At 36.3% G+C, this 284,149-nt stretch overlaps 24 protein-coding genes, 1 long non-coding RNA gene and 1 pseudogene across 63 annotated transcripts in view; 10 read left to right on the top strand and 16 right to left on the bottom strand.

Moving 5' to 3' along the window:
• LOC122278222 (kxDL motif-containing protein 1-like) overlaps positions 1-712 on the bottom strand; it is a 3,481-nt gene extending 2,769 nt beyond the window's left edge. The window contains exon 1 of the mRNA XM_043088365.1: positions 547-712. Within this exon, the coding sequence (XP_042944299.1) occupies positions 547-662 (116 nt within the window). The 5' untranslated portion in view covers positions 663-712. The remainder of the gene's footprint in view (positions 1-546) is intronic.
• A 17,688-nt stretch (positions 713-18,400) lies between these two features.
• On the bottom strand, positions 18,401-26,999 carry LOC122279433 (homeobox-leucine zipper protein ATHB-14-like). Of its 2 annotated transcripts, XM_043090110.1 has the most exons (19): positions 26,532-26,999; positions 26,252-26,441; positions 24,073-24,232; positions 23,743-23,858; positions 23,569-23,659; positions 23,340-23,435; positions 23,131-23,244; positions 22,916-22,999; positions 22,070-22,225; positions 21,912-21,986; positions 21,711-21,817; positions 21,319-21,508; positions 20,950-21,138; positions 20,745-20,825; positions 20,247-20,381; positions 19,838-20,163; positions 19,428-19,539; positions 19,056-19,205; positions 18,401-18,689 (listed from the first exon to the last, which is right to left on the bottom strand). In XM_043090110.1, exons 2-19 carry the CDS (start codon positions 26,422-26,424, stop codon positions 18,543-18,545), a joined length of 2,502 nt encoding a protein of 833 aa, XP_042946044.1. In that variant the 5' UTR covers positions 26,425-26,441; positions 26,532-26,999; the 3' UTR covers positions 18,401-18,542. The 2 variants fall into 2 exon arrangements, with proteins under 2 accessions (XP_042946044.1, XP_042946042.1); XM_043090108.1 differs by having other exon boundaries at positions 26,252-26,999.
• A 10,964-nt stretch (positions 27,000-37,963) lies between these two features.
• LOC122279409 (nuclear transcription factor Y subunit A-7-like) lies at positions 37,964-44,697 on the bottom strand. 2 transcript variants are annotated; one of them, XM_043090057.1, is made up of 6 exons: positions 44,402-44,697; positions 41,802-41,883; positions 40,400-40,542; positions 38,899-39,012; positions 38,597-38,761; positions 37,964-38,438 (listed from the first exon to the last, which is right to left on the bottom strand). In XM_043090057.1, exons 2-6 carry the CDS (start codon positions 41,827-41,829, stop codon positions 38,253-38,255), a joined length of 636 nt encoding a protein of 211 aa, XP_042945991.1. In that variant the 5' UTR covers positions 41,830-41,883; positions 44,402-44,697; the 3' UTR covers positions 37,964-38,252. The 2 variants fall into 2 exon arrangements, with proteins under 2 accessions (XP_042945991.1, XP_042945990.1); XM_043090056.1 differs by having other exon boundaries at positions 41,802-41,866; positions 44,402-44,696.
• A 40,690-nt stretch (positions 44,698-85,387) lies between these two features.
• Positions 85,388-89,660, top strand: LOC122279659 (ferredoxin--NADP reductase, root isozyme, chloroplastic). Its single transcript, XM_043090414.1, has 5 exons — positions 85,388-85,596; positions 85,809-85,865; positions 86,837-87,169; positions 87,513-87,732; positions 88,905-89,660. Exons 1-5 carry the CDS (start codon positions 85,573-85,575, stop codon positions 89,402-89,404), a joined length of 1,134 nt encoding a protein of 377 aa, XP_042946348.1. The 5' UTR covers positions 85,388-85,572; the 3' UTR covers positions 89,405-89,660.
• Positions 89,661-93,204: 3,544 nt separating this feature from the next.
• On the top strand, positions 93,205-105,717 carry LOC122278980 (sodium/hydrogen exchanger 6-like). 2 transcript variants are annotated; one of them, XM_043089212.1, is made up of 22 exons: positions 93,205-93,718; positions 93,929-93,980; positions 94,213-94,272; positions 94,380-94,404; positions 94,544-94,629; positions 94,745-94,856; positions 99,143-99,205; positions 99,322-99,341; positions 99,426-99,523; positions 100,271-100,299; positions 100,396-100,427; positions 100,522-100,569; positions 100,679-100,739; positions 100,825-100,922; positions 101,012-101,087; positions 101,181-101,200; positions 101,334-101,431; positions 101,519-101,628; positions 103,350-103,436; positions 103,744-103,862; positions 103,960-104,042; positions 105,244-105,717. In XM_043089212.1, exons 1-22 carry the CDS (start codon positions 93,532-93,534, stop codon positions 105,291-105,293), a joined length of 1,614 nt encoding a protein of 537 aa, XP_042945146.1. In that variant the 5' UTR covers positions 93,205-93,531; the 3' UTR covers positions 105,294-105,717. The 2 variants fall into 2 exon arrangements, with proteins under 2 accessions (XP_042945146.1, XP_042945147.1); XM_043089213.1 differs by lacking the exons at positions 93,929-93,980; positions 94,213-94,272; positions 94,380-94,404.
• A 1,043-nt stretch (positions 105,718-106,760) lies between these two features.
• LOC122278979 (protein ENDOSPERM DEFECTIVE 1-like) lies at positions 106,761-112,876 on the top strand. Its single transcript, XM_043089211.1, has 6 exons — positions 106,761-108,465; positions 109,720-109,839; positions 111,056-111,169; positions 111,286-111,375; positions 112,129-112,236; positions 112,459-112,876. Exons 1-6 carry the CDS (start codon positions 107,281-107,283, stop codon positions 112,537-112,539), a joined length of 1,698 nt encoding a protein of 565 aa, XP_042945145.1. The 5' UTR covers positions 106,761-107,280; the 3' UTR covers positions 112,540-112,876.
• A 7,014-nt stretch (positions 112,877-119,890) lies between these two features.
• On the bottom strand, positions 119,891-122,384 carry LOC122280061. Its single transcript, XR_006229722.1, has 3 exons — positions 122,241-122,384; positions 120,478-122,152; positions 119,891-120,397 (listed from the first exon to the last, which is right to left on the bottom strand). It is a non-coding gene; the product is annotated as an uncharacterized LOC122280061 (long non-coding RNA).
• Positions 122,385-122,743: 359 nt separating this feature from the next.
• LOC122278935 (pre-mRNA-splicing factor CWC25 homolog) lies at positions 122,744-126,241 on the top strand. Its single transcript, XM_043089155.1, has 3 exons — positions 122,744-123,022; positions 123,146-123,455; positions 125,294-126,241. Exons 1-3 carry the CDS (start codon positions 122,835-122,837, stop codon positions 126,059-126,061), a joined length of 1,266 nt encoding a protein of 421 aa, XP_042945089.1. The 5' UTR covers positions 122,744-122,834; the 3' UTR covers positions 126,062-126,241.
• A 1,684-nt stretch (positions 126,242-127,925) lies between these two features.
• LOC122278933 lies at positions 127,926-130,568 on the top strand. Of its 2 annotated transcripts, none has more exons than XM_043089154.1 (2): positions 127,926-128,277; positions 129,135-130,568. In XM_043089154.1, exon 2 carries the CDS (start codon positions 129,169-129,171, stop codon positions 130,417-130,419), a length of 1,251 nt encoding a protein of 416 aa, XP_042945088.1. In that variant the 5' UTR covers positions 127,926-128,277; positions 129,135-129,168; the 3' UTR covers positions 130,420-130,568. The 2 variants fall into 2 exon arrangements, with proteins under 2 accessions (XP_042945088.1, XP_042945087.1); XM_043089153.1 differs by having other exon boundaries at positions 127,927-128,518.
• Positions 130,569-131,072: 504 nt separating this feature from the next.
• Positions 131,073-138,567, top strand: LOC122278932. 11 transcript variants are annotated; one of them, XM_043089141.1, is made up of 15 exons: positions 131,073-131,285; positions 131,847-131,904; positions 132,049-132,293; positions 133,665-133,746; positions 133,867-133,970; positions 134,165-134,291; positions 134,371-134,465; positions 134,726-134,849; positions 135,224-135,304; positions 135,480-135,599; positions 135,699-135,884; positions 136,656-136,787; positions 136,883-136,939; positions 137,243-137,380; positions 138,154-138,567. In XM_043089141.1, the coding sequence occupies exons 3-15, from the start codon at positions 132,253-132,255 to the stop codon at positions 138,355-138,357; spliced, it is 1,491 nt and encodes a 496-aa protein (XP_042945075.1). In that variant the 5' UTR covers positions 131,073-131,285; positions 131,847-131,904; positions 132,049-132,252; the 3' UTR covers positions 138,358-138,567. The 11 variants fall into 11 exon arrangements, with proteins under 11 accessions (XP_042945075.1, XP_042945076.1, XP_042945086.1 ...); XM_043089152.1 differs by having other exon boundaries at positions 131,083-131,285; positions 135,501-135,599; XM_043089147.1 differs by lacking the exon at positions 131,073-131,285 and adding an exon at positions 131,432-131,618.
• A 2,062-nt stretch (positions 138,568-140,629) lies between these two features.
• On the bottom strand, positions 140,630-151,078 carry LOC122278404. The gene is made up of 13 exons (XM_043088595.1): positions 150,651-151,078; positions 149,143-149,219; positions 148,961-149,015; positions 148,047-148,122; positions 147,890-147,959; positions 147,066-147,532; positions 144,234-144,312; positions 143,339-143,555; positions 142,548-142,624; positions 142,348-142,387; positions 142,115-142,172; positions 141,779-141,848; positions 140,630-141,515 (listed from the first exon to the last, which is right to left on the bottom strand). The coding sequence occupies exons 1-13, from the start codon at positions 150,841-150,843 to the stop codon at positions 140,973-140,975; spliced, it is 2,022 nt and encodes a 673-aa protein (XP_042944529.1). The 5' UTR covers positions 150,844-151,078; the 3' UTR covers positions 140,630-140,972.
• A 1,252-nt stretch (positions 151,079-152,330) lies between these two features.
• Positions 152,331-156,312, bottom strand: LOC122278931 (E3 ubiquitin-protein ligase WAV3-like). 3 transcript variants are annotated; one of them, XR_006229388.1, is made up of 4 exons: positions 155,757-156,312; positions 155,483-155,587; positions 152,780-154,237; positions 152,331-152,616 (listed from the first exon to the last, which is right to left on the bottom strand). XR_006229388.1 is itself a non-coding variant. In XM_043089139.1 (3 exons), exons 1-3 carry the CDS (start codon positions 155,907-155,909, stop codon positions 152,879-152,881), a joined length of 1,617 nt encoding a protein of 538 aa, XP_042945073.1. In that variant the 5' UTR covers positions 155,910-156,312; the 3' UTR covers positions 152,672-152,878. The 3 variants fall into 3 exon arrangements, 2 of the variants coding, with proteins under 2 accessions (XP_042945073.1, XP_042945074.1); XM_043089139.1 differs by lacking the exon at positions 152,331-152,616 and having other exon boundaries at positions 152,672-154,237; XM_043089140.1 differs by lacking the exons at positions 152,331-152,616; positions 155,483-155,587; positions 155,757-156,312 and adding an exon at positions 154,469-155,458 and having other exon boundaries at positions 152,672-154,237.
• Positions 156,313-162,588: 6,276 nt separating this feature from the next.
• LOC122278976 (APO protein 1, chloroplastic) lies at positions 162,589-165,342 on the bottom strand. 2 transcript variants are annotated; one of them, XM_043089205.1, is made up of 5 exons: positions 165,290-165,342; positions 164,961-165,051; positions 164,728-164,801; positions 163,958-164,325; positions 162,589-163,700 (listed from the first exon to the last, which is right to left on the bottom strand). In XM_043089205.1, exons 2-5 carry the CDS (start codon positions 165,013-165,015, stop codon positions 162,866-162,868), a joined length of 1,332 nt encoding a protein of 443 aa, XP_042945139.1. In that variant the 5' UTR covers positions 165,016-165,051; positions 165,290-165,342; the 3' UTR covers positions 162,589-162,865. The 2 variants fall into 2 exon arrangements, with proteins under 2 accessions (XP_042945139.1, XP_042945138.1); XM_043089204.1 differs by having other exon boundaries at positions 164,949-165,051; positions 165,290-165,328.
• A 1,419-nt stretch (positions 165,343-166,761) lies between these two features.
• LOC122278974 (probable galacturonosyltransferase 4) lies at positions 166,762-171,381 on the bottom strand. Of its 5 annotated transcripts, XR_006229409.1 has the most exons (10): positions 170,954-171,381; positions 170,761-170,795; positions 170,602-170,646; positions 170,352-170,475; positions 170,031-170,236; positions 169,297-169,568; positions 168,842-169,199; positions 167,998-168,573; positions 167,096-167,466; positions 166,762-166,918 (listed from the first exon to the last, which is right to left on the bottom strand). XR_006229409.1 is itself a non-coding variant. In XM_043089200.1 (9 exons), exons 1-9 carry the CDS (start codon positions 171,051-171,053, stop codon positions 167,191-167,193), a joined length of 1,992 nt encoding a protein of 663 aa, XP_042945134.1. In that variant the 5' UTR covers positions 171,054-171,381; the 3' UTR covers positions 166,762-167,190. The 5 variants fall into 5 exon arrangements, 4 of the variants coding, with proteins under 4 accessions (XP_042945134.1, XP_042945136.1, XP_042945137.1 ...); XM_043089200.1 differs by having other exon boundaries at positions 166,762-167,466; XM_043089202.1 differs by having other exon boundaries at positions 166,762-167,466; positions 170,761-170,789.
• Positions 171,382-187,437: 16,056 nt separating this feature from the next.
• On the top strand, positions 187,438-189,354 carry LOC122278030 (chaperone protein dnaJ 11, chloroplastic-like). The gene has a single exon (XM_043088092.1). It carries the CDS (start codon positions 187,916-187,918, stop codon positions 188,450-188,452), a length of 537 nt encoding a protein of 178 aa, XP_042944026.1. The 5' UTR covers positions 187,438-187,915; the 3' UTR covers positions 188,453-189,354.
• Positions 188,813-199,676, bottom strand: LOC122278028 (enhancer of mRNA-decapping protein 4-like). 2 transcript variants are annotated; one of them, XM_043088088.1, is made up of 12 exons: positions 198,399-199,676; positions 197,639-197,688; positions 197,400-197,556; positions 197,035-197,253; positions 196,781-196,909; positions 194,988-196,616; positions 193,737-194,096; positions 193,102-193,221; positions 190,998-191,168; positions 189,978-190,142; positions 189,765-189,890; positions 188,813-189,254 (listed from the first exon to the last, which is right to left on the bottom strand). In XM_043088088.1, exons 1-12 carry the CDS (start codon positions 199,149-199,151, stop codon positions 188,946-188,948), a joined length of 4,188 nt encoding a protein of 1,395 aa, XP_042944022.1. In that variant the 5' UTR covers positions 199,152-199,676; the 3' UTR covers positions 188,813-188,945. The 2 variants fall into 2 exon arrangements, with proteins under 2 accessions (XP_042944022.1, XP_042944023.1); XM_043088089.1 differs by having other exon boundaries at positions 197,400-197,545; positions 198,399-198,538.
• Positions 199,677-199,965: 289 nt separating this feature from the next.
• On the bottom strand, positions 199,966-203,065 carry LOC122278029 (ras-related protein RABB1c-like). The gene is made up of 6 exons (XM_043088090.1): positions 202,757-203,065; positions 202,454-202,593; positions 201,640-201,722; positions 200,731-200,935; positions 200,543-200,611; positions 199,966-200,293 (listed from the first exon to the last, which is right to left on the bottom strand). Exons 1-6 carry the CDS (start codon positions 202,800-202,802, stop codon positions 200,201-200,203), a joined length of 636 nt encoding a protein of 211 aa, XP_042944024.1. The 5' UTR covers positions 202,803-203,065; the 3' UTR covers positions 199,966-200,200.
• A 1,249-nt stretch (positions 203,066-204,314) lies between these two features.
• On the top strand, positions 204,315-205,685 carry LOC122278403 (annotated as a pseudogene).
• Positions 205,686-207,500: 1,815 nt separating this feature from the next.
• On the bottom strand, positions 207,501-211,441 carry LOC122280075 (subtilisin-like protease SBT5.4). Its single transcript, XM_043091027.1, has 11 exons — positions 211,318-211,441; positions 211,009-211,118; positions 210,817-210,914; positions 210,549-210,713; positions 210,297-210,399; positions 209,590-210,124; positions 209,381-209,475; positions 208,994-209,239; positions 208,797-208,911; positions 208,317-208,530; positions 207,501-208,210 (listed from the first exon to the last, which is right to left on the bottom strand). The coding sequence occupies exons 1-11, from the start codon at positions 211,399-211,401 to the stop codon at positions 207,663-207,665; spliced, it is 2,313 nt and encodes a 770-aa protein (XP_042946961.1). The 5' UTR covers positions 211,402-211,441; the 3' UTR covers positions 207,501-207,662.
• A 2,440-nt stretch (positions 211,442-213,881) lies between these two features.
• LOC122280076 (ATP-dependent 6-phosphofructokinase 2) lies at positions 213,882-215,907 on the top strand. Its single transcript, XM_043091028.1, has 2 exons — positions 213,882-214,580; positions 214,771-215,907. Exons 1-2 carry the CDS (start codon positions 213,978-213,980, stop codon positions 215,617-215,619), a joined length of 1,452 nt encoding a protein of 483 aa, XP_042946962.1. The 5' UTR covers positions 213,882-213,977; the 3' UTR covers positions 215,620-215,907.
• A 12,487-nt stretch (positions 215,908-228,394) lies between these two features.
• On the top strand, positions 228,395-231,693 carry LOC122279933 (glucan endo-1,3-beta-glucosidase 5-like). The gene is made up of 2 exons (XM_043090846.1): positions 228,395-229,167; positions 230,394-231,693. The coding sequence occupies exons 1-2, from the start codon at positions 228,815-228,817 to the stop codon at positions 231,493-231,495; spliced, it is 1,455 nt and encodes a 484-aa protein (XP_042946780.1). The 5' UTR covers positions 228,395-228,814; the 3' UTR covers positions 231,496-231,693.
• Positions 231,694-234,238: 2,545 nt separating this feature from the next.
• On the bottom strand, positions 234,239-237,516 carry LOC122278049 (DNA-directed RNA polymerases IV and V subunit 4-like). Of its 3 annotated transcripts, none has more exons than XM_043088117.1 (11): positions 237,422-237,516; positions 237,178-237,322; positions 236,813-236,884; positions 236,648-236,683; positions 236,427-236,525; positions 236,064-236,175; positions 235,904-235,981; positions 235,733-235,766; positions 235,578-235,646; positions 234,512-234,626; positions 234,239-234,427 (listed from the first exon to the last, which is right to left on the bottom strand). In XM_043088117.1, the coding sequence occupies exons 2-11, from the start codon at positions 237,257-237,259 to the stop codon at positions 234,393-234,395; spliced, it is 732 nt and encodes a 243-aa protein (XP_042944051.1). In that variant the 5' UTR covers positions 237,260-237,322; positions 237,422-237,516; the 3' UTR covers positions 234,239-234,392. The 3 variants fall into 3 exon arrangements, with proteins under 3 accessions (XP_042944051.1, XP_042944054.1, XP_042944052.1); XM_043088120.1 differs by having other exon boundaries at positions 236,427-236,522; XM_043088118.1 differs by having other exon boundaries at positions 237,394-237,446.
• Positions 237,517-239,635: 2,119 nt separating this feature from the next.
• LOC122280142 (calcineurin B-like protein 3) lies at positions 239,636-251,485 on the bottom strand. 4 transcript variants are annotated; one of them, XM_043091138.1, is made up of 10 exons: positions 251,331-251,485; positions 251,117-251,187; positions 247,961-248,115; positions 247,436-247,518; positions 247,196-247,255; positions 242,946-243,054; positions 242,589-242,641; positions 240,597-240,677; positions 240,304-240,416; positions 239,636-239,952 (listed from the first exon to the last, which is right to left on the bottom strand). In XM_043091138.1, exons 3-10 carry the CDS (start codon positions 248,082-248,084, stop codon positions 239,895-239,897), a joined length of 681 nt encoding a protein of 226 aa, XP_042947072.1. In that variant the 5' UTR covers positions 248,085-248,115; positions 251,117-251,187; positions 251,331-251,485; the 3' UTR covers positions 239,636-239,894. The 4 variants fall into 4 exon arrangements, with proteins under 4 accessions (XP_042947072.1, XP_042947071.1, XP_042947074.1 ...); XM_043091137.1 differs by lacking the exons at positions 251,117-251,187; positions 251,331-251,485 and adding an exon at positions 250,485-250,774; XM_043091140.1 differs by lacking the exons at positions 251,117-251,187; positions 251,331-251,485 and adding an exon at positions 249,345-250,464.
• An 8,245-nt stretch (positions 251,486-259,730) lies between these two features.
• On the bottom strand, positions 259,731-265,795 carry LOC122280141 (BTB/POZ domain-containing protein At5g47800-like). Of its 10 annotated transcripts, none has more exons than XM_043091131.1 (7): positions 265,379-265,795; positions 265,216-265,305; positions 263,161-263,351; positions 262,962-263,031; positions 261,522-261,926; positions 260,678-261,421; positions 259,731-260,451 (listed from the first exon to the last, which is right to left on the bottom strand). In XM_043091131.1, exons 3-7 carry the CDS (start codon positions 263,217-263,219, stop codon positions 259,924-259,926), a joined length of 1,806 nt encoding a protein of 601 aa, XP_042947065.1. In that variant the 5' UTR covers positions 263,220-263,351; positions 265,216-265,305; positions 265,379-265,795; the 3' UTR covers positions 259,731-259,923. The 10 variants fall into 10 exon arrangements, with proteins under 10 accessions (XP_042947065.1, XP_042947067.1, XP_042947060.1 ...); XM_043091133.1 differs by having other exon boundaries at positions 263,161-263,304; XM_043091126.1 differs by lacking the exon at positions 265,216-265,305.
• A 2,156-nt stretch (positions 265,796-267,951) lies between these two features.
• On the bottom strand, positions 267,952-277,037 carry LOC122279254 (C2 and GRAM domain-containing protein At1g03370-like). 3 transcript variants are annotated; one of them, XM_043089735.1, is made up of 9 exons: positions 276,114-277,035; positions 274,102-275,316; positions 273,526-273,708; positions 273,077-273,360; positions 272,827-272,943; positions 272,386-272,645; positions 271,084-271,246; positions 268,851-269,123; positions 267,952-268,737 (listed from the first exon to the last, which is right to left on the bottom strand). In XM_043089735.1, the coding sequence occupies exons 1-9, from the start codon at positions 276,460-276,462 to the stop codon at positions 268,546-268,548; spliced, it is 3,036 nt and encodes a 1,011-aa protein (XP_042945669.1). In that variant the 5' UTR covers positions 276,463-277,035; the 3' UTR covers positions 267,952-268,545. The 3 variants fall into 3 exon arrangements, with proteins under 3 accessions (XP_042945669.1, XP_042945671.1, XP_042945670.1); XM_043089736.1 differs by having other exon boundaries at positions 268,561-268,737; positions 268,829-269,123; positions 276,114-277,037; XM_043089737.1 differs by lacking the exon at positions 268,851-269,123 and having other exon boundaries at positions 276,114-277,037.
• A 1,675-nt stretch (positions 277,038-278,712) lies between these two features.
• Positions 278,713-283,322, bottom strand: LOC122280083 (farnesyl pyrophosphate synthase 1-like). The gene is made up of 12 exons (XM_043091040.1): positions 283,162-283,322; positions 282,335-282,359; positions 282,042-282,157; positions 281,636-281,722; positions 281,432-281,548; positions 281,261-281,349; positions 280,848-280,899; positions 280,050-280,145; positions 279,611-279,655; positions 279,422-279,511; positions 279,265-279,336; positions 278,713-279,072 (listed from the first exon to the last, which is right to left on the bottom strand). The coding sequence occupies exons 1-12, from the start codon at positions 283,270-283,272 to the stop codon at positions 278,944-278,946; spliced, it is 1,029 nt and encodes a 342-aa protein (XP_042946974.1). The 5' UTR covers positions 283,273-283,322; the 3' UTR covers positions 278,713-278,943.
• Positions 283,323-284,149: the final 827 nt, after the last annotated feature.

Genomic DNA, 284,149 nt, shown 5'->3' with positions numbered 1-284,149 from the left:
TCAATAGGAAAAAGAAAAACAGCAATTTGAAAAATCTACAAAAGCTTCGACCATGCTTAACGTTCTAGTATGTGCCTGGATATAAAACTGTCTTAAGCTACAAATTTTCGGGGTCTAGGCTATATAAAAATGGCTAAATCATCAAAGTTGCCCCAATATCTTCCTCTGGGTCTAGACGTTTTAAGTGTCTGCGTAGTGTAAACACTATATGGAAGCTTCGCTCACTTTCAGAAATTCAAGAAACATAGTACGGTTATTTCATAATTTTCTCATCCACTTATACTAATTCATGATTGGACTACATGGAGCATTTCTTTTTTAATGAAAAATGATCATGAGGCACGAAATCTGCAAAACGTGGTCGGATCGAGTACAGCTCAGTGCTCAAATAACAAACAAACAAAATTTCATAACAAGCTCAAATCTATAAATTTGACAAAAAAATGGCTTGGGAAGGCACTAGAAAATAAGTATCCAATTTTAATGGTCAATCTAACGCACATTGCGTAAGCTACAGAGCGAGAGAGAGAGAGAGAGAAACGTTACATAAGGTGCTGCAATTGCTTAAGGGAGTCCAAATCCTCGGCGTCGATAAGGGTTTTGAATTCGCTAGAAACCCCCTCAGAAGCCGCTCTAACCGTTTCCTTCTCCGCCTGCTCCATGGAGAGAGAGTGAGAGGAGACAGAGACAACGATGTAATGGACCTTGGGCCGTGTATCCGAACTTCTTGTAAGGACCCTCGTCGGCTAATTGGCCGGATTCAACTTTTTTATTGGGTCCGAAAATCCGAAAATAAAATTGTAAGATTTTGGTGCGGTTGGATAGTAAGAAGAGATGATTTTAAATAAAAGTTAAAAATTGAATAAAATATTATTAAAATATTATTTTTTAAATATTATTATTTTAATATTTAAAAAAATTAAATTATTTATTATATTTTATATAAAAATTTAAAAAAATTATAATGATTAAATAAAAGTTTTTACTATCTAAACAGCAAAACACTATTCACAAGCTATAGCTAAAAACTTTCTTGTAATTACATTCTAGATACTTTATTAGAAAACTCTCCTTGATGGCCTCAAAAACATGAATGCAAAGTTTCAAACTCAAGGATCTTACTTGTTCACTTTCACAAAATATTTCATCTCATTTAATCTCATCTTACTTAATTATTATAACTTTTTTAAATTTTCGTATAAAATAAAATAAACAATTCAACTTTTTCAAATTTCAATACAAAAATAATATCAAAATAATATATTTTAATAATTTTTTATTTTAATAATTTCAACTCATCTCATCAAACAAACGTGATGCCATGTGACTTATTAAAAATATAAACATAAAAAGATAGAGAGAATCTAGAGTTTTAATCTTATTATTTTTGTATTTTTAGATGCTATTTTATTACTTTTTCTGACAAAATTTTTATTTTTATAATAAATCAAGTGGCACCAATAGGTGATGTCAAGTTATAAAAATAATCTAGTGATATCACGTCCATTGAGCAAAATGCAAGGTATGATTAGAGCAACATAGTAGCATTTATTTTTAATTTATGCAGCTCTATCCATAGCCATTACGTCAATCCCTTAGAGTATTAGTAGTGGGCTCAATAAATTTTAATTAAAATTTAGTTAAAAAATTCACTTTTATAAATTTTAGCTAGTCATTTTTTACAACATTAAATAATAAGCTCAACAAATCTTTTATTATTTTATTAAAATATTAATTTTAAACTTTTTTATATATTTTAATTCTAATTGTAATTTGAATATGATTATATTAAATATTATGATTGCATTAAAATTTATGGTTATATTATTATTGTATTAAAAATTTATAATTATATTATTATTGTATTAAAATTTATGATTGTATTATTATTATATTAAAGTTTATAATTATATATACTCCAGTCAATCCACATCAAAAACCCAAATTGGGCAACAGCTCCTGTATAATAATCCAACATTGGCCAAACCGTGTTGGGTAAAAAGCTAAATCCCTTGAGTTTGCACAAACGCTAACTGGTGTTTAATATTTTACTCTCAAAATAACATTAGTCTCCTTGCCTCCATAAATTTAACTAGCTAAATGATTGATGGCTAAATTTATTATAGATTTATTGAGCCCATTATAGTACTTTATTTCACATTTTAGCTATTATTTGATTATAATTTAATTTTATTGAGCACACTATTAATGCTCTTAAGTTTCACAGTAACTAATTTGTACACAAATGATTGTGATGCATTGAGTTTTTCCCTTAAAAAGCTCAACTCTATGATTTTATTATGAGTTCTGCTATATACAAACACAGTCGCGTATTAATCTATGTACTAATACTGATTCATTCATACTTAAAATTTAAATTAACACTGTTTTCAATAAAATCTACTTTTTAATCAATCACATTATATTGATGTACAGATTAGTACATAATTGTACTTATAACTATATTTTTCCTTTTATTATTGAGTTGAAATTGAAATTGGGTTAAGAATTTTTTTTTTCCTTTTAAAAAATATTTAATTCTTTTAATTTCCCAAATGAATTCAAACTCATCGTTCGCTTTGTTGAAAATCTAACTGCATTAAAAAAATCCAATAATCACTGTATTTGCAGTTGCACCATGATTATCAGTTCATTTGCCAGAACTAAAAGGTACGTGGTATTATTTATTAGATTGGTGGTTTGAATGTATAACATGTCAACTTTGATAGTTTAGTTTGGAGTGCAGAGGGTCAAAGTCTTGATAATTTAAACATGCAAAGTATATTTTTCTATTTAAAATAAAAGAAAATGCTTAGTTCACTGATCAGTATATTTTTTTTATTAAAGTATTTCTGTGAGTTTATTTTTTAATGTTTTTTATAAAATAAAATACACCTGCAAATGATTATTTAAAAAAAAAATAATACTGATTTGTACATCTTTCTTAATCAAGCATATTATTATTTTTTCTTTAAAATGACTTTTAGGTTGTTAAAAATAAGTTTTAAGCTTATCAACTCAGACCAAAATTGTGATGACCCGCTTTTAAGTGTATTTTCGCTGAAGTATTTGTTTTTATTTAATTAATATACTAGTTATTTTATTTTAATGTATTTGCGTTTTTAAAATTGGGTTTTAATTTAATTTAATTTATTTGAGGTTGTGTTTTATTTCTTTAAGTTGTTTAGTGGTTTTAATCTTTTTGGCGGTTTGTTTCGTTTTCCCGGAATGAGGATTGTACCTCATCTCTTTTTACATCTTTTTCCCTTTTTCTCTTTTTCCCTTTTTCTTTTTCTCTTCTTTTTCCTTTTTCCTTCTTTTTCTTTTTCTCTCTCCTCTCTCTCCGATTCGGACCCCCCCGAGCTCTCTCTCTCTCTCCTCCCTCTCCCTCACGCCGGCGCCACCTTCTCTCTACCTTACCGCCGCCGTCCGGCCACCAACCGGACCCCCACCGGTCCCATTCTCTTCCTCTCCCTCCGGTGCACCACCCCTCCAAAACCCACCCCCAACCGGCCGGGCTTTTGGCCGGAAAAAGCTTCCAAAGGGCGCACGGATTTCACTCCGATCCGCCGCCGTCGCTCCACCTCCGGCCACCATTTCTTCACCACTTCATCACCGGTCCCTTGCCGTCCTAACCCACCCATTTCCGGCCTCCAACGACCACCGGAGCAGCTCCCACGAGCTTGTTTTCCGATTTGCCATTTTCGGCCATTTCCGGCCATTCCGCCGCCACCCACGGCCGTCCGTCACTTCCAATAGCTTCACAACCACCTCTAGACCATTCCCTATCAATCCCGTGTCCTAGTTTGTCCCCGTTCAAAAGTGGGTTTTTCAGACCCACGGCCACAGTGAATTTTCACTGTGACGTTGCTGTTTTTCCGCCGTTTGCAACGCCGCTTGTTTTCTAAAATTGCCATATAGCGCTGTAAGTATTTTTCAAACCCTATTTTCAGATTTTAATATATATCGCTCATTCAATTTATTTACTGTTGTTGGTTGTTGATTCCGGACTGAGTCCGAGGAGTTTCGGGGGTCGGATGGATGGAGGACGGAGTTGCCTGTTTATTTGTTTTATATTATTGGATTATTTTATTATGCATTGTTATGGCATTACATGGTGCATGCACGTGTGTTTGTGGGTTTTGTGTGAAAAGCCTGTGTATTGGCGTGAGTGGTTTTACGGGTGCGTGTGTATCACGAGCCCAAGCCGGGATGGGTTATTATCTCGGTGGAGCTCCTCTGGTCACTCGGGAGCGGAATAAACTGAGTGATGTCCCCTGAGTCGTCGAGAGAGATGACGGGAGCGGGGCTAGGGGATGCTTGGCTACGAACGTGCCGGGCATGGAACCGGGCATCGCCCTACTCACCGACTCCGTGGCCCTTCGCTGGCGAGGGCTAGAGGATGCTTGGCTACGCACGCGCGGGAGGCGCGGAACTGGGCATCGCTCGTTAGGTGTCACATGCGTGGTGGTACTCTGCGGTGTGACACTGGAGCCAGGGTGTGCGGATGACCCCTAGGGGAGGTCATGGCGTATACGGTTAAAATTGGATAATGGATTATGAGGCCAAATGGGACTTTTGGCGTGGGCCAGATGGACTTCTGGCGAGATATTGGGCCGGATGGACTTCCGGCGAGATATTGGGCCAAATGGACTTTTGGCGGCCAAATGTGGCTTTTGGTGTGTTTTTCGGAAAGGATATGTTTTGGGCCAAATGGGTTTTTGGCGTGTGTGGAAAACTGGTGTTTTTGGGCTTTGTGCATTGGGCATGTTTCATGCATCTTGTTTGAGTTATATGTGTTTTTATCTGGTAGTGTTTGGGGTTTTACTTACCTGCGGAACCATTTGTGGTTCCGTAGCTTTTGGTGCAGGAGTTGAGGATGAGGAGGAAGAGGTTGAGCCCGAGGATGCGGCTCCGCCGGGTTGCTGATGCTATCTTTTATATTTGTTTAAAACTGCATTTGTGTTTTGTAATATTTTATCTATGTATGTTTTAAACAGCTTGTATTACGTTAAGAAATTCTGGTACTTAGTTATGACCTTCTTTATCCGCTGCGTGTTTATCTGTACACATCTGTTGCCTTGCACACACCCGGCACCCGTCGAGGGGATGGTGACCCGGGTTGTCACCATCCGGACGTCTCAATTTCCCCGTGTTTGGGCGTGGGGATTTGGGGGCGTCACAGGTGGTATCAGAGCGGTTTGGCTCTGGGTAAAACCACATGTCCCGTAGGTAGTACCAGAATGTTTTTAAAGTTGTGTTTTAAAAAAAAAAAAAAAAAAAATTATGTTAAGTATTGTTATGTTATTTGTTTTATTTGTGTGAGCTTGTTTGTTTGTTTTTGTTTATTTAGTCATGTTTTGGCATGCTGGTTTCTTTTATTTCTTGCTGCGTAGTGCTGTTTTTGTTTTGTTGGTTTTATGATGGTTTTATTTGTTTTCTTAAAGGAGGGTCAAGAGTAGCGTTGTGACAGGAATATGGGGAGACCAGGGAGACCAAAGAAAAATACTCAGGAACCACAGGATAATACCTCCAGGGATGACTCCATAGCCGAAGCAATTCGGCAGATGACGGAGTTTATGCAACAGAGTGCGAGGTCTCAACAGGCAGGGCTTTGGCCACCACAAGGACCTTGGCCACCACAAGGGGGTCCTTGGCCACCATCAGGAGGGCCCTACCCACCGTCAGGAGAGCCTTGTCCACAACAAGGAGGGTATTGGCCACAACCAGGAGGTCCCTGGCCATATCAGGGAGGGCCTTGGATGTATCAAGGAGGGTCCAGTAGCATGGTGCAAGCCGGATGCACCTATGAGCGTTTCTTGGCGCATAGGACTCCACACTTCTCTGGGAATGAGGATCCACTTTAGGCTGGAAAATGGATCAAAGATCTGGAGAAGACTTTTGAGGTGTGTGGGTGCACTGAGGCACAGCAAGTACTCTACGCCAGCTATCTCTTGCAAGGTATCGCTTCTGATTGGTGGGATACCAGGAGGGTGATGTTGGAATCTGAACTGGGATCTTTCGCTGCGGTGACCTGGCAGCGTTTTAAGAAGGAATTCAATGACCGCTTCTTTCCTGCATCAGTAAGGAAGCAAAAGGCAAGAGAGTTCTCCAATCTGGTCCAAGGGGGCGCAACAGTGGAACAATACGCCCGGAGGTTTATAGAACTTGAGCGATTTGCTCCTCATCTTGTTGCCTCTGAGGAGATGCGGGCAGATCGTTTTCAGGAAGGGCTACGCCCTGATATACGCCGTATGGTGGTCAGCCTTCGGATATCCACTTTTCAGGAGTTAGTAGATGTGGCCACCCTTGTAGAGCGGGAAAATGATCTGTGTATGGGCTCCCCTCCAGGCCATAAGAGGCGGAGTTTTTCTGGTGAAGGAAGCAGCTCGGGTTCGCCTCAGAAGTTTGTTCAACGGACCGGAACTCGATCTCAAGCATCCACCTCAAGTGTTCGCATGGGAGGACGTATGCCTGTTTGTGGAGCTTGTAATAGAGCTCATGAGGGCGAGTGTCGCACGAGTAGCGGACCCCAGTGTTATCGGTGCGGCCAAGTGGGACATATTGCGCTGGATTGCCCCGTCAGAGTTCAAGGAAGCCGTGGAGGTAGACACGGTGGAAGAACCAACCCGAGACAAGCAGTGCAAGCCCGAGTTTATGCAGTCACACCCGGAGAGGTGGATGATGAGGCACCATCGACCCATGATGCTGGAGTAATCACAGGTATGGATTAATTTAATTTTTTTTAAGTTGGATTTAGCTTTTGGTGCTTTTGGTTTCTTCGTTGTGTTTTTTGGATTTCATGGGTTGTGTGTTTGGTTCAGGAAGAGTTCGTTTGTATGAGTTTTATGCTTGTACTTTGTTTGATTCTGGTGCTTCACGATCGTTTGTGTCTTCCGCGTTTGCTCGGGTGTGTAACTTGGTCACGGAACCGTTGCCGAAGGCTATGGTAGTGGCGCTACCCGATGGCGAGATGGTGTGGTGTTCCAAGGTTGCTTTGGGATGCCCGTTAAATTTTGAGGGAAGGTTTTTGGATGCTGATCTGGTGGTATTCAAGCTGTTGGGTTTTGATATCATCCTCGGGATGGATTGGCTATACCGATATTCTGCGACTATTAATTGCAGAAGTCGGACAATTAGCTTTCAGCTTCCGGATGGTGATTGTCTGGAATTTGCGGGGAGTAGATTAAAAGAAAAGCCGATAATTATATCGGCGATACAGGCAAGAAGAGAGATTGCATGGGGAGCGGATGCATTCTTGGTTCAGATGGTGTCCACGCCGTCTGAGAAGAAGTCCTTGGCAGACATTCCAGTTGTGGAAGAGTTCCCCGATGTATTTGTGGATGACTTGCCCGGACTACCCCCTGTTCGAGAGATGGAGTTTGTCATAGATTTGGAACCTGGAGCGGCTCCTGTACATAAAGCTCCTTATCGCATAGCACCGGCTGAATTGAAAGAGTTGAAGACTCAGTTGCAAGAACTGGTAGAGAAGGGATTTATTCAGCCTAGTACGTCGCCGTGGGGTGCTCCAGTTTTATTTGTTAAAAAGAAAGATGGAACCCTTCGTATGTGCATTGACTATCGGGAGTTGAACAAAGTGACCATCGAAAATAAATATTCTCTCCCGCGGATAGATGATTTATTTGACCAACTTCAAGGAGCAGCCGTGTTCTCTAAGATTGATCTGAGGTCGGGATACTACCAGCTGAGAATCAGAGAGCAGGATGTGCCGAAAACTGCCTTCAGGTCGAGGTATGGACACTATGAATTTAAGGTGATGCCGTTTGGGTTAGCTAATGCCCCTGCAGCGTTCATGGATTTGATGAATAGGGTGTTTCAACCTTACCTGGATTCCTTTGTGGTAGTATTTATCGATGATATACTGATTTATTCCCGAGATGTTGAAGAACATGTGTATCATCTTAGTCTGGTACTTGAGAAATTGAGAGAGCACCAGTTGTACGCCAAGCTCAGCAAGTGTGAGTTCTGGTTGGAAGAAGTTAAATTTCTTGGGCATGTAATTTCCCAGGGTGGAGTGGCAGTTGATCCTAGTAAGGTAGAAGCCATTTTGTCATGGCCACGCCCAACTACAGTACGCGAGATCAGGAGTTTCTTGGGACTCGCCGGTTACTACCGAAGGTTTGTAGAGGGTTTTGCTCGCCTATCCGGACCTCTCACAGCTTTGACTCGGAAGAATACAAAATTTGTGTGGTCAGAGAAATGTGAGAGAAGCTTCCAGGAAGTGAAGAACAGGCTGACAACGGCACCTGTGTTAGCACTCCCAGAATCGCATAAGCCATTCGTAGTCTTCAGTGATGCGTCCAAGTTTGGTTTGGGTTGTGTCCTTATGCAGGAAGGACGGGTTGTAGCCTATGCATCTCGTCAGCTAAAGGACCATGAGAAGAATTACCCGACGCACGATCTAGAATTGGCTGCGATTGTTTTTGCACTCAAGATCTGGCGGCATTTCTTGTATGGGGAAGCTTGTGAGGTATTTACTGATCATAAGAGCTTGAAGCATTTGTTTTCCCAGAAAAATCTGAATATGAGGCAAAGGCGTTGGCTGGAGCTAATCAGTGACTATCAGTGTGAGATCAAATACCACCCGGGGAAGGCTAATATAGTTGCTGATGCTTTGAGCCGGAAGTCTCATTTGGAAGATGAAGCTGAACCGTCGGAAATGGATTCGTTACTTTATGGGATGAGAAGGCTCCTTATAGAGAGTTCGCAGCAAGTAGAGATTCTGTCTTCAGTTCTTGACGTTCGAGTAACAGATTTTGAAGAATTGAAAGCTCTCCAAAGAAAAGATCCGAAGCTGCTGAACGTCAGGAAAAGAGTCCGAAAATCTCGAGGGCCGTTGCACTATAGCATGGATAGTGATGGGATACTTCGGTTCCGAGATCGCAGAGTGATCCCAAAGGACTCAGATTTCAAGGAACGGATCATGGCGGAAGCTCATGCGGCCCCGTATTCAGTTCATCCCGGCAGTACAAAGATGTATCGAGACTTGAAGAAAACTTACTGGTGGGATGGAATGAAGAGGGACGTTGCCTTATATGTGGAGAAATGCCACACGTGTCGTCAGGTAAAGGCCGAGTATCAGAGACCTGCAGGTATGCTCCAACCCCTCCCTATTCCTGAGTGGAAATGGGATGATATCACGATGGACTTCGTAGTGGGTTTGCCGAGAACACCTAGCGGGAAGAATTCTGTTTGGGTGATTGTGGATCGGTTAACGAAGAGTGCTCATTTTCTGCCTGTTAACAACACCGACTCTTTGGGTAAGTTGACCCGTTTGTATGTCAAGGAGATAGTGAGGCTACACGGCATACCAAAGAGTATAGTGTCGGATCGGGACCCGAGGTTCACATCGCAGTTCTGGAAGAGTTTGCAGGCAGCTTTGGGTACCAAGTTGAAGTTCAGCACTGCTTATCACCCGCAGACAGACGGCCAGTCAGAGCGCACCATACAGACCCTGGAAGACATGTTGCGAGCATGTGCCCTGGAATTCCAAGGGAGTTGAGAAAATCATTTGCCGCTCATTGAGTTTGCCTACAATAACAGCTACCATGCGACCATTCAGATGGCTCCCTATGAAGCTCTTTATGGAAGAAAGTGTAGGTCGCCCTTGTGTTGGGATGAAGTTGGGGAGAGTAGGGTAATTGGACCCGAAATAATTCAGGAAATGCAAAGCCAAGTCCGGATCATTAGAGATAAAATGGCGGCAGCTCAGAGTCGCCAGAAAAGCTACGCTGATACCAGGAGGAGAGAATTGTCATTTGAAGTTGGTGATTGGGTTTATCTTAAAGTCTCTCCCATGAGAGGTGTTAAGCGTTTTGGTAAGAAGAGGAAACTAGATCCGAGGTACGTCGGCCCTTTTCAGATTCTGGAGAGAGTAGGGTCCGTCGCCTACAGAGTTGCTTTGCCAGATTATTTTGGGGATGTTCATGATGTCTTCCACGTATCATCCCTGAAGAAGAGCTTTGGGCAGCAAGAGCCACGTTTCGTCAACCCGACAGGTATTCAATTGCAACCGGATCTCACTTACGAAGTTGTTCCGTCGCAGATTTTGGATTGGAAGGAGCAACAGTTGAGGTCCAAGACGATACCTTTAGTTAAAGTGGCTTGGGGAGATCCGTTAACTCAAGACTTCTCTTGGGAGCGAGCAGCGGACATGAGGGAGCAGTACCCGTATCTGTTTGAATGATGAAGGTATGTATTTTAATCTTGATCTCATTTGGTTTATGAGCGTCTATGTGGCTTGTTGTAAGTTGGTGGTTGATTTGCAATTTCGAGGACGAAATTGTTTTTAAGGAGGGGAGGATGTGATGACCCGCTTTTAATTGTATTTTCGCTGAAGTATTTGTTTTTATTTAATTAATATACTAGTTATTTTATTTTAATGTATTTGCGTTTTTAAAATTGGGTTTTAATTTAATTTAATTTATTTGAGGTTGTGTTTTATTTTTTTAAGTTGTTTAGTGGTTTTAATCTTTTTGGCGGTTTGTTTCGTTTTCCCGGAGTGAGGATTAGACCTCATCTCTTTTCACATCTTTTTCCCTTTTTCTCTTTTTCCCTTCTTTTTCCTTTTTCCTTCTTTTCTTTTTCTTCTTTTTCTTTTTCTCTCTCCTCTCTCCCCGATTCGGACCCCCCCGAGCTCTCTCTCTCTCTCCTCCCTCTCCCTCACGCCGGCGCCACCTTCTCTCTACCTTACCGCCGCCATCCGGCCACCAACCGGACCCCCACCGGTCCCATTCTCTTCCTCTCCCTCCGGTGCACCACCCCTCCAAAACCCACCCCCAACCGGCCTGCCTTTTGGCCGGAAAAAGCTTCCAAAGGGCGCACGGATTTCACTCCGATCCGCCGCCGTCGCTCCACCTCCGGCCACCATTTCTTCACCACTTCATCACCGGTCCCTTGCCGTCCTAACCCACCCATTTCCGGCCTCCAACGACCACCGGAGCAGCTCCCACGAGCTTGTTTTCCGATTTGTCATTTTCGGCCATTTCCGGCCATTCCGCCGCCACCCACGGCCGTCCGTCACTTCCAATAGCTTCACAACCACCTCTAGACCATTCCCTATCAATCCCGTGTCCTAGTTTGTCCCCGTTCAAAAGTGGGTTTTTCAGACCCACGGCCACAGTGAATTTTCACTGTGACGTTGCTGTTTTTCCGCCGTTTGCAACGCCGCTTGTTTTCTAAAATTGCCATATAGCGCTGTAAGTATTTTCCAAACCCTATTTTCAGATTTTAATATATATCGCTCATTCAATTTATTTACTGTTGTTGGTTGTTGATTCCGGACTGAGTCCGAGGAGTTTCGGGGGTCGGATGGATGGAGGACGGAGTTGCCTGTTTATTTATTTTATATTATTGGATTATTTTATTATGCATTGTTATGGCATTACATGGTGCATGCACGTGTGTTTGTGGGTTTTGTGTGAAAAGCCTGTGTATTGGCGTGAGTGGTTTTACGGGTGCGTGTGTATCACGAGCCCAAGCCGGGATGGGTTATTATCTCGGTGGAGCTCCTCTGGTCACTCGGGAGCGGAATAAACTGAGTGATGTCCCCTGAGTCGTCGAGAGAGATGACGGGAGCGGGGCTAGGGGATGCTTGGCTACGAACGTGCCGGGCATGGAACCGGGCATCGCCCTACTCACCGACTCCGTGGCCCTTCGCTGGCGAGGGCTAGAGGATGCTTGGCTACGCACGCGCGGGAGGCGCGGAACTGGGCATCGCTCGTTAGGTGTCACATGCGTGGTGGTACTCTGCGGTGTGACACTGGAGCCAGGGTGTGCGGATGACCCCTAGGGGAGGTCATGGCGTATACGGTTAAAATTGGATAATGGATTATGAGGCCAAATGGGACTTTTGGCGTGGGCCAGATGGACTTCTGGCGAGATATTGGGCCGGATGGACTTCCGGCGAGATATTGGGCCAAATGGACTTTTGGCGGCCAAATGTGGCTTTTGGTGTGTTTTTCGGAAAGGATATGTTTTGGGCCAAATGGGTTTTTGGCGTGTGTGGAAAACTGGTGTTTTTGGGCTTTGTGCATTGGGCATGTTTCATGCATCTTGTTTGAGTTATATGTGTTTTTATCTGGTAGTGTTTGGGGTTTTACTTACCTGCGGAACCATTTGTGGTTCCGTAGCTTTTGGTGCAGGAGTTGAGGATGAGGAGGAAGAGGTTGAGCCCGAGGATGCGGCTCCGCCGGGTTGCTGATGCTATCTTTTATATTTGTTTAAAACTGCATTTGTGTTTTGTAATATTTTATCTATGTATGTTTTAAACAGCTTGTATTACGTTAAGAAATTCTGGTACTTAGTTATGACCTTCTTTATCCGCTGCGTGTTTATCTGTACACATCTGTTGCCTTGCACACACCCGGCACCCGTCGAGGGGATGGTGACCCGGGTTGTCACCATCCGGACGTCTCAATTTCCCCGTGTTTGGGCGTGGGGATTTGGGGGCGTCACAAAAACGGTCACTTGTTGGTAACAAATTTTTTATACGTAGTCACTTTTACGTATTTTTTATATATTCTATTAATGTGATTGACTGTAATCTTTTTTTAATATAAAATAATTAATTTGGTCAATTATATCAATAGAGTGTGAAAAAAATACATAAAAATAATTGTATGTAAGACAACTCGATTGGTAAATGGGTAATTAAGTTTTGGATTGCATATTATATTTTTGGTTCGAAGTTATTTCAGGATATTAAGTTTTGCATGAAATGATGTATATTTAAGATAGAAAATGGGGATAATAATTAAAAACGTCACTCCATTTTTCCCATCAATGGTGCGTCGAGGATCCTTGACTCGTTGTACATGTGCAACTCTTCTGCTGCTGCACATGCATTTCCAAGGTCACAACCCAAAAATTCAAACCAATTGTTTCGGTCCAACGCAAAAACCCAGAAAACAAATGCAACAATCATGAAAACCTACCACAGGAAATTTCCAAAAGAATCCTGCAAAACTCCTGATCACTTTCATGCAGCCTACCCCTAGCCAACTTCCTAGCCATTCCTCTCAACATCAAAATGCCACAATTACAAGGAAAAATGTAATTATAAGCACAACGGGTCATATTAATATGTACCTTAATTTGCAAAAAAAGAGATTTTATTTAAAATAGTGTTAATTTAAATTTTAAATATAAAATAATCAATATTGATACGCAGATTAGGACGCGATTTTATTTATATGTAGCAAAACCCTAATTACAAACACCCAAAAGCTCATTCCATGATCCTTTTCCATTTGAAAAAATATAAATAAAAAATCTATTAACTAAAATAAAACTGTTACATATATAAAAAGATTATATAAAATAAACTTATAAATTTGTGCGATTTTATAGAATTCGTTAGATTTACTTTATAATAAAAGTAATTTTATAATCTAACTTACCACATCAATCTACAGTAATTTATAGGTTTACTTTTATATAATTTTTTTATGATTAAAGTAATTTCCTAACTAAAAGTAGTCACCCCACAAAATCTCAAAAAAAGTGTTACAAAAAAATTTAGTAAAAATAAACTTATAAATTAACACAGTTTCATATAATAAGTTAAATTTATTTTATAATAAAAATAATTTTATTATTTAAATTATTATATCAAATCACATCAATTTATAAAAAAAAAAAAATACTTTCCTAAACTTATGATTTATCATAACCCTAAACCCTCGAAACAAATCATAAAAAATAATAATAATAATAAAATAATGAGGATAAAAGTACTCCAAGCATGGTCCAGTCAAACAAACCCATGAATCCATGATGGTCTACATCCTTCCCCTACCGCATCTTTAAGATCCCGTAAACAATAAAGATCTCTTGCTTCCACACAGGGTATCAGAGGGATCCAAACAAACCCCAGCTGTGTAAAGATAAACAAAACCCTAGGGAGGCTCAGTCCCCACTTTCCTTGGGTTTTGTAAAGCTAGAGACCTTTGCACTTTAATGTGTTTTTTGTCTAGGAATACTCCAACAGTATTGCCATGAAAAGGATCCCAAACCCAAAAGCACACTCGTTCTGAATCTTTCACCCCCAATCCAACAAAATAAAGATAAATGTGATCAAATGTGTTAATCATCATTTTTTTTTCCTTTTATCGAAAATCATCTTCATCACTTTGTAAATGATAAAAAAGAAAAAAAAATCACAACCAAAAAAGGAAAGAAAAAGACCTACTTTTTGCACATGTATGAGAAGAATCCACGTACAGCTATCGACAAAAGGTGGAACGCCACAAGGACCTCCACGCGGGAACAGCTTGCTTTGAATTAATCCTCTCTGCAAATCTGCACCAAAAGATATATAAGAGAGGAGTGAGGCATTAAATGTAACCCTATTATTCAGCCATAAATGAAAGCACCAGGAAGGGAGAGAACGAAAAAATCAGCAGCTCGAGGCTCGAAAACACAGTGCCTTTCGCACTCATTCGCCTCGAATTTCAAACGCTGAAGATTAAAAAAAAAAAAAATTTGAAAATGAAAAATTAAAAAATGAAAAATTATAGCTAGCCCTGCCACTTCTACGGTTCTCATCGCTCGGATGGGTCTCACATGATGGATGATGGTCCATGTTATGACGATAATGGCGATTATGCATGTATACATGCGGATGGCATATGTAGATGTGCAGGCAGGCAGACAGGCGTTGAAGGAGTGGGGTCCGCACGGAACCGCATTTCCTTGCACCGCTCTGAAAGTTGAAGCACCGTGCTCTGATTGGCCAGAAAGTGCTGGGTCCTTTTTGCCGAGGGATAATGATAGGCTTACCCTCTAGCATTCTTATATTATAATTTATTTAATTTAATTTATAATAAAAATAATTTTATAATTTGATAAATTATGTTAAGATAAAATTTAAATATTAAATTGAGATAATAAGGTAAGCTTTTTTAAATCTATATAAGATTGGTTTAGATCTTAATACTAATATGAGTTTACATATATTTATTATAAGTTAAAAAAATATGTGACCCCACGTGTAAATAAGTATTGAGTCGAGTAATTTGAAAATTAGGTATTTAAATGTTAGATTCAGTTTAAAATTAGATTGAATTGAATCAAATCGAATCTAAATTTTAAATAGAGTCTTTATTAATTTATAATTTTTTTATATAATTGTTTTATAATTAAAGTTTTCTCAATAAAAAGTAATATCGATACATTTATAAATAATGCAAATGATATACACTTTTTTTAAAATAGATTAAATTTATTATTAAAAATTTATTATTTTTATTTTAATATCATATTTATTTATTTATTTTTATGAAAAAACATATTTATTTATAAATACGCATGCGCACTCTATAAATATCATTTATATGAAAAGAAATGTTGGCTTTTTCTACGTGGTGCGTGCGTCTATAGTCCATTAGTTCTACTTCCGATATGGGTTGGGATCCGGAAACTGGTCTCCTTCCGTATGATACTTGACAATAAGAGAAAGGACGATGCTACACTTACCATTGGTGGCTTCCGCTGGGAGTCACCGTTGGGCTTAAAAAAAAGTTTTATTTTTTATTTTTTTTTTCAAATTATTTTTTAATATTTTTAAATATTTTTAAAAAATATAAAAAATTTATATTAATATTAAAAAAAATTTTCTTAATCATTAAGAAAAAAAAAAGAAATAAAAAAATAAAAATTAGCCAGCGGTGGCCCCCAACTGGAGCCACCAGTGGTGGCCTTAGTATTATTCATAAGAGAAAATATACTCTATCGTTGCGTAATTATCACGTAATCGTTTTGAAAAAAATATTAAAATATAAAATTTACATAAAAAAATTAATTTTTTTAGTAATAATTTTTTTTAAAATAATTAAACGACATTTACACACCTCACAATTGTATATAAAATTAGTTTGACAGTAATATTCATCCCACTTAAATAGGAGAGTAATATTAAATATAATTTTAAAATATATAAATTTCTAGTATTCTCATTAAAAATAATAAAGTCAATTATTAAAAATATAATCTTATTATTTGAATCTTAAATTTGTCAAACTTTTAAAAAAGATATGCGAAATTTACTTATACTTACGAATGCAAATATTATATAGATCAAGCGTGATCTTCTTTCTTTCTTATCCATTATTAGAGATTGAAAAGGGGGGAGCGGAGATACATTGGGACCATTAAATTTAATTATTGAGAAATATGGAAAATAAATGCAGTGTTGTTCTCTCATGATTTCGGTTGGCAATGCTATCTAGCTATGGATCTTGTTTGTAGGGTCAACTACTCATCTATATCTTAACCACAACTTTTTAATATAATATTAAAATTAAAGTAAAAGTAAAAGATAAATTTTAAAAATGTATTATTATTATTAAGTGGTTGTAAAAATAACATAGATTAGTTGATATTTTTATTATTTTATATTTGCGAGATGTGATAAGACAAGACAAAAGAAATATATAATAATATACTAATTAATAAAGAAGAAAACAAATGGATCGCTCCAAAATAATTAGCTTTTATAAATATATGGATTCTACAACTTCATTTTTCTTTATCGTCGTGATTTTTTTTATATCAAAATGGATGGGTGAGGGGAGTTCCTATTTTTAATTTTTTTAGAAAAATAATATTTGAAATCTTAGAATGTGCAATTCATTCGCACTTTTTTTACGAATAATAAATAAATATGAAACTCATATTAAAAAAAATTATTTTTTTAATAATAAACCTTATTTATCCCTAAATGGAGTGAGCGAGGCTTGTAAATCCTAATACTTTATGTAGCGTTACTCTACTTCACAATTTTTAAGAGGGATCCTAAAAGAATACTATTAAGTTCCCCGAATCCTAAAAATATGTAAAATTTGTTTGCACTAAAATTCGAATAAAAGTATTAAATAATCTTTATCTTGGTAATCTTTTTCTTTGTTCACCAAACTCATTGAAGGTTGATATTATGATATTTCATGAAAAAATGTTATTTATCATCCACTCATCACACACTAACATTTCTTTAAAAATGACCTATACTTAACCAATTGAATATGTATCACACTCTCGAGTCTTCTTAAAGTTTTGATTTAAGAGTCAATAGGTTCCTACCAAATCATAAAAAGAAATCCTGCTGGTTTGGTTATCAAATACCAAATTATTTTATCTTATCTTATCTAATCATTACAATTTTATCAAATTTCGATATAAAATATAATAAATAATTCAATATTTTCAAATTATAAAATAAAATTAATATTAAAAAAATTATATTATAATAATAATTTATTCAACTTTCAACAAAAATATCTCATCTTATCTGAACTGTGTAATTAAACGAGGTAAGAATTTATTTTTCTCATTGCATTTCCAACTTATATATTATACCATCCATTATTGGCAAATGGTCAAATCGGTTGACTTTACAATTGATATATCCTCATTTTATAATAAAAGAGGGGAAAATGTGGCTGTGGATTTTGATCTCCACGTAGGAGAAATAATAGATTCTTTGTAGAAATAATTACAAATAAAGAACATGAGAAGTATATAATCGCTTGTTTGTGAAATTGGTAATATTATATACAATTCTGAAGTGTACAATTCCCGCATATTCTATTTTGAAAAAGGTAAAGACTATCAATAAAATAAAATAAAATTTTCACTGTAAATTTAAGATTTATCTACTTAGAAAACTATACACTCCACTCAAAAACTGCAAATATCATTTTTCGATAAACTTTTTTAAGAGTCTATTCTCTTCTTTATGGAAACTGTATTTCACTCCAAAAGACAACTTGTCAATGATGGAACTGCATCACTTACCGGATTGATATCTATGAAAAGGTCCTTGGAAGATGCCCCTTGCTAGATAACCATCTACATCATGCTAGAATTGTAGAAAATCTCTAACCTATTAAAAACAAGAGAAAAAAGAAACATGCTTGCTAGAATTTAATCAAAAGTAGAAAATATCTTGTCAATTCCTGAGTGCGCAAAGACATTGCAGATTTATAGGGCCAGAATGGCAGAATTTTTTATATTCCTTTTGAGTTGTCTTTATGCCACCAAACATTGCATAAATTAGGGAAAGAAAATAAGAGTCACATAAAAGCCCTGATTCCTGCATATAAGTTTGACTGCTGTATACTTGACAAGAAATTTAGCATATCCTTGACCCACAATATCAGAGACCCTTTAGGTCCACTCAAACCTTATCAAGAACAGAATTATCTAGGCATTGGAGGTGCTGATTAACCAAACTAGGAAATCAGCCTGAATATATGGCCCACATTGCTGCCATCTTCTACACTTCAGAAATTATCTGTTTCTGGTGAAGAATTTTTCAGCCAAATTTCATAAGACCAGACCAGACCAGACCAGAATGAGGTAGACAGCTGCACCGGACCCATTAAGCAAACATATGAAGGGTACATATATAGATTATGTTTTCATGAGATCCTGCCATAAGACATTCATGTCATGTCTTTTAACTTCCACTAACGGAATACATAATAAATAGCTACATATTTTTAAGTTTCTGCCGTCCTATATCACACAAAAGACCAGTTTATGAACATGAAGGCCAGGCAGTGATTTGAATCATCGTCATCGAGAACTTTCCATGTGATGGCTTGCTCATAAGAAAGTGGCCTACCCATGCTGGAAACGCACATTCCTGCTGGCAGATATGCAAATCCCTGCAATTTGAAGAACCAAATCAGATGCTTTTGATCGAATGCCAAAGACCAGTGTTGTTTTGCACTATAAATTATAAAACCATCGCCTAGGAAAGATGTGCTCGTTACTGTAAGAGTTCAGTAAAAAACGTTTAAGATTATACAGTATTAGGTTTGGATCATGGATCAATTTAAGGGGTATTGATTGTTAATGTGTTGAATGTTTTGAACCTCATTAAAACATATGTTACATTCTTTGAAACATTTTTTTTTTATGTTCTAATGCTTTCCAGTGGATTTTAATATCTTAAAGGTACATCTTTTGGCATCCTAGGAAAAAATATAATCAAAAGTATCTCTCTGATAGCAAGCACGAGGCATCATTACCTGCTGCATGATCTTGGAGAATTCAGAACATAGAATCTTCCGGCCAGCTTCATCGAGAATCTTGTCAAGCATTATGTCTTGAAGGGCCACAAGAGTTGTTTCAAGCATGTCAAGTCCAGCCTGGTTTGCAAAGGTGAAAACTGGAGATGCCTGCACTCACATTTATGCCAGCCAATGGATAATTACATGCACACACATGACTAGGGCTTAATGTTTAATTCATAGAGCGAAGGGACATAAATTATAAAAGAAAATGTTTACCAGTTTACCTTGATGTCATTTGACAAAATCTAGACTATGTTTCACTAAGATGCATTGGACATAGGAAATTTAGAACTACATAACAGGTGACTAAGCAGAAAAGGTTATTACATTTGTTTTCACTGAACAACATAGTATTGCATCTGAATGGTGCCAAAGTTGCTTTAAGATAGCATCACCAGCTTGCGTGTCAACCTGAAAGAGCTCTCCCCCAGTGTGGACCCTAAAACATACCACAATTAGATAAACAAGCAGTTGACAATGAATGTTTTGCACCTATTTGAAGCTAAACAGATTCAGTTTCCGTGAGTATCGATTGTTAAACCAGAATCACATGTGTAGAGGTTGCTTTAACGATTCAACGGAATATAGATTTAGCTAGCCATGGCTTATAAATTTCTCACAATTTCATTGACCTACTTTGCATTACCACTGACCCCTATACTTCATAACCAAATCTTTTATATCAGCAATCCTCAAGGATAAGTGCAATTAAAAGAAAATCTAATCAGGATGTCAACCTGTAGCCCCGGCAGATCCATTGTGCCAAAGTAAGAGCCTCAGGTGAACCAGGAAGGGGTTTGGGCCCTGCATGTGAGCTAAGGCGGGAGGGGGAAATAGCCATGGCAACCCTCTGAACAGACCCTACAACGCTACGCACATACTGGCGAGCCATGGCAGCCACATTGTCCCGCAAGTGGTTCTCAAAAGTAAATTGGAAAGCAATGGTCAGGACTGATCTAAGGTTGTAACTATTAAGATCAGCTTCACTGGCTGGGCGGGCACCACCAGCTCCTACTTCAAGCGTTGATGCCAAGTCCAATGTTCGAGTTGCAGCTGGCCCATCCTGCAATACAAACATCACAGAATTCAGCACTTGGGCTTATAACTTTAAATAATTTTAGCAGTAAATCAGAGACATCACCGAACTGTTTTAGTATCCAATGGTATCACGCGAAAACCAGATGGCAGCAAAGGAGCATCATCAGCAAAGGATTCATCAATAGGTGCAAAGACAAGTTGAGCAGAGGCACCAACTGCATTTTCATCGACCCCGCTGCAAAGCTGTACCATAGATTTTAATCAAAATAAGTGATCACAGCTATAATACCAATCCACATTGATGAAGGAAATGTCCTTTAAACAAATAAACAAATACTACGCCATGTGATACTACTTCCTCTGTCCAACAATAATAGGTGAGGTGCTTTTCCTTCTAGGAAGTCTCGAGATAAATGGATGTTTCCAACGAATGAAATCATTTGCCCAATTAATTTCCTTGTTAACCTTAAATTCAAACCAGAGTTTTTTGGCCATATTTTAGGAAGATTGTCTCATAAAAATGCAAGTCGTCTATTTATCAAAATAAAAATTGATGTCATGTCAACTTTGATCTATTGAGTGACAAAAGGAATAAGAAAAATCAACCTGCAATAAGTACATATCCCGTGCCAAAGCCACATCTTCAGGGGAAAATGCATGACCCTCTAGCCGAACCACCTCCAAGAACTTTGTTGATAAATGGTGAAAGTTCACTTAGAAAATTTGTATTAAACCACATGGAACAATGAAAAGGAAAAAAAAAAAAAAAAACTGATGGGAAATAACTTGAGCAGACGTAAAAATTTGTCACCTCCTCATGTTCCACAGTATGGGCAAGAGGTAAGATGACTTGGCTACCAGGAAAGCCACCCGGTCTTGCACAAGGAACTGCAAAAGGGCTAGCTCTAAGACATGCTGCAGAGTAGGCATCAACCCCATAGTCAGCCCACTCTGAACGGTGCTCCCTAAGAAAACGAACCAGCAAGGCAGGGGGAACATTCTGCAGAACCCCAAGAACACATAATTAATTGTGCACACAGTCAAATAAGAATATAAATTGAATATAAAGATTGAAGCCTCACTGATCAGTAAGGTTTCTGAGAAAAGAAGAGGGGTGAGAGAGACGGAGATACGATAAATGATGCTAGAAGAAACCAGTGAAACATCCATTTGAGATTACCTGCAGAAGCATTGATGCCTTGGCACACAGAACCCCTCCTCCAAAAGTTGAGAACATTGATGTGCTGTACTGGGAGCCAAGAAATTTACTTGGAGATGAGTTTACCATGATAGTCACATCTTCCACACCATCACTACCCAGAAGGGACCAACCATCATCCGCAAATCCATTAACAGCATCATTGAACCCCCTGTAGTTCATGCCGATAAACACTATAGTCAATGGAGAATAAAGAATGACCCAAGAACCTGGGAGAAAACAATTCTGAGGTTTTGCCACCTGTGTTATAATTATAAAGTGTATAATAGATCCAGCGAGAAAAGCAGCTTAAAGCAAAAGGTCTCAACAGGGCACGGCCCCATTGACTTGAATACCATATTTGGAGGCCTTACCTGCAGAGTCTCTGACTGAATGTCCTTAAAACAGCAGGCTGGCGGCCCCCACCATACTGAATTTCTCCACTAGTCTCTTGTGCAATTTGTCGAATGTGCCGCAAGGCCTGTGAAGTCAGATTAAAAAGGCATGAATGGGCAAAATATATACAATACTGACCAGATAAAGACAGAAAGATTTCTAATATCACAGTTTCTTACAGCGATAGTCATTTTCTGAGCGAGAATCTTTGATGATTCATAAAGTGGCCTGAGAACTTCAGGAACACTCCAAGCCTAGGAGAACCAAAATACATAAAATTAAATGAAAAATAAAAAGAGTTTTTAAGGCGAAGAGGAATTCAATAAGAACTTCTCACATCTAAATCGACATGATCTACAATGTGAATAATGGAGCCACCACCCTCACAAGGTCGAATTAGATAGCCACTGGGAAGCATTTCAGCTCTGACAAAACTAGTATTGGGAGGCCCTGATGGACCACCAGTAGAAGAAGTCAATGATCTCACGCAAATCTGCAAATATTATTTTCAGAACATAAAAAAAAGTTACAGTTACATGAAAACTTCCAAGGAATTAAAGTGAAAAACTTAGGGGATGCTTGGGGAATGAGATGTGATGAAAATTTTATAAATAGTGGTAAGATGGTTTGTGAATAGTAGTGAGACACTGAGAGAGAGAGAGTTTGAGTTAAGTATTCATTGGGTTTTGGAAAATGAGAGAGAAAAAGTTGAATAAAAAATATGATAAACTTAAAAAATTGTTAGAATATAATTTTTATTTTGGAATTTTAACAAGTTGAATATTTTTTTTGCTTTTTATTTGAAAGTTTGAGAAAGTTGTAATGATTAGTTTGAAAATGTTGTAGTAATTAGTTTGAAAGTATTTGTGTTTAAATGATATTTGGGAAGGAAATGAGATGGAAACTTTTTCCAAACATCCCCATGGTACATTAGGGACAATTAATATTCCTACAAAATGAAAAAATTAAATAAGAAAAAAGAAAATTAATTTTCCAGGGTCAAATCCACTGAATCAAGTAAATGATAACTGATAGGGTCCTGGCCACATGTTGTAGAAGACATGGCAGCTTAGTCTATGAAGTCCAGAACAACAGAATAGTATTGATGGGCTTGTGAAATTCCATAAAAACTTTCTTTAAGCAAAGAAAATAACATTTTTCATATTAAGGGAATATGAATTACCACAAGACTACCATCGTCCAAACTTGCAGTATATCTCAGCATCCAGAAGTCGCGTGCTGCTGCCAATGTTGTAGGTGCATAAGTCTGATAAAGAACCAAAAATTTAAAAAGTAAAGCATTTTAAAGTGAAATTGAAAGTAAGACAATGTAATTCTGAAAGTCGACTAGACATAATCTTAATAATGATTAACTACTAGTTTAAGGAGACAACAAACCTGCATGTATATGAGCTCTATTGTCCCCCCATTTCCTGTAGGGATTGCACTCAGTACATCTAGGCAACGACAATCGCGAAACCACGATGGACAGTCTTTAAGGATCTCAGCGACCTGTAATGAATTTATCACACTTTGTACTAGAAAAAGCAGAATATGTTTAAGAGGTAATGGAAGGAAGGCAACCAGTAATACAGGAAGAAAAATACCTTTGTGGGCTCTAGACTCACAAGACCGCAGGCTCGTGCTGCTACCCCACTACAGTTGCGGGAAACAGCAACGATTCCAATAGAATCCGGACCAGGCTACATGTTATCAACAGAAAAGTTACATTTTGGTACAAAAACAATAGTGGTGCAGAGTAATGCATGCATGCACGCACGTATGCCCAAAAATACATAACTACTCATCTCTGAAGAAACATTCCAGAGGTCTTACCTTCATCCCAATCATCTGGACCCAGTCAACAGCAGTTCCAGTAGCCTTGGAAAGGAACTCTGCCAGGGCCTCCTCAGCAATTGCGAGAAGACTGCATCTTAAAAAAGAGGGTCAAGCCCAGAATAATTAATATCATTATTTTGAAAAATGTGGTTCAATGAGACAATCACTTACCCAGCTGGGTTATTAGCATCCCTTTGCGGATGCTGAGGTGTTGGGTTCTGCTGCTGTTGTTGCTGACCACTCATGACCACAGACTCACAGCTATTGTCTGTGGTCGTTCCAGATGCCTGCTTAGGATCACCAAATTACACTCTTAGACTCAATTCATATAAAGTGATCATATTCACAAGTTTTTCCTCCAGGACATCAAATCCAAAAGAAAGATATAAAGACCCAAAGCAAGGGTAAGTAATTTGATAAAGCTACTCTTTGGTTCGGCAATACTTGAACTGGTAATTAAAACAAAGTACTACGGCCAGGGCTCAAGGTCGAGAATCTTACACTCTGTAGTTGCTGTCGCATGTATCCATTATCATAAACCAAATGTGAGACCTGCTTCTGTAAGCGGTCATTCTCTTCCATCAATAGCTTGTTCATGGCAGTCAGCTTTCTATTCACTGTCTGTAGACGAGAAGCTTCCTTCCTTTGCTTTTCACGGCATCTACAAAGAAAAAACGAATAAAATCCGAACTTAGTTAACAGTTTGCCAAATTCACTTTAATTCTTAATATCAAGATTGATAGATAACTCAAATACTGGTAAAAAAAACGAAGGCAACAAAGACATTCCAAAGAGGAAGCATATGGGAGGTCAAACAACCCATTCCATTATTCCTTGATTTTCAAATATACTTCCAAAGGTCCTAAAGACACAGAAAAAAAGGGATGAAGTATTGGATACGATAAAAAAAGAAAAAGAAAAAGAAAAGTAGATAACCAAAGCTATGCATGGGATTATAAATTAAAAACATTTATGAGCATAAGATGAATTTATTTATTTGATTTATCTTATAATAGTTTTTTTTATAGGTAATTTATCTTATTATAGTTGCCCTCATGCCTGGGTAAGATTCTCTATTATTTGGTACAATAAGTGGATTATTTCATTGAAGTGGGGGCAAAATGTGGAGTTGGGATTCGAACTTACAAATTTCATCTGATACCACATTAATTCATCACTTGTCTCAAAAGTCTAAGCTAACGGGAATAGGGGAATTTGATTAGTTAATTTATATTATAATATAGTGTATCACGGTAAGGATTTCAAATTGTCTAAAAGATACAATTATTTCAGTCCAAGAAAAACCCAACCAAGCCCTAGAACATAAATCTTTTCCAAAATCCCTCTATGCATGTGGTCAGATAATATAAGACCAATCCTGATACAACCAAACAATGAAACGGGCAGAGAAATAAGTAACAGAAGGATGTTCACATAAAGCAGATTGATTAGCTGTCATCATCATACTTGTAATGTAAACACCCAAAAGTAGAGCACGCCAAACAAAGAAAGACCCGTGACTTGTTAAGAACTCTGATTCACTTTCACAAAACTTTCCTCAACTCATCACATCTCAATTCATCTAATCATTATAACTTTCTCAAATTTCCACACAAAATAAAATAAACAATTCAATTTTTTCAAATCTCCAAACAAAAATAATATTAAAAAAATATATTCTAACAAATTTTATTCAACTTTCAATTTTTATCTAGACTCATCTAATCTCATATGTGAAAACAAAAGAGGCCTAATTGTTATCCAGTCTTTAATTTTCTAAAATAAACACGAAAACATAAAGAATCATATAACTAAAAAATAAAATAAAAAATAAAGAGAATGCCTGAAGAATAAAGAAACAACGTTGTCATAAAAAAAAATATTGATTAGCTCTCTTTATCACCCCTTCTATGTCAACCCTATCTCGAGGGCTCATCATTTATTTAAAAAATTACAAGAAATTCAAGAGACGAGTTTTAGGAATAATTGATATTATGGGTAAAGTAAAACAAAGCCTCCACCACACGCAAGAAGACACTTTCTTCACTACTACGACTAAAGGTATAAGGCTAAATATGCAAACTGGAAAAGATTTTAGCATCTCCGAAAACCCGAATCATATCATATCAATATAATTAGACAGGTTCCTTATTTTCGGCAGAGCATAATGAAAACGGTGTAAACTCATTCATAACAGACCCACATTTCTCCTTCAATAAATATCCAAATATTACATAGAATAGATGAAAAACCGATATCCAGGACGAAAGCCTCCCAGGCTACACTATTTCTTTCCATTAAAATAAAGTAAAGAAAATAGTAAACTGAGACAAAAAATAAATAAAAAGTCTACCACTGTAAAATGAACTGATCGTGACTAAAAACCATACACTAGATAAAAAAACTACTAGTGCAAATCCTGACTTTTTTGGGCAAGTGCAAAGCCTACCAATTCTACTTCTGCTGTGCGTGAAAAAGAAACAAAATTTTGATAAGAAAGACCCATTTCGCATTCCTCATTTTTCCGTTGCCAAATTGGAAAGAGACAAACCAAAAGCAGCAAGTCGAAAAAAGAAATGAAGAAACGAAGAATTTCGGTTTAATCAAGGAAAAAAGAGTAAATGTATGAAAAACAATGAAGTATATTATTTTTCATCTTTTACTTATCATCTCCATCTACCTGCGGTTCTGAAACCAGACTTTGATCTGCTTGGGCTCAATGTTGGAAAGAATAGGACATTCCCTAATGAGCTGCTGCCTTCTCAAAGAGCTAGGCTTTGGGCATTCCGAGTACACCCTCTCCAAGGCCTCCACCTGCTCTGGAGTATACCTCACGTACTTGCTCGTATCCATGTGTTTATTTGCTGAATCTTTATGCATGGAAAGCGCCATACATATAACGAACAGTACGAAACACAAAAAGCTTAAAAACCACTAAAAAAATCAAAACCAGCACAGACCCAGATGTTGTTTTGGAGTTCCTGAGGCCTCCTGAAAATGGGATTCTAAAAAGGCGGTAGCTTCGGTTCTGCTTCTTGAGATTCTTTGTTGCTGTTGATGGTGGTGGTGTTCTGGGGCAGGCTCTCTCCTCCAAGAGAGCCTACTTTCTCCTTCATCAGCTAGTGTGTATTGTTTTCGTTCTATAGCTAAACAAAACCGAGGGAAGAGCTTGAACTTGAACAGGGAAGGGGGGTCCTGAGGTCTTTATCTTAGACGCCAATATCGATAATTTTAGAGAGAGAGAGAGCCAACCCACACGAAGAGAGAGAGAGTGTGTTCGTTTTTGTGTCTAGGACTCTAGGCGACAGAGAAAACATACAGCTACTGGTAAATGAAAGGGTCACTTTGCTACATGCCTATTAATATTGCCACTGCCCCTTTTTCTATCCTCTGGGTTTTGTTTTTATGTTTTTGGAAGAAAAGACCCTCCATCTCTGTCCTTCTCTCTGTGCCTTTAACTGTGTGATGTGAAAATTGGGAGAAGAAAAAAGAAAAGGTAAAGGAATAAATGACAGGGCAGATTCTGGCCTGACAAAACATAGTGAGACCCTTTTTTTTTCTTTGACAAACGGGTCGCTATTCATCTTTCTCTCTCTTTGGGGGAAAAAGATAAAGCTATAGATATTATAGCCTCTCTCTCACTTACCTTGGTAAGACATTTTCTGATTTTCTTGACAATGGATGATGAATCATGGGTGTATATGATATGCATGGCATGACATATGTCATGCATGCTATCGTATGTCATGCATTCATGATAGCGGAATTAAAATGTGAGCAGCGTTGTGTGAGAGGGACAGGCCCACAGGGTGTGCATGGGAGGCGTGAAGACAGACAATGGACCACTCACCAAAAAAGCAAAAAGAAAACAAACAAAACAAACCGAAATGGACGAGAATTGAGGGGTTGGATTTGGATGCATATGTTTTATCCTTTTTAAATAATATTTGAAAAAAATAAATAGAACTGATATATATTTAAATAAATATATATAAATAAATTTATAAATAAATATAATTTTATTTAATATATTAAATTTATTTTATAATAAAAATAATTTTATAATTTAACACATGAAATCACATCAATTTATTAATTTATTTTTATGTAATAAAGAGTTAAATTATTTCTCAATCATTTTTATTAAAACTTAAAACAAATAACAGATATTATATATATATATATAAATTGAATAATAGTATAAAATTACTACTTATTTTAAAAATTTAAGTTCTAGTATAATGTAAAATCATTACTTATTTTAAAATTTTAAACCGAAAAAAATAGATAGATTTAATTATTTATATTATATTTTTAATAAATGAAATTTAATAATTATTGAAATTTCCATAAAAGTGATTTTTATTAATCTAAGAATAATCCATAACACTAATAAGTGAGCTATAATTGTCCATCTTGAAATAGGCTATGCGAATCTCATTTGTTGTGCCATTGAATAAAGGAACACACGATCGTCTCTCCATTTAAAAAGAAAATGGTAATTATATAGTGTCCAACAAAAATGATAAAAGAAATGTTATATTCATAAAAAGATATCACATAAATAAATCAATAAATTGATGTGACTTCTTATAATATATTAAATATACTTTACGATAAAAATAATTTTACTATCTAACATGTCACATTAAATTACATTAGTTTGTAGATTTATTTTTAGGGTCTTGATTGGAACTTATTAGATTAAATTGAGATTAACTTAACTCAGTTTAATTTTAAGATCAGTCTAACATCCAAACACTCAATTTTCAAATCATTAAACTCATATCGACTCAAAAATATTTTACATATGGATCGGCTCAACATATTTTTATACGCGGGACTCACAATATTTTTAACTTTCTATAAATACATCTAAACTCATTTTAGATGAATTTCACAAAACTCATTCCATTATTTTAACTTACTACTATTTATAAAGAATTAAATTCATTTTAACCCAACTCAACATTTAAATAAGACTTAATCTTTTTAAAATTAAAACATTTCTCAAAGGAAATTTGCAACGATAGATTCAACATCACGTGAGATCTACATGTGTCAACGAGGTGTTAGAATCGAACACGAGAATTTCGATGGGGGCAAGTGTCTGTGTATGGCGGGAAACAATAATTGGATGCATATGTGAGATTTGAAGTCCATAAAAATACAAGAAGAAATTGCAAAAATATAAACAACACGACATCATGATAACTCGTAAGCCAATTACTTGTGACCACTGACCACCAACGTGGTAGCCCAATTGGTATGAATTGTTATTTCATGATTTGGAGGTCAAGAGTTCGAGTTAGGACCTAAATTAAAACTACTTGTGATATTCAAGATTGACCTTTAAGTCATGGGATGAGTTTTGGACTAGCTGAATACTTTGGGAGTACTGTGGTGACGGGCTCGCCTTATGGAAGGTAGTTATAGCTCAAACCGGACATTTTGCAATGGAACGGAGCTCCAATAATCACACTTAGGAAAGGTTTCTATGTCGGTCGTCCCCATCTCCCCTTATTATTAAAAAAAACAATTATCAGTGACCAACTAATTAAGAGATAAAAGTATAAAATAAATTTGTACAATATTAAATGAATTTTGAAAATTATTTTTATAGCAATATCAAATAAGAAAATATTAGTTTCATTAAGGTGTGAGGACTCTCCACATAATTGACGTGGAAATAGTTGATTTATAAGAGAAGTTTAAAAATTAAATAACTTATCAACTAAATTTGCTATGTAAGTAATATGGAGTGTGTGTTTTAAGTGTAACAATTCGTGTTCACTAGTTATATTTATGTTATGTTAAGTCATGAGTATTAAACTATATGAGTGAACCAGAACATGACTACTTTAATTAAATGGACCATACCCTAAAATCCTAACACGAGTCATATAAATAATGGGTGACAAGACCCGCATCACTTTGATCATATAACTGGATTGAGCTTACTTGTATATTTATTTTTTAAGAAATTAATATAATTTTATATATAATACAAGTATATAAATCATTCGTAATTACAACTATAATCTCATAAAATATCTTGTTAACAATATCCAAATCAATAATATATATAAAAAAATTAATATTTTCATAAAATAATAGTTTGGAAATAGTTTTTGTTTGGAAATTAATCTCAATCATTGGGGAATGTTTGGAAATAGTTTTTGTTTCATCACATCTCATCTCATCTAATATCATCAAATTTCATTTTCTTTCCAAATATCACTTAAATACAAATACTTTCGAACTAATCATCACAAAATTTTTAAACTAATCAATATTACAACTTTTCTAAACTTTCAAACAAAAAATAGAAAATAATTCAAACATTTTCAAATCTTAAAATAAAAATAATATTAAAATAGTATATTCTAAAAATATTTTAACTTTATAATATATTTTATTTAATTTTTTTCTCTCATTTTTCAAAATTCTATAAAACAACTCAAATTATTTCATTACTACTAGTTAAACCTCATCAGATGATTTGAGTTATGATATTTTATGAAATTTTGAAAAATGAGAGAGAGAAAATTGAATAAAAATATTATAAAGTTAAAATATTGTTAAAATATAATTTTTATTTTAGGATTTGAAAAATTTTGATTTTTTTTTTATTTTTTGTTTGAAAGTTGAGAAAGTTGTAATATTGATTAGTTTAAAAATTTTGTAATAATTACTTTGAAAGTATTTTTATTTGAATAATATTTAGAAAGTAAATGAGATGAGATGAGATAAAAAAAAAAATTACCAAATATCTATAATTTCAAGATAACAGTACTCACTATAAACAAAAAAATAAAATTAACAAATTATGATAAGAACCCTACGGGCTAGAATATTCTAATATAGCCTAAAAATTTGATGGTCGTTAGAAAAATCCACAGCACATAGTCAAAGATGGACTATACACCAAATTAAAAAATCGGCCTCCACCGACTGAAACTGGCTGCCGGCTATTGGAATCGGCTGAAATTGGCGAAAAACCGGTTGGCGGTTGAGTTAAATATATAAGAACTGACGTCAGCTGGTTCCATTCGAAGTTTGACCCTAAGAAAAACTGCTGAACTGGCTATAATTTTTTTTTTTCCCTACCTATAGAGAAACGATGCCGTTTCACTCTAATAGCATCGTTTAAGACCCTAAACTATAAAAAAAAAATTTTATGGAAAAGCGTCGTTTGGCTTATTATGAACTCTAACCGGCCGACATTGGCTTATTATGGAAAAAAATTTCACTCTAACAACCAAACAACGTCGTTCCAAAATGGGATTAAACTAAGTTATGAACTCCCCCCTTATTCTTTCCCGTCCTTTTCTTCCTCAACCATTAGGGTTTCTTCTCTTCTACTAGAGCTTATTCACACACCCATGGCAGAGTCGTAGATGACACTGATAGCAGACTGAAAATCGCGTTGACACAAGTCGAGGCCAATGGAATCGGTTTTCTCTCTCCCAGTTGACTAGTTTTAGCCAGTTCTAAACATCATTCTCCCACGTAAGTGGGATTTCGGTTTGGCACTGAAACCGACGTTGACAAATCGATTTTCAGCCCTAAGTCAAAGGCTTTAATATACCTTAGACTTTCTCATACCATTAACTTATTAAGCATTAGAGAACTTGAGACATCTTCCAAACTATTAAGCATCAATTATTCCAGCAAATAAATTATATTTATGAGAAATTTTACACGAAAACTTTATATATGCTTAATTAATATGTGTATCGTGTTTAAATAAAATGACAAATCAGACGTTGACTAAGTGGAAATGTATGATATAAGCATTCTCGAAACATTTTTATTTTTGATAAAAGTACACTCCAATCAAAACATGATGGTAAAAAAAGTTACACACACTAGTAGTACTACTGCTTTGTAAAATAAACACGCAATCAGAATTAAACCCACTAGCATACGTCTTTATCTTTATTCATTTCACACACTAAACAAACCATCAACTTTTATAAACCATGCAGTTGATCGAAATTGGCAGGCAAGAAAGATCACGTCGATGATCATCATGCTGCATCTAAGTACGCACTGGCCTTTTCTTTCGTCTTTTTAACTTTTTCGATCGAAAAACATATAGTTGGATACACGATATACATACAGGAGTAGTACTGGCATGGCCTCTCGATCATTAATATTAATGGATTATTCCAGACTTCTGGAAACATGAGTACCAAAGACGTCTGATCATCATCTGAAATACTGGCAGTAGTGAATTCAGCTAGCTAGCTTTTAGTTTTAGCTGGTATAAAGATGATCACGTGCATGCATGTAAGGGGCTAATATTTGTAGTTTATGAGAACGACGGATCAGTACTACTCATGAAAATAACAGAGAGTGAGTGGCTTAGAGTTCCTGGAAGATCAAGAACGACAAAGATCGACGACCATTGAACATAGATATATCATTTATATACGTATAGTATATCTAGTACTTGTTAGGTCAAATATTTGAAATATATATGAGTAACCTAGCTATAGTCCATGTTATTATTTCATGTGCATTGTCATGATCTGGAATTGAATTAAGTGATCGAGTACCTAGTTTGTCGGTGCATGCTTTTCGTTTTCTAGCCACGTACGTACGAGCCAGAGTGGGGGGGAAAGGTTTCAAGTACTGCATGCATTAGATTAAGAAAATGTTTAAGTTGCGAAAGAAAACTTTGCCTGATCAGTACTGCATGCAATTAATATATATATAGAATCTAAAACCCCCTGAAAATGGAGTTGATCTTCTAAAGTAATTTTAAGCTTCAAAGCTGCAAGAATCTAACCCTAAACTTAACTCATTCACTTTTTGGTTAAGGGCGACCGCACCAATTACCACCCCTTTTGGTGACAATTGAGAGTGTTTCCCACCTCCAATATGATCCCTTCGCTCAGAAGAATCCGAGAGAGAGAGAGAGAGAGAGAGAGAGAGAGAGAGAGAGAGAGAGAGAGAGAGAGAGAGAGAGAGAGAGAGAGAGAGAGAGAGAGAATCAATTGACTTTTTAGATTTCACAAAGGTTGACATTTTTGCATAAAGGGTTTCATTTCCTGAAAGCATCCAAAGCTTGAAAACACTCCTCCAAGGTTGGCGCTCTCTCTCTCTCTCTCTCTCTCTCTCTCTCTCTCTCTCTCTCTCTCTCTCTCTCTCTCTCTCTCTCTCTCTCTCTCTAAGATATATAAAATAAATGGACTTATGATGGGAGGTGATGAAGGATCGAGGAGTCAAATGGCTGGCTATTACACAGACTCACTTGGTGTTTTCTTGTCTCCCTGGCTAGCTATCTATATATCATGATCATAGAACCTTTGCTTCTCTTTTCTTTTACTTCTTTTTAAACCTCTCCTCTTTGGAAGATAAGGGACAGACAAAAACAATTAAGGAGGAGGAGAGAGAGAGGGGGGGTCTGTGGATCACTCCCAGACCCCACCACTGGGGCAGGTCCACTGAGCTATGTTCCCATATCACATTGCGTGATTCTGCAAAATTAAGAGTGGTGGAAGTCCCTTTCCAGCCCCTTCTGAGGGACCAAAAAGTTATTTTATTTGGGTGGAGAGGTGTGGCAGGCCGCCGTGACCCCATTTCTTGCCATGCACCAAAAGTTGTCATTCACTCTCACAAAAAAAGACCCCACCCACCACTTTTCTCACTATGCAACTCATGTGTCTGTGCCTTTGCTTCCGTTTTACATCTCTCTCTCTCTCTCTCTCTCTCTCTCTCTCTCTCTCTCTCTCTCTCTCTCTCTCTCTCTCTCTCTCTCTCGCTCTCTCTCTCTCTCGTATGAGGTGTGTTTGTTGGGGGGCATTGCATGATAAGAGTTGTAAAGGTAGACGTGGATAGAAAGGAGCTTTGGAACCGAATATATAACTTGATAGATGCTCATGTGAGCTGGGGATGGAAAATCCTGATATGTTTGCTGCTAATTATGGCAGATCAAATACCATACAAATACGTACCTGCTATGATTAGGAGTGGTATTCAAGTATAAGAACTTGATTTGTCAAAACCAAAGAAAAAGTGCCAGGGGAGAGGAAAGATTACTAAAATAAGTGGGGAATGCAATAAATGAACACATTAATAACTGTACATGAATCAGTCGTCGGTCGACATATAGATATGACATGCATCAGTACCATGAGTATGGGTTTTAGATCAGAGACATGCACGTTAATATATATACATACATATCTTACTGAAATATATATCTCCTCTATATATATATATGATGTAAAGCAAAATTTTGAATGATTTCTTGAACGCTCCATCGAGTGCCATGGCCACCACCAAACCATAACGTGGCTCTCTGTCACGGAATTTGTTATATAAAATGACCTTCTTGATCTTCTTTCTTCTTCTTCTTATTCTTTTTATAATCTATTCCCCCTTTATTTTCATAATTATCAATTTATAATGCTGTACGTATTACCTTACTTTCAGTGATCCATAGTAGTACTGCAAATGTGTTCGGCTTTTCTTGAAGCTGGGAAGAAATTAAGGCATGGTTTTGATAAATATAAAATATGTTGCAACAGCAAGGTCTTCCTCTTGGAATAGTAAGAAGTAGTTACAAATAGAACATTTCCCTTTTTCTTTTTTGTCGTGTTAGGTGCAGGAGAGAGAGAGAGAGAGCTTCTAGGTATAAATTTATGCATGCCACCCCATGCATGGAGCTGCCAATTATGATCGAGTAGAAATCTCAGATCACTCAGAGACAGATGATGAGTTATACCATTCCCATGCATGCATGGTGCTGGCTTCTGTTGACAACAATTTATTTATTTTAATGATATGATTCAAGGCTACAAACTAACCTTATCCCAAGATAATTAAAATCAATCGGAATATCATATATGCAGGGACCTATAAAACTGATCAATTTTCATCGGAAAATATATAGGGCAGGTACGTAGGATATTGACAATTAACAACTCCATATTTAGTGTGAATAATCGAATCATACCATGAGATTACAACAGTGGACTGATCCAACCAAGAGTTTGGTATAAAAAGGACAGACGAAGATCGATCTTTGTTGGAATAGGACAAATAGGGTAATGGAGAAGTACAGTATGTGTGTGTGTGGTCAAAGCTGAGTAATCTTCAAGTCTTGTAAAGGACCAATATTTAGTGGTAAAACAGACGCTAACTCCTACGCTAATTAATAGTACTACTTTTTCTTGGTTTGATTAATATGTTCGCAATGTATAAGAAATGAGATCTTTTATAATTATTAGTGTTTTGATCATATGCACGTATTACAATAAAAATAACTTTTTACATCATTTAAATTCGTGTAAAAAAATAAATCGCATCGCTAACAATTAATTGCAATTATTTTTTTATTTTTTGTGATAAATTTAGGTGACGTAAGAAGTTATTTTTCTTATAATATATACGTAGATTATATATATGCAAAAAGATATGACATATGAGAAATAATATTTGCAGTCGTGGTTGTTAAAGTGTCGTGCAGTCTCTTTGAAAAAAAAGTGAATTAATACGGAACCCACGTGAAAAAAACTAACTTTTTAATCGTTGACCCCTCTTTTTTAAGCAATTGAGCGGTATTTGCACACTCCACGACTGTATGTAGCATTATTCATGACATATATATATACTTATATAAAATAAGAAATTTTATTTTCAAACTGATTTGTAGAACACATCGAATAAAATACTTACATTACATAATTTAATTTAGAAGATAAATTTTAAAATTTGAATATTATAAATCAAATCTGAGTACCATTTGAGTATTGGTGTATATGGTGCATGTGCTGATCTACATAGAATAACTCGTATTTTATTTTTCTCTTATTTTTATTCTACTATAGATATTGGTATTTGGTGTGGTACTAGTTGTCTATTAATTCATGGGACATTTTTAATTATGTTATGAAAACGAAAGTAATTCAAAGGTACGTTATCAATAGTAAAACAAGAAGAAGATGCCGATAAAAGTGGCAATTGGGACAAAAATTAATGGGCAAGCCGATGACAATCGGAAATGGCCACAAATGATCCGTTGCCACCATTTTGTACACCATTTCCGATCAAAATTGATGCTAGAAAAACCCATATTTGTTGTAGTGAGCTAGGGTATATAATATAATAATATATAACATTTTCTTGCAAAGTAAGCAAGACAAAATCAAACTCACACTCACTTCATGAGTAGTGAGTACCCCACATGCATGCATGCATCTCTCTCTCTCTCTCTCTCTCTCTCTCTCTCTCTCTCGCTCTATGTGAGTGGACTGCTTGGTTTACAGCTTACTGAAGCTTTGTCCTATATATTTCAGACGTTACGTTGTTTTAAAGGAGCATGATTATATAAGGGAAGAGAATAGAGGAAGAGTCCGAGCACAAGCGCACGTCCAAAAAGATCGAGCAGTCCTCTCATTCCACAGGACCTAGCTAGCTAACGACTTCATGCAGGTTATAATAAAGAGGGTGAAAAAGAACATACATATTAATAAGACAAATGCAAAACAACGTAGAGTTTTGGCCAAAATTGGAATGATTTCAGGGGCAGAAACATCGGCAATATATATATATATATCTTCCTCTATATAAATAATAATATCAAACAAAAGAAGGTAATGGTGACATGTTGAAAATTAATTTATATTATATATATGAACCCTCTCCACTCCATCTTTGTTGACGGGATATATATAATTGAAATAATATTATATTCTTGTTTGAATGACCCAATACGACATGGACATTAGTCAACAGTACTATATATATGTCACATTTTTCCTTTTTTTTTTGTGCATAACATGATTTTTATAAGAAGAAACGTTAGGCGGCCTGGTTTGGTTATAGAAATCAAATCATTATAACTTTTCTAAATTTCTATATAAAATATAATAAACAATTTAACTTTTTCAAATTTTAAAATAAAAATAATATTACAAAATTATATTCTAATAATATTTTATTTAACTTTTAACTTTTATCTCGTTTCATCTGTATAACCAAACGAAACCATTAATCATCTATTTCAAGAACTTGGAGTGAGCGGGAGTTCCTATAAATGATCTAACTCCCTATAGATGATCTAAAGTAGTCGTCTAAGATTGGTTAAGTATTTCATAGGGTAAATTATCAAATGCGTAAACGTTCATTTTTTTTATTGTCTTCGAATAGAGATATTCTCCAATTGTCTTAACAAATTAATTGGATTTGAATATCAATAAACACATAACGCGAGTCTTATAATATTAAGATTTCTTTATATTGGACTGCGCAGTTGGGACAAGGAGGAGAGAGAGAGAGAGCCCCCTAAATTAGGTATTGGTATTTGGTGGATGGAAAAATTTTGAATTCGTACACCAATTTGCGTGCCGATATTGATATGTTAGACATATGTTTAACAAAACAATGTGAATTGAAGACGAAAATAATTTTCTTGAGATAGGAAATTTTATTCTCTCAATTTTTTTTTTTATTTTTTTAAAATAAAAAAGATCATCAGTACACGAATTGATGCACAAACTTACTTCTACCTAGCTAAACTTTGGGTGGATTGGGACCAAAAAAAAATTTGGAAGCACATTTGGGAGAGTAATGCAGTGTTGGGCCGTGGGCTTGGTTGATGTTGGGTTTGGTATTGGAGGGATTTGGTAGCCCATGCTTGGATGATTTTGCCCTTTTGGAGTATCTTGGTACCACGATTGGCATCCACAAATTTCAGTTGACTGCAGCATCAAAATATATTTTGCAGAAGTGAAAAACCCTCAAGAAGGAGAAACTAGAAAGCCTAGATAGATATATCGAGATGTGCTTGGAAGGATGTAATGTGGGCTTGGATTGACCTTGGATTGCCCTTGGATTGACCTTGGATTGCCTTTGAGCGATTATGGGCCAGACTGCATGGATTTTAGGCCTGCAGATTCTTTCTCAGGGCCTCAAATAAATTCTGCTGAATAAAATGCTGAAGTTATTTCTTTGATTTGGAACTGGCAACAACTTTCTACCTTTCATAGAGAAGCAGAGGCTGATTGAAGTTATTCCAGGGCTCTACAAGCTCTTGCCACCTACCAATAAACTACACTTCCAGTTCACTTCTGGCAGTTTCAAATAAGATGTTAACACCACCATGAACCATGCAACTTTGTAAAAGTGAATAAATTACATACTACTGTGACAATCACCCAGAGAGTCTCGAGACCATCTTCAAAGAAACCAACCAACCTAACTTATACTCCCAGCTCACAACAAAGAGATAAGATCGGTACACGCACCGGCGGTCTAATCTTTGAGTCTTTGACAAGCTAATGATACATAACCAAACCAAACAACCAATACGACCCAGATTTCATGTTAAGAAGTCTCAAACTCATCATGGATTTAAGCGCAGAGAAATGCCCACACAGAAGTCTTAACCATCACCCTCATGTTAAAAAAAGGCTAAGCCTATAAAGAAATCCATTTCAGATACGATAATAGTTACTGTGCTTCAACAGCACTCTTTTGCGACTTCCCTACAGACTGACAACTACGCGATAAGCTATACATGCTACTGAATTCTAAGTATAGATCCAGAATGAAACAAGACTGAGACTACTGAGGCTGGAATGGAACCTTGGTCTAATAAACATTGTTGGTGAATGACTGACTGGTTTGCACAGCACAGCCCAGTGCATGTTTTGCTTTCTAAAATTTCAGGAAGTGCCATCTGAGGAAGCAATATCACTTTTATCAGAGTTGAGATTGATATTGGGCTGCGATCTGTCACCTGATGCCACCTCATTCTGTTCGTTCTCATTTTTCTTTGAATTGAGAAACCGACCCCCACAGCCCCTAGCTCTTCTTAAAGCATGCAAATGCCGAGATTCATGTAAATATGGCTGCAAGATTACTCTAAGAAATGAGTTATAAATACATACTAAAATAATATGCAATTGTAAGATAATGCAACTCCACAGATCTTTTCATAAGTTTTAGGCAATGAAACTTGCTGCAAGATTGAATACAAGAGGCAAGAAAATATTAGCTGATAACATACCTTCCGAGACTTGAGAGCTTTATTTTCTGATTCAGCTTTTGCACGAGACTGTCGACGCCTCAGGATCCCATGATATTGCTTTGCATTCACAAAAACAGGTTCCTCAACTGCATCTGATGGCAAAGGAACTCCAGCTTGCTGAATTCCCATCAACTGAAGATGGACCTGAGACAAGTAATAAAATAATTGCATGATAGAAGGTCTTAGGCAATGTGTGGTCTCAAAAATTCACTACCATGCATCATATAGAATCATATGGAATTTTTTTACTAGTGTAACAGATAGCACTAAAGAGAGCATACCATTGGTTGTTGCCCACCATAGGGTTGTGGAGGATAAGGTTGTGCATCATAAGGGGCAAAGATGCTTCTATAATAAGGATCTGGATATGGGTATGCTGCAGGTGCCTTCAACAGCTAAGCCAAAATGTAAATCATTTAAATGCGTCAACATTTCAAAGTGTTAAAGAGTTCCAAATTTGTACTTTACAAAAGCTTATGGCTTTCCTGAAGTTAGAACTTCCAGACAAGGAATCTCCAAAGAAGATGTTGCCAATACATAATTTTTTAAGACTGCAACTTCCAATGGTATTTGATGTTCTAAATGAGAGTGTACACAATATCAGAGGAGGAGGAGGACATCTGAGATCACAATGTAACATCCCTACTGACTAATCAATAAGGCTCCCGACTGTATTCTTTTGCCATGTATGCTTATCCACATCAAACATTTGCTACTTCAAAACCAGCTCCATGTCACCTAAATTAGCCCTAATAAAATTTAGTTTTCCTTTTGCCCAATTTGTAGTTCCATTTACATCCTTGGATTACTTTTTTTTTTCCTCTCTACAAATGTAGATAAGCATACACGTTACTGCCAGATGTGGGTAACAGCTGTATATTGATTGCTCCTTTACCATAGAAAACTATAGGTCTATATTTTCCACTATTAATTATCTCTATGTTTTAGCCTTTTTTTTCTCCCTTTAACTCACCAAATACATTATCTTTTTGCGACATGTGATTTCAGACTTTTTCACCTGTGTGTTCTCAATGCTATTCCAAATTCTGAATGACAACATCTTGAGTATACTAAAGAAGATATCCATAAATCAATTAATATAAACACATCAAGAGATCCTTTTTCAGGCAAATGGTTCAACACGAGCATTCAATAGAAGTTGGGGGTCGGGGGAGGGGGAGAGACAAGAAGAGGACCAAATCAGCTTAGACACTACTCTGACTACATAAACCTACATATTTCATTCACGACCTAGGAGTTTTGCGGTTAATTTCCTATTTTTAATGGACATACCTAAAAGCTTTTCGATGGGGATTATGATATCCACATTCCAAAAAATAAGAAAGCTGGGTAGAATGAAATCATAATTTGTTAGAATTATAAACAAAATGATTGCAGTGAAGAAACAATTACTATTTTTATAGCTAAACAAAATTGAGGAAGGCATTGATTCTCATTGGTAGGTTATCAGGAACAAAAAAGATTCCTAAAGAGTATTTGCAACTTAATTAGAATAAGGCAGGGGGAAACGGGTTTTGAGGTGAGTATGTCACAACATAAAAGATAAGGAATCAGGATCCTTTATGAATCTAATAAAGGACGTTTATAATAATATAATTAGCAGATGGAACCCAAATATATGTCCAGATTAACTTTAACCAAAAACTAAAAATAAAAACAAATCTTTAGCAATAATTATATATAGCTGAAAACACATTGGGCAAAGATGCTATGTGTGGAGAATAACATTAATACTTCAGAATTTTACTTCGAAGATAGTACCAAAGCATGTCCTGCTCCAAGTTGCGGATGAGTTGGATACTGAACATTTGGAGTAATACCGGGATGAGACATTCCAGTTGCTGGAGACACCGAATGAATCTGAGATTCCGAGTGCTTTTGCTGCTCATCAGCTTCACTATTATCTGGACAATCATTGATATGAGAGGGCATTACTATTTTATGAGAAGTAGTAAAAAAAAAAAATTTACAAGTAAAAGGTTGAAAAAAATTAAAACGAAAAAGACATATGTTAAGACCAAAATGAAACTAGTAATAAATAAACAAAAAGTGAAAGCACCAATCTTTACAGTTGAAGTGAGGAGATGCAAGATTTGAAACTCAGCACGGTGAGTCAACTTTTAGGAGTCGGAGAAAGTTGAAAGTATCTTCACACTCAATAGTTATCACAGCACAAGGGCAACTCAAATCTTAAAAGAATATTCCCATGGATGTTATGCACTTTGACCTTGGCACAAGTGAAAATTTGTGAGGTTGGATTGGGTAAGTCATAAGTAAAAACCTAACCACTGAGAACTTATTTCCATGAAAGGTAATGAAACTGTCAACAACAACAGAGCACGAAAAACCCTTTATTAGCAAAGATCATCTCTTGAGACCCACACTAAGTCACTAGAAAAAGGACTAGTTGAGATAATGTGAACAGCCTTTCGTTTTGGCGGTTGAATAGCATCAAACTCATGTTGGATATCCCAGAATAATGTCCTATTGAAAGAGATTAGGTTTACCCTGGTTCGAATTATTATTTTTTTGATAAGTAAAAATATTATATATATATATCAATAGGAGTAACCGAGTACACTGGACGTATAAAAGAAAACACCTAGCCCATACTAGAGTGCCCTGAATCACCCAAAAGCCTGGGAAAACTATCCTAAATACACCAAACCCGAATTGGAATGGAACACACCTCCCCAACCATAGCCCCTTGTTTCCCGTACAACTAATTCAAATCCCTTTACAAGACCGTCTTCACAATGCCCTCCCTTTAGTCTTCCCTTGACTTGAACTACCTCCCTTAGCGTCATAGTTAATTGCCCATGAAAGACGCTTTAACTCCCTGCTCTTCTTGAAACTTGATTTGGTTTCAAGCGCGTGGCTCGTCTCAATCATAGTGAATAGAGCTTTAATGGAACACACTTTTACTCTCGATAGATAACTGACACTGATAAAGAAACAAGAGAAACCAAGAGCTCGCAATGGAATTTTCATATTGCAAAAGCCACAAAAAAAGAGGCAATTCAATAAGACTAATGCTTATAACATTATGGCTCAATTAGAGCACAAAAAGAATAATAATTTAATCTGTTAACCGTGATCAAATAGAATAGTGAAAGCGGGACCACAGATTTGCGATTTTGATGAAGATAATCAAAGAAAATACCAGAAAGATCGTTTGCAGAAGAAGTCATGAGGCTGTAATGCACGCTATATCCCCCACTGTCAAACCTGGTAGTTCAACCAGACTGTCAAAGTACGAACAAAGCATCCCAGAGACAAGCCATTTAAAAAACGTCACCAACTTGTTGGCTCAAAGTATGAACTTTCAGTAATTAATAAGAACAAAAGCTTTAATGAACAAAAACTGATATTCAGCACCATCACGGCAAGCATGAGAGCAATTCTAAGTAAGAATATAAATTTAGACAACATTCAAAATATCAATGGAAGACAGATGAATACAATGCAAGCCGCTAAGACATAACACATAAATAGAAGAACTACAGGATAGGCTTTCTAATCTTCATTGAAAGAATGCTCCAGATGTGCAGTAAAGAAAAGTAATTTCTTTGCTCATAATCATATGAATAGCTTGTCAAAGTGATCCAATTTATATGGACATTTATATTGGTTTGATTATTTGAAGCCATCACACAGCTCTGGTGTTTCGCAACAACTAAATGTCTCAATTATTGAATGATTATATATGCATACGACAGTGAGGACTGGAAAACTGACAAACATTTTTTTTTTATAGGTAAGGCTGACAGACAAAATATCATCAAAAGAAAACAGAACCTAGCTTTCATACACGGCAAGTTAAATAATTTAAAGTTGATAGTAGATGAAGAAAATACATCTTGCATGGGTATTTTTTTTAAATGTGAAGAAAAGATATAATCATCTAATTTTCAGATAGTGTCACTCTTTCATGAGCAATAAATAGTTACTATAAATGTCTCTTTAGACATGGTTGCTCCTCTATCAATTACCAGTAACTTCTACTGAACTTTCATCATACTGAATGTTTTTTTGAGACCATTGGTGTTAATTTGCAGATACTAGTGATTATCCAAACACTAGGGGTTGGATGACTCTATTGAAGCCCGAGGAATAGTTATGATTTGATTTTGCCAGCTAATTTAGTTTGCAAACCAACTGAAAAAGCATATGCATTGAAAGAGAAAAAAAGGGAAACTATATGCTTTAATGATATCCAATGGTATTCTTGCAAAGCCAATCGTGAGAAGCAAATTGTTCGTGTAGTGGTGAGAATAAATATGAAGGATAAATTATGATCCTTAACTTCATTAAATATGGCACACAGCATGGGGATAGTTTGATTTCGACAGTACTAAAGTCTGATAAAACAATTGGGAATAGTTTTGTACATCCTTATAATCGGTAAATTGAATTTACAAAACTCAACTTTCAAACTAACATTGTATTGAGTTCGTGGAGCCATTAAGATGTACCATAATTAAGATATACCATGAAATCTGGACCATTTTTTAATTCTATATGTGTTTCTTATAACCGAGGAAATATTATTCAAAGAGTAGAAGGGAACAACCCAAGTACAGACAATGTGTCCAGTGGGAAGCATCCTACAAAGCGGATAAAGAAGTGAGTGGCCCATTTTCGAACACGGCCTTATGACCACTCCTCTTGTAGGAGGTAACTTCATGTGGTTCAACACCACATAATGGACACTCCTTCGACATTGTTTCAATGACTGTGAGGATCAATTACCATGTTACTCAAGAGAGGCTCCCTAGACTACTTTCAGACCACTTTCCAAGATGGCTTGGTTGTGTTGTTGTTGTTCGTAGTAAATGTATTTTAAATTCAAGAACATCTTGTTGAAAACCAAGGGACTCGTGGAGAGGATAAAACAGTGGTAGCTGTCATATGATTTCCATAGGTAGACTGACAGGTCTGAAACTGGAATTTGTAGGTGTTTGGCCATATTGAAAAGCATAAACAAATCTTTGTTGAAGAGCTAGGGGGGCTTGATGTCCATGAAGAAGATAGAGCCTTAAATGAAAGTGAGAGTTTGAACAGTAGCTTTCATCCAACATCTTACAGCACTAAAAAAATAGTAATCTCCGCGAGGCATATTTGATAGATTAAGCTTGAATCCCGCACATTTTGTTTTAGAAAAAATCATGTAGATGCGGAATGGCTTCACAATCTTCTTCTCCACAAAACTAAGAGGAACACGGAAAAACCTTAGTTGATAGACATAGTGTAATTTCCCCGACAACGGAAGAGACGTATATTCCTATATGATACTTGAAAAAATAGAAACAGCTCAATTATCCAAGTAATTCTGACAAATCAGTTTACAATCGTAAGACTAAGATAATGTAACCCAGTGGACTTGCCAATTAACTATAGAAGCAAACAAAATGTGGTATACTTCCAATTTCATCAATTTCCACATAACTTACTAGTTACGCGTTTGGTTACCGACAAACCAGCAGAAGAAAAAAGAAAAAGAAAAATAAAAAATAAAACCAAAATTCAGAATCCTGCAACCAAATTCCAGTCTCTCTGAATTATTCTCATGCATTTTTTCCCAGCGACCGAACGGATATACAGGCGATTAAGAGCTGAAGCCTTAGAACACGGTGACAAAGTTGAAAAGCAATTAATTGTTGTTGAATTTGGTTTCAGTCCCGAGATAACAAGTATATTCGAGAGAACAAAAAGAATGAGGAGTAATTGAACGAACTGGGTTTTCGAATTTCGAAACTTCACCTTTTTACTGGGAAACTTCACTTCACAGGAACCTTGGTAGATATGTGGTTCTTCTACTTCTCTCTCTTCTGCGGAAAATGAAATCGAGACTCCTTCGGGGAACGGAAGTTCACAGAGCTGGAATTCCCTTTACTACCACCATACTTCACTTCTACCAAATCCAATCGTCCACGGACTTTTAGCCCCCTTTCAGCTTCCCAAAATTATTTACCATCCGTTTTCTCGTTTTTCCTCCATTTCCGTGTGAGCGTTTCGGCTGTTTTCGACCGACATACGGGTTGGACTTTGGATTCCAAACTAATCTAATCTCAATTTATCTCATTTAATTATATAATTTTTTCAAATTTTAATATAAAATATACCAAATAATTTTTAACTTTTAATAATAATAATAATATTAAAAATAATATTATATAATATTTTATTTATTTTTTAATTTTTATTTCAACTCAATCAAAATCGAGACAAAATTAGATTTCAATGAATCTGGACCGTCCAACGGATACCCGTGCTTCGGGCAGGTATGTGTAGGGCTGACCGTAGAGTGGGAAGGGGCTAATCCAGTCCACGAATTGTGTGGGGCCTACGGGGGTTAGCCGATGGGATTTGAGAGGAAAAGTAGCCGCTGACCGTCGCCTTTTTCCTAAATGTACGGACCCAATCAGCTGTACGCGGGACCACGGTGGAGGGATCTCAACAAATGGCTAATTTAAATTTTGATTTTTGTAAACTTTTCTTAAATTATAGAATAATACTAAATAAAATTATGAATTATAAAAGCATCGCACACTCTTTTTAAAAATAAATAGGATCACTTATTAAAACATTGTCTCATATTTATTTATTTTTTTAAACTCTATAACTGTAATTATTATTTCTATAAATTATAAAGCGTTAGCAAAAAATATGCATAATTATAGTATTTTTAATAGATAAATGATTCATCCACAAAGTGATCATATAAAATTAAACTTATAAACTAATATTACTTTGATACTTACGATAAATTATAAAATTATTTTTATTATAAAGTATATCTTGTATAGAAAAATTCTATATACCACATAACCATCTTATTTTCATCCATTTATGTAAGATGTGGTACATTATTAAACAATCATTTATTGAATGATTCTTTATCGTCCAATAATGATAAATATGTCACATATTATATAATAGGATGAAAGTAAAATATAAATGTGGTTTATAACATTACTCATCTTATATATCATATTAAATTATATCAATTTGTAAATTTACTTTCTTAAAATTATTTTGTAGATTAAACACTTGTTTTTTAAATAAGTATTTATAAGATTTAATTTATATGCATGTTGCTTTCTCTCCCACTCTCTCCTAGACCTATGACCCAAGCTGGTTCAAATTTTTTATTTATTTTTTATCCTTTTCCTTTGTAAAAGTGATTCAAGCAAACAAGGTCTTCACCATTGTAACACCTCCTTTCTTAGGGTTATAAGTATCACATAATTTTTATAAAATATAACCCAATAAGAGATCTCATATTTAAGAACATCAAACTAAATGAATAATTAAATCCTGTCATTAAATTCAACTACTCCATTTAAGCCTGACTGGTTGCTCATACTGATCATCCTCACTTGGTTGGTTTAAAAATATGAAATAAAACTAAACTGAGTTAAAAACTCAGTAAAAACTCGTCACAAAATAAACATAATAAACGTAAGGTTTTCATAAAAAAATTCCATATTGAGAGCTTAAAAACTCTCATAAACATAATAACTGATCATACTGATATTTATGTTGTACATGACTTGTACTAATTTATCTGAATTAATTGACTGATCTGATTTAACTGAATGACTAACACACTTAATCCTGTGTGTGAGGTTGTGCACTAGCCTTACATCCCACGACCACAAGGGGAGTCGGTGATAGTATTATGGCATATTATGGTGGACCACGTTTGAGTCTGTGGCTTGCACATCCACCCTGAAATTGCATTGGTACCATACAAACTGAGTGACCATCTGAATTAAACTGTTCTAGTATTACATTGTACTCAAACTTAAGATAACTTACATGTCTTGTGCGACGTGAGATGCATGACATACTACATACATAATTATAGTTTCTGAATCTGAACACGATGCAGATTAACATGATCATATGCTATGCTGGATGATATATTTGCATAATTATGACATGTGAAATACATAAACATCGACTTTCAAGAATTGACTTTAATAGCACTTTATCTTAATTGACATGTGATGATCTTAATTTGTGATCAAATTACTTATCTCGTTGGGATACGAAATATTAAACATCACTAAATCTGCCTAAGAAAACATGTCCTAATATTCTACTTAATTAAATTCACATTGTAGAAAATAATCAAATAATATTCCGTTTAATATAAAATCCAAAAATGCTTAAATCTTAAATTATTTAAATATTAATAACATATTTCCCCTTTCAAATTATAATTTAGTAGGAAATTATATTCTTCATAAATTAAACAGTGAAGCTCATTTCATAAAAATAGACTTGATCATAATTTGATTGTAACCATTATACTTAATAATATAATTACAATCCCATAAATATTTCATGCATTAGTGTAAGTAAAATAGACCCCAATTATTACAAGAAGATTAAAAAATAAGCTTAAAGTGCACACTGACACGTTTAAATAACATGCGTGTAATAATATTTAAAAAATTCATCATATTTTCGAATAAATGGATATTATGTGTAATTCTAATAATACACATAAAGGAAAGTTTGAAGATGCTTTTATATAAGAGAAATGATATTTACAGTCGTAGTTATGCAAGTATCATGCAATCTCTTTAAAAAAAATAAATTAATATAAAACCCACATAAAAGAAAATTAATTTCTTTAACTGTAGATCCTATTTTTTTCAAAATGATTATATAATATTTATACACTCTACTACTATATATAATATTACTTTTATATAAAAGTAACATGACAAAAGAAGATTAAGATAAGAAAAAAGGACCCTAATGTAATTGTACAAAAGGACTTTCCAAAGGCTTTATGGATGGAGCTACACGACAAGGATTTGGAGGGCATTCTTTTGGAAATATCTTTGAGAATTTGAACATGCTTTATGAAAGAGTCTTCAATAATATTCATAAAAAGCTAACACTTTAGGCTTTGGGTAAATTTAAATTTTTTTGAAAAATACTTCAACATGATTTAAGGTTATATAAAATCAAAATATCTCATTTTATTTCATATTATATAATTATTATATATTTTTTAAAATTTTTATATAAAATATAATAAATAATTTAATTTTTTAAATATTAAAAAAAATTAATTTTATAATAATATTTTATTTAATTTTTAACAAAATATTTTATCTCGCATTATCTTAAACTTGTGACCGACGAGGTCTTAACTGAATGGCAAGGAAAATTCTAATAGAAGGCTACTCGTGCTTAACCGACGGGGGCTAAAAGCCTTTTAAGATCCCTTTTATTTTGCAAAGAAAATTGAGCCTCTTCTGTAGGAATGAAGACCGAGAATCACTTGAACGAATTGAGCGTGCGTCAGGGACAAAGCTTACCGAGGGGAGAGGAAAAATCGTGACGGCAAATCTGGGAGGCTAGACGTGTTTGATGGCGAGGACGGCTTTGAGATATAGAGATTGTGTAACGCCCCGTTAGAGGTTCAGAGAATTAGTTTTTATTATTTAATATCAATTTTAATATTATAATTATAAAATTTAGAAAATTTAATAAAATATTAATATATTCACTCAACTTAAATATCCATGTTTATTTATAGAAATAACAACAAAATTCTTAATAACATAAATTAAAAACTCCTTAAAAACTCGAAAACAGCACCAACTCATTAAATCAAAATATTCGAAAATAAATCAATTTACTAATTACGACTCTTAAATAAACACTTATATACTCGGACCCTTATTCCACTACGATCATCACACCTTGCTAAAATTTCATATTCTTGTTCTCCAGCTGAACCATCAAAATTATCTGAAAAATATATGGAGATAAGAGGTAAGTTATCAACAATTCAATAAGCAGAGAGCATATACTAGTGTGAAAACATGAGCACTTACATAGTTCAAAATGTTGAACAAAATGGTTTTACTTTCAAAATGTAGAATAATAACATGTTATCAAAAATATCAGATCAAAAGTTTCAGAAAAATATTCTTATTCAAATTTCATTGGCACAACATAACTGAAACATCACATTAAAACAGAATTCCATATTTAACCCTCGTGGTAGGGTTGTGCAAACCCCGACGACCAACAGAGTAGAAACAGAATGTGAATCTTCTCCTTGTTATTCTCATAGCTCTGAGTGTGCACATATGAAAGACTACGCAAAAAACCACTTTGCTTCCAAAGTGGGTGTACCGGAAACAGAAACGTTGGTACCAACCTGAACAGAGGCCATAGTTTTATACTCGTGGTAAGGTTAGAACATAACAGAAATAGAAACAAAATGTCATGCCAGAGGTTTTCAAAAATCATATCATATCATATTAGAGTACAAAACATTTCAGAATATAACAGAATCAGATCACAAAAATATGATTTATGCACAAAATTTCATACTCTCTCTCTTTTGCACTATTCAAAAATAATATGCTAAAATTGCTCATGTCTACACTAGTCAGGCCAGAAAATACTTTATTCTTATACAGAATTTCATGAGTAATGCAGAACAAATAACTGATGTTGTTTCAAAATTATTTTCATAACAAAATATGCATATTTTTTGAAAATTAGCCTCAGCTCATTTCTTTTATGCAAAGTATAGCATAGGAACCCTGCTTATTTGAATTTTTTAACTTATCAATTCCTCACAACAATGCTCAATGAATAATCAATCGTCATCTATAGAAAATCATATAACTTAAATAAATCTCTAGTTGAACACGTAACTTGTAATCGTACCCAAAAAACTCAAATCGCCTATTTTAATTCCTCAAATACCTAAATTCCCTTAACCCAAAAGCATCATTACTTGCTAAATTCATCAATATCTACTTAATAAAATTCACTAGAATAGGCTTGTAAAACAAAAATTATAATCTGGCCCAAACTAAAATTTAAAACACAATTCCATTCTAAACCCAAACATAGTCCACGAAAATGCTAGACAAAAGGTCCATTTAAAAAAAGTCCAGTTTAACCAAAGAGCAATGCTACATACAGTCATGAAATTGCAAACGCCGCGCAATCGCTTTGAAAAAGTGTGGGGTCCACGATTAAAAAGTTAGTTTTTTTTTTTTCATGTGGGTCCCATATTAATTCATTTTTTTCAAAGCGACTGCACGCTACTTGCACAACCACGACTGCAAATATCATTTATCTTAACCAAAATAAGCCTAACCCAAAAAGAATACACCCCATGAACCACACTATCCAAACACTCAGTTATAACCGTTAGAATAAGAGGGTATCAAAGTAATTTAACACCTAAGTTCTTCCATTGGTATACTCCTTGGTCTACTGAAACATCAAGATAAAACCCACATCACGACAACTACAGGAAATGAATAAAATGACCTTGGCAATAGTAGAACATACCCAAGAAAATAACAAGGAGCTAGCGGCACCGTGCGAGAGGTGCGGCGGAGCTGGACAAGGTGTCAAACGACGACGAGTACCAAAACAGAGGTGCTTCGGTGATGTGTGAGGCAGTGCTTCGATGGTTGGCTTTCAAGGCTCTCTGTCTGCGGCTCTTTCTTGGTAATGCTCTGTCTTGGGGAGCAAAACCAGAGGTCCCTTTTCGGTGATGGCCAACGGTGGCTCCACGTACGTTCACAGCTGGGCTACAGTGGCTTACAGTTTCACATGGGGTTTGGCAATGACCAGTGGCTTCCGTCGTGCAGGGGAAAACTCGCACGGGGGTGGCTTCTGTTCACTGAGCGCACAAGGGAGTGGTTTTTTTTTTTTTTTTTGTGATGGTGAGGTCGTGCAACTAGGTTGCAGGCTTGGTCTAACGCCATGGGTGCGGAGGTTCAGAGACAAGGACGGTGACTACATGGAGGTTGTGGAGGGTGGAGACTGTCGTTGAAGGTTTGCGGCAGCTATAGGCTTGGTAAACTATCACATGCAGGTACGTATGTATATATTTATAGACGATGGAAAAAAAGTCCTAGAGAAAGAGACGTGTATGAAGAGGGAAACAGACGGGGAAGGCAACCCTAGAGATGATGGAAGAAATTACTGAAAGTATATCGAAAAATATACTAACTGCTTGTCGAAGAAATAGAGGAAAAGAAATGATACGTGCATCAAGCATGCCATGGAATACAGACTTGATGAAGAAACCACGCATATAGAAAAGACTGTGAGGGCTGTGCGTGAACTTGTGCAACACTATAAAATAAAATGATGAAATTAAATAAACAAAATAAATAAATGAACTTCTTCCTGAATTTTGGATCTCAACTCAAACTCAAATAAAAGAAAAAATAATCCAACTTGTTTAAAAAAATATCTTATAAGAAGATTTTTAAACTAAATATCAAACTCAAGGTAAAATCATAAACTATCAAAACAGAGATTTCAGGCCATAGTCTATATTCTAAAAACATATTTGAAAATTCAAATGGCATTTTCATACATATATATATAAAAGAATTTGAAAACAGCTTGGCACTGGACTCAAGTGTTACAGATGGTGCCGTCAGCTTTGAAGAAAGTGCGCAACCAAAAGAGAGGGGTTTCGGTGTGGGCTTACCCAAGGAGAAACGGAAGTGCTATGGCGGTGGCTGAGTTTGTCAGCTACAACTTGTTCATGATACAAATTACAGTGGTTTAATCATGAGTAGCTCAGTGTGGTGGTGATCGGCTTTTTCCATGGCATGGGCCTACTTTGTTTCGTGAGTGTAAACAGAGACATGCTCTTTTGCTTGTTCCATTCGATGGTGGTTTTTGTTTTGGCCTAAGGAGGTCGACGACACTACTGGTGGGTGTGATGCAGATCGACTTCAATGTGGGGGCTTGCTTTGCTACCAGAGGAGGTGGTTTGTTGCGAAAAAATATATAAACGGCTTCAACGCGTTCAATGCCATCGGTTACAAACTGATAATGTGCATATTAACTTATAGAGAAATCCTTGGGACCGGTCGGGCTGGTTTTACTCAAATAACAGCCGGCCAATAACATTCTAACACGTAAGACTTCCACCGAAACAATCATGGACCAGCATTACATCTTAACAGCTTAACATCTCCAAAAATCAGAAACCCTTCACCATTTCCCCCTTTGCCATTTTACCCCCAAAATTTGATTTCTCCAAGCTGAAGCCCCAAGATTTCCTTCCAGTCGAAGCCCTCACGTTTTCTTTCAGCCATCATGATTTCTTACATCGGCGCCGACAAATCGAATCACCTACCCTCCACCCCACGATTTCACCTTTTGCGATTTCACCCTCACGATTTCTCCAAGTTGAAGCCGCACGAAGCCCTTTGTGATTTCGAAGCCCTCATGATTTCTCCACGAAGCTCTGCCCTCACGTTTTCTCCAAGCTGAAGCTTGCACGATTTCTCCGATTTCTCCAAGCCCTTGCGATTTCAGGAGTACTTGCCTCGCAGTTTCTCCATACGTCTTTCTTGACCTGCTAATCAGAGGTGAAGAAGAGAAAGCACACATAGTTGGTTGCATATTTATTTTCTACTATTTTCTCGACATGAATTTCCTGGCATGAATATTCTGTGTTTACAGTCAGAAGAGCAAAAGAGCATCGAGGAAGAGAGAATGGTGCGATCTTTGATTTACGTCGGCGTCGGTTTTGGACTGAGATGGTTGAGTTGGCGTCGGGCTGAGATGCTTGTGTCCGTCGGCGTCGGGCTGAGATGAATGGGAGAAGGTCTATGTGCGAAGGGGAGAAGGGCAGACGGAATGAGGGCCTATACGTTGTGATTCTCTGTGACTCGGTGCATTTGCCTTACAGTGTTTTTTCCTACGTGGCATAAGATGAATGGTGGGCTGTTTTTGTGTGATTAACAGCCCGACCGGTGTGAAGTGCCTCTGTAACTTATAACATGCATATCCATGAAGAGGAAGAACGTGGCATGATTTATTCGACCACATTTATTCTATTAATGGATAATAGATAAAATAATAATAATAAGAATAATAACCTCAATTAAAATTACACATATTACTAATGGAATTTGATTAAATTCGTAGTAGTAATATTGATGAAATTCATAGTAGTAATTAGGGCTGTTCATCCGGGCCGGATTTTTTTCCGGCCCGGTCCGGAACCTGGATAACCAGATTCCGGTTCCGGATTTCGGCCCGAATTTAATCCGGGCCGAAACCCACATTATAAAATCCGAATCATTCCGGTTCGGATTCAGTTATACAATCTGGGTTTCGGGTTTAAAACCCGATACCCGGACTATATATATGAAAACCTTCGTTTCCGTCGAGCTCTCGATCCCTCTCTCGCCCGAATCTCAAACCCCTCTCTCTCTCTCTCTCTCTCTCTCTCTCTCTCTCTCTCTCTCTCTCTCTCTCTCTCTCTCTCTCTCTCTCTCTCTCTCTCTCTCTCTCTCTCTCTCCAAGCCCAGACCGCAGGCCTCTCTCTTCTCGGACCTCTCTCTGCTCAGACCTCTCTCTCTCTCTCTCTCACGCGAAACCAGTTTGGAAACAACCCACGTGACACGCTCGAGATCGTCATTTCGTGTGTTGAACCCAAGGTTTCAAGTTTCATGTGATTATAAATCTACACATGGATTTTGATGATAACAAATGAATTCAAAGAATAAAGGAGTTTCAAGCTCAAATTGTTCACACAATGGAATCAAGCACATCAAATAACCAAGCATGAGCAAGAAGGAAACAAGTTCACATTAAAGTCATAGAGTAATGTTCTAAATCTCTTAAAATTCGAAATTAGGATTAATGCTCAAAATTAATATTTTATCATAAAGCATTAAAATACATTTTCCACATGTGCATGAATATTTTTGAAAATTAAATTTGAAAATTTTGAAAGATGATTGATTGTCATCTTTTGCATGTGCATGCCTTGATTAAAGGGTTGAATTTTGAAAATATTAAAGATGATTGATTGTCATCTTTCACATGTGCATGTTTTATTTGAATATTTTCAAAAGTGATTGATGCTTTTTTAGACTTATACAAAAGGTAGATGATTTTGTTTGAAAAATTTGAAAAGTAAAGTGTGCTCATTTTGTCATATACAAAAAGTAAAAGATTAGGTTTGAATTTTTTGAAAAGGAAAGTGTGCTCATTTTGTCATATGTCAAAAGTAAAAGATTAAGTTTGATTTTTTTGAAAAAGTGAATGATGTTGTCTTTGACAATTGAAAAAGAAGAACCTTTTATTTGAATTTTTTGAAAAAGTGAATGATGTTGTCTTTGACATGTGTATATTTTTAAATTTGAATATGAAGTCTCATATGCCTATAAATAGATTATTTGAGAGCTTCACATTCACAACATCCAGAGCATACAACATTCATTCAAAGCTTTCATTCTCTCTTCTCTAAGCATTGAGCCTTAATCCTTATTCATTTTGAGAGATATAGTTTGCGCTGTATTGTTCTTATTTCACTCATTGATGAGTGTTTTCTGATAACCTATCCACTATCAGTTTTTGTATCAGAAAAAGTGTGTGTATAACCCTTGTGCGTGTAGAAAGTATTCTATACGGGGAATAGTTGAATCACCACTTGTAAGGTGATTGCAAGTGTAGAGGGTGTTCTACACGGATCCTTTGTAGCAGTGTTGTTCAAAGGTGTAATAGGTTTCTATCTCCACCTGAAGGAGGTTGAATAGTGAATTTGGGAATCCTCAAGGGGTAGCTTGAGGCGAGGACGTAGGCAGTGGGGCCGAACCTCGTTAACATACTGAGTTTGCTTCTCTCTTACCCTTACTCTTTATATTTATTGTTATTTCATATTTTGTTTATATTTTATATTATATATTTGATTTATAATTGTTATTTTTTTAATACAACTCAATTCACCCCCCTCTTGTGTTAGTCATCTGGGCAACAATTGGTATCAGAGTTAAGAGCTCTATTATAAGATTAACTATCTTTTGAGTTAAGATCTTATGGCCAACATTGCAGTTTCATTTGGTGAAGGTCAATCTAGTAGTCGGCCTCCACTCTTTTGTGGAGATAATTACTCATTCTGGAAAGTTAGAATGAGAATATTTCTTCAAGCTCAAGGTAGAGAAATCTGGAAATGTATTGTAAATGGACCTTATATTCCAATAAAAGTGGTTGATAAAGTAAAAATCAAAAAGGAAGAAGAAGAGTTTGATCGTAAAGACGATAGACTTTATACCTTAAATTTAACTGCTATGAATTTATTATATAATGCTCTTAATGGAAATGAGTTTAATAGAATAATGAATTGCGCTACGGCAAAAGAAATTTGGGATAATTTGGAAGTAACTTATGAAGGAATTTCGCAAGTCAAGGAATCAAAAATTTATATTCTTATTCATGAATATGAAATGTTTAAGATGAATGATGATGAATCAATTTCTAGTATGCACACTTGTTTTACTAACATCATAAACAGCTTGACAGCTCTTGGCAAACTTTATTCCAAGGTGGAGATAGTAAGAAAAATTCTCAACTCTTTACCAAAATGTTGGGAATCAAAAGTTACAGCGATTCTTGAAGCTAGAGACCTCAAGAAGCTCGAAGTCAATGAACTCATCGGGTCACTTATCACCCATGAGTACACATTGAAAAGAGGAGAAGAAGAAGGAAAGCCAAAGAAGAGCTTAGCACTTAAAGCTGTTCCTCATGAAAGTGAAAGTGATGAAGATGAGGAAAATGACGATAAAGATGAAGAAGTTGCGATGATAACAAGAAGAATTCAGAGGTTCTTGAAGAAAAATAGAACTCCTCCAAGGAAATCCTTTAAAAAGTTTTCCAAGAAAGATTCAGGTAAAAATGACACTTTAATTTGTTATAAATGCAATAAACCTGGTCATATCAAGCCAGATTATCCTCTGCTAAAGAAAGATCAAAACAAGGGCAAGAAAACAATGAAAGCTACATGGGATGATGATTCAAGTATCTCAGATAGTGAAGCAAGCAATGAAGAATCAGCAAATCTTTGTCTTATGGCTAAAGATGACATTGAGGTAACAAATTTTGATAATATTAAAAATCCTTCATATGAAGAATTGCAAAATGTTTTAGAAGAGGTTTATGAGGAATTTGAAAAATTGGGTATCAAATATATTGTTTTGAAAAAGAAAAATTTTTCTTTAATAAATGAAATTGATATTTTAAGAAAAGAAAATATCATTTTGAAAGATGAAAATCTTGAATTGAATAAGAAGAAAACCGATTTAGAAAATATTGTTGAAAACTTTACGAATGGAAAAAGAAATTTTGAAAAATTTCTTGGTAGTCAAAGATGTGTTTTTGACAAGGCAGGCTTGAGATATATGCCAAAACAAAAATACAAACCTTATAAAAAATTTTTTGATAATCCTTCTATATTAAAGACCAATAATCAAAATTCTTTTCATAAAAATAATTTTGTCAAAAAAAGATATTATTATAATCATTCAAGTTCTTCATATATGTCACATGCTATTTGCAATTTCTGTAATAGAAATGGTCATAATTATCATACTTGTCCTATTAGAAGAAATCATACAATGACTGTTAGGGCCATATGGGTACCTAAAAATCTTGTTTCTTCTAATATTAATAAATAAAGGACTCAAAGAACTTGGGTACCAAGAAAAATCATTTTAATTGTTTTTATAGGTATGCATGAAGTCATCCACAAGAAAAAACAAGTGGTTTTTAGATAGTGGATGTTCAAGACACATGACGAGAGACAAGACTAAGTTCTTTGATCTTAGATCTAAAGAAGAAGGACACGTGACATTTGGAGACAACTCGAACGGGAAGATCATGGGAATAGGTAAAATTGGTAATGAATCTTTTCTCATAATTGAAGATGTTCTACTTGTTGAAGGTTTAAAACATAATCTTTTGAGCATAAGTCAATTATGTGATAAAAGATTTACAGTTACTTTCAAAATAGATAAATGCATTATTTTGAATGATTATGATTGTAATATTTGTTTTATTGCTTTTAGAAACAATAATGTTTATACAATAGATTTTGAAGAAATTACCTCACAAGATGCTATTTGCTTTTCAGCTCAAAATGAAACTAGTTGGCTGTGGTATAGAAGATTAGGTCATGCCAATATGGAACTTATTTCCAAACTTTCAAAAAATGATTTTGTGAGAGGTTTACCAAAAACAAATTTTCTTAAAGACAAAATTTGTGATGCATGTCAATTTGGTAAACAAACAAAAACTTTTTTTAAAACTAAGAAACATATTTCCACTACTAGACCATTGCAACTGATACACATGGATCTTTTTGGACCAAATAGAGTTGCAAGTCTAGGAGGAAAATATTATGCATTTGTTATTGTTGATGATTTCTCTAGATATACTTGGGTCATCTTTCTTGCTCATAAAGATGAGTCACATAATGCCTTTACCAAGTTATGCAAGAGAATTCAAAATGAAAAGGGTTATACTATTTCAAGTATCCGAAGTGATAGGGGAAAAGTGTTTGTTAATAAAAATATTGAAACATTTTGTGATGAAAACGATTTTGTGCATAATTTTTCTGCTCCTCGAACTCCTCAATAAAATGGGGTAGTAGAGAGGAAAAATAGATCTCTTCAAGAGATGGCAAGAACAATGCTCAATGAGAACAACTTGCCTAGTTATTTTTAGGCCGAAGCGGTAAGTACTGCATGTTATGTTATAAATAGAGTTATGCTAAGGTCTAAATTAGATAAAACTCCCTATGAGCTTTGGAATGAGAAAAAGCCCAACATTGGTTACTTTCATGTATTTGGATGCAAATGTTTTATTTTGAATGACAGGGATAATTTAGGCAAGTTTGATGCAAAATCTGATGAAAGTATCTTTCTCGGGTATTCTACTAATAGTAAAGCTTATAGAGTATTCAATAAAAAGACTTTGACTGTACAAGAATCTATGCATGTAGTATTTGATGAATATAATTCTCCACTCTCCAAAAAATCTATTGATGAAGAAACATGAGGTATAAATAACACGGAAAGTCTCAATCTCAACAAAGAGAAAACAATAGAGGAAGTTCAACATGGAACCATTAGGAAAGATCATCAAAATTTAATACAAGATGCAACCAAACAGTGAAAATTTGTGAAAGATCATCTAGTGGAACAAATTTTGGGAGAACCTTCACAAGGTGTAAGTACTCGATCATCTCTTAGAAATATTTGCAATCATACTGCTTTTCTATCTCAAATTGAACCCAAAAATATTGATGACGCGCTTCTTGATGAATCTTAGATTCTAGTTATGCAAGAAGAGTTGAATCAATTTGAAAGAAATGATGTTTAGACACTTGTTCCTAGACCCAAAAATCATACTATTATTGGAACAAAATGGGTTTTTAGAAACAAGAAAGATGAGTCCGGAGTCATTACTTGAAATAAGGCTCGACTTGTAGCCCAAGGTTTTAATCAAGAAGAAGGAATCGATTATGATGAGACATATACACCTGTCGCAAAATTAGAAGCTATTCGAATGCTACTTGCATATGCTTGTTATAAAGAATTCAAACTTTTTCAAATGGATGTTAAAAGTGCTTTCTTAGATGGTTTTATAAATGAAGAGGTATATGTTGAGCAACCTCCAGGTTTTGAAAATCATATTTCCCCAAATCATGTTTTCAAACTCACAAAAGCACTATATAGACTTAAACAAGCTCCTAGAGCTTGGTACGAGAGACTCAGTGGTTTCTTGATTGAAAAAGGTTTTTCAAGAGGAAAAATCGACACAACTCTTTTCATTAAATATGAAAATGATGATATTCTTTTGATTCAGATTTATGTTGATGATATAATATTCGGTGCTACTAATGAAAATATGTGTCAAGTTTTTGCTAAGACTATGCAGGAAGAATTTGAGATGAGCATGATGAGAGAACTTACATTCTTTCTCGGATTGCAAATTAAGCAAGCAAAAAGTGAGACATTCATCAATCAATCAAAATATATTAAGGAATTACTGAAGAAGTTTGGGATGGAAAATGCTAAGGAAATTGGAACACCAATGAGCCTATCAACTAAACTTGATAAAGATGAATCCGGTAAACCAGTTGACTCGAAGATATATCGAGGTATGATTGGTAGCTTATTATATTTAACAGCCAGTAGATCAGATATTATGTTTAGTTTGTGCTTATGTGCACGCTTTCAATCATCTCCAAAAGAATCACATTTAATTGCAGTTAAGCGCATTCTTAGATATCTTAGTGGTACAATTAACCTAGGATTATGGTACCCTAAGCACATATCTTTTGATCTAATCAGCTACACAGATGCAGATTATGCTGGCTGTAAAATAGATCGAAAAAGCACTAGTGGAGCATGTCATTTCTTAGGTCATGCACTAGTTTCCTGGTTTAGTAAAAAATAAAATTCTGTTGCACTATCTACTGCTGAGGCAGAATATGTTGCTGCGGGTAGTTGTTGTGCTCAAGTTCTCTACATGAAGCAACAACTTGAAAATTTTAAACTCATATATAATCACATTCCAATCAAATGTGATAATACAAGTGCTATAAATATTTCAAAGAACCCAATACAACATTCTAGAACTAAACATATTGAAATAAGATATCATTTTCTTCGAGATCATGTGCAGAAAGGCGATATAATATTAGAGTTCACAAACACACATGATCAGTTACCAGAAGATAGATTATGTATGATCAGAAGAGAAATAGGTATGATGCATGCTATGAATATCTCTTAAAAGATAGACCAGAGTTAATAAAAATAGAGATAGATTTTTTAAATACTTTTACATAAACTTGAGATTCTTAACCTCATGTTTGAGACGCTCATTCTCTTCATACAATATCATGTCATTCTTATCCATGGGAACCGGCAAGCGGAATGAAGAATCTAATAAAGATTTCAACTGTTTATTCTTCTGCCGAATGATTCCTTCCCTTGTGTGAGACTCTCGAACAATTCGTTAAAGTACAACAATTTGTTCTTTAAGTTTTTCAACTTCGTGATTTTTGGCTTGTAGCCGCTGAGAAAAAGCAACAATAGAGGAAGAGTAGCGAGTCCCAAGACTCACCAAGTCATAAATAGCGTCAGAATCTAACTTATTAGTCAGATTATTATTTTCTTGCTGCAACATGGCACCAATGACAGCTGCAGAAAGGACAGGAGGTTGAGATGCAGAATGCCTCATGGATGGATCTAGAGAAATGTTAGAAGAATGAGCCATTGAGAAAAGAATAGAAGGCTTAAAACGAGAATGTTGAAGGAATGCAGATGAGTTATAGAGATGAGATGAAAACTTGATGAGGATTAGATGAACTTCAGGATTGATTTTATACAGATAGCATAAAGAATAAGACAAACTATTGTCTCTTCAAATCTTATTTAGTTAAAAGAAATACAAGATATGCTGGACACACATTGTCAAAAGTTTTCTTACTAAGCCAGCGAGATTAACAGTGGATTATCCCTATGTTTCTAATAAACGATGAACCTCTGCTGTTATCTGCTGATGTTGACCTTGTATCTGAACCCTTTCTCATTCCAGCTCCTCTATTCGTGGTTGCAGATCATGAGCATACCAATCTGTAAATTTTTTCAACTCTTGGTTTTCTTGCTTTAGCCTTTTATTCTCACTATCCTTATTAGCAAGCTTCTATCGTAATTCAAATATTTGCATGTTAAGATGATCAATCTCACTCACCCTCGCCATTAACCTCCGAGACATGATCGTAACAGAGGCAGCATATTGACTACTGAGCATTCTTGATTCTGCAATAATCTCAGAATCAACCTTACTAGAAAAACGGTTCACTGCTCCTATCATGGTATTGATGGCCTCAGGAGAGAAGATTGATGATTGATGTGTCAAGGGTTCCTGATTCAAGTCTGGAACATTAGTGGAAGAGAATTGCTCAGCCATTCTATCGTTGTGAAAAAACAGAACTCAGGTCAAGAAGCGATTATTTTTTTGGCATCCGATAGATGAAAATGATCATTTTTTAATAGCAACTCAGAGCCTTCAATCACGTTTGTCAACAACATCAGGCGATTGTTTAAATCTCCAGCTGCATTAAATTCATAGAGTTAGGCCTCAAGACTTTGCAGCATTTGTCGGGTCACGGATGGTTCCTTTTTTCAACTATCTACAGTGACTATTAAACGCATCGTTTTCTTCAGTCCATTTACTTGCAGCCGATCCTTTTTAATGATGCCAAAAGGGGGAGAAGTTTTAGACTAGAATATTAACATTATTTAAATTACTAAACTTGTTATATATGCTTGGAATTATATTTATACTTTTGCTTGAAAAACTAACGCATATTTTCAGGGGGAGCTTAAGTATTAATACAGGTTTCAAGTTCTATCAAGTATTTGTCATCATAAAAAAGGGGGAGATTGTTGAACCCAAGGTTTCAAGTTTCATGTGATTATAAATCTACACATGGATTTTGATGATAATAAATGAATTCAAAAAATAAAGGAGTTTCAAGATCAAGTTGTTCACACAATGGAATCAAGCATATCAAAGAACCAAGCATGAGCAAGAAGGAAACAAGTTCACATTAAAGTCATAGAGTAATGTTGTAAATCTCTTAAAATTCGAAATTAGGATTAATGCTCAAAATTAATATTTTATCATAAAGCATTAAAATACATTTTCCACATGTGCATGAATATTTTTGAAAATTAAATTTGAAAATTTTGAAAGATGATTAATTGTCATCTTTTGCATGTGCATACCTTGATTAAAGGGTTGAATTTTGAAAATATTAAAGATGATTGATTGTCATCTTTCACATGTGCATGTTTTATTTGAATATTTTCAAAAGTGATTGATACTTTTTTAGACTTATACAAAAGGTAGATGATTTTGTTTGAAAATTTTGAAAAGTAAAGTGTGCTCATTTTGTCATATACAAAAAGTAAAAGATTAGGTTTGAATTTTTTGTAAAGGAAAGTGTGCTCATTTTGTCATATGCCAAAAGTAAAAGATTAGGTTTGATTTTTTTGAAAAAGTGAATGATGTTGTCTTTGACAATTGAAAAGGAAGAACCTTTTATTTGAATTTTTTGAAAAAGTGAATGATGTTGTCTTTGACATGAATCTTTTTAAATTTGAATATGAAGTCTCATATGCCTATAAATAAATCATTTGAGAGCTTCACATTCACAATATCCAGAGCATACAACATTCATTCAAAACTTTCATTCTCTCTTCTCTAAGCATTGAGCCTTAATCCTTATTTATTTTGAGAGATATAGTTTGCGCTGTATTATTCTTATTTCACTCATTGAGGAGTGTTTTCTGATAATTTACCCATTATCAGATTTTGTATCAGAAAAAGGGTGTATATAACCCTTGTGCGTGTAGAAAGTATTCTATACTGGGAATAGTTGAATCACCACTTGTAAGGTGATTGCAAGTGTAGAAGGTGTTCTACACGGATCCTTTGTAGCGGTGTTGTTCAAAGGTGTAATAGGTTTCTATCTCCACCTGAAGGAGGTTGAATAGTAAATTTGGGAATCCTCAAGGGGTAGCTTGAGGCGAGGACGTAGGTAGTGGGGCCGAACCTCGTTAACATACTGAGTTTGCTTCTCTCTTACCCTTACTCTTTATATTTATTATTATTTCATATTTTGTTTATATTTTATATTATATATTTGATTTATAATTGTTATTTTTTTAATACAACTCAATTCACCCCCTTCTTTTGTTAGTCATCTGTGCAACATCGTGAAAGGTAGTTTAGATCTTAATTGTGACGCCCCCAAATTCCGTTTGGGATCGGAGGTATATTTGAAGTTTCGAGACATGCAACACAAGGTTACCTGCCCCCGTTCATGACATATAAGATGCAATATTCCTAACATGCATATAACATTATGCAATATTCGCAGCGGATAATTTTTTTCTTTAGCAATACTATGCACCAAATTGAAAATATCTCAAATGCTTGAAACATATTTCATACATACAGACCCATTGAACAACTAAGATCACAACACTAGTCCAAAATGGTTACGATCCAAAAAGTACTAGAGATGCAACTCCATCGTATAAGTAGTAATTTACGTTAACTACTATATTAACATTGACGTTGCACCATCGCTTAGTCAACTGTGTCTAGTTGATCAGCTCCTGATTCTCCTTCAAGTCCTGTAACAAGATCTACCATTCGGGGGGAATGGTAGTTGGGACTACTAAAGTGAGATTTGATTACAAATCTCAGTAAGTTAACAAAAAACTTCCAGACAAGCTAATGATGTATGGATGACAGTAAAAGCATAAATGCATAATCAAATTCATAAGTAATTAAAATATAACTTGGCGTACAACATAGCATAATTGACATAACTTAAATTGAAACATGAACTGAACTTGACTTGACATGAACTTAATCTGAAACTTGACTTAGCATGAACTTGCTTTGAAACTTGAATTAACATGAACATGATATGAAACTTAACTTATCATGAACTTGTTCTGAAACTTGACTTAACATTAACGTAATATGAAACTTGACTTATCATGAACTTGTTTTGAAACTTGACTTAACATGAAAAATACATACTCCACAGTTGTTGTAGCCCCATGTATTCTACACAAACTTGACTTAACATGAAAAATACATACTCCACAGTTGTTGTGGCCCCATATATTTTACACATCACAATACAGTTAAATACATACTCCACAGTTGTTGTAGCCCCATGTATTCTACGTGTAAATACATACTCCACAGTTGTTGTGGCCCTATGTATTCTACATGTCACAATTGCTGTGTATCACGTAGTGTATGCGTCACAATTGTTGTGACCCCATACTTCGTGTACCACAGATGTTGTGGACCCCACGAAATTAAATGTACTCAAGATGAAACGTGACTGGAATATGAAAGGACTGAAGCCCTGACGTAACATAACGTGACTTGAACATAACTTGAAATACATGACCAACTTGAGATAGAACTATTTCGTAACATGGCATAACATATAATAGACAACATATTTAACATGACACTTGCAACAATGAATATTACATGACTTGACATACATGTAATAGATGGCATACTTAGCATGACGTACTTGTAAGGTACAGCAATACATGACAGAATATATTATGTAACAGACAAAAATTGATGACAGAATAAATTCTGTATAATAGACAATTACGTGATAACTTGGCATGGCATTACATATATGATAACACACATACATACACTGTAGTTCCTTTACTTAGCACACATACACAGTAGACTGCTAGTAAGTTAAAAGCTGACTTACCTCGATCTTCGAGTTTCTTATAAAACTTTAAGCGCGATCACGAGGAACTGTAATTAGTGATTCTAAAAGTTAGCACTAAATCACTAATAAATTGAAATATTGAAAATATTAACTTAAAGAGTAAAATTTTCATTTTACTTTCTACATGTAGGAAAATGACCGTTTTACCCATAACTTAAGGATTTTACATGTGACGCCCCCAAATCCCCACGCCCGAACATAGGGAAATCGAGACGTTCGGATGGTGACAACCCGGGTCACCATCCTATCGACGGGTGCCAAGTGTGTGCAAAGGCAACAAATGTGCACGAAAGAACACGCAGCGGATAACGAAAGTCATAACTAAGTACCAGAATTTTTCTTAACGTAATACAAGCTGTTTAAAACGTACATAGATAAAATATTACAAAACACAAATACAGTTTTAAACAAATATAAAACATAGCATCAGCAACCCGGCGGAGCCGCATCCTCGGGCTCAGCCTCCTCCTCTTCGTCCTCTAACTCTGCACCAAAAGCTACGGAACCAAGAATGGTACCGCAGGTAAGTAAAACCCAAACACTACCAGATAAAAACACATAAAACTCAAACAAGATGCATGAAACATGCCCAATGCACAAAGCCCATAAAACACCAGTTTTCCACACACGCTAAAAACCCATTTGGCCCAAAAACACACAACCTTTCTAACTAACACGCCAAAAGTCACATTTGGCCCAATATCTCGCCAAAAGTCCATTTGGCCCAATACCACGTCAAAAGTCCCATTTGGCCTCTCAAACCATTATCCAATTTTAACCGCGTGCACCATGACCTCCCCTAGGGGTCATCCGCACACCCTGGCTCCAGTGCCACACCACAGAGTACCACCGCGCGTGTGACACCTAACAAGCGATGCCCAGTTCCGCGCCTCGCGCGTGCGTAGCCAAGCATCCTCTAGCCCTCACCAGCGAAGGGCCACGGAGTCGGTGCGTGGAGGCTTTGGAGAGCTTTTCCGGCCAAACGGCCGGCCGGTTGGGGGTGGGCTTTGGAGGGATGGTGCGCCGGAGGGAGGGGAAGAAAATGGGACCGGTGGCGAGCCGAGTGGTGGCCGGACGGCGGTGGGCCGGTAGAGAGAAGGTATCGGCGTGAGGGAGAGGGAGGAGAGAGAGAGAGAGAGAGCCGATCGGGGGGGTTCGGACGCGGGGAGAGAGAAAAGAAAAAGAAAAAGAAGAAAAAAGAAAAAGAAAGGAAAAAGAAAAGAAGAAGGAAAAAGAAAAAAAGAAAAAAGGAAAAAGAAAAAAGGAAAAAGATGTGAAAGGAAGTGAGGTCCAATCCTCACTCCGGGAAAACAAAACTAAACCGCCAAAAAGATTAAAAACTACAAAACAACTTAAAGAAATAAAACACAACATCAAATAAATTAAATTAAATTAAAAACTAATTTTAAAACGCAAATAAATTAAAATAAATAACTGATATATTAATTAAAATAAAAACAATTATTTCAGCGAAAATACACTCAAAAGCGGGTCATCACATCCTCCCCTCCTTAAAAACAATTTCGTCCTCGAAATTGCAAATCAACCACCAACTTAAAGCAAGCCACAAGAAAGCACATCAACCATCTGTGATCAAGATTAAGACACATACCTTCCTTATTCGAACAAAAACGGGTACTGCTCCCTCATGTCCGCTGCTCGCTCCCAAGAGAAGTCTTGTGCCAACGGATCTCCCCAAGCCACTTTAACCAAAGGTATCGTCTTGGACCTCAACTGTTGCTCCTTCCAATCCAAAATCTGCGACAAGTGAGATCCGGTTGCAACTGAATACCTGCTGGGTCGACGAAACGAGGCTCTTGCTGTCCAAAGCTCTTCTTCAGGGATGATACGTGGAAGACATCATGAACATCCCCAAAATAATCTGGCAAAGCAACTCTATAGGCGACGGACCCTACTCTCTCCAGAATCTGAAAATGGCCGACGTACCTCGGATCTAGTTTCCTCTTCTTACCAAAACACTTAACACATCTCATGGGAGAGACTTTAAGGTAAACCCAATCACCAACTTCAAAAGACAACTCTCTCCTCCGGGTGTCAGCATAGCTTTTCTGGCGACTCTGAGCTGCCGCCATTTTGTCTCTGATGATCCGGACTTGGCTTTGCATTTCTTGAATTATTTCGGGTCCAATTACCCTACTCTCCCCAACTTCATCCCAACACAAGGGCGACCTACACTTTCTCCCATAAAGATCTTCATAGGGAGCCATCTGAATGGTCGCATGGAAGCTGTTATTGTAGGCAAACTCGACGAGCGGCAAATGATTTTCCCAACTCCCTTGGAATTCCAGGACACATGCTCGCAACATGTCTTCCAGGGTCTGAATGGTGCGCTCTGACTGGCCGTCTGTCTGTGGGTGATAAGCAGTACTGAACTTCAACTTAGTACCCAAAGCTGCCTGCAAACTCTTCCAGAACTGCGACGTAAACCTCGGGTCTCGATCCGACACTATACTCTTTGGTACGCCGTGTAGTCGCACTATCTCTTTGACATACAAACGGGTCAACTTACCCAAAGAGTCGGTGTTATTAACAGGCAGAAAATGAGCACTCTTCGTTAACCGGTCCACAATCACCCAAACAGAATTCTTCCCACTAGGCGTTCTCGGCAAACCCACCACGAAGTCCATCGTGATATCATCCCATTTCCACTCAGGAATAGGGAGGGGTTGGAGCATACCTGCAGGTCTCTGATGCTCGGCCTTCACCTGACGGCACGTGTGACATTTCTCCACATATAAGGCAACGTCCTTTTTCATTCCATCCCACCAGTAATTTTTCTTCAAGTCTCGATACATCTTTGTACTGCCGGGATGAACTGAATACGGGGCCGCATGAGCTTCCGCCATGATCCGTTCTTTGAAATCTGAGTCCTTTGGGACCACTCTGCGATCTCGGAACCGAAGTATCCCATCATTATCCATGCTATAATGCAATGGCCCTCGAGATTTTCGGACTCTTTTCCTGATGTTCAGCAGCTTCGGATCCTTTCTTTGGAGAGCTTTCAATTCTTCAAAATCAGTTACCCGAATATCAAGGACTGAAGACAAAATCTCTACTTGCTGCGAACTCTCTATAAGGAGCCTTCTCATCCCACAAAGCAACGATTCCAATTCTGACGGCTCGGCTTCATCTTCCAAGTGTGACTTCCGGCTCAAAGCATCAGCAACTATATTAGCCTTCCCCGGATGGTACTTGATCTCACATTGATAGTCACTGATTAGCTCCAGCCATCGCCTCTGCCTCATATTCAGATTTTTCTGGGAAAACAAATGCTTCAAGCTCTTATGATCAGTAAATACCTCGCAAGCTTCCCCATACAAGAAGTGCCGCCAGATCTTAAGGGCAAAAACAATCACAGCCAATTCTAGATCATGCGTCGGATAATTCTTTTCATGGTCCTTTAGCTGACGAGATGCATAGGCTACAACCCGTCCTTCCTGCATAAGGACACAACCCAAACCAAACTTAGACGCATCACTGAAGACTACGAATGGCTTATGTGGTTCTGGGAGTGCTAACACTGGTGCCGTTGTCAACCTGTTCTTCAATTCCTGGAAGCTTCTCTCACATTTCTCTGACCAAACAAATTCTGTATTCTTCCGAGTCAAAGCTGTGAGAGGTCCGGATAGGCGAGCAAAACCCTCTACAAATCTTCGGTAGTATCCGGCGAGCCCCAAGAAACTCCTGACCTCTCGCACTGTTGTCGGGCGCTGCCATGACAATATGGCTTCTACCTTACTAGGATCAACTGCCACTCCGCCCCGGGAAATTACATGCCCAAGAAATTTAACTTCTTCCAACCATAATTCACACTTGCTGAGCTTGGCGTATAGCTGGTGTTCTCTCAATCTCTCTAGTACCAGACTAAGATGATATACATGCTCTTCAACATCTCGAGAATAAATCAGTATATCATCAATAAATACTACCACAAAGGAATCCAGATAAGGTCGAAACACTCGATTCATCAAATCCATGAACGCTGCAGGGGCATTAGCTAACCCAAACGGCATCACCTTAAATTCATAATGCCCATACCTCGACCTGAAAGCAGTTTTAGGCACATCCTGGTCTCTGATTCTCAGCTGGTAGTATCCCGACCTCAGATCAATCTTAGAGAACACGGCTGCTCCTTGAAGCTGGTCAAACAAATCATCAATCCGCGGGAGAGGGTATTTATTTTTGATGGTCACCTTGTTCAATTCCCGATAGTCAATGCACATACGGAGGGTTCCATCTTTCTTCTTAACAAATAAAACTGGTGCACCCCACGGCGACGTACTAGGCTGAATAAATCCCTTCTCTACCAGTTCTTGCAACTGAGTCTTCAACTCTTTCAATTCAGCCGGTGCCATGCGATAAGGAGCTTCATGCACAGGAGCCGCTCCAGGTTCCAAATCTATAACAAACTCCATCTCCCGAACAGGGGGTAGTCCGGGCAAGTCATCCACAAACACATCGGGGAATTCTTCCACAACTGGGATGTCTGCCAAAGACTTCTTCTCAGACGGCGTGGACACCATCTGCACCAAGAATGCATCCGCTCCCCATGCAATCTCTCGTCTTGCCTGAATCGCCGATATAATCATTGGCTTTTCTTTTAATCTACTCCCCACAAATTCCAGACAATCAGCATCTGGAAGCTGAAAACTAATTATCCGACTTCTGCAATTAATACTCGCAGAATATCGGTATAGCCAATCCATCCCGAGGATGATATCAAAACCCAACAGCTTGAACACCACCAAATCAGCATCCAGGAATCTTTCCTCAAAATTTAACGGGCATCCCAAAGCAACCTTGGAACACCACACCATCTCACCATCGGGTAGAGCCACTACCATAGACTTCGACAACGGCTCCGTGACCAAATTACACACCCGAGCAAACGTGGAAGATACAAACGATCGTGAAGCACCGGAATCAAACAAAGTACAAGCATAAAACTCATACAAACGGACTCTTCCTGAACCAAACACACAACCCATGAAATCCAAAAAAAAACAACGAAGAAACCAAATGCACCAAAAATTAAATCCAACTTAAAAATTAAATTAATCCATACCTGTGATTACTCCAGCATCATGGGTCGCTGGTGCCTCATCATCCACCTCTCCGGGTGTGACAGCATAAACCCGGGCTTGCACTGCTTGTCTCGGGTTGGTTCTTCCACCGTGTCTACCTCCACGGCTTCCTTGAATTCTGACGGGGCAATCCCGAGCAATATGTTCCACTTGGCCGCACCGATAACACTGGGGTCCGCTACTCGTCCGACACTCGCCCTCATGAGCTCTATTACAAGCTCCACAAACAGGCACACGTCCTCCTATGCGAACACTTGAGGATGCTTGAGGTCGAGTTCCGGTCCGCTGGACGAATTTTTGGGGCGAACCCGAGCTGCTTCCTTCACCAGAGAAACTCCGCCTCTTATGCCCTGGAGGGGAGCCCATACTCAGATTATTTTCCCGCTCTACAAGGGTGGCCACATCCACTAACTCCTGAAAAGTGGATATCCGATGGCTGACCACCATACGGCGTATGTCATGACGCAGCCCCTCCTGGAAACGATCTGCTCGCATCTCCTCAGTGGCGACAAGGTGAGGAGCAAACCGCTCAAGTTCTATGAACTTCCGGGCGTACTGTTCCACTGTCGCGCCCCCTTGGACCAGATTGGAGAACTCTCTTGCCTTTTGCTTCCTTACCGATGCGGGAAAGAAGCGGTCATTGAACTCCTTCTTGAAACGCTGTCAGGTCATCGCAGCGAAAGATCCTAGTTCAGATTCCAACAGCACCCTCTTGGCATCCCACCAATCAGAAGCGGTACCTTGCAAGAGATAGCTGGCGTAAAGTACTTGCTGTGCCTCATTGCACCCACACACCTCAAAAGTCTTCTCCAGATCTTTGATCCATTTTCCAGCCTGAAGTGGATCCTCATTTCCAGTGAAGTGTGGAGTCCTATGCGCTAGGAAGCGCTCATAGGTGCATCCGGCTTGCACCATGCTACTGGACCCTCCTGGATACATCCAAAACCCTCCCTGATATGGCCAGGGACCTCCTGGTTGTGGCCAATACCCTCCTTGTTGCGGACAAGGCTCTCCTGACGGTGGATAAGGCCCTCCTAATGGTGGACAAGGCCCTCCTGATGGTGGCCAAGGACCCCCTTGTGGTGGCCAAGGTCCTTGTGGTGGCCAAGGCCCTGCCTGTTGAGACCTCGCACTCTGTTGCATACACTCCGTCATCTGCCGAATTGCTTCGGCTATGGAGTCATCCCTGGAGGTATTGTCCTGTGGCTCCTGAGTATTTTTCCTTGGTCTCCCCATAATCCTGCCACAACACCACTCTTGACCCTCCTTTAAGAAAACAAATAAAACTATCATAAAACCAACAAAACAAAAAACAACACTACACGGCAAGAAACAAAAGAAACCAACATGCAAAAACATAACTAAATAAATAAAAACAAGCAAACAAGCTCACACAAATAAAACAAATAAAACAACTATACTTGACATAAATTTTAAAACACAACTTAAAAAAAACATTCTGGTACTACCTACGGGACACGTGGTTTTACCCAGAGCCAAACCGCTCTGATACCACCTGTGACGCCCCCAAATCCCCACGCCCGAACACGGGGAAATCGAGACGTCTGGATGGTGACAACCCGGGTCACCATCCTATCGACGGGTGCCAAGTGTGTGCAAAGGCAACAAATGTGCACGAAAGAACACGCAGCGGATAACGAAAGTCATAACTAAGTACCAGAATTTTTCTTAACGTAATACAAGCTGTTTAAAACGTACATAGATAAAATATTACAAAACACAAATATAGTTTTAAAAAAATATAAAACATAGCATCAGCAACCCGGCGGAGCCGCATCCTCGGGCTCAGCCTCCTCCTCTTCGTCCTCTAACTCTGCACCAAAAGCTACGGAACCAAGAATGGTACCGCAGGTAAGTAAAACCCAAACACTACCAGATAAAAACACATAAAACTCAAACAAGATGCATGAAACATGCCCAATGCACAAAGCCCATAAAACACCAGTTTTCCACACACGCCAAAAACCCATTTGGCCCAAAAACACACAACCTTTCTAACTAACACGCCAAAAGTCACATTTGGCCCAATATCTCGTCAAAAGTCCATTTGGCCCAATACCACGTCAAAAGTCCCATTTGGCCTCTCAAACCATTATCCAATTTTAACCGCGTGTACCATGACCTCCCCTAGGGGTCATCCGCACACCCTGGCTCCAGTGCCACACCGCAGAGTACCACCGCGCGTGTGACACCTAACAAGCGATGCCCAGTTCCGCGCCCCGCGCGTGCGTAGCCAAGCATCCTCTAGCCCTCACCAGCGAAGGGCCACGGAGTCGGTGCGTAGGGCGATGCCCGGTTCCGCACCCGGCGCGTTCGTAGCCAAGCAACCCCTAGCCCTCGCTCCCGTCGTCTAGCGACAACTCAGGGGACATCACTCAGTTTATTCCGCTTCCGAGTGACCAGAGGAGCTCCACCGGGATAATACCCCATCCCGGCTTGGGGTCGTGATACACACGCACCCGTAAACCACTCACGCCAATACACAGGCTTTTCACACAATTCCACAAACACACGTGCATGCACCATGCAATGCCATCACAATGCATAATAAAATAATCAAACAACATAAAACAATTAAACAGACAACTCCGTCCTCCATCCATCCGACCCCCGAAACTCCTCGGACTCAGTCCGGAATCAACAACCAACAACAATAAATAAATTGAATGAGCGATATATATTTAAATCTGAAATAGGGTTTGGAAAATACTTACAGCGCTATACGGTAATTTTAGAAAACAAGCGGCGTTGCAAACGGCGGCGGAAAAGCAACGTCACAGTGAAAATTCACTGCGGTCGTGGGTTTGAAAAACTCACTTTTGAACGGGGACAAACTAGGACACAAAATTGATAAGGAATGGTCTAGGGATGGTTGTGAAGCTATTGGAAGTGATGAACGGCCGTGGGTGGAGGCGGAATTGCCGAAAATGGCCGGAAAGTGCAAATCGGAAACTAAGCTCGTAGGAGCTGTTCCGATGGTCGTTGGAGGCCGGAAATGGGTGGGTTAGGACGGCAAGGAGTCGGTGATGAAGTGGTGAAGAAATGGTGGCCGGAGGTGGAGCGACGGCGGCGGATCGGAGGAAAAACCGTAGAGGCTTTGGAGAGCTTTTCCGACCAAACGGCCGGCCGGTTGGGGGTGGGCTTTGGAGGGGTGGTGCGCCGGAGGGAGGGGAAGAAAATGGGACCCGTGGCGAGCCGAGTGGTGGCCGGACGGCGGTGGGCTGGTAGAGAGAAGGTATCGGCGTGAGGGAGAGGGAGGAGAGAGAGAGAGCCGATCGGGGGGGTTCGGACGCGGGGAGAGAGAAAAGAAAAAGAAAAAGAAGAAAAAAGAAAAAGAAAGGAAAAAGAAAAGAAGAAGGAAAAAGAAAAAAAGACAAAAAGACAAAAGGAAAAAGAGAAAAGGAAAAAGATGTGAAAGGAAGTGAGGTCCAATCCTCACTCCGGGAAAACAAAACTAAACCGCCAAAAAGATTAAAAACCACAAAACAACTTAAAGAAATAAAACACAACATCAAATAAATTAAATTAAATTAAAAGCCAATTTTAAAACGCAAATAAATTAAAATAAATAACTGATATATTAATTAAAATAAAAACAATTATTTCAGCGAAAATACACTCAAAAGCGGGTTATCACATTACATGCCTCATGTAAATTTTATCCTCAATTCAAATATCAATTTAGAAAAATTTAAAACTAATCACAACTATTAAAACTCTATAGGGCCGAAATTCCTATATGCTATTTCTATTGATTTTTGTTTCCAAGTTGTTTTGATCAACCTTTTGATCTATGACTTATAAATATGTGATCTTCAAACCAAACCATCACATGTTTTAAAAAGATGTCCTAAAATATATATAAGCTTCTAATTCAAGATCATATGGTTAAAAATTAACCAAAACATAAATTTAGCCAAGAACATCCACACTTTGGCTTATTTGAATATCTCTTTGCATAAAATTTCATATCTTTGAAACTAACATCAAATATCTTCAAAATAATAATATAACATGTATATAGGATGCTTAGGATCCTCCAATAAAATTATCAAAGTCATTGGAATAGGTTTAGACCACCAAAGAGTTAAACTTTCTCAAAACAGAAATTGTTTTTCGTCTTCCAGTTTCTAAGTTTCTAAATCTAAGAAAATATTTCATCAAAACCTTTAATCATGAAAACATCCTTAACCAATAATTATATACACAAGTTAACAATACTCCATAAAAATTTCGGACCAATATCTATCCATTAGCTTGGTCAAAAACTCCAAACTATAACATATTTTCCAGTTTATCTCCCAGAATGACCTTTCTATAGTTTACATAATATTTTACTAACCAAATGATCTTCAAATGGGACAAATAAGATATCCATGTAAACTAGACTAAAAAAGGAACAACTTATATGAAAAAGACTTTATGATAAAACATTTACAGAAGCTTCGGAATGGGCGTGCAAAAGAACACCTAAAAGCTATCCAAGAGAGAGTGTTTGATATTCTTTTAATGGAAAGTGTAAATGAAGATAATTTCATAGGGAGGGGTGGCTGGAGATACTTATGGATGAGATATGGAAGAGATGAGGCTGGAGTGAGAGTTAAGTGTAGGACTCTCTTACCCGAAGTGAGAGTTAAGTGTGAGACTCTCTTACCCGAAATGAGAGTTTAAGTGTAGGACTCTCTTATCCAATAATATCCACGAAATTAGCTTAAAATATTTTTATCCAATAATATCTACAAAAATTAGCTCAAGATATTTTTATCCAATAATATCTACAGTTTTGAGCAGACGTTTCGTCCGAAAATATGAAAAAGTGTTATTGCGCCATAAGACCTTAAATAACCCTCCGAGTCTAATGGCACAAACCATAATACATTTTGACACTTCTAACTATCTCCAATAATCAAAAACACACTTCGAATACCATAGTAAATAATAACACTAACTATGTAGTTAGACTAAAACCTATACAATTAATGGATTCGTGAAAACTTATGGGGTCTTCAAGAGGTTCCTAAAGCTAATAGAAATTTCACAATTAAATTTCTAGGGGGCTATTACATTAATGTATAATTTTTTTTTTTGTGGGTTTTAGCCTTGGCTGCACGTATACTCTGGTCTTGCCGTTTCTCTTACTCGTGATGTTCATTTCGTGAAAGGTAGTTCAGATCTACATGTATCCATTTTTTTAATGGGTTTTTTATGGTCAGTTCTATGCTAGAATCTGTTCAAGTTCATATCTACAACAATTTTTTAGGGTTTTTTTTTTCTGTTATTAATTTGTTGATTTGGGTTTATTTTGTGTTCATTTCTTTGTGTTTTATGCCCAGATCTAGGGTTCTTACATTTTTTGTTTTGATCCTAAAAATCTCGTTACATTTGGGAAAAGAGAATGGTAAAGCAGAGAAGACTAAGAAATTAGGTTCTGTTTCGTTATTATTCTGTTTTTATCGTGTCTCTTAGGTAAAGAAGTAGGCATATTACTTGAAATATACCCGAACCCAGCATCAAATACAGTAACATAAGACTTTCATAGTGTGTCATATACACATATGCAAAAATATAAGGATACTTTCTCTCCATTTCTGACATCGAATAGGATTCTTCAATAGCTTTGGATCCATTTGTATGAGTGATTTTAGAATTAATTGAATTTTCATTGCCAGTTTAAGTCATCTTTTTGGTGCTTTGATGTTTGAACTGGTCTGGATGTCTGGTCTCTTATTTAAATGTTCTAGAACTCATTGCTTTTAATTTAGCCTATGTACTGATTTTGTCATTAGTATAAATGTTAGAACTGATTCATTGGTTATTGATGAGTAGCATGGCGTGAATGTGAAGCATCAAGAGTATTTTGCTGATAGCCCTTCAACTGGGATGGATCCTGCTTCAAGAGATGATTGAGCTTTGGGTTGAATCTGTACTCAATTCGTTTTTGAAGTCCTATGATATGTATCGGTTGTGGAAGAAGTGCAGAAGTGCAAAATAACTATGCGATCTAAGTTTTATTCTGTCTGAATGTTGGTTGAATGGAGATTTTATACCTGGGTTTTATTTTTATATGGGTTTTTTTTATTTAAAAAAAAAAGAAAAGAAAAAGAAAAAAGAGACCCAGGTTCAATTCGGTACCCGGAATCCGGGATTTTCAAAACCTGGATTCATCCGGGTTCCGGTTTGGGTCTACCCAGATGAACAGGCCTAGTAGTAATATATGTTAAAATAAAATAATTTTTATAATATTAATTTAAATAAATAAATAATATATGATCAACTTTAGGCTCAACATGACACAAACCTAAATAAATAATAGCCCATCAACTTAGATAAAATTGTCTCACTAAAATTATCTATATTCCTACCTTATAAATATTGGGCCGGATTGTTACATCCATATATAAGCTAAAATTGATTGCAAAGAGGTTCAATTTTGTTTTTATATACTTTGGGTAAATAAATAATTGAGTTGACATTTTCTTTCATGGTTTTGCAACTTGAATTTACATTTGTTGTCAGTGTCTTCCCATTTCAGTATTATGTTTATAATAAAATAACTTATATGTATATCAAAATAATAACAATACTAATAATAAGGTAGCTTAGTAAAATAATGTAAGGTGATTATCCAACAAATTTCCTAAGTAGTCAAATAAAGTCTTGTAATTTTTTTCTTATATAGTTAAAGATATCACTAATAGTACATGAATTCTTCATATATATGGTAACACAATAGTAGTATATTACTTGTAAAGGACGTGTCTCACTACTGATCGTGATCGTTAACCTGCAAGTTGTTATGTATGTGGCACTGTGTGCCTATGACAATTCCTATACTTAAATCATAAGCCAGTAACAAGTGATGAATAATAATTCAAGAATTTTTAATAAGATGATTTGAGAGTTACCTATCGCCCTTATATATAGGTGTAGAGACCCATTAGATAAGTGTCATAAATAGATTAACTTTATGCAATACTTAGCCATTAGGAGGCTTATCCCTGACGTATCGAAATTATCTAATCGTCACGTCATGAATATTCATAGGTTGAGGATTCACCCCTCTTAATAAGCAGGGTTGCTGGGCCTATATTAAACTACATGGTTCCCTTGAGTAATTATCTTTTAGGGGTGATGGGCCTTAGGCTCTAATTTGGGCCAGACCAATATTAACCCTTCAAGTTACCCTGCTAATTCCTCTCGCATGTAACCGTGGGGAATTTATCAATGCATGACGTGTACATATCTTGATTTATTTTACCAAGGACATTTGGAACTCTAACTTACCCCGTTGGGGGTTTTGGACCTATGGGCTACCCCGCTAGCCCATTTATTATTTTACTTTGCCATTTTCACTTACCAAGAGGCGGTAATTTCAAATGTCGAGGGATGTACGTACATTGCCCAATAATTGTAGCCATGTTCCCTTTCAATTGAGTCATTTAGTTAGGTAATGATGAGATTTTCCGTTATCCCATACCCCTTTATTTCCTTGTTCCTTTTCATTTTCCATTTTACTTCCTGATTTCTTCCTGCTATCTTTACTTTCTTGAACCCCACTATCTCGACTTCTTACTCTTTTACTCTCTTATTTCCCTTTGCTTTTTCTCTCTCTCGCGGACCAATGAAACACATCCCAAACCTCTGCTTCCCCAGAGTCTTCCTCTATTAAAGATGTCCCAACTTTCGAAGGTTATGAGTGGCATTCCTCCATCATAGCTAGGGACTTGACGAATTTGTGCAACACTTACGAGATCCCAGATTCAATGCTTCTGAAACTCTCCCGCCACGGCTGCGTTAACGAAGAAGGGTTTGCCGAAAAAGTTGCCTTTCCTATATGTATCCTAACCCATGGTTTGCAATTTCCTTTTTGTCACCCCATACGCGGCATTCTTGATCTTCTTCGGTTAGCCCCTACACAGCTTCTTCTCATGCGTAGCGAGTTCTTCTTTGTTCTTGCATAGTATTTCGTATGGTTTTGGAGCCTGCTAAGGAAGAATACCCAAATTTAACTGCTCAAGAGTTCTTAGCATTTTATTATTTGAGGAGCTCTCCAAATAACATTCTTAGTTTTCATATAAAAAATCAATGACTAGCCCGTTTTAAGGGTTGCTATTCAAATGCCAAATAATGGACAAGAAATTTTTTCTTGGTTTCTAGCAGGGGTTGGGAATTTCCCAATTCAAAGGCTATGTGACGAGAATTCACAATTAGAGCCTCCTGGAATAAGGTTCCCGACGATAAAGTTAGCCTTTGAACCTATGTTCGAATGAGAGTAATCCTGCATTGATATGGTTTGTGCCTGGGCGATTGACCATGAGGACGCCCTTTGGATCGAGACCATTTTAACAGCTTCCAATATTGACCCTTTTTTTGGTAATGCACCATTCGAAGGTCAAGGGGCGTCTCTTCCTAACTAAGGTCGTGGCGCCATCCCTTACCAAAGCCTTCCTCTGAGTTTACTCCAAAGGCTCCATGGAAACACTCTTACCCTACTAACAAAAATACACCTTCTCCTGCGGTGAAGATGGGGGCTTTGGGCACAAGCGTTGGCTCTTCCCCCGTGCCTAGCCAACCACAAGGTACCCCACCTTCTACCCCCAAATGTTCGCCAGTGCGTGTGCCTTCTCCAGGCCTTGACGACGTTGAGGGTTTGATGGTTCAAACCCTTTCTGATCTAGTGACCGCTTTTGATTTTGATCTCCCTTCTCAAGATCTTGATTCGACGTCTAGCCCCACCTTTGAGTTCCCCAAATTTGAAGATTCTGTCAGGGAAATTGGCTAGGTCAATGCAGAAGTTGACGTCGCCTTTTCATTGAGTCTTCCTGACAATGAGCCCCTGGGCGGTGAAGTTGGTGCCCTAGGCAGCCATGATGGCCAGGGCGGAGAGGAGGGTGTCACCCGGGGCTGAGAGGAGGGTGTCGCTCGGGGCTAAGAGGAGGGCGACCAGGTTTCTGTTATAGAAGAGGTTGAAGATGAGGGTGAGGGAAGAAGTTCCACTCCCCACTCTTTGCCGACTACCATCTCTGGGGGAGAGCCTCCACTTGACCTGAGTGTTGGCGGCGACCAAGTTTCCATTCCCTCTCCTTTCCCCTCTTCTTTTGGAGATGACGTTGAGTCCTCTCGCCTAGAGGAGGGGTTCCTCTGGGCAGTCTTGTGAGTGAGGAAATCAACTTGGGGGATGCGGAACTTGCCTACGGTGACACTACTCGCCCTATGGGAAGTCTTGGTGAGGCCCCTAAGACTGGTGCAAGTTCAGCGGTGACGTCTCCTGAAGCTTTCTCCCTCGGTTTTCGCTATGGCCAAGAGGTGAGGGGTGATGGGGAGGTTCTAGGAGGTGCTTCCTCCTCCTCTGTGAAGCCGTCAGTAGCATGGCTAACCGGCTAAGGAATTTCCTCTTTGGGTATTTTTACTTCTTTTTCTCTCTTCCTTTTCCTTTCCACTTTTTTTTTTCTTATTAGATTTTTTTATTGTCCTTCTTTGGTTCCGCCTTTGTAGGTTGTTGACAACCTTGCAGCTTGGATCATGTTAGACTGTGCTGGCCTGGAAGATGAAGTTCACTCTGGGCATGTCTTCTCCTTTTACGCCAAGAGGGAATTTGAAAATTGGAAGGCTATGAGGGTGGAGCTAGAGATCTTGCTTGAACAAGCTGATGGCTATGCACACTTTCTAGTGGGTGACCTAGGAATTCTCCTATGAGATTTTCTACCTTCGGGATGAACTCTGTCACGCCAGGGAGGTGAAGGTCCAGGACAACTTTGCCTTGGTATTGCCGGAGTCAGAGCGAAATCAATTCTACTAGAGATCAACTTTCTCTTGCTTAGGGGGAATTAGAGTCGGAGTTAGGTCGAGCTCACTTTGAACTCTCCACCCTCAAAGAAGAGCTCAATTATGTTTGCCAAGAACTTTCTGGTTCCCAATGGCTTTGCTCTAGAATTGGGGAGGCATTAGTGACTTCAAATGATAAAAAATGGCAAGTTAACCTTGATCTCTTTTAAGCGTGTGGTGCTTTAGAGGCGTTGACCAAATGGCATGAGGAATACAAGAAAAGTCGTGCTAACATCGACGAGCAGTAGAGGAAGATCCACGACGCCATCGTTCACAAGGATGTTCGACTGAAGGAAAAGACCCAAGTGGTGAAGGCGTTGGAGTCTGACTTGTTGGTTGCGAGGGAGGAGGTCATCTGCCTTCACCCTCAGTTGGCATTGACATGTGGCATGAGAGATCGCACCTTTGGTTATGGTTATGGGGTTGGTGTGATGTGACTTAGGTCTCACTTGTTGGCCAATTCCCGTATTGACTTGAGGTGCATGGATCTGGAGGTGTTGAAACCTAATACCTTGCGTTAGTTTGTTGATACCTTTGATCGGGACACTGTGCCCAATGCCTTTGACATTCCTCCTTCACCCCTAGCTTCCGGTGGCCTAAGTGCTTATTCTTTCATAATGTCCATCATCTATTGTATAATTTCTTGTAAATAATACGAACATTTTTGTATTTGTGTATTTTGGAACATTTAGCCAGTTTTGTCTGTTATTATATTACACTTTAGCTCTTCCTTTATGGGCTTGGTAAATGTCTTCATTTTGTTCTTGTCACTGTTTTCTTCTGCATCCCTTTCCTTCGAATGGTAAATTCTTACACTTGACATTGGCGTTTAAGGGTTGCATGGCTTGTTGACCTTCATGCCCTTGTTCATTGGCACAACGAGTTATTGGTGTTTAAGGGTCGCATGATCTATTGAGCTCCAAGTGCTTTTTCCTTGGCGTCGCGAGTCTTTGGACTCATCATTGGTGTCTAAGGGTCACGTGGTATGTGGACTTCCGCATCTTTCCTTGGCACCGAGAGCCTTTGGACTTGTCATTGGTGTTTAAGGGTCGCGTGGTCTGTTGACCTCGCGCCCTTTTTCCTTGGCACCCCGTATCTTTGGACTCGTCATTGGTATCTAAAGGTCGCATGGTCTGTGGACCTCCTCACCCTGTTTCCTTGGCGTTGCGAATCTCTGGACTCGTCATTGGTGTCTGAGGGTCACGTGATCTATAGAATTCACCCTCTTTCCTTGGCACTGTTAGTATTTAGACTCGTCATTGGTGTTTAAGGGTCGCGTAGTCTGTTGACCTCCGCGTCCTCTTTCCTTGGCACCGCGAGTCTTTGGACTCGTCATTGGTGTTTAAGGGTTGTGTGGTCTATTGACCTACGTGCCCTTTTTCCTTAGCACCACATGTCTTTGAACTCATCATTGGTGTCTACGGGTCGCGTGGTCCCTCTGTACTCTCTTTCCTTGGCATCATGAGTCTTTGGACTCATCATTGGTGTTTAAGGGTCACGCGGTCTATTGACCTCTACGCCATCTTTCCTTGGCATTGCCAGTCTTTGGTATAGTCATTGGTGTTTAAGGGTCACGCAATTTGTTGACCTCTATGCCCTTTTTCCTTGGCATCGCGAGTCTTTGGACTTGTCATTGGTATCTATAGGTCGCGTGGTCTATGGACCTCCACACCGTCTTTCCTTGGCATCGCGAATCTTTGGGCTCATCATTGGTGTTTAAGGGTCGCACAGTCTATTGACCTCCGCACCCTCTTTCCTTGGCACCACGAGTCTTTGGACTCGTCATTAGTGTTTAAGGGTTACACGGTCTGTTGACCTCTATGCCCTTTTTCCTTGGCACCGCGAGTCTTTGGACTCGTCATTGATGTTTAAAGGTCGCGTGGTCTTTGGACCTCTGCACCTTTTTTACTTGACACTGCAAATCTTTAGACTTGTTATTGGTGTTTAAGGGTTGCATGGTCTACTGACATCCGCACCCTTTTTACTTGGCACCGCAAGTCTTCTCGTCATTGGTATTTAAGGGTCATGTGGTCTATGGAACTCCGCGCCTTTTTTCCTTGGCATCACTAATCTTTAGACTCATCATTAATGTTTAAGAGTTGCATGGTCTGTAGACCTCTGCACCCTTTTTCCTTAAGTGAGTCGGTACTGGTCTAAAATAGACACTTCATTTATTACGAAAAGAAATCAATAAAAGAGTTCTAACCTAGGTTCCAAGAGGGGGAAAAAAACACATCATCAAGGGTAGAATCTCTTCAAGTGTTTCGCATTCTAGGGGTATTGTAGCTCTTTACCTTGGCTATCCCTCAATCGGTATAACCTTGGTCTGTGGTTGGCCACCACCATGTGTGGTCCCTCCCATCAAGATTCGAGCTTGCCCTCTTCTTTGGTGGTGACTCTGCTTTCTCTTAAAACCAGGTCTCCTATCTCGAATGTTCTGGGTCTGACCCTCTTGATGAAGTACTATTCTACATTTTTGTTGTCATGTATCATCCTGAATTCAGCTGCCTCTCTCTCTTTCTCCAGAAGGTCGAGGTGCTCTTCCATAGCTTCGTCATTCTTGGGATCCGAGAAATAGCAAGTTCGAAAACTTGGTAGACCAACCTCCACTGGGGGCACTGCTTCGCTCTCGTATGCCAAAGTGAATGGGGTCTCCCCAGTGGGAGTCTTCACCGTGGTCCTGTAAGCCTACAATATTCTTGGTAGTTTTTCAGCCAATTCTCCTTTATTGTCCATGAGTCTCTTCTTGAGAATTGCCATCAATGCTTTGTTCGTGGTCTCTGCTTGCCTATTCGCCTGTGGATGTCTTAGAGATGAATATTTAACTTGTATCTTTAGCTCAGTGCGCCACTCCCGGTTGTTACCTAGATGACTAACACAAGAGGGGGGTGAATTGGGTTATATTTAAAAATTAATAATTATAAATCAAATACACAATATAAAATATAAATAAAATACGAAGCATCAATAAATATAAAAAGTAAGGGTAAGAGAGAAGCAAACTCAGTATGTTAATGAGGTTCCGCCCCACTGCCTATGTCCTCGCCTCAAGTTACCCCTTAAGGATCCCTAAATTCACTATTCAACCTCTTTCAGGTGGAGATAGAAACCTATTATACATTTGAATAACACCGCTACAAAGGATTCGTGTAGAACACCCTCTACACTTGCAATCACTTCACATGTGGTGATTCAACTATTCCCTGTGTAGAACACTTTCTACACACATAAGGGTTATAAATACCCTTTTACTGATACAAGAGCTGATAATGTATAGGTTATCAGAGAACACTCCTCAACAAGTTAAATAATAACAATACAGCGCAAATTATCTCTTTCAAAATTAACAAGGGTTAAGGCTCAATGCTTAGAAAAGAGAGAATGAAAGTTTTGAATGAATGTTGTATACTCTTGATATTGTGAATGTGAAGCTCTCAAATGATCTATTTATAGGCATATGAGACTTTATATTCAAATTGAAAAAGATTCACATGTCAAAAAACATTATTCACTTTTCAAAAATTTTAAACCTAATTTTTTTACTTTTTGCATATGACAAAAAGGAATACACTTTACTTTTCAAAATTTTCAAACAAAATCATCTACCTTTTGTATAAGTAAAAAAAAACATCAATCACTTTTAAAAATATTCAAATAAGGCATGCACATGTGAAAGATGACAATTAACCATCTTTAATATTTTCAAATTTTTCAAACAAAATGATCTACTTTTTGCATAAGTCAAAAAGAGTATCAACTATTTTTGAAAATATTCAAATAAAGAATGCACATGTAAAAAATGAAAATCAATCATTTTTAATATTTTCAAAATTTAAACCTTTAATCATGTCATGTATATGTGAAAAATGACAATAAATCATCTTTCAAAATTTTCAAATTTAATTTTCAAAATATTAATGTACATGTGAAAAATTTATTTTAATGTTTTATGATAAAATATTAATTTTGAGTCTTAATCCTAATTTTAAATTTATAAGAGATTCACAACATTACTCTATGATTTTAATGTGAACTTATTTCCTTCTTGCTCATGATTGGTTCCTTGATGTGCTTGACTCCATTGTGTAGACAACTTGAGTTTGAGACTCTTTTATTCTTTGAATTTATTTGTTATCACCAAAATCCATGTGTAGATATATAATTATACGAAATTTGAAACCTTGGGTTCAACACCGGTAATGCTTTGAGTCAAATTGTCACCTGTTATCTGAGACTGCTTTGTGGAATTCCGTATCGATATATGATATTCTTCCATAAGAACTTCGTCACAGCTTTGGCTGTGATGGTTGCCAAAGGTCCTACCTCTACCCACTTTGTAAAGTAGTCTATTGCTAAGATCATAAACTTAACTCCACCTTTCCCAAGTGGGAAGGGCTTGACTAGGTTAACCCCCCATTGAGCGAATGATCAAGGGACGGTCATGAAAGTCAGTTCCTCTGGGGGGCCTGTGACATTAGTGCTTACGTCTGACATTTAATGCGTTTCTTTACAAATTCTTTAGCGTCTCTGAGTGTATTGGGCTAGTAGTGTCTTGCCCCTCACCACCTTCCTGGCCAACGCTTTTTCTCCCAGAATGGTTTTCGCATATCACTTCATGTATTTTTGCGAGAACGTAGTGCTTCTTGTAGTGAGATGCATCGAAGTAGGGGGCGACAAAGCCCCTCTTGTAGAGGACTCCATCCACCTTTACGAATCTTGCCGCCTTTCTTCTTGCCTCCACTGTGCCCTTGGTGAGTTCACTTGTGTCTAGGTACCAGATGACGTCGCTGGCCCACTCATGGTCATTGTCGCCTATGACGCAGACCTTTGTTCCTATCACTAGGACTTCAATTATTCTCTTCTAGTCTTCCCAAGGGAGAGGGCCGTCTTCCATCCCCAGGCTGTATGCGCCAATCTATTTGCCACTACGTTGTCTTTCCTGGGCACTTGAGTAATGTTGAAATATGAAAATCGGTCACGCACCTCCCAGACTCGAGTCAGATACTTCTTCAATTTTTCTCCTTTGGTGGCGTATGTTTCCAAAACTTTGTTGATTATCACTTGTGAGTCCGACTTCACTTCTACCTCAGTCGCCCCTAATGTTTCAACCACTGAGAGCCCTACCGCAAGTGCCTTGTATTCTCTTTCATTGTTCGTGGTTTTGAATGCGAGTGTCGCCATGTAGCGATGCTCCTACCCTTTGTTGTTAATATGAAAAACTCAAATCATATATTATAGGATCCCACAGATGGCGCCACTATAAAGGACGCGTCGCACCATTGATTGTGAACGTTAACCTGCAAGTAGTTTTGTAGTTAGCAATGTGTGCCTGTGACAACTCCGATGCTTAAGTCAATAATAAGTGAGAGATAATAATTTAAGAATATTTAATTCAAGAGTTACATGTCGCCCTTATATATAGGCGTAGAGACCAATTGGATTAGTGTCATAAATATATTAACTTTATGCAATATTTAGCCATTAAGAGGTTTGTCCCCGATGTATCAGAATTATCTATTCGCCACTTCATGAATATTCATAGGCTGAGGGTTAATGCCTCCTAATAAGTAGGGTGGTTGGGCCCGTATCAAACTACACTGCTCCCTCGAATAGTTATTCTTTAGAAGTGTTGGACATTTGCCTCTAATTTGGGTCAGACCAATATTAACCCCTCCGCTACTTATCAAAAGAAAAAAAAAGATAGAACAAGAGGTAAAATCTAAACTTGAGAGAGAGTTCAAGTGATAAACCCAGTCTTGATATGATAAACATATTGAATTTAAAACCTTAATGAGACAATAATCATAGGAAAATGATAAAGATCTTGATAATGGGTTTCGACATGGGTCTGAATAGTTTTTTTATTTTTATTTTTATTTAGTGATTAAATAAGTATTTTTTAATAATATTGTAAATTTTTTTTAAATATATAAGAATTCATCGATGGCTGTTCAAGCTATAAAAATTTAGTCTTGTGACACCCATCATCGTTTGAAATGCCCGATAATTACTCCATTGAGTGGAATAAAAAGTTGTATCATGTATGCACCCGAAGGTGACTCGTAACAAATAATCTGCAATTCTCCAATGCCCTTGTTAATAGAGATGAGTTGTATTAATTCATTTCTTTTTAATACTGTTATTCTAAAATCTTCGCATGAAATAATTTAATTTAAAAGATAAATTTTAAAATTTAAATTTTATAAAAAAATATTTCTATTTAAATGACGTAAATTTATTTATGAGTAATGCTACGTACAGTCATTTTTTCACATTCTTTGCGCACTCCACTGATATGATTGGCTGGATTAATTTTTTTTTAATACACAACCAATCATATCACTAGAGTGCACAAAAGAATCCGTAAAAATGACTGCACATAAAATTTTTCTTTATTTATTGAAAGTTTCTTTTAATTTTTATATTTTTACTGTTAAAAAGGTAAATAACTATGTGTTGCTTTTTTTTCGTTTTTTCTCAACAATAACTTTGTATTGAATTTGAACTAATATTGTCTAACACTTTAATCTAAGCTCCAAGGCTTTGGAATTCATATTTTTTTTTAAAAGAGTTTTTTAATCATTTATTTATCTTAAATTAGCCTATGACAGTCTGAGAAGCCGAAATAAAGCCGCCCTTTGCTACTGTCGAAAGGATCATTTGCAGCTGCTCTTCTTCTCCTCTGCATGAGCGAGAGATCGAACCCACCTTATATATTTCGAGCGCAATATTGATTCTCCTGAGTCCTCTCTGGTTTCTCCCCGAGTCTCGCTCTCCGAACCTCTCCCGATCTCCTCATGGCTCAGTTGGCGGCATCTCAGGTCAACCTTTTTTTTTTTTTTTTTTTTCATTATATGAATTTGATCCTTACCCTCTGTTTGGCTTCCGAGAAACTGCGGGAAAAGAAAATGAAAGTAACCCAATGATGAATATTAAATGAGATTAAACAAGCGCCCCAGCTGGCAAGTGGATGGGGTTTTTGCTGTGCTTTTGACTCTGCCTTTCTGCTAATGTTTTCATGGTTTGCTTTCAGGTTGCAGTGAGTGTTCCTGTTGGGAGCGATTTGTCCACCAGAAGATCCGTGTTGAAGGTTTTTTCAAAATCTTTATATTTTTTCCGACTAATTTTGTAGTTGAAATGCTTAATGTTACAATCTTCGAGTTAAATGATTATTTATTTCTGTTAGTTCTATGTTTGACTATGTCGTGGATCATAAAATTTAAGAGTTTGTATGGTTACATTCTAGAACATGAGGTCTTGATATTTTGGGGATTTTGGAAATAAGAACTCATTCCCCATATTAAACTTTCCTTGGGTGGGGAAAAAAAAAAATCTGTCCTACTCACATTTCATTTCAAGCCATTTGAACTGGAAGATCGAAATCCAATCATTTTCTTCAATTAGTTCGGTCCAAATGAAACGATAAAGAAATTGTAAAATTTGTAACATTTTTGGGAATTTTGGAAATAAGAACTCTTTCCCATGTTCCAACATTACTCACATGTATATCTCAATTTCAGAAGCATAGATTTTAATTTGTGTCAATTGCAGTAGAGAACTAATTATGTATTTTTCTTTAGTTCTCAGAGACGAAGTAAAGAGAGAAAAAGTCGCTTTCATTGGAAAACTTATCCCTAGAAAAAGCCTTGATCAAAGCAAGTTGACAAGATGCTATTTTCTTTTAGTGTAGTTTTGCTGAAGTCTTGCAAATTTGCAACATTATCTAAAAGCTATATTCACTTTTTTGTTTGTTTCCTTATCAAAAACTGCTCCACCACCTGAGAGCAAGAGAGTGGATTTCAGGTCCCAATTCTCTGATTTGCACTGTCATTCATGTAGTGCCTCATTTATTGTCTCGACACCATGCTAAATATGTGTATATAAGATTGATTGTTTACATGGTTCTTTATCTATAAAAAAATGCTTACAAGATTCTTTGAGAGAAAGATATGATACGATTAATATTAAATGTGAGGTTTACTTTATCATTAATAAATCAAGTTTCCCTGCTTTTTGTATGGTTTGTGATTTCTCAAGGCAACTGTTTTTCATTTTTTGCAGACAAATAGCTTAAACTTTCATGGCAAATCATGGGCACCTTTCTTATCACTGGAATTGAAAACAACAAATGCACAATTGAGAAATAAACAGATAATATGCCAATCAGTGCAACAAGCTAGCGTACCTAAAGTTGTTGTTTCCCCTTCAAGCCTCGAAGATGCCAAAGAGCCCCCACTAAATACATACAAGCCTAAGGAACCTTATACAGCAACCATTGTCTCTGTTGAGAGGCTTGTGGGGCCAAAAGCTCCTGGAGAGACTTGCCATATTGTGATTGATCATGGTGGCAATGTTCCATACTGGGAAGGGCAGAGTTATGGTGTAATTCCTCCTGTAAGTGATTAGTTACCTGGGCATCATCCTCATTTTATTGTGCTTCTCCAAAGTTGTAGGTTCTCTTTCTAGGCTAGTCATGATAAAGGCATAATATATTGTAGATGGTGTTGTCAATTTCCCTTGTTCCTGTCTTTACCTATGAATCTCTGTTGCCACTGGTTAGGATTAAGAGAATAAATAAAATGATGTAGATTTAGTGTTCAGTTCCATTTGATGGGGAATCTCAATCTGTATATTTATTCAGAATTTATGACATATTTTCTTGACATTCTAAAAGGTGTATCTCTGAATTAAAAGTATACCATTGTGATATTTGAATAATCATCTCCATGTGTCACAGGGTGAAAACCCAAAGAAACCAGGGGCTCCCCACAATGTTCGTTTATATTCAATTGCCTCCTCTAGGTATGGAGACTTCTTTGATGGCAAGACAGCCAGCTTCTGCGTCCGCCGTGCTGTTTATTATGACCCTGAAACTGGAAAGGAGGATCCTTCCAAGAATGGTGTATGCAGCAATTTTTTATGCAACTCAAAGCCTGGAGATAAAATTCGGATCACAGGTACGGTCTACCTTACACCAAAGGTTAAAATATTTGATTAGTATTTTTAGAATTTCCTTCACAAGTAGTCAAGGATCACATAACTTGCTTACACTTTCTTGCATAATTTAATTTCCGATGTCTACTAGTTATTTGATACTTGATGTGTAGCTTATAGGTCTTAACTATTCTACTCATTTTCATAAGTGGATCCAAATACTCTATCAAAGCAAGTCGACAACTTAATGGCATGCTCCTAGTCCAACATTATACAACAAATGGCTTGATATTAGTCACTTACCTTGTGAATGATAATAACTGTCACTTATAAAAAAAGTTTAATAGTAATTGTCATCAATAATTTATGTAGTCAGATGGGTTAGTTTGGCCATATAAAACAAAAGTTAAGGCAATTTTTTGTAGTTTGATGGGGTTACCTCTGGTTGTGATTCGTGAATAGTGGACAAACATGCTGACTAGTTGCACAAGTCCAGAAGGTCAGAAGCCTGGATGGTTTTTTTGATGAAGAAAGTGAGTCTGGATCTAGTGGCAATGATTATTTTATCTAAGCTTGACATTTGGATGCTTTGGATGATTATCAAACTTTCACTATCCGAAGGTCAGGAGGAAAGACAATTGAGAAAGTATCATAAATTTATTTGACCAGTAATTTTATCATTCATGCACTGAGATTTCTGTGTTTAGGGTACCAAAAGATTTTACATTGGGACAATAAGAGATTTTCTTTTCTTTATTCCATGGGAGGGCCTACCAGTGGGGGAAGTGGGTTCAGAATAACATCATTATAAGCTTGACTAATAGGTTATTCATAATTAATATAAATTGTTGTTATTAACCTGGCTCACAAAGAGATTTTGTTATTGTATAAAGGAAACTTCATGTGACTTATTTTTTGTAAAATTGCTATGCTTCGATTTTCATCTGTTGATATCCTATTGCTTATGTTGTCTTCAAGCGAATCCTACTTCAGCATTTTGGTTTTTAATGATTTCTTAGTTATGATATGGTGTCTGAATTGGCATTATCTAATAAACAAAATGATTATGCTTAGAGGATAGATATATGTAGTTGTGTGATTGGTGATTCTTTGGTGTTGGTTTTACATAGATATTCAATGTTATTATGGTCTAGACTTGCTTCTTATCTGTTCTTATTTCTGAATCATCTTGAAGGCCCCTCTGGCAAGGTAATGCTTTTGCCTGAAGACAACCCAAATGCCACCCACATAATGATTGCTACTGGAACTGGCATTGCTCCATTCAGAGGCTATCTTCGCCGTATGTTCATGGAGTCTGTTCCTACATTCAAGTTCAATGGTCTTGCATGGCTGTTCCTTGGGGTGGCTAATTCTGACAGTCTCCTCTACGACGATGAATTTACAAAGTACCTTAAGGACTACCCAGACAACTTTCGCTTTGACCGGGCCCTTAGTAGAGAGCAAAAGAATAAGAGTGGAGGCAAGATGTATGTTCAGGACAAGATTGAAGAATACAGTGATGAAATCTGTAAACTTTTGGATGATGGTGCCCACATCTATTTCTGTGGGCTTAAAGGAATGATGCCTGGAATCCAGGAAACCTTTAAGAGGGTTGCGGAGCAAAGAGGGGAGAGTTGGGAACAGAAGCTCTCACAACTAAAAAAGAACAAACAATGGCACGTTGAAGTGTACTGATTTACATGGTGATTAATGTCATGTATGCGAGTTTCATGAAAATTGCATCAGGCACATTCTGTTGGCTTTTTTTAAATTGCTCAGCTTTTTAGATGAGGAGCTTGAGTGACAATTACCATTTTATCTGTACTATTAAAATAACCATTAAGACAAGTTAGATTCTCTTGGTTGGTAAAAATTAAGAACCCTTTTCAGTAGGTGATCTCAAGAAATCTTCTCACATGGCTTGTTTTCAAATAAATTAAAAATTGCAGTATTCGGTCGTTTTAGTTGTCATATATGGTTGTCATTTCTGTTGAGTAAGAATCGTCCCTTTTTGTTTTTTGAGATGGCAGTAGAACATTTTAATCGGGGCTGGATTTTATTTAAGGCCACTGCTGGAAACAGGTTAAAAGTAGAACGAGTGGCCAAGGTTGGCAGTAGCACAAGTGCTTATGTTCGTGGGAATTGATTTCTGGATGATTTGCCTTCCAATTTCAATTCAGGAAAAAGTGGCACTTGTGGATGATAAAAGATTCAGTTCCGATTTGGGACGGTCGGGCTGGTATTGAGCCATTAACAGACACCAATAAGATTTTGACATATCACATATTCCATATTAAGCCAAAAAAGTGCATCACACTGGATGTATGACCACGTTTGTAAGCCCCAGACCCCTCACGTTTCAAGTGTTCTGAATCACCTTTTCTCTTGCTGCCATTGCCCACGATCTCCGCCCTCGCCGTCCTGCCGTCGTTTGCTGGGTAATTTGTTGATGGTATGTTTTCCAATTTGTCGTTGGCTTCATTCTCTTCTCTCCCCGTATCCTCATCCTCTGGACTCGGACCAAAATCTTTAAACTCATGATCTTCATGCTCTTCTTCCCTTTGTTCTCTATGCAAACTCCTACAAATTACTGTGTTTTCTTTTTTCTTCGGTAAGTTAATGTCATTAAATAAGAAAAGTAGAAGCTGGAACTACGTACCATCTACCAAATGAAATTTAATATTGCAGCAAAATAGCTGATGCAATACCCATTTATTTAGCTAAATATAAATTATCTTACCTCATTTCATGATTATAATTTTTACAAATTTTTACATAAAATATAATAAACAATTCAAATTTTTTTAAATTTTAAAATAAAATTAACATTAAAAAATTATATTATAATAATTTTTTATTTAATTTTTAAAAAAATATCTCATTTTTATCTTATTTCATCTCATCTGTATAACCAAACAAGAAAGTAGAGCTTTGATACCTGTCACTTACACTACAAACTATACTTATTTTAATTTTTAAATTTTATTTAAATTAAATTAATTAAGTGCTTCTATTCATTATCTCTGCATCATATATTACTAAGAAAAAAAATAAATAAAAAGATAAAATCCAACTGTTCGATTGATAAAAGCAAACCGTTACTTATGACAAGACGCTTATTTTATGTCTCATCCCTGAACAGTTCATTTTTTTAGCTTTGAAGTAACGTCACTACCTTATGGTTCCTCTAGGCTCTATCCTTGCACCCTTGATGGCCTTTACATCTATGATAACATCATATGTTCTAGCTTAAATTGTGGGGATGCTTTGTTGCACCTTAGAGAAACTATGTTTACCAACTATTAATGTGCATATTCCTTACTTTCAGCATGTTGTATTTTTCCTGATCTGGAATTAGTCGGGACGTTATTCTCAAACATCCGGTATTAATAAAAAAAATACTGTATTTTTCTATAGAGTATGCATCATTTGTAGTAATTACTAATTATATTGGCAAATTCTCCCTTTATTGCTACAAGTTATATCTTCACTCATCTCTTGATAATCTCATAAATATACACTTTAAGAACATATTTTACTAGGTATACTTTTGTTTAATTTGTCTCTTTCATATATTGGTCGATAACTCGTCTTTCTCACACTCTTATTTTCTGATTATTTTCAATTTTCACTTTTGAGTTACTGTAATTTGCACATTTGATGCATGAAACGTTTGTTCTCTCCTAGTATTTTGGTCATGGGAATTGTATATAACGTTCGGTGGTTGATCCTTTGCGACGTTTGCGTGCTTCAAGTGAGATAAATAGATACATAAAATGTATCCTATAATATTTAAGAACTATAAAATTAGAAGGTTGAATATTTAAATCTTTTTAAAATTGTGATTCTCTTACAGACAGCTCTCTTTAGAACTGTATGATTAAAATATGTATGATTTTTATGTTGTAGATTTCTTTTTCTTGAGACTTTCTAGCAAGTTTTCTTTGTGAATTGTAATCACAGGAGCCGCCACTTCAATGAAACTTTTGGTGTATACGTTTGGAGTTTCCTTGTTGATATCTTATGTCCCCAATTGTAATCACAACAAATTTTATATACGAATTGCTTTTTTTTTTTTTACTAAAATAATGGAATTCGATGAATACAAATTCTGTACGTGCAACTGGTGATTTACCACGTTTGGATCTTGAGGTGATCTTAAATGATACGTGAAGTAGTGAAAAAATAATAAAGAAAAATCTATTTACAAGCACAACTATACACTAATATGTACATTAATATAATATAATTAGTCAAAAAGTAAATTTGATTGAAAACAATGTTAATTTAAATTTTGAATATGAAAGAATCAGTATTGATATGCAGACTAGTACGCTGCTTTACTTATACGTAGTAAAACTCAAGTAATGAATAATAGCAAAAAAGTATCGAATAATTTATAAACAATGATGAATAGTGATGATGTAGTCTAAAATTATCTCAGATCATCTCACTAACCAAACTTATTTCTCGAGTAGTGATATATGTACATGTTTTTTTAATTAAATGCATTTATGTAAAGCTGATTTTGATTGGTAAATTAGATGGAAAGCTCAAAAGTTAATATTTTTTGTAAGTGAAATTAACCATTGGTAGATTGTAAAATAAGTTGTAAAACCTTACTCGGATGAACAGTACTAATCTATATCGTCATGGTATGTTTTCTTAAAGATAGTTCTACAACCAAAGAAAAGCAAATTTTAAGCATCAATTGAGTTAAGAACATTACTTCTTTTGCTAAAGTTAAATCATACCGTGATGTAAATGTGAAAGGGAAAATATGAGAGGGAGACTATGCATTAAATTAAAATAAAAACCATTAATAATAGAAAATTTTTATTTTTAAGTTGGTAGGCCGAACACTCCAAGTAAAATATTTATATAACATAATTTGATCTAAAAGATAAATTTTAAAATTTAAATTTTATAAATTAAATATTTTTATTTAAATGATATGAATAATATGTTCTATATATCAATACGAGAATAAAATAATAATAATACATAGAATATTTCTATATTGAGCATCTGGGCACCCAAATATCTTGTCACATCTTAAAAAGACCCTTTCAGAATTATATTTCACGTTCATTTGGGCATTTCACCCTCAATTTCTTTGGAATTTCAGTGTCCATTATTCAACTTACCAAGTCAAGCTAGAAAAAAGATTAAGCATTATTTAGTTAATCAAAATTAAAAATTTCATTTCATCTTATTTTATCTCAACTCATCATTATAATTTTTTAAAATTTTTATATAAAATATAATAAATAATCTAATTTTTTTAAATTTTAATATAAAATTAATATTAAAAAATTATATTATAATAATATTATATTATTATTATTTAAAATATTTTATCTCATTTTATCTTATCTATATAATTAAACGGGATGTAATTAAAAATTTTGACAGCCAAATCACAAATTTTAATAATATATATATATTAAGAAAAAAAACCTATTTATTCATTATAATGGATGGGTCTGTTCATTTAATTTTAAGCATTCGATCTAAAATCGAAGACATGGAATATCCAATGGTTTTGCATTCCAAACTTGAACAGTGATTGAGGCGACGGAATAGTGTGGCAGTTGACAATCGGGGAGGGCAAAAGTAGACGCTAGAGCAATATCCAATCACCATCGTTGTGGTGGGGACTGAGAGAATTCTGGGATTTCACTGGGTCTTGACAGTGGCCTCTGCGTCATCGTCGCACATTTCAAAGACCCTGTATACACGAGGGAGGAAGTGGCTTCCCGGTCGATCGTTTGATTCTTCGAATTTAGGAGGTTGCTGCTGAAACTTGAAGTAATCGGGGAATGGGCATGGAGGAAATGATATCGCCGGCGGACGCGAAGGGCAGTAGTCCCGGAAAGGATCAGCAAGCGGCTGGAGTTGGCATCCTTCTCCAGATCATGATGCTCGTGCTCTCTTTCGTTCTCGGCCATGTCCTCCGCCGTCACAGATTCTATTATCTTCCTGAAGCCAGCGCCTCTCTTCTCATCGGTATTAATAGCCGCATAATTAGGGCTTTTTTTGGTTGTTTTTATTGTTTCGTTCTTACTTATTAGGGTTTCTTTTTTGGGAGCGACGTGTATTGATGACTCCGTCCCAGTTCCAATTGTGAATAACAACACGACTATTATTAAAAAAAAAATAAGTAAAGGAAGATGTTTTAACCGATAATGTGTATGTATTTCTTGTTCTTTATGTCAGGTCTAATTGTTGGTGGCCTTGCTAACATCTCGAATACAGAACATAGCATCAGGTTCTTCCGTTGTTTACTATGCTCGTTTTCTCCTCTACGCAGAATTGCCCGTCTGTAGGCTTATTTTGTTATGTGGTCATAGCTGATTAAAAAAAAAAAAAAAAAATTTTTTTGTGGTCATAAGCCCTTGCTATACCCAGAAAAATTAACCAAATGAAAAAAAGGAAGGCGAAGATAAAGCTCCAGTTACTTGATTATATAGCTTCAATAATATTTTCGTTTCTTTCTGCAGGGCTTGGTTCAATTTTCATGAGGAATTTTTCTTCTTGTTCTTGCTACCTCCCATCATATTATATCCTTACTGGTCGTGGATGCGTTTTCCTTTAATATTTTTGTTGCTTTATCAATGCTTGTTAACTGGTTTCGACTTGTAGTTTTTCTTGACACTTATGTGCTTACTCAGTCAGGGTTCAGTCTCTCACCTGTAAGCACTCAGTGCCTTTTTCTCTGTATATGTGTGCGTGGGTCTGTGCGCGATCGCCAGCATGCCTGCTTTCCAATTTGCATGCAGTGCAACCATTATACTTATAGCATGATTTACTCCATGGTTTTGGCCTTTGCAGAAACCTTTCTTTTCAAACTTTGGAGCCATTGTTACATTTGCCATCCTTGGGACATTTATAGCTTCTGTTGTTACTGGACTTCTGGTGTAAGTTTTTCTTATTCACTCTAAGCATACTGAGTTTCTATCTTCCTCACCTTTTTAATGCATACATATATATATATATATATATATATATATATATTTTTTTTTTTTCTTGCAGTTACCTTGGTGGTCTGATGTTCCTCATGTACAGACTTCCTTTTGTTGAATGTCTGATGTTTGGTGCTCTTATATCAGCAACAGATCCCGTTACAGTTTTGTCCATCTTTCAGGTGATTTTGTGCTCCATTTCTGTTTCTAATGAAATAATCCGTCAGCGGGTATCTATTTTAAGACATGTTATACAGTTTTGGTGAAACTAAATTGCTTGCTGTTTTTTATTTTTTGACAAAAATTGCTCACTGGCTGCCTACATTCCTTACCTCTTGTCACTATAGGGTGGATGTTTCTATAGATATATTGAGGGTTCAACTTAAAAATATTAAATAGATATACATTCCTATAACTTATACCCAAGGCTAGAAAATATGGTTCAATTCAGGCCGATTTAAATTGAATCAGTTAGAAACCGAACCAATTTCAGTGAACTTTTTGAATTTTTCATTGAGCCACTTCAATCAACCAATTTAGGCCAATTCAGACATATTCTAGCTGATTTTAGACCGATTCGAACTGATTCAAAACTCTATTTATTTTCAAGTTGTCTAACAACTAGGTTTTTGTTTTGATTTCTGGTGCAAAATAGAATTAAGCACATGTTAACCTTTTCATCATTGTATTCAATAGGAATCACAGAAAAATTGAAAGATAAACCATGTTGTTCTTTATTTTTTTCAGTTGAACAAAAAGATTAGGAGATGAATGAGTGTTTTGTATTAAATTTGTGATTGTGCATAAAATACTACATTTTCCATGTGCTTATAACTTAATGATCTTTATCTTCTTCGTATATGAGGCAAAAAATGTCGACAATTGAGGTTAAATACATAAATGACATGTTTATTGAATCTATAATATTTTTATTGAAACATGTAAGTAAATTTATATTTTATACTCTTTTATATGTGATATTAAATGCTTAGATTGCTTTATGTATGATTTTTAATACTTTTTTGATCAACATTGAAATAACCGATTCAAAATTTTTATGAATCACCTGATTCAATTTGTTGAATCGTCTGATTCATTGAATCGGTCCTTACCCAACTCCAATTCTTCAAACCTTGCTTATACCTGTAACACCCCGTTCTCGTAGGATAGAGATGTTACTAACGTACATAACATATTGCCCGGTAAAGAGATTCATATCCTGGAATACCGCATTTATTGAAAACATTAATTAAACTGAACATAACTGTTTAGTTGAAAACTTAAAACTGAAAATGTAACATAAAAACATAAACTAACCCTACGCGTGACTTTTTATCATAAAAACATAAAAGAACTAAGTCCTTGCACTAGGTCTACTCCTGGTGTTCCAGCTTTACGTCCTTACAACCATCATCTGTGACATTTAAGCATAGAAGAGAGCAAACAAACAAACAAACAAAGAAACAAACAAAAATGAATCAAATATTCAGTAAATAGTACATCATACCGTAACATATAACTGTAACATATAACTTAACAAGACTTAATCTTTGAAAGACACTTCAAACAAACATTTATCATTCACAGATTCTCATAGCATGTTTATTCATTATCAACATGAGTGGAAACATATATGATCATGGCGAACATATAAACGTAAATGCATAATTTACTTATTTATGTTGTCTTTCACTTATTATATGGTGAACCACTTTTGGATTCGTGGCACCCCATAACTTGTCATGACATGGAGTGAAATACGCTTGAGTTCATGTTTCACTTTACATAAGGTGAACCACGCTTGAGTCCGTGGCACCGCATAACATAATTTGTGGTAAACACGCTTAGGTCCGTGTTACCCTTAACATAACATGTGATGAATACGCTTGGGTCCGTGTCATCCTTAACATATCTTGTGATGAACATGCTTAGGTCCGTGTCATCCTTAACATAACTTGTGATGAACACGCTTAGGTCCGTGTCATCCTTAACGTTACTTGAAGTGAAACATGCTTAGGTCCGTATTTCACTTAACGTATGGTGAACCACGCTTAGGTCCGTGGCACCATCTTAACATAGTTTTTGGTGAAGACGCTTAGGTCCGTGTCACCCTTAACCATCTTATCTTTCTTAATGCATGAGAACTTATTTAATATCATGAACTTTTCTAGCATGACATATACTTGCAAATGGCATAGCATGACATGGCATATTCTTACACATAGCATAGCATAACATGGCATATCTTTGTACGTGGCATAATATGATCTAAACATAAATATTCCATGGCATACATGATCTGAGTTCTATATACCTCATGATATTACATAGCATGTAAGATTTAATCAGTACATGAACATGGCATACATGACCTAGGTACTACATGAACATGGCATATATAAACTGGCTATTTTATTACATGGCATGAGACTTAAAATTATTACATGAACATTTCATGACTTCCATGTGATTTAGAATCATTCACTCCATCAAACAACAAATTCATTCATACAAGCATAATGTCATAATTTATTAAAAATCATAAAAGGAATCTAACCTTGACTTAGCTCGTAGCGTGGCATAGACAAACATCATATTTTCATATACCATTACAGAATTCACAATACACATGCAATTATATGATCATACTAATTACCTCTTAGCACTGCTTTCACAATCTCACGTCGTAGCTCGTGACCTATACACGTTACTAAACTTTTCTAGAAAACGTGTGGTAGCAATCGAAATACTTAAAATCCTACCATAGAGATAATTTGAATAAATATTCAAATATAAAGAGATTACATAAAATAATATTATTCCAAAACTCATATCATAATACTTAATATTCTGTACAAACATATAACTTAATAATTTTATAAAAATCTAGTTAAAGGTTAATTGTAATATTAACTAAAATAATAAGCTGAAACAATATAAAAGAATACTTTAAAATATGCTTAAAAGTCCTTAAATATTTTCTATAAAAAGGGTCTAAGACTAATATATTTATTTAAGTAAAACTTTGGTCTGATTTAAAACTCAGCCCAGCCCCAAATAAAGAAAAAAAAAAAACATTTAAAGTTACTAAAACAGTTTCTGTAAATACAACCAGCCCATTAAAATAATCAAGCTCACAAGAAATCAACTCACTTAACTATTAACATAAAATTCTGAAATATACTAGAATCAAGCCCAATTTAAAACAAACACAGCCCAAGATTAAAATGAACTCCAGCCATAAAGCAAAGCCCATGTAAATAAAAACACCTTTAATGCCCATTGAGTCATATACCCTTAAAAAGCTGGAAATATAATTGGCCTTTTGGAAAAGCAAAGTTTTATGGGCACAAAAGGAATTTCACCCTCAATGAGATCTAGAGACTTCTTACTGCAGTTAAAAGATAAGATTTGGTGATACACGACAAAAACTCATGGGGTATTTTTGGAATTAACTTAAAACAATATGGATATTTTTATTTTGAGAAAAACAGAAATAAACCATAAAAGGAGACCCATGTTTCAGTTTGTCTGACTGGAAACAATTAAGCCCAACGCATACTTCCTTAAAACACATAATTTATTTCTAGAACTCCAAAGGCTGGAAAAACAGATGAAAGTAAAAGGCAGCATGTGATATTAGTGAGAGTACAGCAGATGAAAAAGTAATGGTGCGAGGCAAGAGAGAGAGATCCTGTCAGCAACTTACTGAAAATGGTTGGCAGGGGCTTGAAAAATGAGGGGGCTGTGCAGGTAAGTTTCTCTATGTGTCAACTGGATTTTCTTGTGTTTAAAACTGAAGGTCCCGTGGGATTTTTATAGATGAGGGAGAGGGAGATGCCGTGAGTCTTGAGGGTAAATTGGATAAGGTCTAGAGTTGAGAGTTTGAATTCAACTAAACTTTGGAGAACTACTCCCACGAGGAAAGGAAAACTTAAAGGATAAGAGATTTTGAACTGTTTGAATAAATAGTTTTCTGATTAGGAAAATCAAACAGAGAATAAAAAGGGATTTATATTATCAAGATGAATCCTATTCAAAATCAAATTACTACCTCAAAACATATCTAATAATAATAATAATAAAAACACTGTGGGTCTGGGTGTTACAATACCTCTTGCTACTATACTGGAGTGTTCATTATCCTTATTATTATTATTTTTTATAACTATATTCATCTTTTTTTTTAGCTCTTCAATCTAATTATTATTCTTTTATTTCTAAGGTCGTTCGTTGGACAAAATATATTCAAAGTTTTGAGCTTAATCCTTGGGTCAACTATGTTTTGGAATTACTTCTAGTACTCTTTGAATGTAACATATAACTGTTCCTTAATAGCCATTCGTGTTAAATTGGCCTCTTGCTTTACTTATTGAATGTGCATCTAAATATATTGATCCATTTGTTCTTTGAAAATTATTCTGCTTAATTTTTTTCGGTAATATATATTTTTAATGGCCTTGTACAGGAACTAGGCACAGACATGAACTTGTATGCTTTGGTATTTGGAGAATCTGTTTTGAATGATGCAGTAAGTTTTTACCATTATTTCATAATATGCTTTTTTCTTGTTGAGCACATATTCTATTTATAGGCAAGCCATGTTTACTCAATGAGTTCTTTTTGGGCATGTTGGACTATTGGTAGATGGCAATTTCCTTGTACAGGTACATAAAGTGAATTTCACTTGTCTCCAGCAATTAGAGTATTTTGGAGTTCAGTTCTAAGAGAATCAATGTTTTGTTATGCAGGACAATGTCATTGGTAAATAGTCGTGACTCATCTGGACAAAACTTATTTGTTCTGTTTGTTAGGTTTCTTGAGACTTTTGTTGGCTCGCTGTCTTCAGGTAAACATTTGCAGTCTGCCTTGCACTATCAATGATTTCGAAGATTTTTTTTTTTAGTCTTTGGCACTTGTTTGAACATGCTTGTTGAGTGCATGCATTGAATTTTTCTGAAAGGACTTGGTGATTATGGTAGTTCATGTTTTAATGTTTGTCTTGGCTTGACCAGTTAACTCTCAAGCAGTTTGTACAAAAACTGAAGCAGGCAGCCGCTGTGATTAAATTTAGATTCAAAGATGACTAATATGGGTCAAAGAAGTAGAAAGAAAAATTTGAAGAAGATGAATAGTTTAATAGATTGGAAAAGGATGACCAGGACTTTATACCTAGATTTCTTAGGTAAGTACTTGAGCTCCTTGACCATTGCCCCAAATTGGGTTTGCGTCAGTTTTCACCCACAAATAGTATCTGGTTATAAAAAATTTATAAATCAAGCGAATATAGGGAGCCGTTTAATTTTGTTGAAGACCCCTTAACCAATAGGAATAGGATACTATACATCATTCTTTCCATACTGCAAAGACTAAAAAATCCTGCTAGCCAAAAGCCTAATATACCTTTTTTGTTTTTTTTTTTTTATAGATAGTGAAGAAGTTTTATTCATAATAATAGGCATTGTCAAGAAGTCTAAAGAACAACTTAGACTTCTTGAATGATTATATTCCCTGATCTTTGATCACTTTGTTTTTGTTATCAATATTTGCATGTATTTTTAAGATTACTAACATTGCATTTCGTATGTCTCTGCAGGTGTTGCAGTTGGATTTACTTCTGCTTTGATATCCTTCTTGATAAAATTCTCATATTCTGTCTAATAAGTTACTCTTAACACTTTTGGAACTTACAATTGATTGTGAGACCTTAATTGTCCAAACCTATTCAAGTATGCCGGGTTGGATATCGACAAGTGAGTACCACATATAAATCTTTCTTTGATTTTGATGACACATAACTCATACAAAAATCTCTGATACAAGTTTATTTATCTTGCCCTCATCCAGTCTACAAAACTTGGAATGCTGCCTCGTTGTCCTGTTTCCATATTTCTCGTAAGAGAACTTTTTTCAATTTCTTTTTTGAACTTCTTATTCTCTTTGTACTTTTTTGAACTTTTTTGGACTTGTGATGCGATTTTATTCACAACTTCATTCTTTGTAGGTACATGCTTGCTGAAGGTCTTGGCCTGTCTGGTATTGTATCGATATTGTTCACTGGAATTGTAAGTGAATTTATATATTTCTTTGCTGTATACCATCTGCTACTTGTCAAAAATTTATTATGGGAACATTGATTTTCTGTTTTAGGTTATGAAGCATTACACATACTCAAATTTGTCAGAGAAGTCGCAACATTTCGTGTCTGCATTTTTTCATTTGATATCATCATTAGCAGAGACATTCATGTAAGGGTGATTTTCATTATCTTTCTCTCATATTGAGTGATTGAACTTTTATGTCTATGTACTTATGATGAGTTGTTTTCAATTTGCAGATTTATATATATGGGCTTTGATATTGCCATGGAACAGCATAGCTGGTCACATGTTGGATTCATCTTTTTCTCAATTGTATCCTTGCATTATTTGTCAGAAGTAGTTTACTAATATTTTCATTAAGTGAAACTCGCTGTTGTTCCTGAACTTGCTCTATGATGACCTCAGTTATTTATTGTAGTTGCAAGGTAAGCAAGCTGTAATTGTTAATATGGGGATTCTTTTATCTAGAAAGACATTTTTATAGTTATATCAAGATTTCTTTTTATTTTTTTATTGAAGTATTTTTATACTAACATGTATTTACTATTTTTCATGTAGGGCTGCAAATGTTTTTTCTTGTGCATATTTGGTCAATTCAGTTCGACCTGCACATCGAAAGATACCTGTAAAACATCAACAAGCACTTTGGTATAGTGGTAAGGACTTTAGAGGTGGCTAATTACTTTATTTATTTATTTATTCTGTGATATGGCCAAGTACTCATTATTTATGGGTGTGAGTAGGACTTCGAGGGGCAATGGCTTTTGCCCTTGCTCTGCAATCAGTTCATGATCTTCCAGAAGGACATGGCCAGACAATATTCACCGCAACCACTGCAATTGTTGTTTTGACGGTAGGCAAGCTGACCTTTTTCTTTAGATCATTGCCTTTTTTTGCTTGGGACCTTACTCCGTTGCTATGCTGAATTCACATTTACCTTCCGGTCTTCTGTAATGCTCTAATTAAAGGCCCAAACTACATGGCCTCTACTTCAAAATGACTAGTCAATGATACAATTGGAGCCCCATTGGAACTTTATAAAGAGCAAAAACTTTTCATTCCCAAGCAATGTGGGATTCTATTCACCACATGCCCTTATCCTTATCATATGGGGTATCACAATCTCCCCTTCTTAAGTTTCTGACGTTCTCGTCTGGCCTTTCTGTTGTAGGTGACACACTCACATTTCTGGTTGAGATAGGCTTTGATATCATTTATAACGTCCCAATAGAATGCCCAAACTATATGACTTATACTCCAAAAAGACTAGTTAATGATACAATTGGAGCTCTAACGGAACCTTATAAAGAGCAAGAACTTCTCCTTCCCAAGCAATGTGGGATCTCATTTACCACATACCCTTATCCTTAATCATATGGGGTATCACATCTTCATTATCTAAATCTGAAATAAAAAACTTTACATTCTATCTTGTTCCATCACCCTAGACTTGTTGAAGAGCTAATATGAACCAGTCACTAAGCCAGTTTATCAGAATTTTTTCCCCAAATAGGTCTTACCTTTTATAGGATTCACTATTTTTCTTCATCTCCTCTTGCACTTCCGGTTTTCTTTAGTAAATTTATGCTGGTCGATGGTAGCAAACTTCAACCATGTGTTTTGGTTTTAGTCATCATCTTCCACGGATTGTCTTCTGTTGACAATGATCTCTATAAGCATGACATAACCCAGGTCAACATGATAGTCCTTAACCCAAACTACATGGGGCTGGTTGTACAATTCCTTTTTTATTCAGCTTTCTGTTTAGATCGTATCCTGTAGGACCTCTTCTCAATAACTTAATCAGTCTTATTTTGGTCTTTCCTTGTGTCTAGGCCTGAGCTGAAACCCCACCCTGCCCCCTTTAACATTTGCATCATCAAAAAAAAACTTACTTTAATAAATTTCATTTTACTTAGAAAAAAAACATTTGGATCATCAACACCATATTAAATTAAGACTTTCTAGATAGCAATCGGTGATTCTGGTCATTTTCATTTTCTTCCGTTGGCTCTTCTAATCGTGATCTTGGACTTGAAAAAGCAAAACACTTTCTCTGAATTGGCGTTCAAAGATAAAATTTAAACAAGATATATAATGAGCCATGCATGACAGCTTGTTAAATTCGAGTTTAATGGCTGTCTAGCTAAGGGGTGGTGGTTTCTTTGCAATTGAATGCTGCAAAGGTTTTTAGATTTAAAACAAAGGTTTGGAAGAACAACTGAGAGTTTCTAGGGGCTGTTTGATGGCATGATTCGGTGCTGATGGTTGGAACAGCAAACCAGATGGCAATTACATAACAATTAAGAAAGCATAAATTTCTGTGAAGTCCATGCATACAAAAACACCTATAACTCCTAAACTAATGACTCAAATTTGAAACTGTTTTAATCCTAGACTGCCTAGAGCACCACCTCCAAAACCGTAAAGACACTTAATAAAACTTAAAAATCTGACAAAATTGAACACACCCCCACCTTTTGTTGCTGTGTTTAAGTCATGATTATGCTGTGAGTTTCGTATAAGATATCGTATTAGTATAATTTACCTGTAGCCTTCTAAATGATTTTGCAGGTGTTGTTGATTGGAGGTTCGACAGGTACCATGCTGGAAGCTTTACAAGTTGTAGGTGACGGCCCTGATGTCGGCTCCCCAGGAGAAGTAAGTTCTGTAAACAATAACTTAGTTACTAGTTCTAGGTACTTTTAGCTCAGTGGAAGAGTACTAATATCCTTGAGCCTAACTTTACGAATACGACCCCTATCTATTTTATCAATGAGAGTATTCACCTGGGAATACGATGTTATTCTCCAGCACATGCTTCCTCTATCTTCGTTCATGCATATGTTTATTTTTCCTGCTCTGAGAATTCTGCTCGTTTTAGTCCCATTATAAAGAAATTGTATTAACTTCTCAGATCATTGATTATTTTTTTGGCCTTGTATTCCCTCTTCTCCTTCCCTCTTAGAGCTTGGAAGGGGACAATGACTTCATTGTTCCAAATAATGGCTACATTGCTCCCTCATATGATGAGGAAACATCATCAGCCAACAAGATCAAGATGAAACTTAAAGAGTTCCATAAAAGGTATCCTTCCAATATGAGACTACCGAGCTTTTCTGTTTTAATATTTTATTCTTATGCCAAGGAAGCAATGATCTCCCGTCCCCCTTTCTCTTTGCAGCACAACATCATTCACTGCATTAGATAGGAACTACCTCACCCCATTCTTTACAAGTCAGAATGAAGATGAAGAAGATGAGCATGGTAAGATAAACTTGATTTGGCTCTTTCAGTTAAGGTATATGGTTTTGAACAGTCTGCTGCCAAAGAAATGGTAAATTTCTAGTTGCTGAAAAATGCGTTTTTATCTTGACTCTCTTGGGAAATGTTTCTAACGGCTTCATGTTATGTCTCAGAAATCTTGTATTTTCATGTAAACCAGTGATATGAAAATGTATTCCCTCTCTTCCAAAATAGATCTGCTTTCTTTCTTGAATTTCTGAATATATGAGCAAAATTATTAAAGTATTTAATTTCATCTGTTAATCTTAAATATGAATCCACCTTTCCCATTTGAAGCCATCTTTCTTGGCCCACCAAAGGACATCTAGAAAAAATTGTATATTCGATTCATTTCATTGAAATACATGTCATGTGCAAATTTCTATCTACTTTAAGACAGGCTGGGGTATCAAATAGTTTAGCCTCAATTTGGCTCCTGTACTCTCTGTTGTTCGACCTGCACTAATAACCCAAGTCTTAAAAATCTCTTTTGTGGTTGATGACTTGATTTTGGGATTTAAAAAGATGATTTTCTGGTTGGTGGGGATGCATGTGTAGTGTGCCCTGCTTTGTAGATGAGTTAAGATAGAAACATGTCCGTTAATGAGTGTTTTCTTTAGCGGGTCTGTGTTCAGTATACCTCCCCCACTGGGTAATTTTATACTTGATTCAATTTAGCACTTGATTGTCTTTACCATCTTTCAATTCTGAAATTGACTGCATATTAGAATATTTGCTTGTTTCATTCTCATATATCCAAGAGAAAGGCGCAGACTTAGATGATCTACTCTATCATTTATTAGCAAAAGATAGAAGAGGTCTCTTTTTTTGTCATAAATGTATTACATTGATTGTCCATGTGGATTTAGGAATAAGATCCTCTCCTTTTCACTTGAAATTGATTGAATCCATTTAGTTCAAATTGAGGTGATGTGGTCATCTCATTTCTCTATCTAATTCATATCAGAAACATAATAACGAAAACACTTTTATGCGAATATTCAGTATACGAGTGTTTTTGTCATCCTGTTTCTTGGAAGGTTAAATTAAGAGAGCTTGTCACTGCAATGGAAAGTAGGACTTTTATTCGGATGTAATCATTTTTTTCGGTTAACTTTGTACTTAAATTCTGAGTTTTTCATAGCATAAAATTACTTGAATGTTTTCTTTGGGTGCTGAGCAGATGAGCCAAGGCCTAGTTCTAGAAGAGCGGGTTTCCAGGGCCATACGTAATAAATGCAGTGAGCCGTTGACAGCATTCTTAGAAGGGCATACGGTGTTAGAGGGAGGTGTGTTGTAGATAATTTACAAAATTACATTCTGGAGATAGCAAGCAGCTAGTGGTTGAACTAACAGAATATGGACGGAACATCGTCACCGTTGTGCATTCCTACTTTCTAAAACACAGAAGTAGAGTTCTGAAGGGCATACGAAGGGAGACATTAATGAATAATATGGATGGTAAAACTGGTAGAGTTAGATGTTACAATCAAATTCATACTTGTAGGCTAGCTTGTTCCATTTAAACGATCTGCTAGTACTGGATTCAACAACTTGTAGCAAGCTATTCTGCATATTTCAACCGATATATACTATATACATTTACGTTTGGTTGCTTTCCATACTAAATACAAGTTTGATTTGATTTGGAGGCTAACCTTCTTTGTAATTGCTTTCATTTGGTTGATTTGCATCTCAATGAAGGAACAATTGATTCAGTTTGGCTTCCCATAGTCTGAGCAATGAATGGAAAGGAGGGAAAAAATGAGTTAGATGCAACGAAATGGAGTATAGAAATTGGATTCCTCCTTCCAATTGTTTGGGGTTTAGATGGAATGAATGCACAGAAATGAAATATATAATCTGACAATCATGTACCTTTTTAATCCTGTTTCTTAAGGGTTTTAGATGAAACCTGGGTTTCGTTCCTTACCCTCTTTTTGTTTTCTTTAAAAACAATTTCCATTCCTTCCTTCTTTCTTTATTTTCTTTTCTTTTCTTTTTCCATTTCCGTCCAAACGGATTTCAAGTATAATTGTGGAAAGAACAAATTGAGAGTGGGTAATGATTTTTTTTTTTTTTCCTCAGAAAATGAATTCATTAATAGGTAATCAGTTACAGATATTTATTAAAGTTACAGACAATCTTAGTAATTCTAGTAATTTAAACTGTTTCAAAAGGTGGATTCTTCCTACTGTGGAAGTCCAATAGACACCTAGGAATTTTAATAAGTGGAATGCTTCCAACTTCCAATTATATTATTAGAAGCTGCCCATGGTGCAATATCATGTGTGTATCGATTATGAAATCGTATCGATTTTGAGAACGATGAATTTTTACTGCTTTTCAAGCTACAAAATTGTTCAACATTAGTCTTGTGTCTCTTATGATGCCTTTGGCTATCAAATCTTGAGTATCTTCTGGTTCAGACAATGATGATATAGTTCTTCGGAGTCTTCATCTATAATAATCATTTTATGTAGATTGAGTTCTTTTAACTCCTATGAATGCTGCCATTGCTTCCCTTAAAAGTGGGTCTTGCCACATTTAACGAGCCTTTAAAGGCTGTGTTGATCTCTTTTTCACCCAAATTTGTAAAATTCTTGACAAAATTTTAAACAATATAAATCTTTTAAAATTTCATTTAAAAGGTTGTTAAGTAGAGTTGTGTTGGAAACAATGAGATCAAGCAACAATGTCAATTGGGAGAGCTTTGAATAATGATTGATTAAGAAGTAATGATTTCGGATGTTTGCCCCTTTTTATTTGAAGCAATTAACATACATTACCTAATTATAAAAGACTACTCCTCAAGGAATGGCCATATTAGGTTAAAATAATAAAATAATGCCCCCCTTTTTAAAAATAGAACCGTTACTGCTTGACCCTCACAGCCAACGGCTAGTTTTTCTTTCTTTGGTTATTTTTCCAAACAACTTCTTTAGGCTGGCTATATTTCTTCTACTCTCTCGTATCAGATGCCGACTCAATTCGAGGTTGTGACGGCGTTTCCATCTAGATCTATCTCCTTCTTCTTCTGTTAGATCAGAAGACAGCAAGTACAGATTTGATAGAAGCGAAGCACCGTCGCCTGTCAACATGGGCACAGACCCACATAGGGATCGCTGCATGTGAGCAGCAATTCAGGAAACGGGAGGGGTGCTTTTGGTGGGATTCAGCAAATTTTGAGATTAACATTGATCAATCTGCCTCCGTGAATATGAATGAAACGATGCAGCAGCAACAACAAGCCAAAGTTTCAGACAACTCCACAGCCGCGACGGAGGAAGCGGTTTCTCCTCCTTATCCTCCCCCTCCTCCTCCCCCACCGTCTCAACGGCGGCCGAGGGTGAGGGAGGTGAGCTCTAGGTTCATGTCTCCTGTCATTTCATCATCCTCCTCCGCTTCGTCCAACTCGTCGTCTCCCCTTTCGAAGCCGCATCGCTCGACCTCCGTTCAAAGGCCGCGGCAGCGGCACCTGGACATGGAGCCGTTGTCTTGTTCCGATGAGAACAGGCCCGTTGAGTGCGTTCAGACTCAGAGCCTGGAGAACTCACCCCCTTTGGATTCTCGATGTAAAGCATCTGCTCTGCCCTCTACTACTCACAGAAAACCGCGTGCTGTGAAGCTTTTTAAAGAAAATGGAGGGGGAGGCAGAGCCGAACAACATCTGCAGCAAACCTCAAAAACCTATTATGGGAAAATTGTTAGCAACGCTTTTCCCACCCCCTCGAGGCCCGACACACCAATGGTTACAAGCAGTGTGGATAGGGACAGGATGATGACATCATCATCATCAAGATTCAGACGGTCTACCAACAACAGTGTCACAGCTGCGGCCAAGCTGTTGCAGTCAAGCGGCATGTCATTACCAGCTCAATCTTCCGTTCCCCAAGATCTATCTTCGACGGCTACCGACGATAGTAATCACAACCCACTAGTAAACTGTTCAACACGATCTCTTCCCGATTTCCGCTCTTCCATGCCTGAGGCTGATATGTTACCAACGGTTTCCAGTAGATTGCTGCCTGAGAAAAATTGCACCAGGGGTAATGTGACTGCTAGTGGCGATTCTTTCAAATTCTCTGCTTCCCCTTGCTCCCGTTCTATGAATTTGCCATTATCAGGTTCCGAACACTCCTTGTTTCATCCCACAAAAGGCAGTGACAAACAAGCGTATGCTCTCTCTAATTCATACACAAACTCTTCGAAGATGGGGGCCCTCTGTCTGCCTCCAGTCCCGCCTTGTTCAAAATTGGGGACAGATGCTAGGAAGGGAAGGAAAGTTTCCACCCATCAGGAAGATATACATACACTGAGAATGCTTCATAATCGCTATCTGCAGTGGAGATACGCCAATGCAAAAGCAGAGGCCTCCATCCAAGCTCGGCAAAGAGAAAGCGAGGTTTGTTTTAGACATCGTTGCATTTGAACCTAATATATTCATTTTTCATAATTTATTTGACAGATTTTTTTTGTTTACTTTACTTCATGCTAATGATTTGACAGTAGGTGAACCCAGATCTTAGATTGAAATTATTATTATTCTTTTTTATTTGGGCCCAAGAGAAAGTAATTACTACAAGTACCAATTTAAACTAGAATAATGCTCATTTTGACAGTTAATATATTTATTTTTTTTTTAATTTTTTTACTTATTGATTAAGGAAGTGACTTAATTATATTGGTATTTTTTTTTAATTTTTTAAAAATATTTAAACATATTTAAAAAATATTTGAAAAAAAAAAAATACAACTGATACTGAAGACACACCAAATGGGCAATCAAGGGGCATAGTAGTACCACCCTTTAAACTAATGGTGGCAGGATGGTATTGACTTTTAATCACCGGGGCGAGTTGTTATTGTACGGCCTGTCAAATTTTGCGTACGCACCGGTGTTACATGCCAATGGTGCTGAAAGTTTTCACTGTTTCTCAGCCACGATGAAATATATATGCACTGGAGACTGGACATGTCATTTTCAGATTGTCCCACTTAATTAGGCTTGGTAGATTTGATGAGATTTCCTACTCATTCATTAGTTTCGTTGTTTCTGTTACATGTTTTAGTTTACCATCTAAGGTAGCAAAAATCCATATAATTTTCCTCTAATTTGCCTAGTGAAAATCTAGGAATTAGTGGGTAGAATACTAAGACTGACTGGTGGTAAAACAACAATGGACACTCTTAGAAATATAAGCAATGACCATAAGTGAAATGCACCATCGTTTGCAAATGAGAGAAATATAGCAGAGATGGTTGGCAAAGACAAAAATTGTAGGTTCTTTTTTTGATGTGAGAAAAGAAATATGATTATAGGAGGAGCATTAAGGCAGATAAAAAAAAAGAAAAATATGGGTTATGCAACAAAGTTTATTAGTGCGCTTGAACAACAATCTCAACATTGAAATCTTTCCAAGCTCATCCATTACTAGTTTTTGGAAAGCTTATTGTTCTCTGTATGAGCTATGTTTTTTTTTTTTTGTTAATTTCGTTATATTTATCTTTTGCTTCTCTCTCAATATATGTAATCAAACTTATTCTTTCCCATATAGAAAACACTTTATGACAGACTATCTTTCTTTGAACTTGTGGTTACTTTATGCACCCTTCTCTCTTCCAGTATCATTAAACAAACTTTTTCCTATACTTGTAGAGAACACTTTATTCTCTTATGGTAAAGATGTCAGAGTTATATGCTTCTGTAAAGAGCAAACGCATCGAACTTGGGATTCTGCAAAGAACAAAGACTCTATCAACAATTCTTGAAACTCAAGTAAGGCTGCCAGCGTGATGATACTTGTTTTTTATTAGCTATGAAGCTCTGCAGTATGTTATCTTTTCTGTGCTTAAATAACAGATTCACTGATGGAAAAGAGTTATTTTACATCTAAAATCTAATGGCATTGCTTAAGTTTATTTTGCCATGTTCATGCATAGAAGCCATCTCTAGCATATAAAGCATCTCTCACCTAACGTATATCTCAACAAAATCCTTTTCAAGACCTGCTATCAAGATAAATGTGTTTAACAAACTGTCCTGTTTGAACTGGAGGAGAAATGACCTTCCATGATGTTTAAAAGTACGGCTCCAGCTCTTATGACAAGCTTTATGCTTCCAAAAAAAGATCTCATGCTCAATTTATCTTAAAAGTATTATTGGCTCTTCATGCTTACCTTTTAGATTCCTCTGAGAATATATAATCTAACAAATATTTTTCGCTTGTGCTCAGGGTTTCATTCACATAAACTATGACTTCCCTTTAAAAAGTTTCATTGCTTATAACTATTAGCCAAACTTTCTGTGTTAGTCCTTTTCGCCTTATTCATTTATTTTTTCGTTGAGATTATTTTTTTGTTAACCAGCAAAACTTGACCAAATTATGAAATCAGTGCTTAAAGATTGATTTAAATGGGGTGAAAAATATCTAGGAAGCAAAAATGGATAGAGGGGAAAAAGGTTAGGAGAAAGAGAGTTTTTTTTTTTTTTTTGCAGTATGGAGAATAGTGTTTTTCTTTAACCATCAAGGTATTTGTTCCTTTCAATCTTTGTACATGGTTGATTCCACATATGCTGTTTCCTGCCTGCTAGTTTTTTCCCCTTACCTCATTTGTTGACAACCATAACAGAACAAGTTGTGAAGCAGTAATCGTAAACAAGCCCCTGATTTTTCTCTATATATTATTCCAAGGTAGCTGGTGGTGTCTTCATCTTGATTCTAAGATGTGTCAGTTCGAATAATGCAGTGCGCTACAAACATTAGAAATTATTTGTGTCAATACTGATTATGAATGTATTTTCACTTTTTTCCCTCTTTCCGCCATTATTTTTTGTCACAAGAATAGAAAACTTGGCAGTCTCATGAACTCTTTAACTTTTTCTCTGCCTCCCCCCCTCCCCCTCCCCCCCCCTTCAGGCTTTGAGAAAATATCAATATATGCTTTGTAAAATTCGTGTTCATAACTTATTTTTTGGTTGGTGCCTAATTTAGATTCCATATCTGGAGGATTGGTCTGCTTTAGAAGAGGATTATTCAATTTCTTTACAAGAAGTAATTCAAGCTTTGTTGAATGCCTCAATTCAACTACCCATTGGGAATGTTACGGTAACTTTTCTCTGTATTCTTTTATCCATTTATGGCTTCCAACATCGTACCAATGCTTGATTCTCTTCCTTTGTGTTTTGCACCAAATGATACATTGACATGATCACATGTTGCAGGCTGATACGAGCGAGGTGGCGAAGGCACTGAACTCAGCAGTAAAGGCGATGGAAATTATCCTTTATAATCTTCAAAGCTTCCTGCCGAAGGTACAATAAGTGAAAGTCATTTTTCCTTTTACTATCAACAAGTGGGTCTTTTGTTTTGCTCATAGCTATGAAATAAACCTGCTCAACAGATACCATTTTGTAGGCTTTCATGGACTGACAATCAGTTTTTCTTGAACCTATCAACACTACTATTTTCACTAGACTAAATTTCATCCAAATCCACTCAATAGGGGATGGTTTACATTTATATTTAATTGTTGAGGAAAGCTATGTCAAATGACAATCCTAACATGGATTGGCAGAGAATATAAGATTAATATTTCAATGAACTATATAGATATAAAGGAAAAATTTTTCAGAGCTCGTGGATTGAGAAAGGATTTTGGGGAGGAGGTCGTCTTGATGAATTTTGAATGTCAACTTAGGACCATTTGAAGGTGAATTGAGATATTGGAGAAAATAAGTTAGCGAAGAGCTGGACTAGAATTAAGTAGCTCTCTAGCTCTTTTCTCCAGTGTTTTCGTTACTTGCCTATCAAAGTCCAACATGCAATTTTGAGTGCACATGCACATGTGCATGTGTGCACAACACACAGGAAGAAAAAAAAAAGATACCAACTAATACAAGTGATAAGCCTAGGCAGACCTAAAATACTCTAATGTATCCTTTGAGGAAAAAAGAATGTTTGCTGAGAGTAGATAAGATCTGATATGTCTATTTTCTGTACCTCTACTTATTTTTGGCTTTCCAGTATTAAAAAATAAAAAAAAAACTTATATAATTCATTTTCAGGCAGAAGACATAGAACGCTTGATTTCAGAACTGGCCAGAATAATCGGGGGAGAAAGAGCTCTTATTGAAGAATGTGGAAGTCTGTTGTCCAAGACATGTAAATCACAGGTTTGTCTCAGCTTGTCACTAGTAGTCTCATATTTCTTTGTACATTTGGAATGCAAATTCTTCACTTTTGACACTCTCGGGTCCTATCTTTACCCTGAAGTCATGGGCTGAAGTGATTGATGAGAAAAAAATGACAAAAAAATAAAAAAAAATAAAAACCCCAAAAGAAGTCTTAATTAGTATTTGGTGCCTTAACATTGTGAAGATTTGGTTTGCTTTCAGGTGGAAGAGTTCAGTTTAAGGGGACAGATAATCCAATTACATCGTTGCTGTCATAAAGATGACCAAGTCAAAAATGAGTAATGCTTCATCATCACTGCATTTTTCATGCTCTAGATCATCCACCCCCATCATCTGTTGTTGGATCAACAAAATAAGCTGTCATAAGAAAGAAATCTATCACTTGCTCTCTCACTCTCTCTTACTTTTTTTTGTTCTTTTTTGGGGTTTCATTTCTTGTTGGAGAGGGTGGGGTATTTTGGCAGAATATCTATCACATTCTATACACTAAGGCCGGGTGGCAGGGCAGAGAGTTAGTTCATCACCCTCCCCCTGCAATTCTTTTGTTCTTGTGTAACTTTTAACATGAGCTCTATTGTTTTATTTCACAGCTCTGTGATGAGCAGAGTCATTTTAAAGAGCTCTCTCTCTCTCTCTCTCTCTCTCTCGATTTGATTGGAAGGTACAGGAATTAGGAAAAGAAAAGAAGGGAAGCAGAACACATGGCAACCGAACCGGAGAGTCTAGATTAAATTCAAAGGAACTAAACTAAGCAAGCATCGATCAGGTTCTTTGAGACCAAACGATGCAACCAAATGAGCAACTCCACCGTTAGCTATATAGACCACTAAAATCGATGTATCCAAGATATATTAGCCATGTATATATTTTTTGTTGTTTTTAAAATGGGGTCTCTAAGGTCCTTTTGGAAGTTGAACTGAACTAAACTGAAATCGATCTAATTTTAAACTGAATTTAATATCCAATACACAATTATCAAATTACTAAATTCATTTCAATTCAAAACTTTTTAACACGTGAGACCTATAATTTTTTTCAACTCATACCTCTTTATATGAGGGACCTACAACATTTTTTAACTTTCCATAAACTCATCTTAACATCCAAACATATCTAAACTCATCTTAGGTGGGCTCTACAAAACTTACTCCACTATCTCAACTCACTATTATTTATAAAAAACTCAACTCATCTCAACTCAGTTCAATATCCAAAATGGGCCAGTCATTTCGCAATGAAAAATTCTTTGCCATCCATACACCACACATTACACATTATTTTTTTAAAAATTTTTGTTCTTTTACTAAATATGTGGTGATAGATGATGAGTAGAAGAATTTTTTTATTTAACAAAAATAAAACAAAAATAAAAAAAATAAAATTAAGTATAGTGTAGGGATGATGAGTAGAGTGACTCATGATCCCTTTTTCTTTTAAATAGCAATGGACCAATTTTTATGGTTCAAGGTTAGAATGTAATCACAATATTCTTAGTGAGTTTATTAATAAACAATAATGTCACGTCAGCCGATATATTAAAAAAAACTGGAAATTAATTTAACTTTGGCGAAACCCATTTGAAACCCGTAAAGGTGCGTGTAGAAATACTCCGCGAGCGCCAAAATCAGAAATTTGGCCAGCTACCACACTAACCTTGTTGATTCCGAAAATCACTAGATTGTTTAAGTACTCTGTTTATTCTTCCTCTTCTTTTGCATTTCTTTGAATCCCAGTAGATTTTTTGCACACATCGTTGGCTAAAAATCCGAAAGCCACTACCCAGCGCCGTTCAATGCCCTTTCCTCTCTGCTTGATCTGGTGTTGAGACGGTGAGTTTTGGATCCTTTCATTTGTTTATTGCAGTATTTTTATCTTCCCATTTATAAAACTTTGTTTGCACATTGTTAATAATCTTTAGTTTGAAGTTAACGATAGAATGGGTCTCTGTAGTTGTGTTTCCTTGGACAGTTCTTGTTGTTGTTTTAAGCAAGATATAGCTCCAAACCCCTTAACAATTTACACATATTTATGGTGGATTTTTTATTTGGACAACCAAATGTTATTTTTATTTTTTATTTTTATTTTTTAAGCAAGAAATGAAGTAACAGATATCAAGATTTTGGTTTGTCCAACCAAATATTTGTTAAGATTGCCAACTTAAATTGGAATAAACGATTTTGAATGTTGGGTCTTCTATTAGATTTCTTCCTCCTCCCCTCAAGATCGGCATTTCCTTTCCTCGTCCGCTCAACAACATGCTTCTCTAGCCCTTTTTCCAAATATTCAATTTTTTTTTTTTTTTTTTTTTTTTTTTTTTTTTATAATTTTGAAAGCAATTCATCTGCTTCGTGAAAAGATTTGGTCTATTTTCTTCTCATTTTAGATTTCATTTTTTTCCCTGTTGGTCTAGGTGTTTATTGATGATAGTTTTCATACCATGTATATTTTACATCGAAATGCATCTCACTTTCTTTTGAGTTTCTCGATATTGGAAATCTTAAAGTGCACATGTTGAAACTTAGAACTAATTTTTATTTTTTTTCTTATTTTTCTTGACAGCCAAACATAGTATCAACCAGCAATTTCTATTGTAAACATTACGCTACTTAGGATATAATTTATTTTGACTGGTTCATAAAAGTTTTCTCTAACAAAAGATCAATAAGAATGGGCTTAAACTTTCTATATCTCTCTAGATTTTAAACATCGCAGTGGCTGAAAGTCTTGTTCCTTGCATTTCCTCCGAAAGGGGAAAACTATCCTTATTATTTAACCATTCACTTATCTAAATGTGCATAACAAATTTGTGCAGCTCATTGCCAATTCCATTTGTAAATTAAGCACACAAATGAATTATCTATTTGCAAAATTTAATTACTTTTGTGGAAGTAGATCAATTAATTGGTATTATTTCAATTTAATTTAAGTATGACTAAATGCAACCTTCTATAGTTCAATTGTGTTTATTTTAAAGTTTTTCATTAAAGATGTACCTACTACTTGTAAGGCAAGTTTTATCTACTTTTGTGGAATTATACAGTTCATCTCTTCTCATCATGGAAAAAGGGGAAGAACACTCATATCCGCTAATATCATCTAGCTCAAATCTCCCAACTACGGTATGTAATATTTTTTAAAAATTTGTTGGACTATGTTGGGTTAATATCTATGGATTTTGTACATGAATAACTTGTGTAATAACATGTTAGGGCATACCATCAACTTCTCTAAGTTTAAGAAATTACATGCACATGCACGGTTATCATGGAGAATTTCCTACGTGGTCACCAACTCTAATGCAACAGCCAGATGGCTACCAATATCCATGCAATATTCAAGAGATGATACAATTGTATTCTTGAATTTTTGTAAATTTTTGGTTTTCTTTTTAAGATTAATGTCATAGGTTTTTTAAATATTTTTCTTCTTCTTTTAGCACAATGCTAGTTACCCAAATCCTGTTATGACTACTGGATCTGCCGCAAGCGAAAGAGATGATATAGAAGAAACACCCAATTGTAGGGAAACTGATATCCCATCTATCTCCACTAGAGTTGAAGAAAGCAACAAAGATAGACCAGATTATATGGAAACTAAGGATGGAATTGGTGAGACAGCTCAGTTAGATGATGAACTTGGTGGTGATACGATTGAGGAACTCAAGTCGAAGATGGAGTTTAATTCTTTTGAAGAAGTAATGACTTATTCTAAGTAGTATACTAAGAATATTGGGTTTGGAGTGATGATAAGAAGGACTGAGAAAGGAGATGATGAGACTGTCAGATATGTCACCCTCGGTTGTGTCCGTGGTGGGAAAGCCCGTAATAGGATGTTGAATGTCGCCAGGCCACGTCTGACAGGAAAGATGGAGTGTAAGGTGAAGATTAATGTCTTAAAAGTTGACGGAAAGTTTTAGTTGACAACAGTTAATAACATTCATAACCACGGTCTCAGTCCAAAAAAATCTCTTTTCTTTCGATGTAATAGACAAGTTAGTGACTCCGTAAAAAGAGTCTTAGATACAAACGATCTGGCTGGTATCCGAATGAATAAGAGTTTCAGATCTCTTGTCGTTGATGCGGGAGGTTTCGAAAACCTCACTTTTTGGAAAAAGATTGTCGGAATTATATCGATAAAACAAGACATCTACGACTTAGAGCTGGTGGTGCTAGAGCGCTTTGAGAATATTTTTTACGGATGCAATATAAGAATCCTGAGTTCTTTGCGTCGATGGATTTAGATGACGACGAGAGGTTTAAGAATGTCTTCTGGGCAGACCTCTATAGTAGGGTAGCCTATGAAGATTTCGGTGATGTGGTTACATTCGACACCACATATCTGACGAATAAATATGGGATGCCATTTGCACAATTTGTTGGTGTAAACCACCACGGCCAGTCAATTCTTTTGGGAGTAGGATTGATATCCAGTGAAGATACGGAAACGTTTGAGTGGTTATTCAAGACTTGGTTACAGTGTATGAATGATCTAGCTCCTAGAGTTATTATCACATATTAGGACAGAGCAATGAAGAATGCTATTGCTATTGTTTTTCCAAAAAGTCGACATCGATTTTGTTTGTGGCATATATTGAAAAAAGTCCCTGAAAAGCTTTCCTCCTATTCTGCTTACAAAAGTGGGATGAAGAATGCCTTAATGAAATGCATGTATGATACCCAAAATGTTGAAGAGTTTAAAAGCTCTTAGGAGCAGTTAATCACCACTTACAACTTGGAGGAGAATGCTTGGTTGCAAAGGTTATACACTTAGCGTAAGCGTTGGGTATCAGCATGCTTGAAAGATTCTTTTTCGGCTGGGATGAGTGCACAACGCAGCAGAGCAAGAGCATGAATGCTTTTTTTTTTTTATGGTTATGTTCATGCTAAGACAAATTTGAAAGAGTTTGTCGACTAGTTTAACAACGCATTAAAGAAGAAAATTGAGAATAAAAATAGCACTGATTTTCACTCATTTAGTGTCACTATTCCCTGCATATCTAGATCTTTGATCGAAAAGAAGTTTCAAAAATTATACACGAATGCAAAATTCAGGGAAGTTCAGCGAGAACTTCAATGTCTTATAGATTTGGCTCCAGAGTTACTTAAGAGAGATGGTGCAGTAAAGACGTATCTTGTAGATGATGAAGTTCATGTGGAAGACTAAACTAAGCTAGTTACATATTTAGTGGACTTTAGTAATGTGGATACAGTTGCAAAGTATTTGTGTGGACTATTTCAGATGAGGGGTATATTGTGCAGGCATATTTTGGCTGTATTTAAATGTAATGATATAAAAGTTTTGCCAAATCTGTATATTTTAGACAGATGGAGGAAGGATATTAAGAGGAGGTACGTTAATCGACAGCAGCTATGATGCAGGGGCTTAGTGAGCAGGTGCTAACAGATATTCTACTCTGTTGAATATCTGTTATAAGATGATTACTCACGCAACGGGTTCAAAAAAACATACTGAGGATGCAACATAGAAGTTGCATGCAATGATTGAGTTATATAGTGAGAACCAAGAACCTCCATCTAGAACATGCACGGGTTCTAATGTTATTTGTACGTTGCCAGAGAATCCTACATGTGCGGGCTCACAGAAAGTACTCAGTCCGCTAGTAGTAAGAAGGAAATGCAGACCACCATCTCTGAGGAGAGCATTGACAATGGAAAAAGAGGTGAGGAAAGTTAAAGCGAAGGCGAAGAAAGCACCAGTCAAAGGAAAACATAAATAGGTACTTCAATAAACTAGTTAACAATAAATATAGTATATTATGCGATTTTATAAGTTATTAATGCATACTTGTGCAAATGTGTTTTGTTACTTGTATATTTTAGAGAGATGGAGGAGATACACCATTGCTGAACACGTGCAAGAATTTATTTAGCTCGTCAGAGAAAGATATATCCAATGTTGGATTGATGCAGGTATATTAATTTCCTAATATAGATATTTTGATGTGTGGTTATTGCTAGATGTCCAATTGAATTTTTATGTTTGTGATGTTATCACCAGCCTATTGAAGACAGTCCAATTGTTGACATTAGTAGAACCCAGCGCCAAGAATCAATGATCGGGAGTCAAGAAAGTGTAATATTTCAGAATTTTGTTCTTAGTCTAATATTAACATTACACTAAGATTTGCATATTATTCATTGCAGATGTTATTTGGGTTGGATGGATCACAACTAGTTGCAGTGGATAGATCACAACCGGTGCAACCTCAGTAACTTTTAAGTTCAATATTGGTAAAGTGGTTATTCAAGCCTGTAGTTGATTGATGTTTTGGTAATTATTAGTAGTAACATTGGGGTGGTTGGCATAATATTAGTAGTGCTACATAGAGCTAATGAATGTAAACTAGTTAGCATTTTTCTGATATTCAGACTATAGGCATAATAGAATAAGATTTGCCTGTAAGAAAGTAATTAAATAACACATTATTTCTCTTAAGAATAATTACCAAAATCTGGATTTTTTTTTGTGTAGGTATTGGAAAATGTTCTTTGCAAATGTATCTTTGTTGGTCAGCGTGCTCTCCATTCATGTGTCGATGTATAGCATGCTCATCCGAATGAAAAAACTCCAGAAGGTGTTTTGATGTTGCAGGGTGTATTCAATTAGCTTGCTTGTGTAGGGCTGAAGCATTGAATATAGATTTGGCATGAGATGTATATAATGACATTATAAATGAGAGTTGAATGAAATATACCTTGTATGTGGAACATTTCTCCAAAAGTAGTGATGGAAATGCAATATTTTTAATGTTATTTGATACTAAGTAAATGATGGAAAAAATTATGGTGCAGTAATTTTTGTATGTTTTGTTACTAAGTAAATGATGGAAATAATTATATTGATTATAATTTTTGTATGTGTTGATACTAAGTAAATGATGGAAAAAATTATAGTGATTATAAGCTGGTTTGAATTGAGAAATTTTTAGTTAGTGTTATTATGAATGAATGAATGAATGGCAAGATTTGAATAGTTGAATTTTTAGTTGGTGTTACTGTTAGCAGGATGCAGAGGTCTTGTAATAAAATACACGAAGTAAGTTCATGATGGAAATTGTCAGTTGATGTTATAATAAGCAGGATGCTGATGCTATTGTAATAATATACATGATGTAAACTCTATTTGCACCAATTAGTTGGTGTTATTATAAGCATTCAATAGCTATAGTTGGTGTTATAGCCATGCATTAAGCTTGCAATAGTATTCTTCAAAATCATAGAAACGACGGATTAATACTTTAGTGGGTGTGTATTTAGTGACATTATTTGCAAGCAAGAATGCCTTACGTGAACATTTTTTGGTAGTTGAGTTTGTAGTTTGTTATAAAAAGCAAGGATAGTTCATCTTATGATCTGGAATTTTTACCTCCCAAATATATATATATATATATACACACACACGATAGTATAAACATATGTAATTCATGAGCTAATTTGTGTAGCTGAATGTTCATAATGAGCCTTCTGTTAAATTGACCCAGATACAACCTGTATCTATTAATGTCTTAAAAGAGACATACAAGATGTCTCTTCCCGTCCACTCAAATTGAGGGGCCTGCTAAAATATTTCTCCAAAGAAAATTACTCATTTTTATGCAATACAAAATAACTTCCATTTCATTTAGACAAACATGCTCATCCATAACAGGTACTTTATTTCCTAGACAAACAGAAATACAAGACAAAATTAGGATGGTTCCAGTCCTGTTAGCTAGCTGCAATCTACATGATTGACAAGTAAAACTAACGTATAAACAACATTACATACATAGCAGCCATGGGTCTCTAACACTAATATGAAATTACTTATGTACTACCAAGTCATATGCTACAACAAATGCAAAAGTCCAAAACACACGGAATAATGTGTGTGAACATCTTATTTTAGCTTCACGTACAATAGCCACCAACTTCTTTAGTAACTCATCATTTTTATTAGACAGTACCAACTCGATCTCATCTACTCTTTTATGCAACTCAATAATGATGTTTTCAATATTGTTGAGTATTTTCTTCAGCTCTTTATCATTTCTTAATATTTCATTGTGAGTTTCTAGACGATCCGACATCTTGTATTCATCTTTCTCTACCCACTTGAAACACTTATAATATGGAAATCCCTGTGAATGAATACAGATTTTTTGCAAAAATGTTAGATGAACGTAATATTAATAATTTAACTAAATATGAATTTAGTTACCTCTTTGTTGTACTTTGGACAACCTAAGAAGGGTCGTCCTGGATATTTTTTTTTTTTGTATTTGAGTATCTCAGTTGACCTTCAATCTCACAGAAGCATAATGGATGACCCAGAGTTCGTTTGGCAAAAGAGGAAGAGGACGTCGTTGTGGATGATGACATATTCTTATATTAATCCAATGCCACGAAAAATGTTGTCAGACAAATAGAACACTGGTTAATTGTTAAAATAATAAAATTCTGAATACTTGATTGAGGTCATGCATCTATGATACGAACCAAACTAATATGTATCGGAATTAACAATGCAGCCTCATCCTTTTTCGGTATCAAAATAAATTTAAAATCATAAGAGAAAAGTTCCAATATTGAATTTTCAATCGAAACATTGAGAAATAAATTTATACATATGCACAAATTTTCATTTTTCAAAATGAAAGCCAGATCAGATAAGAATGGTACATTTCACAAAACTTACCAGAATTACGTGTTATTTCTCAGGAACCAAAAGGTTTACATCTCACAAAACTTACCAGTCTGACTCTTACTTGTTATTTCTCAGGAACCCAAAAAATGTCGTCTCTAAAAACTTACCAGTCTTACCTGTTATTTCTCAGAAACCAAAAAAATTACATCTCACAAAATTTATACTAAAAAATGTACAAATTTCTCAATATATCAGTGGAAACCAAGATGAAACTGCTTTGACACTTTCTCTGCTAAGATAAATGCTAAGATGTTGTCACTATGCTATACCCAATTCTTTTGTTTTTTTGAAACTAGTTTTTCTACATTGTAACTGCAACCACTCACTACTCTAAAAGCTTAAATCATGTGCATGCCCATGTTGGGTTCTTATCTATGGACTGAGCTGCAGATTTTTATATTATTGAAATGAGAAAATAAGATTATACATTAATGAATAAATCCAAAAGAAAGCATGCACATTATAAGTAGTTATTTACATCATGTACAACTGGCCACCACACTTTTACACTAATTACATCTAAAATTAGGTTTTGTCACACATGAAACATCCATCGTGCACAACCTTCAAATAAGAGTCCAAAATCTTTTTCATTGTTTAGATTTAGGGTTACGGTTTCCAAATTTCTAAATCAGTTATAATTTTTATGCAATTGTATATTTTGGGCATTTAGGCATTTCGAAATCTATTGTTCAAGTAACACTATAAATAAGAGAATTAGGGTCAGGGTTTCTAAATTTCCAAATCAGTTACAATTTTTATGCAATTGTATATTTTGGGCATTTGGGTATTTCGAAATCTATTGTTCAAGAAACACTACAAATAAGAGAATTAGGATTAGGGTTTCCAAATTTTCAAATCAGTTACAATTCTTATGCTTGTATATTTTGTGTATTTGGGCATTTCGAAATCTATTGTTCAAGGAACACTACAAATATAAGAGATTTCGGGTTAGGGTTTCTAAATTTCAAAATCAGTTACAATTTTTATGCTTGTATATTTGGACATTTCGGCATTTCTAAATCTATTGTTCAAGAAACACTACAAATATAAGAGAAGTATTTTCCAAGAGTTCGAATATGAGAAGAAGATGCAAACCAGTAGATTAGAATAACCTGTCTTCGTGGTCGTGTGTGGGGAAGCTTGATGCTGAACCCTAATCTGTTCCGTGGGTATCCGAAAGGGAGTGCTGCATTTCAACCCAAAAATAGATGGAAAAAATATTAGAAGATGATGAAAACGATTTTAGAAGGGAGAATGGGAAGATTTTGGATTACCTGCATCTGAGCTGTGGTCCGTGCTCGATTTTCTACAAAATCTCTATGAGTGATGCTTGTGCCCTAATCTCATCTGAAGGGGGGAAGAAGAATCGACGAAGGGATATTAACGTACTGCTTGGGAAAGGGGGGAAGGAGAAACGAAGAAGGGGGGAAAGGCAATGAAGAAGGAGAACCAAATCGAAACTTACCATTTTATTAATTAGTACACGTGGATGCGTGTACGTGAGGGGTCCCCAACGGCGTGTGCAAACAGCATTTTTCATTAAAAAATTCGGGTTCCATCTTCTTTATTAAAAAAATAAATAAATAAATAAATAAAACATTTAGAATTTGCAGCAAACGAGCCCTTAATGGACAAGAGTACCAAAATACGAATGGGCCAAACTACAACTCGGCCATTTATTTTTGTAAGTCGTAGACTCGGACCATATTTAACTGGGCCTGGCGGCTTCCGATCTAGGAGAGTGAGATTGGCTTCGGCTATTACTATTTGACGGAGCAGAGGCTAAAAGGGGGATGGATTGAGAGAGATTTTTTTCAGAAAGAAAATATTGAGAAGAAGGAAACAAAGCAAGAAAGAGGGGACGGAGCATGGCGTTGAAATTTTTGAACAAGAAGGGATGGCACACGGGAAGCCTCCGGAACATTGAGAACGTGTGGAAGGCCGAGCAAAAGCATGACGCCGAGCAGAAGAAATTGGATGAGCTTCGCAAGCAGATCCAGGAGGAGAGGGAGCGCTCCGAGTTTCGTCTCCTTCAGGAGCAGGCCGGCCTCGTTCCGTATGTTTTCTTAAGAATCCTCTCTTCTTCTTCTTATTATCATAATCCACTCCCTACTATTTTTATCGATTAAATCTGGACTTTTTTTTTTTTTTTTCCTTTCAATTTTGGGTAATTTTGCAGTAAGCAGGAGAGATTGGAATTCCTGTACGATTCGGGATTAGCTGTGGGCAAGGTTAGTAATTCCGATGGATTCAAGGCCCTTGAAGCATTCCCCAAAGCTAGCACCGCCGTGGAAGCCTCCGACACTGCCAAGGCATCGTCTTCGTCTTCAGCCATGCCGGGTGCTTTGTTCGAAGAGAAGCCTCAATCTGCCAACGATGCCTGGAGGAAACTGCACTCCGACCCTTTGCTCATGATTCGGCAGCGTGAGCAAGAAGCCCTTTCGCGCATCAAGAACAATCCCGTACAGATGGCCAACATTCGCAAATCCGTATGTCCTTTGACTCAACTCGAATTTCAAAATTGGGGAATGGAATAGGCTGTTAAGCAGAGGTCACCCAGATTCTCAAATATATGATAGGGAAGTTTCCACTTGGAAAGCGGAAATTTAATCCGATTCTATTCTTACGAATCGTCTTGGGTTTCTAAACAAGGTGGATGGATTCCTTTTGAGTGTATCATTCTTTGTCAGTGGCGGGGAATGGAATTTGTTTGACCCACCTAGGGAGTATTTAAGAGCAGTTTGTGTGGAGTATTTGAGACTTTGAGGAGAACAAGGCCTAGGCTTTCGGTGGATCTAGGATAAGTTGATGGTAGTGACGGGAGAGTTCTGGTAAAAAAATCCTAGACTTTCCGTTTAGCCGTACTAGATTGTACAAAGAGCATTCAACGATCAAGTTCAAAATAATACTTACACCCTTTCCCAATATGAAGTCTGAACGTCAGCGTGGCAGCGACATGCTATCACTATTTATTGAACATCAATCTTTACCTTTTCTGAGCCATATTGAAAATATTTCTCATCTTGTTCTGCTGGTTTCTGCTATCACGCGCGTCTTAATGTGCTAAATTGACTAAACTACTTGAATCTTTGTCAATACAGTGGTCATAAGTGATGTTATTAGATGGTTCTTAAGGATTTATATGATGTCGATGGGTCTCGGTGACTCTAGACAACAGTGGAAGACATAGCTTGAAATCTTTGCCTGATTGCCTTTCTTGTTTAAGTTTCTAGCCTCCCGACTCTGTAATTTTATAACATTTTCCCCTTAGATATGTACATTCTTATGTCTATAATTCACTTCATTGCTTGCTTACCACAGTTTATCCACACTAACACATTAGATTTACAGTTTCTCCAACTCTCCATGTCTTCCCACTGTTTTGGCTTCCGTGCATGGAAGATTACATGTTGAACATTGATTGAATTTTTCCTGTCTGGTATGACTTGAGAACTGCATAGTGTTGATTCAAATGATTTTTTCCCATGGGCAAGCAGTTATATAATAATTTATTGAATTTTGTGTAGATTGTTGGAAAGAACAATAATGGTTTGCAATTAAAAGAAATAGGTGGCTTGTGCTGGAGAGATAATATCAGGCGGGATTGGGTGGTTTTGGTCTAATGCAAGTTAGTAGACCTCATGGGGCTGGTTTGTGGAAGATAATTTGAATGGATGAAGGAGATATTCTGCCCTAAGTTTCCCATAGTTAGGGGTGGTAGAAAGTTGCGGATTTGGTTAGACTCCTCTGTAATTCACTTCCCAAACTTATTAAGTACACCAGATGATAATAATGTCCAGGTAGCCGGTCTGTCATATAGGGTGTTAGGATGGGTCATGCCTTGTTGCCGATAAATTACAGTACAAATCCACATGGGAGGTGGATTTTGTGATCGGTTTTTGAAGGATTCTTGACGGGTCTATGGTGAGTGGTGTTGGTTCATTGGTTGATGTTATGTTATTATTTAGAGATTTCAGGTGAAGTTTTATTTATAACGTGCTTATGACAGCTACAGTGAACTTTCCTGGTGAAGAGACCTGACTCTTTTAGTAATATTAAGGGTAATTTTGGTTAATCAATTATTGCTTTAAGAAGGTTGTGATGTCGTATTGATATAAATTATTTATTTTCCAAAGGAAAAAAGGAAAATTAACTGATGTTATGGAGGAGGATTTCCTTTGGAAAAATGTATGAGCTGCAATAGTTTAAATTTCAATGAAAAAATGCAGCAAGTAAAATTGAAGATAGACTTTATTCATGACACATTTCCAATTAAAGCTGTTACTGATTGTGCTTCTGAGCTAAAAATTATTTTTTCATTTACTAGGTTGAAGGACAAAAACACAAGAAGAAGGCACATGGTGACAAGGAAACCCAGAAGAAGCACCATCATAGCAGTTTAAAGACTAAAAAACATTCATCCTCCAGACAACGATCGGATTCAGAAAATGATGCCACTGAAAGGGGGAAAGCGAAGACTAGCAGACACAAGAACTCAAACTCTGATTTGCATTCGGGTTCTGAAGATGAATCTAATGAGAGAGAGAGCCGAAGTAAGAAGGATCGGTACAAAGGCTCAAAATACAAAGAGTCGTCACCCAGTGGTTTGTCAGGCCCAAATACTGCAAACAATAATGGTCGAGATGCGAACAAGAGGAATCGTGACAAGTCAGAGCGAGAAAAGTTTTCCTTGAAAGGTCAGAGAAATCTTGATGTTGCAGAAAAGGGAAGGGAAATCAGAAGGTATCATGAAGCCAGCCGTCATGATGGGAGTGAGTCACAATACAAGCGCCGCAATGTTGTTCCCAAACTTTCAGAAGAAGAGCGGGCTGCTAGGCTGCGGGAGATGCAAGTGGATGCTGAATTGCATGAGGAGCAAAGATGGAAACGTTTGAGGAAGGCTGAGGAGGATGATGCACGAGAAGCTACCCAGGCTGGCATATCTGGTGGCAGAAATTTCTTGGATGCTGCTCAGAAAAGTATCTATGGTGCTGAGAAAGGGGGAAGCTCAACAATTGAGGAGAGTGTCCGTCGCCGAACACATTACTCACAGGGTAGGTCTGAGGCACATGAAAGAAATGCTTTCCGGCGGTGAGGCAGTCGGGCAGTTAATTGCTTCCTATCCTGATAATTTTAGCTGTTAAGTGATAAATTCAGGTGTGCTTCTCCACCTTTGCCTATAGGGTATCTCTTTTGTACCAAGTTTAAACCATGTTGTATTGAAAAGCTATTCGATGTCAAGCTGAATTATGTTGATATAGAATGCCTTTCCACATATCTACCTAACCCTGATGATTAGTCTGGAATGACCGACCAAATGTGCTCAAATAACCGTGCAGAGGAGTCGGGGCTTGTGTGTCATGAGAATTATTAATATTATTGCTTACGGTTTGATTTGATGAATCAATATGAGAATAACTTCCAGCAATAAACGACTTCTAAGGTGCCATTTACTAAGAATTTCCGGGAATATCTGAAGCTGTACTCTCTCTCTCTCTCTCTCCACACGCCAGGGAAAGAAATTGCTGTTATAAGAAAGTGAGGTGTAAATTCTGCTGCAATTTCTTCCGCAAATGAAATTTTGCAGTTCAATTCCACTGGCATTGAGAAAATGAATTCAAGTTCAATCATTGCCACGCTCTTTACCCATGGAGCCCCCCACATCTTTCTGCAGCAACGAAGTTTAGAAAGAGTAAAAATCTCACCCGCTTTCATTGGAATTGTTTTTGGAAGATAATCACATATTCATGGAATTTCATTTTAATTCATCCTATTTTATTAGATTGTTGATATGATATGATATGATTCTTCAACTGAATTGGACGGAACATTTTTATTAGAAAAATGACATTTTTAAGTTTTTTAATCATCTTCTTATAATCGTATCTTGAGCAAAACTCAACAAGTATTTGAAGTTACAACATTAAGTATTTGTAAAAAGTAAAAGTAAACACATAAATTGATGTGACTTGATATGATATATTAAATTGTAATTTTTTAAAAGTAGATTAACGTATCATGAATATTAGTTTGTAGATTTATTTTCGTAAAATCTCTTCGTATATGTAACACTTCATTTCAACATTTGTTTTTTTTTTTAATTTAATTTCATCTACTGCATAGTTGGACAAAGTGATACTAGCGGTGTAAAAAGAAATCAATAAACCGGTAAACCGGACCGGACCGAACCAAACCGGTGGCATTGGTCCGGTGCCGAGGTAGGTTCGGTCCGGTACCGGTTTTAGTTTCTAAAAATCGGTCAAAATCAGTCTGGTTCCAATTTTTCTTTTTCTAAAACCGGACTGGATCGAACCGGACCGATTTATATATATTTTTTAATTTTTTATATTGTATATAATATTGTATATATAATATATAACTATATATAAAATAGTTTTGTATTATATCATAAATTACTAATTAATATAATATTAAATTTTAAAATCTTATATCATTTTGCTTATTGTATTAATAGTTATACTAATAGTATATAGTGCATATTAATAGTTATATTAATATTATATCACTATATATTATAATATACTATAATATATCATTATATTATATATTATAATACAATTATAATATGCCACAATATATTATCACTATAGTATTATATATTATAATATACTATATATATATTATATAATATATAATATAGTACATTAAAACTGATAAAACCGGATCGTAAACCGGTAAAACTGGAGTACCGGTTTAGGAGGGTAACAGGTGCGTAATCGGTTTTAAAAAATGAAGAACCGGTACATACCGGTTCGGTCCTAAATTTTATCTACAACCGGACCAAACCGGACGGATTACACCCCTAAGTAATACACGTTGCACAACGACCTTGATTAAAAAAATGGCAGCAGGTTGAAGTTTTTCATACATTTATTACTAAAAATGGTAACAGGAAAAAAATCATGTTTAACATGTGAGGATGAAGAAATAAAATAATAAATCTTCTTTTTGAGAATGGCAATGAATAATCAATTAGGTTTTAGGTGAGAGAATTTTCATTCAAAGTTTGAAGTTGTATGACAAATGCCTTTAATATAAACAATTATTCTTCCCCAATATCCTCCTTTGATTAAAGCCCACCAGCCTCAGAACCACGAAGCTGCAGTCGATACGAGACTACCCATATTTTTCTTCGAAAGTCAGCTAACATGAAGGATTCAGTACTCTCTATATATGTCTAACAGTCAAAACAGAGCTGACCAAGCTTTGCAGAAGTTAAGAGGGAGAGGAGTTCTAAGTCGATTGAAGCAAACCTTTTAACAACAGAGGTTTCCGTCATATTTTCAACAGGTATGAGGCTTATCTTTGGGATATGCTATTTTCACTTGCTTTGTTATTCCCGCCCCCCGATACTAGATTACCCATAGTTTTCTTCGAAAGTCAGCTAACATGAAGGAGTCAGTACTCTCTACATATGTCTAACAGTCAAAACAGAGCTGACCAAGCTTTGCAGAAGTTAAGAGGGAGAGGAGTTCTAAGTCGATTGAAGCAAACCTTTTAACAACAGAGGTTTCCGTCATATTTTCAACAGGTATGAGGCTTATATTTGGGATATGCTATTTTCACTTGCTTTGTTATTCCCGCCCCCACCCATCTCCCCCCTTTCTTTTCTTGGGTCACTTTTGCTGCGTCCGGATCTCTCCTAGAGATTCTGGAAAAAACGTACTGTCCTTGAAATATGAGCTGTAGGCTAAGGTTGTTTCCACCAGTTTTAGAGAATTGAGCATTAAGTAACGGGAACAGACAAGTTATAGCTGGATGGCACCGACCTTTTATTCAAAGATGCTGCTATCAGTCGTTTGTTTTTTTCCCTAAACAGACAAGAACAAGCCATTTCCTCATTTGTATACGTCTGGGGCGTTGTAGTGTACACCTTGAAAACTTCCCTTTTCATTTGAAGGTCGATTTGAGATCTTTTCATTTGGGTTTCTGTTATTTTGATTTGCAGAGTATAATCAATTGGTAAGATCTTAATACTTGTTTAGCATTTGTATTAATTGCTTTGTTCATCTTCACCTGTCAGTGCACGTCTCCCGGCCCTATCCTCCCTCTTTCAAAGCTATGGTTTATGTTTCCTGTTCTCCAGTGCATAGACCATCACTGAATCCTTCTATTTATTTTGCATCTACCCTTTTCTCGTGATCCAGTTTCTGGGTCATATTCAGGGCTCTGCCTTTCAAAATGGGATGCATTTCTTCAAAATTCGTGACCAGATCAACCAGTTTTCATGAAGGGCAAAATCAAAGTTTGCAGAGAGCCAATGACATTCCTGTGCTGGAGGAACCAAACATGTCCTCTAGTGGCAGCGACCACTATCTTGCTCTTGTCCACACTGCTAACATGGTAGCCAAAAAACTCCAATCTTGGGATTCCAATTCAAACACAAGTTCCAAACGAGACATTGAACCTGCTAGAACTGAGACTGATAGCAAATGGGAGTTGATAGCAAGTTTAGATCATGGAGTAGTAGAGCATGCCCAGCCAGCTCCAAAAGTAATGGGATCCACTGATACTGATTTCAGAAGGCGGTCTAGAAGTTGTCATTGGTCTCCAGAGCATCGAGTGTCTTCCTTTACTGTGGAGTTTACTGAGGGGATTAAGGAAGAGAAATCTTATAGGCGTTGTAATGGTATGGCACGCAGCAGGAGTATACACACAGTAGAAGAATATGATGCAATGTTAGAAAATATACGATCTGGTGTGCAGCAAAGATGGCTCGATGGCAAGGATTACAGTTCCAACATGCAGCAGGAGTATACCAACACGAAGCCTCTTGGTTCCAAAACCTCATCAAAGAAATCTTACCATGCTGAGGATAAAGAAGAGTCAGGTTTGCAGGAAATGAAACAATTGTGCTCAAAGGGTGAAGATTTGGTACTTGAGTACACTACTGAAGACTTGATGAGATCAGAAGCAGAAACCAAGGTGGCAATACCAAGTCCTAACAGCAACAGCTCAAGTTCAGGTCAAGAAAACCGAGAAGTGATTCCATCTCCTTGTAGCTCCAGCTCAACCAAGGAATCACATTTATCTGAGGTTGCTGGTCAAGAAGGACGCATGTTTGGGAAGGGTTTTAAAAGAAAGGAAATTTCCGAGGATCTAGAATCACTGAGAATCCCACCAAACTTTGAACTCCCAACAATTTTAAGTCTTAGGGAATGGCTTCATGTTGGGGGTCAAGTCTACTCTCCTGGATCTTATGCCACTCCGAAGTTTGGTAGTTATTCTTTACCAATTCGTGGTACTGTAAGTGAATGCAGTGAAGACTTCATCTTCAATCCAGAAATGGTGGCTGCCTATGAGAAATGTATGCACCAACTTGAAGCAGAAGAAGAAAGCGTTATCCAGCAAATTGTGGAGGGTTCTGAAGAAGAATGTACTAAAGATAAGCATGCCAAAGTCTATACCTTAGAGGAAACCAAGAGCATGTAGTTCACAACCCTCCCATTAGGAGATACAGCAAAGCAATATTAATAAACAAATTTAGTGGTAAATACATATATGTCCTGTCAGGAAGGGAATAAAACCTGTTTACAAAGATTCAAGCAATTCAAGTTATATCTATCCCATTTGAGTTTGAATTTTTATTGAATAACTCGATCCTTTTACAACCCAAGTTTCATGCATAGGACACATCAGATATACTGTGGTCTTAATGAATCTTAAATAGGAAGTGAAATCCCTGTTAAAAGTTAATAATAATGTAAAAATCCTAAAACTAATAAAAAATCTAAGAATTAAACAAAGCTTGCCAAATATCATTTTTTTTAGAAGTAACTTTATTGAAACGAATGAAACTAGGTGAACTCTATTTACACAGAAAGTATACAAAATGAGATAATTAATTATATTCTAGAATGCTGAAAAGAAAACGAAAACTCATGAATACTCTCTTTTTAGTAAAATAGCAGAAAATCACTAAAAAAGAGAAGACAAAGAAATTCCAGATATCCCTCACTATTCTCTCTTTGTTGTTAAAGCACCTTTCATTTCTTTTTTGCCTATAAACATCACATTAAGTATCATCCTCCACGTCGCGTCCCGTTGAGAGCTGTCATAGAAGGTATCATTTTACTAGGTCTTTTTCAGAATAAATTTTAAAAAACCTACAGGGCTAAAACACGTAAAAAAAACAAAAAAAAAAACAAAATCTTCTTGAAAAAAGTTGTGCCTAAATTTTCCACCCAATGCAGTGTGCCTTGGTTTGCAATATAGACACGGCCACAGAACCAACCTCGACAGTAGCTGCCACCCAAATGTAGTCCGCCGGAGTTTGTGTAGATGGCTCAGCTGCTCAAGTCAAGTTCGCCCGACCCTTTTTTTTATTATTATTTTTATGTTTTATTAATTATTATTCTTTTAAATTTTTGTTTTTTTTTTTCTTGGGATTTTGAACGACCTGGGCCTCCGTCGTGGGTGAAGTAACTGTAGAGCAACGGTCTGAAGTCGATCTGAAGTTTTAAAAGGGAGGAAAAGACCCAAAAAAAAAAAAAAAAAAACAAAAAAAACAAAAAAGAACAGAAAAACAAAACAGAGAGAATGAAGGGAAGGACTTTCTGTCACTAGTTTGCCCGTGCTCACTGTCTGTCCATGCGTCTTCTTTTCATTTTTAGATTCCGAACCCCAAGCCAGTAAGCAAAAGTAAAGGAAAAGACTTGCTTTAGAACTAGAATTTAATTAATTTAGTAGCTTTTGGCTCTTCGGAAACAAAAAGTTATTTTTTTGGGTACTTTACGGCCTCGGGCGGGGGAAATAAGCAGTTTCAATTTATTTATTAGTTCTTCGCATTTGTTACCGGTAATTTTCCTCGTCTCTTGTGCGTTTGTTGTTGTTTTTACATCGTACTGTCTGGGTTACAGGAACGAACGCATAAAGAGACAATGCAGGGGCTTCTAACTTTAAAGTTACATTTTTTAAGTAAGTTTTGGGTTTGAGATCTGAAAATGCGGAAGAAAGGGACCCCAAGAAGTTTGCTTTCCGAGTTTTCTTTTTCTTCTTGTTTTGGGTTTTCTTGTTTCTGTCATTTTCTCTAACAAGTTCTGAAATGTCTTTAATTTCCAGCTGCGTTTCCAGCATTGGATCTTGGAATGCATTGAATAGTCTTCCTCTTATATATCCCTTCTGTGGGTGATTTCAATTTCTATCGCTCCGGGCTGGCATGCTTGGTACACGGCTGGGATACTTGAGCTGAAGTCTGCTCTTTGTCGTGCCAATCTCCGCTGACCGCTCCGGTTGTATTCCCACGAGGGAACTTTCGGAAGCAAGATGATTGATCAATTCATCAATTTTGTCATTCGCCCTCCCAGGTATATTACGTCTCTCCTTTCCTTCGTAACCGACTTAGAATGTCAAATTAACTTTCTATTATCCTCTATTCTGTTTTTATCAAATTACAATTCTAATCATTGTTCAATTATCATTCCGTTTATCTTGCATTATTTTTCTTGAAAAAGACGTTGTACTTGAAATTATTATGTGTGGCTCATTGTCTAAGACTCTAAGCATTCGCTTCATCAATAATAAAAGTTAATAAAATAAACAACTGCTTTCCTTTTCAAGGGTTGAATGAGCATCTCATTGATGGCTGTCATCAGTGCCTTGAGTTTCAAAGTTCTATAAAACGTTTTTACCATCAACCTCATGGAGTCAAACCAACAGTTCGTTGGTAGGCTTTTTACAAATTCATTCAATGATAAGGGAAAAAAAAAAGGATTTTGGAAAATCAAATGACATGCAAGTGTTATGCAAGTGTTATATCGGGAGTTTTTTTTTTTTTTTTTTTTTTAATTTTTAATTTTCTTTTTAATTTTTTATTTTTTTATAAAAAGGTATGGACAAAATTTTCTTAAAATAGATCATGTTCTATGGCCATAATAGAAGATGGAGCTTTGCATTTTTCTTTTGGAGTAGTACATTAGTGCTTCAGATACTTGTATGAGTTCATAAAATACCGCCATCAAAACTCCTCCTTGAACATCAACAAAGTTCTCTCTTTTCTTTTTTTTTTGCTACCAGAAATCAAACCAAAATCAAACGATTCAAACCCTTTTCATTACCCATCAAAGCCTTAAAATTGTGCTGCTCAGAATTTCTAAGACCTGGAATTGTCTGTTTCAGCTACCAAAATTTTCACTTTCAAAACCTAATATTGTTTCCAAACTATAAATCCTTTCCCTCATCACAACAAATCCCAAGATCATAAGTGTGTATTTGGAACTATTTGAGAAAGTTTCTGCGTTTGCATATATAAGATGTTATGTATTGGTTTCTAGGGTTTTTATTCCCTGACAATTTTCCCATGGACAAAGAAAAGGAAACTACAAGCCTCCGAAAAATTCCGAGTTACTTTAAGATGAAGCTTGCAGCATTTCTTTGGCTTTGCTGAGATTAGCATATGAGTCTGTATGTTTTAGATTCTATCCAAAGATAACAAGCTTGCCCTTCTCTTCTTCTGCCATGCGCTGGGGAAGGGAGGGGGAGCATGGTTTTCTTATTTAGGGAAGCCCAAAGCAATTGTATAGTCAAATCAGTTTCTTAAATTCTTAAGTAAAAAAACAAAAAAAAAATTGTTTCTAAAAGCAAACCCAACTGTGTAAATTGTATATTGCAACTCCTGCTCAAAAGTTTGGTCGTACTCTAGATATCAACTCTCTGTATCTGAAATGCTGGATATACAGGGCAGAGTACAACCCAGATCAGTATCTTTGGGAGAGGCACTTCACTCTTGCGGGAAGAACATACAAACGAGAAGACTTGAAGGCAAGTATAGACATCAATGACCAGAAATTGCAGTTTGTAGTTTCCTTCACTAAATTGCGGCAATGTCGTTTTCATAATGAATTCTGTCCCTGCTAGATAATGTATTTGCAATATTTGCAGCTTAGGAATGCAAGGGGCCATACATTGCTGTGTAGTCATTATCTACCTTCACCATTCCCAGAAGATACTCCTCTTCCTTGTGTTATATACTCCCATGGAAACAGGCATGTAATGATTCTTTATGTTGTATCATAAGTATGGATTGTTGAATATTAAAATGATTAGCTTTTCTACTTTTCTGGAAGATATTTATGGCAATTTCTCATTTATATTGTCCAGTTCATATCTGGAAGAATTTTTTATAATTGACCAGTGCTTCACACACTAGGAGCTCATGCTCATGTGGTCTATGATGCAGTGGATGTAGGGCAGATGCGAATGAGGCCGCGGCAATTCTTCTTCCGTCCTGTATAACTGTTTTTACCCTTGATTTCTCGGGTTCAGGGTTATCTGATGGTGACTATGTCAGCCTTGGTTGGCATGAGGTATGTTGTCTCATTATCATTATCTATGGTCTACTTGAATTCCTGCTTATAAAGGTTATAAATTTGTTCCTTGTGTCAGAGAGATGACCTGAAGGTTGTGGTTTCGCACTTAAGAAGCAACAAACAAATATCACGGATTGGTCTTTGGGGACGATCTATGGGAGCAGTCACTAGGTACTTGTCTTTCCCAACATATAATGAATTAGGTTCGTGTGGGTCTATAGATGTTTTTTTCTTTTTTTTTTCTTTTTCAAGTGTTCGAGTCTTTAATGTCCCTTAGTTTTCTCAGCATGCCATCATGTTGGAAATGCATGTCAGCTTTGGATTTTTCTTTCTTTGGAAGATTTATGTGATACTAAATATTAGAGTTGTGTGTAATTTTTTCGTAAGCTCCTGACACACCTAACTATCAGCTTTCCTGTGATGTAATGCAGCCTTCTTTATGGAGCAGAAGACCCCTCTATAGCTGGAATGGTGTTGGATAGTGTCTTTTCAAACTTATATGATCTAATGATTGAACTTGTGGATGTGTACCAAATACGGCTTCCTAAATTCACTGTAATCTCTCTCTCTCTCTCTCTCTCTCTCTCTCTCCCCCCCCCCCTGCCCCCCACGGGTGTGTGTGCATGCGTGCACATAGATGTTTGACACAGTTTGTAGTTTGTAAATGTTATCATCTTTGGCTGAAAGTTTGTAAATTTTATCATCTGTCTTTCACCCAAAGAATAGTACATGTACCCAGTGAGGATTTGGGTAAACACATTGACCTAATATTCAGAGTGAGCATGGTTTTCTTTGGGTGCCTATTAGCCTTATTCCTAGTGAGCATGTGTAACGTTGTTAGACTTGATTTTTGGTTTTGGATTTAGAAGTTGATTTGATATACTTCTATATCTTGTTTATTCACAGGAGTTTTTTCCCTCTCCAACCAGGTTAAGATGGCGGTGCAGTATATGCGTCGGGTAATCAAAAGGAAGGCAAAGTTTGATATTATGGATCTTAATTGCTTACAGGTGCTTCTATGTTTTGAATTTCTTGAGTTAAAATTGTAAAATAGGCTCATTAGATATATAGTTTGGCCTACTGTTAAATTTGTCAATATACCAATTTTCATTATGAACTCAGAACAGAATTATGGTTTGTGCTCTGTCCCAGCATAATACTTAATAACAAACTCTTTTTATCCAGTTATTTATTGAACTCTGGCAGGTTGCACCCAAAACATATATTCCTGCTTTATTTGGACATGCTAGTGATGACAAATTCATTCAACCCCATCATTCTGACCTCGTCTTTAAGTCCTATGTGGTATGGTCTTGTGAAGATACTTTTCTTTTGCTGATAACAAATTTCTATTTTCTATTCTCATATTTGAGAAATATTTGATGATATGTTGATTCTGTGCAGGGGGATAAAAATATTATAAAATTTGAGGGTGATCACAACTCCACACGACCACAGTTCTATTATGATTCTGTTTCCATTTTCTTCTGCAATGTCCTTCACCCTCCTCGAATTTCTACTAATCATTTGAGTAAGCTAGAGAAATATTATGATTTGGGGGATTTGAAGGTTGGTGCTGGTTTAAATGAGGTGATTTCCTTAGACTTAAGAAATTTTATAGTACTATCCTGGTAAATTTGATTGTTAGTTTTATTGCATATGCAAGCTTTTTCTAGGTCAGCTCTATGCTCCTGGCCATGGAATCATTGAATTTTAGCATGAATTTGTAACCATATGGCATCCTAATAAACTGAATGGAGGTTTAGTTGCATTGCTACTTTTCCCCTGCTTTGTTTGCCTGCTGTTTTGGAAGAACACAGCCACCGGGGGTTGGGGGGGGATGGGTTAAGTGACAAGGTGATTAGATCTTTCTTTTTATTTTATTTTTTAACCTTTGGTTATGGTATTTCATGAATTCTTGATTATCTGGTTTTGTAAAGTTTTTGTTTATCTTTTCGTTTGTATCTTGTAGAGGAAATCATGTTCTCAGGCAGTTTTCAGAGCTTTAATTACATATTGTGGAGTATGAGATCAATAGAAATTAGAATATTTATATGCAATTTTCAATCTGGGTTCTCAATCATTTTTTATATTACACTCTGTTTGGATTGTCTTCTGCATCTTCTCCTATCCTAATTGATTCATATTGCACCTCATGTAAGTATGACTTTACTATCAATATTTCCTTGGAGAACTATATGGGGATCAAGCAAAAGAAAATAGAGCTACTGTTTGGGTTCTCCATTACATTTCTACCCTTCTGTGTCATCCTGATGCATTGGCTACTTACCCTGTGATTTTTTTTTCCTTAATTGTGATATATCTACTGTGGCTATTAATTGTACCCTTTTTTCTTTTTAGAGCCTATTATATGAGATAATCACTGGGCTTCATTCCGTGGGTAATAGTGCTGGGGGTTCATCTTCTGCTCCTCGTACCATTTCAGCCTCAAAGTTTGTGGGTGAACTTCTTTCTGCACCGGTGACTACAGTTGTATGCATCTTCTTTTATTGGTTTTGTGACTTCTTTTGCTTATCCTTTTTGTGTTAGAATGTTTTGTTAACTATTTATGTGCTATCATAATGCAGGATTCCATTGTCAACGAAAATAATTCCCTTTGCAGTCTTGAGAGGTCACATTTACAGGTGATTTTGTTTAGCACTGTACATGAAAACTTGGAAGTCATTTGATCTATTTTCACGAGAGACAAACACAGTTTGGCTTGCTGGTTTGAGTGAATCATGCTTAATGATGATAGTACTTCACTTGAAGTTAAAGTTGAGCTTGGTCTTGGATACTCATCATGCTCCAGTATGTCTTTTTTTGTTGTCCTAGCAAGGCCGAGACCATAAAACATGAGATGAAGCAGAAAAGGAGTCTGACTGTTGATTTTGGGTTTTATCATTTCCTTATAGTTTCACTGGAAGTTTACAGTTACGATTTTGCAGGATAAGACTAATGGCCGGAATGAAGAATGTTGCTCATACACAAGCTCAAATAGAGAAAGTTGGGGAAGATGCTCATCTTTAGGAGGCACTGATGAAGAATCTTCTGCAGCCTGCACAGCTGCTGATAATGGCCATCAGGTCTCTCTCTCTCTCTCTCTCTCTCTCTCTCTCATGCATGTGTTGGCATACATTTCCTGACAGACTTTAGTTTTTCCTGAACATACCGCTTCAAGTCTCGTCATCTTGAGGCATATCCAGAACAATTGTTGTAAAATTTTGGGTTCTTGGCAAAGGAAACCCATTTTGCTCGTGGACCACGACCTCTTTGTTGATAGCCATCCAGTTGATCCTGGAATGGGTAATAACTTGTATTAGATTATAGGTGAACACTTGCAGTATGTGCTTCTATCTGGACCTCATTAAGGTCTGGGCCAGGAATGGTTGCAGCTACTCTGCTTCATCCTTAATTTTGGTCCATCAGATGGCCACGTGGGATAGAATGAAAAAAAAAAAAAATGCAATCACTTTGTTGTGTTCTTTTTTCCAACTCCAGTCATATAAATAAATAAGAGTCCATTGCTCACGTGGTTTTGCTACCAATGGATGTCTCTAATTAGAGGGGCAAGAGAAAGAAGTTGAGTAGCAGCCAGCCTTGTGGGGTTATGCTGTAGAAATCTCTACTTGAGCTTGAACTCCATCATCACTGTAAGGATCCTCCAGTCAGTGGATCCCACCTAGCATTTATGCCTGAAAGTTCTCACAATAGAAAGAGTATATCATGCAGGGTGTTAGGAATGATGATCTCAGAGACACCCACCGACTCTTCACTCATCTGTATGCCTGATGTGCTCAAATTTTGATATTTTTCATGTTGGTGATAAACAAATTGTCCTTTTTTATTATTATTTTAGAGGACTCTTGAGGTGTTAGCAACACCTCTTTGGAGCATGGAACAAAATTCATCAGACTTGACAAAAAAGGAAAAGAAGAAGAAAACTATAATTGTCCTGAAGAAGGCTATAAGCAAGAAATTCGGAAAGTTTGGGGCCCTAAGCAAAAGACTGTGTCTTTGCTTTCGGAAGCAAGTAAACCATCGAAAACCTCGTTCTTCATGACTTCTGTGCTTGAGGCATGAGTGTTGTATGATTTCTTAGTGCCATTTCATAAAATGGTGTTTGTAACTAATATTGGCAGTATCCTTTTCATTTCTCATTAACTGGCCTTGAGGCATGAGTATTGTATGATTTCTTAGTGCCATTTCCTCAAACATGGGGTTTTATCGAGAGATATATATTTTTTAAAATATGAAATCTCTTCTTCTTCTACACCCTCTCTCTCTCTCTCTCTCTCTCTCTCTCTCTCTCTCTCTCTCTCTCTCTCTCTCTCTCTCTCTCTCTCTCTCTCATGCACAGTTTATTTCATTGGTCATGTGGAAATGTTATATATGTGGGGTAGGAATGCACGCACCATGGAAATGTTATAGATGTTGGGTAGGAAAGGATTTCTTAGCATTTGGAGTTTCCAGGGTCAAAAAAGCTGGACAGTGGACAGACATAATTTCGGTTGGTCCACAGTGCAATTGATTATTTTAGCCTCTTCGATGGTCTGATTTCTGGTAAAGACTCCTCGCAAGGGGCGATTTTGGTTTTGTTCATGCCCCTTATGTGAAATCACACTTGTCTCAAAAACTTAATTTGATAAGAAAGCATAATTTGATGAGAAGAAATAAATTTAATTATTTATATCTAACACTTTGTCCACTAGTTTAGTGTCTTTGGTCATGTAGGTGGTGAATGTGCCGAAGTGTTATTAGGAGAATTGCAATACAAGAGAATTGTTATAGACATAAAAATAATACGTAAAAGTACTAAGCCTATAAACTGATATAATTTTATGTGATCATTTAGATCATAAAAATGACTTTACAATCTAACGTACCATACCAAACCACGTCGATTTATAAATTTATTTTGTTGTATTCCATTTGTGGCTAAAGTATTTTTTAAAAATGAATATACTATATATGTTGAGTTGCAGAGGATGATCATGATATATATATATATAGTTGTCATGGATTGGAATCATTTATTCTTTTTTTCCCCCAAAATTTAAGGCCTAAAAGCGGAAGACAAAAAGATGTAAATATCAGTGTTCATTACATAGTTTACATGTAAGTTTTTTACAAATATTTTACAATAACCATCACGCTTCATTAAAATTAGATTTCAATTTATACAGCTACCCTCCATTTTATAGTAATTATTTACATATTGGTAGAAATGTTGTATTATTATTTTTAGACCCATATTGCTATAGTTTTCATATTTTTTTTTTTTTCATTTTTAAGTTTGATTGTTAACCGATTTACTATAACATCAATATGTACTATGAACAGGATAAACATGATCAGTTCCGAATGCGTTTATACGAGTTGATACGAGCTCTCTACTCGAGCTTGGTTTAAATCTAATTCATAATTTTTTTTATTTATTTTTTTAGCTGAAGCACAAATGAGATTTTTTTTTTGATAAATAAATTAGATTATTTCTCTTAAATAATTTTAACTTAATATGAGCCATATACACATACTAAAATATAAGCCTATCAAATATCAATGTAACATTGATTTATGGTTACTTTTCAATACATATAGCATTAAGAATGCCTAATACATTAAATTCATTTAAAAATTTACATAATAAAACTATTAATTTAATATTAAAGGATTTCAATTATCTTTGATATAATATTAAATATGGCCAAATAATCAAAATATGATTAGTTAAGAAAGTGTCACAATCAATTAAAGTTGATAAATATTTTATATTTGATTCAATAATTCTTTTATAAACTCAATACATTATTATTGTAAAATAATAAAACATGTTACTTATACATAACCTTAAAATAACAACATATATGACTTATAAAAAGTATCAAAAATAATATATATATCATATAAAATATATATAATAAAAAAATATGTAAATATATATAATAAAAAAAATATGTAAATATATATAAATATTACGAGTATTGTGATGAGCTCAAAACAAGTCGAATCGAGTTTATACGAATATTGTTGACGAATCTAAACCGAATCGAGTTGAAATTATATGAATTTTACTCGTTTAATATTTGAATCAATATTAGTGTTCACGAACAATTCATTTATTAAATAAACCGAGTCCGAGTTGAATTTATTCGAGTCGATCTCGAATTGTTGATGAGTGGCTCTGTTCATTTGCAGCCCTAGTTACAGACGAAGCTACGTTGCTAAGATGCTTGGAACCCACCTGTTTGTGGAAGCGTATGGCCATAAACTTAAGGCCTTTGTCATCATTTTTTATATTAATTACAAGTTCTAGCAAATGAGAAATCTGGAAGTTTTGGAAACTGGGGTTTTAATTTAGTCATTAAATATGTGAAAAGAAACATACAAGGTTTTGACCGTACCTGCAATTCTTTGCTGTAGTTCCTTTGAATTGCAAGGGATCATAATTTATCATTCAGAAACTTGGGTGTCGATGTTAAAAATAGCACCTGATAATTGAACCGAATCCCAATACCTGTTTACACCAATTATCTAAATTTAACCAACATCGTCTCTCATGGTAGCGTCTTGATGCTGAAATCTAATCATCCCAGAACATTTGTGACACAGTTATTTGACCTAATTAGAGATATATCTCTGAAAAAACTACAGAGGCAAGGGAAAATGCAATGGCAACTACAGCTCACTGCCTGCAAGCTTTTCCATGTGATCATCATTCCTGATTGATATACCAGACGAAGGTTCAAACTGCTCTCTAGACAGAAAAATGGAGGGTGGCTGCGGGTACGAGGAGCTCAGGCTTGACTCAAGTATCTGATGTGGAAGCACCATTTCTGATTTAGCATATGATCCACCCGTAAGGACTCTTTGCTTCTTAATCAATCTTTCATCTTTGGAACTCTCGGATGGGGAACTGATATGGCAACCAGAATCTGGAGTCGATGGTTCATGACGCGAAGAGAAGGATTCATCAATGGAAAGGCTGGCTGGGGCACGTTCATTGGCAGCCTTGTCTTGTAGGGGAGCCTCAGAAGTTGGGGCAGGGGTTGCTGGGTCAGTCTTGTTTTCGGAATCTGGGCAATTGTCACCTGATACTGGACCTGGGACCCCAGAATCAGATGTTTCAGAAAGAACTCCACTAAGTCGTTGTTGCTCCTCGATTATCTTCTTCAAGTATTTTCCCTGGGCTTCTATACGTAGCTGCAGCTGTCTCTGAACCTGTTGTAGTTCAAATGTACAGAAATCACATTCTTGGTGGAGTTGTTCAGCAAATTTAGACCCCATGATGCCCCATTGCACTAGGGCACCAAAAACAAAATTGGGTAATCGCAGCCTGTTCTAGTTTATATTTAGCAGGGTCAATGGCTCTCTCTTTCCCTTAAACAACCAGATAACAGGATGATAACGAAGATAATGATGAAAGAAAAGCCAAATAATTATGCACTAATTAGTTAAATACTAATAGCAAGGAAATAACATGCCTCTAATTGTTCATGCAATCGCTTCTGCACTTCCATCTGCAGCTTGAGTGCTTCAGTTATTTGCATCCCACTGCAAAAAGGAAGAACCCATTCTTTCTCATGCCAAGCAGCCAAATCACAAGCCATTTGGACCAATTTAGATGTTTTTTGATATAATCGCAATTTCACAATTTTAGGTTCTTAACTGAGATCTCAAACATATTTGACTAATTTTGCACCAGAATGTGGGAGCTGTCACTGGTTAATCACCTGTGTGCGCTCTTATATATCTTGGCATGACTAACTCATCTACTCCTAATTGATGTGAAACATGGTAAGATTTGCAGCTGTACTTACGATGAACTATCCAAATTTGAAAGCGTATCTCCACTTTCTTTCTTATCAGCTTTTTTCCCTTGCATCAGAATTTAACAAAGAATAAGTAAACAAAATACTGTGAGGCAGCAATGATCATAAATCTTTATGTTTATCATCATAGAGAACCTGTCCAATGCACTGTTAAATTAGAACATATTTATAATGTTTTATGCAATATATGAACATTGAAAAACAGAAGTCAGTTAACCTACCATCAGATGAGTCAGGCAGGTATTTTGCAAGCCGGTATTTCTGGATGCATTGCAAAAGCAGAGTCAACAGAAATAATAGATGGGAACATTGATTTTTAAGATTGGAATTCCTCAAATCCATCCCCCCACATTCGGGGGGAAAAACCATGTGATAGGAAATAAAAGAAAATATTTATAGAAAACAATCAACTTTTATATACCTGTAAGTGGCTTTTGACATGGTATATTGTCAAACCTTGAACGCCCATTACTCTGAGGACACCTTTGGGAGTAGCTCCTGGAAAAGGAACCCAGAAAAAGGAAAGAAAAATAACATTTACAAAACTTCCAATAGACCAATAATGATTTGCATAGGAATTGTTGAGCTTCTCTATTGAAATTCTGGTACTCATCCAACAGAAATTCAGGAGCATTTGATTTAGATTTTTATGAACATGCACTTCTTCTATATCAACAACCTTACACAATGTTCCAAAAATGAGTTAAGAGACCGTTTCCCTCACAACCAACTAGTACATACAGGATAAAATACGTAAGAAATCCTTCTGAGTTTGTATGCCCACTTTGTAAACGGAGCCTTGATGTGACAACACAGAATCGAGAAGATTTCTGAAGAGGGAGAAGTGAAAGTAAAGAATATGCAAGAACGAGAGAAAAGAAGCCAGAAAAATAATTACCAGAACATCAAAAACTGTTACTTCCCTTTGTTTCTCCTAGCCTTTCATCACTTTGAACTTAAAAACAGCTTAAGATTCCCACTTTATTAGGTTATAGCATCTTGCATTATAGATTGAAACAAAATTGTAAAAAAATAAAATAGTTATAAAAGCTCAACATCAGCAGTAGTAGATCCTATGAATCCCAAATAATAACTAGGCTAATTTGAAATATGAATCCTTCATCTTGCCAAATAAGGACTCAAGAGTTAAGAGAAACACAACAAAAATGTCAAATCATAAACATTAGTAATATAAAGTTTGAGGTGACTCACGGTCTGGCCCACCAAGTTGTGCTACAGCATCAACAAAACGTTCATGAAGCTCATGTGTCCAACGCAAGCGTTGCTTTGAGGCAAGACTCGGCTTGTTAAGATTGTTGGCTCCATTGATTGGGTCCATTGTGCTGGTAACACAATCTAAATGCTGACCATGAACTAACGAGTTTTTTCGGACTAAGCTTAAATTATTAACACTCTTTGGCTGATACATCTGTCATTCATCTAACAAAAAGCGGGAAGCTGTCAACAGCATGAAGAATAAGAAATTTTCAAGATGTATTATATTACAACATGAAACTCGAAAAATAAGAATGCTTGAAGAGGAGGAAGTTTTCTTAAACTCACAAATTTAAACATGTCATGAAACAACAGTAATGATATTGAAATTATTCTTACAAGCTAGTAGAAATGCACAAGTCAAATTGGGAAATGGTTTTTTCAAAGCACTGAACAAAAAATGGAAAAGCGTCTACATTTGCTCCAGCATGAGAAACACAAGCAAAGAGATATCATACTCCAAATTTATGTATGTAATTTCCTCACCTTATAATTAAAATGTGTTATTCTTGTCCAACATAGAGTAAGTAATAATGCCTAAGACAAATGGAAACTTGTTCTACAGTTAAATGACAACATCTGTATTTAAGTGATTGCCAGAAACTATCTGAGACTCTAAAAGATAAAAACATCACCATTCCTTCTTCTTTTTCCCCTTTTGTTTCGTTCTTTTCATTTCATTTTCCTCTAAGCCAATTTATAGGAACATTCACCTTCTTTTGATTAATTTACGAAGACGTGAATATTCTATATCCATGTCAAGGGATATGCTATAGAACTAGTTTGGCGCGGCTCCTTACACAGGAAAATATTGTCCAAGCTAGTGATTCACATGACCACCGATCACGCTAAATCTACCAGAATTTGGAGGCACGAGGAATATAAAGAAACAATAGGCTCGGGCTACGTAACTGTGAAGAAGAGGAACAAAAAGAAAGCTAGAAGAATTTGGCATGGAATAAAGGAAAACAGAGAAAGCGAGGAAAAAGCCCATTATACCAAAAAAAAAAAAAAACATACGAACGTCCACACATTTGAAATACATAAATAATTAGGGTTTGCCACGGAAGTCGCGACGAATGACAGATTATATTCAACGAAAGTCGTGCAAAGATATTCTCTGGGAATTCCGATGATGAACAATGAGGAGAATAAGAACTAAACATGCCAAAAGTAAAAGAAACAACCAAATTTTAGCAGAAACAAATATATATGAATTCTGGGTATATATGCATACGCAAATATATGCAGAGCAAGACAAAACTCCGAGAAGAAGACACATACCCAGATCTACACTCGCCACAAGAATCAAAGCTCCTTCCTTTAATTCCAAGCTCCGTCCCCCGCTCCCTCCCTCTATTTCCCGAAATTGGGAAATATAAAATTGGAAATTTGGGAGCAAAATGATTCTCTCTCTAAGTGGGGGATCAAAGGGAGCTGAAAACTGAGAAACAACAACGAGTATTGACCACTCAAAGTTCGAGTCTTTGCTCCTTCCTCATTTATTTCTTCCCTTTCTGCTGGGAAACCCTTACATTCAAAATCTTCCTAGGTTCATAGATATATTTTTATTAAAATAAATATTACACAAATAAAGCTGTAAACTAACTTAATTATTATCAAATTATCCTATTTATTTATGTACTTATTTATATATCATAATCCTATAATTAGGTCATTTAAATTTGAAAGAATTCTAAATATTATATAAATAGATATTAAATATTAAATATACGTCGTAACTTTACAAATTCATAACATGTCGTTTGTTTTTATAATTATTCTTAACTCATCTCATCTCATCTAATTTAATCATTACAATTTTTCTAAAATTCGACACAAAATAAAATAAACAATTCAACTTTTTAAAATCTTAAAATAAAAATAATATTAAAAAAATAGATTTTAATAATATTTTATTCAACTTTTAACTTTAATCTTAACTCATCCCATCTGCGAAAACAAATGAAGTCTTCTTGCTTGCTTGCTCTTCGTATTCTTTATTCTATATTTGATTTTTATCATTAGTAATGAAATAATGGAATATTTAGAAAGTTATAGAATAAATTAATAGTTAAATCATTTTTATAACTAGCACTATAATTTCTAATTTTCTAAAGCATAATAACCCTTCCTTCTATGAAGTGAGATTATCAATTATCTCATTTTATTATTATTAAATGAAAATTAGGATAAAGTTACATCATCTCTCTAATTATATTATTATTAATAATACAACTAAGTTAAATTTGTTTAATGAATAATGATGGATCTAGTTAATTCAAATTAATAAGTTCAAATTAAAAATTAGCAGTATTTTAAGTTCATGGAAATTTTTTCTTTTAAAGAGAAAATTGAATTTAGGAAAGAGATTAGAGACACGACTAAATTCATCACATAAATCAATAGGTTCATAAAGATGGGTTTCTCAAAAAATTTCTTGAATTTGTTCAATAAGTAGACTCATTTTACATATCTTTAAAAGATTGAAAAATATATAAAAAAAAAAACATATATTTAAATTTTTATATATATTATCTCCTTATAACTTCCCGCACATTGCATAAAGCATAGAATATTTTAATTTTTTTTAAGAATAATTTAAATTGGGGAGTGAAATGATTAGAATTTTATAATAAAAAAATATATAAAAGGTGAGCGGAAAGAGAAAAGGAAAAATAGAAAAAGAAAAAAAGAATAAGAAGCAAAGCATGTAATCTTGGGGTGAATTGACACAAAGGTTAGGATATGATATATATTACATGGTGACAAGCTTCGAGGGAATCTAAAAGAGTAATATTCCTTTTCCTTATCCAAAACAAATCACAATCATCTTCATGAGATATCTAAAAGAATGAATGGATCTCTTCACCCCCGTCCCTTTCTTGCGTGTTTGTGTGCAATCCACGTCCATTATGGTGCTCAAAAGCACCCGAGACAAGCTGGTATTGGCTTTACCACCTTTCCTGGGGTTACAAGAAATTCCAAGTGTTGCATTGGCCTTCATTTTACCAATAATAGCAGTTTACATGTCTGTTTAGAGAGAGAAAAAACAAAAGCTCATTGATATTTGGAAGCCGGTATGCCCCAATCCCAGCCAGACACATACTTTCATCCACTTTCCCACTGCTGTATGTATTTCTCTATCAAACTCCTTTAGCCATTGGGTCTATTTTGGTTCATCCTTTTGCCACAACACAGACAAAAGTGATATCCACAAGAGAATCTCTTCACTTGGCAATTGTCGTCCAAAGACCATGGCAGAGCCACAAGCCTTGCATTGTCCGACATACCCCACCTTTGACAACATTTTAAATTGTTACTACTTTCATTGGTGAAAAACTCCCTATGCCTCAAGAAGCTATGGAAGATCTCTAGGATGCAAGATTTGATTAGGAGCACCATAACGATTTGTCTGCATATTATAATTCGGAAGTTACACATAATCAGATGTAAATACTAGTAGTCTCCAAATCTCAAAGGCCCTGGTGTTCTGAATTTACAGTTTAGACTGGCTGTTTTTACCAGCGTTGCTGCCAACGTTATGAACAGGAACAGATGGAACTTTGCAACTGTATTCCACTAATGATTATTGTAGGGCCAGGAGTGAGAAGAAGAAAATCACTCCATAACAAGATGGACAATTGAGCAGAATCTTCTGCGCTAAATCCCATATCCAGTGATTGAACGGGGATTAACTTGCGCCACATTGATGTCTTGGGATTTCATCTTGCCTTCACCCCAAATCAAAGATGCAGTAGTTGAGTCCAAGCCTAGCATCCTTTTCTGCCCTCCACCTGGAGATCCTTCCAAAGTCAATCCTCCTGGACTCTCATGTGATGTTAGGCAGCTTTCAGTGGAACAATCAGCCCTTTGGGGATGCAGGCTAGGCGGAACTTCTTCTTCCGAGCCATGCACTCCGGCCACGCGAGGGGACTGTAACGAGTAGAAGCCAAGATGGTCAAGAGAAGAATTTCTTGGTGCCTTATTCACAAATCCCTGACATTTCTGGCCTTCTGTGTTGATAACTGCACCACTAATAAATTGATCAGCAAGCATTTTACAAGCTGTTTCAAGCATGGCCATATATCTACGTTCTGCATCCTGTCGGATCTGCAAATGCTTCTCAGCCTACACAACAATATGGTAAAAAGATCAGCTAGCTGGGACATGGACCAAGACCTCTACTCCAAAAAATGTACAACAATAGGGTCAAACATTTGCAACTCCCAATTGAGCATAATTGCATGCAAAAGAATGTTCTTTAGGCTTTGTCCAAGAAAATGCTTGCCAAGCCAGGCCAATAAAATACAAAAAAATCAGAGTAATTGTTTTTCACCAGTTCAAAAGGATCAGTGTTATCAATTACACCTTCCATATTCAAAAAGAATTCTTAGGTTGCCTTACCAAATCTACTGCCAAAAACCCACAACTGAGGTATACAACAATAAAAACAAAAACACCACAACCAATGAAAAGGAAATATACCTCGACCTGGAGATGTAATTTACTTTGCACTTCCATTTGTGTTCTCAATGCCTCGTTGACTTCATAACCACTGAAAATGGCATTTCTTCCATTTAATAATTTGGTAATTTTCCAGCATCATAAGATGACCGCAGAAAGGATGGAAATGTTATCTTACTCATGATCAGAAGTTGGCAAGTTCGGAGATGATTTACCAGTACTAGGGCTTTCTAGAAGGCATGAAGCTGACATCCCTTCAATAATTGGCAAAAGAAGTCACTTTAATCATTCATATTTAACCATGTGATTTAACAGTTATGTACTCAAATTTAGTCTCTCTCTCTCTCTCTCTCTCAAATATCGCTGCCATACTAGTAGGGAAAGTTGCCAGATTTAACTATTTCTGCACACAGAGCAGAATACATTCTCAAAAAGAAACTCTAATCAAAAGTGGAATACAGAAAAATTTATTCATCATAGCAAACTGTGGGTCAGGGGTGGCTCAATATATTTTGCGGCCTAAGGCGAACCATTAACATGAGGCGTTTATTTGAAAATGCTAATAATATTTAAATATATAATAATGAAAGTTTATTGAAAAATGGGTCTTAATTTTTGAGATGCAAAACAAGTTTCATAGGTGTGCTTAATTGGAGTATTATCTCCTATTCGTAAAACTTATTTCAATGCTTAATTTTGAAAACAAATCAAGGCCATCAATATCAAAATATACATCATATTTTAGAAATGGATCAATAGTAATTCATCATCATTTTGCCACTTCTATTCATTTTCCCCATTTGAAAATTTTGTACATTTTGGGTAAGATTTTTTTTTTTTTTTTTTTAGTAAAACTTCTACATTTACTGTTTTTTTTTTTTGTTTTTTAAAACCAAGTTTTACCATTTAAGGTTGATTTTATTTTAGTCAATATTTTTTTTTCCATCTTTTAAGCTAACCTATCTTCTTCTTCTTTTTCCAAAATTTCTATTTTGAGACTCAGAATATTTTTTATTGTGGAGGGCCTTGGTTGCTTACCAGTCTATGTCACCCTACTTGAGAGGGAAGAAAGAGAGTTATAGCTAAACCTACCATCTAGGGATGCCTCACCCATATCCTTCCCCGATTGCTTACCCAGCCTATATTTCTGCAATGCAGCAAAAAACACCAAGCATCAATATCAAGTCCACTAAATTTCCACTTTCACCACAAGCTCATACTGCTGAATTTTGCAATATCACAAGTCACAAAAATAGTTAAACATTTAAAGAAACCTGGAGATGACTCTTTAAATGGAACAGAGTCAATCCCTTCACATTCATTGTCCGCATAATGGCCTTTGGAGTAGCTTCTGCACATATTATTTAAGTAAGCTCTTAGGAACTAACAGATGATAATCCAGGCATACAAGATTCCCACGTCAGTAGAGACTTAGTGGTTCTTAATAGGTACGACTAATCAAGCAACTTGTTGAAAACCCACATTTGGCGCATTACTGAGCTATATAAAACTAATAAAGAAGACTGATTATAATCACCTCCAGATCCAATCATCTCAAGGTTTCTGTTGAGTTAACCTTTTAAGTTGTAAACTTAGCTAACAAATTGGTGGGTAATATTTACTTAAATCAAACCAGGGAAACCGAAAGGATCGTGCCATATAAATTTGGAGTTCTAAATAACTTAACATATTCATTTTCTTAATCAAATGTGAGAAACTGTAAGAACCCCACCATTTAATCCTGGAATTCTATAAAACATAAAAAAATTTCAATCTATACTCCCAATCTTCTTCCCAGAAGAAAATAAGGAAAAATAAGTGAATTAATTCACATAAAGGAGAAGGTGAGTGCCCAACAAATTCACTCTGAAGAAAGAAGAAGCCCAACAACTGGGAATTAAAAAATATGTAAAAGGAAACATACATCATATGCACCTCTATTAGCTAAGATCTGCTAAGTTATCAGACCCTTGAATAGCAGCAGCAAAGTCAATTATCTTATTTATGAAATGAGCATATCATCAGGTCCATTGAATTTGTTACTTCACCAAATGATGAAACTGCATAACTTCACCACAAAACAAGAAATAACCAATGTTCTAAATTTCCTAAAACTTAAAGAAAGAGGCGAAAGGTGCATCTCTCAAGCATAATAGAACAATTATTTCACTGTATGTTTTTGGGGTGTTGGAAGACAACTCGAAATTATACGGTATGGCATGCACAATACTTATACTATATTGCTCATGCCAAATATCATTCATTTCTTTTGATAGGTAAATATCATTCATTTCTTTCTACAAGACGCTGTGCAATAGATGTATTCCGACTAATCCCTTGGGTGTGCAGTCCGCGCGTCCAACACGGATCAGCAATTACCGGGCCTGGGAGTTGTTGTGCAATTCGAGGTGTTATGCCACTTTACTGGAGCTTGGTATTATAAACAATGCCAAATGAATAATTACACAGACACTAGCAACCAAAATAAAAGACAATTTAAGCCTATAAAAGTAACTACTTGAATCCTATTCTCTGAAAGAACATGTAGTGTTCACCACGCAGGTAACCCATACCCTAGAAACAGCAGGATGACTAAAGCAATAATTGGTGCATTGAGCAAGAAACCAAAATCCCAGTCCTTTATTTAAAAAAAGAACACACTGCGTTTTCGGGAGATTACTGCTATAGTAAAGATGATTAATTTGAGAGTAAAAATATAAGAAATACAATTGATCAGAGTAGAATTAAGAGAAGTAAAAGAGGAAAAGTAGTAAATACTGACTAGAGGCACCACCAAGCTGAGTGACGGCGTCAACGAAACGTTCGTGAAGGTCAGCAGTCCAACGGAGGCGAGGTTTGGGATCGGAAGTCAAGACAAGACATGGGTCTCCCCGACCACCACCACCCTGAATTGGGATGTCTTCCTGAGCAACTAAACCACCTTCGAGGTGGGTCTGAATCATTCGTGGGTACATTTTCTTATCCTTCTCTTATATTGAAAGAACCCAAATTCACACGGAGATGAAAAGACGAAGAGCAAGAAGAGGCGCAAAGCACAACAAGCTGCACAGGGGACAACACAACACAGTACATAAACAGCTGGGGGTGAAAGTAAATAATTTAGAAAGATCAGCGGGACCTTTTTGACCGTGAAAGTAGAGAATGGAAACAGGAGAAAGCGCCGAGAGCCGAGGGCGAAAAAGAAGAACGTCGTACCCGTATCACTGACACGCTTTCCTGGATTTCGTCTCTTTACGCGATCTTCCGCTGCTCGCTCATGTTTGTCATTTTGTGACCCGTGGGAGCAATGGAGTCACTGTATTTTTACCTTTTCCCCGTTTTTTGCGTGTTTTTCCCTCCCGTGTATCGTAATTTCCTATTTCGGCATTACTTTAATTTGAGTTATTTTTTCTTAGAAAAATGACAAGAGTTACATTTAATTTTTACTATTCGTAGTAAAAATTACTACCTATTTACTATTCTTTTTATATTTAATTTTTAATTTTACTTAATAATTAAGAAAGTGATTATTAATAAAATCATATATTTTTTAAATTTTTTCTTAGTGATTAAGAATGATAAAAAAATATTTAAAAAAATGATGAGAAAATAAAAAATTTCAAATCCTTTTAAATAATAAATGGATAGTGATAGAGTAATAAACCCGTCACTAGCCTTTTTTTTGGTTTTTTATTAAAAGAGATGAAGGTTATAAGTCGAAGAATGACTCCCTCTCAATTTTATTAAAAAACTCTTATTCATGACGGAAAAAAAATCATGGTAACAAACAGATTCTAAGGACATAAAAAAAACCCAACAAAACATCCCAAACATCAAACCAAAATAAACCTTTATTTTTATTTTTAAACACCAAGACAACATTATCAAAACTCATATGTACAAAACCTAAAAAAAACTTCTATAAACGTAAAGAAGGTAAACCCACTTTATCAACACAATATACACCCTTTAAAGGAGCTGGCAACCCAACAGTGTCCATCCAAACATAAGAAGAACCCTCAGCACCCATCTTAGCCAACCCATAGAATTTTTGTATAAAAAATAACGTTTCTTGCTATTCAAAACGACAAAAAGAAAAAAAAAAAAAAAATCAACTTTCTCTCATTTTTTATTTATTTTCTTTCTAACAAAAAATTATAGAGAATGAGAATCTAGGCGCCTCCTCATGATAAATTCAATCAAAGCAAGCATTCACATGATGCTAATTTCCTTAGCATCTAATCAAGGCAATAAATAAGGAAACCTTTTTTCCTAAATTTTAGCAAATTAAGGGAAGGCAAGACCTTATATTGAAACCCTCTATCTATCAAGATCATAATAGTTCATTTATATCCATTATAGAACACTTAGTAGGAAGGTTTGAGTTGGATTTCAAAGACGTTTGGTCGAAACAAATTGAAAAATATGCCTGCAATCAAGGCCACCATGAACAAGCAACTTCTAAACCAAATTGAGTCATAGATTAACTAAAATCCCACTTAGAATTGGGAGAGGGGAGGTCCAATCTATGGACTGGTCAAGGAGATGTGTTATCACAAATGAATGACACGCCGGATGAACTACAAGTCAACCGAATGAGAGTTTACTCTCTTATTAAACTCTCGGTGGTTCCAAAAGCATTAACATATTTTCTTATACCTACATAGTACACTAGGGACTCTCCCTCTTGCTCTTGTAGAACCATTGTTGCTTCTACCCAAGTTGTGTCAGAGGTGATCTTTAAGCGGCTGAAACAAAGAGCAACATAAATTACAGATGGTAAAAATGTAGGACAGCACGAAGTATGTTTCAATAAATTTAAATCCATCATTGTAATTACAAGGGTGGAGTAAAAGTATATTTCACATGTTTTCTCAGTGGGGTTTGAGCTTAGAAGCCCAGTCAACTAACCAGACTCGACATTTGTCCTGGATGGTTGAAATCTTTCTAAATGGTGGTTGATTTGTATGGATATAAACAGGAAATCTTTGTTGGGTAATTTGGATTGATTCAAAGTCTGTAGCCATGTAAATGCTTCGCCCATCTTCTAGCCATGTAAGGATCATGGTAATCCCAACTTTCAACACTACTAGTCCTCCCACCAGTGATCACATCCCTCCCTGCAGTTCCTGTAGGAGTGCTCTTATCCCCTATACTCACTATAGTTTCCCCTGTTCTAATGCATTCATCAACCTCACCTTCAACGTAGCTATATCCAACACGAATGTGCCCGTACTCTCCCAAGTCTAATGAGATCCTCTTTTCATCGCTGCCTTTTAGCTCTCCAATCCTTACTATTCTGCAGCTTCCAACATCCTCTCCAATCCTCAGCTGGACATCTCTTATGACGCCTCCCAGCATCCTTGATAAGAACTGTTCAAATTCATGCATGACAAATCCATTTGAAGTGCCAAACCCGAACCCAACATGGAACCTATGGATTGGAACAGGCATTTCCATATCGACGGCATGGTAAGATTGTGTTGGACTATCAGATAGATGCAGGATACAGGACTGTGGGTTTTTGTGGACACGATCTTCAAGTACCTTAATCCCCTTTTTAAGGCCTTCAAAAGGATCTGCTTGCCCCATGTAGAAAAGGCGATCAATGACTTGTAAGGCAGCTCGCTTCCCATAGGATGTCATGCGTCTGAGGGGGAAGACTCGTGCCGCAGCTGATGAGTGAGTAACAATGGCTAGACGATCAATGGGTCGAAGGGAGAAAACCACCATTGCCAGAGATTGCTTGAGAAGCCTTAGGTGTGGTCCATTTGGGCTTGCAACCAAGACCAAGTCAGTTGCTTGTTGATGTGCCAATTTTACTGAAAGAAAAGCTTTATTTGAGGAGGTGCACCTAATACAAGGTGTTTGCCTAGTTGGTGATTGTAGTAATGATGAGGAACTGCAGGTCAATTGATGTAGGGGTGGATGGTACGAGTATTGGGTGCGGCTGGTCATTTGTATAGGTGAATGAAATGGTGCACTGGGTGGTAGGGGCACTAATGAGAGACAAAGGCGGGGACGAGTAGGCAAGTGATCAGGCTCAATTGGGTCATCATCGTCATAGCGGGCAGAGCGCAGGAAGGACCGCCTGTGGACACGGAAAGTAGCGATGGAGTCATCAAGGAGTTGAAGTATGGGATCATTTTGGTTGCAAGAAGAGAGTGAAGCACAAGGAGGGATCAGACTACGGGGTAGTTGGGTCCAATGGGCACGGCAAATGGGGCAGGTAACACTACCATGGCGTACGTTGGAGGAGATGCAAGTGAAGTGGAAAGCATGAGAGCATTGGGCTGTGAAAATTGCCTGGCCTGGGCTGCTTCCCCTGTTGCTGTAACTCAAAGGATCCAGGCATATTGCACACATATTCTGCCACATAAATAAAAAATTATGAAGGTATATTAATTAAAGTAAGGGAGGGAGACAGATTTTGAAGTAAGATGCACTTGAATATAGATTTCAAAGACCAAAAATGAAAAAAACTAGCACTTCAGCAATTAATGCAGAATCTTATTAGAAATAACCAGTAGTTTTTTGATATACACCCACGATTCTATTCTATTTATGTGATTATAACAAATTCCATATTTTCCTGACAACCTTCTAAGACGAGAATCATCTATCAACTTTTGATGTTTTGCTGAAACTTAAAAAAAGGAAAGATAAATCATGTTCTGAATACCAATGGTCTGAAACTCTGAGGTAAATAATGATTTCACTATATTAAGTTATAGAACAAGTTTCTAGGATGTTCTAGGGGAGTGAGCTAGTACTCATAATGTCTCATCAATAATTGGCAAAACAATAATGGTTCCTTAACACCATCAGCCCCGGCCCTCCTATTATAAATAAATAAAAAAGAAGCAATGAGGAAAGCTTGACAACGTAATTAAATTTCAGTAAAAACGAGCCAGTGATATCATTACAATTTCTTTTTTTCATTTGAATACTAGATATGAGGGAGAAAAACAGTAAAACTTTATGGCCAGAGGAATTTTAGATTTTGGCATTCAAAATTCAAGATCATCATCATAATGAACGGGGCAAAATAAAAAATTGGTACTGGATGGGGTAGGAATTTCACACATAATGGTGTGGTGGTTGAGGAAAATGTAATAGTGAGCAAGTGTTTTGGGCAGGGCAGGTGGGACTTCCAAAGTAGGGTCTGCCGTCTGCATGATAGTGGGACTCTTTACTTCAGTAGTGCGCCAACCGCTATGTCTGGGGCATGCACAGGCAATAATTATACTTCACTCATTAAATACATCACCCAACTTCATATACTTAACAGGTAATTAAGATCGGTTGATGTGTGTTGCTTTTTCATTGTAAAGCTTGAGTTAGCCAAGTAAATTTACATGAGTACAGAGGAGTAAATAGTTGTCTCGCGCGACGTGTTGTGTGGATAGAGAAAAGGGAAAAGTGAAAAAGGTTTCTCTCAGACCACAAACAAACTGTAAAATTAAAATGGTTAAGCTTCTTGGAAATGGTCCAACTTTCAGAGGCATTGGATTCCTTCCGAAAAACTCCTTTCTAGTATGCATCCAGTGCAAGATAGCATACGTGGGAAATGGGTTAAGAACAAAATGAGATTTTGAGATGGGGAATGGGTACCTTAGAAGTTGGGGCATTGTTGGTGGACAATTCTGATTCTTCTGCAACATCTTCTCCTGGACTGTTCTTTGCCCTTGTGCTAGACAAAGATAAAGAACCCGAGATCTGTCCAAAAATAATTAACAAACAGAACATAGCGCAGTTGTCATAATTCTAATTCATATATTGTCTTCTCTTGAGATGGGCAAAGTAAAACAAACCACAAAGAACTATTTTTGGAGCTCCATCTTTAATTAGAAAATGAAAATTGGGGAAATGTAGAGCATTTGCTAACATTTTGAGCAGTGCGAGTGCTATGGAGGCCTCCAAGAGCTTTATTCCTGGAGAAGGAGCCACATGCATGTGCTGCTGCTACCACCACCTTCCGGGCTGCTTTTCTCAGTTTTGCTGTTGCCCCTGCTCCTCCAGTTCCTCCTCCTCTTCCCATTATATCTTCTTCTTCTTCGGCAGCTGAGTAGTCGCTACGGCCTCGAGAATTTCCAAGAGCCGAGGCTGGCTGGGGCAGACAAAGCTCTCTGCAAAGTCTGCAACTTGTCCGAGGCTCCCAGTTCTCGTTGCCGTTGCTGCCGTTTCTTTTGTGTTTATTATTCGTCTTATAACATACAAATGCTCCCCCACCAATATATATACTCACACAGCTTGAGTCAAGTCCCTGATCACATTACTTTTGTTTATTTTTTCCCTGAACACTGTCACTGCCCATGTATGTATATTTCCCCATCACTAAATGTATTGGGATGACCTTTTTCTATACTTTTTTACTCTCTCTCTCATCTGTTTCTAACATTTATATTCTCTCTTTGCTCTTTTTCTTTTCACTTCTCTCTCTCTCTCTCTCTCTCTCTCTCTCTCTCTAAAAGATTGGTTATGGACTGTCTCTCATTTAGGAATTAATCTCTCATTTATTTATAAAAGCTCTCTGCAACTTTCAGGCTCTTTGCTTCTTGGGTTGCTGTACCTAGTTATTACCTACACCTTTAACCCTGAATCCTGATCATATTACTTAATTTTTGCACTGGGACCCTTTCTTTTTTATTTTTTGTTAAATAGTAAGTAAATCAAGTAGAGTCAAAAAGTGAGAAGATTGCATGGAAGAATACAATGCTGCCTAAACATTTAGATGTAATAAAAATGGAATTTTGAATTGATGGAACTCTAGGGAAGAGAGCAAGGCAAGAAAAAGATGGTTCTCTCTCTCTCAATGCACTATTTTTGTTTTGAGTTTTCTAGGGGACCACCAAACCAACAATTTCCCTGCCACCTACTTCATCTATCAACCATGCATTTTCTATGGCATAAATTATTTATAACAAGAATGTTTCATTTCAGATTTTTTTTAATTAATTATATATTAACATTTTATATTTCTACTATTTAAATTACTGCATATCAAAATGTATGATTAAACGTAACAAAATCTACGATGAAAAGCGGAATCTTTCTTATTCATACTAGGTTAACATTAAAGCAAGAAAACCCAACAGTTTACACGATGTTTTTTTGTTGTTGTTGGTATTTTGTTGGAGAAAACCTCAGTTCTATGTGGTTGGCGTTAGAGTTCAACAAACGCGGTTGGGAGAAAAAAAGCAGCACAAAGTAAAGCGGTGGGGGAAAGAGACCGTTAGATTTGAATTTCAAAGTTTTCAACAAAAATCACAGATTCATAATGGCATGTGCTCTTTGGCCTTTTCAAGCTTAGGACATACCATTATTCAATGCATATAGTGGCTGGCTGTTGCTTGGCGCCAAAACTACTTTTCCACAAATTGCATTCCTTTTTTTTTTTTTTTTTTTTTTTTTTTTTCGAACTTTAAAACTAGCTCAAGATGGTTTTTCTGGGTATACACTATTAGAGATACCTAAAGCTACTTAAAACTAACACTACTTTGCATGATCCTCTATTCAGGTCTGATCGTCTAGACTGTGATGCATCATTTATTTCAATAGTCATAAATAAGGTGCAAAGTGTTAATTTTTTTTTGTAGTTTGAAGACTGTACAATATGTCAGTTCTGATAGTTTAAGATGATGCAATGTGTAAAATCTTGTACAGTTTTGAGGATTATCTAATTGACTTGACAGAGATTATCCAAACAAGATCTGTGGGATTATGTGGTGGACACTGATATTAGTAGCTGCTCTAGTTTGAAGACTGTACAATATGTCAGTTTTGATAGTTTAAGATGATGCTATGTGTAAAATCTCATACAGTTTTGAGGATTGCCTAATTTACTTGACAGAGATTACCCAAACAAGATCAGTGGGATTATGTGGTGGTACGCTCATATTAGTAGCTGCTCATGTATTGATGCTTTCTGGGCTCAAAGCTTGCTCTCTCTCTCTCTCTCTCTCTCTCTCTCTCTCTCTGAAAGAGAAGTTTGTCCTTTTTGTGAGGGCTTGATGTGTGAAATTTGTGTGTTCTGGGGACCCCAAGTTCCTCTCTGATAACTACCTTACCTGACTACATTAGTTAAAGCAATTTTCAAGGTGACAATATAAGCAGTCTTCTAACCACTTGATTAGAAGAGATGACATACATGACTAGCAAATGGGACAACTCCTGAAATTATTGAACCTTGATTAAATGAATTGGAACTATGCTTAAGAAATTAAACCTTAAGATATTAAAGATGTCTTGTCTTCAACACACATCACACAAATCCAGCTCCTTTTTCCAGTATCTACTACTCTCTATCAACTCATATCCAACCCTCATTTTCTGCAGAAAGTTTTCTGTAACATGTTGTCCCCACCATTGGTAACAGGACAAGCCTCAGAATTATTTGAATGATATCTGCTAAAAAATCTCTGGTTTTAAGAGTTTCTAGTCACTAAGTGGTTAATACAATCTGTCAATGACTAATTATCAAGCCTTGTGGAGAAATTATATTAGATTCTGGTCCCCTCTTCTGCCCAATTGACTAAAGAAAACTCAAACAGCATTCAAACTAGAAAGTCCTAGAAACTAGAAAATGCCTAATGCATTAAAGGATACTATTGACAGTATTGAGGCCTTGGGGGAATCTCTCTTTTTGAGACTGACATATGGGAAAGCTTTCAACGATCCTCTTCTTCACATCAAAAGAATGAAAAGTATAAAGCTTACTGCTTTGCTGGTTTCTGCTACAAATAGATAGCCTACAAAGGCGACATATGTTTGAGTGTTATGTTTGACTGCTCAATACTTATAAATTCTATATTTATAGCATATTTTTGACCCAGTCAAATCCATAATGCTGAGCTTCTTATTTATTTATTTATTTATTATATGTCTAATTTTTATTTGGAGTAATACTTTTATGGAAAATGCTAGATGTCTAACTTACAGAAAACCCTACACATCAGTTATTGAGTATTGTAAGTAAAAGTGCAAGTAGACGTAACACTTTGTGTCAAACTGTCGTATCGAGTCACGTATGCCGATGTTTCATATTTCAAGTGGTTTCTCTTCTCCTATTAACAACTTAAATCACATCCACTTTAAATCTGCCACATCACTTTGACTGACTGGAAATGACAGAATTTAAGATGAAGAGTATCCTTTTTTCTTTTTTCTTTTTTAATAAAAGGATGTTACTTTCTGAATTTTATTTCAGAGTAATATTATATATAGTCACTTTTACGTATTTTTTATGCACTTCACTGATATGATTGGCTAGATTAATTTTTTTTTAATATCCAACCAATCATATCACTGAAGTGCACAAAAGAGTGCACAAAAATGACTGCACATAAAATTTTTATTTATTCAAATACACCTCCTTAGCATTGGATGGCTGATGTATTTTTATGTTCATCTTTATATTTATGTAATATTCTTTTAAATTAGTCAATATTAAATTATGTATTTTTAAAATTATGCATAACTATGAATAGTATTTCTTCAAGTTTGAAGAAGCTCCATTCACTTTTTAAATATTATTTTACTATTTTTTTTCTCTCTTACCCATTAAAATTAACTTTGTAAAATTTTTATTAAGATGATTTTGATATATAAAATTTGTATTAAATTGATGATACAAAGTATTTTTTTAGTATATATTAATATTTATTGATGAAATTGGTCATTTTGATATATAAAATTGATAATATTTAGATATATGGAACTTGTATTTTTTAGTATATTGTGTTAATTGTAAAATATGTAAAAATAATAATCTTAAGAAAAAAATAAAAAATAATAATATTTTACTATTATTTAGTTCAAAAATATATAATTAGAGTTTTTCTTTATATGCAAAACCAATCTTCAAAAAATATGATTTTGAAGATGTATATAGAGAAACCAATGCTTTAGCATTGACAATGGCTTATGCATCTTCATATTCATCTTCATATTTGCATAATATCTTTTTAAATTGATCTATATTGAATTATGCATCTTCAAAATTTGAAGAAATACTATTCACTCTCCGAACATTATTTTACTATTTTTTCTCTTTCCTACCCATTAAAATCAACTTTGTGAAGTTTGTATTAAGATGATTTTATATATGAAATTTGTATTAAGTTAATGATACAAAATGTTTTTTAGTACATATTAATATTTATTGATAAAATTGGTCATTTAATATATGAAATTGGTAATATTTAGATATATGAAATTGGTATTTTTTAGCATGTTGTGCTAATTGTAAAATATATAAAAAATAATAATTTTAAGAAAAAAATAAAAAAAAATAATAATAATTTATTATTATTTAGTTCAAAGATGTATAATCTAATGTAGGAGTTTTAATTAATATGTAAAATTAATTTTTAAATGATGTGATTTTAAAGATGCATATAGAGAAATCAATGCTAGTTTAGGAGGCGAAAATCCATAGAGACTCTCAAGACGAGCAAAACAAAGAAGCACTACTCTAACAAACATAACAACAAACAGTTAGCCTCTAAAGATGAAGAGTATGATACCTCTTTCTTTTATTCTTGGCTACTGTTGTTATATCTTTTTGTTCCAAACCAATCATCTTATAATTGTATTTATCTGATCAATGAATCTTTATTTATGGATTGATCAAGCTTTGGGATCTTTATGATAATTTGACCATGTTTATTGGGCAATCAGATTAAATTTAAAAATAAAAAAAATAAAAAATAAAAAAAAAAAAAGAAAAAAAAAAAAGAAAAGGGGTTCTCATGGCCAGATTTGAAGGTTGGTCTGGAACTCTTTACAGCCAGAAAAAAATTAACCAAAATGTTTGAAAAGAGTTCATTGGTGCAGCCCTCGGTATGGCTTAATTCAGATGTGGGATATAGCATTTTGACTGGTTGTCAGATTTTACTGTTCTTTTGGATACGGTTTGGATCATGAGTTGAGTTGAAAATTGAATAAAATATTATGAAAATTTTTTTTAATTAAAAAAAATTATTTATCATATTTTATATAGAAATTTAAAAAAATTATCATAATGAGATTAGATGAGATGATTATTGTATCCAAATGAGGCCTTATTCTATTATTCTTCACGGCCTGTAGTGTATACCTCCCAAGGCATTTATTTTTTCTTTATTTCTATGAATTGTTGAGGAATAATAATACATTGCTTGTGGATAAAGTCTTTAGTATATTTATAAAGAATGAGCAATCCTATCTTGTGAAACCGGGTTTATGAGATAAATTCGGCTCATAAATTTCTTTGAACAATTAAAAAAAAAATATCTTATTTATATCAGTTTTGTAAAAAATCTTTTGCCCTACTCATTTATTTATTTTTTATATTTTTTATTTTAAGAATTCATTTTTCCTCTTTTTGTCATATTTGTTTTCTCATTTTTTTAATTAGTTTATTAGTTTTCAGTTTTTCCTAATTTTGATGCGTTTTATTTTTATTTTTATTTTTATCTTTTTCTCTATTTCACTTTTTAAAAAGATTAAAGCGGTATTTTGTATGCTTTGAGAATTTTTAGGTTAATTTTATCTTTTAAAAAGGAAGAAAAGGGAAACATTGCAATTTTCTAATAATTTGGCACAAAATCAAATCGAAAGTTTGAATTGCATGATAGTTTGAGAGGGAAGTTTGTGTATTCTCCCTAAAAACTATAAAATGTTAACTCTCACTCTCATGACTACTTGATGAATCCAACACCTTCATATTAGACTTGATTGAGAAACAAAAAAACAAAGCACAACAAAGTGAACCAAATTCCTTGGCAACTAATCAATAAACAGACCATCTTGCCCATTTTCAAAAAAGACCAATGCTACGTATAGTCGTGGAGTGTGCAAATGCCATATAATCATTTTGAAAAAAAATGGAGTCTACAATTAAAAAATTAATTTCTTTTATAATCATGAGAGGTTTGTATAGTAAGTCGAGTTAAAATCAGATGAGATGAGATGAGAGTTGAAAGTTGAATAAAATATTATTAGAATAATTTTTTAATATTATTTTTATTTTGAAATATGAAAAAATTGAATTGTTTATAATATTTTGTTTAAAAATTTGGAAAAACTATTAACAATTAGATGAGTTGAGATCAAGTCATTAATACCCACAAAATGATATGAGATCAATTTTATATATCTATTCCTCTCACTATAAATTAAAACTTAAAAAGACAATAATGATGAGGAATCAAGATGCTTAAAGTGGTAGAACAAGAAGCTGATCAGCAAGCAATCCTCCTGGTCCACACCAACTTTATACAGCATATAATCTTGTAAAAATTGTCCTTTTAGGAAGCAGCATCTCCGTATCTTCTCTTACCATTACATCTTTCGAATTGACAATTGTAGTCCATCTCCATCCAAACCCCTTTAAAAAATGGCAAGAATCTCTTTCAAGAAAATTGTTGTCATATTCATGTAACCCACGAAAACCTTGGGACAGGCACGATGCCTTCATCAATTTTAAGCTGTAATCATTGATAAGATCTCTCTAAGGCATTCCATCACAGAAATGCCTTGCAAGCAAGCCTGAATACATGTTCTGGTGGGGCATATCACTAAAGACCTCAACTATGAGTGTAGGGTTGGCTTGGAACACCTATGCAATAGGCAAGGACAATCCCAAGCAATCTTATGTTTGTTGCTCATCAAATGAAAAGGCAAGGACAAGCGATTTTCTTTCTTTTTTTGAAAAAGAGGGAAAAAAAGAAAAAAAGGAAAAATAACCAGGAGATCGAATCTATAGACACTATAATCTCCCCCTCCACTCATTACATTCTTTACTCTCTATATTTTCCTTTTTAATATTCGACATAATTGTTACTCGATTGAGTGTGCTTATATACAGCAGCACGAGACTGTCAAGAATTAAAATGGGATGATCATCCTGACATGCTATTACCTAACTATACTTTCGAGTCTTAGGAAAGATGGTATCATTTTCATGGACTGATTACACTCATCATCCCAAATTACCATCATTAACAGACTGCATTAGGCAACTAAGCGTGCCTCCTCACTCTCAGGGACTACAATGTCAAGCCTCATCATGGGCTTGTATTTTACAGGGATTTGTGCACCTGCCTGCATGCACACCTCGACCACAGCAGGAGCCTTGCCATAAAATCTCTTGAGTGCACCCCTCAAAGGAGGCCCCTTTGGGTCTTGAGCATGCCAAACATAATTTGCAGGGAAAACTTCATCTACTGTCGCATCCTGCCAACCATGCTTTCCATCTCTCCATTGGTGCTTGAACTCCCCGCACAGCTTAACATTGTGACCCCAAGGACCCACATGAACCTCTGAACAATACCCACATGCCTTCACGGTGTATTTCCTCATCAACTTCTCCACACCCCATCTGACAATTTCATATGCATCCATTGTCTCTTGTGCAATCCTTGCTACATCTGACGATGGTGGAGGTGGAAACCGTCCATATGCCCCATATGTATCGAGATCAACAAGAGAAGATGAATTTGTAGAACGCCATGGCTTAGGCTCCACAACAAACCCACCTCGGTCAATCACTTTCTTCCCAATCATTCGAACGGGTCTGATTCTTCGGCGTGAAGGGTACTCTGGTATTTCCACACCTGCTTGGATGCATAGCTCTACAACAGCTGGAATCCTGTCATATTCAAATCGAGTATCATGCTTAATGCGCCGACCAAAAGGGTCATAGAGATGATATGACTCAATGGGGACAATCACATCAGTAATAGAGCCTTTGACCCACGAGTGGAAGCTTCGACGAGATGAACTGGTGCGACCGAGGCAGTTTTGAATGTGGTGACCAGTCTGGGCCACATGAACTTCAGAACACTCGCTGCAGGAGAGATCAAACAAATTTAATCCCAACATACACTAACTTGCTATAAACTTTGCTAATATAAATAATTAGGATGTGAGGGACACGATGGGGAATGTGACAGATGTGGAAAGTAATGGCCTCAAAATCTCAAGTGTACCTAAGAATCGGCATTACTGAAGTACTGAAAAATACAATTGCAACTGTTTTTTAGTTGGTACAAGTGTATTACAAATACTAAAAGGTACTACAGAAAGAATTTTTTTCTATATTACCTGCAAGCATACACAGGAATAACATGCAAGAGCTGTGCAACGCCTTTAATCAAAACTTTCCAGGCATCTAATACTTCATAAGCAATAGGGATCAGGTCGGGAACAAGTATACCATTTTTCGGAGGATCGAGGGGTTTCTCTATATTCATTTCAGCACGTTTTTTGTCTTCTCTTGCAGCCTGCTTGAGCTTCTTGATGGGAATGGGATAGGGTTTCTTCTTTTTCTTAGGTAGCATTGGTGGAAGATCCACATTTTGAGGATATGCTTCTTGTTTCCTGGTAGTTACATCTTTTTTGGGTCCCTGGTTGGCACAAAGGAGGTTTCCCAACATTATGGGCCGGCCTTTATGAAGGCGCTCATGCCCAGACTGCAATTAGAACGGAAATGTAGTTAGAGCATTCAGTACAACTATTTGAGAACTAAAACTCACAAATATGTGAATGCACATTTAGTGGAAGGACAATTTAAAGTACGCTCAGCTATTTGTGCTGTTATAAATAAACACCAGAGTGATGAAGGATATACATCAATCACCATTTAACATCTTCCATTTAGAAACCTCAAGCATTGATATGTGCATATCACCTCAATGCAACAAAGAAACTAACATATTGTAAACAAGATCATTTTCATTAAATCATTGAGACCATGAAAGCAGGCAACCCAAAATGCATGAGAGACCTCTATGCATATTATTGGAGTCAATTCTAGAATAATTTACATATAAAAATTAAACAAAGAAAAGGGGCATAAAAGAGAGAACATAAACCTTAAACCCTCTGGTATATGACCTCAAAGCTGAGACTTGAGGCCTCTTGAATACCATTATACTCGGGAAAACACCTGCAAAGTGGTAGCCATACCAATATGCATTTGTGAGGACATATATGATATAACCGGGGCACTTGTTCCCAAACACTGCACCCATGTCAGCAACAGTGTAACAGGAAAAACACAAACATATGAGATACAACGAAGAAAGAAGAATACTAGTATGTTCACCCTTCTGAGACGGATCCCATAATGCAGAAGATAGAGCTAGCGGCTTGGACAGCATTTGTTTGGGTTGCTATCCCGCGTGTTTGTTGTGTACCTGTTGATGACATCAATGTCTCTATACATCAATAAACTTTGTCTTTTTGTTTTTTCGTTTTATTTTTATTTTTTGACTATGTTAGCTATCAATGCTTGGGTTCTAAGTCTATGAGGCTTTTCATCAAACAAGCAGTGTACAACATTACGATTACGAACAAACATAAACCCTTCTTCTGATAACGGGGAGAGAGAGAGAGAGAGAGAGAGAGAGAGAGAGAGAGAGAGAGAGAGTATACGAGCCGCCCACAACTCTGGAAATCTCAGCTTCTCTGGCCTTCGTTTCCTTCTCTCCAACGAAAACGGGATTCAGATGTAGGTTCCCTGAGCGAGTGAGGAGCAGGCAATATGGTAATTATACACACTTAGCAGCCCCTTAATTTCCTAGTTCCCAAACCCTGATTGATGAGGCAGCTTCGGTTGCAGCACACGAGCATTGGCAGCAGAAACTAAGGACCAGACATAAGGGTAGCCCCAAGTTCCGACTCAACGAAATATCTCGTGGGCTGATAAATACGTAAGGAAAATTCTTCCTGCAAGCGAGTTTACGCACTAAATTGCGTACTGATGATGTAAGGCATTTATTTAATAAAATAATGTGAATTAAAAATGTAAATAATTTTTATGAGGCAGTGGACTTTTCTTTTCTATTTTATTTTTCTTATTTTTTTCAATAAAAAAAGTAGTTGGTAGTTGGTACGCGATTTGTTACGTCAAATTGTTTGTACCTACCAATACTCAATACATAAAGATGTTAATATGTCATGGCATCAACAAAGTAGTCGCGGCGGTGGGTTTTTGTTAAGGCGATAAACTCGTTGCAGGTAAAAAGGAATTTTTTTGTAACGCAATAGCTGGTCATTTTCAACCCCAGATGCTAAGGCGACTTTGGGTCTTTTGAGGGCGATTCTCCACGAGTCCTCCGTCCTCGTATAACCAAACCATATCGCCTTCCAATCTATTGAATCTGATGACAATCACTGACTCTACTTTTTAATACAAAAATTAAAAATTTAATAAAATATTATTTATTATTATTATTTTAAAAATTAAAAAAATTAAATTAAAATTTAAAAAATTAAATTATTTATTATATTTTATATAAAAATTTAAAAATATTATAATAATAAAATAAGATAATTTCTCAATCCAAACGAGCCCAAAGCCATTGATCCCAAAAATGAAAGACTCGAATAGATCAGTTCGGTACTGTCTATTTGCCACGCATGAAAAAAATTAATTTTTTGATAATAAAATTTAATTTTTATTTTAAAAAAAGAGCGTATAAAATTTATACACTTTAAAACTATATCTAACATTAATCATATTATATATAAGAAAAATTATCGAATGTTTTAATATAATTAAAATGACATTGTTACCATGTTTCGACCGAAATGATGTTCTTCAATTAAACTTGTCCATCTCCAGCCCTTTCATTTTCTTGATTCTTCTTCTCCTCACTTCTTCCATTCTGTTTCTCTCTCTTCTTGATTCATTCTACCCACGTGTATAAGGTCGCCATCTTTGTCTCTTCACAAGCACCATGAAGTTTTAACTCGAGTATTCGTCAAGTCAAAAGCGCGCGCAAGTGCCGTGTGGAGGATTGATCCCAAACATTCAATGAATGTTGTGATGTAGACCATCCATCCACATCTGGGGGCGCATTTGAATGACTTGTTTTTACAATACAAATGTCAAAGAACAAAAATTGGCTAAACAATCATTCCTTGTGTAAACAGGGAGCAAACAAGATGCTGCATTCTGTTCAACTGCAAACCTAGTAGAATCTCTTATACATGACCACGAGAAGATGATACACTCAAATGATGGCCAAAAATCTAGCTTCAACTCATATATAAATTCACCTGTAGGAATGCAGATAAGTAACCCAAGAGACCAAAACTGAAAACATTATCAAGGTTCCCACTCTTTTCTATCTCAAAATAAATACAAAGTAAATTAAATTAGAACGTACAGAAAGAATTGAATTCAGAATATTGAAAAAAAAAAAAAAAATCAGCCTACAGAGTGGGGACGCGGACCTGTTAAATTGTAAGGCCACATTGATTTTGTTGAGGAGAGCTGCTTGATCATGCTTGCATTGTCAAAATGATTCGACATACGATGAGGGCCACTTTTATGGATTAATGTTGCACTCCCGCAAATATATATGGTCATAATCAATATATCTTGTCCAGTAGTTCCGATACTTGGGTATGCTTATCTCAAGCCATGGTTTCATGTTGCCATTATAGTGTACGACAGCTGCCCTCTCAATTTCCTTCTGGCTGACACTAGGATTGTAACCTAGGCCAAGCACATGCCAGTGGCGATCAAGCGTATATGTGCGCTTCCAAAATGTTATGAGACCAGGTGGCAGCGTTCCCAACTTCCACAACTGTCTGTCATGATTCTGGGGGAGGGAAGAAAAAAAAAGGTAATGCCTTACAATTGGAGACAATGATAAAAGAAATCAGGTCAAAATATGCACATATATACCATATATTTCTAAATTCTAATGTATGGATTTGGAAATATGTCGAATGGTTTGCCGACAATGGAATTTAGGAAGTGTATATGCATTTCTTATCGGTAGTACGGAATGTTTGATAGTCAGCAACATAAGATAGTTGGTGAAAGGTCCGTTTCAGATAGATATAAAGGTGATGGCTCGGAAACAAATTAAGCAACACAAATTGTCAGAGGTGTTACCTTTGGCCTAGACAGGATGTATTGGAGACACAAAATTATGCAGCTACATGGCCAATCCACATATGGTAGGGTTAGGCTGGAAATGTTACCAATGCTTGTGTATGCATTAACAGCAATGGAAATGATTTATATTCAAGCTTTTAAGTTAGTGTCTTAAATTCAGATCTCACACGCATTTTACTAGTTGTCTACCATGTACAAGCATTGTCCACAGAAAGGAAGATTAAATTACCAGCTTCTGCCAAGAATGGTACACCCCCGTGATGTTTTGCCTCTTCCATTCATCCAAATCGAATACATTCATTCCATATGCCCATCCACAAGCATGCGGGTCAAAATTCTTGGAGATAAGAGGATTTGAGAAGTTTAGATACCGATCAAAACGATGGAAGCTCTCCCCACACGTCTCTACCGCACCATTAACATTCCCCTTCAAATCAAGGGACCAGAGGGCAGTGAGATCCTTCTGCACAACTACATCGTCATCCAAGAATAGTACTTTGTTGAGCTTTGGGAAGATCTCTGGAAGGTAAAACCGTAGATGATTGAGAATAGACAAGTATTTTGGGTTCCGGTACTTCAAATTCACGTCGGAATTGGCCCGATGAGCTCTGAAGTAATAATCTATCATGGAGGGAGAACCTAACTGCTTGAGAACTGGACTATAGCTTGAATTTAACCATGTGAATTCTTCAATGTTCTGAACCTGGACAGTGGCTTCGCCAGGTGGATTTACCAGGAACCACATCCTCATTGCGGCATAATTGAGTCTGTCAGTGACAATGTGGAAAACATGCTTTGAAGGGTCCTGCCAAGATTTCAAGCAATAAATATGAGATGTCAACAAAATATATGAAGAATTCAATAGCAGAAATTTGATTCTTCTTGTTGTATTGAATTTTTCTTTTTCCTCTCTCTCTCTCTCTTTTTTTTTTTTTTTTGGGAGGGGGGGAACAAGAAGAATAGGACGAAGGATGCAGAAATAGGAGTCGCAGAAGAGCCACTAAAAAATTTCTTTGATATTCTTCATGGCAATAAGAGGAAGTATTAAGCATATCAACAGTGAACGCAGTTACCTTAGCATGAGTAACAGTTGAGTTTACAACAACTGCTGCTGCCAATACATTATCAGAGAACAATGCATAGTGGTACAAGTGGGTGTCTTCTAATTTCTCTTGATTTGGAAAGTGCTGTCGAGAAGAACTCAAGGTAAAATACTCAGTTGTAAGGCGCAATGGGAGGCAATGCAGACCTTTAGGAAGCGTTTTTGCTGTTAACTGTGTCAAGAACAGATTCTGCTTTTTGTGCACCCGGAGCTGCTCCTCTGATGAGTGGAGCATAGCCCTCAGCTTCTTCGCCATAGCGGCACAATCATCATGAATTTGCTTTCCTTTTGCCAATGTTTGCTCCATTGCCTTTAACTTTTCATAAGCACTGAATAAACACAAACCACATGCTCCACTAAATTTGAAGGAAAAGTCGAGAAAACTTGGTCACTGGCAATATTAATTAGTTAAAAGGGAAAACTTACTTCCTTGCCAGTTCCGAATCCTTGCTTGCATCCCCGAGTGCTCGCTGAATTTCCTTTATCCGCCCTCTGAGCTCCCTTGTAAAGTGAGGATTATTTCTTGTGGCTGGGAGGGAAAGATAAACCTTGGCCCTAATGAGCTGATCTTTAAGTTGCCGCACCCGAGCATCTGGCATGGCTGTTTGATCTTTTTGTTTTCCAGCATCAATTTTTATGCGTACTTTCTTATCAATCTTGCTTGGGGTTTCAGTAGATTGTTGCCTGCGCTTTGTTTCCTGGTAGCACAACGACAAAAAAATGCAAGGGGGAAAAGGATTAAGCCCAAGTGAAAATTATTATTATTTTTTATGCATGATGAACAGAAATGATAATGATCTAAATGATTATCAAGTCAAACAGTGCAACCTCTATTTCAACGAGACATACAGGTGAAGTGGAACTTTCAAATTCTGACCCTTAAAATTGCGACGAATTATAGCCAAAACTCCACATAATAGTTTTTTTAAAATCAAATTCATCTTATGTTCATTAATCAAAGAAACAAACAGCAAAAGCAACAGCAAAGCATACATATAATTAATTCCCAAGCAGAAGCATGAAGGCAACCCAGCACACACAACCCATTTTATTTTTCTTATCAAAGGCTTTTTCCACAAATGAGAAGCAGCAATGATCATAACATTGACAATCCAACCCACAGCACGGAAGTTAAGCGTAAAAGGACAGGTTTCAAATACCATGTTTTGAGAAGCATTATCTGATAATTGGTCAGCCTTGTCATCAGCATCGATTGTATCTTCTCCAATTTCCTTTTCTTCATTGGTTGTATCAGTGACCTCCCTGATGGGGTTCTTTTGAGATTGATCGTGATGTTGATTTTCCTCAACGGATGTAGCAGATAATACTCTAGTAGATTTATGGTCCCCCGATTCCAGATGCAAATCTAAGTCGTAAAAAATGGAACCCAGAATATTACTAAGGACGACGAAGATTGTGAAATAATGCTGGTTGTACGAATTGGCTTTAAAAATTACAAAACAAAAGGGGTAAATGAATACCTTGAGTTGAAAGTGCAGCGTTGGTGGAGCGTTGTTGGGCTGAAGACCCAGAATTTGGAAGAGATTTGGTTGAATTCTCTGAATAGACTATTCCAATCGGCTCTTTAAGGGTTGTAGACGATTCCTACAATGGCAAATTTTCAACACGAAAGATCTGAACTTTAGTATACCCATGGATGTCTCTCCATTCTCCGGGAAAAAAAAAAAAAAAAACAGATTTTTGTGGTACCCACGAGAAACAAAATAATACCTGGGGTAGCACATTTAGACGCTGGTTATGGCCATTGAAAGCCTGCTAGCAAAGACCAAACCACGGAGATTGATTAAGGGTTACTAAGATTAGGGTAAGGAAAGTGAAAAGGAAAAAAATAAAATAAAGTAGGACTTTTTTTTTTCTTTTTCCACTTACAATGGTCGTAACATCTTCAATAAATTCATCTGTAGCTGAAGAAATTGAGAAACCGAAAACGGTGTTAATCTTTAAAAAATCCAAATGGAAAAGAACCCCCCTCCCCTCCACACACACTAAACAAGAAAAAAGGAAAAAAAAAAAAACCATTTCTATTTTCAAAGAAATGAGTTGACGGAGGAGAGAAACTCACAGGAAGACGTCTTGAAAGTAGCCAGGCGATCGGTGTAAAACACAACCGGAGCAATTACCGTCACGAAGAGCAGCACCACCACCAAATTCCTCAGCCTCATTTTTTCTTCCCCAACTTGGTCGAGATGCCCAGATGAGATGCCTATTGCACGTTTCTCTCTCCAAAGCAAGCCAGTTTGTCTGTAAGACGCAGCGCATTCGCAAAATACAACCAGAGAAGGAAAAGCCAGGCGTCTCTCGCTGGGAAAACCGTTTGTTTAAACCACCAAACCAGTGCTTGTGCCGTTGGTAATCAGCACAGATCAGGATGATGCGAGTGCATTGAGGCGAGCGTCCGGCTTTGATAGTCACAGCACGATGATGATGAAGAATGAGAGAGAGAGAGAGAGAGAGAGAGAGACAGACAGACGGGAAGCTTAAGTATGGTATCCCCACTTGTCTTTTTTCTGTCACTTTTGTTGTTTAATACAGTTCAACGTTGAAACAGTCTCTTAATTTTCTCGAAACATCATTTTTGGATTAAATTGTTCTCTTGATTCAGAAAAATTTTAATCCCATTAAAATTCAGTAATTCAGTAGCATTGCTCTATTTCATAAATCTAAATCAGTAATTTCACAGAAAAATTTATTTTTCTATTATAAAATAAATTTAATGTGAGTCAAGTCAATTTATTTTTATAATTATAAAATTAAAAAAAAAAACTCAATAAAAAAAGTTTAGTTACTAAATATCATATCAACTCAATCATATGATATTTTATAATAATGAAAATTTCATATGGATTATACTAAATTACCAGGCGCGTGTAATTGTGTGATGCACCTACAAATTATTCATTTTATATTTTATCTATAATACGAGTAAAGATTTTTTTTTTTTTTTAAATACAACATTATGCAATTAATGGACTTGTGATGAAGATTTCTTGTTTGCATTTAAATATTGAACTGAGTTGAATTATTTATAAATAGAAGTAAGTTGAGTAGATTGAGTGTGTTATATGGGATCTATCTAAAATGAATTTAAATGTTAATATAAATTCAGTATTATTTATGAAAAATTGAAAAAGATTGTAGATCCCATGAATAAATATATTTTAAGTTGAAAAAAGTTATAAATCTCACGTATAACGAGGTTTTAAGTTGAGATAAGTTTAATAATTTGAAAGTTGAGTATTTAGATATTAGAATTAGGTTAAAATTAAACTAAATTGAATTAATCTCAATTAAATCTTACAATCAAATAGAATAAGAGATAATAACAAGTCCTCATGCCATTCTCTTGTTACCACTCATAGCCATATATTTTAATGAGTATTTTTTTATTTTTGTAAATGAATTAAAAGAAAGAAATCCAAATAGATAGATTACCAAATATCACTAAGGGTGATGGATGGTCTGTGAGTTTGACAGTAGGCAGTAGGTTCTGGGGTCGAATCCCATAACAGAAAGCGTTCATAATTATTGATAACTTATTAGTTCACGAACCATTAATGCTCTCGTGGTTTTGGAGTCAGACTATGGCTCACATCCAACTTGTATGGAGCACTTGCAGTTCTTGCTATCTACGTCCCTCTTATCTGGCTCCCCAGCAAGTTAAGTGTTATTATGGTCACGTTTAGATAGAAAAAATATTTCCAGTCATCCTCTGAATTCTTTTTATCTTAAAAAAGTAGATTATCAAATAAAAAAATAATATTTATAATTTTAAAATACGTAATTTCAGAACATTCATTTTGAAATAAATATATAAATATAAAACACATATAAAGATTTAATATTTTTAATAATAAATTTTATGTTTTAAAAAAAATATCCAAAACTTACGCGTCCCAAACGGTGTATCATTATTCTGCCAAATAATTCTGAAAAGTAAAAGCCGCGTGAGGGTTGGGTAGATGACACGTGGTACGCACACACGTGATTGACGCTGTACAGCACCCACATTCCACGTCATCTTATCTTCCGTCCTTACTCCTTGTCGGGTCTTTCTTACCTAAGACCACTACTTTTTTCTTTTCTTTCTTTAAAGTTACACTTTCTCCCGCAAGTTGTTTGGATGATTGCATCTTTCGAGAATTTTAACATTTCGATTAAATCTATTAGGTTTAGTTTAGCATTTATTATTGTTTTAAAAATAATATATTTTTATTATAGAAAATTTATATTAATAATTTTACAAACTGAATAACTTTATATAATATAATATATTAGATGATAAAATTATTTTTATTATAAAATAAATCTAACTTATCACTTTAAATATCATAATTTATAAATTTATTTTTATAAAAAATTATAATATTTGTTTTTCTTTGAATCGATATTTATTATTTAAAAAGAATTAAGAATATTTTCCTTAGATAGGCTTTTTCCTTCCAAATCCTTTAAGCAAGTCTTTCCCAACACACCAATAAGATAGTACAATCCTAGAAAGAGAAATTCTAAAAAATGTTTAGTTGTTAATATTTTGAACAAATGAGTCATTTCTTATTTATAGGAATTCTTAGTTACAAAGAATTGTTATGATTGTAACACTTATTACTAATCTAATAATGAGAATATTCTAAGACCCTTTTCTAGAATACTATACAAGATATTTATAAAATAATAATTTTAGAGATTCTTTAATCTTCTAGAAGATATTATACAATTCTACAAAGATTTAAAAAACTCTATAATAGTGTAGAATTCTCTAAAAAAATTTTGGGTAGTGAGACCAAGCTCTTAATTAAAAAAAAAAGGAAAAAACTCAATTTTCACATTAAATCTACTACAGGTACATAGGGTTGGGTACCTTTGAGGGAATCGACTGACATGGTGAGATAGAAAAAAAAATGAAAGGGAAATGAAATGAAACTCGAAAGTGAGAAATAGAAATATTGCTTCTGATCGAGAGTGTCGTCACTCGGACATTATGAAGAACCCCACCATCCAACACATACTCTAAAATCACTCAATTCAGTTTTTCACTCCGCTTCGCATCATTCCCATCATTTTTCTTTGCCTAGTCTCCCTCAAACGCATCTCTATTTCTTTAAAATCCATTTTTGGATCCAATTATATGTGATGACCCGCTTTTGAGTGTATTTTTGCTAAAATAATTGTTTTTATTTTAATTAATATATTAGTTATTTATTTTCATTTATTTACGTTTTAAAATTAGTTTTTAATTTAATTGATGTTGTGTTTTATTTCTTTAAGTTACTTTGTGAGTTTTAATCTCTTTTTGGCGGTTTAGTTTCGTTTCCCGGAATGAGGATTGGACCCCATCTCTTCCCTACATCTCTTTTCATTTTTCTCTTCTTTTTCCTTTTTCTTTTTCCTTTCTTTTCTTTTTTCTTTCTTTTCTTTTTTTTTTTTCTTTTTCCTCTTCCCGCTCGAGCCCCCCCTGGCCTCTCTCTCTCTTCTCTCTCCTCACCCACGGCCGGAATCTTCTTCAGCCCAGACCGCCGCCGTCCGGCCACCGTTTGGCTCACCGCCGGTCTCGTTCGAACCCCCTCCCTCCGGCGCACCTTCCCACCAAATATCTCCCCCTGCCGGCCGTTTGGCCGGAAAAACTCCTCAAAGCCCGTACGGTTTTCAGCTCGATCCGCCGCCGTCGCTCCACCTCCGGCCACCATTTCTTCACCACTTCATCACCGGTCCCTTGCCGTCCTAACCCATCCATTTTCGGCCTCCAATGACCATCGGAACAGCTCCTACGAGCTAGCTTTCCTTTTTGGGAAATCCGGCCTATTTCCAGCGATTCTGCCGCCACCCACGGCCAACCACCACTTCCAATAGCTTCACAACCATCCCTAGACCATTCCCTATCAATCCCAAGCCCTAGTTTGTCCCCGTTCAAAAGTGGGTTTTTCACAACCCACGGCCACAGTGAATTTTCACTGTGACGTTGCTTTTCCGGCACCGTTTGCAACGCCGCGTGTTTTCTAAAATTGCCATATAGCGCTGTAAGTATTTTCCAAACCCTATTTTCAGATTTAAATATATATTGCTCTTTCAATTAATTAATCTGCTGGTTGGTTGATTCCGGCCTGAGTCTGAGGAGTTCGGGGGTCAGATGGATGGAGGACGGAGTTGCTTGATTTATTGTTTTATGGTTGGTTGTTTGTTTTGGAGCTTGATAATTGCATTTGCATGGCGCATGCATGTGTAGTTATATTATTTGAGAAACCCTGTTTTGCTGGCGTGAATGGTTTTTTCGGGTGCGTGTGTCTCACGAGCCCAAGCCGGGATGGGTTATTATCTCGGTGGAGCTCCTCTGGTCACTCGGGAGTGGATAATACTGAGTGACGTCCCCTGAGTTGTCGCTGGACGACGACGGGAGCGGGGCTAGAGGATGGCCCAGCCAGGTACGCGCAGGGCGCGAGTCTGGGCATCGCTCTACTCACCGACTCCATGGCCCTTCGCTGGCGAGGGCTAGAGGATGGCCTGGCCAGGTACGCGCAGGGCGCGAGTCTGGGCATTGCTCGTTTAGGTGTCACATGCGTAGTCGTTACCTGCGGTGTGGCACCGAGCCAGGGTGTGCGAATGATCCCTAGGGGAGATCATGATGCATGCATAACCGGTTTGTTTTTATGGTTTTCGGATGCGGGCCATTTTCTGGGAAAATGACGAGTTTTGGTTTTGAGTCTTTTGATCCATTTTCTGGGAAAATGGTGGTTTGGGCCATTATCTGGGATAATGGCGAGGCGTGGTTTTTAAGATTATGTTTTTATTGGGCCAATGGGTTTTTGGCGTGCGTGCAAAAATGTGGTTTTGCGGGGCATGTGCATTGGTTTTTCTTGCATCCATGTTGTTTGAGTTCTATGTGTTTTTATCTGGTGGTGTTTGGGTTTTACTTACCTGCGGTACCATTTTTGGTTCCGTAGCTTTTGGTGCAGAGTTCGAGGAGGAGGAGGAGGAGGCTGAGCCCGAGGATGCGGCTCCGCCGGGTTGCTGATGCTATGTTTTATATTTGTTTAAAACTGTATTTGTGTTTTTGTAATATTTTATCTATGTACGTTTTAAACAGCTTGTATTACGTTGAGAACAATTCTGGTACTTAGTTATGACTTTCGTTATCCGCTGCGTGTTCTTCCGTGCACATTTGTTGCTTCTGCACACACTTGGCACCGTCGATGGGATGGTGACCTGGGTTGTCACCATCCAGACGTCTCGATTTTCCCGTGTTCGGGCGTGGGGATTTGGGGGCATCACAGGTGGTATCAGAGCGGTTTGGCTCTGGGTAAAACCACATGTCCCGTAGGCAGTACCAGAATGCTTTTTAAAGTTGTGTTTTAAAAATTATGTTAAGTACAGTTGTTTTATTTGTTTTATTTGTTGGAGCTTGTTTGTTTGTTTGTATTTATTTGGTTATGTTTTTGCAAGCTGGGTTCTTTTGTTTCTTGCTGTGGGGTGTGGTTTTGTTTTTGTTGGTTTTATTTGTTTTCTTAAATGAGAGTCAAGAGTGGTGTTGTGGTAGGAATATGGGGAGACCAAGGAAAAATACTCAGGAGCCACGAGACAATACCTCCAGGGATGACTCCCTAGCCGAAGCAATACGGCAGATGACGGAATTTATGCAGCAGAGTGCGAGGTCTCAACAGACAGGGCCTTGGCCACCACAAGGACCTTGTCCACAACAAGGGGGTCCTTGGCCACCATCAGGAGGACCTTATCCACCGTCAGGAGAGCCTTGTCCGCAACAAGGAGGGTTTTGGCCACAACCAGGAGGTCCTTGGCCATATCAGGGAGGGCCTTGAATGTATCCAGGAGGGTCCAGTAGCATGGTGCAAGCCGGATGCACCTATGAGCGCTTCCTGGCGCATAGGACTCCACACTTCACTGGAAATGAGGATCCACTTCAGGCTGAAAAATGGATCAAAGATTTGGAGAAAACTTTTGAGGTGTGTGGATGCACTGAGGCACAACAAGTACTCTACGCCAGCTATCTCTTGCAAGGTACCGCTTCTGATTGGTGGGATACCAAGAGGGTGCTGTTGGAATCTGAACTGGGATCTTTCGCTGCGGTGACCTGGCAGCGTTTTAAGAAGGAGTTCAATGACCGCTTCTTTCCCGCATCGGTAAGGAAGCAAAAGGCAAGAGAGTTCTCCAATCTGGTCCAAGGGGGCACGACAGTGGAACAATATGCTCGGAGGTTCATCGAACTTGAGCGATTTGCTCCTCACCTTATCGCCACAGAGGAGATGCGAGCTAATCGTTTTCAGGAGGGATTGCGCCCTGATATACGCCGTATGGTGGTCAGCCATCGGATATCCACTTTTCAGAAATTAGTGGATGTGGCCACCCTGGTGGAACGAGAAAACAATCTGAGTATGGGCTCCCCTCCAGGGCATAAGAGGCGTAGTTTTTCTGGTGAAGGAAGCAGCTCGGGTTCGCCTCAGAAATTTGTTCAGCGGACCAGGACTCGACCGCAAGCATCCTCAAGTGTTCGCATGGGAGGACGTGTGCCTGTATGCGGAGTTTGTAATAGAGCCCATGTGGGTGAGTGCCCTTCTGGTGGGGCTCGATGTTATAATTGTGGCCAGCATGGTCACTTTGCCCGAGAATGTCCAAGAGCAGCTCAAGGAAGCCGTGGAAGTGGACGCGGTGGAAGAACAAACCCGAGACAAACAGTGCAAGCCCGGGTTTATGCTGTCACACCCGGAGAGGTGGATGATGAGGCACCAGCGACCCATGATGCTGGAGTAATTACAGGTATGGTTTAATTTAATTTTAAGTTGGATTTAATTTTTGGTGTTTGTGGTTATTCTTCGCTTTTTGGATTTCATGGGTTGATGTGTTTGGTTCAGGAAGAGTCCGTTTGTATGAGTTTTATGCTTGTACTTTGTTTGATTCCGGTGCTTCACGGTCGTTTGTATCTTTCACGTTTGCTCGAGTGTGTAATTTGATCACGGAGCCGTTGCCGAAGTCTATGGTAGTGGCTCTACCTGATGGTGAGATGGTGTGGTGTTCCAAGGTTGCTTTGGGATGCCCGTTAAATTTTGAGGGAAGATTCTTGGATGCGGATTTGGTGGTGTTCAAGCTGTTGGGCTTTGACATCATCCTCGGGATGGATTGGCTATACCGATATTCTGCGAGTATTAATTGCAGAAGTCGGATAATTAGCTTTCAGCTTCCAGATGGTGATTGTCTGGAATTTGTGGGGAGTAGATTAAAAGAAAAACCGATAATTATATCGGCGATTCAGGCAAGACGAGAGATTGCATGGGGAGCGAATGCATTCTTGGTGCAGATGGTGTCCACGCCGTCTGAGAAGAAGTCTTTGGCAGACATTCCAGTTGTGGAAGATTTCTCCGATGTGTTTATGGATGACTTGCCCGGACTACCCCCTATTCAGGAGATGGAGTTTGTTATAGACTTGGAACCTGGAGCGGCTCCTGTGCATAAAGTTCCTTATCGCATGGCACCGGCTGAATTGAAAGAGTTGAAGACTCAGTTGCAAGAACTGGTAGAGAAGGGATTTATTCAGCCTAGTACGTCACCGTGGGGTGCACCAGTTTTATTTGTTAAAAAGAAAGATGGAACCCTCCGTATGTGCATTGATTATCGGGAATTGAATAAGGTGACCATCAAAAATAAATATCCTCTCCTGCGGATAGATGATTTGTTTGATCAGCTCCAAGGAGCAGCCGTGTTCTCTAAGATTGATCTAAGGTCGGGATACTACCAGTTGAGAATCAGAGACCAAGACGTGCCTAAAACTGCTTTCAGGTCGAGGTATGAGCATTATGAATTTAAGGTGATGCCGTTTGGGTTAGCTAATGCCCCTGCAGCGTTCATGGATTTAATGAATCGAGTGTTTTGACCTTATCTGGATTCCTTTGTGATAGTATTTATTGATGATATACTGATTTACTCCCGAGATGTTGAAGAGCATGTGTATCATTTTAGTCTGGTACTTGAGAGGTTGAGAGAACACCAGCTATACGCCAAGCTAAGCAAGTGTGAATTCTGGTTGGAAGAAGTTAAATTCCTTGGGCACGTAATTTCCCGGGGCGGAGTGGCTGTTGATCCTAGTAAGGTAGAAGCCATTTTGTCATGGCAGCGCCTGACTACAGTGCGCGAGGTCAGGAGTTTCTTGAGGCTCGCCGGTTACTACCGAAGATTTGTAGAGGGTTTTGCTTGCCTATCCGGACCTCTCACAGCTTTGACTCGGAAGAATACAGAATTTTTTTGGTCAGAGAAATGTGAGAGAAGCTTCCAGGAATTAAAGAACAGGTTGACAACGGCACCAGTGTTAGCACTCCCAGAACCGCATAAGCCATTCGTAGTCTTCAGTGATGCGTCTAAGTTCGGTTTGGGTTGTGTCCTTATACAGGAAGGACGGGTTGTAGCCTATGCATCTCGTCAGCTAAAGGACCATGAGAAGAATTATCCGACGCACGATCTAGAATTGGCTGCGATTGTTTTTGCCCTCAAGATCTGGCGACACTTCTTGTATGGGGAAGCTTGCGAGGTATTTACTGATCACAAGAGTTTGAAGCATTTGTTTTCCCAGAAAAATCTGAATATGAGGCAGAGGCGATGGCTGGAGCTAATCAGTGACTATCAGTGTGAGATCAAGTACCATCCGAGGAAGGCTAATATAGTTGCTGATGCTTTGAGCCGGAAGTCGCATTTGGAAGATGAAGCCGAGCCGTCAGAATTGGAGTCGTTGCTTTGTGGGATGAGAAGGCTCCTTATAGAGAGTTCGCAGTAAGTAGAGATTTTGTCTTCAGTTCTTGATATTCGGGTAACTGATTTTAAAGAATTGAAAACTCTCCAAAGAAAGGATCCGAAGCTACTGAACATTAGGAAGAGAGTCAGAAAATCTCGAGGCCCGTTGCACTATAGCATGGATAGTGATGGGATACTTCGGTTCCGAGATCGCAGAGTGGTCCCTAAGGACTCAGATTTCAAAGAACGGATCATGGCGGAAGCTCATGCGGCCCCGTATTCAATTCATCCCGGCAGTACAAAGATGTATCGGGACTTGAAGAAAAATTACTGGTGGGATGGAATGAAGAAGGACGTTGCCTTATATGTGGAAAAATGCCACACATGCCGTCAGGTAAAGGCCGAGCATCAGAGACCTGCAGGTATGCTCCAACCCCTCCCTATTCTTGAGTGGAAGTGGGATGACATCACGATGGACTTCGTAGTGGGTTTGCCGAGAACGCCTAGTGGGAAGAATTCTGTTTGGGTGATTGTGGACCGGTTAACGAAGAGTGCTCATTTTCTGCCTGTTAATAACACCGACTCTTTGGGTAAGTTGACCCGTTTGTATGTCAAAGAGATAGTACGGCTACACGGCATACCAAAGAGTATAGTGTCGGATCGAGACCCGAGGTTCACATCGCAGTTCTGGAAGAGTTTGCAGGCAGCTTTGGGTACTAAGTTGAAGTTCAGTACTGCTTATCACCCACAGACAAACGGTCAGTCAGAGCGCACCATTCAGACCCTGGAAGACATGTTGCGAGCATGTGTCATGGAATTCCAAGGAAGTTGGGAAAACCATTTGCCGCTCATCGAGTTTGCATACAATAACAGCTTCCATGCGACCATTCAGATGGCTCCCTATGAAGCTCTTTATGGGAGAAAGTGTAGGTTGCCCTTGTGTTGGGATGAAGTTGGGGAGAGTAGGGTAATTGGACCCGAAATAATTCAAGAGATGCAAAGCCAAGTCCGGATCATCAGAGATAAAATGGCGGCAGCTCAGAGTCGTCAGAAGAGTTACGCTGATACCAGGAGGAGAGAGTTGTCGTTTGAAGTTGGTGATTGGGTTTACCTTAAAGTCTCTCCCATGAGAGGTGTTAAGCGTTTTGGTAAGAAGAGGAAGCTAGATCCGAGGTACGTCGGCCCTTTTCAGATTCTGGAAAGAGTAGGGTCCGTCGCCTATAGGGTTGCTTTGCCAGATTATTTTGGGGATGTTCATGATGTCTTCCATGTATCATCCCTGAAGAAGAGCTTTGGACAGCAAGAACCACGCTTTGTCGACCCAACGGGTATTCAGTTGCAACCGGATCTCACTTATGAAGTTGTTCCGTCGTAGATCATGGATTGGAAGGAGCAACAGTTGAGATCCAAGACGATACCTTTGATTAAAGTGGCTTGGGGAGATCCGTTAGCTCAAGACTTCTCTTGGGAGCGAGCAGCGGACATAAGGGAGCAGTACCCGTTTTTGTTCGAATAAGGAAGGTATGTGTCTTAATCTTGATCACAGATGGTTTATGTGCTTTCTTGTGGCTTGTTTTAAGTTGGTGGTTGATCTGCAATTTCGAGGACGAAATTGTTTTTAAGGAGGGGAGGATGTGATGACCCGCTTTTGAGTGTATTTTCGCTGAAATAATTATTTTTATTTTAATTAATATATTAGTTATTTATTTTCATTTATTTACATTTTAAAATTAGTTTTTAATTTAATTGATGTTGTGTTTTATTTCTTTAAGTTGCTTTGTGAGTTTTAATCTCTTTTTGGCGGTTTAGTTTCGTTTTCCGGAATGAGAATTGGACCTCATCTCTTCCCTACATCTCTTTTCATTTTTCTCTTCTTTTTCCTTTTTCTTTTTCCTTTCTTTTCTTTTTTCTTTCTTTTCTTTTTTTTTTCTTTTTCCTCTTCCCGCTCGAGCCCCCCTCCCGGCCTCTCTCTCTCTCTCTCTCCTCTCTCCTCACCCACGGCCGGAATCTTCTTTAGCCCAGACCGCCGCCGTCCGGCCACCGTTTGGCTCACCGCCGGTCTCGTTCGAACCCCCTCCCTCCGGCGCACCTTCCCACCAAATATCTCCCCCTGCCGGCCAGCCGTTTGGCCGGAAAAGCTCCTCAAAGCCCATACGGTTTTCAGCTCGATCCGCCGCCGTCGCTCCACCTCCGGCCACCATTTCTTCACCACTTCATCACCGGTCCCTTGCCGTCCTAACCCACCCATTTTCGGCCTCCAACGACCACCGGAACAGCTCCTACGAGCTAGCTTTCCTTTTTGGGAAATCCGGCCTATTTCCGGCGATTCCGCCGCCACCCACGGCCAACCACCACTTCCAATAGCTTCACAACCATCCTTAGACCATTCCCTATCAATCCCAAGCCCTAGTTTGTCCCCGTTCAAAAGTGAGTTTTTCACAACCCACGGCCACAGTAAATTTTCACTGTGACGTTGCTTTTCCGGCGCCATTTGCAACGCCGCGTGTTTTCTAAAATTGCCATATAGCGCTGTAAGTATTTTTCAAACCCTATTTTCAGATTTAAATATATATTGCTCTTTCAATTAATTAATCTGCTGGTTGGTTGATTCCGGACTGAGTCCGAGGAGTTTGGGGGTTGGATGGATGGAGGACGGAGTTGCTTGATTTATTGTTTTATGGTTGGTTGTTTGTTTTGGAGCTTGATAATTGCATTTGCATGGCGCATGCATGTGTAGTTATATTATTTGAGAAACCCTGTTTTGCTGGCGTGAATGGTTTTTTCGGGTGCGTGTATCTCACGAGCCCAAGTTGGGATGGGTTATTATCTCGGTGGAGCTCCTCTGGTCACTCGGGAGTGGATAATACTGAGTGACGTCCCCTGAGTTGTCGCTGGGCGACGACGGGAGCGGGGCTAGAGGATGGCCCGGCCAGGTACACGCAGGGCGCGAGTCTGGGCGTCGCTCTACTCACCGACTCCGTGGCCCTTCGCTGGCGAGGGCTAGAGGATGGCCTGGCCAGGTACGCGCAGGGCGCGAGTCTGGGCATTGCTCGTTTAAGTGTCACATGCGTAGTCGTTACCTGCGGTGTGGCACCGAGCCAGGGTGTGCGGATGATCCCTAGGGGAGATCATGGTGCATGCATAACCGGTTTGTTTTTATGGTTTTCGGATGCGGGCCATTTTCTGGGAAAATGACGAATTTTGGTTTTGAGGCTTTTGATCCATTTTCTGGGAAAATGGTGGTTTGGGCCATTATCTGGGATAATGGCGAGGCGTGGTTTTTAAGATTATGTTTTTATTGGGCCAATGGGTTTTTGGCGTGCGTGCAAAAATGTGGTTTTGCGGGGCATGTGCATTGGTTTTTCTTGCATCCATGTTGTTTGAGTTCTATGTGTTTTTATCTGGTGGTGTTTGGGTTTTACTTACCTGCGGTACCATTTTTGGTTCCGTAGCTTTTGGTGCAGAGTTCGAGGAGGAGGAGGAGGAGACTGAGCCCGAGGATGCGGCTCCGCCGGGTTGCTGATGCTATGTTTTATATTTGTTTAAAACTGTATTTGTGTTTTTGTAATATTTTATCTATGTACGTTTTAAACAGCTTGTATTACGTTGAGAACAATTCTGGTACTTAGTTATGACTTTCGTTATCCGCTGCGTGTTCTTCCGTGCACATTTGTTGCTTCTGCACACACTTGGCACCGTCAATGGGATGGTGACCCGGGTTGTCACCATCCGGACGTCTCGATTTCCCCGTGTTCGGGCGTGGGGATTTGGGAGCGTCACACTATATATCCAAATCCCATTTTCCAGATTTTTGCTTTTCCCAACCAATTTGCATGTCCAAAGTTGTTACGATTTTGACATTTTATTTGATAACATTTTTGGTTGACCCAACTTGCCTAAATGTCGATGCGCCCTTTTATTGGTTCGTTTATAATAAATGTGTAGTGATTTGAAACTTCATTTGATAAATTTATGATTGCAGGGAAAGAAGTAGATTCATGGAGAATTCTTTTTGTTTTGTAATCAATACTTAAGCTATATATTTATTATTTACTGTATGGGAAAGATTGAGATTCATGATTTTTTTTTTTTATTTTCATCCGCGGGTGGGGTTTGATGAGAAGAAGAAGATGAAAAGAATCTACAATCGTCTTTGTGGCTTGCTGTGGGGAAGCTTGTTCTGTTCTATTCACTGTTCAACATGGGTGAGAAAGCCTATGAAGATGTTTTGTATGTAAGAAAGCTTGTTTCGTGTTTCATCTATGAAATGTTTGAACACACCATTTTATTATTATAAACACGAGAGTTTTGTTAGGTATAAGTATTGATGATTTTTTTTTATTTAAAAAATATATAAAAAAATTTAAGAAAAAAAGAAAATTTTTTATCTCACAAAAATTATTTTTATTTTTAATTTAAATCGTTTCATTAAATATATATTTTATATATTAATATTAATATATAAATGAACGTACAAACTCTACTTACAAATAGATTTGGACTAAACTTTATTGTTGGCAACCCCGGGTGCAAGTAGAGTTATTGTTGTGCCTGGATGGAGGAACATGTGTTGATTCTTGCATGGACCCTACAAACCATAATCTTCCTGGTATGGGTGGAAGTCACATCAGCACCGCATGCTACAGATCACATCTCATGCTGGTGGCCATACAAACATCACTGTCAAAACGTCGTTTTCTTTTTTTCGTTTTTATTTAAAAAAAAAAAAAAAGAGTTTTCCTTCCAACTAATATTTTATTTACTTTTTTTAAATAGAATTTTGTTATATACAAACACAGTCGTATATTAATCTGTATATTAATATTTATTTTTTTATATTTAAAATTTAAATTAATACTATTTTTAATAAAATTTACTTTTTGACTAATCATTTTAAATTGATTTGCATATTAATACATAATTATACTTGTAACTAGATTTTTCCTTTAAAATAACAATAGGAAGAGGAAGAAAAAAAGAGTTAATAAAATATTTTAGAGAAATGATAGTTATATCCGTAAGTAAATATTACTTAATTATTTTTAAAAAAATAATGAGAGATATAAAAAATTAATTTTTTAATAATAAATTTTATTTTTTAAATAATTATACAGTATTTATATATTTTATGATTATATATAATATTATCTATTAAATCTATATATATATATATATATATTTTTTTTTTATCAACTCAAGTATTTGAGATGGTGGTTTCATTTGACTCATTCCGAACCACATGGTTTAATATAAAACTTAATCCAAGTTCTAACCTTACTCTTCTGTTTTCATTGATCTCCTAAAAAATCAGAATAAAATAATACATGGAGACAGAGAGCGGCTCAAAGCATTGTAACTTGAAAACCTCAAACATTTTATGGTAGAATTAAATTGGACTGTATTACCTTTTGATGAGATCTACTATTTTTTTTTAACTTTTTATAAAAGGTTAAACATATTTTAACATATTTCATACGTTCAAAAACATTTTAATGGAATTCATAAAATAATACTATTCACAGATCAACTAAAATCATCTCAGAACTCTAATGCAAACAATGTAACTAAAAGATGCACAGAAATGGTTCTTATTTTTCCAAATGGCATTAAATGCCACTGTGCACTCCATAAGTTAGTGCAATACAATGTCAATGTACCAACCACCTAACAATAACGGTGTTACAAAATGGTGAAGGTAATCCCAACTATAAGCAATTAGGAAATATAGATAAGTTTTACATCTCTAAAGAGGTTTTTTAAAAGTAAATTTACAAACTGACGTGATTTGATTTAATATGTTAAATTTATTTTGCATTAAAAAAAGCTTTACAACTTGATGTAATATATCAAACTATGTCAGTTTGTAAGTTTATTTTTATAAAAATTTTTTTGTAGACCAAAGCCAAAGATTTAAAAGATAAACTACATCAGCATCAGCCGTATAAAAAATGTGCCATGCCGGCATACAATCCCTCGCATGGTGAGCTCCATCTGACTAAAAAATGAGGGGCTGGCTATAGGCATCTAATGCATTTGAATGCATGATATCAGATAACACCACCCTGTTGAAGTGGCTGGCTGAGAAGGGAGCTCCAAATGCAATCCATACCCTCCATTTCCGACCCATCACCTTCGGGTACTGGCCGGAATAAATTATCGTCAGACTTATTTTCAGGAAGGTATAGGAGTTCCTCTGAAGTTTGACACAAAGATTTCCCAGAAAACTCAATATCAGTGCTGTTAGTGGGGTTCATATCATAGATCAGTGATGAAAAGAAGGCATCCTCGAATCTATAGTCTTCTGATTTGGAGATAACACCATCTTTCAGCCAGGGGAAATCAAATACCCCTACCTCTAATGCCAAGGAGGAATCTAAGGTCTTCATATTACTGCTGTCATCGCTGTTCTCTTTGAAGTCTATATAGGAATCTAAGGTCTTCATACCCTTGAGATCTTGCTTCTTTGCTGAATTCTTGTATGGACAATCATGATGGTCCTCATAATGATGATCATCCTCCCTTGCTCTCTTATTATAAATCTTCTCCAGCTCCATTTGTGCAAAGCCTTTCTCTGTCAGAGACACATAAACAGACAACATTTGAGAGCTGAGGAAGGGAATGTGGGTAGAAATCTGCAACTCATATTTACGTACAAAAGTATGTCAATTATATATATGTAAGAGGTGTCCTTAAAAGCATGAAAACTCTGTAGTAGGATGTCCCTTTGCTTTTAGTGAGCAAACAAATGCTTTGAAATCTTAGGAAAGCTGGGCATCAAAGAACCCAATTACTAGATGCTCAACCCAGAAACCTAAAGTTTGAAATGAAAAGCATGCATGCATCTATGATTATGGAAATCCAAAAGAATCTTAAAAACTGCAAGAAATAGCTCATCTGACGTATGCAATCTTCCAAAATCACTTTAAAAACCAAAAGAATATGTAATGTATACAAAACTGAAACAAACAATCCAGAGGGAGGAGGTTTGAGTATATTGCAGAGATAGGTTAGTTACCTTGTTGCCGATTTGAGTGATGAGGGTGATCGATCAGGCTGGAAAACTTAATGCATATCTGGATCACTGTTGTTGGTAAACGTATGCTGAAGGAATATGATCAGCTTTGGAGAGCTTTGTTCACACGCTAAGCGGTTTTTAGCCAAAAAGACTTCTCCAACAACATAATATATATATATATATATATATATATAGGTACATATATATTACATATTCTCACGCTTTTCACTCATCCCTACAGCAAGCATGAGATCATCGATGCAACAGATGGATCGGTGGGCTATGTTGGTTCCTTGATTTGCGTTCGTTTTCATCTCTCTATTTTTAGGCTTCCGAAGACCACAAAGGCATTGGCAATTCCATCTTTTTCGTTTTTAACTGATCATCTCACCACCTCTTTGACTTTTGCGTCTCCTTTTCCAACTCTCCCTGCACTGACATACGTCCACTAACTACCCTTTCCATTGCCTCTCTTTCTCCAACTCATCCCAGGGCAGCCTAAGGATTCACCATCCCATTAATATAAATTGAATGAAAGAAAAAGAATTCATTCTGCATCACATATTCATATGGAATCATCAACCCAATGCCCTTAATTTTCATTATTAAACTTGGCAAAATAAGGATCAAGACCCCGGTGTCAGGTGGGAAAAAAATTGGACATATGAATGAGTTTTACAGTATTTATCGAGTGGTTAATGCTGCCCGAAAAAATTCACATGAATTAGTTCTCAGATAGTAGAGATCTTCTTCATGCTTATTCCATTGAGTGGCTGCTTCTCTATTCTAATAGACAAATAATGATCCAAAAATCCCATATCTTACACCGGTTCTGCCCTGTAAAATTGCATTGTACAGCTTGTCATGATCTGGGTCGTCTTCTTCTTGAAGCTCAAACCCTAAGCGGACCAAGCACGTGAGTCTCTGTGATAAAATTTTGGCGTACTTGCTACTGTACCAATACCAAACACGAGAAACTAAAACACCCTTTGATTTGTTGGTTTCGGCCCGTTTGAGTGTCTCCACCATATTAAACCAAACCTTGTGCTGCAACTCTCAAAAACTGCCAAAGCAAAAAAAAAGGTTGGCGCCCACTGCATCAATCTTCCTCTGTAGTCTGTACTCCGCTTCCATCCATCCCCTTATAAGCCATTAATTCACCAAACTAAAACCATCCACTTCTCAAAAACCATACCCACAAAGCTTAATCAGCTTCCTCAGTTTCCTGATCAACTATCTACACTACACTATTGGAGTTTCTCCTCTGAACTGATCAGAAAAGAAATGCCAGGAAATGCCACCCTTCACCCTCATAAACCCTCATTTGGGTCCAAACTTTCTCACCCAAATTACAAGAATCGGCCTGAATTGTTACCGGGGCATGCTTGTGTCAAAGCCCCACGCAGGAACATCACACTGTGTGCTGCCACTGCAACAGAAAGCGTAGGTGGGTCTGTGAGGACAGTGAACTCATCATCATCCACTCCATTCTCATTCTCATTGACAACCGTTGCTAGGAGAACGCTCTACCAACTGCTCCAGGTGAAGGAAACCGCCTCACCAACCGAGATCAAAGCAGCATACCGTAGTTTGGCAAAGCAGTACCATCCGGACGCCGTCCATTCATCCTCCGATCCTGATGTTCGGGGTTTCATAGAGATTCACAATGCTTATGCAACATTATCTGATCCTGTGGCTCGGGCTCACTACGATTTGTCAATCGGTGCTGCTACTAGTGCTGCCGCACCTGCACGTCCTTATAGGTACGCGGCAGGATTCCCTAGTCCCACTAGAAGGTGGGAAACTGATCAGTGTTGGTAGAATTACTACCTGTTTTGTATGAAAGAAACTGCAGTTGAACACCGATCTCGTGCTTTTTAATCGGTTCCAACTCATCCCCCATTGCTGCGTACGTCTTCAGGATGGCTGTTTATTACATAGTTAACGACATTACTAATAGACAACCTTGACACCCACTTCTGAACGATAATAACACCGCCCACATCCACTCATCCAGGCATAATTTGCCATGCAAATCGAATACAGGCTTTGGCCGAAAGTTCGAGGTTAGAACAAAAGGAAAAGCAAAAAACCCAACCACCAAGAAAAGGAGAATAGAAAAAATGATCAGTTTTCATGTGATGTTCTTCAAAAGGGCAAAACAAAGCTGCAAAAGATCTATTTCACACAGGTAATCAAGATGCCATCTCATTAAAGAAGCTATACTATCTATCCGGGGACTTTCTAGATTTCTGTACAACCCAATGTTTCCACTTACAACTTTGCAATGAATATAGAGACAAGATCGGGAGAATCATTTACAGCTCATTAACACAGAGTTGATGACATGCATAAGAAGGCGGATGCTGCTGGTTTCTGAAGCAGAGGTGGTTGGTAGGTTGCGATGATGACCCAGTATCTGGTATACCTGCTCAAAAATGGGATGCACATGCACTGTAATCGTTGGATCTGCTGGGTTTACGGCAACAGCTATATCTGTCATCCATGTCAGCTTTCTGGGTGTTTCGTTGCCAATATCATAAGCCAATTGTTGGAGAAGAGCTAGCAGAACTCCTTGGCTCAAAGGGAGTGGCACCGTTGACAAAATTCTTTGTAAATCAACCTGGTGGAAGAGGTCCAAAAATGAGAACCGGGTTATTAAAGCCAACAATGAGTGTACTCAATACTAGAAATTTAAATAAATTTCCCGATATTTCTCTTTACTTATTTTTTTGTTGTGTCTTTTTAAGCACTAAATTTATTAGAAAAGCTTGAAAGCTGCACCACCCTAATAAAGGGGCAGTAAAAACAAGTAATGCAAGAAAAGAAAACATGAAAGACATCTGCAGTTTAGCAACTCTAGATTAGAAGTTGTACAGTGCTCATTCATATTAATTCCTCACTAGAACACATTTTTCATAAGCGTTGGTCCATGAGGAGGAATAAAGTCCCATACTGCAAATATCAAGAATAGTCAACTAAAAGATTTAGTTCTGGGAGACTTGACAAGAGCTGCTCTCGTACGGCAGATTGGTTTACTCTATATGCAGCACCTCCAATTCTCACTGGCGGCCATACATGGCTTGGCAATGAAATTATTAATACTTTGGGGTGTGTTCAGAGCAGAGAATACCTGAGAACATAACCACGAAACTATTGAGACATCCCTTCTGTGAAGGGCTCCGGTGAATGCTTCTTCAAATTTACACTCAGCTATCAATCTAGACAGTTCTTTAGTTGGATCCAAAGGTGCCTCACCCTACACAGACATGACCCTCGACATGTCAGTAAGCCCAAAAAAGAAGGATACAATTGCAGACTCAGAAAGAAGCTTATATGCATGTACCATCTCGTGAAGACCAGCCAATGGCCCATTGCTCATTTGTGTTACCAAGGGATTTACTGCTTTTGAGTTGGCACCTGCCGCTGCAATGGCTAATAACTGTCGTTGGCCGTCAGCCAATTCTCCACTCAATGTTTGAGTGATTGCTGATGCCGAATTAATTGCATCCTTTGAATCCATGAATAGCATTAGAAGATCAGTACACAAGTTTACAAGTAAGATGTGACATTTGAAGCATACACCAAACGTCCAAAAAAGTACAATACAAAATGTCGTGGTTCTACTCCTGTTACCAACCAGGTGCAATCTACATGGTAGAATGGTAAAATTGCCAGTATCCCTTCGACATATCCATTAAAAATGCAGTTTGGAGATTAATAGAGCCTAGTCAAATGACCAAAACATACAAATCAAACAGCCGATACATAAGATGTAAATGCACTAGATCAGGAGTTTGCTATTGCAATAGAATTTTGGGTAAAAATGAAGTTTATCGAAGAGACATCCATCCCATTGTCTTTTAAAAAGCTGACTCATATCACACCACAAAAATTTAATACCTTAGAATCATTTGGAAATAAGATGGAAAAGTTCAGTAGTGGAGGAAATAAGATGGATAAGAGACCTTCACAAAATTCCAAGACAACCTATTAAATGGATCATCTTTTTGGTTCTTCACACAATGACAACTCCACTCCCAATCTGGAAAGACACCTATCAAACCTTAGAGGTGTTTTCGCACAATCATTTTGATAATGCATATCACTATGATACGAATTATGTGCCTTTTGTTTCTAACTACATCATCTACATTGCCTTTAACGCTTGTTTTCTTCACCCAAATGATGCAAATGAAATATGAAAGAGTAGGTGCCATTTAGTCATTGATAAAGATGCAAAATGGTTGTTTAACGTCCAATGATTACATCATGCAGTGGGAAATATATCCAATTAGTGCAGCATAACATGCAGGAAAAAAAAAAAATCTTCTTCCTCCTAAATATCATGTTAAGCTACACATACCCTTAGAGCAATGGCAAGTGGAGAATGTGTAGCCTCAAACTGCTGCTGAGCAGCAGTTGTATGTTTGCTAAGCCCCTTCTGGAATGTGATATCAACTTGGTCAAACATAGCTTTGCATGAAATCTCAAATGCAGGAATGATTGCAGCTTCCAAGCTAGACCTTAATGCATCCTGCAGTATACATACCAATATTTATCATCAGAACCAAAGATACTGCCTGATCCACCACTTTCACTCAAAAGAAGGGCTTATGACAAGAGAAGTGATATTCATCATCCTTTAAACCAGCACCCTCACATCATCATCTAATATGACATCAACTGATTGAAAAACTATTCATCCTCTAGTTATCTCACAATCATTTGATACCGTGTTATGGGATGATGAGTGATAAGCAGCACATATTATTTGACAAATCATATCACCAAGTCAAGAAACAACCAAGATGGAAGAGGAGAAGAGGGGGGGGGGGGGGGGGGGGATTATTTCAATTCACCCAAAATACACTACCAATAAGTAAAAGCAAGAATTTTATACATCCTCCTAAATTAATCATTTTAAATTACTTGAGACACATGAATTTGTTACATATACAAAGTTCCTGGTAACTCATCTAGGCTTACATGAGTGAGCTAATACAGTTTGAATTTGGAGGTGTGATTCAAAGGAGATAGAGGTGACTAGGAAACAAAAGTCAAGGTAATATAAGATCGAATACTTGAAGGTAATGGTGTGAATTTGTTGGTTGCTTGGTCACCACTGACAGGGGATTTCACAAAGCTCAATGTAGATGGTGGGTCACTTGGAAATCCTGAGATGGCCGGTGAGGGTGGTGTTGTCAGTAACGCGCAGGGCGGGTTCTTGGGGGCTTTGCTCATTCTTATGGTCAGGCTACAAATAATATTGTTGAGTGTAGAGCAGTGCTTGATGGGCTTTATCTTTGTCAACAGTTTGGATTGCAAAATGTTTTAGTTGAGTCGGATTCTAGTGTGGTGATGGGATGGTTTATCTCGGGGATTTGTAAATATTGGTACTTGTGGGATTTTTGGGAAGAAGCGCGTTCTATTATCTCTTCGATGAATGTTTAGTTTAAGCATGTGTTTAGAGAAGCTAATATGGTAGCGGATTTTTTAGCAAAACATGGGGCAAGTGGCGGGGATTTGGGATTTTTTTGGTGAGGACTTTGGTTCGAGTAGATTGAAGGGGATTATACGTATAGATAGGTTAGGTATTCCTTATGTTAGATATTAGTGGAGTTGGTTTGGGTTTGTCGTGTTGATTTGCTTGTTACCACGGTATTCCTCTGTCATAAATGAGGATTTTTAATAATATTGGGAGGGGATCACTCATGGACAGGTGACCTTCGTCTCTCTCTCTCTCTCTCTCTCTCTCTCTCTCTTCTTCTTCTTCTTCTTCTTCTTCTTTTTTGATCTAATACTTGAAGGCTCCTTCATCTGAACAGTTTTGGAAGCCAAGCAATCTATCTATAGATTCAAAACCACAGGGAATGAAACATCAGAACTAGGGCATAAGGAGTACAAATCTAAAATGGAATGGCACATCCAATGTGTCAGAAGTCGTGAAGTTGCCAAGGAAGGAAGAATGCCATGTGAACGAATCCTGACTTTTGAGACAATTAGTCAATATATGCATCCTCAAATAATGTATCACTTAGATCCTTACATTTCTTTCTAGAAATTTTCTTTTAGATATAATTGCATCTCTTGTACATGTTTAAAAAATGGTAAAGATTTTTTTTCAGAAGTCAATAATTGTAAGTAATTCTGAATTGATTTATTTCATTTTTCTTTTTTGAATAAAACTTCAATAGTAATCTGAATTATTATCTTGCATATAAAATTTTACATTATTACAGAACAATAAAACTAGGTGAACTAATTCAAACTTAAATCATTACAACATCTAGCTCAGTGTTTCAACTTTTTCCTACATGAGTAGTAGGAAATATTCTCAACATCCAAAGCATATTTGAAATATTCTCAACATCTGAGAGTAAGGTATATAAGAAGGTTCAGGCAAAGAAGAAAGGTTTCACATGATATTTGCTCCAAATACTACTGATCTTTGTTTAGTTTGCCATTACCTGAAGAATTTGCTTCCCTGAAATTTGAAACTGTGCTTGAATTTGCCTAGTCACCGTACCTTCGAGTTTTGAACTAACTGACTTCTCTAGTTGGTTCACCGCCTTATCTCCTACTCCTTTCTGCATTGCACACAAAATAAAGCTTATTCCGACACATCTATGATGCAGAAAAATTAAGCCGTGTTACAGCAGCCTATAATGATTGAGAGCCTATGTTTGCTGTTGCATAAACATTTGAAGGAGCGAATCCATCTTAAAGAATGAACCTATTTATTAGTGCCATCACAGAAATTTATAAAACATGCTCCATCAGAAACTTTCGTAGTATTTTGACACATAAAAAAGAAATAGGGTAAAAAGGCTATCATGTCCAAACATCCTTCCAACGATTTCCTATTATTGAAACGATTATTGCCTTGTCTGCAATGGTTCCATTCTTTTTTTTATTGGCATTGGGTGTCCAAGAACAGCGTCCCAACTAATCCCAGAGGTGCACAGAACGTCTACAACTGTTCCATTAAAAAAGGTGGATTCCTCCAAAGAAGGAAAAATGAAAACACGGGGAGAACTAAACATTGAAATATCAATAAGACACCCAAACACACTCAAACTTGAACAAGCTTTAACATTAGAACCTGGAATGAGTCCATAATAGATGATGACACGGTTTTTTCCACAATTGGAGTAATTGCACGAGCGACAGCTGGCCCAATTAAAGCTATTTCCTTCTTTAAAGTTTTCTCAAGCACAGCTGGCAAGTCCTTGTTCATATGATTTGTGATCAGGTTTGTTATTTGCTGCATACGGTCATGTTCTAATTTCTCATGCTTTGTGTTTTCCTCTTGGAAACGAGCACACAAAGCATCAGTGTTAGCCCTGATAACTTTCTCCATGCTTCGGCCCAAGGATCCCTCTAGTCTTTTACCTTCTTTCGAAAATGAGCCAGAAACAATCACATTCATCTGCTTCTGCATTTCCTTTTGTGTGCTCATTAACTGAAAAATATGAAAAAACCATTAGTCCAAAAGTACCACATTAGGACTATCGATTGTTGAAAACAAATGAGATATGAATATTTAGAAAGCAGAAAAATATACAGAGAGGGGAGCTGTTTTTAAATATAAAGTATGGTGTAATCATTATGTTTATGGTAAAATCATTAATCTTAGAAGTATCCAGTTCATTGAACCATAAAATATGACACTGTTAACCACTAATATTTGGTACACGCACTGAAGCATTCATATGCCATACCATATAAGCTATGACATCAAATTAGAAGAAAAACACAGAGATATCATATGTATCAAGTAGTGGATGTACAGGATCTGGCTGCAGTTTGCATGACAGGCAATTTGTTTTCAGGCTATAATATCAAAAACATAAGAGCCAATCTGTTATTTATTCTCAATGAACTAGAACAACTTCTGAAAGGCAATAATATTTAACATGTAAATGAATATTCTATCTAAAGGAAAATTAAGTGGTCATTGTAGTTAACAGTTTAAATGCAAAAATCCATTCAAACTGATATTATCCCAGATTAAACCACCACATTTCTAATACAAACATGACAAGGAATTGGTATCTAAAGCATGAGATGAAACAATTATTTTATTTTATTTTATTTTCAATTTAAGTAGCATGAGATTAAACAACCTATATACTGTATTTAGCAAAGCTCCTCAACAACAGCCAAAAATGGTCAAGCCCAAAAATATCATATTGGTGAACTGATCCCACTCAGTATTGCATTAAGCTCATGAAAATGTATCCACTAGTACTACAATATTTATCACGGCAGCTAGCAGGGCAGGCATTGCCTGTGAGATGCCCAAAGAGTCCCAAATCTTTCTATGTTGGACCTAGAAATTTAAAACAATCACCTGATCAATCATTGCCTGCATAGCCAATAACTGAGGCAAAGCAGCTTCTATAGACGGGGCACCTGAGCTGCCACCTGGTTCGTTTGATGAATCTGCGTAGTTAAAAGGACTTGGAGAAGGGGAAGATGAACCAGACACTTGAGCATTTTTACCCCTTTGTCTCTTTCCTTTCGGAGCTGGTGCAGGAGATGGCAAAACTGCAATGGGAGTTTCTGATTCGCCAACCTTTGTGGGTACATCTTTCGTCGTGTCTTGAGCTTCTTCCACAGACGTGTTAGGAGGTTGGTTTGGTGCCTTAGTAATACCGACATCATTAGCTTGCCGTGATCTCTCCACATTGTAAGTTCCCACAAAACAATCTCTAGCCATCTGAATGCCAAGATCTGATGCCTGGGAATAAAACGATTTCTCCTTTTTCTCTGCAACCATAATGTGAGAATCTCTCTGACAGTCAAACTCATTATTTTGACTGCTACCTGTCTCATCAATGACTTTAACCTCTACTTCAGGACTTTCTGCATCATTGTTTACTGCCACATCTTGAACCTTTGCCTCTACCACATTCACAACTTGACTAATTTGGGTATTCTCAGATGATGAAGAAACTGTAGATAATAGCTCTGATGGAGTTACCAGATGCGTTGGCTGTTTAAAGACTATTGGAGGATTGGGAACCATAGAAATACCACTCGGTGCAGTACTTTTATCACCCTTCTTCAAATTTTCATCTAAGCTAGGCACGTCAGCCATGCTATCTTTGACAAAGTTCATTCTCCGATCAGATGAATATTCAGGAGCTGACTGGTCATCACCATGATCAGTGAGAGGCGGATTAGTCTCATTGCTATTTAATGGGCTTCTAAAACCAGATAATTTGCGACTTAATCTTGGACTCAAAGGAAGGGGAGGTGATATAGTGTGGATATTTTCTGCTGTAACATGAGAAGGAAAATCACTTGGCATTGTTTCCACACCAGAAAGAGCAACTTCCAGCAAGCTAGTAACCTCAGAAGAAGCCAAGTTTGCAGGAAGGCTCACTACCAGGCCAATTTCAGTGCTGCTCGAAAGAATAGGTGGCATAGGAGTTGCATTAACAACAGATATCTCAGTCGGTTTACATCCGTGAGGTGGTTCGAAAGAAGCAGAACCATCAGAAGCATCAAATACACGAGAAACAGTGGAGTCAGATTTCTCCAACTCCACATCGTCTAGGGGTGGTGGCAGGCACTGAGATAGGTGAAGTGCATATTGCTGAATGGCTTGTGTTTGGACACAGTAGACCTGGACAATATGTTCTCCATCTGGTAAACTGTCGCTAGTTCCAGTAAGACTCAAGATAGGCATAGTGACCGTAAACTCAGAAATATAATCCATGCGGGTTGCAGCTGGATTAGGTCCATATTCTATGTGTACAGCATATATAGCATTCTTCTTGGCATTTGCAAGTAATAAAAGGCCTGCATGGGGCAACGATATGACTTGATTAAAGAATGTATCCTCAGTCTTGGGTTCAGAAGAACTCTTTATATCCAAAGTTTGAGTACACTTCCATGATTCAGTATCACTAGGCAACAACCACCCCTCCTCACCCGCAGAGGTCCATATTTTCACTTCCCGATTCAGTGGCCCCTGAAAAGAAACAAAGAGAAGGAAAGAAATAACAGGTGCACTGATCATAATGTGTACTGCCATCTTGAACTTTACCAGAATAAACAATCTATTCGAAAAGCATCCTGAGTCATAGCATGAAGGTTACCATGTTTGGCATAAAGGGATAGAATAAGAGCATATACCGCTGTAATAAGAACAATGTGATCAGGACGGTGAGGGGCAGTCAAGAATGTCACAGAATGCACAGGATTGCTATCATGGGGCTTGAATACTGCAAGTGGTAATGCCTTGCGGTCTGCCCAAATCTTCACCTGTGGCAGAAGATCAGTGGCTGATGAGTAAGCAACAGAGAAGCAATAATGAACAAAGCATAGTGGTGTATATTTCTTTATGGAAGGCATTGGCATGAGAGGAGAGGTAAAACAAGAAAACAGACCGAGCCATCAATTGATGCTGAAGCTAAGCGGCTGGTCATCCATTGGCACATTGACAACTCTGTAACTTCATGATCATGTTTACCAACCAATTGGATCCCATCAATTAGTTCATCAATGGAGCATTTAAGAGGTTCCTCTGCCGAAAATACTTCCCCCTTTCCAACTTTTGTGTTGTCAATTTTAAGGATATAACTTCCAATAGCAACCATCAAAATTTCCTGTGAAGCAATTCTCAGTGGTCAACTATAAAGATACACACAACTAACAACCAAGGAAAATAAGCCAAAGATACACAATGTACAAAAATAAAAAGCACATTAGAGGATAACTTAATTGATAACATAAATTACAAACTAATTAGTACTTGTTTGTGAGGATGCCAACACACTTGTGGGTGGACCGATTCCCCTTCTACTTCTATATGGATAGCAATAACAATTTTGCCTGTAATTTGAGGTTTGTCTTCCTCATCTGGGCCCTCATCGATCTTCCATACAAAAACTCGTCCATCTACACCAGCACTGAAGAAAATGAAAACCATAAATTTCTGGTAAAAAGACTAATGAAGAAGAGGAAAAATACAAGTTTGAGATAAAGGTCTGCCTGGCCAAAAGGTGAACATCCTCGGCAAAGAAAGCCATATCAGTTACCCTCTGCATGACATACACAAATATTCATAACACAAAAAACATAGTAATCTTGAATATGTTTAGAGGGTAATGCACATATATATGATCCCCCATCCACACCAGATTGAACAAAAGCTAGAGGATAAAAAGGTGATTAAGTCTCGCCCATATTTCAGAGAAAGAGAATTCATATATAACCTATCCAAAGCTGCAACTGGTTTGAGAATGGTGTAAATAACTGCAAGAAAAAAAATTCAAATTCGCAAAACCGAAAAAACACAAGTTCAGATTTGAAATTGAAAACCAAAGTGCCGCCGTATTCTGCATTTGGTCACTGAAATGAACACCTAATATAAGGTGAAGTGCGAAAAAGAAAGTGACTAAAGCAGCTTCTAGGAACTGCTAGTTAATACTTTCACTTGTGATTTAAAAAGAAATGTTCTTTTTTTAAGTGTAACGTTCCTTCAAAAATTGTGCGAGTGAGAAGTTTCTCCTGGCAATGCCCTGCAGTTCTCACAACATGAATTCAAAATTTCCAACTTGCAACCGCTGAAGAAAATAATGAAAAGTGAAATAAAAAAAGCCATGATTCCAACTGAAAAAGTAACGGTAGTAGGCGTAAGGTACTCTGCTATACTCTGATTTAGAAGAAACAGAAGGAGAAGAGATCTCATAAGCTATATAAAAGATGAAATGACACGAGTATAGAAGTGGGTACTAGAAGAAGAACAAACCTGTGTGTGGCCACGAAGCAAAGATCTTAACGCGGTATTTATGTTGAGGACGCGTATATTACCCAGCTTGAGACCATAACATATGTAAGATCTATTAACAGCAATCTGACGGCCAAGAACTAGGCCGGGATCGGAGCCGTACTTGGTGATGGGAGTGACTTCAAGCTGGGGCTGCACTTCGCCTTGCAGGCGGGCATCGATGTCGTAAACAACACGGTCACCGATCAAATGGCGTCCCTTGGGGAGTTTGGTGCTGAGTAACCGGGTGGGAGGTGGTACGGAAAGGATAGTGTTCGAAGGCGAGGGTGAAGACGAAGACGGCGAAGGGAAGGGCATAGAAAGCTGAGGGAAATCAAGATTATTATTGGAGTTGGAGGGGGAGGAAGGAGGATTTTGGGTTGTCAAGAGAGCCATCAAACGGGCACTATTGGGAAGAAGCTGGTGCTGCTGCTGCTGCTGGAAATGGTCAAGTGGAGAAGGTGGGTAAGGGAGGAAGTGGGGGTGGAAGGGGAAAGAAGGGCCAGTGGGTGGAGGATATGAGGATGAAGGCATGAGATAAGGAGTAGATGAAGTAGGAGCAGGAGTAGGAAAAGATGGGGAGGAATTCAAATTTCCAGAAGGAGAAGGAAATGGAGAAGAAGAAGTAGGAAGTGTAGGAGGAGGAGGATTGGGTGAGGGTTTAAAGAGCTTCTGCACATCAATCTGTTGATTTTGATTCTGAAGAAGATTTTGGTTTTCGGGAGAGGAAGCCATGATCCCCCCTGATTAAAATCTGAAAAAGAGAATGTGGATGATGGGAATGATTCTTCCTCTTAATCTTCCAATCTTCTTCTTCGACTTCCACTCTGATGCATTTATAAAATACTCCTGACTTGAAAATAAATTAATATCTTTTGCCACAGACACAGTCACTGTCTCACAGAGATAGAGAGAGACAGGGAAACAGAGAAAGAGACTCGTGCTTGGCAATGGCAATCGAGAGAAACGGGAAGCGGGGACATAAACATTATTAACAAGTTTATATAATTATTTACGAGGTTTTTGATTGATTCTTTGTTTGTTTATTACCCAAAACAATAATGGCGGATAGAAAGAAAGAAAGAAAGAGAATGATATGCAAAGTCGATGGCATCATCATCAACACCACCATCCCATCTATCACTTCCCATTTTCTTTAACCATCTTCTATTACTCTCACAACTCCCGGAGACGTACATGTACCTCCGGCTGACCTAGCTCGCCGGCTCACGCGCCGATCCTGCCCTTTTGGACGTGTTCAAAGCAAGACATGATCCTTATCAATCACCAGGCTCTAGCGATTCATTTCATCCTATGATACCATTAATCATCTCTCCTACTTTTTCACTGTTCTAATTGCTTTTTCTGCTTAGAAGAAAAAATCAAGATGCATTGGCTGCTATTAGTTGATCGTATCATGATCGACCTACTCGGAACGGATGAATAAAGTAGGCTAGACACGATGGCTAATGCCTTTTGATAGAACCCACGATGTGTAAAACAGTAAAAAGCCCCCAACATCAGCATACCATATATATGTAGATCATCATAAAAGAAGACAGTACATTCCTTGCATTTTCACAATTTCGTAATCCTTTTCAACACGGCTACTAATGAATGAAACAACTGTTAAATTTACAATCGAATAGAAAAAGACATCAGGATGGATCATTATACATATATCTCGTATTCTGGACATATAACAAGCGGAAAAGGGAAGAATAAAAAGCACAAGAAAAATAGATATATTGCTTTCGGTTCAGCAAATGAGATCTCAAGCTACTTCAACCGCAACAGCCTCCGCCTTGAGAAGAAGAGCCATCTCTGCCTCCTGATGGTCCTGGGATTCCACCGTATCCAACCTTTATTCCATAAGACTGCAAATAACACCAGACTAGTGGATTAGCACACCATTTTTACAGCCATCACCGGTCTTACATTAGAATTCATATTTTCATGTTTGTGTCATTGCCAAGGATTTTTCTCACTTTATTGGAAGCATAAATTTCCTTCCATGCCAATAGCAAGATGTTACAATACCATATCTCGCCAACATTAGGATGCAAAATAGAGTAGCAGGCAGTGACTGAATGGTGAAGGAGGGGCGTGTGTGAAGGAGAGCTAACCTCATTTGATACATCAAAAACTCCATCCTGAATCTTCTTGTAAATGGTAGCAGCTGTTTTTATAAATGCCTGCACAAATCCATTTGCTATAAAAAACTAAGATAACAAAACAAACCTCAATTATTGTATATCGTTCCACTTTTTGTCACAAGTACACTCTCAAACATATAAGCTCAATATGTTCTCACCTCCTCAACGTTCTGAGCAGTTTTAGCAGAGGCCTCCATGAAAATCAACCCATGCTCCTTTGCAAACTGCTCCCCTTCCTCTGTGCTCACTGCCCTTCTGTGAGCCAAATCGCTCTTATTACCAATAAGCATTATAGTCATGTTTGCATTTGCATGTTGCCTTGCATCTTCCAGCCAGCTAGCCAAGTGGTTAAAAGTCTCCCTCCTGAGTAAACAATCAAAACTGTCATCCCAATGCCTTATGGCTTATGTCAACTACAAAGCACAAATGATAAAACATAACAATAAAATCCGAAGCTCTCTACATACATTTCTACATGCATCTTAGTCAGACAATAAAATCTGCTTGAGGACACTATATTAAACCAGGCAGGGACCTATAGAACCTGGCCCCTTTATATTATGGAATTATCATCCTACTTTCTTAGCCAATACTGATTTTATTTTGCAACACACCAATTTGTACAGAGATTTTAAGGGCAAAGCAAATGTACTGATGAGATGACATATATGTTTGAAAATAGTAAATTATCATTAAATCACCATCTAGTTATATGTTTCATCATCATGCTAGAACAACATCTTTTTAATTCCCTCAACAACGAGGGAAAAGTTCATTCTACAGCACAAAGTTGAAAATTTAAGTGGCTATTTAGATTCAGAAACCATCTTATCTCATCTCATCTCATCATTACAATATTTCCAAATTTCCACACAATACAATAAACAATTCAACTTTTTCAAATCTCAATTCAACGTTTTTAAATCTCAAAACAATAGTAATATTTTATTCAACTTTCAACTTTCATCTAAAACCATTTCATCTCATTTCACTATTCAAACAGCCCCTAAGTGTTTTGTATAAAACCATAATTCGAATGAAAGCTCAAATTGAAATGGAAGCAATACCTGGTAATATCATATACAAGCAATGCACCAGCAGCCCCCCTATAATAGGACCTCGTAATAGATCTGAAGGATTCTTGACCAGCCTGGAATATTTCCAAGAAAACTTCAGCAGTTAAAACTTCAATAACATAAGGTGCAAAATAGAATACCTCAACAAATCTATAGAAATTGAAGCAATACAGCAGGAAAACAAAGACAACAAAAAAAATTCATAATTTTTTTTTTTTAAATAATGTTGGGGAGCCTCTCCGAGTCAGGACCTTCGAACCCACCCCTGTAGAGTAAATCCCGATCCCATGCACCGCACACTTGGAAGTTTCTCTATATGGAACTGGTTAAATCGTTGGCTTTTCACCGGGAGGGTGTAGCCCCAAAAGATTTTTTGCACTCATGAGATGTTAATCCTTGGGCCTTGAAGAAAATGATACCCCAAGACCAAGACCTTCAACACTTGGGCCAACTCCTTAGGGTTAAAAATAAATAAAAAATAAATAAAAAATAAAAAAGCCCATAAATACAACTTATATACATGTTTGAGAAAGAAGCAACCAATTTCATTATAATAATAAAAACCAAGTTTTGATAATGGATCCGGATGCCATTTGACTAGTTGTTTTATCTGGAAGTTTGCCTCAAAGTCCAAACTAGGCGTCTTCTTTTCAACAGCATCCAATAATTTACACTAGCATGTAAACTAGAATAAGTTTCCAAAAAAACGTGTGTAATTTAAAATCTACAGCAGCTAATAGCTATCTATAGAATTTAAGTCCGCGATATTGCAAAGCGGGGATGAAAAGAGAGAAAGAGTACAAACCGTGTCCCAGATTTGAAGCTTAATGGGTTTATTGTCAATGGTAATCATCCTGGCCCCAAACTCCACACCAATGGTTAGATCATGCACTGGCTGGAACCGCTTGTCCGTGAACTGTAGCAGAAGACATGATTTTCCAACTCCTGCCCAACAAACAAGCAAACAAACTCGAATCAACAGAGAAATCACAACCAGATCGAAATCGAGGCCACGGAAATTAATCCATTCTGAATGAAAGAATACATCGATTCGATTCACAAGATCTAAATCGAATTTCGAGATAGAATGATAAAGAAAAAAAAATACCGGTATCACCGATGATGATGTACTTAAAGAGATAAGCGTATGACATTTCGATTCCGTCGTCACTCGGGCGAGCTACACACAGAGATCACTCCAATCTTCAAAAGCCCTTGGGAGAGAATCCCCGAAAAAGTTTTCGGTTTTGGGAATTCGAATTCCGATATATCTGCTCAGGTTCCAACGGAAAGCAGCCGAAAAAGAAAATAGAAGCAGAGAGAGGGAGAGAAACCGAGAGAAGGAAGGAAGGAATGAAAGAAAAGGAAGAGTTTTCCAGCGAGGCAAACGCGTCTTTACTGAGTTTAGCTGAGTCCATTGTCAAATCGTTACACTTGCTTATAAAGCTAATTAGAGTACATGATGGATTATGATGAATAATTAAATTTCTTCCCTCCACCTTTCAAAATAAAATAACATTTCTAATTAAAAACACACTACAAATTTTATGCTAAAGTTATAAAGAAAAATATATTAAAGATTATAGCAACTAAAAGAATTCTATCATATCCAGTTATTTTTACGTATTTAACTGATATAATTGACTAAAGAATTTATTTTATATTAAAAAAATAATTATATTATATATAATCATTTTTACGTATTCTTTATGCACATAAGTAATATAATATATAAAAACTACGTAAAAATAACTACATATAGAGCTGTTGTTATTGATATTGTTAAGTATCAATTTCTATTTAGAAAAGTACTAACTGTATTTATGAAAAAATTATAAATAAAAAAAATCTTATTTATCTATATGTCAGTTATTGATATGCTGAGAATTATGAAACTTAAAATTCAATTTTTTTTAAATCAAAATAAAATTGATAAAATAAATCTTATAAGTAAAATCGTATATAAAAATGTAAGTAAGTATATTACTCTTCATTTTATTGTTTTAATTGTGAAACCACTACAAATGTGTTGATTTAAGTTACAATTATATAAGAGCAATGCTATATATAGTCGTGTAATTACAAACGTCGCGCAATCGCTTTGAAAAAGAGTGAAGTTCACGATTAAAAAGTTAGTTTTTTTTTCATATGGGTCTCATATTAATTCATTTTTTTTAAAGTGATTGCACGCTGCTTGCACAACCACGACTGTAAATATCATTTCTCATTATATAATAATTGCTCATTTCAACTTTATTTTTACGATTGAATGAATGTCTATAGACTTTAATTTAAAATATCATGAATGAGTGTGGTCTTAAATTTTCAAAAAAATAATAATATCAATCTTGTTTTTTCTTTGCATATTAAGGGGTCAAATCAAAATTTGAAAAGAAATCAAAGATTCAATCCAAATTTGAAAATCTTTAAACAGTGTTAATAGATATATATATATATATATAATATAGAAATGATATTTATAGTAATAGTTATATAAGTGTCGTGTAATATTTTTTTAAAAAATAAATTAATACGAAATTTACATAAAAAAATTAATTTTTTAATTATAAATTTTATTTTATTTTTAAATAATTACACAATATTTATATATTCTATTACTGTAAGGAACGTTATTAACGTAACAAAGCCAGCAAAGTTGCAGCAGCATGAGGGGTTTACAGCTGCACAGGGAAACAGCCAAGTTGCATATCTAACTTTCCAAGTAATAACTTTATTTGTTTCTAATCGCTTGGTTGCTGCCAGAGATATTACGGTGCCACATTAACCATTTTTTTATTTTTTTCATCTTGTATGCTCTCAATTTCCTTGCGTCTCACATCCCGAACTTCAATTTCATTCTTTCTTAAGATCTAGATTTGTAACTCTTTCAATTATTATTTTTCTCCCATCATTTTTTAAATAATATTATATATCACATTCTTATCATATTTTCATCCTATTATATAAGATATGTCATATTTATCATTATTAAATAATAAATAATTATTTAATAAAAAATTATCTAATAATGATAAATATATCATATCTACATATTGGAATGAAAGTAAAATAATAATATTGTGTGTCTTAACATCAAATTAAACACTATTGACCCCTAGTTGCACAAAAACCTAACCCTATTTTCCCTTTCATTCTTTAATTAGCAGGGAAGATCTCTCGTGTTCCTTCCTTGTCAACAAGAAGGTGAAAATCTGCCTGCTAGGCTACTGAGGCCTCATCAGCTCCACCATCGTCTGCAAGCTTCATCGCCTCAGTTTCACTAACCTTATACTCGATCCGCACCTGCTTTGACCTTAACCTCACACGCCAAGACGACGTCGAATCCTTTTTTGTAGCCACGAAGCCTCAGTTCGACATCCTTGGTAGTAACCACAATCGATGGCATCCACGCGAACAACACTATATGGCTAACTCCATTGCCATCAACCTCCAGATCCAGATCAACGTCATCAACTCCTCCTACTGTCTTGCTGTCCAAAATTTTACATTTCTCAACTCCTCTTACGTCTACCCCAAGTTTTCACCCCAGGCGATCCCCAAGGATGTGTTGCTCACTAGCCCTTTGGAGCCCACTAAGGAATGGGATGTTGTCATCAAGATCACTGGGATCAAAATGTGCTAGACCTACCGAATTCAATATGGTTGGGATTCGATTTCGACAATGCCCACAAACTTGTATCACTTGAATGACAATTTCCATCCTGTGAGTTCACACCTCTTGCCGTCGTTGATGTAGAGGTTCTGTGAGGCAAAGGTGAAGAAAGCAAAGGAGGGTGGTGGTGTAGGGGACAAGGAGTCCCTTGAAGGAGTTTTTGCATGTCGACAATTTGGTCGACACAGTGATGTTTTCGATGGAGAGCTATAGTGGATTGGGGTAACTAAATGCAGGGAGTGTGGAGGAAGTGAGCATCAAGGAGTTGGTGGAGCTAATGAATTAAGGAGGGGTGTGTTTTGAGGGCGAGCATATTTGAAACACATGCAAGCCCAATGTAACTCTGAGGAAACTGATGGCTTGATTGAAGCTTGCCACGTTGAGAAGGAGACTCAAGATTTCACTCAAGTATGGGCTTGCTAAGGTAGAGATACCTAGTGGTAGAGTTGACGCGGGAACTAGAGGCGAAGCTGGAGTGGGCTCAGGTTTGGTCGACACAGTGATGTTCTCGATGGAGAGCTATAGTGGATTGGGGTAACTAAATGCAGAGAGTGTGGAGGAGGTGAGCATCAAGGAGTTGGTGGAGCTAATGAATTAAGGAGGAGTGTGTTTTGAGGGCGAGCATATTCAAAACACATGCAAGCCCAATGTAACTCTAAGGAAGCTGATGGCTTGATTGAAGCTTGCCATGTTGGGAAGGAGACTCAAGATTTCACTCAAGTATGGGCTTGCTAAGGTAGAGATACCTGGTGGTAGAGTTGACATGGGAACTAGAGGCGAAGCTGGAGTGGGCTCAGGTTTGGGTGGCTCGAGTTTGGGAAAGGGAGGGGAAAATGGGGACTCGAGACAAAGGGGGAATGAAAAGCAGACAAAATGGAAAAAGAAAAAACTCAGCTGATAATGCAGTGTCACATCAATTTATGGTACACCTTTGTGTTAGAGGCATTGTGCTTCTAGCGATTTTAATGTATTTATAGGATCCTCTTTATTCCATTTAAAATGGATACTACACTTTTTCAAATGAAATAGAGATAAGCTCACCACCACAAAAGCACGTCCATTTTCGTTTATGCTCGTGGAAATATGAGCAATTACCACGCGAGGTACTAATGGATATTAGTATTGCCCATTAAAACATTTGGCGAAATAAAGAACTTATGTCTTGGTGGTTATTAGTATTATTCCACGGATGGTGTTTGTAACATCAATTAAGTATTTTCCACCAGCTTATGTCCTAAAAAAAGAACTTGCGGGAAATAGGCAAATTTCTTGTAGTGCCATATGTATTTTAATTCCTTTTACCCAATTAGCTCCTCAACATCAAATAAGTTGATGGAATCGTTATCAAACAGCATATATAGAAATGTCAAATAAAATTCCATGAAATTGCATCATGATGTACTGTCCACTTTGTCATAGACTAGCATCATACACCATCGATCCTAAATACCAAATAATTTTAGATAGGGAAATTCTACAGCCTATATTTACGCACCTATCTCACTTTCATTCTATTAAGATGAGGTGACATTGTCGATCAATGACTATTCGAATCTAGATTTTTTCGAAAAAAAAAAAAAAATAGAAGATGATCAAAGAGTGATTAGAATGCAATATTTTATATAGTGAGATAAGAGTAAGATGTAAGTGTTGTTTGAACATTACTTTTCTAGAAATAATAAAGAAAATGGTAAAAATAAAGAAAACAACAATAAACCTAATAGTTTTAATTAGGCCCCGTTTGAATAGTAAAAGTGTTTTATCTCATCTTATTTCATCATTACAATTTTCTTAAATTTTTCACATAAAATATAATAAACAATTCAATTTTTTCAATTTTTAAAACAATAATAATATTAAAAAATAACATTCTAATAATATTTTATTCAACTTTCAACCTTTCAACTTTTAACTCATTTCATCTTAACTCACAATCCATACAACTCCTTAATTTTCAAAAATAAAAACCTTAACAAATTGAAATTGGACTCTAACATGACAAAATTTTAAAGAGAAATGTTTTAGTTCTAGAAAAATCCTATAAAAATAAACCTACAAACTAACATTATCTTAGATTATAAAATTACTTTTAATATTATAAAGTAGCACTAATATATGTCAGTTTGTGAGTTTTTATAAGACTATCCTTGTGATTGTAGCATTTCTCAATCTAAAAAAGCCCTAAACAAACTGGCCTTTCTAACTCTAGAATTCATGTTCTGGCCAAAAAGCATAGCCAAAAAATTCAAAGAAAATAATGACAAGAGAATGTAATAGTAATTAATATTTGACTGCTGCATGCTAACTAAATTAGACTGATCTTCTCCATCCATCCTACTCTCTAACTCATCTTCTTAGCGGTGGAAACTGCTATTGGACTCCTCACGTAGTGCCTGCCATCCGACCAAATTAGCTCTCCAAAAACATAGTCTCGAGCAAGACCAGGTTCCTCGGCTTCCAGGGTCAACGTAAAGCTCTTCTCCTCTCCAACATTCTCAAACTTCAATATTTGGGGCTCCACATGGACTGAAACTCCAACTGGGTTTAGGACACGAGCTGAATAGATGCCTGGAGAGCCAACACTCTTCAGTTTCCGCGTCACAGTCACCTTTCCAGAGAGCTTTGGGACAGCTATGGAGGGATAGTTGAAATCCAGAAGGCTGGCTAACTTGGGACATTCATAAGGAAAATCGGAAAATAGTTCAACAGTGGTCTGGTTATAGCCGAGGCTGCAGAGGAAGTTCAAATAATCATCGTTGGTTAAGTCATAGACCAAGCCGGGGTCCATGGCACGGTTTGGTCGGAGGTGGCCGGCGCCTCGCTCGAATGGCGTTGCCTTCACATAGCTTGCATTGAGCATTGGCTTCACAGTGTTATCCCTTGTTCTTGCTGTCAGAAAAAATGGTTGCAAAAATGGTTAAACAAACTATATATCCAACCAAACCCAAGAACAAGAACAAGAGAATTCTGAACACAGATCTATTGAGGTCCTTACCGGTTGTCATGATCGCAGATCTTATTGCAGCTGGGCTCCAGGCAGGATGAAGAGTCTTAAGAAGGCCAACAACTCCAGAAACATGGGGGCAAGACATGGATGTGCCAGACATAATGTTGAAAGGAACTCTACGATGATCAAAAGGTAGCTCTGACGGGCTTGTTGCTTGGGTGTAGCCAGCTATGATATCCACTCCAGGAGCAGTGACATCAGGCTGAACATTTAGAGAAATTAGTTGGAAATGAAAATATATAACAGTTACAGATCGATCGATACCACGAAATTGCAGTGGAAGAATAAGTACTAATCTCATAGTGTAAATGAGGTGGTCATGGCCTAGCTAATTGGTTGCTTGGTGTCGAAGGAAAAATACTCAGCCATGACAATCAGTAACTATATATGAAAATGCCTTAAATTCGAGCTCCTCCCAAAAGAATCGACATACATAGAAAATAATTAATGTTCAATTCATTGCCAAACCTTGAGAATCTCTGGTGTAATAGTATTAGGCCCTTTGGACGAGAATGCTGCCATGAATGGTGCAGGCTTTATGTTAAGTGCTGCTGTTGGAGCTGTTATAAATCCCATTGGGTCACTGTTGATTCATATAATTTATGAGGAAATTGACCCAAAAAAAAAGTTTTTTAGAGAGATCACAGAGAGAGAGAGAGAGATACTTAGTCGAAGCGATGTAGGCAAAGACAGCATGACCATCTTTATAGTTAATATGTGATGCCGGTAGCACGTGAGGATCCGCAATGATTTCATTACCATCGACCTTATCATTGCAAAGAATCATCCCAGCTGCACCAGCAAGAGCTGCTGCTTGTCCCTTCTCAACTCTATCATTTCTTCCCCTCAGACAGACCAAAATCTTACCCTTTACTTTTTTAGGATCCAGTACTCCCTCCATGCACAGCATACTGCATGCACAGCACAAACAAACACAGTCAAACAAATTACACTGACAATAATCATCAGTTAGTTTATCAAACACCAGCTTCAGTTTGAGGCTTTTAACAGAATGCAAAGAGAAAATCAGCTGGGAAACGATTTGTTCTTACGCATCTACAGCAGATTTATTTTCAGCCCTAGCCTGTGCACCGGCTATAAGTGGGTAGAATCGATCTTCTGGCAAAGGTCTAGACAGGCTTGTACCCTATATTGAAGGAGTACAGAAAGTGGTAATTAAGCAAATTAAGTGGCAAAAATAAATGAGTAATTAAAGCAAGTTTGTTCTCAAGGAAATTAGCATAGAATTTAAGATATTGACCTTGAGTCGGAGCCCATTTTGGAGTTCAACAAAAGCTTGGAACTCTCGATCCAAGGTGCTTGCTCCAACAGTTATCAACCAAGGTGCAACATTTGAGACAGTTCCGGGAGATGGTCCACTATTTCCAGCCGAGCAAACCACGACGATGCCTTTCTTAACAGCATGGAATGCGCCGATTGAAAGGCCATCCTGGAAGTATGAAGAAGGAGGGCCACCGAGTGACAAAGAAAGGACGTCAACCCCATCATGGATGGCCCTATCGAAGGCTGCCATAATATCAGCATCAAAGCATCCACCGGTTACGTCTCCTGGCCAGCAGACCTTGTAGGCAGCCACTCGGGCTCGAGGGGAACCACCTTTGGCCGTTCCATTGCCCACACCAAATATGCTTGCGCCAGGGACGAAATTCCCTCCTGCTGTTGATAGCGTGTGAGAACCATGGCCTTCAACATCAACTACAGTTTCGAAGCTAGAGTTGACTGCCCCATTATAGGCGACAAAGCCTTTGATGTAGTATTGCGCCCCAATCAGCTTCCTGCGCGCATTTAATCAAACACCCAATAAGGAGGAAAAATTATAATTAATTCGCAATATATTGCTTCATAGAGTGCATAATTTGAATGTACAGATCTTAGCGAATGCTGTCGCTAAAGTGAAAATATGGTTTAAAAACATCGATTGAACCGTTAAAGATCAGAGCATGAGACCTATTGCAATGGACTCCATGACTATTTCTACAATCTCCTTTCCACTTTGATGGGATGGGTCCATAACCTTCGTCGCTGAAGCTCGGTAATGTAGGCCAAACACCTAGAATACATAGATAACAACTACTACTTGATCAGTGTCATAAATTCAAAGAAATGTTGTCCTATATGAAATATTTGACTTAAAGATCAAGAAGAAGAAAATTAACAAAACTTGACTTATAAGAAACTTCATGAGAGAGAATTCATTACCAGTGTCAAGATTTCCAATGATCGTGTCTTCACCAAATCTGGCCTTTTCCCACAAGGAACTTGAGTGAACCACACCCCCTTGATCCATCGACATGAATTCCCATGAATGAGTTGTGTGTAATTTTCTTCCTTGGTTTAAGAAAATTGACACGACTTTTGGGTGCTCTGCAATTAATATTTAACATGATCATGATTAACATGATTACATATTTCCTTAAAGAAAATTAGAGACTGAGGAGGACGTGATATATATGTTCTGTGATCTTACTCTTGATTTCAGCTGCCTCTCCCTCTTCGAGGTTCGCAGCAAAACCGTTGATATGCCTTCTATACGAGTAGAAAATTGCATCCTTGGCCTTCTCATGACTGCATGGAAGCGAATCAAAACCTTTGGTTTAAGATTATATTAAAATTCAAAATCATAAACGTAAATCAAGATTATACCATGCAAGTTGCATACCTTCCCAAGAATGATCCGAGGAATTCAATATGAGAATCAGTCACCCGATCTAGTTCAGCTTCAGAAACGTCTGGAGCGTGTGCATGGGATCCAAGGTACACTATATACGACTACATCGCAACAAAACAAGAAGAAAATACGTAGTTTTATTTACGACCATGCAGAAAAAGCAAAAAGAAAACTTCAAAGGGCAGAAAGAAAATCTGCTAAAGCTAGGTACATAGATTTCAACGCATGCACGATCTCCATGCATGCCTTCAATGAAGGAAAAGTAGTACTACTCTGATCAGAGCTATTTTCTATGCTTACTTGTTTGGTTGCAAAAGCGGATTCTTGGAACGCAGAAAAAACGACGAACGTGAGGAAGAAAACCAAAAGCTTTGAAAACGCCATTTTGCTTTGCCCAGTTAGCTAGCAGTTACGTACGTACTTGATTAGCATCGATGATCATATGATCACAAAGCAGGAATATTTATAAGCAAAAGGCCGGAAACCTAGTTCACATAAATTCCTTGAACCAGGAAGAAACTCTGTTCCTGATGGATTTCTAGAAACCTAGTTCGATTATAATTGAAAAACATCAGGAGGGCGTGAGAGTACTAGAGTCCTTGGCTGGAAAAGAGTCGAAGTGCTCGAGCGATATTCGATGATCAAGTTCGATAATGACTCATGTACAACGTACGTACGTAGAGTCCTGCTCTCCTATGAAGTCAACCTAACTTAGAAGTACTCTGAATTAATGTCACTAATTAACGTAAAAGATATCGAAGGAATGCTAATTCTTCTAAGTAGATGAGTAATGGTAATGATCATCATTCTAATTTTTCTCATTATCCAGCTCTCATCATCTTATATGATACATGATTAAAGAATATTATTTATTATATTTCTCTTATAAATTTATAATCTAATGTCATATCATGAAATGATGAGAGATCGATGATGAGAAAATGAATAATAAATATATATTTTTTTTAATTAGATAGGTTTTACTTTAGTATTATAAGATAATTGCAACAAATTAATTTAGTGGCATTATATGAATATCTATGGTCATTAAATAAATATATATAATAAAATCTGATCTTTTACCAATATTACTTATAAACAAAGGAACATTAAAAAAAAAGTTAAAAAAAAAAAAACAAAGGAACATTAAATAAATAAAGTGAGATCTAATTCTGTGATACTTCCTAATTAACCTAAGCCTTAAATATGTCACCCTATTCAGATCATTTTAATGTTGACCCATAATTATTAAGTTTTAAAAATAAATCCCAAATTCTGGGCTAAGTTCATGAACTTAATGTACATCCTATATATTATCCAAACATATTACAATACTCAAAGTTAACAAACATATTGAATTTGATGCCCACACTATTTAGTAGTAACACTCTAGTTAGATCAAGAGAAATGACATTTGTAATACTGTTAGGATGTGCAAATCTTGCAAGTTAATGAAAAAATCTCCAGTATTTAGTAGTAGCACCCTAATAACACTTGATCTGTTCATCCTAATGCGCAAATCTCCCCATGTCCGGCCAACACTGGACCCGTTCATCGGTTATTTTTTAATTTTAAATTTTTTTTTTCCATCTATAGCACCGAGATGCGTCAATTTTCTGCCTATTGGCCTCCTACAACCACAATACGCCCCACCACTAGATTTTTTAGCTGGCAATATGTCAGATAGATAAAAAAAAATAGATCAAAAAAGTGGTGCGTAAGTCTCACGTGCAGCTCTCACTACGCATGAGTTTCATGCATTGCTGCCTTGGGGATTTTGTCGCCGCCACGCCAAGTACCATTGAGGTCAATGGCTTTGGATCTCTTAGATTCAAATTTCACCTTCTTTCTAAGAGTGACTTACATGGGCCTCTACAGCCAATTTCGGTCATTTGCTGGTGAATCGACCCATCTTCTAGTTATTATTTTTTTATGTTTCCATTTTTCCTAATTAATGATCAATATAAAGTGATCGTAAAAGTTTCTTTCAATTAGTCCAGACTAGCAAAATGCATTACATAACAATTAACTATGACTTCTAGTTGTAGTTTTACTGTCTGCTTATCAGACTATGTAAAAATTACTTAAATCAGACTATACAAAAACCACTTAAGCGGCTTACTCTTTATGAAAAATGGGTGAGAGTCAAATCTCTCGAGATTCCTCTATTTTATTTCTCTTGTATTGTATGTATCGGTTTTGGGATGATAATTAAAGGTTCTTATCCTATTGAATCGTATATATATATTGTAATTAATTGCTTAATTTATCTATAAAATGCATGCTTTCTTGAGGAAAAAAAAAAAGTAAACTACATACGATAAATATATCCTATCACAAGTACTGGTGTGCCAAGCTTCTAACAAAGTTTTTTGTAAAACATATTTCATTTTTAATTCATTAATTTCTTTGACTGGTGTGTAGGAAAAGTGCAGAACACTTTTCCAAGGAAAGAATCTAAATTAAGGAGGTTTATAAATGATATAAATAGTAATAGAGTAGTTTGTGGAATTAAAATGATTTAAATTAATATATTTTATTAAATTTTAAAAAATAGAAAGAAAATGTTAAATAAATATTTTATAAAATTAAAAAATTAATTGGATATAATTTGTTAATATTATTTTTATTTTAAAATTTAAATATATTTTATTATTTTTTATATTTTATTTAAAAGTTTAAAAAATTATATTGGTTAGGAAATAATTAAATGAAATAATTAAATATTAAAATTTAAAAAAAAGTTTATATTTAATTAATGTTTAGATATTGATGTAGTCATGTCAAGTTTTACCCCGTAACGTGGCGCCCTGCTACAAGGTCCTTAAAAGTACCACAGCGTGTCCACGAAGCAAGGCGGCCACGTATCTAAAGGAAGCCATTGTCAAGCTTAACCACGCAAACACTACAAGTGGTATCTCTACCTTCTCCCCGACTACAGAGAAGAAGAAGAAACAGCAATGGCCGTTTCATACACAGAAGCTAACAACCTCACCACCGCACCGATACCATGCTCACCGAATCAAAACTGTAACAGTACCGCCACCGCCGCCTTATCAATCTCCGCCGTGCAACTCCCACACCTTACCGACTACCTTCATGACCTCCAAACCCGCACCAACCCTTTAGAGCACAATCCATTCTACCGCCCCTCCGACGGATTCTACATCACCGACTCCGATGTAGTCCTCTGCCATGTCGTCCACGACCTCTCCTCCCCTTCCCATTCCGCCGCGTACCACCGAGCCGGTCCGCGCAACCGGGTCTTCCTGGACCAACCTTCACGGACCCGGGCTGCCATCGTCACCTGCGGTGGACTCTGCCCCGGTCTGAACACCGTCATCAGGGAGCTCGTTGTGGGCCTCTGGGACCTCTACGGGGTGCGGCAGATATTCGGGGTGAAAGCAGGGTACAGGGGGTTCTACTCCTCGGAGCCCGTGGAGCTGAATCCCAAGCTGGTCCACAACTGGCACCAAAAAGGCGGCACTGCGCTTGAGACTTCCAGGGGAGGTTTTGATCTCCAGAAGATCGTCGACGGTATACAGGATCATGGCTTTAACCAGGTTTGTCTTTGTCCTTCAATTCTAATACGGAATAATGTTTATGGTTTTTCTTTCACCGCCAAATTCCCTCAAGCACTTACTCTGATAAAGTTGGTGTTTTCTAAACTGGCAACCTGGATGGACTTTTAATTTGTATGAATGGCGTGCTAATTAGATTGCTCCATTTGCACATTAATTTCCAAGCAAACAGGTGTACATCATAGGCGGGGATGGCGCAATGGGTGGAGCTGTGAAGATATTCGACGAAATCCGTCGACGGAGACTGAATATTTCAGTCACCGGGATCCCAAAAACCGTCGACAATGACGTTGGCATCATCGACAGATCATTCGGGTTCCAGACAGCAGTAGAAAGAGCACAGGAAGCGATCAGTGCAGCTTATGTTGAGGCCGAGAGTGCAGTGAACGGAATAGGCATCGTGAAGCTAATGGGTCGAAGCACAGGCCATATTGCCCTTCACGCAACATTGAGCAGCCGTGAGGTCGACTGCTGCTTGATTCCCGAAATCGATTTCTACTTGGAAGGAAAAGGAGGGCTGTTCGAATTCCTTGAACAGCAAGTGAAGGAAAATGGGCATGCAGTATTAGTAGTTGCTGAGGGAGCAGGCCAGGATCTGATTCCAAGAAAAGATGCACAGATGTCGGAGAAGGATGAATCCGGCAACCCAGTACTCTTAGACGTCGGCAGCTGGTTGAAGTCGGAGCTGAAGAAATGGTGGGCAAGAGACCACCCAGATGAGCTTTTTACAGTGAAATACATAGATCCAACGTACATGATTCGTGCTGTTCCTGCGAATGCTACGGATAATCTTTACTGCACTCTTCTAGCTCACTCTGCCATTCATGGAGTTATGGCAGGGTACACTGGATTTGTTTCTGGTCGTGTTAATGGAAACTATGCGTATATTCCGCTGGAGGAGGTGGCACAGGCGAAGAGTGAAGTGAACATAAATGATCACAAATGGGCATGGGTTAGATCTGTCACCAACCAACCGGATTTTGTGAGGAACCACACATTGAACCACGCAGACATACCGTGATATGAAAAACGTCAATTTCCTGGCTCTTTGTGCATGGGAGCTTATCTGGACTCGAGTTTGTTTTCCGATCAATTGGACTTAATGTCGGGAAGAACGATAAATATATGAAACGCGAGCAATGTTGTCCGAAATGTTTCATGGACAATAAACAATATGATATATTTTATGTGTCTATCTTCTATTTCTCTCAAATTTAGATAATTTTTGCTCTAGTACTTGTAGTGATGCTCACTTAGGATTTATGTGCTCTTAGGCCATGAATGATCAAATCAAATTCTTGATTGCTTATATGACATTTCTTAGACTGAGTTATTCTATTCTCAAGTCTCCAAGTAGAATGAATGTACAATTTAAATAATTTAAATAATAAGATTTGATTGATAAGATTCAGATTTTAAAATTTATATTTAAATCAAAACAAATAATGACTATTTTGAAAAGATGATGGATCTTATGAATCAGAAGATATTGAGGCTCTTGCGGTGTCATGAGGCTTACATATGGTTTTACATTTTGGAGTTACTATTGAGGGTGACTGAATGGGGTGGTAAATTGTATTAATAGATCGTGTTTATGTCGTGTTAAGTTATGATTGTTAGGGGATAAAATCTTTCTAGCCCATATGGCATCCCAGGTTCAATCCAAACATCATCAGGAAGTAAAGAATAGACAATGAGGAAATTACAAGAAAAAGTAAGCATAAGAGAGAAAGGAGGAAGGCGACAAAAAAAGGAAAAAAAAAAAAGAAATGGGAAAAAGCAAGTCAAATAAGCAAAAGAGAAATGGGATAAAGCTAACTCTCGGATCTCAATTGACATGGCCACAATAAAAAGGAACTTCCATACGACTAAGTGAAGATTATGAGGATACAGAGATCAACTTCAGTTTCAGAATGAGAGCTTCGAGATATTATCTTCTCCAGAAAGAGGTCTCTGACTTCCATTATACAGAGAGAAAAGAGAAACTATGAGATATTGTAAAATACATATATTATAGTAATAAATTTGCCCTCCAAACGACCCGTAGATGTAAGTCTTGTGTTGAATCACATAAATCTGTATGCTTTAATTTCTATTTATATTTCTGGTATTTTTTTTTTCTATTCACTATTATGAATATACGTACAGGCATTGTACCATTGCTCCTAACCGCCATCGTGAGCTTCGAATTGCCTCATCCAGTCTTGGATTACCTTAGTGGGCAGAGAATGACTCTTTCTCCTGTTTCGACCTGTTGTATAATTTTTAGCATTAACAATGATATTATACTGTATGGGCCAACACGAATACGATTCGTCAAGATAAATATGTCAGAATTTCAAACCTTAACATGACCAATTAAAATAATAGGTTGACGTGATATGACACATTTTGACACATTATTAATTAATTAGAGAATGGGTCGACACAACATGATCCATTTCAACGGCCAATTTTATGTAAATGGGTTAAACTGACCCAAATAACCAATTTGACCTAATTAATAAAATTTTACATGATAAAACTTAAAATCACAAGGTCTCCAAAAAAATATAAAACTAACTCCTAATGAAAAATATCAATATTTTTCATATTTTAAAATCCAAACAATAAAAACATCCAAATTAAAATCAAATATGACAATCCAAACAATAAAAACCCCAAAATCAAAATCCCAACAATATCAAATATTAGCAGAAGTCTAAATTTACAATCCAAATAATACAAACATAAGCATATTGTAATAATATTAAAGTTACAATCCCAATAATAATAAACACAAATCTAAACGTTTGATTGGTTTATAGAAGGAATGGAAGTGTCCTCCTTAGTCCTTACTCTTGTTGATATCCAACTTCATAAAATCTTCAATTAACAAGAACTTGTTCTGAAACTTGACTTAACATGAAAAATACATACTCCACAGTTGTTGTGGCCCCATGTATTCTACGTATAAATACATACTCCACAGTTATTGTGGCCCCATGTATTTTATACAAACTTGACTTAACATGAAAAATACATACTCCACAGTTGTTGTGGCCCCATGTATTCTATTTGTCACAATACAGTTAAATACATACTTCACAGTTGTTGTGACCCATGTATTCTATGTATAAATACATATTCCACAGTTGTTGTGGCTCATGTATTCTACACAAACTTGACTTAACATGAAAAATACATACTCCACAGTTGTTGTGGCCCCATGTATTCTACGTGTAAATACATATTCCACAGTTGTTGTGACCCCATATATTCTACACACTCAATATGAAACGTGACTGGAATACGAAAGGACTGGAACCCTGACGTAACATAACGTGACTTGAACATAACTTGAAATATATGACCAACTTGAGATAGAAACATTTCGTAATATGGCATAACATATAATAGACAACATATTTAACATGACATACTTGCAACAGTGAATATTACATGACTTAACATACATGTAATAGATGACATACTTAGCATAACGTACTTGTAATGTACAGTAATACATAACAGAATATATTATGTAACAGATAAAAATTGATGACAGAATAAATTCTGTATAATAGACAATTACGTGATAACTTGGCATGGCATGACATATATGATAACACACATACATACACTGTAGTTCCTTTACGTAGCACACATACACAGTAGACTGCTAGTAAGTTAAAAGCTAACTTACCTCGATCTCCGCATTTCTTATAAAACCTCAAGCGCGATCACGAGGAACTGTAATTAGTGATTTTAAAAGTTAGCACTAAATCACTAATAACTTAAAATATGTAAAATACTAACTTAAAGAGTAAAATTTTCATTTTACTCTCTACGTGTAGGAAAATAACCGTTTTACTCTCTACGTGTAGGAAAATAACCGTTTTACCCATAACTTAAGGATTTTGCATACTAACTCGAAAAGTCACCAAAATTTTTTATCCTCAACTCAAATATCAATTTAGAAAAATTTAAAACTAATCACAACTATTAAAACTCCATAGGGCCGAAATTCCTATATGTTATTTCCATTGATTTTTGTTTCTAACTTGTTTTGATTAACCTATTGATCTATAACTTATAAAGGTGTGATCTTCAAACCAAAACATCACATGGTTTAAAAAGATGTCCTAAAACATATATAAACTTCTAATTCAAGATCACATGGTTAAAAATTAACCAAAACATAAATTTAGCCAAGAACATCCACACTTTGACTTATTTGAATATCTCTTTGCATAAAATTTCATATCTTTGAAACTAACATCAAATATCTTCAAAATAATAATATAACATGTATATAAGATGCTTAGTATCTTCCAATAAAATTATCAAAGTCATTGGAATAAGTTTAGACCACCAAAGAGTTAAACTTTCTCAAAACAGAAACTGTTTTTCCTCTTCCAGTTTCTAAGTTTCTAAATCTAAGAAAATCTTTCATCAAAACCTTTAATCATGCAAAAATCCTCAACCAATAGTCATATATACATGTTAAAAATACTTCATAAAAATTTCGAACCCATATCTATCTATTAGCTTGGTCAAAAACTCCAAACTATAACATATTCTCCAATTTATCTCCCAGAATGACCTTTCTATAGTTTACATAATATTTGACTGATCAAATGATTTTCAAATGGGATAAAGAAGATATCCACATAAACTAGACTCGAAAAGGAACAACTTATATGAATGAGACTTTATGATAAAATACTTACAAAAGCTTAGAAATGGACGTGCAAAATAACTCCTAAAAGCTGTCCGAGAGAGAGTGTTTGGTATTCTTTCAATGGAAAGTGTAAATGAAGATAATTTCGTGGGGGGGTGGCTGGAGATACTTATGGATGAGCTATGGAAGAGATGAGGCTGGAGTGAGAGTTGAGTGTAGGTCTCTCTTACCCGGAGTGAGAGTTAAGTGTAGGTCTCTCTTACCCGGAGTGAGAGTTAAGTGTAGGACTCTCTTACCCAATAATATCTACAAAAATCATCTCAAGATATTTTTTACCCAATAATCTCCATAAAATTAGCATAAGATATTTTTATCTAATAATATCCACAATTTTGAACCGACATTTCGTCCGAAAATATGAAAAAGTGTTATTGCGCCATAAGACCTTAAATGATCCTCCGAGTCTAATATCACAAACCATAATACATTTTGACACTTCTAACTATCTCCAATAATCAAAAACACACTTTTGATACCATAATGAGTAATAACACTAACTATGTAGTTAGACTAAAACCTATATGATTAATGGATTCGTGAAAACTTATAGAGTCTTCACGAGGTTCCTAAAGTCAATAGAAATTCCACAATTGAATTTCTAGCGGGCTGTTACATTTACTGCACTCCAAAACTAATCGATGATATACCCATTAACACTAAAGGTTGATATAGATGCAACTGTAGAAACAGAAACATTCAAAATGTCAAGAGTCATATAAGTAAGATTAGGATAACGAAATTCATTTCCTTTCCAAAAGGAAAAAATATCAAGTGGAGTACTTCTATCTACCCTCACTTCATCCAAATAGAGCTCCAATTGACTTTTTTATATGTGGGTAGTAAAATCATCAGCTTGAAATGAATCAAATTCCTATACATAAAAATATATATATATATTTCAAGCCAACATGATATAAAACAACAATATAATATGAATCTTTAAAAAATGAATTTACCTTCATTACTTGTCTAGTCCCTCTACTAAAAGATCTAAATTGAATTTTCACAATACTGTAAACATCTTCAATTAGCTCCTCCAATTTCTTTCATTCATTTTGCTTTCCATTCCTCACTTTAAAAACTTGCTAAGATATCTTCTAGCGCATCAAAGTAAATTAAAATATCATTTTCGCCTGCTGCCTCAAACATCTGACATTAAAAAGAAAACCCAACTTGAAAACTAGTTTAGCAGCAACTATAATGTCTACACAACAACTATAAGACAACAACTGAGAATGTGTTTCATATGGATTAACAATTTTCAGCAATAAAAATCTAAAATTTGAATCAATCTTGGATATATAACAGCCCAGCTAACAATATGTAACATCAATCGATATCTTAAAATGAATTCAACCATTTCCATTGCTTTCTAGTTGCACAGAAGTTAGTAATGTTGTATGAAACTACCCCAGGATCTAACAATTTAGAGTTTGTTGGATATTGATTTCATGGCCTAAGACTTTTGCTTAGTACTTAGTTGTGAGGAATATGTGCTTTTCTTATTGAAATAGGTAACCTATTCTAAATTGGTTAAATAGCAATAAAGCAATCCGATCTGAAACACTTCCCAATATGGATCTTGTAGGGAACTCTTTTGGAAATAAAGTGCATTGGTCGTAGCACTATGTCGATACACATAAATTCTTGCTCTGCTCTGTGTAGCAAAAATATTTAGGATTTCATTTATCAATTAGATCAAATTGAAAAAAATTTAACAGCAACTAAACAAATTGAAAAGAAGAAAAGAGGTGCCAAAGAAAAGAAAAAAGAGAGAAACACAAGCTTCTAGCTTAGACTCTTCATATTTTTCTTATAGTTGCATTATGATTCTCATACCCAAAAGCAACCCAAAAAATATGTAGCCAACCAATCGAAATACTTAAAAAATAACCCAAAAACCCACACCAAAACCAACACCAATATCATACATTAATCACAAATCAAAGGGTATTTAGCAACTATTCATACCTTAGAGGTGGGACTGGGAGTGGAGGCGGTGTGAGAGAGTCGAGACTAAGAGAGAGAGAAGGAAACTAAGAGAGGTCTGAGTGGGGGCAGTTGGCGACGTGAGAGAAAAGGGCAACATGACTAGATCTTGGGGGTAGCGTGAGGTGAGAAGGGCAATGAGCTACCAATAGTCATGACTTGTGTGAGAGAGTGAGAGTCTGAAAGAGTTAGGGTTAGGGACCGGTATAGTGTATATAATATTTAAGTTTAGGTTTTAAAAAAGATATAATTGTAATTTTGAGTGAAAATGCTAATGGGTCACTAACAAGTTGACATGTTATTGACCCATTTTTCAAATTGTGTCTTAACAGGTCAATATTTTTTAACTCGAATCCGTTAACATCAAATCCAAATATGTTAATTTCATGTTGTGTTCATATTATACTAACGGGTCGTATCACATATTAACACCCCTAGGTGACTCTCAAAATTTTGTGAACGTTGTTCGTTTTAATCAAGAGTTGTTTTCTAGCTACGGTCTGATGATTAAGGAGATTAAATCTTGTTATCTCATTTTAATTTCTCCAAGTTTCTCCACGTTGGAAGACAAGACAATTAGGCAACACATCTCTTAGCGTGTCACACTAGAGTTGTGGATAATAAATACTATTCAATGGTGGTAACAACCTCCTACTTTTCTTGTAAGTAGAGTGGCTATAGAATATAGTCTTTTACATGGATCATTCATCTTCTCTCTCCAGAGTCTCTCTACACCTCACAGTGAATTTCCACTCCTTAATAGAGTAAAAACACTTTCTTTACCCATCTATCAAAATAAATTAGAGCTATCAAGAATCACCCATTATCCAGATTAGATTTTCCTCATGATAATTGACTCTCTAATCCAACAAACGGAAGAAATGGAAGGATCTTAACCTTGCACCTGCTATAGAATATTCAAAGGAAACCACAGAATTGGCGTTAGTGGGAAGAATTGTAGCAATACATCCCCTGAACAAAATTTCACTGCATGCAAGCTTCAAAGCAGCTCGAAATTTTATTAAAAAAATTCCACATAGAAGATCTAGATGTGAATCTTTTCCTCTTCACTTTCCAAACAGTATAAGACAAATAGAGGATCCTTAACCAAGCTCCATGGAACTTCAAGGGATATTTGTTCATCCTCATGCCATGTGGATTCAGGCCATGGCCTTCTGAATCCACATGGCATGAGATAAGTTTAAACATTTCCGTTTTTCATGTTCAAATACATGAACTCACTTTGGACCACATGACTGTTGCAAATGCCACAAATATTGGTAAAGCTATTGGAAATCTACTGGAGATGGAAGTAGATCCACACTTTGGGATAGCTTGCAAAAAAATCATAAGGATTAAGGTTGAAATAGATATAACAAATCCTCTGCATGGGTTTGTTATATCATCCCTAGAGATCACAACATAGATACATGGGTTTCATTCAAATATGAAAAGTTGTCAAATTTTTGTTATGCATGTGGGAGGCTAGGCCATTCACAGATCTTTTGCACATTTCTAAAAATCATCCCTTCTCAACTACCTTTTGGTTCATGGCTTAGAGAAAATATTCACAACATAGGGGTTAATCTACCACCACAACTATGCCAAATAATTATTTAGACATCAATGCAACTGGACCAAATAGTAGAAGAGGATTTTCTAATTGATAACTTTCAACAAGTAATTATGGATGAACAACACAACCAGTCGGCAGCACCAGCTTCAGAATCCTTCATCCACCACCAGTTAAAAAACAAAAGTTGCAAAGCATTCAGGGAATCAGAGTTTATGGCAGATACAAAAAAAGGCAAAGGAAAAATCGGTGAAATAAAAAATGCTAGGAAAGGAAGGTTAGAGGAAGAACCATCGAAGCTCACCACTTACTCCATCAGCGTAGGTACAATCCAAAAATGGAAACCACCGTATTTGAAGTTGCCTCTAACCAGTAAAGTCCCCTTTAATTTCTCGAAACCGATGAGAGTTTCTTCCCAATTAGAGCTTCTCTTCAACACATATAAAGCTTATCAAAGGGAGTTGACCCAAATGCTCAAAGGAAGCAAAAACCCCCCTTCTAAGCCAAAAAGGAATGGCTTATTACGGTGGTTTTCTTCCTCAACGAACACCAAAACAAGCAATCACCATTTTCATCGATTCATTGTTCAGCTGCTTTCAACCATGTACTGTTGACATTAATTCCTCATCACCAACCGCTCAAAGAACATTCGGTTTGGGGTTTAATTCTTACTCATGAACCCTTTCCCATTAATCATTCCAAGTTTTAAGATTTCACGGTTGAAGGCAAACCAGATCTCCTACAACAATCTGATGGATTTGGCGCTTCAAAGATTTCCGTATCCCTCTGCACTTAATAAGGATGAATGGCATTCTCAGTGGAGGAATTTACAAGCAGCAATGGTAGGCTATAAGGCTCAACAGGCAAAACACTTCAAGAAAGACTGTTCGACCTAATAAAGTGAGCCCATTGCAAACTATAAAGACCAACCAGTTGAAGGCTTCATTATCAAAGAGTAGACCCAGTCATCTTCATTAAGCCCTCTGAACCCACTGCATGAACAAACAAATGATCCAATAGTGAATTACAAACCTACGAGCTGGCTTTTAAAACCTCTAGAGATTACAGAAAAAGAGAATGCTGCCTAAAGAAACATCCCTCGGGCAATGAGATTTTTTGAATTTCCCTAATGCTATCTTGCTCAAAAAGAGTTAGCATTTTCTAAGTGTTCCAAGAATGGGTATTTGGATTAATCAGATCAGAGACTCTTAGAGATGAAGAGGTTTCACTATTTAGGCATAGAGGGTTTGGCCTAAAATTTTCTAAAGTTGGGATCCATGGATCTGACGACACTTTGACCAATATCCCATTAAAACTTTGGAAGCATGTACCTTTTGTTAGTAGCTCCCTTGTCTTCAAAATTCCTTTCCATAAACATGAGTCTGTCGATTTTGGTGTTGCCTGCGAACAAGAAGTTGTATTTAGGTACTTCCTCGACAAAAGAGAATGCCACATGCTTGGATTTGTTTGGCTCATTTCCCATTCTATTTTAGCTAAAAGTGCTAAGTTCATATTTTCCATTAGCCTTTCTTTTTTTTGGTTGACAAATTGATTTATGAGATTTCAAATTTTGTTTATGCTTTGATCTTTTGTCATTCCCCACCAAGAATCTTTGAAGATTGTATTTAACGATTTATATAATTATTTTGGTAGTATATGCATTTACATTTGATATGAGGGGATTGTACTTGCCACTATTTTGATTAGCATTGTTTTTCCTACCTGTGATAGTAATTTTGATTTCCACCCGTCTAATTTCTTGTTGATATTTTCCAATAGTTTTGTATAGCTTTCTTTCTTTGATCTTCCAAAAGAGTTCAGGATTCCTAAGTACTTCATCCTTGATGATGATTGTTTGTATTGCATTTTCATCAAGATCTCAGCTTTTGTAGCTTGGTTGGTATTTCTGGTGATGTAAATTGAAGATTTCTCCTTGTTGACTCTCTAACCTGACCAAGCCCAGTATTTCTCTAGATTGTCAATGATTGTTTGAGCGTTACTCTCATTGGCTTTTCCAAAGATGATTAAATCATCTGCAAAAGAATGAATTGCTTGATTTGGATAAATAGCTAGAACAGAAAGTTTACTATCAAAAGAACTTACCATATTGCAGCAAAATCTTCCAATGTACCTTTGCCAAAATTTTCTAGTCCTTCCATGGGAAAAATCTGGAAGCTAAAAATTCATGACCGTCATAAATTAATCGTTTGAAAAATTATAAATAACATAATTCCAACCAAAGAAAGATTGAAATATTTCCATATTTATGATAAGCATGCTTAATTGATTAGGAAAAAAAAAAGAGTGGTTACAAATGCTGTAGTCAATTCTTGTGTTTAATTTTTCATGTTTGTAATGTTATGAAAGACTATGTATTTGGTTTGCCTATGAATGAAGTTTTTTTCTCAAAAAAATTCCTAGAGCGCACAGTTAACATCACTTAAATGATAATGTTTGATAAATAAGACTCAAATTTTAAAATTTATATTTCAAATCAAATTATATTTTATAAATACTTTACTAGATGTACTCTATATATCAACTCGATAATAAAGAATTTCTTTCTTAGATATATAATCCATCCCATCTCTTATATTTGAATTAGAATAATAATTGGTGGATATGATTTTTAATAATTTACTAACAAAAGTGATGTTATATGGATATATGCTTTAATCTGAATAGAATAAAGAGTTAAATAAAACAAAATTATATGGCCAGATTCGTTCGACAGACATCTATATATGCATCGTATAAAGCAATTAGTTCCGGCAGATTCTGTTTTGTCGTGATAAAAGATATGGGAATTGATTCCCAAAATAATATTTCTCTTTTACTCATTGTGAGTAATGTCACGTGTAATAATGAAATGTATGTGTTTATTTAAAAAAAATTTATTATTAAATTTTTTTTATTAATATGATTGGTTAAAATAATTAATTTATATTAAAAAAAATGATGCAGTCAATTATATTAATAAAATGTGTAAAAAGTACGTAAAATTGATTCATATAGAGTTTTTTATTAAAAAATCAAAAATTCTATATATAATCACTTTTATATATTCTTTGCATATTTAACTTTTTTAAAATTATAATGAGTTTCAATAATTCATTTATTTGGATATTTGGAGGCTACCCATATGATATATCTTCTATTTTGTGCAAAATGACACGTAAATGCATAAATCAATGTGACGAGAGTGTCTATATACGTAATTAAACTTTTGGGGTAATTAAAGATTTCACATATAGAAACTAATTTGAAAAAAAAAAAAAAACTGACCTTGTCTTGTTAACCAAATGAATAAAATCAAGATCATAAAATGATGAGAATATCATAATTTTAAAAAATAAAAGAACAAAAATATATGAATGTATTAGTCATCTTTGATGGAGGAATCACCAATTATATATCATCGTTGTATGAGGAGTTGAGAATAATATTTTCCTTAAATATATATATATCTATATATATATTAATTTTAACCATATTTCGATAATCTTGATGTATGTATGTACATTTTTTTTCCTAAGCAAGCTTTCATATATATATATATATTAATAAGGAAAAATTACAAGAAAATTAAGGGGAGTATTTTCCACTATTAATATACAGAATACTATTAGGAATGTTATCTAAATGAATTCTACCAAACTTAAAGTTTGTAGCAACTCATTGCGCCACTAAGTGCACGAATCGATTTTGAAATCTATTAATTTTTTTGAAATTTCAATCTTTGCGAGATCTTAATGAGCTTGCAATGTCTTTAGAGGTCGGAGCGATTTGTCAAACAATATCCTTTTTGTTGATGGAAGAAATAATTAACTGGGAGTTCTCCACTAGAGTGATAGATGGATAATTAAAGTGTTCCGTTATTTTTAGGGCTAGCTTTGTTGCTAGAGCTTCTACAATTACTGGAGTCGTAGTTGGATTTTCCTCAGTATGTTTCAATAATCTCATCTTTTGAGTTCCTACTTACTGTTGAGACTACAGATGAGGAATTTCTGACAACTGCATCCAAAGAAATATAGATTTGGTTTTGGAGTGATTTCTACCATAATTTCTTAACTGAGGCATTTTGCTTTTCTTGTCAAGTATGAAGATTTTCTTAATATGAGAGTTCAACTCTTGCAATGCTTTTTAAAGAGAGAGGCTCGTATTGTTATGAACTAAGTCATTCTGAAACCTCTAAATGAAATCCATGATCAATATCATAAAAAAGTTGAAAGCTTGTTCATCTTGTGAATTGAGACCTAACTTCTATTTAGGATTTAAAATGAAAATGAACCAATCATTCATAAAGTTTATTGTTAAGGAGAAGAAATTTAGTGGCCATTTACCCTAGCTTCACAATATTTTTGAAATGAGATATTTAATAAAGAGATGTAGAATAATTTTTTCATTCTCGTCGCAAAGAGGATAATTTGTTAATGAGATATAAGGGATGAATTTTTTTAATCTTTATCTGATTGAAAGAATATCACAAAGGATTTTCTACAAAAAGAACTTGTGACGATATGGATTTTCAGGATGGCTGTTCGGATATTATTTGTGACATTGGATATAAGATAATGGGCTGATTTAACATAGAATTTACAATGAATTTTGTTATATATAATCATAGTCGTATATTAATTTATATATTAATATTAATTTATTCATATTTAAAATTTAAATTAATATTATTTTTAATAAAATTTATTTTTTAATCAATCATATTATATTAATATATAAATTAATGCATAATTATACTTATAATTATATTTTTCTATCTACAACAGATGTACGTACATGGCGCAACCCTACCATCACAATTTTGTTTTTAATTATTTTCCTGGAGATCGAGCACCAACCGTTTGACACGTTGCCCCGCATTAAAGGTGATGTGCCAACCTCGCCAACTCCTTGTGAAAGTCGGCCACCACCTGATCTGATCTCATCTCAGAGATTATTCCTCGCAAAACATAAACCTTTCATTATCAGACTGTTTTTTTTTTTTTTTTTTTAAGTAATTATCAGACTGTTAATTTACCCGTAGAGCAACCCCGAGTGTCGGTAATTACACTATTTTAGGTAATGATAGGCTTTATGCCTTATCATTACCCTTTGAAATTTTTTATTTTTTTATTATTTTTTTAAATTATATTTTTAACATATTTAATCATTAAAAAAATTTTAAAAAAATATAATTTTGTTAATAATTATTTCCTTAATTATTAAATAAAATTAAAAATTAAAAAAAATTAAATAAAAATAATAATAAATAAATAATAAAATGATCTCTATCATCTCCCATCTTGGGAATGATATTTCTGGTTGAAAATTTCCTTCCAGCCTTGTTTCAAAGGCGCAGCTGCTTTATCAGTTGTACTTTCTGGCTAAGGTGGTACGTCACATCGCATGCCTATTCCTCTTAAAATGAGTATAGATTTGAGTTTTGCGTAAAAAACAAAAAGGGACTTGCCAAAAGATCCAGAAATAGATCTTATCATATATAAATTTATTTGTATTTATACAGTTCGATCCATCAATTAGAAAAATCTCAAATGGGGCACTGATTGATGCATCCGGCAGTGACACCATTCCTAGGCTACAGTATCAGTGGAGGGTATTTTGGATACTCTCCCCATGAATGAACATGTCAATTAGGAATAATGATCTCTAGGAGTTTCTTCCACTTTACTCTTCGTTAGTGGTCTCATTTCGCATCCCCAACACCGTTCTTTATAGCATTGCTGCCCGTTCCAACTCTCTTTCACCCCCCCAAACATACAAAAAGATTGATTTTTTACCCTTTCTATCTGTTTAGGCCCAATGAAATAAACCTTGGGCATACAGCTTCACAGTTCACATAAACCTTGATGGATGGATGAATGAATGTGAATGATTTTGGAACCCCACAAAATCTCCATCTTCAGATAGACAAAGATGATTGAGTTCAGACCCAGATTCACAGCCGCTTCTCTCATTTGTGTGATAATTCTTGTGGGCTCATCTCTGAAGGCCGAATCAGCCGTAGGAGTGAACTGGGGGACCCTGTCATTTCACAAGCTGAAGCCCTCCACAGTAGTGGATCTCCTGAAAATCAACAGGGTACCAAAAGTGAAGCTGTTTGAGGCAGACCAAGGTGTTCTGGAGGCTCTCAAGGGGAGTGGGATTCAGGTCATGGTGGGAATACCCAATGAGATGCTGGCTTCCTTGAGCGCATCCACTGTGGCATCTGATTTGTGGGTTCGCCAGAATGTGTCCAGATATATGGTTAAAGGTGGTGTTGATATCAGGTAACTTCTCTTCTTATGCTTCCTTCTTGGAAAATTTATAGTTTCTCTTGTTTTTCTCTTTCTGGGGCAGTGTTTTTTCGGGGTCATGTGTGGTTGGTTAGGAGAAAGGTAGAAAAGTGAATGAGAAGAAAATATGAGCTTTTGGATCTTGTTCATTTCGTTGTTTTGGTTACCAGAAGTTGAATGGTTAACTCCACTTAATAAAGCACACTAGTTTGGGCTCAGTGGATTTCCTACGTTTTCTCTGCTCAACCAAGAAAAAAATATTAGCCCTCATCCTATCCTGTACATAACTTAGCTGTATTGTCAGTGTTCACATTATTATCAAGTATGCCATGATCATTTGTTGCCGATGTGTGCTGTTGATATATCCCGGGCAGTGATCACTAGATCTGTGTACCCTGGAATAAGAGCAGCGCCTAATCGAGGATTTCTTATTAATTTGAAATAGTACCCAAACGAAAAAACAAAATGAATATTGGGGGTCAGGTTGACATTAGAAAGCATTTTCTAACAGAAGCTATTTTATTCTCCCATAAAACAAAAATTTTATTCATTATCGAATTATTCAGAGTAGGTGCAAAATATTTGAGAGGCTTGGTTCGTGGGTTAGTCTGATTAATGTAATATCTCCAGTTAAATAGTGTCCTTTTTAGGTTACCTTTCGGGACAGATTGAACTTCTGATAGTTTTATAAGATTTTGGTTGGTTCTAAGGTTGAGCTTGTTCTACAAATGCTCCAAAGTTCAGTAACTTCCTCAACCTTCACCTCGTGGGATTGAATTACAATATTTGCAGTATTTTCCGCTTTTACAAGGGAGGCATTTAAGTTATTCTAGATGTGAAAATCCTCAGAGGCCAGTGACATAAACAATACTGAGAGGCTAGTTATATAAGCAATCCCAAAAGGTTTTCCATGATATCCTGATTTAATTTTTTTGATTTAATAGTAGAGCATCTTCTGCCAAGATACCTGATAGGTCAGAGCATTGGCCCTTTTATGAAAGGGTGTGGAGTCTGGACACCAGATGTTTTCCCGCCAGACAACTTCTTAAAATCTCAAATAATTATCCTTTTCAACATTTTTGAGTTTAGATGTGTTTGTAACATTATTTATATAGATATATGTAGATTACAAATGCATCCTTGAGAAAGGTAATTTTTATATGCATCAGGAGTTCCAAATTTCCAACCAGCTATTCAGCTCTTTTAACTTTTCATGACAGGTACGTTGCAGTGGGAAATGAGCCCTTTCTTTCTAGTTACTCAGGTCAATACGAGCCTTATGTCATGCCTGCACTGCTCAACGTACAACAGTCCTTGGCCAAAGTAAATTTTGCAGGTTATGTGAAGTTAGTGGTACCTTGCAATGCCGATGCTTATGAATCCACTCTTCCTTCTGAAGGGGCATTCCGACCTGAACTAACCCAAATCATGACTCAACTTGTGTCGTTCCTTAACTCAAATGGTTCCCCATTTGTAGTCAATATCTATCCATTTCTAAGCCTCTATGGTAACTCGGATTTTCCACAAGACTACGCATTCTTTGAGGGGACTACTCATCCTGTTACAGATGGGCCCAATGTTTACTACAATGCATTTGATGGAAATCTTGACACTTTAGTTGCAGCACTGAGCAAAATTGGATATGGTCAGATGCCCATAGTTATTGGGGAGGTAGGTTGGCCAACAGATGGAGCCATAGGTGCAAATCTGACTGCTGCAAGAGCTTTCAATCAAGGGCTCATAAATCATGTTCTGAGCAACAAAGGGACCCCATTGAGGCCGGGCATCCCACCCATGGATATATACCTTTTCGGTTTACTTGATGAAGGGGCAAAGAGCATACTTCCAGGAACCTTTGAGAGACATTGGGGTATTTTCTCCTTTGATGGCCAAGCCAAATATTCACTAAACCTTGGTTTGGGCAACAGAAGATTAAAGAATGCAAAAAATGTTCAGTATCTCCCATCTAGATGGTGTGTGGCAAACCCATCTACAGATTTGTCTAAGGTGACAAACCACATGAAACTTGCCTGTGGTGCTGCAGATTGCACCACACTTAACTATGGTGGATCATGTAATGGCATTGGAGCGAAGGGAAATATCTCATATGCATTCAACAGTTACTATCAGTTGCAAATGCAAAAGGCGCAGAGCTGTGATTTTGATGGGCTAGGCATGGTCACTTTCCTCGATCCTTCTGTCGGCGAATGCAGGTTTCTTGTTGGCGTCAACGATGTTAGTTCATCAAGTTTTCAACCTGATTGTTGGTGGAGCATTCCTTGGGTTTTGATTATGTGGGGGTTTTGGTTCTTTGTAATGTGAAAAAAGAAAGGTTTTTTAGGTGGGGTTTTCACGGTTCCTCCATTGAAATTATAAGTGATATACATAGGAGAGAGAATACGAGACTTAAATAGAAAATCAAAATTATTAGGGGTATGTGACTGAGTCCTTGTGTCATGTAAGAAATAGAGTAAACATTTTATGTAGTTAATTATTTATATATACTCCATATTCATACCAGATGCATTCTTTTTACTTCAAAGATATATGCCATACTTGACTTTATAGGCCAAACTTTCTACATCTTTTTCATCTAAACTCTGTTGTTCCAGATGGTAGTGATGACAACTTATATATATATATATATAATATATATATATATATATATATATATATAGATACACACACATATATACTCTGAAAACAACAAAACGTTGGAGGATTCAGTTTTCTACTTATCTTCATGCTGCTGAAAAACCATTTCATAGACGAGAAAAATTTAGATCATAGACAGATTTCACAAAAGTAAATGTTGAAGTATATGGCTCATACAGTAAAAGTAGGCACATTATATACATATATTATTACAAAAGTATATTTTTGTAAATTTTTCTTCAATACGCCCATATGTCTTGGATTAATACAAATACACATTATGTAACTCTACTCTACAATTACTAATAGTGAATTTCCGCACTGCTTGCTCTTGTGGATGTAGGTACATTGCCGAACCACGTTAAATCTCTATGTCGATTTATATTATTTTCTCTTTTGATTATTCCGTACAATTCATCAGTAATTATCGCATGTTTTACAAAAGTAAATTTATAAATTAACATCGCTTATTATAGTATGCTAAATTGTGAATTTTTGTTCATGTAACACATTAAATCTAATCATGTAAGTTTGTGAATATTACTCTTTGTAAAATCTATTCTTGAATATGGCACTTCTCTTTTCAAAATACTTCCACTCCATTAAAATGCAGCAGCCGAAAGGGTTGTCAAGTAAACATAAATTTGGATACCACAACCACACACTGCCCAGGATCTCATTGCCTACAAGGTCCATATTTTTAGGTCGTGTTCTGTTCATGCAAAAACGCCTGTAAAAAATCTTTTATCGTACACGAATTTTAGACTCCCATTAATCTGCAGTCAATATTTCAAGGCTGCAAGTCTCTAAAATATATCACTTTGTATTATTTTCTCTGATTAATCATAGCCAACTTGAAATTTTTCATAATAACAATTGTGGTCCGATAAGCCAGCCAATTGCTTTCCTTGATTATTATTTTTATTTCCTCTCCTACACTTTCCTACCCAACAACTCGTAACAGTTCACGTTGGCTATGGGCTTGGGCTTCCACGCAGGGCTGTTGGACTGGAGTGCAACTTAGTGTATTTTAATTAAGAGTAATGGGCTGAGGCCCCAGTAGCTTTAAGATTACCTATAAGCTTGTCTGTTTAAGTCATGGCACACGAGACCTATTACGTGGGAGGCATTCTATTAGGGAATTCTCACATAAAAGCTGAAAGGGAGGTATTGTTCTTTTTATCCGAAAAGTAATATAATTGTCTTTCTACCATCCTTTTCTTCCTTATGTTCTTGAAGGTTTTCTCACTCTTGAACTGAAATATTTTATTCATGAAAAACAGATATTTCCAGTCGTAAAGTATGTAAGCGACACACACTCCTTTTGAAAAAATTCAAAAGTGATTTAAATGAGATCCAAAAAAATTAATTTTGTAATAGTTGATACCACTATTTTTCTAAAAGAGTGCGTAGTGCTTCACTTGCACAACCCATACGGTTGCAAAAGCCTTCCCGCATTGAACAACTAAAATTCCAAAAATCCAAAAATGTTTCTCATTTCTCACAAATTCTCAGCAATCAACAAATACCGAAAATGGGTGGTTGGGAGGGAGGGGGAGGGGGAACCAGAGCGGAGCCAAGAGGTGGTGGTGGTGGCGGGGACGGAGAGCAGAGTAGCGCTGGGTTTATATATATCCCCATTGGAGCATCAAAAAAGCCAAATGTTGTTAAAAATCAAACAAAGAAATGAACTTTGTTTTCCATAGTACGCTGTAATGCCGATAATTAAAACTAGAGTTGAGAAAACACAAAGTTTGGGAGTCACTGAAGATCATTGGGAACAAGGGAGATCAACGGAAAAAACGAGAATGAAGACACCTATCTGTGCTGAGATTTCTACAGAAATTGATAATCTGTGCTGAGATTTTTGTGGGATTTGTAATGTGTTCATAACCACAACAAAAGTGAGGCATTTGGTCAAGTGGTATGATTCTCGCAGGGAAGGGGGAGAAGTCGAACCGAAGAGGAACTACGTAGATTTCGGACCAAAATGCACATTCCGGCCAGAATATTGGAATCCGGCCAAAATGGACTGGAATAGGCCTAAATAGCTGGAATTTAATCCGGAATGGAACAACCACCTAAACCGTGCTGGTTACTGTTCCAGCACAGCAAATACAGGCCAGAAGCAGCAAAGTGCTGCACTTCCTGAGCCTCACTTGCTACTGCCATGTGCAGCTGATTACCAACCTAGATGGCTACAACCTTTCAGCTCCTGAGTTCAGCTAGCAAGTTTGATTGGCCACCATAGCTGCTCGTATTATGATCAGAAGACACATACAAACACCTACCACATTCTGACAGAAAACCTTAAAAAAATTTCATTTTGTTTTTTGCTTGCCTGGGTTTGGGGTGAGGGAGGGTTGCAACAGCTCATCACCCGATTAAGTTGGTCACTGGAGTCTAATAATTGCATAATAGAAGTTTCCACTCCCATTGCATCCCTGATTGAAAATTAAAAAACCAAAAAGAAACGTTTGTACATTTACCAAGGAGTCAAGGACAAGAACATGTTACACAAACGATTGAAGCCAATTCTGATGTCTTATGAAGGCTGCAAAAAGCTATAAATCCACTACTCCCAGGCCCCCGACATTACCTGCACCAAAATCATTATGTGCCCCTGTAGTGAATGAAAGCTAAATAAGGCTATCACAGTTAAGTAGCAAAATTAAAATCTTACCAGGGTTGCCAGCTTCAGCACTTTTCATTTGACTTTCTAAGCTAGTTGACTTCTTAAGCTTAGCTAGCTCAACTAGTACATCTTTGAGGGGTTCGCTGAGCTTGCTTCTCTTATTCTACAGGAAAATTTTAGGCATGAATAAAACAAGAAATAATAACATTAAATTATCACCTCAAATACTAGCTTTACAACTACAACAACACAGGTGAACATAACCACAGAACCATATCAGATACAGTGGGGCTTACAGAGTCTGCTGGACTGTTAAATATAGTAACAAATATTGTCTCTTTCATTATTGACCTATTTAACCCCTAGGGGTTGGCTCAAGTGGTAAAAAGCCTTGGGCTTCGGGGTATGCTCCCCCTAGGTCTAAGGTTCAAATCCCCTTGAGTGCAAACAATCTCTAAAGGCCATCGGACTAGGGGAGTTTTCCTCTTGAATACCCAATTTGCACTTGCGGAAAACTCCTTACCCAGGGTCTGTGCACCCATGGGTTTTGTTAGGACACTGTTCCTCCAATCAAACAAAATTATTGACCTATTTAAATATAGTTCTAGCCCCCCCCCCCCCCTCCCCTCTTCTCCTTTTTCTTTTTTTCTACCCACTATAGGTAGAAAAACAATGTGTTTAAATTGCAATAGATGCTTCCTTAATCATTTACGACAAAAATATCAACTGAAAAATATTTTTTTGAATCAACTGATTATTAAGCTCATTAGTTGTTCAAAGGGGAATGACATGAATGCCAAGCCTAAAAATCAGGAAATATTAACATTTTGTAATTGGTGTTATAACAAATATCAGTTTTGTGAATATACTCGTTAATACACTGCACCAATTTTGCTTATTTCTACTTTTTATCATACATTATTGTCTCAACAGTTTTCTACCTCTGCAGTTACTAATATAGTGAGCACTCTTTTGTCTATTTTCCACTTATTTATCAAACAAAAACAAATGTTCTCAGGGACAGAACTAGAATGAAATAGAAAGAAAACACCAGGCATGGTAAACAATCAAATGTATCGTTGTCCAAAACATTACAAAACCAGACATGTTATACCTTCAAGGATGGGACCAGAGCAAAAACTTCATCTACAAGTTCTGGACAAACATTGGCAATGACGCATATCTGCAACAAAAAAAAAAAAAAAAAAGGCAGTAAAGAGTGCTGCATGGTTTTTTTAAGATTGAAGTGACTCAGGTTGAGATTGAGACCTCGCCATCAGAGACACCATATTTCTTGAGAGTCCTTATTCCAGTTAAGAATCCAACAGCAGATGGATGCATAAAGAACAGCGATGGGTCATATAGAAATGTGGCGAACACATACAAAACCAAATCTCAAAATTGAGTAAATAAAACAAAAAAAAAACAGTTCAAGGATACTGAAGAACTTGTCTAACAGACGGGGGATTTGTGTAATGGTCAACCCTTTTGGCATACAGCAGCCCCCTGTCAAATGATCTGGCAACAGATGGCCAATTATAACACTTACAATATGTACCGAGATTCTATTTGATAAGAAAAGCTTTAAAGCTGTCCTCACGGGGGGAGTTTAAATTCTGGATCTTTGGATAATATGGTCATCTGATCTTGGATTCCTTGTAAAATATCTGCAGCCTCACAGTCCATCATGCATTTGACATTTTCTGGGAGTTCTGCATGTGTCACCGAAAATTTACTAATAGAATAGTATTAACCCAGAGAAGGACATCCCAGCTTATGAGATAGTTCTAGAAATAACTTTCACCAGACCCAAGATAGCATGCATATACGACTATAAAATATGCAACATTAACAGGTGAGACATTGAAATACAAAAAGAGGCCAAGCTTTCCACATCTCAAGAAAATGATAACTAATTAGAAAATAATCACAGTAAACCAAAAACATAGTTCCAACTACCCACCTTGCTCAATTTTGAGCTCCAGTGGTGGTGGTGGTTTAGAAACTGAACCCTTCCCACCTTTAGCAGTCTTGTCTCCTTTTCCCCATTTGCTTGAATCTCCTTTAAACAAAAGGCGCATGCAATGGAAATCAACATCGATGCGATCAATCAAAGATTGGGCAGAGAAATGTTATCAACATAACAGCGTCAGCCAAAAAAAAAAATGCTCGAGAAAATTACACCTTTGGGTAGTGGAGTTTCAAACTTCCCAAGTGAACCTATAACAACAAAATTAACGGGTATGATTAATTATCATTTAAACAAATGTGCAAGATAAAGCATATTTATTACTGGCATATTATTATAATAGTATATAAAATAGAAAAGGCAAAGAAGGAAGCGTTAACCTTCAACATCAAACTGAACTTTCATTGCCCTCTTTGACTTTGCTGAGCTATCATCCTTCCCTTTCAAGGATGCTACAAAAAATAATTCACACAGAATGCAGGTGTCTCAAAACAACTTTGAATTCCTTTTATACTCTTTGCACGTATCTTCGCATTAACGGATGCAAACTCAAAACCCAAGAAAAGCAAGGATTATCAATCTTCTACTCAGACCATAGAATGCACTTAATGGGCATTTTCAGGGATAAATACATAGAATAAAATAAAAAAAAGTGCTAACATGTGAATGAAAATATTCGTAGAAAGTATGCATGCAGTAACCAAGAATGATTTAATTTCAAGGGAAAAAAAAAAAAATCAAAGACCTTGTTTTGTTGTGGTGGATTTGAGAGAAGATTTTCGAGCTGTCTTGGTGGGTAGAGAAAACCCTTTCCCTCCTTTCTCCATTACTACGAGTTTTTTCTGCCTTTTTCCCTTATGGGCAAGGATGCTCACAAAAGCAAACGTGCCCTAATGGAGTATGGAAAATCAAAATCAATAACTTAAAATAAAAAATAAAAAAGAAGAAGAAAAGAGGATACCACGAAGGGAAAGAGCAAGCAAAGCTACCTGCGAGGAGTTTTAAGGTAGGAGGGAGTAAAATAAAACGCAGGTTGCAGTTCATATAACCCGGTTTGGCCCCGAATCCGTTTGTTTTTCATTTTTGCAAAAATACTAATTTGTCCCTAGGTTGGTTGGTTTGACCACTAGAGTATTTTATTTTTAAATATTTTAAAAAATTATCAATGGTAAATGTATCTCTGTTTTTAAAGTTTAAAACATGTTTAAAAAATATTTAAAAAAAGAAAAAGAAAAATTGCACTAACCCCTTTTATTTTTTATTTTTACGCTAAGGTTGAGTTGGAGTCTATGGATTTTAGAAAATTTTTAAGTAATTCAAAATATGGATACCTCTCTTTATCTTATTCTTATATGTTATCTAATTAAAATTATTTATGTAAGTGCAAATTTAAATTAACAAGACATTTGTGATAAAAATAATAAAGCTACCGAGAGTTGAATCTCGATAAAAATAAAAATGGTCAAATGGCCTTATCGGGAGAATTTGTCTGGTAACATTCTTGATGGGTGTAGCATGACTCTTTGTGTGATATGATAAAAGTATTACCATGTGTCAATATTCTAAGAACACTTAATAGTAATTTAAATAAAAAAAACATATATTTATAAACATATTACAAATACACCTCAACATCGTTAATTTCGTGAATTGTTATGAAAAGGTCTTCTCATTTGGCCCACTCGCCACCCCATCTAACCCCAACTTAGGCGGGCAGATGCTTGAATGCATTTGGATGCTTAACGACGGGGCACAAACCCAAGCCTACTAGCCCAATATATATTAAAAGGTAACTTCTTCTTCTTCTTCTTCTTCTTCTTCTTCTTAAATAAAACGACGTGATTTTGGAAAAAACTAACAAAATGACAACGTTTTGGTGTCTTTTTTTTATCTCTCAGTCTCTCCTCTCTATTTTAAAGCCCCTCGCCGTCGCTCCCAACCCCAACTCTCTCTCTCTCTCTCTCTCTCTCTCATGGTAGGCAGACATTCCTAGGGACCAATTTGCCCCTCGACATACGGATGGAGGCCCTCTCTAAGGGGGCTGGGGTAGGGCTCAGGAGCCCAACTCCCCCCATGCGAGGGTTGCCCACCCAGGAGGTACAGGTAGCACTTCTATTAGGAACTACACTTGCTAGGGTGGGCAACACAAGCCCTTGCACAACCCAGCATCGCCTAAGCCAACATGTGGTGACCTATGTTGCTCTAGGTTTCTAAAACCCATAGTCTGCAACACGAGTGGTCTAGTCTTGAGTTCCAATTATTATTGCTAACACCCAAAAATATAATAAAAATCATAAAGGAAAAAAATTTAACCTTTTCAGATGAAGGATATCTAATATAGTGTGACTAACATAGAATATTATTATTATGGACATGAAGCTAATTGTTATTTTTTTTTATTGACACGAAGTGCTCAAAAACAAAATCCTGGCTAATTTCAACAGCGTATAGGCCCTCAACTAGAAGTTTTCCTCAAGTTCACCATGTATAATTCAAGCAAAAGTTCTCCCGGTCCAATAACTTTTAGAAATTGTTTGCATAAAAAAAAATTTGAACTTTAGACTTTAAGGGAGCATATAGTGTCAAGATCAAGGCCTTTACCACTTATCCAACCCTAAGGGGTTTTAATTGTTTCTACTAATCAAATCAGGTTACTAAAGAACTTAAATCCAACATTGGCTAGTTTAAAAAAAAATAAAAAAATAAAATAAAATAAAAAACCCTCAGTATCACTCAACTGTAAGTAGGGATGAGATGACAAGCCGGAAAGATGATATAAGGTTAAAAGAATGGAGGGGGAAGAAAATGATATCTATTTTACACGGAGTTTGCTATATACAAGCAAAATCACGTACTAATCTGCGTACCAATACTGATTTCTTTTTACTTAAAATTTAAATTAACACTTTTTTAATAAAATCTACTTTTTGATCAATCACAATAAATTAGTACACATATTAATACACAATTATGCTTTCAACTAAATTTTTTCATTTTACACTGCCTACTGAGTGCCTAGTGCCTCCTAGTCCTTTGAGAAGCTGAATAAAATGGGAGGTTCTGCTTATGGTTGAGGCAATTTAAGCAATTGGTCAACCAATGCAACAATGCCCATATCTGCTATCAGTTCACCTCGGTAGAGAGTGAGGCCTAATTAACTTCTTCAATTCCACCAATGTTTTCCACATTTATCTACCAATACATGATGAAAAGCCTGCAGATTCCTTTCCCTCTTATTTCTTGTGAATCAAATACAATCATAAAAACGGAAAAAGAAATGACTGAAACCAGCCAAAAAGTTATATTTGAAAAGGGAGACAAACTTCTTTTCATTGAGAACATCAATACATGATCAACATCCCTTTGACTATGAACCTGTGCAAAGATAGCCACACTGACATTGGCAGTAAAATAAAACAAGCCCTTCCAGATATGACTATCAACTCCATGTAGGCTTGACATTTAGGTATCATCAACTTGTGAATGAAAAACAAAACTTGGGAACGTCGTGGTGATGTCTCTGTCCAAGAAGAATTGGATGGATGTTAGCATCGAGAGCTTGAATTTTAGAAACTATTTCATGATGGAATGATGAAACCAAAAGAAGAAGAAAAAAAAGTGAAGTGGGAGAGATGCCATCGTGCTAGAGAAATTACAGCGGGACCAATGGTAGACTTAGCCTATAATACGTCATAATCCACATTTCTGGAGCCATTTATGATTTTTCAATCTTTAGAATTGTCCCATCAAAATAACTAGTTATTTAAATATAATAAGACAGAAAATACTAATGGGAAGATTTCTACCATCCATCACTAATTAAGTGATTCTCATATGCATGGGTAACATAGGGCAATAACAAATAACTCACTTGAGATATTGAAGAGTCATATTCTTCAAAAGGGAAGGATGTCGCACAACAAGGCTTCGCCACTCTTCCTTATCAATCTTTCCATCATGTTTAGTATCAGCTTCCTCGAAGGTCTAAAACGTAAAAAACAATAACATATGGTGAGAGAATTGCAATTGTGATACTCTAATATGCATAAATTTTCAACTCCGTATAATGTTATTGTACATTTATTGAGCACTTAACAAAACAGAGAGCACATATTAGTGATCTGAATCCTGATGTGAACTGAATCAGTATGAATAAGAAAGTACCTTATCAATGATAATTTCTATAACATCATCTGAAATATTCATACCGGATTCAGCAAGTGTGGCCACTACCATTTGCTTCACCTATACATTAAAATGTTGAGCAATCAAACTCCTTCCGGAACATGTTCGAATATATTTTTTTTTTTTCATAGACAGAGTGGAAACAAAAAGACAAAAGTTGAGGAGATCACTTCCAAGATTTTGAGGCAAATAACGATTAAGGAGCTGGAAACAGTAAAAGAAAAGGTTGTTGGTGGTATTATCATCATGATCCATGCCAAAGCAGGATGTATACTTCCACTATCATTGTGGCGGGGACAGCCTGCTGTGCTGTCCTAGCTGGCCAGCGCTCATCAGGTTAAGTACACTGCTACTAACCTCTGGACCTCTAAAGTATGACCCTGCTGCTGAAAAAGGTTGGTCCTCATTTATTTGTAACATTTTCTATCGAAGGACTTGCTTGTTAAATTTCAAGTTGAAATCTGTACAGCATGCACTTACTCATTGCTACGTAGACTTGAGAACTCGAATCTGTCTATAGTCTGTACAGTGGCATCTGGCAGTCTTGACTGATAGGTCCTTACACAGTAATCTCCCACTATCAACTACAATTATCTAGAAGTGAGGAGGCACGAGAATGTTTGAGAACTTGGAGCTTCTGATTTGAAGCTGAAAGGTGCTTTATGAAAATTAGATTTGTAATTCTTCCCAACTCTCTCTCTCTCTCTCTCTCTCTCTCTCTCTCTCTCTCTCTCTCTCTCTCTCTCTCTCTCTCTCTCTCCCCCCCCCCCCCCCCAAAACCCCTTAAAACATAGCTTGAAGCCCAAGTTTGATGTTGCTTTCTGAAAACTTGGAGAACGAATCGATGATCTCTTTGACAACACAAAAAACCCATTGTTCAACCCTTTGAAAACATGAAAATAGAAGGCAAGTACCTGATCGAATTGATCGGGCCATGTAGGAACAAGATTCAAGTCTACCAGTTTGTTAGGATGCCTCAACTGCACACATCACTACACTTGACACCTATCGTAAAGTCAAACGGCTTGTCTTGCCGAGACCTTGGCTTGAATTCTCAAAACTCCCTCTCCTCTCCTTTTTGGTGGCATTGAAAACCAAATCTGCCAGCTTTTGTTCACCTCCTCAATGAATGCACTCCACCACCAACATCATCTGTCCAAATGACCCAAGCCATCATTGGCACTGCCCCCCACTGGCATGGGCCTCCATGTACACACACAAATTAGACGCACTGACCACAACAAAGTTTGGTCCCTGCACATCTTTTTGCCAGGAGCTCCACGTGCTCCTACAACCAATGATGTGTGAGTGGAATTTCGTAGTGACTGCTTCCAGTCCTCTACAGAGTGCCCCTCCCGTGCAGTGTTCTATTTCTCTGGAGACTGAAAACAGACCCACAACAGTCCTGTAAGTTACAAAAGCTGCCTTTGTGGGCAGCTCAAGAAACAAGGGGATCTGACCAACTTGCTAGTATTGTTTCTCTTCTTTTATTTTTTTAATTTTTTCTTCCACTGTGTTGGCTGCTTAGGGATGCTTGTGAAGGTTGCTTACCCCCTGGGCTTGTATCCCGGTTTATTTTTTCAATAAATTCTAATTTTGCTCATAAAAAGTAATTTAGTTAGATTGTGACTTCCATGGCGGTCTTTCTAGATTATATTTTTGGCTCTCCAATACTGATGTGTCGCATACTATAGGATGCATAATGTTCTATTATCTCTTAACAAGGCTTTCATTCATCCAGAAAAAAGAAGAAGAAGAAGAAGAAGAAGAAAGGAAAAAGAGTTGATAGGATCAACAAAATGCTGTAGTGTCAGATTTTATGTAACTCAAAATAGCCAATAGTTGATAGATACATGTGTATATATGTATAATCTCAGTATATTTAGAACCTCACATGCAAAGATTAATGGTTTCTATGCGGATGGTTGAAAAATATGATATATTCACTCAGCAGAAATAGGACAGCTATACCTCTTGTCGCTCAATGAACCCTTGCTGTCTGAGGTCATATAATCGGAATGCAACTGCAAGAAAGGAAAAGTTAGGTATCCCCATCCTCGTTCAGCATACATTCATGTGTACGTGTAGACATTACCATGCAATCACCAGGAAAGTCGAAGAGCTAATACCATGGAGAGACTACACAGAAGACCAACCTATTACTATAGATCAACTAGCCCATCTTTCTATTCTAACCCCCTCAAATCCCCAATAGGAAATGATGAAGGTATAAAGCAAGGGTTATGTCCATGCTACAGCTCCCATCTTCTCTAAGAGACAAAAGCACCTGGATCGATTCAAATTTTATAAATGTTAGTTGATACTTACACTCAATCTTATCCTCAATTGGTGCATTGGGGTGAAAGATAGAGAGAGCGCGTGCAAACTCTTCAAAGTCTAGTATCCCCTTGTGCTTTGTATCAAACAAGTCAAATACCTATAAAATTTGAGAACAGATGGTTATAATTAGCAAAAATGCTTTCTTATAGATCATGAATTTATATGTTTGTGTTTATAAAGAACTTCAAGCCAATTAATGCTTGAAAGTCATTTAAGTTTAAACCAGCCAGCCAAAGGGTAGAAAATAAGCACATGCCCAATATAACACCCGGGCCTAGCACGAAGCCCGCGTTTCATTTTTTTTTTTTTTTTTAATGGTTAATAGGGTTAGGAAGCCCACTTGAGATTTAGCAAGTATTTCTGAATAGGCTACGGGCCTGAAATTTATTTTGGCAGAATATAGATTTTTATTGGGCTTGATATTTAGGTTAAAATCTTTAATGGACCAAGTGAGATCTATTTATTTGAGAATTGGCCCGAAAAATTTACATGATTAGTGGGGCTATTTTAGCCGTGGATTATGTGGACTGCTTTAATCGACGCAACCCTATTTTTAAGACCCAGACCTAGTTGCTCTAATTAGACGCAACGTCCAAAATTTTTTTTAAACTCCCCACCACACACGACTCCACACTGATGCACATTTCTTCCCTCTCCTGTAGGGTTTTCCAATCACCTATAAATATACATATTCCTCTCCTGCATTTTAGAAATTGCCGCCAGCCATTGCCGAAGACCTTCCTCACTGCACCTCCACAAGCTACCAACCACAAGTTGCTGTTAACCCAAAGCTCACCGCCGTAGCATTTGGGCAAACCGAGAGAAAGAAACCAACCCCATCATAGCTACACGTTCAAAACAGCCACCGTTGCACCGTAGCCCCTAGGGGTGCTACCCACATATGCGGGGGCGGGGGCGGGGGCACCCTTTCCCCGCACCCCGCGCACTTCAAGAACAATATGTTCCAATGGGCTTAAAAAAAAGAATTGTGTCTAAAAATATTTTTTTTAGACCCAAATTATTATATAATTAAATCGAAAATTAAAATTTATATATATAATAATAATTTAAAAAATAATAACATAAAAATTATGTTACTAATTTTTAAATTTATTAGACTTGTTCAGAAGAGTCACAAAAGAGTACAATAAGTCCCACATTGCTCAAGACTCTTGTAGGGCCTTGGAGTTCTATATAAAGGTGGCTTAGGGTGCCCATGCCATATGCAATCTTGTGATGAACAAGTCTCACTCTCTTGTAACTCTTGTGAACAAGTTTAACAATTTGTAATATATATTAATATATATATACACTTTGTAAAATATAAAAATATATATTTATAAATATAAATATAAAGTGCGGGGCGGGGCTCCCGCCCCTGCTTAATGTATTGCATGCGGGGCAGGGTCCATGTGCGGTGCGGGGTACCCCATCTGCCCATGCGGAGGCGGGGCGGACGGGGGCGGGGTAGTGGGGGGCGGGCCCCTGCTGCCTACCCCTAGTAGCCCGCCCCTCCCTCCACCGTAAGCGACCATCACCAAAGCCAAAGCCTCACTGTGCGCCACCACCCCCTTCACGACCTCAGCCACATAAACAAGCTGCTACCGTGAGAACGTTCTGCCCATACGTGAAGTTCAGCAACCATGCGCAGCTATTGCACCACTTCTGGCCACCATCCACTGACCTCAAACATTCACCTAGCTTCACCAAAATTGCCTACCTGACCACTGTGTGATAGCCCACTGCCCAACTCCATGCACGGAAACCACCTGCATAAAGAAATAAACATATTCACCTCTGTTTTGCTTCTCAAAAACAGAGCACTGCCAAAGGAAGCAAGACCCCACGTCCCTCCATTGACAACCACTGTTTCTAGCTGGAAATGGCCACATGACATGGCTGTAGCTTGGTCGTGCTACTCCCAAGACCATCGTACGTAAGTTCCTCTCTCTCTCTCTCTCTCTCTCTCTCTCTCTCTCTCTCTCTCTCTCTCTCTCTCTCTCTCTCTCTCTCTCTCTCTCTCTCTCTCTCTCTCCACGCAGCGGAAGCCACGGTCAACAAGAAGCCCCGTCATCCCAGATCTGCTGATCTCCTTCCGGTCCGTTGCAAGTTGCTCTCTCTCTCTCTCTCTCTCTGAGCATAGTCACTGTCGCACGGCTTCATACACGGGTGCATCTCAATCTCAGTCTCACCATCACTCTACTTTCACACGTAAAAATAAAAAGAAAAGAGAGAAATTATCACGTAGCCTTCGTAAAGCAACCATGTACAGATCCAAATTAGGTGAACTTGAAAATCAATAACAGGAAGTGATTTTACATTGGACTTGTTTTATTTTGGGCTATTCCTTACGTTGGATTTATTTTACAATTGGTGTTTAAGTTGGGCTTGATCTTATTATTATTAGCCCGAAACTCATATTTTTACAGTAAATACTTACGAGCTTAAGTGACATTTTCTAAGTATTAATTTTTACAGCAAAAGTTCAATAGTTATTAATAAGATTTGAAATTCTTATTTTAAACACTACAAATCCGATTTAAGTCTATCTTACTAAATGAGTTCTGCTGGTTATGTTAAATTGATATAATTATTTTATTTAGTTGTAAATTGAAAATGTGGATAGATTACTATAGAAATTAAATAATATTAGTATCTATTAAATTCTGTATAAAAAAAATAAATTATTTTAGTATTTCTGGTTTAAGTATTAAAATATGTGTTCAATTGAAAATTTACGGAAGTGCGTGACTATGTTATAGGTGATGATTAATATTTGTTCGGCACTATTGTGATAAAATTTTGAAAAGATAAAAAGTCTAGGTAAGCGGGGTTCTTATACTAGACTTTGCATAAAAGAGGTTTGATTTTATGAAAATATGCATGATATGTTTTGAAAAGAAATGTGAAAACAACCTCAGTCATGTATTTTGCATTACTCATGAAACTCTGTATAAGAAGAAAGTATTTTATGTCATGACTAGTGTAAACATGAGCTTATTTTTTGCATTTTGTTTTTTAACTGTGAAAAAAGAAGTGAATATTAAAACTAAAAATTTGTGCATGTGATGCAAAAATATTCTGAATCTATTTGTGAATATGTGAATGATCTGAATCTATTCAGTACCCATTTTGATATGATGTGGCATCTGAAACCTTTGACATGATTTTCAGATTCTGTATCTGTATTTGATTATGTTATGTTCCTGATCTGTTTTGTTAAGGCACCGCCACGGGTGATAATAGTGGCATAAGGCCCAGCCACAAGTGATAATAGTGGCATACGGCCCCACCACGGATATAATAGTGGTTTATAACCCTACCACGGCGGTTAAACATTGTATACGGCCCAGCCACAGGTATAATGGTGGTTTAAAACCCTACCACAAGAGTTAAACATTGTCTCCGTCCCGTTGTGATGCTCTGATATGATATGAAAATGATGTCTCAGATTTTGATATGACAAAGAATTTTTGAATAAGATTGTTTCTGAAAGTTTCGCTCTGATATTTTAATAACATGTTCTAATTTTGCATTCTAAAATCTGTAAATGCTCATATTTACATACTAGTACATGTTCTCTACTTACTGAATTGTTGATCACTCACCACTTATCTCTACAATATTTTTCAGATAATTTTGAAGCTTCAGCTGGAAGTCAAGAGTAGGAAGTGTTAACAAGGTTTGATAATCGTAGAGGAATAAGTGTCAAAGTGTAAGTATTTATTGGGGAAGTCTTATTTAATAGATTTATTATTTTATGTTATTTTGGTGTTTTGAGTCATGGATATTTCCGAGTCTTTGTAGAGATTCTAAATTATTTTATTGAGGTATTTCTTTAGTGTTCTTGGTGGAAGAACATATATATTTGGTTGGAATAAATGAATTTATAATTTATTGGAATTTGGTGTATATAATTATGTTATGGGAGACGGTTTTAAGTTACAAGAGCTAACTCTTCGACCCCTCCAGGTCCGGGGCGTTACACACAAAGCTCTCGGGCTAACTAACATCCCAAAACGCACCAAAGGGTCTAAAGCCATTAGTAGGCTGCTGAACCTGGCAAGGTCTTTCGACTAGATGATATGTCTGCAGATACATGGTAATGCAGAAAGGAATTCAAACAAAATAATTTCACATCTATGAAGTGAAAAATGTTTAGAATTTTAAATCATCTGGGAAAAGGCACATAAAAACTACACCAACATAAACCAGAGAGCAGATATATAAAAGCGTACCCGGTCAGCATATAAGCTCTCCTTTTTGTTTGTCTTGAACAATGCTAGTTGAAATTCTTCCTAAAATGAAATATTCAGATGACAACAAATAAAAATAAATGCATGAGATAAATCATGAATAACAGTGCATCAGAACTTAAACAATATTATTTTCCTATCCAAAAGATAGGAATGAGAGAAATTCAAAGTCGCTGTGCACTTGAAAATGAAAGCAATGACGTATAGTATGACATATTGCACCTTATTGATTAGACCGTCGTCAATTACGGCACTACTGATCTTCTTAAACAGTTCATAAAGCGCTTCTATCTCACTTACACTAACTGCATTTGAAAGAAGAAAATTCAAATATCTCAGCATGCTCCAGATGCTTATACTGATACATAAATGGTAAAGATGTAAATAACAAGCACGGAAGAAAATATTGGAAACCCACTAAGGTTAAGGACCACTTGGGATATCAGATGGCGATCACATCACTCATGAGCCCCTGGGCTTTTTCCACATTAGAATAGAAAATAGAGAGGCAAAGTATCTACTTTTCCAAGTATTAAATGCACCATTGACGAAGGGAAAAAAGGATTTGGAAACCATTGAGTGGATACCGATTCAAAAGACTTTAGGAAACATCCTTTTCAAAACTATTCATCATTAACAACATAGTTGAAAAAGACAAGAAGCCAATGTCTCTTTTATCACTAATGTTCCAAGACACCCTTCCTGACATCTAGAAATAGAAAGTTAACAAAGAAGGCAGCAGCATACACACTGTCTCTCTTGCAAGAGCTTCTGGATCTTGAAAACCGTTGGGTTGGCTATATGAATCAGTATCACAACAATTTATGACAGCAACACAGAAATGCTTTAATCCATCTACGCACTGCACCATGATCTTTTCTGGACCTCAAAATGCTCCATACCTGTGCACAAAGAAAAACTAATTCCTGAAATCTTAACAATTTAGGGAACTTTCCTGAATGCTTATAACAGCATATTGTCGCACCTGGAAAAACGAAGTTGATTTACAATGTATTTGTGTTTAACCAGTCAACCAGGTTCGATGAAAGTGATAATAAAGCATAAAGGTGACATTAAACTGAAAATCAAGCAAGCTATCAAAGAACACATGGGACAAAAGAAAGACAACAAAAAAAGAAAAGAAAAAAGAATGATGTTAGATTCTATAACACAAAAATAATCTTCACTATTCTATGTCAAAATGCCCAAATTAAATGACCTCCTTTCAGATAACAGATTAGCATTATTAAAAATATAATTTCATTTAGCAGATTTTTGGAACGTCTTCCATATTGTTCAGTTTTCTGATAAACTTTCATTTTGATTAGTTGGAATGGACAATCTTGTTCTTGGGCATGAATCTACATGAGATCTAAGGATTAAATCCTTAATGTGTGAGTGTGAGGAGAGAGAAAAAATAATGAAATCTTAAAGTTTATTTAAAACCTGAATTTTTATACAAATTCAAAACCTTCTTTTCTTTACTTCTGTCTTCTTGTGGGGAGAAAAAAGCAGAGATAAATACAATAAAGGCCTCATATCACTTAATAAAAATGAATCTATGTGCATGGTGAAAGCTATCATGTCAAAGCAGTCCTGTCCAATATATTCTATTTTCTTTGTCAATTTTTAATAGGAATAGAGACACCAGAATCTAAACAATTATTTAAACACCCATTATAATGATGAGAATCCAAAAAATCTGTGTTTTTTCTCCATCTTGGTAACAACAAATTACAAATGCAATGTGACAAACACCAATAGAGAAGCTGCTAAGTGCAAACAAAAGATTGATAGATTCAGTATCCCATTCTGACATTTGCCAAAGGAATCCAAATCTGCTTGTTTTGTAACATGAATGGGAAAAAAGAAAACATCAACTTGCCTACATGTCTTTTTTACTTTTCCTCTGTCTCCTCAACAACGAAGCAAGCACATAATTGATACAACAAATGCCGAGTACGATTGATGATACTAAGACTATATGCATGGTGAAACTGCTAATGTGTACAATGAATCAACACGGTTTGACAAATAAAAACAATCTGACCCTTTCGTCTGCACGTAAATTAATAAAGGAAAATAAACATCAGTTACATCATTCATTCAATGGACTTCAGTAAGAACTTACACTCTTTTTCCTTTTACCCTGTCTTCTTGGCAACAAACAAAGCATTAATGTACGACAGTAGTATCTTACTTCATTCGTGGCCTGAACGCTACAACTATTGAATATTCCTTTTCTCACTCTGTCTTCTCGGCAACTCACAAAGTATATGCTATAAGAAATGCATACAAACAGTTGGCCGACCTATACACACTTGTGCTCACTCAGAAGAACGGTTGTGTTGCAACAAAATGACAATTACAGGCTTACAGCCATCTGCAGCCAAACCCCTTGTAACAACACGCTGGGGTATCAGGCATGAAACTAAAATTTATATGCAACCAAACCCCTTGTAATCGAAGATCAAGAACAATCAATGGATGAGCTTAGAAATTTATTTTTCAATACTTTATTCCATTGGTCAGTTGTAACTGGTTTTAATGGAATGAACTTTCATGAATTTCTTGTAACACTAAACTAGCATGCTCAGGTGATGGTCTAGTATATGTACCGTATACTTGGGATTTTGCCTATTCTTATGATCAATAGAATTAGGTTTACCGATAAAAAAAAAAATGTAAGCGGCAGCAAGCCAACCCATGCTTTCAACAATTACTAACAACAGCGGCACTCAAAAGCTCACTGTGAATGTCCATGCCAAGTTCTGTTTTTTATTTTTATTTTTGGAAAAAAAAAAGAGAAAGAGAAAAATTAGAATCCAAAAGATTGAAAAACAGGTGCATCTTTTGGGGATTCATTTGCATGATTACCCCCAAATCCTTAGATATCATTACATAAACTAGATGAACAAACAAACGCCACAGAAAGCCATTAAATACAGAAACGCAAACCAACAAAATTTCCCTCCAATAATAAACAGATATAAGAGGTAAACTAGCCATAATCCATCAAATTCGTGGTCAATTACGGCTATGCAACAACCAGAAACATTACATAAAACGTAAAATTTCCGGGTCCAGGAGGTCCAATGGCACCAGTGAAAACCCAAATTGCCACAAAAACCCGGCGAAAATAAGAACCCATAACAGATCAAACAGAATCTACCAAAAATACTTGGGACTTTTTTTATTCAATTGTTTTCACAAACAAAGAATTTCAATGAATAATAACAAACATCGCAGATAAGGAACAAAAGCGGTTTACCTTTTCTAAAAAAAACGGAAGAGAGGAAAGAAGAAAGGAGCCAACGACGTGACGAGGAGCCAAGGGCCCAAGACCATCGGACTTCAAAGTTCGAACCAATTACTTCTATTCTTTTTTCTTTCTTCAAAGGGAATAAAGCTAAAATAAAACGACCGTGTTTTGCCACATCAGTTACGTAGCAGACAATATGAAGTTTGCTTTGGGCGGGCGGGATATAACGTTTAATAAAACGGTGTGTTTTGCTAAAATTCAAAACACACCGTTTTGATTCTTCTCCTCCTCCTCCTTCTACCTCATGACAAAGCTGTTACTCCCCTTCGTCGTTACCTTCCCTTCTCCTTCCCTAAGCTCAGCGACCTCCTTCATCCCCCCCCCCCCTCTCTCTCTCTCTCTCCCCCTTCGAGTATCACATCGAAATGGCCCTAATTATAAGTGTTTTCCCCTTTTATTTTCAGGTAACAAGATTGCGGTGATAGAAAACATGGGTGTTACCGAGGTGATCAATTTTTTCCCCTCTGAATTTCCACTTCCCCCACATGGTAGCTATCCAACTAAAGATTTTGATTCCAGTGGGTATTTTCTTACATTATACGGTTGACTGAAGTGGGTTTTCTCAAAATACAAACACTTACTCTATAATACAGCAACCATTTTGAATTTGGGAGCACTCACAGCCGGCCAGCATCAACAAACAGAGGTTTATCTGGAAAGATCAACAAGAAACAACATAAATGCGTTGAAAATGAGTTTAGGAAAAATCTAGGAAATGGGTTTGGAAGAAATACGTTAACGATGAAATCTAAGAGATGGGTTTTTCTTTCTTGGTAGAGAAATGATTCGACGTACCAGGAATCTTGGTTGTGCTCTGATTTGTTACTCGCCTGAAGAAGAAAAGAAAATCTCAGCTTTTTGGTTTGCTTCCCGCTTTCTTTCTTTCTTTCTTTGCTTTGTTCTTTCTTTCCTTCTACTGTTTGCATTTTTGCTTTTTTGTTTTTGTTTTCCTTTGTTTTCTATTCCATTTAGGTACGGTTATCCCACGTTTGCGCATGCCGCTTTGTACCTAGCAGGTAGGTAAAGACGTCCGTAATCCTTTTTAATTTTTTAATTTTGAATGAGTAGGAAGTTCAACTTCCGGTTTCACTTTTGTCTTTTTCCTCTTCTTTTTAATAAAAAAGATCAATACACCTTCCATTCAAATCATCAAGAGGTATTACTCTCTTAAAATTATTAAAAATTACAACTTTGTCTAATTTATTTTCACATGAGATGAGTTAAAATTAAAATTAAATCAAATATTATTTTATTATATTATTTAAATATTATTTTTATTTAAGATTTAAAAATTTTGAATTATTTATTTTATTTTATATAATGATCTGTAAAAGTTCTATTGATGATATAAGTTGAGATAATTTGTGAAAACAAATTAGGCTATATCGCGTTACTATCACATTTTTTTCATTCGTTAAACTTATCATGAGTTATTCTATTCTCAAATCGATATGTAAAGTATACCATCTATATCATATAAATAATAAGATTTGATTTATAAATTTAAATTTTTAAATTTTTCTTTCAAATTAAATTATGTTATATAAATACTTTACTAATTGTGTTATACACACCGACTTATAATTCAAAGATTGTGCCAGTTTGGTTGTTAGATTCAAATGAGATCAAATCAGTTCAGTCTACTTTTAAGTTGAATCTAATATCTAAACATTCAACTCTCAAATTACTAAACTCATCTCAACTCAAAACATTTTTATTAGTGGGACCCACAACATTTTTCAACTCAATACCTCTTTATACGTGGGACTCACAACATTTTTCAACTTTCCATAAATATCTATAAACTCATCTTAACATCCAAACACATTTAAGCTCATATTAGATGGGTCCTACATAATTTACACCACAAACTCAACTCACTACTATTTATAAAGAATTCAGTTCAATTCAACTCAACTATACATCCAAACACAGCCTAAAGATGTACTTTCTTTTTTGGGAGCAAGATATACAAGCCACCATGCAATATAGATGAACCTATCTCCAAAGAAAAGTCTACTTGTTCACTTTCACAAAACTTTTCATCTCATATCATCTAATCATTACAACTTTTTCAAATTCTCACACAAAATAAAATGAACAATTCAACTTTTTCAAATCTCAATACAAAAATAATATTATAATAATATTTTATTCAACTTTTAACTTTAATCTCAATTTATTTCATCTCATTTTATCTCATATTTGAAAACAAACGAAGATGTTAAGAAAGGTAAACATCAATCGGCCACAAAAGATATGAAGCCATCCAAAGGGGTACTTGAAAAAGTTAAAATTGAAAATTAAATAAAATATTATTATATTATATTTTTTAATATTATTTTTATTTTATACTTGAAAAAGTTAAATTATTTCTTTTATTTTGTGTGGGATCTGTGAAAGTTATAATAATGAGATAAGTTGAGATGATTTGTGAAAACAAACTAGGCTATATCGTGTTACTATCACATTTTTTCATTCGTTGAAGTTATTATGAGTTATTCTATTATCAAATTGATATATAAAATATACCATTTAAATCATATAAATAGTAAGATTTGATTTAGAAATTTTAAAATTTTTCTTTCAAATTAAAATTATATTATATAAACACTTTACTAATTGTGTTATACACACCGACTTATAATTCAAAGATTGTGCTAATTTGGTTATTAGATTCAATTTAAATCAAATCAGTTCAGTATACTTATAAATTGAGTCTAACATTCAAATACTCACTTCTCAAATTGTTAAACTCATCTTAACTTAAAACATTTTTATACGTGGAATCTACAACATTTTTCAACTCAATACCTCTTTATACGTAGGACATACAATCTTTTTTAACTTTCTATAAATATTTTTAAACTCATCTTAACATCCAAACACATCTAAACCTATATTAGATAGATCAAACATAATTCACATCACAAACTCAACTCATTACTATTCATAAAGAATTCAATTCAACTCATTATTATTCAAAGATGAATACACAGCCTAAAGATGTACTTCCTTTTTTGGGAGCAAGATATACAAGCCACCATGCAATACAAATGAACCTATCTCCAAAGAAAAGTTTACTCATTCACTTTCATAAAATTTTTCATCTCATTTCAATTTTTTCAAATCTCAATATAAAATAATATTAAAATAATATATTCTAATAATATATTCAACTTTCAACTTAATCTCAACTTATCTCATCTCATATTTGAAAACAAATGAGGATGTTTAGAAAGGTAAACATCTATCGGCCACAAAAGAGATGAAGCCATCCAAAGGGGTACTTGAAAAAGTTAAAATTGAAAATTAAATAAAATATTGTTATATTATTTTTTTAATATTATTTTTATTTTAGACTTGAAAAAGTTGAATTATTTATTTTATTTTGTGTGGAGATTTGCGAAAGTTATAATGATTAGATGATTTATTAAAACAAACTAGGCTATATCACGTTACTATCACGTTTTTTCATTCGTTAAAGTTATCATGAGTTATTCTATTATCAAATCGATATGTAAAGTATACTATTTACATAATATAAATAGTAAGATTTGATTTATAAATTTAAAATTTTAAAATTCTTATTTCAAATTAAATTATATTATATAAACACTTTACTAATTGTGTTATACACACCGACTTATAATTCAAAGATTGTGCTAGTTTGGTTGTTAGATTCAAATGAAATTAAATCATTTCAGTTTACTTTTAAGTTGAATTTAATATCTAAACACTCAATTTTTAAATTGTTAAACTCATTTCAATTCAAAACATTTTTACACGTGAGATTTACAACTTTTTTCAACTCAATACATTTTTATACTTATGACCCATAACCTTTTTCAACTTTCTATAAATATCTCTAAACTCATATTAACACTCAAACACATCTAAACTCATATTAGATTGGTCATACATAATTCACACCGTAAACTCAACTCACTACTATTAATAAAAAATTCAATTCAATTCAACTCAACTATACATCTAAACACAACCTAAATATGTACTTCTTTTTTTGGGAGCAAGATATACAAGCCACCATGCAATACAGATGGACTTACCTAGAAAGAAAAGTCAGTTGTTTATTTTCATAAAACTTTTTATCTTATTTAATCTAATTATTATAATTTTTTTAAATTTTTATATAAAATAAAATAAATAATTCTATTTTTTTAAATTTTAATATAAAAATAATATATTTTAATAATATTTTATTTATCTTTTAATTTTAATTTTAATATATATTATTTTATCTTATCTTACTTTTTAAAAAATAAATAAGAAAGTTAAGAAAGGTAAACATCTAGCGGCCACAAAAGAGATGCAGGCAGCCATCCAGAGCGGTACATGTAACATCACACCCAAATTTTCTAGCAAATGTAGTGGCCACCGGCCAACAAGCCGTCGAGCCAGCTAGTACTACTGAACATTCCAGCCATCAACCGTAAAGACATCCTTCAACAACTATTCAGGATTTTGTACAGCCTCAGACCTATCATAGCTAGAGCTCCTAGGCCTATCCAATTTTCAAACTAGGCAATCTGTTCAATCAGCCAGTCCATCTGTTCTACCGCCCTTAGTTCCCGTTTAGTTAAGTGAATAATATGATTAGATAAAAATGAGACGTTGTTAATAATAACAAATTAAATATTATTATAATATAATATTTTAATATTAATTTTGTATTAAATTTTTAAAAAGTTAAAATTATTTATTATATTTTATATTAAAATTTAAAAAAATTGTAATGATAAATTAAAATAAGATACGATGAGATTTTTAGTTTTGATTAACTAAGTAGGGCCTAGTTATATTTTTTTAAGTTTTGCTATATACAGTTATTTTTATATATTTTTTATATATTTTATTGATGTGATTAATTAAAATAATTATTTTATATTAAAAAAATAATATAGTCAATCATATCAATAAAATATATAAAAATAATTATATATAGAATTTTTATATTTCTTTTTCTTTAAACTTCTGTTTAAATTTTCTTTCATCAGGGGATGTGCACTTAACATAATGACATACAGCTTCAACAAGAAGCCTAAGATTTTGTACAAACTCAACCCTATCAGCAAGAGCCCCTTCGCCAAACCAATTTTCAAGCTAGGTAGAATATGTTGGATCAGTCGGTACATCTTTCAACCCCCACTTATGAAAGAAAGATGTCTACAGTGATATTACCCTATTGAGTGGTGCTACTCTTTCGCTTAGAGCATCCACACTAGTCTATGAATATGTATATGTAAATTCACCTCTTTTGCATATTCACTTTGTCATTTTAATAAAACTTCTACATTGACTTATGCATATTTAAAATAAAATAATAATAAAATATTATCATTTTATTATTATTATTTTTTGCCTATTTTTTATTTTTATTTTTTTAGAGTGCAATTTCCATGTACTGGTTTATACATGCAATCAGCACCCAGTACATGGAATGCAATTAAAACCGAACCTGTAGAATGAATATATATACATATATATATATATGACTTTATAATCTTGATATCAATAATATCCTTCATTTAAACATTCTATTAAAAGCCAACGCATTACTCGGGGAGAGAGAGTGTGGGAGGAGAGAGAAATAAACATTAAAATAAAACTTAGAGAGTAAATAGTAGCTATGAAAAATTGTAAAAACACTGTTTATAGTTAGCTAAAATTTTAGAAATAGAAAATCCAATATAGACTAATTTATGTTAATATTATACAAAAGTGACTTTGCATATGCAAATGCATAGTCCAATGTGGATGCTCTTAGTAGCATTGCTCATTATTATCATTAGGTATTTTTAATTTTTTTTTTCACATTTTTTGATATGTTTAATAAATATTTTTTAAAAATAAAAAAAATATACCAATACATTTAAAATCACTTTCTTAATTATTAAATAAAATATATATATTTTTTGCCGAGCAATCAACTAGAACAGTAAGTCTTAGGTGGCAAAGTAGCTTTTTCCTTCTCCTATCACATTAAGCTCAAGGAGAAATAGGATGGTTTTCATTTGATAAAAAGGACGAATACACTTTTCCATTCAAATGATCAAAATCGAGGCATTACCCTCTTAAAATTATTAAAAATTGAAACTTTGTTGACAGTTGATATCGCGTTACTATAATGTTTTTTATATCATTTACATCATTTAAATAGTAAATTTAATTATTTTTTTTTTAAATAATAAGATTTGATTTATAAATTTTAAATTCTTTAAAATTAAATTTTATCATATAAACACTTTACTAACTGTCATCCATAAGCCAGCCAAGTCCATTTTAAATACTGAACATTCCAGCCACCAACCATAAAGACATCTTTCAACCATAATAAATATCTAGGCTTGCCAACCATGGTTGGCAGATCTAAGTATAATACCTTCAGATGTTTAAAAGAAAAAGTTTGGAGAAGAATTAATAGCTGGAAGTCTGATATGTTATCCTCTGCAGGGAAGGAGATTCTTATTAAAAGTGTATTGCAAGCTATTCCTGCATATACGATGAGTGTTTTTAGGCTACCAGCTAATTTACTCAAAGAGATTGAAGCAATGTTCTCTAGATTTTGGTGGAGTCATAAAAAAGAAGAAAAGGGTATTCATTGGAGGAATTGGCAAAGGTTAGGGGAGGTTAAGAATAAAGGAGGGCTTAGGTTTAGAAACCTGGTCAGTTTTAATAGTGCTCTCTTGGCAAAACAGGTATGGAGACTAATTCAAGAACCTTCTTCTTTGGTGGCACAGGTTTTCAAGAACAAATATTATCCTGGATGTGATATTCTAGATGCTAAAGGAGGTTGTTCCCAGTCCCATATTTGGAGAAGCCTTAAATCAGCATTACAGTTGGTTAAAGAAGGTGCAGTTTGGAGGGTGGGAAACGGTAAGAGGATCAGAGTTTGGATCGACAAATGGCTCTCACAACTTTCATCTTTTAAGGTACAAACTCCTATAAACAAGCTGGAGCCCGATTCAAAAGTTGCAGCTCTTATTGATGCAGACAGCGGCAAGTGGAACAAGGTTCTAATAAAAGATATTTTCTGTACTGAGGAGGCTAATCTTATTTTTAGCATTCCTATCAGTTTGAGGAATGCTAATGATAAGTTGATTTGGGCCAAAAGTGACAAGGGCATCTTTTCAGTTAAGAGTGCATACTTCCTGGACTGCTCGTTACATAAACAGATGATTGGAGAAGCTTCGAATGAAGGAAGGGGTGATGAGCTATGGAGGAAACTATGGCAGTTAAAGATACCAGGGAAGACTAAGCTTTTTATATGGAAGGCGCTTAACCATATTCTACCAACTAAGCAGCTTCTGAAGAAAAGAAATATAATTAATGATGAGTTGTGTCCGGTTTGTCAGAGGGAAGAAGAGTCTATTATTCATGTACTTTGGAGCTGTCCTGCTTCCATGGATGTCTGGGGGGAGAAAGCAAGTCCTCTTAAGAAATGGAGCTCTAATTACCCAGGTTTTAATTTACTATGGGAGGACCTGATGAATAGATTAGAGACTCATTTAGAAGACCAAGTGGCTGCCATTTTTTATAAACTCTGGGCTAGAAGGAACAGTTTTGTTTTTCACAATAAATTTCTTAGTCCTTTGGTTCTAATTCAAACAGCAATAGATGATATTGAAGTCTATAAAGAGATACACCTGAAAGTATATAGAAGTGCAGAGAATATTTCCTTGCAGAATTCTGTTGTGCAGTGGAGGCCTCCGTGTGATCCTTTCTTTAAACTAAACTTTGATGCAGCTTTTGACTCTGAAAAGAGAATGATGGGGATAGGCATTGTGGTTAGGGATAGTAGGAGCAAGGTAATGGTTGTAGTTTCTGCACCGAAAAGTCATGTGTTTTCTGTGTTTTCTGCAGAATGTTATGCTCTGCTAAGGGGTCTGCATCTGTGTCAAGAGTTGGGCCTGCAGCAGGTAATCTTTGAGGGTGATGCTAAGCTAGTCATAGATGGCGTTAATGGTATTAATTCTAACTGTTCTTGGCAAGGACAGTTAATAGACGATATGAAATTTCTCTTGTCGAGGCATACAGATTGGAAGCTGCACTTTGTCAAAAGAAATGGGAATAAGGCTGCTCACAATGCAGCAAAGATAGGCATGTATTTAGAAAGTGAGACTGTGTGGATTGAAGAGGGCCCTTCTGAGGTTTTGTCAGCTATTTTATTTGATAAGCAATGTATTCCGATTTGAGTTAATGAAATGTTTCTCCTTTCAAAAAAAAAAAAAATAAAGACATCTTTCAAGATTTTTTACAACCTTAAACCTATCACTTAGAGCTCCTTGGCTCAACCAATTTTCAAACCAGGCATAATTTGTTCAATCAGTTAGTCCATCTCTTTTACCTCCCTTATGAAAAAAAGATGTCTATAGTTGTTAAGAACGTATTTCACACTACCAATAACACAGGTAAAATCTGCAACAAAATGAGAGGGCACCATGAGATGTCCAGTAGAACTCCAATACCTAAGTTAGAGATGTGATCTCAATATAAGTGTATGAATACGTTATTTTTAGATGTTATTTACAAAGGCATGATAATTGTGATGACGCCTGACTTCCAAAATCTAACTTGAAATCTCTCTGTATTAATTAGAGCAATCACATTCCTGATCAGTTGGAAGTGTTATCTATCTCATTATCTACAATCTATATCCGTAAGCTCGTACTTGGCCATTGGACTTAGACTTAGGCCCATTAATACATATGGACTAAATATCCCTTGCAACAGTGATATTTTTTTCTTTCAACTTTTTTTAAAATTTTTTTAGTTGGCTATTGTATATATTTTAATAAAGGGATGTGCACTCAACATAATTGTCATCGAATTCAAGCTAACTATGGGAATTCGGGTACATTGTCTCTGTGAAAATGCCTGGACAATAGGAAAATGATTTGTATAGTTTTAGAGTGTACAAGTCACATACACTTCTTTTATAAAAAAGTAGATAAATCATAAATTTGAGACTTAAATGAAATGACAAAAAAAAAAAAAAAATTGTGATGAGCCCCTGATTTTTTTTCTTTAAAGAAATGCACAAGGATTGTATACCTTAAAACTGTATTTAGCATTACTCGGATAATAATATTATTTGAAAAAGTTAAGTTGTTTATCATATTTTGTGTTGAAGTTTGGAAAATGTGTAGTGATTAGATGAAATGAAATGGTTTGTAAAGACAAACAAGTCTTCTAGATAGCAGTGATATGGAGCTTCTGATAGATAGCTTAACAATAACTTTCTATGAACACAAATGATGCAAACGGCTTATACACTTCTAAAAAGAACAGCATTTTTAGTAACATAACGAAAGGCCAATTAAACTATTACCGTAAGTTGAAGGAGAAACTGGATGGTTTTCATTTACTATCTTTCTCTGACTCTGTCCTGGCTATGGTCTGATCTGCTTCCCTTTGATACAATCTTCTTAGGCTCCAGTTTTCTCCGAGACATTCCTTCTTCTCTTATTTCCTTCTCCTTCTCTGACTCCACTTCCTCAATTTCAGAAATGGCCAACTTTCTTTCCAATGCTAGTGGCAACTTTCCATCTGATCTCTTCATTTTTTGTTGATCCCTTTCACTGGTTCTGGCAATGGTGGTTCTTCCTGGCCCCTCCCTTCTACTAAGTTTTTCATCTGGACCTACTTTTAGCTTACCCTCATCGTTTCCTGCAGTTAGTGCCTGCGTTCCCCTACGAATCAGCTCCGGAAGAAGTAGCTTGTGATTAGTTTCCTTGGAACCTCTCTCTTGCTCAAAAAAGAGGACTTGCACCACAGTTCTTAATGGTAGCCTTTCGTTTTTCACAGCATGGGCACGTACCTCTGGAGATAGCTTTTGGCAGTCTAGACTTCGGCAGAGGCGCTTTCTGTCTGCTTTACTCAGGTCAGGATGCGCCTGTAAATACATTGAAACACATTGTGGATGTGCAAGAAGTGAAATTAGTGATAAAGTTACCATGCACTTGCTTCCTGCTAATAACTCATCCATGCTTTTAGCTTGACATCAATAATCAAGAATCATATTGCCCTGCATCTCATGGCATTAGGTCTTAAATAATTTGAAAGTTCATGGCAAGTTTGTTCTCGTCAATCCTTCACTTAGGCTGTGTTTTGAATCATACCTTTAGATAAATGTTGATTGCCTTGTAAAGGTCATCGTGTTCTGGCCGTGCAATGTCGGGTAGTGCTTCAGCAAGTGATACTATTTTTGAAACCGGCATGTTGACATCCTTTACAACCACTTGAATATAAGAATCAATGAGCTTCCCAACCTTCCTGATGGATCCCAAAAAATGTCTGTTTTCTGCGGCTGTAGGGGGCTGTCTTCTCCATAGCACCACTAAGCTTTCTAAAACTGCCACAACTAAGTCCACGTCGTAAGAGTGCCCCTCAGAGGTTAAGTGCGAGGGAAAGAGCAAGTCACTCATTGTTGCCTCCTCAAATTGCAGACTGCATCTCCTTATGAGCTCTGATTTTGTCACTGGAGAGGCTCCAACATAATATGCTATGCTAAGAAGCCTTAGCAAAAAGCCAACTGAAACTGATCCTCGGTCTCCGGGAATCATGCTCACTATAGTTCCAAGAATTAGCCAGTTTTTCTCCTTGAGTCCTTCAGTTTGAGGCACTAAACCAGCTTCTAGAGGACTCTTCTTTGTTGTGTCTGGTAACCAGCGACAGGCATAGACATGCAAGGCTTCACCAATAAGCTGTGGTGGCATTATACATGTTGTTTTGATGGCAGTGATAATACAGCGGAACATGTCTATGTCAAGGTCGGATATATCTTCTGTCCACCAGTCCTTCGGAACAGAATGTCGGCTTTTCTTGGAGTAACCGGGCCTAGTGTAAGTGTAGGACCATGCAACCTGCAGAGATTTTAAGAAATTCTTTTATATATCTAAAGAAGAACAAAATCTTAACTTCAATCATCTTAGAATGGGGGAGAAAAGAAGTAAAACTGTTCACCTTTGATGGGGGTGTGAGGACTTTCTCAACGATGGAATCGATGCACTTTCTGGTGATTCCATAGGTCTCAGACCACTCAGGTAAATTGGATGTGCTCTGGAGTGTCACAATAGAGTCCTTCCAACCTTCCAAAATGCATGAAGCGAAGAAAGCCTCAAGTTTGAGAACCATGTTCCCCTTCTCTACAGATTCATTCATTCTAAGAAATTTAGCAGCACAGAATGCTGGTACAAAGTTGCGAGCACTGACATTAATGGTAATCCCATAGCAAAACTTAGCACACAGTTCAAAAGCCTCTTCCCCTCCAGGAAGATCATGAAGCTCAACTGTAAAGTTGTTGGAATCGCCAGACTCTGAGCAAAGCCGTTGCAAGAGTCCACACTTTGGAAGCAGTGGAAACTGCAGCTAAGACCAACACAATTAACAAGAATCCAAGCAACAGTGACTAAAAAAGAAGCGAGACAGCATTAGCACAATCAACAGCAGTCCTCTTCAGGGAACCCATAAGAACCTGAAGATAGTCCTCTTCAGGGAACCCATAAGAACCTGAAGATCCTGAAACGCTATCTTCAACTTCAACTTCAAACTCGTGACATTCTTGTACAGTCATTCCATAATAGGTGGCAGGGCTCAAGTCCCATACTTTCTGCTTGGAATTGATTCTGATACCATTTAACTATTCAAGGAAAGTTTAAACCACCTTTTGGCCTATGCTTTAAAAGTACTAGTCGATGTTACAATTTGAGTTTAATAAAATAATATAAATAATTAAATTTACCTCTTTCCATTAAAATTTTGAGATAAGTGATGATTTCATATAGTATCAAAGATGCTCTGATATCCTGAGTTCGAACCCTGACTCTACACTTTACACATTTAATTAAATATTCCACGTATTGGGCTACTCATTGAGAGGGAGTTTGGTTGATACATGAATGAGAGTGTTAAGAATATAATACAAACAATTAAATATACCTATTCACATCTGCTTAAACTTTTAGTACAAGTAGTGATTTCATATCAGGATCTTTACAAAAAGCTGGAACTTCTCCCTCCCAACTTCAAAACAACGCGAAATATCATTCGAAATATCATTCAGCACTTTCCTATATTCAATATAGGATATTACACTTCCTAGCTCCAAGAAATACTTTTTTTTTTTCATTTTTTTTACCACTTTCGGTTCATGATCGACTCAGCTACAAATTGACTTGCTGCATCATGCATGTCGTGTGCATAGCATGTAAAATGTAATCTCTACTTTTTCAATCTGAATCTTGAAAAGCACTTGAGTTTGAATGGGAAACATGCAGGAAGGAATACATGGAACAAAAAAAAAAAAAAAAAAATCATTTCATCACTGTAAGAACAGAAATACAAAATCATCACTATATTTTTCACTGAAAGAGACTTAATCAAGGATTTCTTATCCGTTCATACCTTATGGAGGAGATAGCTGGTATCATTAACTTGAATCACAATATCGCCACGTAAATCTGAGATCAGGGTCCTACATGCATTAGTGAAACAAACTCTCTCAGTTTCATCCCTAAAAAATGAAACACATTCCTGAACACAGCAGCTTCGTTATCAATCTCAGCACAAATATTGGAAGTTTATAATAGATGATGATCCAAACCTGGTAGCTTCTTCGGTGTAAAAGGTATCTGGCCTTATGCCAAGTTTCATAAACTTCATTTTATGAAGGTGTTTTCTTTCTATGAAAAGATCTCGATCAGTCTTTCCTGCTCATATATCATGAATTTGGAATGTGTGCCCTTTCCTGATGATTTCCAATTGAAAGCCAGAGTCAAAAAATACAGATGTTGTCTGTCATATTTAATGATGGAGAAGCGAGTGTCAGAATGAAGAAAATCAAAACAAAGAAAGAAAGAAGCAAGAACACTTGGCATGCAATTAATGGATGCATGAAAATAAGTGGACACATGATTCATGTTCATCAAAGCAGTGATATCATCATATCTGGGAATTAAATTTTTTGGAAAGAAACTCACTTCAGATAATGACTCAAAAGTCAGATTTCATTGCAGTTGAGATTAGCTTTACCCAAATTTTGATTTCAAAACAGTTGTTACAATATTAGAGTATCCAGATTCCAGACTAGCTAACATGAACTCAGAGAAAATTGTATGAAAGGCTTGTAAAATTAAAACTAAAAACCAATTGGAAAAGTGGTAATTATCCGATTTTGAGTCTTGACAAAACTGTGATCCAGAACATACCTGCAAAAACCCAGTGACATATATTCGAATAAACTAATTATCCGACCGTTATTCAGTAAAAGAATTGCGAAAAAAGGGGAAAGAAAATAATATTAAAAATGGGAAAAGAAAATTGATTGGAAGTAAAAGAGATAAAAAATAGTAGAGATCATGAAAGACAAGGTTTTGAAGCTCAAAGGGTGCTGCTCATGATAAAGGGTAATTCCAATCTTGATAAGCACCTCGCATAATTAAAATCAACAACTTGAAGCTCAACTTGTGCAATGCGGCCATCCCGAAGACTACCCTTTATCAATTAGTATTAATAATCATTGTGCAACTTGTGCAATGCTCTGAACTTAAACGTCCGAAGTTTTTATCTAGCATTGCTTATAGACATGACAGATTTCACTATTTTAAACAGAAAAAAAAATATGGTGGGGTTACGTGGAACTTTGAGTCAAGATAAGTCTTATCTACTCTATATCATGATATGATTTGATGTACACTCTAAAAATCCATTTTGGCTGATGTCCATTATTAATACTTTCCAGTCTATATAATATAATATGCTCTCTCAACTCTTAGAGAAATGACGATCAGAGGGGTGCAACCAATTTTCCTTTTTTTTTTTTAACTTTTAACAGTACCTCCAACTACGTGAATCATGATTATCATCAAAACATTTGATTGACTTTAGTATGAAACTATATATGTATTCATAGATGGTTTCTGGGCAAGTACGCCCCTACTTTTAATTTCTTGGAAGAGAGAGTAAAAAACAAGTACTTTTCCTGCTACCCAGTCAACAGAAGATAGAAAATTGAAAAAGCAAAAGGAAAATTAAAAGAAGAATCTTCTCATGTTGTTCTATAGTTCTTCCAAGGGGGGTTATAATGGGATGTTGGTCCAGCTGCATTTATCACCACTTCTTTGTTAAAATCTAACCTAGTGTTACTGGTCTCCGCTTTTGCAGACAAATCGTGGGAAAAGAAAGAACCACGTAGAGGCTAACGTGGCACACACCCAATACTTCTTTATCAGATGATTGGAAAGATCAGCCATTGAGATTTTTATTCCAAGCACGAAAGTATAGCTAGCTACCGTGCGGCAGCCTCCAAATAAACTTTTTTCGAAAGGCAGATGATCTCAATATATATGAAGAACATGAAAACTCAGGTTAAAGTAATATTGCTTCTGGAAAGATAAGCTCGACGATCTCTGCATGCATACATAATCAAAGTTGGATGATTGGATGCCACTCGCTCTGGTCTTATAGCCTAAAGAACTTACTTCAACCACCCCCCCCCCCCCCCCCCCCCCCCCCCCCAAAAAAAAAGAAAAAGAAAAAAAGATCCAGTGCTTTCTTTTTGTCTATATTCTTTTGGAATTTTTATCTGCTACTTATTTTATCGGCTAGCAAATGGTAGCAGAATCTTGATCATGATCTGTATAACAGAACGAAAAAGAACCTTGAGCTTTTGGTTTGTTGTGGAGTAGGATTCGACAATAAGAACTAGAGAGTTATCCAGCCAGCAGTGGGACTGATTGCTCAACTGATACTGGAAAATACATTGACAATTCAAAAACTGAAGGGGAGAAGGGAGGAGGGGACAGATGGGAAGAGAGACGTACCACAAATATCTGATCGATGTTCATGTACTTTGATGCCAAGAAAGCATTAATGTTTAATTCACAATTGAGAAGGCTCACGTAAATTTAGCCTGGCCTTTGAACTCCAACCTTGAAAGCACCAAGTTGAGAAAGCGAGCAGGTGAAGCTGCGAAAGTACTCCTTATTCTGATTCAAAACAACAATATGGGGGGTCTAAAGTCAGAAACATGTATACATATATATGCATCAGCTGACATGGACATGAGATGCATTCATTCGGACGTCCGTCGAATGGGTTTCATGCATATGATATTATGATCCTTGGAGAGAGAGAGAGAGAGAGAGAGAGAGAGAGATGGGAGGCCTATGGCTTTCTGTAAAATCAGCCAGTGAGGCACGCCAAACATATAAAAACGAGGCCCCCCAGTGTGCCACCAAGACTATTGGAGAGAGAGAGAGAGAGAGAGAGAGTGTGGCTGGTTGGTATTAGTCAACGTGGTAATGTATCAAGAGCATATTATGATAAGCCGCTTGAACAGAATAGAAAAGGGAAGCAGCTGTCTCCTCATTTTTTATCCCCGGCCCCCAAGAGCTTGAGAAGTCTCATGCCCCACGATTGAATTCACAAAAAAGCATGCATGAGGCAAGTGGGCAAGCTGCAGCAATGGGGGGATTAATGCTCTCATGGTGGGGTCCAAGATTGATCTCTCCTGTTCATCCTCTCATCATGCTTCCCCCCACTATCTTCTCCTATATTCTTCAATCCCCGATCCATAGGTCTCCTTGATCTGCATGTCGGCCACGTGTCTTGTCCTGTACCGTCTCTACATCATCCTGATGGGATTTCTCTGGCTTTCTGTGCTTGTTGTTTTGGAGGCCCAACACAGACAACTACTTCTTCTTCCCTGCCCATCACTGTGTTCTGTCAACTTCCATGCGTGTATGTTTCTTTGTGTTCGTGTGCTGTATATTAGCACGTGCATGAATCTTCTCTCATTGATTTTAGTTTTTCCTACGAGATTGTGTTTCGATGTCCCACACGATTTCTATGTAAATTACAGGGAGAAGAAGCTAAGCCCACCCATCCCTTCAATCCCTACCAATTCGAAGGAGACGCGCCAGCTAACTGTTAAGACAACTTTTTTTTGATGTATCCTACTTGTGCTCAAAGTGGCTGAACTACCTTAAAAGCAATGACACATTGAAATTATGCAATATTGTTCCTGACCTAAAAAAATAAAGAAGAATTGCTACAGACATACAAAAATTATGAAAAAGTTTAAAGTACTAAACCAATAAATTGATATAATTTTATGTGATTGGTTAGATCATAAAAATGACTTTACAATCTAACGTACCACATCAAGTCACATCTCTTTGTAAGTTTATTTTTATGTAATCCCTTTATAACTAAAGTATTTTTCAAAATGAATATACTATATATGTTGAGTTGCTGAGGATGATCATGATATATATATATATATATATATATAGTTGTCATGGATTGGAATCATTTATCTTTTTTTCTCCCAAAATGTAAGACCTAAAAATAGAAGACAAAAAGATGTAAATATCAGTGTTCATTACATAGTTGACAAGTTTTTTTACAAATATTTTACAATATAACTATCACCCTTCATTAAAAGTAGATTTCAATTTATAAAACTACCCTTCATTTTCTAAGTAATTGTAAGTTGGTCGTAATTGAGACCCAAAGTTTTCATTTTTAAGTTTGATTGTTAACCAATTACTATAACATCAATATATACTGAGAACAGGATAATCATGATCAGTTCTCATGTCATAATTAACATATATAGAGTCTCTATAACTGTGCATGTGGTCGCTAAAGCCACCCTTCAACTCGGAAAAGCCAACCATGCATGTGGCCATTAACCTTTATAAGAAAGACTTCCAGCACCAACCAATCATAGTCATGACTGCATCCTAACTTCTTTAATTCTGACTATGTATGTATGTATGTATGAGCATGCGTGACATCCGAGTAACAAAACAATATCAGGTTATATTCCAATGCCTAGGTCAGGCAATAAGTGAAGGTTGGAAATTACTCAAATTAATGGCTGTACTGAATGGTCTCCACTTCTTCATCATAATCATGTGCCTGTCCCAGAAATTCCAAAATAGCTTGACTTCTTTGCTTATTTTGGGTTTGACAGATAGGAGAATTTTTAGACATCTGATATATCATATCCGAAACTATCTTACTATCATTCACAAAATTCTTATTTCATCTCACTTCTCAAATTTGTTCTAAATTTTCGAAGTCGGATGGTATGTATACCTCCAAAACTCAGCCTGTCTTGAGATCTCTTGGGCTTTTGAATCATGCATGCCCTTTTGGGATTTTATCTTCTTTTTTTTTTTTTTAAATACATATATAGAATTATCACTCGCCCAATAGATACATATACGTGATGAGTTTCATTATAATATATAATCATAGAAACAATTATTTGAATTTTTTTACTAATTTAATTAGCTTTTAATGTGTTTTGCTCATGCTGATCAACATCACGACCTTTAGCATTCCATATATGACTTAATTTTTCTGTTCATACAGACATAAAATAAATAAATAAAAGTAATACATTTAAATTCAAGCTTAATTTCTATGAATATTTACAGAGTTGTAGGATAACGATGCTTCTATCCTTTGTCCAGCACTAAAGCCGTAAGCAAACAGCAAGTACTACTACATAGATACAACATTTGTATATACTTGAGATGAGGCTACCGACAACAGTCCTATATCTAATTCCACAACTAATTCAAGAGGTTAGTAATGACAAACCCCAATTCTGTACTGATAAAACTTGTACATCATTTGAGATTCTTCTGCTTTCTTCTGCCAATCTACTTACTGAATGGGGTTACTTACAGAGGAGCAATGGAGATTGGAGAGTCAAGAGGAGCAATGGAGATTGGGAAGTCATTCTATCAGACACGTCAAACGAACTCCAATCGATCCGGCGTTGTCAAAGATAAAAAATTTGCTGCACTAACAGGAAATCAACTTAGAAGGCACTTCGGCTGGGGAAGATTAGGACTTGTCATGAAGTCTAGCTTCAGCTTTGGACGAATAAAAAATGGAGAGCATATAGTACTGAAAAAAGATGATGTTCAAAGTCTGTATCTTGACGTACAAAATACAGTAAATCCATCCACTATCTAGCAGCAAATTCCCTTTCAACCACGCAGAAGATCGTCTTCAGGCGATCTTGCATATTTTTCATGATGTTCTTTGTAATCCTTTTCTGATTTGTAGTGCTTTTCAGCCATGTAATTCCAAAATATACCCGGACCATACAACGCTTGGATTTGGGGGGTAAATCCTCAATTTGGTATCTGAGATGAAGCTGCAAAAGAAGAAAAGACACAGGTCAATCCTGCCTAGCCAATAAAGTAAGCAAAAAATAAGACGAACAGGAAAAATGATTGCAATGATACATTGAGCAGTCATACACCATACGTTGAAATTGTCACCAAGTGGAATTCCATGGAGTGTCATAACCTCCTCAACAAGCCATCCATTCTTATCAGAAAGAGTCGACCTTTGCTGAGTACTTGTCACCTCTCCTCTATAACAGGAAATATTTTTATCAAATTTGTAACGTATGTGCCTCTCATAGACATCACCTTTTTCTGATTCCCACGGGGTGTAAAAGTAGTTAAGACAACCAGCCTTCTCCATAACTCGATGATCCAATATTCCCCCGCTGAATACCTCCATAAAGAAACTAACCTGAAATCACCACGAAGACAAAATTGTTGGTCAGTGGTTGTTGGGAATTTGGACCTCCCAAATTCACATCCCCCTAGAATCTACCATTTGTAGGAATAACAAGAAAATAGAGAAATAAAAACAATACAAAATTTTACATGGAAAACTCCTAAACCGGATAAAAACTATTAGACCAAAGAAGAAAATCCACTATGTGAAAAATTGTTACAATTACACAATTTTTCTTCTCACCCCAAATACACCCACAAAGCTTTCCCCCACTAGCAAAACTTTAACTCACACCTCTTCCCTTTTTACAAAAAAGGTCAACAAAAGAATTTTACTAGAGTCAAAAGTTTCTAGTTAAACTTCTGACTGGTGCACTTTACCAAGGAGCCTAAGCCTCCTTTTATAGGCCTTGGGCCTTTGTCCTTCTTCATTTCTCATCCATGTGAGACAAATGCAAAGGAGCAAAAAACCAACAATCTCCACTTTGCAACTTTGACTAGTCCTATAGCCAAGCTCCACTTCAATGAAGATCTTCATAACTTCCGCTATCATGCTCCACCATAAAAGCATACCTACTCAGAACAAACCAATTCAAAACATTTCACTTTGACCCATGTCGAAAACAACCTTACTGAAAATTATGGTGTAACTTTCATGTTTGGCTTTCCTGGAAGTTCATTAGCCATCGACATGAATTTTCACCACACCCCCTACATCAATGCCAAACCAATGCTTGTGTGCAAACTTGTGGACCTGCTAACATTAACACATCCTCTATCATGACAACTTTGAGAATTAGCGGTATGCCATGAGGATATACATGTCCATTTTTCCATGGAGAGAGATACAAAGTTAGCATCAATATCAGTATCTCCATTTATTGACTTAGAGCCACTTGCCGAACCTGCTCCTTGTACTAGCCGTTTCATCAGTCGCTAGTTTCACTGCTGACTTCAGGGGTTGATCTGCCCTTCAACGTCTTGTGTAATCTAATTTCTCTACCTCATTCCTGATATTGCCTTGATGAATTTTACCGTAGAAATGAATAGTACCTCACTAAGTAAGTTCCCAAGAAAGATTGGAGAGTCATAATGGACACGCTTAAATTTTTCAATTTCCTAAACAGAACCTCCTTAGACAGTACGTATCCACACTATTACACTAAAACTTCACTCCTACCAAAAGGACCTAGGCTCTGATACCACTGTTGGGAATATGAATTTCCCAAATTCACCTCCTCTAGGATCTACCCTTTGTAGGAATAACAAGAAAATAGAGAAATAATAACATAAGATTTTATGTGGAAAACTCCTAAACCAGAAAAAAAAAAAACCAAACTAAAGAAGAAAATTCATTATGTGAGAAATTGTTACAATCACACAATGTTTTTCCTCACCTCATATACACCCATAAAACTTTCCCCACTAGCAAAACTTTAACTCACACCTCTTCCCTTTTTACAAAAAAGGTCAATAGAGGAATTTTACTAGAGTCAAAAGTTTCTAGTTAAACTTTGACTAGTGCACTTTACCAAGGAGTCTAAGCCTCCTTTTATAGGCCTTGGGCCTTTGTCCTTCTTCATTTCCCATTCATGTGGGACAAATGCAAAGGAGCAAAAAACTCAACAGTGGTAAAGAAACACAGATATAATATTGAAGACCAAAATGAAAAAGAAGAAAACATGTGATATGCAAGGGGTTTTATGTGCACACATAACTACCCACACACCCACACCCACACACACACACACACACATCATCTCTAATAGAAATTGAAAAGTTCCAATTTCCTGACTCCTGAGGCACGAGATAGGAAATTGCTAAAGCAAAATAACAAGAGATATGTTCCTAAGGAACCACGTTTCAACGCATCCTTATAAAATGGTTATAAAGATATGTTAGGGAGAGAGAGAGAGAGAGAGAGAGAGAGAGAGAGAGAGAGAGAGAGAGAGAGAGAGAGAGAGAGAGCTTACAGGAACAGAGAGGGCAGATGCATAAACCTCAGACATGCTGACATCATCAAGGCCCAATGAGCTACTCTCATCGGTTTGGATGCTTTTGGCTTCAGATTCTTCAATTATTTGCACCCGCTGCTCAGGACTCAAAGATCTTGCTTTCCATAGAGCCATGATTGTCCTATTGGGCACCATCAAATGTTAAGTCAAAACAGGAGGTCCAATTTTTCTAATATTCTTTTCTTGTTTCTTTTCCTTCCAGACGCTATTCTGTTGTTGTTACACAGCATCATTACTAATTAAGAGTGCATTGATTAGTGTTTAAGTGGGTTTTTTCACCATTTCAAGCAATAAAAGGATATCAATCGACACAGTATAAGCATCAGAAATGATATAAAGAATATTCTAACAAGAGAAAAAGGGTGCAGATTGTTTTAAACATGCATCTTCTGGTATCTAACTTTACTGCAAATGTCCCACATAATAGAGCAGGTGAAGAAAGTGCAATATGCCAATCAAATGCAAGGGAATTTATGTCAACTGGGTATACAAGAAAGCTCTAGTACAAAATTGTGGCAATTGGGAATAACATGCACATACAATAAGCTGAATTGAACAGACCATCATGGCCTGACCCAAAAAAAAAAAAAAAAGAAGACAAGAAAACTATCAGGGAGCTATACAACGAAGACAATCATAACTTTTTTTAGGTGGAAAAAAAGCATAATCCTTTTCCTTTCATTAAAATAAAAGTATATTACATGCTCTCTGGTACAGCAGCAACCACTTACCCAGGAAAATAAGCAAGCAGAAATATAAAATCAATAAAAAAAAAAAGAATATTAGGAAGCTGACAGAGATTGAGTGAAGCAAAGGGAGCTGAAGTAGACAATAATATATTAAAAATAAATCCAAAATAAACAGAAATCATCAAAACAGGTACAAGTCCCATAATGCATATCTCAGAAGCATTAGCTTACCTTTGCTGCTGGAATGATTAAAAAAGAAAAACAAAGACTGTACCCTTAATCCCTTAAGGAAGGCATGGTAGAACTTACAGGAAGCACAAACATGACAGTAAAATGGCACAAAATCATTAAGAATGGTCAAGTAATGTGCAGCATACACCGTGCAAGTGCAAAGAAAAAAAAGATAGGTCAAGTTTAAGGTGCTTGAACCCAATACAAAAGGCCAGAGAAGACAAAAAAAGAGATATAATCGAACAAAATAAAATTATAGAGCTAAGGAAAAAATAAGAACTCCACCTTTAACTTAAAGATTTAACGTGTTATAATATAAGATGCTCTTTTATTTAACTACCTATGTGCTATATTGAAGGACACAAAGGACTGGAAACGGAACTTCAGCCTGCCGTCTTCTTTTGTCTTTGCCCCATGCTGGGCATCCATACCTCTGCCTGGCCGGAGAGTCATGACAATAATTGGACTGCCCATCGATGATAGAGTAGGTGGAACAATCTGGATATCTTCTATATCCTCCCAAAGGAAGAAGAATTTAGTCTGATGTCCAAATAAATTTGTATGAAACCCAATTATTCTTGCTGATAGAAATAAGCGACCCTGCACAGAAACAACTACAAGTTGATGGGATATAACTTTGGAAGCACGCATCAGTTAAATTCATGGAAGGCAAGAATGTCAGCATTTAATTTCTCTAACTACAGCTTAAATATTAAAATAGTTTTAAAGAAAGTGTGAAGCCATAAAATTTTTAAGCATGATTCAACCATGGCAACAGCACCTGCAGGGGCATTTTCCGTTTCAGATGACAGGTAAAGTCATTAATGAGAAACTCCTCTGGTGGAAGCCCAAAGAGTTTTTGAAAGGCTAAATTTGTTTGAGGAGACCGCACATTCATCTACAAAAGGATTAGTTAAGTTAATAACAACAGAAGTAGACAAACCAAGTGCATGGCTTAAAATAACATAAAAAATAAATAAACAAATCAGCGGATAGCAATGTGGATTTCCAAAGTATAATTGGCCATGTACCTTCCTCCCCACCTCTTTCTCCATCTTACTCAGATACTCTCTAACAACATTGCCACCTCTACTATTGTCCAAGAAAACTCTTAAGTGAAGCTTGGACCGACATGCCTGAGCTAACTTTCCTTGAAGAGGAATCCACAAATCAGCTAGATCTGATTTATTATATTTCAGAAAATTGATTTCGGCATGTCCCAGAGATTTAATTTCATCAAAAGGTCCATCAAAATCATAAACCTTCACATCCAGGACAGAAGGAAGCTCATCCATAGCATCAAATTCAAATATCTCTGCAAAAAGGAACGTGGTCACGAGAAGAAAAACAATCAGGTTAAAATTCAGATTCAAATTTTGTTTATACAAATACAATCCAACGACTGTAAGATCAGTGATGTAACAGAATATAACATTTAACAGCCTGTAAAAGAACTGATGAGGAAGGAAATGATATTCACCATTCCATTGAGGATCAGATTTTTTAAACTTGATTGAGCTGGTTCTAGTTTTCCCTTTACAAGTAAACACCACATATGGGTCAGAGGACCCACTTGAATCAACAGCTGCTATATTAATTCCTTCAACCAAGGCAACAGTTAGAAACCAGCCATCTCCTTGCGCCTTGATTCCATGATTACTGCCTATTATTGGATACACAAAATCAAATAAAATCAAATCCAAAAAGAAACATGACATACAGAGATACAGATGGAAGAGAGTAATTAAAACGGTTTAGGCAGTTGAGACACAGCAGAGGCCTGCAATTCAAAGATCTTCACAATGGAAATAGAATAATTAAAAATGCAGAAATGACAGCAGCACAACTGAAATGGAAACCAAAATACAAAAGCATTCGACTCTCTGTTTCAAGTTGAAATTTACTTTTAATATTATTTAAGAAACATGAACTTTTAGTAAAGACTGACAATACAGACACCTCAGAGACTCATCTGGAGACAGAAGAGCGATGCACTTAAGGGACAAAAGCTTGTTGTTTCTAAGTGAAAAAGGGCTACTGTCTCAGGTAATACTACCTTTTTTTATTCTGGCCTGCATGAAACGCAAAATCATCCTCATTAACCGTTCACCTTGAAGAACCATGACACTGCAGACTATGAACTCAGAAATTGAATCTGGCAAGTCAAGCCAAAAGAGCTCAAGCCCTTGAATTGCGCTGGGTCTAGCCAGCCAGATGTGGACAAGCACATACAATCCCATACATATTGAAGAAACTACAGTAAAATTAGCAAAATGCTGAACAGCTAGCTTCCAATCTGATGGGGGTTTCACATGCAGTGATGCCAAAACCTGTTCCTTATTCGACCCAAGTGCCTTAGAGTCAACTGGATTAATAATCTCAGATAATAAACTGGCATACTGCTCAAAGCTCTCCTTTATACCTTGACGGGCTCCATTTTCTATTATTCCTTTCATCATGGTGCCTTGTAGAAAATTCATTCGCCAGGATACTATCAAATGGGAAGATTGTTCTCCTGGCGGAAGCTCAGGCCCAGGTGTAATGCAGTAGAGCACTTCTACCTTAAAGTTGCTTCCGTACATGACATCAGGAGTGCTCACGCTTGCCAAAACAGCAAAAACCTTCCCATCAGCTTTCAGATACATTTGCTCCTCAGTGGCTTTGACAGCCTTGATTACTTTAGTTGCAGCCTTAATGTAAGTAACTACTCTTTTCAAACTCTCAACATTTTCAAATTTCCAAGGTCCTAATTGCAGTTCTGTAGATCCCTGCAGGTCTGCTAACGGTTTGTAAAACCTTGAATCAGGTGAAAATAGTAGAGAGTTCAGGTCTGGAGGTGCAATCTGATACAATTGGTCAAGAACCACTCCTCCAGGTAAATTGTTGGGAATTTCATTTCGCTGATCCCTCGACTCGATTTTCCTCATCAATTCTTCAAACGTATCAGAAGAAGACTTATCCTCAGACTTGTTCTCATAAACCTCAGGTCCAGAAATTTCAGGTGGCTTCGATGCCAAAGAATCTGTGTCCGAATGTTTGTTAAAAATCTGAGCAATTCTGTCGGCAATGGAGTTCTGCATACAAGACTTGTCTTCCATAGAAGATGCAATTTCTTCCACTCTCAATGGAGAAGGTGGGTCAAGGGGGCCACTGGAAGATGATTCAATTGTTTCATCTGCATATTTTCTCCCTTGCAACCCATGAACACCACTACCATTCAAATCCAAGGATGAATTGTTTTGGGGGAAATATATTGTCAGAAGAATTTCACCTGTAGGAAAATATCATTAAAATTTCAATTTCTGCAAGTAAATAAACGACCACCTACAAATACACAACCACGTTAGGATCAGAATAGTCAACTACAGATCATGGAATTAAAATCCTTTTTCCAATCCCGAAATCAAAGGATTGCGGCTGACAGCATAGACTAATCTGTTTCATTAAGATAGAACAAAGTACAATAGGCACAGAAAATTAACTAATGGAGTTCAAATTGTTATCTCAAAACCAGAGAAAGGAATTATCATATTCAGGACAATATCGGTGATGCAACTAAGTCCTGTTTGGATGTTAAGCTGAATTGAGTTCTTTATTAATAGTAGTGAGTTGAGATGATGGAGTGAGTTTTATGGGGCCCACCTAAAATTAGTTTAGATGTGTTTAAATGTTAAGATGAGTTTAGATGTATTTATGGGAAGTTGAAAAAAGGTTGTGGGTCGTGTGTGTAAAGAGGTATTGAGTTGAAAAAAGTTATGGGTCCCATGTGTAAAGAGGTTTTGAGTTGAAATGAGTTTAGTAATTTGAGAGCTGGGTGTTTGGATGAAAACTCAGCTTAAAATTTTTGTGATGTTAAATAAGCTCACAAACTCCACATATAGCCAAACTCAGCTTTAAGACAAGCATGGCAACTTACTTACAAGAAGAAAGGAAAAACTCAAGCACCCAATTAGGGACAAAATTAAACAAACGTGAGAAATAGCATTTCCACAAACATAGCAACATAAATAGAAGAAGAAAGAGAAGAACTTAAAACACACGAATTGGCAAAAAAAAATGAAGCATTACCACAGTCCTTGTTCTTGGATCTCTCATTTTTTGGTTGCAGGGAATGCCAAGCAGGACCAAGCCACTTGTCGTCGGACTCAAAGATCCGGGAAACCGGTATCTTGAGCTGCCCAACAAAGTCGTCGTTGGTGTACTTGTCTTCGTCCAAAACGGAGAAGAGTAGCTCCTCGTTCAAGTTGTCGACCTGGAAACCGAATTCCTCGCCCCACTGGGGATTCAAGCTCTTCTTCACCACTTTGGTCCTTACCTTCTGCTTCCCTAACTGTAACCTCACGTACGGATCACTGAACCCGTTCAAGTCCATTGCCGGCAAATTCCGAGCCTCGATTACACGCACCGAAAGCTTCATTCCCTTTTTGTATGTAAGATCAAGAAGAAAATTTATGGACTTGCTAAGGATAAGAGAGATTATATGGGTTAATGTAGGATTTGAGTTTTCTTCGTTAAGGGCTAAAACTCACAAGCAAACTCTAAAAAGATGGAAACTGTTAGGAAAAATTTTAGTATTTTTACGCGTAATGTTGACAAAATCGTCGATTCTGATCATTAAAACTGGCATTGATTTGTGTTAAGAGTATAAGAGATTTGAATATACTCTATACTCAAATCTCTTATACTCTTAACAATTTGAAAGTGAATATAACAATGAATTCAACAAAAATGAAGATTTCAGAAACAAATAACAGAAACTTTGGGATGAAAAACCCTTGAAACCGGCAAAGAAAATTGGACTTGCAGAGAATATAGAGAAAACTTTGGACCACCCAAAATATGGATAAGTTGTGGGAGAGAGAGTGATCGAACTAGTAGAATACTCTGCAACTTTACTCTGCTTTCTCAGTATGTAACCATGGTTGTATGTCGGAATTCTTGACTTTTCTTAGCTTTGTTCGTACTAAGTTTGCTGAAATCATTGGGAATTCGGAATTTAGCGTTCAAATAAAACAATTCCAATTTAATGATTAGTTTAACTGTTCATGCTTCAACTCTTTTTTGTCTTTATCTTTGTGATTCATCTTTAAACCTTTTTTTTCATAATAATTTAGGTTGCATTTACACGTTGCGTTGATTTAAATTAAATTGAGAAAAAAATTAAAAATTAAATAAAATATTTTTAAAATATTAATTTTAATATTATTATTATTTTAAAATTTAAAAAAATTAAATTATTTATTAATATTTTATATTAAAATTTAAAAAAATTATAATAATTAAATAAAATGAGTTGAAATAAATTTAGAAATCAAAGTGGCCCACCAAGTGAGAGAAGATATGAAAATGGGGCATAATTAAATTTCTATAATATAAACTGATTTTATAAAAATAAACTAATAAAGTTATATAATTTTATGTAATCTGTTAAATTTATTTTATAATAAAAATAAATTTATAATATAAGTTATTACGTCTATTTATAAGTTTATTTTTCTATAATTATTTTATAATAAAGTATTTCTATATAATTCTTTTTACTTTTTTTTATTCAGCAGAAAAAAAACTAATATAATAAATATATATTTTTTTCCATATTAACTAGTTCCCTGTTTTTGGTTCACTGTGTTCTAATTTATATTTATATTGATAATCTTATTATAAAGCTGCTTAAATGCGACCTTTTCAATTACTGATATAATGAATTAAACAGTGAGAAAATAAAAGTGAATTGACTTGTTAAAGTATGTCAACGAATCATGATTTAGAGCAGGATGGACTTTTGGCGCTCCCTGGCTCGATACGCTTCTCTTTTAGGAAAAGAAATATGTTTTAAAATCCATTTTTGTTTTGTTTTATTTTTTTAAATAATATATCAACTGACCCACGTCAGCGAGTCTCCAAAATATATGCAAGTCCGTGTACATGTAGTAGAATTGTTTTTCAGTTAATTGCCAAGTGACTTTTCTCCACCAATTGACTACATGTTGATGAACTAGTTAGGTGCAAATGTCCCAAGTTTCAAAGAATAAGAATAAGAGTAATGATATATATAGTTATTTTTACATATTTTATTAATGTGATTGACTGCGTAAATTTATTTTAATACTCAATCAATCACATCAGTAGAGTGTACAAAAGAGTACACAAAAAGCACTTAGAATTTTTGTAAGAAAAATGAAGTGATTGCCTTTCCTTCTTGTACAAATTACATAAACAATGGTCCTAAAGCACTGGGCATTTTCTAATTAAATTTTGGTTAATTTGAACGAAAGTGATAGGGAATAGTTAAAATTCTATGACTTTACTTTTGAGCTACATTAATTCTATTTCTTTTTTCAAATTTGACCAACCACTATTAGTCTCTAAAACAATATTTTACTTCAAATATGTTTGTTGGATAATTAGGTTGAGAAAAAAAATTGGGAAACAATAATTTTAAGTAAAAATTAAATTATTAAATTATATATGGAGTGTATTTGTAAAATATAAAAAAAATAAAAAATTATTATTAAAATATATAATATTATATTATTATTTTGATTTTGGAATGGATAGTCCAATATAGATTAATATCTCTATTGGTTTTGAGTTCAGCCAAAATCTCACTCAGCTACATCAAGACATTTATTGTAAAGGCTAAAAAAAACCAAATGCTAAGATGAGGTTGGTACTTAAGGCATTCACTGATGGCTAATATCAATTGAAAATACAAAATCATAGATGTTTATTTGGAAATGGAAACAAAACTAAGCAAAACCAGCAGCAAGAAAATTGTTTTACAAGACTATAATGCAAAGAGATTATTCCTTTTTAATGGGAAACATAGAGATACAAATCAGTATAAAAGGCTGAGACCATTCTGGCATTCATCTTCCGACCTTTCTCTCTCACGACTCTATTTTTGCCTCTTGTATATTTTACCCAAGAATGACTTCAACACTGCCTGAACTGCTTTGCTCGGATGAGCTTCAATAGAGGCTGTCAACTTCTCATAGCTCTTGCTCTCATACTCAGCAAATACACCCTATCAAGTTGGGATTAGAGAAAATAAAGATCATGGACAAACAAAAACTTAATGACCAAACACCATAGATTAAAATAGATAATCCAATGTGTAAGATCGACTTCCTGGATATGAGAGAAGCAGGCAAAAACATATTTTTGTTACCCGTTAATGATTTAGTTGTATATTTTAAGGAGTTGCTTTAAGAGGTACCTGAAGATCAAGTTCTTTGTAGAGAGCCTTTACTTTTGCAACATTGGCTGGGTCTGGTTTCCCATAGTTCTCCTGGAAACAAACATTCAAAGACCAAGTTAATCTCAATGTTGATAAGGAAAGGAAGACAAAAGGTATAAGGAAAGTTCCCTCTTACATGTAGTATTTTCTTTTGTTCCTTGTTGCTTAGCTCCAATGCTTTTACCACCAACCAAGAACACTTGAAATCTTCAATGTCTGTTCCGATCTGATGGCAGAAAGGACCCAAGTAAACCACAAACTAAACGAATGGACCAGGAGTTCAGTTAAATAAAAATATGGATAAACACATCATTCTGAGTCTCACCTTGCCAATTGTTTCAGGATCTCCAAAGCAATCTAAATAATCATCCTACAAATAGAAGAAAAGAATTGAGATTGAAAAGAGAGGTTCATCTGAGCAAAAAGAAATGTTATACCAGCGCACACATTTCAAAATGGCAGAATTAACCACAGTTCAGTGATTCTATAATAAAAAAATAAAAACAAACAAGAAAATGAGGGACAAAATCACTAAGCTGATAGGGTTTTTCATTATTCATTATTATATGGAGTTCACACAGTTTAATATCACTTCAACTAAAACAATCATGTTTGTTGCAAATTTCAAATTATTTATGAATATACTGTCCTCAAGCCCAATACGTCATAAGTTTTTTAATCCAATTGTTTATTTCTAAGTTTCCAACAAATGCTCTGGAGAGAAAAGCCTAACTACAATTTGTATATGCTTATCAACAATTTACCTGTACTTGAAAGTAGACCCCCATTTCAACAAGAATATTCTTTACATCAGTATGCTTGTCCAGATTCTCACCCGACATAACCAATGCACATGCAACCTGAGTAGATTCATGGAATTTAAACAGCAAGTCGTCAACCAAATGGCAACCTTTTAATGCGCAAGAACAAATTAAGACCTAAGTATCAGATGTCATTGCAAGAGTATAGTACTATGATATAGTTACTACACCAAAACATAAAATGGTAATGACATGGTTTTTGAAGACATCAAATATTTAGTCAATATTGCTTTGTGAAAAGGTCATCATAGAAGTCAACATGCCGAGGAACAAGGAGCTAGTGTTATATTGAACATGAGATAAAAGGTATATCGGGATAAGACAAGCAATGTCAAAATGGGCACAGAGATGCAAACTATTGTTGTTAGAATATAAATTAAATAATTAAATTTACCTCTTTCCATTGCTTAAGTTTTTGGGATAAGTGGTGATTTAACATGGTATTATAGTAGAGGTCATGAGTTCAAACACTAACTCCACACTTCATCCTATTAATTAAATATTCTACGTGTTGGGCCTACTTATTGATGAACGTGGCCCACACATGAGAGAGAGATTATTAGAATATGTAATTAAATAATTAAATTTACCTCTTCTCATTAGCTTAAACTTTTGGGACAAGTGGTGATTTAACAATTATTATGTCTTCAAAGAAAACTCAACAATGAAAGAAGATCACTAATAATCTAGTCAATGCATGTTGCAATGTGTGCTTTCATCACGATAAGTAATTATACCCACCGAAAGGTAAAATGAGTAATAGGCAGTCTTGTACTGAACAATGCGGCGGTGACTGCATCAGAGGTCAATCAGTTAGTAACAACATTATACATACAAAACAAATCACAGGACTTGCAATTATGATTATGTTGTCTAAAGCAAGACAGATGGATCTGTCACTGTACTGAAAAGCATCAATTCCTAATATGAAATTTGTCAATATCATGTATGCTACACAAGGTGACTTTCTTCACAGATTTCATGTTTAGTTTTCTTGTGGAAATCTAAACCAGGCTTAGTGACTCCCTTGCTGAGGCAGAAATCAGTGTGCATAGTATGGATGGCTTAGAAGTTTCATCTGGGAAAGTTATTTATCTTGAGCAAAAAGATGCAGACATCATTTTCTTAGCAGATCTTTCGTAATTTTAACTCACAGTGACAAAGTGTATTTGGACAGATCTTTTTCTCCTTCAATTGTAGTAATCAAATCTATCATCTGTCCTGAAGCTGTCTGAAATTCCACCTATGTAAAGTACAAGATAACTGAAATTTTAGCATAACAATTAAATGAGAACTAACAAAGGAAATCTGTACATGTCTATTACCTCGTTAAACAAATCGAGCAGATCGACATAGTAGCGTTTGTTCCTGAAGTGATTCCTAAGAATCCTGGGTATATGGTTTCGAAGAAGAACCCCATCATTTGTAGCAATCAGACCAACCTAGAACATACCAATAACCCAAGTCAATCTTCTTCACCTATAATGGCAACCACAAGAAACCAGAGCATGTTCACTGTTGGCACAAACCTTTGGCAATCTGAACCAGCAAGGTTGACCACGCCGTGTGTGAGAGCTATCCATAATGTCATCAAGAACAAGAAAATATGCTTGAAGCTGCAAATGTTATCGTCAATAAATGATTAGTTACTATGTAATGTACCTGAAGAATGCTGAAACATTTACACAGATGAGATAAAATGAGATAAAAGTTGAAAGTTGACTAAAATATTGTTAGAATATAATTTTTATAATATTTTTGTTTTGAGATTTGAAAATGTTGAAGTGTTAATTATATTTTATGTGGGAGTTTGAAAAAGCTGTAATGATTAGATGAGATGAGATAAGATGGTTTGGTTTGGTAAACCAGGCCTTAGTGATTAAGATTCATCTACATAAAGAACCTTTGACTAGGAGAGGTTTAAGATTGACATACCCATTCGATACACCAACCAAGAGCACTAGCAAGGAAAAATTCATCTTCAGTTAATTCCTTTCCTTCTTTCAGCAGTTTGTAGCTGTCAATAACGGACAACCCCCTGTTTAACTTCCCTGAAAGATAAGTATAATCCATAGATCTTTTAGTATGTTTCTTGAAAAAAACAAAGTGTTTTCTTATTTCACTCCCATTTAATTTCCTTTCATGGCCTAAGTTTAAGAAACACTGATACTTCGAATGAAATACATAGAAAACTGTTCAAGAAATTTACAGATATGCTCAATTCTTACCTCCAGGCACGTTGTAGTCCAGCATCTGAAATAGAGAGAATTAACAAGATGGTCAGGAAACCAACAAGAAGCCACATAAATTAAAGAATTGACTCGTGCAACCGCACTCACACTTAAGAAAGAGAGTTTAACCGTGTGAAGCTGTGAACTTAGATATAATTTTAAATGAGATCCACAAATAGAAACTTTCTTATTAGGAATGGTTATAAAATCCCACAACAGTTTTTAAGATATAAAGAACAAAGATAACTCTAGCTTTCGTTGGATACATCTTTGTCTACGAGCCATAATCACTACCTTCAGAACAGATTTTGTATGGTTTTAAGTATAGCCACCATAATAACAGTAAAGTGGAATCTTCATGAAAGCGGAGCTCCATGATAAAAGCCGTCCCACCAATGTTGGAAACCAAAGAAAACCAAGAATGAGCTCTTTCTTTTGCGGGCTCAATGAAAAAGTTGAAAAAACTAGATGGACAATAATCAATGAACAGAGCTTAATCATTTCACAGTTTTCCTTTCGTTTTATGGGAGAGCAAATCTATAACCTTTGACTCTTTCGGCCTGATCTCTTTTCATTCTTTCGTAGGATAAAAGTCTACAGTCTTTCTTGTATGAGTTATTCGGCATTTATGTTTGGAAACAAGAAACGCAGAGAAGCTAAAAGGACAATAGCAATCAAATAATCGGAGTAAACAACCAATCCGAACCAAAGAAAAGCTTAAGTTCTTCTTCACTAATGCGACAGAGCATTACGAAGAGCTGGAAGGATGGAAAGCAAAATGATGATAAAATGAGAAGGAAGATGAGATGGAAAATTCAACGTACCCGCTCAACCCATTGCCGAGAATCATCGGTCCATTCGAAAGCAGGGTCTTCAAGGAGCTCCGATTTCAGGACGGAGTATACTTTCAGAAAGTTTGACTTCAGATCCGCCATTGACACCCACGCAGAGCTTTTAGAGAGGGCAGTGAAGACTGAAAAGTGCTGGTGGTTTTATAACAGGAATGAACTCAGAACAGAATCATAATTGGGCCAAGAGTTCATATAAATTTCGAAGGTTGCCATTATTTATTAAGAATATTTTGTAGACCTTTTACCTAATTTATTGATGGTGATGGATGGCGGCACGAACCAAAATAGCCTTTGTAGAGCATAAAATAATAACGTATACAATATTATAATAATTTTATATGATACGTTAAATTTATTATATAATAAAATTAATTTTAAATTAATATATTATATCAAATTATGTTAATTATTAAAATTATTTTTATAATATTTTTTTATGATTAAAATATTTTTTTATTAATAAGTAAAAATTAGGTACTGCCTCTATAAAATAATTTTAAAGACATGATATAAACTTTACATATTCTATAATTAGAAATTAATGTAACCTAATAATATTATTAGAAAATAATTATAAATATAAAAAAATTATATAAAATAAATTTATAAATTAGTATGATTTTATATAATTTATTAGGTGGATTATATAATATTTTTATAGTTAAAAGATTTGGCACCCTTTTGGTCGGTAAATGGGCAAGCTAGGGGGGTAGGGCAGTATTGTAGTTTTCAAGTAGATTGAGGTCACAAGCGAATAAAGGCAAAAAGGATGCTACTCTCGTAGTCCGGTTTGCTGTACTTTGAAAAAGTCAGACGTACAGAAGATGGACAATGACACGTGGCGCTATTTAATTGAGTCATCTCTTTCTGTTTTTTTTTTTTTTTTTTTTTTTCCATCCGGCATCCGTAATGTCTTCCGGCCAGAAATTTGTTTACTTTCACACGCGGACCACGTTGTTGA

This window comes from Carya illinoinensis, chromosome 10 (genome assembly GCF_018687715.1).
Source record: "Carya illinoinensis cultivar Pawnee chromosome 10, C.illinoinensisPawnee_v1, whole genome shotgun sequence".
NCBI lineage: Eukaryota > Viridiplantae > Streptophyta > Magnoliopsida > Fagales > Juglandaceae > Carya > Carya illinoinensis.
Note: the sequence above shows the minus strand (reverse complement) of the source record. Positions and strands in the feature narration are given on the sequence as shown.

Coding starts and splice junctions, on each gene's coding strand:
- LOC122279433 (XM_043090108.1), bottom strand. CDS start 26,463: ATGGCGCTTTCCATGCATAAAGATTCAGCAAATAAACACATGGATACG. Junction 21,139..21,318: donor AGGCATCAATGCTTCTGCAG/GTAATCTCAAAT, acceptor GGGGTTCTGCAG/AATGTTCCCCCTGCCTTGCT. Junction 20,826..20,949: donor ATACTGTGGAACATGAGGAG/GTGACAAATTTT, acceptor TTATCAACAAAG/TTCTTGGAGGTGGTTCGGCT.
- LOC122279409 (XM_043090057.1), bottom strand. CDS start 41,829: ATGACTTCTTCTGCAAACGATCTTTCTG. Junction 40,543..41,801: donor TTCTGCAAACGATCTTTCTG/GTATTTTCTTTG, acceptor ATGATTGTCCAG/ATAATAGTGAAGCTGATGAG. Junction 38,439..38,596: donor AAGCTCTCAAGTCTCGGAAG/GTATGTTATCAG, acceptor GTAATCTTGCAG/CCATATTTACATGAATCTCG.
- LOC122279659 (XM_043090414.1), top strand. CDS start 85,573: ATGGCTCAGTTGGCGGCATCTCAG. Junction 85,866..86,836: donor CCAGAAGATCCGTGTTGAAG/GTTTTTTCAAAA, acceptor CATTTTTTGCAG/ACAAATAGCTTAAACTTTCA. Junction 87,733..88,904: donor AGATAAAATTCGGATCACAG/GTACGGTCTACC, acceptor ATCATCTTGAAG/GCCCCTCTGGCAAGGTAATG.
- LOC122278980 (XM_043089212.1), top strand. CDS start 93,532: ATGGGCATGGAGGAAATGATATCGCCGGCGGACGCGAAGGGCAGTAGT. Junction 101,088..101,180: donor GATTCATCTTTTTCTCAATT/GTATCCTTGCAT, acceptor TGATGACCTCAG/TTATTTATTGTAGTTGCAAG. Junction 101,432..101,518: donor ACAAGCACTTTGGTATAGTG/GTAAGGACTTTA, acceptor GGGTGTGAGTAG/GACTTCGAGGGGCAATGGCT.
- LOC122278979 (XM_043089211.1), top strand. CDS start 107,281: ATGAATGAAACGATGCAGCAGCAACAACAAGCCAAAGTTTCAGACAAC. Junction 108,466..109,719: donor CTCGGCAAAGAGAAAGCGAG/GTTTGTTTTAGA, acceptor CTATACTTGTAG/AGAACACTTTATTCTCTTAT. Junction 111,170..111,285: donor TACCCATTGGGAATGTTACG/GTAACTTTTCTC, acceptor CACATGTTGCAG/GCTGATACGAGCGAGGTGGC.
- LOC122278935 (XM_043089155.1), top strand. CDS start 122,835: ATGGCGTTGAAATTTTTGAACAAGAAGGGATGGCACACGGGAAGCCTC. Junction 123,023..123,145: donor GAGCAGGCCGGCCTCGTTCC/GTATGTTTTCTT, acceptor GTAATTTTGCAG/TAAGCAGGAGAGATTGGAAT. Junction 123,456..125,293: donor TGGCCAACATTCGCAAATCC/GTATGTCCTTTG, acceptor TTCATTTACTAG/GTTGAAGGACAAAAACACAA.
- LOC122278933 (XM_043089154.1), top strand. CDS start 129,169: ATGGGATGCATTTCTTCAAAATTCGTGACCAGATCAACCAGTTTTCAT.
- LOC122278932 (XM_043089142.1), top strand. CDS start 132,253: ATGATTGATCAATTCATCAATTTTGTCATTCGCCCTCCCAG. Junction 132,294..133,664: donor TTTGTCATTCGCCCTCCCAG/GTATATTACGTC, acceptor CTGGATATACAG/GGCAGAGTACAACCCAGATC. Junction 134,850..135,223: donor TACGGCTTCCTAAATTCACT/GTAATCTCTCTC, acceptor CTCTCCAACCAG/GTTAAGATGGCGGTGCAGTA.
- LOC122278404 (XM_043088595.1), bottom strand. CDS start 150,843: ATGTACCCACGAATGATTCAGACCCACCTCGAAGGTGGTTTAGTTGCT. Junction 149,220..150,650: donor TCAGCTTGGTGGTGCCTCTA/GTCAGTATTTAC, acceptor TAATATGTGCAG/AAGCTACTCCAAAGGCCATT. Junction 149,016..149,142: donor ATTTAAAGAGTCATCTCCAG/GTTTCTTTAAAT, acceptor GCTGCATTGCAG/AAATATAGGCTGGGTAAGCA.
- LOC122278931 (XM_043089139.1), bottom strand. CDS start 155,909: ATGGGAAGAGGAGGAGGAACTGGAGGAGCAGGGGCAACAGCAAAACTG. Junction 155,588..155,756: donor GCACTCGCACTGCTCAAAAT/GTTAGCAAATGC, acceptor ATTTTTGGACAG/ATCTCGGGTTCTTTATCTTT. Junction 154,238..155,482: donor ACAATGCCCCAACTTCTAAG/GTACCCATTCCC, acceptor TTTATGTGGCAG/AATATGTGTGCAATATGCCT.
- LOC122278976 (XM_043089204.1), bottom strand. CDS start 165,015: ATGCTGTCCAAGCCGCTAGCTCTATCTTCTGCATTATGGGATCCGTCT. Junction 164,326..164,727: donor CATATACCAGAGGGTTTAAG/GTTTATGTTCTC, acceptor TTCTAATTGCAG/TCTGGGCATGAGCGCCTTCA. Junction 163,701..163,957: donor ATTCCTGTGTATGCTTGCAG/GTAATATAGAAA, acceptor TCTCTCCTGCAG/CGAGTGTTCTGAAGTTCATG.
- LOC122278974 (XM_043089200.1), bottom strand. CDS start 171,053: ATGAGGCTGAGGAATTTGGTGGTGGTGCTGCTCTTCGTGACGGTAATT. Junction 169,569..170,030: donor ATAATGCTTCTCAAAACATG/GTATTTGAAACC, acceptor TTGTGCTACCAG/GAAACAAAGCGCAGGCAACA. Junction 167,467..167,997: donor ACCATTCTTGGCAGAAGCTG/GTAATTTAATCT, acceptor TCCCTCCCCCAG/AATCATGACAGACAGTTGTG.
- LOC122278030 (XM_043088092.1), top strand. CDS start 187,916: ATGCCAGGAAATGCCACCCTTCACCCTCATAAACCCTCATTTGGGTCC.
- LOC122278028 (XM_043088088.1), bottom strand. CDS start 199,151: ATGGCTTCCTCTCCCGAAAACCAAAATCTTCTTCAGAATCAAAATCAA. Junction 197,254..197,399: donor GTTGGCATCCTCACAAACAA/GTACTAATTAGT, acceptor ATTGCTTCACAG/GAAATTTTGATGGTTGCTAT. Junction 189,891..189,977: donor TGGCTGGTCTTCACGAGATG/GTACATGCATAT, acceptor ATGTCTGTGTAG/GGTGAGGCACCTTTGGATCC.
- LOC122278029 (XM_043088090.1), bottom strand. CDS start 202,802: ATGTCATACGCTTATCTCTTTAAGTACATCATCATCGGTGATACCG. Junction 202,594..202,756: donor CATCATCATCGGTGATACCG/GTATTTTTTTTT, acceptor TTTGTTGGGCAG/GAGTTGGAAAATCATGTCTT. Junction 201,723..202,453: donor AGCTTCAAATCTGGGACACG/GTTTGTACTCTT, acceptor GAAATATTCCAG/GCTGGTCAAGAATCCTTCAG.
- LOC122280075 (XM_043091027.1), bottom strand. CDS start 211,401: ATGGCGTTTTCAAAGCTTTTGGTTTTCTTCCTCACGTTCGTCGTTTTT. Junction 208,912..208,993: donor GCCTACATCGCTTCGACTAA/GTATCTCTCTCT, acceptor ATGAATCAACAG/TGACCCAATGGGATTTATAA. Junction 208,211..208,316: donor ATCTGCGATCATGACAACCG/GTAAGGACCTCA, acceptor TTTTTCTGACAG/CAAGAACAAGGGATAACACT.
- LOC122280076 (XM_043091028.1), top strand. CDS start 213,978: ATGGCCGTTTCATACACAGAAGCTAACAACCTCACCACCGCACCGATA. Junction 214,581..214,770: donor AGGATCATGGCTTTAACCAG/GTTTGTCTTTGT, acceptor CCAAGCAAACAG/GTGTACATCATAGGCGGGGA.
- LOC122279933 (XM_043090846.1), top strand. CDS start 228,815: ATGATTGAGTTCAGACCCAGATTCACAGCCGCTTCTCTCATTTGTGTG. Junction 229,168..230,393: donor AAAGGTGGTGTTGATATCAG/GTAACTTCTCTT, acceptor TTTTCATGACAG/GTACGTTGCAGTGGGAAATG.
- LOC122278049 (XM_043088117.1), bottom strand. CDS start 237,259: ATGGAGAAAGGAGGGAAAGGGTTTTCTCTACCCACCAAGACAGCTCGA. Junction 236,176..236,426: donor GGAGCTCAAAATTGAGCAAG/GTGGGTAGTTGG, acceptor TGACACATGCAG/AACTCCCAGAAAATGTCAAA. Junction 235,647..235,732: donor ATGGTGTCTCTGATGGCGAG/GTCTCAATCTCA, acceptor TTTTTGTTGCAG/ATATGCGTCATTGCCAATGT.
- LOC122280142 (XM_043091138.1), bottom strand. CDS start 248,084: ATGGTGCAGTGCGTAGATGGATTAAAGCATTTCTGTGTTGCTGTCATA. Junction 242,642..242,945: donor AATTGAGGATAAGATTGAGT/GTAAGTATCAAC, acceptor CCTTTCTTGCAG/TTGCATTCCGATTATATGAC. Junction 240,678..242,588: donor GGTTCATTGAGCGACAAGAG/GTATAGCTGTCC, acceptor TTTAATGTATAG/GTGAAGCAAATGGTAGTGGC.
- LOC122280141 (XM_043091131.1), bottom strand. CDS start 263,219: ATGAAGTTTATGAAACTTGGCATAAGGCCAGATACCTTTTACACCGAA. Junction 261,927..262,961: donor CCAGCTATCTCCTCCATAAG/GTATGAACGGAT, acceptor TGTTGGTCTTAG/CTGCAGTTTCCACTGCTTCC. Junction 261,422..261,521: donor TCCTCACACCCCCATCAAAG/GTGAACAGTTTT, acceptor AAATCTCTGCAG/GTTGCATGGTCCTACACTTA.
- LOC122279254 (XM_043089735.1), bottom strand. CDS start 276,462: ATGAAGCTTTCGGTGCGTGTAATCGAGGCTCGGAATTTGCCGGCAATG. Junction 271,247..272,385: donor TCCTTCAATATAGCACATAG/GTAGTTAAATAA, acceptor GGTGCCCAATAG/GACAATCATGGCTCTATGGA. Junction 269,124..271,083: donor CATCTGCCCTCTCTGTTCCT/GTAAGCTCTCTC, acceptor TGGTGATTTCAG/GTTAGTTTCTTTATGGAGGT.
- LOC122280083 (XM_043091040.1), bottom strand. CDS start 283,272: ATGGCGGATCTGAAGTCAAACTTTCTGAAAGTATACTCCGTCCTGAAA. Junction 279,656..280,049: donor GGGTCTACTTTCAAGTACAG/GTAAATTGTTGA, acceptor TTCTATTTGTAG/GATGATTATTTAGATTGCTT. Junction 279,337..279,421: donor AACAAAAGAAAATACTACAT/GTAAGAGGGAAC, acceptor GTTTGTTTCCAG/GAGAACTATGGGAAACCAGA.